Raw genomic sequence first — 288,358 nt, 5'->3', positions numbered from 1 at the left:
GCACGCAAAACGAGGCAGATGTCCTTCATAGAGGCCCACTCAATGGTGCTGAAGTGTGAGCGGCGCACAGTGCGACTTGTTTGCGCCTGATGCAGCTGGTACTCCATGACTGCTGCCTGCTGCTCACACAACCGCTCCAACATATGTAACGTTGAATTCCACCGGGTGGGTAGGTCACATATGATGCGATATTCCGGAAGGCCAAATCGTCGCTGCAGAGCAGTGAGGCGCGATCTTGCCGTGCTGGAACGCCGCAAGTGAGCGCACTCTATGCGGACCTTGTGCAACAGTGCATCAAGATCCGGATAGTCCCTCAGAAAGCTCTGCACGACCAAGTTAAGCACATGTGCCAGACATGGGATGTGTGTGAGGTTGCCTAGGCCAAGAGCTGCCACCAGATTTCGGCCATTGTCACACACTACCAAGCCCGGCTGGAGATTCGCTGGCCCAAACCACACATCGCTCTCCAGCTTGATAGCATTCCAGAGCTCCTGCGCTGTGTGGCTTCGATTCCCCAAAGAAATTAATTTGAGTACAGCCTGTTGACGTTTGGCCAAGGCTGTGCTCATATCAGTCGTAACAGGCTCCTGCTCTGCTGTTTCTGAGGAACTTGAGTAGGAGGAGGAGTCTATGTGTACAGACTGGAGTCCTGCAATCCGTGGCGTTGGAAGAACACGTACAGCGCCACTCTCCAGATCTGTACCCGGCTCCACAACATTGACCCAGTGGGCAGTGAGGGAAAGGTATCGTCCCTGTCCATGGTTACTGGTCCACGCATCGGTGGTCAGGTGGACCTTGCTACTAACGGCGTTTAGTAGCGCATGTTTTATTTTGCCCTCAACATGTTTCTGCAGGGCAGGGACGGCTCGCCTGCTGAAATAAAAGCGGCTGGGCACGTTGTATTGGGGGACTGCCAATGCCATTAAGTCCCGGAAGGTGTCAGTGTCCACCAGCCTGAATGACAGCATTTCAACTGCCAGAAGTTTGGCAATGCCAGCATTCAGAGACTGTGCTCGGGGATGGTTTGCCGAGTAAGGGCGCCTTTTATCCCATGCCTGTGCTACCGATGGCTGTGATGGATGGGAACGTGCTGCTATGGGTGGAATCTGACAGGGTCTCCGGACAACAGTGGCAGAGGTTCTTCCTTGGCGATCCTGAGAGGAAGCCGAACCAGCAGTGTGTGAGCTGGAGGAAGAGGCCCCAACAGGAACTGAAGAGGTGGTAGGTGGTGCTGTACGTTGGCCTACGTCTTCAGGGTGTCTCTGCAACTCCAACTCGTGCTTGGTGCGCACATGTTTCCACATATTTGTGGTATTGAGGTTGCTGACATTTCTCCCTCTTTTGACTATCTGATGACACAGCTTGCATTTGACAAAGCAAATGTCATCTGCAACTGTGTCAAAAAAGGACCACGCACTGCAACTCTTGGGAGCGCCTGTTTTGCCTTTGGAATGAGGAATGCTCCTAACGGGTGCCGAAGTGGAGGGGACAGGCAACCAAGTCTTCCCCCTCCCTCTGCCTCCTGTTTTGGCCGGTAGGGGAATCTCTTCCTCCGAGCTGCTCCCACCACCTTCCTGTTCCTCACGCCATGATGGGTCAAGGACCTCATCATCTTCCCTCCCCTCTTCAAACAGCTGCTTCTCCGGGGTTGTCTCGCCAGCACCGTACGCACCAGAAAGTGGCAACTGAGTCTCGTCATCATCTGATGCGTACTGAGGTGTGCTGACCATAGGCACTGGCCCACTCGCCTCTTCAGATTCAGAGGGACAAAGAAGTTGCGCATCACTGCATACTCCCTCTTCTTCACATTCAGGAATGCTGCTTGGCTGGCCCCCTCTTTCCAAGCCAACAGATTCCAAGAACAGAAGTAGAGACTGTGATGGCTCCTGTCCATGTCTCTCTGACGGCCTGGGCACTTTGGCAGGTGGTGAAGAGACAGATGGTTGCTCTTCGGTGCTCTGGTCCTGAGAGGCTGTGGAAGTAATTGAAGTCGATGCGTTAGCTGCCATCCATCCGACAACGGCTTCAATTTGTTCCTCCCGCAGCAGTGGGGTACGTTGAGGTCCTACAAAGCTGCGCATAAAGGACTGTTGCCTGCTAAAACTGGGGGATGCTGATCCACTGGTGCCCGCAGCAGGCCCAGAATCCCCACGTCCTCTACCTGCAGAATCCCCACGTCCTCTCCCTGCAGAATCCCCACGTCCTCTCCCTGCTGAAACTCCACGCCCACGCCCACGCGCCTTACTCCCTGCCTTCTTCATCTTGCAAGACTGCTTAAGATAGGCAGAAAAGTACAAAGGGGGGCCTTAGTGTGCTTATTCCTGAACAGCTGGTTACAGGTACAAGAAACACTAATTTTATGAAGTGTGTGTGTGGACTACACTTTAATAGGAGCTGATGTGGCCTACACAAGTTCCAAATGTAGTGTTTGTTGAACTTTTTTTGTGGTTTCTTTGTTGGAAACAAACTCAAAGTATGTGAACAAAGAATTGAAACTGATAGTATCACCAACTTTTTGGAGCTATTACAATGCAGGCAGGTAACCTACAATGCAAAAGATGAGGCTCCAAAAAAATTGGGTAATACTAATCTGGCTGCCCCGGCAGGGCACAAGCCAGAAAAAAAGGCTCCTCTATCTACTCCTATATAGTGTTTGCAACCAACCAATGTTGATGGATACGGATGGATGCACACTAATAGGAGAAGAAAAAATGAGCTGCACTCAAAGACAAATATGTGTGAGGCAGTGACGCACGTTGAGCGTCCTACAACCAGACGTAGCTGCAGGACACTACTCAGCGTGAGCTGCACTCACACACATTCAGAGACCTCTCAGACAGCCGTCAACAGTGCAGCTAAGTGGGCACTGGCACTGACAGGCTGCAGAAAGGCTCTGCTGTGTACTCCTATATAGTGTTTGCAACCACCGTAGATGGAGACGGATGGATGCACACTAATAGAAGAAAAAATGAGCTGCACTCAAATACAAATATGTGTGAGGCACTGACGCACGCTGAGCGTCCTACAGCCAGACGTAGCTGCAGGACACACTACTCAGCGTGAGCTGCACTCACACACAGTCAGAGACCTCTCAGACAGCCGTGAACAGTGCAGCAAAGTGGACACTAGCACTGAAAGGCTGCAGAAAGGCTCCGCTGTCTACTACTAGTGTTTGCAACCAACGTATATGGATACGGATGGAAGCAGACTAGATTGAAAATATGTAAAAAATGCAGCTCAAAAATTAAAAGATGTATGAGGCAGCAGTGATCACACTGGGTGGCCTACAGCCTGACGTGGCTGCAGGACCCACTCCACAGCGTGAGCTGCACTCACACAGCCCTTGCAGACAGCTGTGAACACTGCTGCTAGGGCAAAGAAGGCTACAGTGGTGGTTTATGTAGCCTGGGTAAAGCACTAGAAGTTTGGTGGAATCGCTATTTCTAACTGTCCCTCACAGTCTTCTACAGCAGCCTGTCCCTAACTGAATTCCCAGCAGAGTGAACCAGAAATGGCGGCTGCAGTGGCTTTTATAGTGCATCATGACATCATTTCAGCAGCCAATCACAGCCATGCCAATAGTTAACATGCCTACATGCCTAACAGGATGTGCCCACACTTCGGAGGATTCCCATTGGCTTAATCAAAGCAAGCAGGCTCATAGCATGATGGGAACTTCCGATTCCGGAATCCGATATGACAAAAGTATCGGAAGTCAGTATCGGAATTCCGATACCGCTAATATCGGCCGATACCCGATACTTGCGGTATCGGAATGCTCAACACTAATCAGGACGGATAAGTGACACTTTAGAAATAAGCAAAACACAAGCTGTGGAGACACCATCACATGTTTCTCAGCGCAAGCAATGACTAGCCAGGTCTTTCCCCAGGAAGGAACAACCACGGGAAGGGCAGTTTCCAATGAAGGAAACCACCTATGCCAAAACATGGCATCCACAGACAGCTGTTTCGGGGTATTGCCCCATATCATTGCATATTTTTACATATTTCCCATAAGGGATGGGGACTTTGCTCTAGAATCACTGCGTTGAGAAACATGTGATGGTGTCTCCGCAGTGTTGGATGTTGATCTGCATGAGTTCATTCATCCTCATTTTTCACAGTCTTTTACTAGGCATTGCTCCTACTGGCCAGTTTCCTACTCCACACTGATGATAGGCAATACCTCGAAACAGCTGTCTGTGGATGGATACCATGTTTTGGCATAGGTGGTTTCTTTCATTGGAGACTGCCCTTCCCGTGGTTGCTCCTTCCCGGGGAAAGACCTGGCTAGTCATTGCTTGCGTTAAGAAACATGTGATGGTGTCTCTGCGGCTTGTGTTTTGCATATTTTTACATATTTCCCATAAGGGATGGGGGCTTTGCTCTAGAATCACTGTGTTGAGAAACATGTGATGGTGTCTCCGCAGTGTTGGATGTTGATCTCCATGAGTTCATTCATCCTCATTTTTCACAGTCTTTTACTAGGCATTGCTCCTACTGGCCAGTTTCCTACTCCACACTGATGAGGGGCAATACCCCGAAACAGCTGTCTGTGGATGGATACCATGTTTTGGCATAGGTGGTTTCTTTCATTGGAGACTGCCCTTCCCGTGGTTGTTCCTTCCCGGGGAAAGACCTGGCTAGTCATTGCTTGCGTTAAGAAACATGTGATGGTGTCTCCGCGGCTTGTATTTTGCATATTTTTACATATTTCCTATAAGGGATGGGGGCAATGCTCTAGAATCAGTGCATTGAGAAACATGTGATGGTGTCTCCGCAGTGTTGGATGTTGATCTCCATGAGTTCATTCATCCTCATTTTTCACTTTAGAAATAAGGACCCGTAGTCGGCCATATCGCGGCCCTATTGCAACCGGCTGTTGCCGGATTAGTCGTGTTCTCAGTTAAAGTGCTTGTTGGTGCATAGTCCATGCGAGGACAGTATCTTCTATTGTTACTTTTGGTTGCTTAGCATAGCCCTAGTGGCTCAAAGTTATAAAAGTTTCTTTAGCCAAAGTTCACCCAGTCTCGCGTCTCATCACTGCATCTTGCGTACCTGCTATTACCAAAATTTGGCGTAGTCGGCAGGATGCAGTCTCCGAGCGTGGACAATGACACCCCAGACCAGGGCAGGGCCGTGAACTCGACAAATAGCGGAACCCCCGTTCCAGCATTTCGTTGGGGGCTATGCTGAGCAACCTGCCTAGGTTTTCTGGTTCCAATACTATGGTATGGAACTGGACAGAACAGATGCAGGGGCTCTTTCGGATGCACCCGATGACTCCTGACCTGGAAGCCGAAGTAGCTCTCATGGCGTTAGACGGGGAGGCTCTGAATTCAGTAATGTTGAGGCCCCCGGGACACTGCAACACCTTTGATAAAGTTTTACAGATTGTAGAACTGACCCATGGGGACCCAACTAATGTGGGAGAGTTAAGGACCCGGTTGTTCCGTCGGAAGCTGGGAGAGGGGGAGACCTTCACCCAGTATATGAATGTCCTCCAAGAGTTGCATACGGCCATCGAAAGAAAGGATGGTGTAGGGGTAGGACCTATTGACATTACCTTACGCGACCTACTGGTGACTGGACTGCGAGACCCGTTAATAAAACATGCATTACGGGAGCAGGTCAGAATGAATCCCCGTATAGACTTTTCAGGGGTGGGAAGTCAAGCACGCACTTGAGAGCAAGAGCAGGGGATGGTGGTCCCTGTGGGAAAGGTCCGGAGTGTAGAGGCCTCCGTGAATGCAGTGGAGGAGCCTCAATGGGTGGAGGAGATGAAACAAGAATTGAAGAACATCAAGGGCAAGTTGGCCGAAGTGAAGAGAAGGACTGAGTCTGGGACTGGACGACCTAGTTTCAATCCCGGCCCCTGAGGGCCCCGCTCCCCCCCGGGGCGGTCGGTCTGCGCAGACCTGGTGCTATGAGTGCGGGGAGCTGGGCCACTTCGCCCGAGAGTGTCCGCTGCATGGGAAATACCCACCTTGGCAGCCATTAAACTAGAAGGCTCCGGGCTGGGGGGACACCGCTTGGAGCCAGCAACCACGATTAGGGGTGGTGAATGTCCCGAAGATTTGGTCGCAAAATGTCCGGTCGTATGGGCAGAAGTAGAAGGCCGGGCAGTCCGGTGCCTAGTGGACATGGGGTCACAAGTGACAACTATGCCTGCAACTTATTTCCGGCAAAATTTCCCCGTAGCAGCAAGACCCCAGTGGGGACCCATGATCAGACTGGTAGCCGCCAATCAACTACCGATCCCTGTTGCTGGGGTGGTGTGGGTACAGGTGATGCTGTGCGGTAAATCCCTCGGTTGTAAAGGAGTGGTACTGACTCAAGGGGAAACCGATAAGCAGCATCCAGTCATTCTGGGCATGAACATACTGCGGGAGTTCGGCAATTTACTCCTCAATGATCCCACACACCAGATTCTGAAGCAGTGGGGTTCTCGCATGGATATGTATTCCAGCAGTTGGTGCGGGAAGCACGGGTACACCAGGATTGTCGGGAGGGCGAGGCTCTGGGCAAAGTCATTGCGCCAGCGGCTCCCCTGCTTGTACTGCCTCCTGGGCAGATGGTGATGGCCCTGCCAATTCGAGCCTCGATACCCTGGGAGGACATGGAGATGCAGGTGGAGCCATGCTACTCGAAGCGCTTGCCTCCTGGCATACTGGTGGCCTGTTCCCTGACCACAGTGCAAAAAGGGACCATCCTGATGCGCTGCGTCAACCTGGAAGACCAAGGCGTCGTCCTGAAAGCTCGGACCGAACTGGTCAAGCTAGTAAGGCTTTTGGAAGAAGTGTTGCCGGGCCCTGCGGTTCAATTGAGAGTGCAATCTGAGGACCCTTGGAAAGTAACTGTCCGGACTCTACAGGCTATCGAAATCTCGACTCAAGAGAAGGGTCGAAACATCCTGGAACAGATGCGGGCCGAGCTCTCCGGACTAACTTCAGCTCAGCTTTCCCAGATAGTAACACTGCTCGGACAGTACCACGAGGAATTTGCTAGTCATGAGGAAGATTTTGGGTGTACCACCGCCATCACCCATGGAATTCCCACAGCAGGGGCGGCCCCCATCCGAGAACGATATTGACAGATTCCTCCACCACACTACCAAGAGGTGAAAACTTTGCTGGCCCAAATGCTACGAAAGGGAGTTATTCGAGAAAGCCAAAGTCCCTGGGCGGCCCCCATTGTGTTGTTCCGCAAAAGAGATGGCACCTTACGATTCTGCATGGACTATCGAAAACTGAATGCTTGCACCATTAAAGACTTATACCCACTACCCCGAATAGAAGAATCCTTGCCTGCCTTGGGGAAGGCGACGTATTTTTCAACTTTGGACCTGGCCAGTGGGTACTGGCAGGTGCCCATGTCCGAAGAAAACAGGGCTAAGACTGCGTTCATACTGCCTATGGGACTATTTGAGTTCAATCGTATGCCGTTCGGACTGGCCAACGCCCCAGGGACCTTTCAACGGTTGATGGAGCGGTGTCTGGGAGATCTCAATTTTGAGGCCACGTTGATATACTTAGACGATATTATCATCTATGCTTGTTATGAGTGGCGGAAGACACTAAATAAAAAATAAATAAAGTGCCTTCACCACTCGGGGTCCGCCGTGCAGTGGATGGAATAACCGCTGCTAAAAGAGGAAGAGCACTAAGGCGGTAATGTGCACAGGGTTCTAGCTGCACCCAGTGCACTGAAGCAGACTCTGTTATATGCACAGAGCTGCAAACAAAAGCATAAATAACGCTGAGTCTGTACAGGGTCACAGACTTCCAGCAATGCAGATACGGTATTAAAGGTCACAGAAGTAGCCTTAAACACTAGGACTACTCCTTCTAGACCTACCGTAAAAATAGGATGCGGAACGCCCGACAGGCTGCAACCGCAGCGCGGCATGAACTGAGCCGCAGAGAAAGCACCGCTATGCTGCAAGCGCGATGCAGGACGCTAGCTGCTGGCAAAGATGAAGCTTGAGCGCGCTGGCGCTAATACTGGCTGATGCCCAAACACTCACACAGACGTATTATCAGAGGGAAGGGGTTCTTAATAAGTCAGTCACCAGTCCAAGCATCCATCACCATACATACAGCAGCCGTATGAAACTACTAGGGCATTGCGGAACGGCCATGCGCACTTTTTATAGCGTACGGGACCTGCCGGAAATCTCCAGGTCTCCAAAAGGAGCCAATAGGATCCGGAGCAGGACCTGAGCACCTGACTCCTGAACTCCAATGGGAGCTCGTCCCGTGAGCATGCTCAGAAGATGGCACAAAGGACTTAGCCTCTGGAGATAAATGTGAGAATCTGGATTCCTGCATAGGCATGGTAGAAACCAGATTCCTAACAATGCTGCCACATTTGAGGACCACCTGAAGCGGTTGGGGCAGGTACTCGGTCGGCTGCAAAAGTGCAGGTTGAAAGTAAAACCCCATAAATGCCACCTGTTTCGAACCCAGATCGAATATCTGGGCCATGTTGTCTCGGCAGAGGGTGTAAGGCAGTCCCGAGAAAAGGTTGCTGCCATTCAGTGATGGTCTACCCCCGAGACGATCAAAGACGTGCGGGCCTTCCCGGGGTTGGCCGGATACTACTGTCATTTCGTAAAGAATTTTGCATGTCGAGCTCGAGCCCTGCACGACCTGCTGAAGGGAGCTCCCGCTGGGGAAAATGGACGAAAAATCCAGTGGCAACAACCTTAGGAAGAGGCCTTCCAAGACCTTAAGGCTGCGCTCTCGGATGCTCCGGTGGTAGCTTATGCGGATTTCTCGCAACTGTTCATTCTACACACTGACGGGAGTCTTCACGGGCTAGGGGCTTTGTTGTCACAAGTTCAAGACGCCCGGGAGAGAGTGATCGCGTATGGAAGCCGCTCACTCCATGATTCCGAGCGCAACCCTGACAATTACAGCTCTTTTAAGCTCGAGCTCCTTGCAGTAGTGTGGGCCATGACGGAGCGGTTCGCAGAGTACCTGGCGGGCTTCGAAGTAGTAGTGCGGACCAACAACATTTGGAAAACGCCAAATTGGGGGCTCTAGAACAGAGATGGGTGGCCCGGATGGCGAAATTCAACTATAAAATCATCTATAAAAGAGGGGCCGAGAATGTACACGCTGACGCCCTCTCCAGAATTCAACATACAACCCCAGGGAAGGGTCGAGACGAAGAACTAGAAGGTGAAGAGATACTGATCGCCCTCACCGCTGCTGTGCTCACAGCTGCCACCCAGAAAGTACCTCCCACAGAGACTCTAAGGGGCATGCTGGAACAAGCCTGGAATAAGTGGATCCAACAGCAGCAAGAAGACGAAGAAATTGGGCTTCTCCGGAAATGGGTAACTGCTGGCAAACTGCCCACTGACTCCCAAAGACAGACTTTGACTCAGGACATGTCGCTGCTGTTACGACAATGGGAGAGGCTGGTTATCCGAAAGGGACTATTGTATCGTAAAATGACATCATGAACAACATCTATGATGATTTGGCAGGCAGTTGCGCCCAGAGCCCAATTTAATGAACTGGCTCGAGAAGCCCACGAAAAAGGGGCTCATTTCGGAGCTCAAAAGACCTTGCAATGGTTACAACAGAAAATTTATCATCCACGCTTGCATGCTGTTGTGGACGAGACTTGCCGGACCTGTCACCTATGCGAATTAACTAAACTGCCCGCACAGTGAGCCTCAGTATAAACAATAGTGACCTCAGCGCCCCTCGAGCTTCTGACGGTGGATTACCTGACCATCGGTCCCGCATTCCAGGGGTATGAACACTGCCTCGTCAAGGTAGACCATTTCACTAAGTTCGCTGTGGTCACCCCCACTCGAGACCAGACCGCGGATTCGGCCGCCTCCGCAATTTGTAGAAACTTCATACAAGTTTACGGCTGCCCTCAACGGATACCTTCCGATCAAGAAGCATGTTTTTTTGGGAAAAATAATGGAGGAACTGCACCGTCTCTACGGTACTGTCAAATCCCGGACCACGCCACACCACCCGCAGGGAAACGGGGCCTGCGAACGATTTAATCGGACATTAATTCAAATGTTGCGTACTCTGGAGAGTGACAAGAAGGTCCGTTGGCCCGAATATGTCCCTGAACTAGTATGGGTCTAGAACAACCGAGTACATCGAGTTACCGGCTATACCCCCTACTCCCTGTTGTTCGGACGCGAGGGCAAAGGGATCACAGAGGTAGCGCTAGACCCAGAGGAACCTACAGCCCTGGACCGGGATATCATCATGGGTCCGAAATCACCGGCACAGGCTGCAAACTCTTCATCGAATCGTACGTACCAAACTTCAAGACTTAGAACACCCAGGAAAGAATTCATCTCCACCTCCCAACCTCCAAAGTGGAGACCGAGTACTCGTACTAGACCAACATCCCCAGAACAAATTAGAGCCACGCTGGGAAGAGAGTCCCTATCGGGTCCTACGCCGTAAAAACCCTGAAGGACCTGAGTACGAGATACGACCCGAGAAAGACGAAACACTGCCTACTCACATTGTGCACCGCAATATGTTATGCCCCTGTATTTCCAACGACCCGAAACAACCTGAACCTGCTCCTCAGGTCTCTGAACCATTACCCGTGTTCTGGGACCCGGACGATGAAGAAGACTTCCCCACAAAAACCAGGGGCTCTCTACTCAATGATGAACCAGCTGATATAATTAGCCTGCCCAAACCACCTAGCCCACCACCGGCCACCCCAGAAGACTCCACCCTAGTCGAACTAAGACGCTCCGAGTGATCAACAGCCGGCAAACACCCCTGAACGATACGAACAGGACCAGTTCATATGGCAGCAAAAACTGATACCTCCGCAGACCAACCCAAGTATACTGAGGCCCTCACCCGAGGACTGGCGAGCTTACAGGATGGGGAAGTGTAAGGAGGAGGACCCCCGCAGAGTGTCCGGGCCGGAACCAAGGGAACCGCCATCTGAGTTCCTAAGGAAACAGTACCAGGGGAGCAGAGGAGGAGAATGGACTGCTGAGAGTGACAGGGCAACATGGGGAGGGGCGAGTATAAAAATGACAGGGAGCGCGCAGGGGATCAGTTGGCAGTGAGGCAGACACGGAGCAAAAAACCGTGGGAGGTTGAGAGAGCCAGGGTGACAGACGTTGACCAGCGGGGAGACCTTCAGTGGCCTGCGGAGCGTAAGCGACGAACCTGCCGACAAGAGACTTGTGCTTTACTCCTATCCGGGGCCGCTCCCTGCCCACGGTCATCCGCAGCCGTTACCACTGTGCTCCGGTCTGTTGCGGCTGGTCCGCCGCCCCTCGCAGCCGCTACCACTTCACTCCAGCCCGCTGCGGCGGCCTGCATGCTGCCGCCCCGCCTCAGTCCGCGGCTGTGGCCTCTTCACCATTGGCCACAGTGGACGTCACCCCGCAACAGTAGGCAGTTGGGGCCTACTCCCTGCCTACAGGGGAACTCTTCGCATAGGTTCAAGCCGTGCATGTGGCCTGCCTCCCGCCACTCCTGGGAACTGCGACATAACCCAGCTTGGAGACGAGAGTCTCATTAAACTTTCGGATAAGCCGAACCCCGCTGTGTTAACAGGGGGTTACCTCATCAAGAGATTCTTTCATGGCCTGTTGTGCCCCAATGTCAAGACTCCTTCAGGGCCTGTTGTGCCCAGCTTCAGGACTCCTTCAGGGCCTGTTGTGCCCCAACGTCAAGACTCCTCCAGGGCGTGTTGTGCCCAGCTCCAGGATTCCTTCAGGGCCTGTTGTGCCCAACTCCAGGATTCCTTCAGGGCCTGTTGCGCCCCAACTCCAAGACTCCTTCAGGGCCTGTTGTGCCCCTACTCCTCCGGGGTGCTGGGGTGCCCGAAGATAACGACAGATCTTCAGCAGCTGGGCCCAGCAGCTGCGACGTCAACGCAGCCCATCAGCGACATCGAGGGACGTCAGGATGGATAAGTGACACTTTAGAAATAAGGACCCGTAGTCGGCCATATCGCGGCCCTATAGCAACCGGCTGTTGCCAGATTAGTCGTGTTCTCAGTTAAAGTGCTTGTTGGTGCATAGTCCCTGCGAGGACAGTATCTTCTATTGTTATTTTTGGTTGCTTAGCACAGCCCTAGTGGCTCAAAGTTATAAAAGTTTCTTTAGCCAAAGTCCACCCAGTCTCACGTCTCGTCACTGCATCTTGTGTACCTGCTGTTACCTACAGCATGGTTCTTGCGGTGCCATTGGAGCCGCAGCTGCGCTTGCCCCTGCATCTCGCGGCGCTGTGGGGGGTGCGGTGGCGTTCACCACTGCATCTTCTCTTGCCTCAGACATTCTCTTCCCCCCCTAGTTAACGACCAGGCTCTGTGTCTCACTGGCTTACCGGTCGCCGCTCCGCAGGCTGGTTGATTGGGGGACGCCGGGACTGCACGCCTCCACTCCTCACTTCCCGCCCGCTGGTCTCTTCCCACGCAGCACCTCACTTTTCGCGCTTTCTTGCAGGCTCCGCCCACAACGGCACGCCGCATTGGCTTCCCGCACACGCCAAATGGCGGTGTAATGGCGGAAAATGTCCACGGCACACAACACAGTCTCTGGCAAACAGGACCCGGTGACACCGGGCTTCGTAAATCCTGTTCGTGACGCCAAAATTGACCCGGAGGCAGTAGGGTACTCGGTGCCGGGCCTGTTGATTTCAATGGGAGATGTCACAGTGGCAGTGACCCGGTCCGTGGCCTCAGGCAGTCAATTTTAAAGGTGTAGAGTGATGGGGATAAAGTTATTGAGATGATTCGTGATAGCAACTGTGGTTTCTGGTCAGTTTGATCAGCGCTGCAGGGTAGCTTCTCTAGGACAGATGGTGTGGTGCAGCAATGATGTTGGAGCTCCCCACAGGTAGAGCTGTAGTCCCAGGGCAGTAGTAATAGGTGTTGAGGGAGAGGGTGCAGTGTTAGGCACAGAGATGTAGCAGTGCTGAAGGGGTTGCAGGAAGAAGGCAATGACACAACAAGGTGCAGTTTCCTTTACCTTTACTGTGCTTTGTCAGTGCAGTCCTTGATCCAGATCGCAGATGGAACAGGAGTTGATTAGCCTGGAAGCAACTTAGGAATCTCTCTATGCAGATGGGTCGTGTAGTCTCCTTCCTAGCGCTTATCTGAGGTACATGCAGTACTGAGATACACTGAAGTCCCCCTTGCTTGCTCTCTTTAGAACGCCACTCGTATGGCAGACAGCCGTAGCCTTCTCTCTCTTCTTGCTCACACACGTTACTGCTTTGCCTCCGAGTCTTAGTTGGGAACAGAGCATTTACAGCCTTCTGTTCCTCCGGTTTCTGCTGCAGGACCATCAGCATCCATACAACTTCGGATACCAGACTCTGAACCATGCTCTTGAAGCCCGAAGTGGGCCTGAATTCCCCTTAATCCTCCAGCTCCTCTTTTTCACATCCACACACTTTTCCCTCCTCACAGAACTGACTTAACTTCCCCTTTCCGGCCCCCAAAGAGCAGCTCCTCCCCCCATTTGGTTCAGAGCTCCCTCTGCTGGCCTGGAGTGGGAACTTTGCTGTGTGTTGTATTTAACTGCTAGAGAGACCCTTCATTGCTTCCAAGCATGACATCACACTCCCTAGGAGGAAGGTAATGCCACTGTGGCGACCGTACTCCTGGGGTCGCCACAATAGCATCTTGCTACATCCATGTAATAGGACAAGATTGGAGAAATACATCATTGGCCCCCGAATCTCTGCTCACGGGTTCTTTCAGCATTTTGAGGCGCCATGACTTTACAAAACGAGAGTAGATTATTTTGTGACATCAGTCCCTGCCAGAAACTTTATGGAACGTGGGCCAAGCGTTCAGCTTGGAAAATAAAGAGCTTGAATTACAACTTGGGTGCAAAGATCTCTGGAGAAAGCTGAATCCGCGATCCGACACGCCGTCTGTAAAATGAAAGTGACCTTTTTCGTACAAGGACGAAGGATAAGAGTGTTGAATATATAGACGAGGAGCAAAGGTTCAGTCCAGGTATAAACAGCAGACGCACTGGCAACTCAATGAAAATAAAGTGGCTCTGGAAGAAATCTGAGCAAGCCGATAGTTTTATGTTACTGGTCACGTCTCAGAGGAAAAGCGCAGAGCAGCGAGGGGGTAAGTAAAGGCAGCCACAGAGGTGCGATCGCCAAGATTGTCACCAAGATCATATTTGCTTTACTGCCATTTCTAAGGTATAACGGCGCAAAGTCAGAACTGGCAAATTGGTCAAAAAGTGACTCAAAACTGCGCAATTCTTTTCTGCGTTTGCCATGTTATTCTGCTCATATCTTTATGGTGTTTTCTCCTTATTCCTTGGTGTCCAGCCGATCACTGCTCCTCTCCTTGATTTCAGTCGTCTCTTCTCTGTATGTTTGAATGCCACGCTTCTCTACTATATGAAAACTTCTTACAAATATCTGAAAAGTTTCCAATTTATATAATATGACTTGTCTCCAGCTACATATTTATCAGGCTTCACTTTGGAAGAAATATGATCCAAATCAAAACTTCAGCAACTGCCAGGAAGTGAGGAAAGGATTAAAAAAATATTTAAAAAAACTCCTTCATACTACTGACCCTTCTTCTCCTGTTTGTAAACAAATTATGCTGTGACCTGTGAGGTCAACCACAGCCTCGCCTCACCCTACAAGAACAGAAGACCGGCACTGAATACTGGGGAGCTGCGGCGGAGGTGGAGGCGAGCACCATGAAGAAAGGTGAATGTGAAAGATTTTTTTGTTAAATTACTATTGCTATATTCAAAAAAACGTAATCCAAAATCAATATGGATATTTTGTCAAATCCAATTTTTGGGGAAAAATTAAGAAATAATTTGATTTGTTATGAGGGTAGAAGAGAAACCGTAGTGACTATAATCTGTGAGCTAGAACGATGACTGCCACCTGTCAGCTGCTCCAATGAGAGGAGAGGAGCTAGAACAATGACTGCCACCTGTCAGCTGCTCCAATGAGAGGAGAGGAGCTAGAACAATGACTGCCACCTGTCAGCTGCTCCAATGAGAGGAGAGGAGCTAGAACGATGACTGCCACCTGTCAGCTGCTCCAATGAGAGGAGAGGAGCTAGAATGATGACTGCCACCTGTCAGCTGCTCCAATGAGAGGAGAGGAGCTAGAACAATGACTGCCACCTGTCAGCCGCTCCGCTGAGAGGAGAGAAGCTAGAACAATGTCTGCCACCTGTAAGCTGCTCCAATGAGAGGAGAGGAGCTACAAAAATGACTGCCACCTGTCAGCTGCACCAATGAGAGGAGAGGAGCTAGAACGTTGACTGCCACCTGTCAGCTGCTCCAATGAGAGGAGAGAAGCTAGAATGATGACTGCCACCTGTCAGCTGCTCCAATGAGAGGAGAGGAGCTACAACAATGACTGTCACCTGTCAGCTGCACCAATGAGAGGAGAGAAGCTAGAACAATGACTGCCACCTGTCAGCTGCTCCAATGAGAGGAGAGAAGCTAGAACAATGACTGCCACCTGTCAGCTGCACCAATGAGAGGAGAGGAGCTAGAACGTTGACTGCCACCTGTCAGCTGCTCCAATGAGAGGAGAGAAGCTAGAATGATGACTGCCACCTGTCAGCTGCTCCAATGAGAGAGGATCTAGAACGTTGACTGCCACCTGTCAGCTGCTCCAATGAGAGGAGAGAAGCTAGAATGATGACTGCCACCTGTCAGCTGCTCCAATGAGAGGAGAGGATCTAGAACAATGACTGCCACCTGTCAGCTGCTCCAAAGAGAGGAGAGGAGCTAGAACAATGACTGCCACCTGTCAGCTGCTCCAATGAGAGGAGAGGAGCTACAACAATTACTGCGACCTGTCAGCTGCTCCAATGAGAGGAGAGGAGCTAGAACAATTACTGCGACCTGTCAGCTGCTCCAACGAGAGGAGAGAAGCTAGAACGATGACTGCCACCTGTCAGCTGCTCCAATGAGAGGAGCTAGAACAATGACTGCCACCTGTCAGCTGCTCCAATGAGAGGAGAGGAGCTAGAACAATGACTGCCACCTGTCAGCTGCTCCAATGAGAGGAGAGGAGCTAGAACGTTGACTGCCACCTGTCAGCTGCACCAATGAGAGGAGAGGAGCTAGAACGTTGACTGCCACCTGTCAGCTGCTCCAATGAGAGGAGAGAAGCTAGAATGATGACTGCCACCTGTCAGCTGCTCCAATGAGAGAGGATCTAGAACGTTGACTGCCACCTATCAGCTGCTCCAATGAGAGGAGAGAAGCTAGAATGATGACTGCCACCTGTCAGCTGCTCCAATGAGAGGAGAGGATCTAGAACAATGACTGCCACCTGTCAGCTGCTCCAATGAGAAGAGAGGAGCTGGAATGATGACTGCCACCTGTCAGCTGCTCCAAAGAGAGGAGAGGAGCTAGAACAATGACTGCCACCTGTCAGCTGCTCCAATGAGAGGAGAGGATCTAGAACAATTACTGCGACCTGTCAGCTGCTCCAATGAGAGGAGAGGATCTAGAACAATGACTGCCACCTGTCAGCTGCTCCAATGAGAGGAGAGGAGCTGGAATGATGACTGCCACCTGTCAGCTGCTCCAAAGAGAGGAGAGGAGCTAGAACAATTACTGCGACCTGTCAGCTGCTCCAATGAGAGGAGAGGAGCTAGAACAATGACTGCCACCTGTCAGCTGCTCCAATGAGAGGAGAGGAGCTACAAAAATGACTGCCACCTGTCAGCTGCACCAATGAGAGGAGAGGAGCTAGAACGTTGACTGCCACCTGTCAGCTGCTCCAATGAGAGGAGAGAAGCTAGAATGATGACTGTCACCTGTCAGCTGCTCCAATGAGAGGAGAGGAGCTACAACAATGACTGTCACCTGTCAGCTGCTCCAATGAGAGGAGAGAAGCTAGAACAATGACTGCCACCTGTCAGCTGCACCAATGAGAGGAGAGGAGCTAGAACGTTGACTGCCACCTGTCAGCTGCTCCAATGAGAGGAGAGAAGCTAGAATGATGACTGCCACCTGTCAGCTGCTCCAATGAGAGAGGATCTAGAACGTTGACTGCCACCTGTCAGCTGCTCCAATGAGAGGAGAGAAGCTAGAATGATGACTGCCACCTGTCAGCTGCTCCAATGAGAGGAGAGGATCTAGAACAATGACTGCCACCTGTCAGCTGCTCCAAAGAGAGGAGAGGAGCTAGAACAATGACTGCCACCTGTCAGCTGCTCCAATGAGAGGAGAGGAGCTACAACAATTACTGCGACCTGTCAGCTGCTCCAATGAGAGGAGAGGAGCTAGAACAATTACTGCGACCTGTCAGCTGCTCCAATGAGAGGAGAGAAGCTAGAACGATGACTGCCACCTGTCAGCTGCTCCAATGAGAGGAGCTAGAACAATGACTGCCACCTGTCAGCTGCTCCAATGAGAGGAGAGGAGCTAGAACAATGACTGCCACCTGTCAGCTGCTCCAATGAGAGGAGAGGAGCTAGAACGTTGACTGCCACCTGTCAGCTGCACCAATGAGAGGAGAGGAGCTAGAACGTTGACTGCCACCTGTCAGCTGCTCCAATGAGAGGAGAGGATCTAGAACAATGACTGCCACCTGTCAGCTGCTCCAATGAGAGGAGAGGAGCTGGAATGATGACTGCCACCTGTCAGCTGCTCCAATGAGAGGAGAGAAGCTAGAACGATGACTGCCACCTGTCAGCTGCTCCAATGAGAGGAGCTAGAACAATGACTGCCACCTGTCAGCTGCTCCAATGAGAGGAGAGGAGCTAGAACAATGACTGTCATCTGTCAGCTGCTCCAATGAGAGGAGAGGAGCTAGAACAATGACTGTCATCTGTCAGCTGCTCCAATGAGAGGAGAGAAGCTAGAACGATGACTGCCACCTGTCAGCTGCTCCAATGAGAGGAGCTAGAACAATGACTGCCACCTGTCAGCTGCTCCAATGAGAGGAGAGGAGCTAGAACAATGACTGCCACCTGTCAGCTGCTCCAATGAGAGGAGAGGAGCTAGAACAATGACTGTCATCTGTCAGCTGCTCCAATGAGAGGAGAGGAGCTAGAACGATGACTGCCACCTGTCAGCTGCTCCAATGAGAGGAGAGGAGCTAGAACAATGACTGCCACCTGTAAGCTGCTCCAATGAGAGGAGAGGAGCTAGAACGTTGACTGCCACCTGTCAGCTGCACCAATGAGAGGAGAGGAGCTAGAACGTTGACTGCCACCTGTCAGCTGCTCCAATGAGAGGAGAGAAGCTAGAATGATGACTGCCACCTGTCAGCTGCTCCAATGAGAGGAGAGGAGCTAGAACAATGACTGCCACCTGTCAGCCGCTCCGCTGAGAGGAGAGAAGCTAGAACAATGACTGCCACCTGTCAGCTGCTCCAATGAGAGGAGAGGAGCTACAAAAATGACTGCCACCTGTCAGCTGCACCAATGAGAGGAGAGGAGCTAGAACGTTGACTGCCACCTGTCAGCTGCTCCAATGAGAGGAGAGAAGCTAGAATGATGACTGCCACCTGTCAGCTGCTCCAATGAGAGGAGAGGAGCTACAACAATGACTGTCACCTGTCAGCTGCTCCAATGAGAGGAGAGAAGCTAGAACAATGACTGCCACCTGTCAGCTGCACCAATGAGAGGAGAGGAGCTAGAACGTTGACTGCCACCTGTCAGCTGCTCCAATGAGAGCAGAGAAGCTAGAATGATGACTGCCACCTGTCAGCTGCTCCAATGAGAGAGGATCTAGAACGTTGACTGCCACCTGTCAGCTGCTCCAATGAGAGGAGAGAAGCTAGAATGATGACTGCCACCTGTCAGCTGCTCCAATGAGAGGAGAGGATCTAGAACAATGACTGCCACCTGTCAGCTGCTCCAAAGAGAGGAGAGGAGCTAGAACAATGACTGCCACCTGTCAGCTGCTCCAATGAGAGGAGAGGAGCTACAACAATTACTGCGACCTGTCAGCTGCTCCAATGAGAGGAGAGGAGCTAGAACAATTACTGCGACCTGTCAGCTGCTCCAATGAGAGGAGAGAAGCTAGAATGATGACTGCCACCTGTCAGCTGCTCCAATGAGAGGAGCTAGAACAATGACTGCCACCTGTCAGCTGCTCCAATGAGAGGAGAGGAGCTAGAACAATGACTGCCACCTGTCAGCTGCTCCAATGAGAGGAGAGGAGCTAGAACGTTGACTGCCACCTGTCAGCTGCACCAATGAGAGGTGAGGAGCTAGAACGTTGACTGCCACCTGTCAGCTGCTCCAATGAGAGGAGAGAAGCTAGAATGATGACTGCCACCTGTCAGCTGCTCCAATGAGAGAGGATCTAGAACGTTGACTGCCACCTGTCAGCTGCTCCAATGAGAGGAGAGAAGCTAGAATGATGACTGCCACCTGTCAGCTGCTCCAATGAGAGGAGAGGATCTAGAACAATGACTGCCACCTGTCAGCTGCTCCAATGAGAGGAGAGGAGCTGGAATGATGACTGCCACCTGTCAGCTGCTCCAAAGAGAGGAGAGGAGCTAGAACAATGACTGCCACCTGTCAGCTGCTCCAATGAGAGGAGAGGAGCTAGAACAATTACTGCGACCTGTCAGCTGCTCCAATGAGAGGAGAGGATCTAGAACAATGACTGCCACCTGTCAGCTGCTCCAATGAGAGGAGAGGAGCTGGAATGATGACTGCCACCTGTCAGCTGCTCCAAAGAGAGGAGAGGAGCTAGAACAATTACTGCGACCTGTCAGCTGCTCCAATGAGAGGAGAGGAGCTAGAACAATTACTGCGACCTGTCAGCTGCTCCAATGAGAGGAGAGAAGCTAGAACGATGACTGCCACCTGTCAGCTGCTCCAATGAGAGGAGCTAGAACAATGACTGCCACCTGTCAGCTGCTCCAATGAGAGGAGAGGAGCTAGAACAATGACTGTCATCTGTCAGCTGCTCCAATGAGAGGAGAGGAGCTAGAACGATGACTGCCACCTGTCAGCTGCTCCAATGAGAGGAGAGGAGCTAGAACAATGACTGCCACCTGTAAGCTGCTCCAATGAGAGGAGAGGAGCTAGAACGTTGACTGCCACCTGTCAGCTGCACCAATGAGAGGAGAGGAGCTAGAACGTTGACTGCCACCTGTCAGCTGCTCCAATGAGAGGAGAGAAGCTAGAATGATGACTGCCACCTGTCAGCTGCTCCAATGAGAGAGGATCTAGAATGTTGACTGCCACCTGTCAGCTGCTCCAATGAGAGGAGAGAAGCTAGAATGATGACTGCCACCTGTCAGCTGCTCCAATGAGAGGAGAGGATCTAGAACAATGACTGCCACCTGTCAGCTGCTCCAATGAGAGGAGAGGAGCTGGAATGATGACTGCCACCTGTCAGCTGCTCCAAAGAGAGGAGAGGAGCTAGAACAATGACTGCCACCTGTCAGCTGCTCCAATGAGAGGAGAGGATCTAGAACAATGACTGCCACCTGTCAGCTGCTCCAATGAGAGGAGAGGAGCTGGAATGATGACTGCCACCTGTCAGCTGCTCCAAAGAGAGGAGAGGAGCTAGAACAATGACTGCCACCTGTCAGCTGCTCCAATGAGAGGAGAGGAGCTAGAACAATTACTGCGACCTGTCAGCTGCTCCAATGAGAGGAGAGGAGCTAGAACAATTACTGCGACCTGTCAGCTGCTCCAATGAGAGGAGAGAAGCTAGAACGATGACTGCCACCTGTCAGCTGCTCCAATGAGAGGAGCTAGAACAATGACTGCCACCTGTCAGTTGCTCCAATGAGAGGAGAGGAGCTAGAACAATGACTGTCATCTGTCAGCTGCTCCAATGAGAGGAGAGGAGCTAGAACGATGAGGACTGCCACCTGTCAGCTGCTCCAATGAGAGGAGAGGAGCTAGAACAATGACTGCCACCTGTCAGCTGCTCCAATGAGAGGAGAGGAGCTAGAACAATGACTGCCACCTGTCAGCTGCTCCAATGAGAGGAGAGGAGCTAGAACAATGACTGCCACCTGTCAGCTGCTCCAATGAGAGGAGAGGAGCTGGAATGATGACTGCCACCTGTCAGCTGCTCCAATGAGAGGAGAGAAGCTAGAACGATGACTGCCACTTGTCAGCTGCTCCAATGATAGGAGAGGAGCTAGAACAATGACTGTCATCTGTCAGCTGCTCCAATGAGAGGAGAGGAGCTAGAACAATGACTGCCACCTGTCAGCTGCTCCAATGAGAGGAGAGGAGCTGGAATGATGACTGCCACCTGTCAGCTGCTCCAATGAGAGGAGAGGAGCTAGAACGATGACTGCCACCTGTCAGCTGCTCCAATAAGAGGAGAGGAGCTACAACAATGACTGCCAGCTGTCAGGCACTCCACTGAGAGATGAGGAGCTACAACAATGACTGCCAGCTGTCAGCCGCTCCACTGAGAGGAGAGGAGCTACAAAAATGACTGCCAGCTGTCAGCTGCTCCACTGAGAGGAGAGGAGCTAGAACAATGGCTGCCACCTGTCAACTGCTCCATTGATAGGAGAGGAGCTAGAACAATGACTGCCACCTGTCAGCTGCTCCAAGGAGAGAGGAGCTAGAACAATGACTGCCACCTGTCAGCTGCTCCAATGAGATGACAGGAGCTAGAACGATGACTGCCAGCTGTCAGCTGCTCCAATGAGAGGAGAGGAGCTAGAACAATTGCTGCCAGCTGCTCCACTGAGAGGAGAGGAGCTAGAACAATGACTGTCAGCTGCTCCAATGAGAGGAGAGGAGCAAGAACAATGGCTGCCACCTGTCAGCTGCTCCAATGAGAGGAGAGGAGCTAGAATGATGACTGCCACCTGTCAGCTGCTTCAATGAGAGGATAGGAGCTAGAACAATGGCTACCAGCTGTCAGCCGCTCCACTCAGAGGAGAGGAGCTAGAACAATGGCTGCCACCTGTCAGCCGCTCCACTGAGTGGAGAGGAGCTAGAACAATGACTGTCAGCTGTCAGCTGCTCCAATAAGAGGAGAGGAGCTAGAACAATGACTGTCAGCTGTCACCTGCTCCAACGAGAGAAAAGGAGCTAGAACAATGACTGCCACCTGTCAGCTGCTCCAATGAGAGGAGAGGAGCTAGAACAATGGCTGCCACCTGTCAGCTGCTCCAATGAGAGAGGAGCTAGAACAATGACTGCCACCTGTCAGCTGCTCCAATGAGAGGAGAGGAGCTAGAACAATGGCTGCCACCTGTCAGCTGCTCCAATGAGAGAGGAGCTAGAACAATGACTGCCACCTGTCAGCCGCTCCACTCAGAGGAGAGGAGCTAGAACAATGGCTGCCACCTGTCAGCCGCTCCACTGACTGGAGAGGAGCTAGAACAATGACTGTCAGCTGTCAGCTGCTCCAATAAGAGGAGAGGAGCTAGAACAATGACTGTCAGCTGTCACCTGCTCCAACGAGAGAAAAGGAGCTAGAACAATGACTGCCACCTGTCAGCTGCTCCAATGAGAGGAGAGGAGCTAGAACAATGGCTGCCACCTGTCAGCTGCTCCAATGAGAGAGGAGCTAGAACAATGACTGCCACCTGTCAGCCGCTCCACTGAGAGGAGAGGAGCTACAACAATGACTGCCAGCTGTCAACTGCTCCAATGAGAGGAGAGGAGCTAGAACAATGGCTGTCAGCTGTCAGCCGCTCCACTGAGAGGAGAGGAGCTAGAACAATGACTGCCACCTGTCAGCTGCTCCAATGAGAGTAGAGGAGCTAGAACGATGACTGCCACCTGTCAGCTGCTCCAATGAGAGGAGAGGAGCTAAAACAATGACTGTCAGCTGTCAGCCGCTCCACTGAGAGGAGAGGAGCTACAACAAAGACTGCCACCTGTCTGCTGCTCCAATGAGAGGACAGGAGCAAGAACAATGACTGCCACCTGTCAGCTGCTCCAATGAGAGGAGAGAAGCTAAAACGATGACTGCCACCTGTCAGCTGCTCCACTGAGAGGAGAGGAGCTACAACAATGACTGCCACCTGTCAGCTGCTCCACTGAGAGGAGAGGAGCTACAACAATGACTGCCAGCTGTTAGCCGCTCCACTGAGAGGAGAGGAGCTAGAACAATGGCTGCCAGCTGTCAGCTGCTCCACTGAGAGGAGAGGAGCTAGAACGTTGACTGCTACCTGTCAGCTGCTCCAATGAGAGGAGAGAAGCTAGAATGATGACTGCCACCTGTCAGCTGCTCCAATGAGAGAGGATCTAGAACGTTGACTGCCACCTGTCAGCTGCTCCAATGAGAGGAGAGAAGCTAGAATGATGACTGCCACCTGTCAGCTGCTCCAATGAGAGGAGAGGATCTAGAACAATGACTGCCACCTGTCAGCTGCTCCAATGAGAGGAGAGGAGCTGGAATGATGACTGCCACCTGTCAGCTGCTCCAAAGAGAGGAGAGGAGCTAGAACAATGACTGCCACCTGTCAGCTGCTCCAATGAGAGGAGAGGAGCTAGAACAATTACTGCGACCTGTCAGCTGCTCCAATGAGAGGAGAGGATCTAGAACAATGACTGCCACCTGTCAGCTGCTCCAATGAGAGGAGAGGAGCTGGAATGATGACTGCCACCTGTCAGCTGCTCCAAAGAGAGGAGAGGAGCTAGAACAATTACTGCGACCTGTCAGCTGCTCCAATGAGAGGAGAGGAGCTAGAACAATTACTGCGACCTGTCAGCTGCTCCAATGAGAGGAGAGAAGCTAGAACGATGACTGCCACCTGTCAGCTGCTCCAATGAGAGGAGCTAGAACAATGACTGCCACCTGTCAGCTGCTCCAATGAGAGGAGAGGAGCTAGAACAATGACTGTCATCTGTCAGCTGCTCCAATGAGAGGAGAGGAGCTAGAACGATGACTGCCACCTGTCAGCTGCTCCAATGAGAGGAGAGGAGCTAGAACAATGACTGCCACCTGTAAGCTGCTCCAATGAGAGGAGAGGAGCTAGAACGTTGACTGCCACCTGTCAGCTGCACCAATGAGAGGAGAGGAGCTAGAACGTTGACTGCCACCTGTCAGCTGCTCCAATGAGAGGAGAGAAGCTAGAATGATGACTGCCACCTGTCAGCTGCTCCAATGAGAGAGGATCTAGAATGTTGACTGCCACCTGTCAGCTGCTCCAATGAGAGGAGAGAAGCTAGAATGATGACTGCCACCTGTCAGCTGCTCCAATGAGAGGAGAGGATCTAGAACAATGACTGCCACCTGTCAGCTGCTCCAATGAGAGGAGAGGAGCTGGAATGATGACTGCCACCTGTCAGCTGCTCCAAAGAGAGGAGAGGAGCTAGAACAATGACTGCCACCTGTCAGCTGCTCCAATGAGAGGAGAGGATCTAGAACAATGACTGCCACCTGTCAGCTGCTCCAATGAGAGGAGAGGAGCTGGAATGATGACTGCCACCTGTCAGCTGCTCCAAAGAGAGGAGAGGAGCTAGAACAATGACTGCCACCTGTCAGCTGCTCCAATGAGAGGAGAGGAGCTAGAACAATTACTGCGACCTGTCAGCTGCTCCAATGAGAGGAGAGGAGCTAGAACAATTACTGCGACCTGTCAGCTGCTCCAATGAGAGGAGAGAAGCTAGAACGATGACTGCCACCTGTCAGCTGCTCCAATGAGAGGAGCTAGAACAATGACTGCCACCTGTCAGTTGCTCCAATGAGAGGAGAGGAGCTAGAACAATGACTGTCATCTGTCAGCTGCTCCAATGAGAGGAGAGGAGCTAGAACGATGAGGACTGCCACCTGTCAGCTGCTCCAATGAGAGGAGAGGAGCTAGAACAATGACTGCCACCTGTCAGCTGCTCCAATGAGAGGAGAGGAGCTAGAACAATGACTGCCACCTGTCAGCTGCTCCAATGAGAGGAGAGGAGCTAGAACAATGACTGCCACCTGTCAGCTGCTCCAATGAGAGGAGAGGAGCTGGAATGATGACTGCCACCTGTCAGCTGCTCCAATGAGAGGAGAGAAGCTAGAACGATGACTGCCACTTGTCAGCTGCTCCAATGATAGGAGAGGAGCTAGAACAATGACTGTCATCTGTCAGCTGCTCCAATGAGAGGAGAGGAGCTAGAACAATGACTGCCACCTGTCAGCTGCTCCAATGAGAGGAGAGGAGCTGGAATGATGACTGCCACCTGTCAGCTGCTCCAATGAGAGGAGAGGAGCTAGAACGATGACTGCCACCTGTCAGCTGCTCCAATAAGAGGAGAGGAGCTACAACAATGACTGCCAGCTGTCAGGCACTCCACTGAGAGATGAGGAGCTACAACAATGACTGCCAGCTGTCAGCCGCTCCACTGAGAGGAGAGGAGCTACAACAATGACTGTCAGCTGTCAGCTGCTCCACTGAGAGGAGAGGAGCTAGAACAATGGCTGCCACCTGTCAACTGCTCCATTGATAGGAGAGGAGCTAGAACAATGACTGCCACCTGTCAGCTGCTCCAAGGAGAGAGGAGCTAGAACAATGACTGCCACCTGTCAGCTGCTCCAATGAGATGACAGGAGCTAGAACGATGACTGCCAGCTGTCAGCTGCTCCAATGAGAGGAGAGGAGCTAGAACAATTGCTGCCAGCTGCTCCACTGAGAGGAGAGGAGCTAGAACAATGACTGCCACCTGTCAGCTGCTCCAATGAGAGGAGAGGAGCAAGAACAATGGCTGCCACCTGTCAGCTGCTCCAATGAGAGGAGAGGAGCTAGAATGATGACTGCCACCTGTCAGCTGCTTCAATGAGAGGATAGGAGCTAGAACAATGGCTACCAGCTGTCAGCCGCTCCACTCAGAGGAGAGGAGCTAGAACAATGGCTGCCACCTGTAAGCCGCTCCACTGAGTGGAGAGGAGCTAGAACAATGACTGTCAGCTGTCAGCTGCTCCAATAAGAGGAGAGGAGCTAGAACAATGACTGTCAGCTGTCACCTGCTCCAACGAGAGAAAAGGAGCTAGAACAATGACTGCCACCTGTCAGCTGCTCCAATGAGAGGAGAGGAGCTAGAACAATGGCTGCCACCTGTCAGCTGCTCCAGTGAGAGAGGAGCTAGAACAATGACTGCCACCTGTCAGCTGCTCCAATGAGAGGAGAGGAGCTAGAACAATGGCTGCCACCTGTCAGCTGCTCCAATGAGAGAGGAGCTAGAACAATGACTGCCACCTGTCAGCCGCTCCACTCAGAGGAGAGGAGCTAGAACAATGGCTGCCACCTGTCAGCCGCTCCACTGACTGGAGAGGAGCTAGAACAATGACTGTCAGCTGTCAGCTGCTCCAATAAGAGGAGAGGAGCTAGAACAATGACTGTCAGCTGTCACCTGCTCCAACGAGAGAAAAGGAGCTAGAACAATGACTGCCACCTGTCAGCTGCTCCAATGAGAGGAGAGGAGCTAGAACAATGGCTGCCACCTGTCAGCTGCTCCAATGAGAGAGGAGCTAGAACAATGACTGCCACCTGTCAGCCGCTCCACTCAGAGGAGAGGAGCTAGAACAATGGCTGCCACCTGTCAGCCGCTCCACTGACTGGAGAGGAGCTAGAACAATGACTGTCAGCTGTCAGCTGCTCCAATAAGAGGAGAGGAGCTAGAAGAATGACTGTCAGCTGTCACCTGCTCCAACGAGAGAAAAGGAGCTAGAACAATGACTGCCACCTGTCAGCTGCTCCAATGAGAGGAGAGGAGCTAGAACAATGGCTGCCACCTGTCAGCTGCTCCAATGAGAGAGGAGCTAGAACAATGACTGCCACCTGTCAGCCGCTCCACTGAGAGGAGAGGAGCTACAACAATGACTGCCAGCTGTCAACTGCTCCAATGAGAGGAGAGGAGCTAGAACAATGGCTGTCAGCTGTCAGCCGCTCCACTGAGAGGAGAGGAGCTAGAACAATGACTGCCACCTGTCAGCTGCTCCAATGAGAGTAGAGGAGCTAGAACGATGACTGCCACCTGTCAGCTGCTCCAATGAGAGGAGAGGAGCTAAAACAATGACTGTCAGCTGTCAGCCGCTCCACTGAGAGGAGAGGAGCTACAACAAAGACTGCCACCTGTCTGCTGCTCCAATGAGAGGACAGGAGCAAGAACAATGACTGCCACCTGTCATCTGCTCCACTGAGAGGAGAGGAGCTACAACAATGACTGCCACCTGTCAGCTGCTCCACTGAGAGGAGAGGAGCTACAACAATGACTGCCAGCTGTTAGCCGCTCCACTGAGAGGAGAGGAGCTAGAACGTTGACTGCTACCTGTCAGCTGCACCAATGAGAGGGAGGAGCTAGAACGTTGACTGCCACCTGTCAGCTGCTCCAATGAGAGGAGAGAAGCTAGAATGATGACTGCCACCTGTCAGCTGCTCCAATGAGAGAGGATCTAGAACGTTGACTGCCACCTGTCAGCTGCTCCAATGAGAGGAGAGAAGCTAGAACAATGACTGCCACCTGTCAGCTGCTCCAATGAGAGGAGAGGAGCTGGAATGATGACTGCCACCTGTCAGCTACTCCAATGAGAGGAGAGGATCTAGAACAATGACTGCCACCTGTCAGCTGCTCCAATGAGAGGAGAGGAGCTGGAATGATGACTGCCACCTGTCAGCTGCTCCAATGAGAGGAGAGGAGCAAGAACAATGGCTGCCACCTGTCAGCTGCTCCAATGAGAGGAGAGGAGCTAGAATGATGACTGCCACCTGTCAGCTGCTTCAATGAGAGGATAGGAGCTAGAACAATGGCTACCAGCTGTCAGCCGCTCCACTCAGAGGAGAGGAGCTAGAACAATGGCTGCCACCTGTCAGCTGCTCCAATGAGAGAGGAGCTAGAACAATGATTGCCACCTGTCAGCTGCTCCACTGAGAGGAGAGGAGCTACAACAATGACTGCCAGCTGTCAACTGCTCCACTGAGAGGAGAGGAGCTAGAACAATGACTGCCACCTGTCAGCTGCTCCAATGAGAGGAGAGGAGCTACAACAAAGACTGCCACCTGTCTGCTGCTCCAATGAGAGGACAGGAGCAAGAACAATGACTGCCACCTGTCAGCTGCTCCAATGAGAGGAGAGAAGCTAAAACGATGACTGCCACCTGTCAGCTGCTCCACTGAGAGGAGAGGAGCTACAACAATGGCTGCCACCTGTCAGCTGCTCCACTGAGAGGAGAGGAGCTAGAACAATGGCTGCCACCTGTCAGCTGCTCCACTGAGAGGAGAGGAGCTAGAACGATGACTGTCATCTTTCAGCTGCTCCAATCACTCTGGTAGAGGAGAGTTGACTGTCATTAGCCGACCCAGCCACTGAGAGGAGAGGAGCTTCAGGAATAGATGTCCTCGGAGCTGGATGGAGAAGGATCTGCAGCCACCAGACAGCTGCTCCTTTCGTGGATAAAGAGAGTAAAGTAAATGGAGTGACGGAAGAGTATGTGTCTGCCAGCAGGGCAGGAGCAACAGCTGTACCCAGCTGCAGGTCTGACAAATATCCCCAATTACCAGTCACTGTTCTGTAGTATAAGTCTATTGCTTTTTTTATTAACCTTGTTCTTTTACACTTATCTTCCACTTCCTCGGCGTTATGAGACTGACGTTGTCACCCCCAGAGCAGCACTGAACATAATATGATCGCACCTTAAGTGCTTCCTTAATCACGCGCCTTTGACAGGAGTCCCATAAAAATAAAGAATTTTGATTTTCAAGAAAATGAGTGAGAAATGTTATTAATCTGAGAGAAAATGGGCCGTAAAACAGTTATTAATACGCAGATATTCAAATCCAATGTTTCCGATTCTGGTTTTCCCCATCCGCCAATGTTCCTGCAGCCCCCAAAGATGTTTCAGAAAAAATGTTTGTCCCTGGGAAGAATAGCACAGTGTGCCGAAGAGTCACAACTATACAACAAGGATTCATGAGTGTCCCCGAAAATTTTTATAATGCGAGGGTCACGGGAAACTATAAAAAAAATTACAAATCCTAGTCTGTCCAGACAATCATATGGTCACAACGTGGTTTGGTGTTACCTCCTAGTCATTGACCTGGGCTTGAATCTCAACAAGGGCAACATCAGCATTCACACATAAGTCATAACTGTTGTTTCTAGTGACTTTCAGAATATGTGGTCGTGTGTGTATATGAGGATTAACACTATTTCTAGCTATTATATGACTTAAATCCTGCATTTTTCACCAGTTTTCCCCTCTGTATGGGAAAAGAACATACAGACATGTGAGATTCCTGTTCTCTTATGTAGCACATGTTCAGAAGATGAAGGAGCATGCCATCACCTCTGGGAAAGTTTAGGTCCAACCTTCATTCTTCTCAGGAATAACCCTGACCTGCCCCGAAAGACTCACTTTTGAGTAAGTTTTAAATAAAGCTTATCCCTTTTGACCCATTAATTCCCCAAAAATTGTAACTGTTGACAACTATGCAGCATAGAGAATGTTATCCAGTGTAACTGTGAATGCAGCTCTAGAGGTGAGATAAAGATAGAATACTTACTAGAAAGCAGAAGCATGGGTTTATATACACTGCTCAAAAAAATAAAGGGAACACTTAAACAACATAATGTAACTCCAAGTTAATCACACTTCTGTGAAATCAACCTGTCCAGTAATGAGGCAACGCTGATTGTGAATCAGTTTCTCCTGCTGTTGTGCAAATGGAACAGACAACAGGTAGAAATGATAAGACAATCCCTATAAAGGAGTGGCTCTGCAGGAGGTGACCACAGACCATTTCTCTGTTCTCATTGTTTTTGGCTGTTCATTTGGCCATTTTTTGCATTTTGTCATTGCTCTCACCTCTAGAGGTACTGTACAGTAGCATGAGGCAGGGTCTACTACTCACAGAAGTTGCTCAAGTACTGCAGCTCATCCAGGGTGGCACATCAATGTGAGCTGTGGCAAGAAGGGTAGCTGTGTTTGTCAGCACAGTGTCCAGAGCATGGAGCAGATACCAGGAGACAGGCCAGTAAACCAGGAGATGTAGAAGGAACCGTAGAAGGGCAACAACCCAGCAGCAGGACTGCTACCTCATCCTTTGTGCAAGAAGGAATGGGAGTAGCAGTGCCAGAGCCCTGCAAAATGACCTCCAGAAGGCCACTAACATCCATGTGTCTGCTCAAACTATTAGAAACAGACTCTATGAGGGCCCGATGTCCGTAAGTGGGTGCTATGCTTATAGCCCAACACTGTGCAAGCGATTGAAATTTGCCCGAGAACACCAAAATTGGCAAATTCAACATTGGAGCACTGTGCATGAGAGCAGGATCACACTGTGACAGATGAGACAGAGTCTGGAGATGCCATGGAAAACATTCTGTCTCCTGCAGCATCCTCCAGCATGACAGGTTTAGAATTGGGTCAGTAATGGTGTGGGGAAGCATTTCTTTGGAGGGCCGCACAGCCCTCCATGTGCTTGACAGAGGTAGCCTGACTGCCATTAGGTACCGAGTTGAGATCCTCAGACCCCTTGTGAGACCATATGCAGGTGCAGTGGACCCTGGGTTCCTTCTGATGCATGACAATGCTAGGCCTCATGTGGCTGAAGTGTATCAGCAGTTCCTGCATAATGAAGGCATTTATACTATGGACTGGCCTGCCCGATCCCTAGACCTAAATCCAATCGAGTACATCTGGGGCATCATGTCCATCCACCAACGCCACATTGCACCACAGGCTGTCCAGGAGTTGACTAATGCTTTTGTGGCGCCCCTGAGGCTTCAGTCGCCACAGAGGTACTGCACATTCTCCTAAGGTGTGGTACCCCACCATCCAGGTAGGGTGGGAACTCCCTTTCACATTCCAACACCTGCAACCCACACACAGGATAGTTCAGCAGGGACCCATCCATGCTTTATGCTGGAAAGGTCATAGGGTGCCGTTTGTGGTCCCTGGCTTCGTAACACGAGAGGTGCTGGGGAGGTGGGTGGAGTTAGCTATAAAAGAGAGGGAAGGTGTAGGATTTCAGGTCAGTCAGTGAGCCACTGGGTGAGGAGTGGGGATCCCTGGAAGAAGGGATGGAGGAAGGAGTGCTGCAGCTGCCCCAGTGAACTGGGCCAGCTGGCACGGGAAGGAAGAGAAGGAAAAAGAGACGTAGACTGGAGACTACAGATTCCATAAGAGAGATAGAACAGATCGGAACGAAGGAGAATAGAAGGACGGTGGGAAGCAGGTTGAGAAAGATAGAGAACCCTTCCAGTCCAGAGCGCAAATGCCGGGGCCCGGTCCCCGAGGTTGATAGGATCTTTATGTCCGGCAACAGACACCGGAGGAGTAATGAGCCACTAACGCCTTACTCCCATTATAGACTTGGGACACAACAGCAACTGGATAGTGAGCCGGGACTCAGTGAGGAGTCCTCGAAGCAGGCTACAGCTGTCTGTCATACAAGTAAAGACTAGGAACACCTAGAGAGAGGCATTCCAGGGTAACTAAGTACTGGAGTGCTTCACACCTAAAGGCGCATTGGAGGAGTCGTTCAGTAAGGTACATATTGGTGGAGTGTGGAGGGGAGACTCCTATCCTGCCTGGAGGTTGGCTGGGGCCCTGACCTGAAGAACAAAGTACGGAGGCAGGCATTTGTGTGAACTGCAAACAGTGAGTAAAGCTTTGGAACCGCATACTCTGGTGTCCTCCAGTTATTCCAGCACCGCTACACCTGGGAACCAGCCTCTATACCATTCTGCGCCTCTCCTCATCCATTGCACCTACACTGCCCTGGGACTGCAGCTCCACCTGTGGGGAGCTACACCATCTTTGCTGCACCACACCATCAATCCCAGCGGATCTGCATGCAGCGTTGGCTCAACATCTTACTTGCCAAACACCACGGGTGGCGTCACGAACTATCCAAATAAACTATCACACCATTAACTTCATCGCCATTGATTTTGGGCGCCCAGGGCCACGGACCAGGTCACCGCTGCTGTGACACACATTCCCCCTGACACAGGCCTGGTACCGAGTACCCCAGTGCCCTGGGTGTGAGGGGTGAACCACTTTCATCTAGCTCTGGGAGGAGATCCCTCAGGAGAACATCTGCCTCCTCGTTAGGCCTATGCCCAGTTGTTGTAGGGAGGTGATACTGGCACTTGGAGGCTACACACACTAATGAGCATCATTTCCTTGCCTTGAGACATTTTCACTGAAGTTGGATCAGCCTGAAATTTGATTTTCCACAAGATTAAAGTCAGGACTAGTGATGGGCGGACCCCTTGATGATCAGGTCTGAGGGTTCAGCCGAAGAGTTAGAAAAAGTTTGGTTCGGGTACCAGAACAGTATCAAAACCTGAAAGTGGACGCCATTCAGATGAATAGAGGGTGCAAATATCCATTGTTTGCCATGCTGCCATTTGTATGACAGCAAGGCAAACACTGGCTCTGATCAGTGGCAAGATCATTACAGCTGATCAGTCAGAGAGCTGAGGCTCTGACGCTGTGAGATGACAGCGTGAGCACGCAGCTTTAACTGGAGATAAAATGTTTACCTCCAGTCACAGAGGCGGCAGCTGATGAGAGAGTACTACTCCAATAAGCATACGCCGGCTTCCCCTAATAACTGTGAGAGCAAGCGGTGGCCAATGCGAGTATTCATCAGCTGGCACCTACGCTCTAAATAAATAGATAAATTTAAAAAATGGCATGGGTTCCCCTCTATTTTTGATAACCAGCATGGCAAAAATGACAGCTGTGGGCTGCAACCCTCAGCTGTCAGCTTTATCATGGCTAGTAATTAAGAATAGAGGGGTCACCAAATTGTTTTTCTTAATCATTTAAATAAATAATTTTAAAAAAGTTGTGGGTTCCTCCATATTTTGACAACCAGCCAAGCTAAAGCAGACAGCTGGGGGCTGGTATTCCCAGGTAGGTAAGAGGCCATGAATATTGGCCCCCCAGCCTAAAAATAGCATCCGCAGGCACACAGAAAAGGTGCATCTACTAGTTACGCCAATTCTAGCGCTTTGCCCGGCTTTTCCCACTTGCAGATGACAGCTTGGGAAACAGCTGATACTTGGGAAGCTGAATTCGAACAGTCACACAGACTTCTTGGAGAAGTCCATGTTCAGGGTACGTGCCTGAACAGTAGGTGTTTGGTACAGACCAAGAACTTTACTGTTTGGATTTGTCTGTCTCTATTCAGGGCTTTGACTAGGCCACTCTAAAGTCTTTATTTAGTTTATTTTGTATCATTGTCCTGCTGCATAACCCAAGTGTGCTTCAGCTTCAGATCACAAACTGATGGCCGAACATTCAACTTTAAGATTTTTTGATAGACAGCAGAATTCATGGTTCCATTCACCACAGCAAGCCTTCCAGGTCCTGAAGCAGCAAAACAGTCTCAGCCCATCATACTACCATCACCATATTTTACTGTTGGTATGATGTTCCTTTTCTTAAATGCTGGGTTACTTCTACGCCAGATGCAATGAGACATACACCTTCCAAAAAGTTCAACTTTTGTCTCATCAGTCCACAGAGGTTTCTGTGCAAAACTGAGACCAGCCTTTATGTTCTTATGGCTTAGCAGCAGTTTTCCGCTTGGAACTCTGCCATGCAGGCCATTTTGTTCCCAGTCGCTTTCTTATTGTGGAGTCATGAACACTAACCATAACTGAGGCAAGTGAGGCCTGCAGTTCTTTGGATGTTGTTGTGGGTTTTTTTGTGACCTCTTGGGTGAGTTGTAGCTGTGCTCTTGGGGTAATTTTGGCCGGTCGGCCATTCCTGGGATGATTCACCACTGTTCTATGCTTTTGCCATTTGTGGATAATGGCTCTGACTGTGGTCCCAAATCTTTAGAAATGGCTTTATAACTCTCTCTTTCTCATTTGTTACAGAATTTCTTTGGAATGTGGCATGATGTCTAGCGTTTGAAAGGCTTTTGGTCTACTTCTCTTTGTCAGGCAGTTTAAGTGATTTCTTGATTTAGAGCAGGTGTGGCAGTAATCAGGCCTGGGAGTGGCCAGGGAATGTGAACACGGCTTCCCAGAAATGTGATAAACCACTGTTAACTTATCTTTCCAGGGGGAGGGGGAGACAATCACTTTTTCACGCAGGGCCCTGTAGGTTTGGATTTCTTTTTCCCTTAATAATAAAGACTGCATTTTGCTATTACTTGTGTTATCTTTGTCTAATAATTACATTTGTTTGGTGATCTGAAACATTTAAGAGTGACAAACGTGCAAAAGAATAGGAAATCAGGAAGGGGGCACATACTATTTCACACCACTGCATGTACAGTATTTATATACAGTTCTGCTCAAAAGTTTACATACCCCGGCAGAATTTTTGCTTTCTTGGCCTTTTTTTCAGAGAATATGAATGATAACACTAAAACGTTTTCTCCACTCATGGTTAGTGGTTGGGTGAAGCCATTTATTGTCAAACTACTGTGTTTTCTCTTTATAATCATAATAACAACCCAAAACATCCAAATGACCCTGATCAAAACGCTTGTGTTTTGCGGGAAAACGCATCCACATCCATTCCGCATGCGTTTTACCCGCGGCAGGGAGTTGTGGAAATGCTGCGGTCATTTCCGCAGCATTTCTGCAACATGGGCACATAGCCTGAGCAAAGTAGATCCCCTGTGCCCACCTCATGAGGGACAGGACCTGAAGGGAAGAAGGAAAATGCACCAGAATTGTATTGTGTTCACCAAATGTATGGTCTGCTTTAGAAACCTTCCTCCATGACTCATTGTATCTATTTTAATGGAGGGTGCATTTGATTTTTTTTTTACTAGCACTAATATTTTATTATATTTCATTACATTGTCTTTTACTCCTTGCAAAGTTTTATTGCAATATTTCCAGTTCTGCTCTTCCTGAATTTCCATTGAAGTCCTTGGTATTGAGCAGAGGTGACCATGGCTTACGATATAGTGCAAAATTGTCTGGTCACTTGAAAATGACAAGTTCTAGATGTTTGAAAGTCAATGAGAAAGTAAAATGTCAGAAAATTAGACGTTTGTGTGACTGTGTAGACCAAACTGCTGAAATCCTGAAATACAAAGTAGAGGAAACTAAGAGACCTGGAGATGAAGAAGGTCCCTTCTCTGACACTTCATAAATGTCTGCCTGACCCCATCAAACTTCAGCATCTGCCTGTAGAAATGCGAAACGAAGGAAAAAACAAGGAAAGATAATACTGAGAATATGAGCTGTAAAATACTATTAAAGATACAGAATATCGCAAAAGTGAGTACACCCCTGACATTTTTGTAAATATTTTATTCTTTGTTTTCATGAGACAACACTAAAGATCTGACTCTGTGATACAATGTACAGTATTCAGTGTACGGCTTGTATAACAGTGGATATCTGGTGCCTTCTTAATAACTCACCACACAGCCATTAAAGGGAATCTGTCACCTATTTTTCGCCTATCAGCTGCCGGCACCGCCGTCAGGGGCTTATCGACAGCATTCTGTAATGCATTCTGTAATGCTGTAGATAAGCCCCCGATGTAACCTGAAAGAGAAGAAAAATGAGTTAGATTATACTCACCGAGGGGCTTTCCGGGTCCGGTCTGGGTCCGATGGGTGTCACGGTCCGGTCCGGCGCCTCCCTTCTTCTAACGGTGACGTCTTCTTCTTTGCTGCCTGTCGTGGCTCCTGCGCAGGCGCACTGCTCTGCCCTGTTGAGGGACCGGACCAGGAAAGCCCCTGGGTGAGTATAATTTAACTCATTTTTCTTCTCTTTCAGGTTACATCGGGGGCATATCTACAGCATTACAGAATGCATTACAGAATGCTGTCGATAAGCCCCTGACGGCGGTGCCGGCAGCTGAAACATGAAAAATGGCGTGACAGATTCCCTTTAATGTCTAAACCACTGCCAACAAAAGTGAGTACACCGCTATGTGAAAATGGCCAAATTGTGCCCAATTAGATATTTTCCCTCCACGGCGTCATGTGACTCATCGGCGTTACAAGGTCTCAGGTGTGAATGGGGAACACAGATGGTAAATTTGGAGTTATCGCTCTCACACTACCTCATACCGGTCACTGGAAATTCAATATGGCATCTCATGGCAAAGAACACTCTGAGGATCTGAAAAAAAGAATCATTGTTCTATGTAAAGATGGTCAAAACTGTAAGAAGATTGCCAATACCCTAAACCTGAGCTGCAGCACGGTAGTCAAGACCATACAACGGTTTAACAAGACAGGTTCCACTCAGAACCGGCCTCACCATGGTCGACCACAGATGATGAGTGCACCTGCTGAGCGTCATATCAAGAGGTAGTCTGGTGAGAAGAGACATATGAGTGCTGCCAGCATTGCAGCAGAGGTTACAGGGGTGGGTGGTCCACCTGTCAGTGCTCACGTCATACACCGCACACTGCATCACAGTGGTCTGCATGGCTGTCGTCCCAGAAGGAAGCCTTTCCTAAAGATGAAGCACATGAAAGCCCGCAAATACAAGCAGACTAAGGACAAGGATTAATGGAACCATGTCCTGTGGTCTGATCAGACTAAGGTAAACTTATTTGGATCAGATGGTGTCAAGCATGTGTGGCAGCATCCAGGTGAAAAGTAAAAAGTCAAGTGTTCTGCCTACAGTCAAGCATGGTGGTGGGAGTGTGATGGTTTTCTGCTGCATGAGTTCCGTCAGCTTTGGGAAGGTACAGTTCATACAGTGAAGCATGAGTGCCAACATGTACTGTACAGCAAGATCCCCTCCCTCTGCAAAAATGGGCCGCAGGGCAGTATTCCAACATGATAACGATTCCAAACACCTCAAAGATGACTACAGCCTGGCTAAAGAAACTGTGGGTACAGGTCCTGGACTGGTCAAGCATGTCTCCAGACCTAAACCCTATGGAGCACCTGTGGGGCATCCTCAGAAGGAAGGTGGAGGAGATCAAGGACTCTAACATCCACCAGCTCCATGATGTCATTGGGGAGGAGTGGAAGAGGATTCCAGTGGCATCCGGTGATGCTCTTGTGACCTCCATGCCCAAGAGTGTTAAGGCAGTGCTTGATGATAATGGTGACCTCATAAAATATTCACGCTTTGGGCACAATTTGGCCATTTTCTCTTAGGGGTGTGTTCACTTTTGCTGCCAGAGGTTTACACATTAATGGCTGTGTGTTGTTACCACATTTACACTGTTATACAAGACGTACACTGACTACTGTGAATTGCATCAAAGTGTCAGATCTCCAGGGTTGTCCCAGGAAAAGATATAAAATATTTACAAAAATGTCTGGGGTGTACTCACTTTTGTGGTATACTGTAGATAAATATCTAGATAGATAGCTAGATAAAAAAAATGGATAGATAGATAGATAGATAGATAGATAGATAGATAGATAGATGGCATAAAACTCATTGTAAAAGTTGCAAAATTTTTGCGAGCCGCAGTGTTATGCAAAAAATTTGTGATTTTTTTCCGTTTTCACACAATTCTTTTGCCAGAGCTGGGGAAGGGCATCTGTCAAATTCAATAAAAGTGCCAATATTTCTTATGCCAGAAATGTTATTCCAGTCCCTGACAATCCTCCACCAGATTACAGAACACATATGGCAAAGAGTGGCGCTGAATAACCTACTCGGCTCCGCTTCATCTGCGCACGCCTCATCTATGACTCCGTCTGTATTATAGAATGTCACCAATGATCCAGTGTGTCCCGATAACCCCATAACTACAGACTAATGATGTTTGCTTGACTTGCTCGCCTAGTAGCGGCGCCATGCTGCTTCCTCTCACGCGCGCCATCCGTCTTGAGGAATTTCTTGTAACAGCTTACTCCTTACGCGGTGTCGGAGGAGCACAGTAGGATCCCTGCCCACACTCAGTGAGTAATCTGCGGTGCTGCAGGAGCGCTATGAAGTAGAAGTGTGGTCACGTGGGTCATCGTGTTCTCTGGGTTATGTGAATGACAATGGTCTTCAAAGCTTCTTTCCATCTCTCTTTATTATTTGGCCCCTCAGAGCCCCCCGCTGTAGCTTCATATCTAGAGTTGAGCGAAACGGGTTGAAAAAATTCAAAAGTCGCAGACTTTTGGCAAAGTCGGGTTTCATGAAACGAAACCCGACCCTAGGATGAGGTCGGCCACGAGGTCGGCGACTTACGCGCCAAAGTCGCGTTTCAAAAGTTTGTTTTGCGCTCTTTTTCAGCCAATCAGGATCCACGGAGACTGTGGGCAACGTGATGACATAGGCACGGGTCACCACCATCTTTCAGAAGGGCATGCAAGTGATTGGCTTGCTTTGGTGGGCGTCACAGGGGGTATAAAAGGGCGTGCACGCCGACCGCCATCTTACTTCTGCCGATCTTAGTATAGGGAGAGGTTGCTGCTGATTCTGTAGGGAGAGCGTTAGGCAGGGAAGAAGACAAAAAAACTGCTTCTGCTGCTAGTGATTTGGCCTGCACAACACACAAGTCACTGTGTGTGCAGTGCAAGGGGAGGCTATATTGTGGTGTATCAGTGGTGTTGGTTGTTGGGCTGCCTTTTAAGGCTTCCTGACACGCTGGCATTGCTGTTTACCCACTGCTCCGCAAACTGCTTTTTTAAAAGCAATCCAATCTCCATTATCCTCTCGTCACTTTGGTCACAGCTGTGCCATCGAGCGTGTCACATAGCGCTCAGATATCAGTGGGCCTCACACCATCCACAAGTGTCCAGTGTCCAAAAGTGTACGCAGAGATTCAAAATCTCCATTATCCTCTCGTCACTTTGGTCACAGGCAGCTGTGCCATCGAGCGTGTCACATAGCGTTCAGATATCAGTGGGCCGCACACAATCCACAAGTGTCCACTGTCCACAAGTGTACGCAGAGATTCAAAATCTCCATTATCCTCTCGTCACTTTGGTCACAGGCAGCTGTGCCATCGAGCGTGTCACATAGCGCTCAGATATCAGTGGGCCGCACACAATCCACAAGTGTCCACTGTCCACAAGTGTACGCAGAGATTCAAAATCTCCATTATCCTCTCGTCACTTTGGTCACAGGCAGCTGTGCCATCGAGCGTGTCACATAGCGCTCAGATATCAGTGGGCCGCACACAATCCACAAGTGTCCACTGTCCAAAAGTGTGCGCAGAGATTCAAAATCTCCATTATCCTCTCGTCACTTTGGTCACAGGCAGCTGTGCCATCGAGCCTGTCACATAGCGCTCAGATATCAGTGGGCCGCACACAATCCACAAGTGTCCAGTGTCCACAAGTGTACGCAGAGATTCAAAATCTCCATTATCCTCTCGTCACTTTGGTCACAGGCAGCTGTGCCATCGAGCGTGTCACATAGCGCTCAGATATCAGTGGGCCGCACACAATCCACAAGTATCCAGTGTCCAAAAGTGTACGCAGAGATTCAAAATCTCCATTATCCTCTCGTCACTTTGGTCACAGGCAGCTGTGCCATCGAGCGTGTCACATAGCGCTCAGATATCAGTGGGCCGCACACAATCCACAAGTGTCCACTGTCCAAAAGTGTACGCAGAGATTCAAAATCTCCATTATCCTCTCATCACTTTGGTCACAGGCAGCTGTGCCATCGAGCGTGTCACATAGCGCTCAGATATCAGTGGGCCGCACACAATCCACAAGTGTCCACTGTCCACAAGTGTACGCAGAGATTCAAAATCTCCATTATCCTCTCGTCACTTTGGTCACAGGCAGCTGTGCCATCGAGCGTGTCACATAGCGCTCAGATATCAGTGGGCCGCACACAATCCACAAGTGTCCACTGTCCACAAGTGTGTGCAGAAATTCTAAAACTCCCCTGTCCTATAGACACCTTGTACCTTGTTTTACAATATAGTTTGTTGGATTTTGTCTACATTTCTACCAAAAATGAGGAAGGCTGGTGGAAGAGGCCGTGGAATTGGGCGGGGGTTGGCAGCTGGTAATGATGGTGTTGGTGGTGGATCTGATGGTAGTGGCAAGAGAAAAATAGGACCGAATGCAGGAGGTGCTGACCCTGCGTCATCGTCTGGCTACATAAGGCCTCGAACGCTTAGTTTTCTAGGAGTTGGCAAACCGCTTTTAAAGGCAGAGCATCAGAAAAAGTTTTGTCTTACATTGCTGACTCAGCCTCCAGCTCTATCGCCTCCTCTTCTTCAGTTGTAAAAAGTAAAAGCACTGAGTCGTCATTGGAGGCTCATGTTCATGAACCACACCTTTCCTTGTGTCCTTCACCCCAACCAAGATTGAAGGATGACGCAGGCCATACTACTGATTACTCCATGGAGCTGTTTTCACATACCATGCCTGGATTATCAAGTGAAATGGTGAATTACCCAGGCCAAGATGAATCTGACATGGAGTGCACTGATGCACAGCCGCTGATGGACGATTCTGCAGGTACATTCACTCAGAGCACTACATTGTCCTCGCAGTGTACAGAGCCAGAGTTTGACCCTGATGAGACTCAGGTGCCCCTTCCCGCACACTATACCACCATACACGGTGACACAGAGAAAGGTGCACATGACATAGAAGAGGAGGTGATGGATGACCCAGTTGTTGACCCAGATTGGCATCCATTGGGGGAAGAGGGTGCTGCTTAGAATAGCTCAGATGAGGAGCATCCACAGCAGACATCGACATCGCAACAGCTGTTATCTGGCAGGCCCGGAGCACTCCAAAGACAGGTTCCAAACATCAAAAGAGTTGCTGGACAGCTTGTCCAGAGGGTCAAAAGATCACAGCGTGCTAGGCCGCAAAATGTCTGCCAAAGTAGGAAGAGTGCAGTGTGGCAGTTTTTTGAACAAAATCCTCATGATCAGGCCAAGGTTATCTGTAAGAAGTGCGCAAAGACCTTTAGCCGAGGGAAAAATCTGAAAAATTTGAATACCAGTTGCATGCTTAGACATTTAACCAGCATGCACTTGCAAGCGTGGACACAACACCAAACCTCAAGTGCCACATGTGCAACTGATCACAACGAAGGTAGTCAGCAACGCTACATTGTTTCCCCCACTGTAAGCCCACCGGTTAGCACAGCAGCAAATGTTGAGGTGTCGTTGCAAGGCCACAGCAGTCAGGGAATCCCACTGTTATATCAACGAAAGACTGATTCTAGGCCATCAGAAAGAACACCATTTCCATCACCATCATCAACCCTCTCTCAGTCCGCCCTGTCCACCGCTACTTCCACCATATGCAGCTCTCAAGTCCAGCTCACCCTCCCAGACACTATGAGTAGGTCAAGAAAGTACTCAGTCTCTCATCCGCGTACACTGGGTTTGAACGCCCACATTGCCAAACTAATCTCGTTTGAGATGATGCCCTTTCGGTTGGTGGAAAGCACAGCTTTCCGCGAACTCATGGCCTATGCAGTACCACGCTATGACCTACCCAGTCGCCACTTCTTCTCTCGCAAAGCCATCCCAGCCCTCCACCATCATGTGAAAGACCGCGTTGTCCATGCACTCAAGCAGTCAGTGAGCGGAAAGGTGCACCTCACAACTGATGCATGGTCCAGTCGGCATGGCCAGGGCCGTTACGTGTCCATCACTGCGCACTGGGTTAATGTGGTGGATGCAGGGTCCACAGGGGACAGCGGTGGTGGGACAGTGCTGCCTAGCCCACGGTATAGGAAACAGTTGGCTGTAGGCGTTCGACCCTCCTCCTCCTCCTCCTCCTCCTCCAGAAGCGACAGCTCGTCCACAGAGCGCAGTCGTACGAGCACTCCATCTGCAGCTGCCACTGTTGCACACGATGTGTCCCCCTATCGAGCAGCTAGTGGAAAGCGTCAGCAGGCTGTGTTGCAGATGATGTGTTTGGGCGACAGACACACCGCCGAGGTGCTGGCCGAGTACTTGAAGCGACAAACTGAGTCATGGCTGGGCAGTGTACATCTTGAGGCAGGCAAGGTAGTTAGTGATAACGGCCGTAATTTTGTGGCAGCCATAGCCCTTTCAAAACTCAGCCACATACCTTGCTTGGCTCACACCTTGAACCTGGTGGTGCAGTGCTTCCTCAAAAATTATCCGGAGTTAACAGCCCTGCTCCAGAAGGTGCGAAGACTGTGCGCGCACATCCGCCGGTCGCCTGTACACTCCGTTCGTATGCAGAAGCTGCAGCGATTGCTCCACCTTCCCAACCACCGCCTCATTATCGACATTGCAACAAGGTGGAACTCCACCCTGCACATGGTCGAGCGGCTGTGCGAGCAGAGGCAGGCCATAATGCATTTGTGGGAGGATACACGGCCAGGCACTTTGAGAGCAGACATGGAGTTGACAGGCGTGCAGTGGTCGAAGCTGAAAGACCTTTGTAAAGTCCTTCAGTGTTTTGAGGAATGCACACGGCTGGTAAGCGCAGACGACGCCATCCTAAGCATGAGCATCCCACTTATGCGTCTGCTCATGCAAACTTTGACGCACCTTAAGGAGCAGGCGTCTGCAGCCAATGTTGATGAGGAGGAAGAGTAGGAGGGAATCCTTGATGACATTCAGCCATTGTCTGCTCAGGGACCTCTCCTGGACGAGGTGGAGGAAGAAGAGGAGGAGGAGGATGATGGGGATGATTACTTAGGGGAGGAGTATGCATCTCGTGGGGCAAGTGAAAATGTTGGCGTGGCAAGGTCTGGTACAGGGTTTGTGCGTGACTGGAGGGATGTGGATTTGCCAGAAAGTGCTCCTCCACCCAGCACTCGCAGTGCATCATTGACACCGGGAACATTGGCCCACATGTCAGATTATGCCTTGCGGATCCTAAAAAGGGACCCCCGCATTGCCAAAATGATGAACGATGACGACTACTGGTTGGCCAGCATCCTGGATCCACGCTATAAAGGCAAATTACAAAACATCATGCCACAGGAGAACCTTGACCTAATATTGGCTAATAAACAAGCAACTCTGGTAAATCGGTTGCTTGAGGCATTCCCAGCACACAGCAGCGGTGATGGTTCTCACACGAGCCGTACGGGCCGGGGGCAGCTTGGCAGAGGTGTTCGTGGTGCACACAGCAGAAGTGGCGTTGGAGACAGGGGTTTCATGACAATGTTGTGGACTGATTTTTCAAATACCGCTCACACAACTGGTAATACTGCATCGATGGAAAGTGACAGGAGACAGCAGTTGTCAACTATGGTTACAAAGTACTTTTCCTCCCATATCGATGTTCTCCCACACAGGTCATTCCCCTTTGACTATTGGGCCGCTAAACTGGACACCTGGCCTGAATTGGCCCAATATGCCTTACAGGAGCTCGCTTGCCCAGCTGCAAGTGTGCTATCGGAAAGAGTCTTCAGTGCAGCTGGATCAATCCTGACAGAAAAAAGGACCCGTCTGTCAACCCAAAATGTGGATGATCTAACCTTCATTAAAATGAACCACGCATGGGTTTCCAAGGATTTTGTCCCACCTTCCCCTGATGACACATAGGGTGACAGAAAAATGGCTTGCTTTGGTCCACCTCTTCCTGGTACTTCACCTATTTCGTCTTTTGCATCAGCTGAATGTCCAACATCAACATATGCCACTTTCTAAAACTCCCTAACTGTGCTGCCTCCCCCCCCATGGCCGGGGTCACCACCTAGCGCACGACACCGTGCGAGTGCCGTTGCCCTGGACAGGTGGGTAGGCCGACTCTTGGGCGCGGGCACTGGCACAGGGTCCCTCATAGTGCAATCAAGTGTCTCTGACGGTGGTGGTGCACACCCGCCGTCAGACACACCGCTGTACTATGAGGGGCCCAGTGCCAGTACCAACGCCCACGAGTGGGCCCCCCTTGCTTGGCCAGGGCCCCAGCATTTGCAATCTTTACCTCTCCCTGCTCCTCCGCTGTGTAATCTGGGCCGTCAAATCCATACTGTGCCTGACACCGTCTGAGCCTGCCTCCTGAGACATATATTTTGAATGTGTAAGCTATCCATACATGTTATCCAGGGATACGGCACCCTTTCTAACCTTTGTGCAATGACGTGCAATCCATACTGGGCCTAACACCGTCTGAGCCTGCCTCATGCTGTATAGACATATATTTTGAATGTGTACGCTATCCATACATGTTATCCGGGGACACGGTACCCCTTCTAACCTTTGTGCAATGACGTGCAATCCATACTGGGCCTAACACCGTCTGAGCCTGCCTCATGCTGTATAGACATATATTTTGAATGTGTACGCTATCCATACATGTTATCCGGGGATACGGTACCCTTTCTAACCTTTGTGCAATGACGTGCAATCCATACTGGGCCTAACACCGTCTGAGCCTGCCTCATGCTGTATAGACATATATTTTGAATGTGTACGCTATCCATACATGTTATCCGGGGATACGGTACCCCTTCTAACCTTTGTGCAATGACGTGCAATCCATACTGGGCCTAACACCGTCTGAGCCTGCCTCATGCTGTATAGACATATATTTTGAATGTGTACGCTATCCATACATGTTATCCGGGGATACGGAACCCCTTCTAACCTTTGTGCAATGACGTGCAATCCATACTGGGCCTAACACCGTCTGAGCCTGCCTCATGCTGTATAGACATATATTTTGAATGTGTACGCTATCCATACATGTTATCCGGGGATACGGTACCCTTTCTAACCTTTGTGCAATGACGTGCAATCCATACTGGGCCTAACACCGTCTGAGCCTGCCTCATGCTGTATAGACATATATTTTGAATGTGTACGCTATCCATACATGTTATCCGGGGATACGGTACCCCTTCTAACCTTTGTGCAATGACGTGCAATCCATACTGGGCCTAACACCGTCTGAACCTGCCTCATGCTGTATAGACATATATTTTGAATGTGTACGCTATCCATACATGTTATCCGGGGATACGGTACCCTTTCTAACCTTTGTGCAATGACGTGCAATCCATACTGGGCCTAACACCGTCTGAGCCTGCCTCATGCTGTATAGACATATATTTTGAATTTGTACGCTATACATACATGTTATCCGGGGATACGGTACCCCTTCTAACCTTTGTGCAATGACGTGCAATCCATACTGGGCCTAACACCGTCTGAGCCTGCCTCATGCTGTATAGACATATATTTTGAATGTGTACGCTATCCATACATGTTATCCGGGGATACGGTACCCTTTCTAACCTTTGTGCAATGACGTGCAATCCATACTGGGCCTAACACCGTCTGAGCCTGCCTCATGCTGTATAGACATATATTTTGAATGTGTACGCTATCCATACATGTTTTCCGGGGATACGGTACCCTTTCTAACCTTTGTGCAATGACGTGCAATGCATACTGGGCCTAACACCGTCTGAGCCTGCCTCATGCTGTATAGACATATATTTTGAATGTGTACGCTATCCATACATGTTATCCGGGGATACGGTACCCCTTCTAACCTTTGTGCAATGACGTGCAATCCATACTGGGCCTAACACCGTCTGAGCCTGCCTCATGCTGTATAGACATATATTTTGAATGTGTACGCTATCCATACATGTTATCCTGGGATACGGTACCCTTTCTAACCTTTGTGCAATGACGTGCAATCCATACTGGGCCTAACACCGTCTGAGCCTGCCTCATGCTGTATAGACATATATTTTGAATGTGTACGCTATCCATACATGTTATCCGGGGATACGGTACCCTTTCTAACCTTTGTGCAATGACGTGCAATCCATACTGGGCCTAACACCGTCTGAGCCTGCCTCATGCTGTATAGACATATATTTTGAATGTGTACGCTATCCATACATGTTATCCGGGGATACGGTACCCCTTCTAACCTTTGTGCAATGACGTGCAATCCATACTGGGCCTAACACCGTCTGAGCCTGCCTCATGCTGTATAGACATATATTTTGAATGTGTACGCTATCCATACATGTTATCCGGGGATACGGTACCCTTTCTAACCTTTGTGCAATGACGTGCAATCCATACTGGGCCTAACACCGTCTGAGCCTGCCTCATGCTGTATAGACATATATTTTGAATGTGTACGCTATACATACATGTTATCCGGGGATACGGTACCCCTTCTAACCTTTGTGCAATGACGTGCAATCCATACTGGGCCTAACACCGTCTGAGCCTGCCTCATGCTGTATAGACATATATTTTGAATGTGTACGCTATCCATACATGTTATCCGGGGATACGGTACCCTTTCTAACCTTTGTGCAATGACGTGCAATCCATACTGGGCCTAACACCGTCTGAGCCTGCCTCATGCTGTATAGACATATATTTTGAATGTGTGCGCTATCCATACATGTTATCCGGGGATACGGTACCCCTTCTAACCTTTGTGCAATGACGTGCAATCCATACTGGGCCTAACACCGTCTGAGCCTGCCTCATGCTGTATAGACATATATTTTGAATGTGTACGCTATCCATACATGTTATCCGGGGATACGGTACCCTTTCTAACCTTTGTGCAATGACGTGCAATCAATACTGGGCCTAACACCGTCTGAGCCTGCCTCATGCTGTATAGACATATATTTTGAATGTGTACGCTATCCATACATGTTATCCGGGGATACGGTACCCCTTCTAACCTTTGTGCAATGACGTGCAATCCATACTGGGCCTAACACCGTCTGAGCCTGCCTCATGCTGTATAGACATATATTTTGAATGTGTACGCTATCCATACATGTTATCCGGGGATACGGTACCCTTTCTAACCTTTGTGCAATGACGTGCAATCCATACTGGGCCTATCACCGTCTGAGCCTGCCTCATGCTGTATAGACATATATTTTGAATGTGTACGCTATCCATACATGTTATCCGGGGATACGGTACCTCTTCTAACCTTTGTGCAATGACGTGCAATCCATACTGGGCCTAACACCGTCTGAGCCTGCCTCATGCTGTATAGACATATATTTTGAATGTGTACGCTATCCATACATGTTATCCGGGGATACGGTACCCTTTCTAACCTTTGTGCAATGACGTGCAATCCATACTGGGCCTAACACCGTCTGAGCCTGCCTCATGCTGTATAAATATATATTTTGAATGTGTACGCTATCCATACATGTTATCCGGGGATACGGTACCCCTTCTAACCTTTGTGCAATGACGTGCAATCCATACTGGGCCTAACACCGTCTGAGCCTGCCTCATGCTGTATAGACATATATTTTGAATGTGTACGCTATCCATACATGTTATCCGGGGATACGGTACCCCTTCTAACCTTTGTGCAATGACGTGCAATCCATACTGGGCCTAACACCGTCTGAGCCTGCCTCATGCTGTATAGACATATATTTTGAATGTGTACGCTATCCATACATGTTATTCGGGGATACGGTACCCCTTCTAACCTTTGTGCAATGACGTGCAATCTATACTGGGCCTAACACCGTCTGAGCCTGCCTCATGCTGTATAGACATATATTTTGAATGTGTACGCTATCCATACATGTTATCCGGGGATACGGTACCCCTTCTAACCTTTGTGCAATGACGTGCAATCCATACTGGGCCTAACACCGTCTGAGCCTGCCTCATGCTGTATAGACATATATTTTGAATGTGTACGCTATCCATACATGTTATCCGGGGATACGGTACCCTTTCTAAACTTTGTGCAATGACGTGCAATCCATACTGGGCCTAACACCGTCTGAGCCTGCCTCATGCTGTATAGACATATATTTTGAATGTGTACGCTATCCATACATGTTATCCAGGGATACGGTACCCTTTCTAACCTTTGTGCAATCACGTGCAATCCATACTGGGCGTGAGAACGGCTGGCGAGCTGTTAAGCAAGCTACAGCACCTGTCCAGACAAGTACAGGGATTCCCTAGCGAGGAGACTTATTTGATTGTTTTCTATGTTGGGACAGCAATTTTTGGGGAGCACTATACTCTGGAGAATGATAGATGGGGCCCACCATACACTGGAACATTCCAAAGGTGGACATCAGACACTGGAGCAGCATTTACAGGGCCCATTATACACTAGAGCATTAGAAATGGGGCCCATTATGTTTGGAGCATTATTTGGGCCCATAAGACAGTGGAGCTTCATCCATGGGGACCAACATATACTGTAGCATTATGTGGAGCTCATCATATACTGTTTCAAACATTATATGGGACCAATGATTTTGTATGGAGAAATAGATGGGCCTCGTCATGAGATGTAAAAAGTGAGGTATTTTTCATTGTACTATACCGCTATTTCTCTGCCGTATCGGAGCATGATGAGTTGTGGTATGTGTTAAAGGGGCGCTCTTTCGCCCAGGGCACATGAAAACCTGCAGCCAGCCCTCCCCCCCCCCACAAATTTAGCCAAATAACCCCCATTTTTCAGTGCGTAACTTGTATTATGAAGTTAATTAAGGTTGACAAGCTTAAGTAAGAAGAATTGATGGTTTTGGCATTCAAATGGGCACTGTAGGTGTGTTTCCTGTCCTCCTCTCACTGCCGACTTTTATTCCCCATTGACTTACATTGGGTTTCGTGTTTCGGGACGACCCCGACTTTTCCCTATAATCGGACGATCTTGCTCGACCCGACTTTTGGAAAAGTCGGGTTTCATGAAACGAAACGCGACCCTAAAAAAACAAAAGTCGCTCAACTCTATTCATATCTAAGACTATGAGGTTCAGAAGAAACCCCACTGTAAAGAAGATAAACTTTATAGTCAAAAGTTTCAGGTTTCCCATTCAGACCCATTAACCCCCTGATATATAACATCCGTCCCCTCATTACCCCCTGATATATAACATCCGGCCCCTCATTACCCCAGTGTATAACATCCGACCCCTCATTACCCCCTGATATATAACATCCGTCCCCTCGTCCCTCAGTGTATAACATCTTGCTTTTACACATCATATTTGTATCCCGAGTGTCAGTGTCATTATCCTGTACCCCGAGTGTCAGCGTCATTATCCTGTACCCCCAGTGTCACTGTCATTATCTTGTACCCCGAGTGTCAGTGTCATTATCCTGTACCCCTTAGTGTCATTATCCTGTACCCCCAGTGTCAGCGTAATTATCCTGTACTCCGAGTGTCAGCGTCATTATCCTGTACCCCAAGTGTCAGTGCCATTATCCTGTACCCCCAGTGTCAGTGTCATTATCTTGTACCCCGAGGGTCAGTGTCATTATCCTGTACCCCGAGGGTCAGTTTCATTATCCTGTACCCCGAGTGTCAGTGTCATTATCCCGTACCTCCAGTGTCAGTGTCATTATCTTGTACCCCGAGTGTCAGTGTCATTATCCTGTACCCCGAGTGTCAGTGTCATTATCCTGTACCCCCAGTGTCACTGCCATTATCCTGTACCCCAAGTGTCAGTGCCATTATCCTGTACCCCCAGTGTCAGTGTCATTATCCTGTACCCCGAGGGTCAGTGTCATTATCCTGTACCCCGAGTGTCAGCATCATTATCCCGTACCCCCAGTGTCAGTGTCATTATCTTGTACCCCGAGTGTAAGTGTCATTATCCTGTACCCCGAGTGTTAGTGTCATTATCCTGTACCCCGAGTGTCAGTGTCATTATCCCGTTGTCACAGTCCAATTCTTGGATCTGTGTCAGATTCTGGATTCCCTCATTTAAACCTTTTTTTTTTTTCATTTTAGGTTTGGGGCCTTAATATGGGTTTTTGGCCACAGGTGTTATTACATGTCTTTAGTTTCTGTGCTGATGGTGACCACGCCTCCTTTGCTATAAGGTCACCTGGTGTATCAGCTGGGGTTTTGGTAATAGCAGGTCCTTTGTGGATTCCAACCATGGTGAAGTTAGCAGCTGGCTCTGAGGTGTTTAGCCACTGCTGAAAGCTAATCCGGTGATGAACTCTGCTGCCCGGTGACTGCAACAGAGAAAGATAAGTTTTTTGTTTTCCCCCGTTTGGTGTATTTTCCTTCGTGTGTATTAGTGCAGCGGTGGGACCAGTGTCCGCACTAGCCAGTTCCCTAGTAAGGGATAAGTGCAGGGCTAGTGAGGGATTCAGGTATCCTGGTCGGCGACAGGTGAAGAGCCTGTATAGGGAACGTTAGGAGTTTTCAGGGTCACTGCCTCAGGGGAGTGCAGGAGGTCTCCACGTCCCTGTTCCCTATTGCAGGGCCCACTGTTGTAACTGTTTCCCCAATGTTCCCCTTTTGTCTTGTTGTTTCAGTTACCGACCTGCGGGTCCTGTCACACAGGACAAGTACACGTGACAGTTTATAACCAACCACTCATTTTCTTTGGTGAGCCATGGGCCAAGTACAGACTTGTGATCAATTGCTTCTGGTCCTCACTGAGGAGAGTGAGGTGCTGCACGGTGTGATGGAGCAGCAGCAGCAGTTATCAGGGTCTAGGGCCTCCTGTTGTGAGTTCATTTTTCTCTTCACTATTGAGGTCTGATGAACGCCCTCCTCTGGTGAAGGAAGGTAGTGAGGCTGATTATCAGACACCTGGGCAGCTAGATGATGACTGGGCGGCTGGAATTGAGGACTGGATATAAGGCTGCCGATGCCCTTCTTCCTGGCTGGTGATTTTCCTGCTGGATTCTTGGAGACCAGTCTGATTCCTGCATCTCAAAGCTAAGTTTTTCTGCTCTGCTTTGTACTCTTCAGTTTGTTTTTGTTTTGCCTTGTTTTTTGGGAGTTCTGCCATCCCCGGCCGGGGGTGAGCTGAATTCCATTTTTGTCTCTGATCTGTTGATCTTTTGCTCTGTCTTCAGAATATACCTGAGTGCTGATATAGTCTTTTGAAGCCTAGCGACTTCAGGGCCAGTTTTTCCTATCGGTCGGTTGGCTCATTTTTATAGGGTTTTTGCGGATGGCAGACAGCAGCTTTCCTATCCTGTCCTGTGTAGTTAGCTTGGGCCCCATCATTTGCTCAACCTATCTTTCTATCTGTGTTAGTGTTTTCATCTTGCTTCACCGTCATTATATGTTGGGGGCTGCCTATTGCTTTGGGGTCTGCTCTGGGGCAGTTTAGTTTTTCCCCTTTCTGTCTTTAGGCTATATAGTTCTCCGGCTGTGATCGAGGGGTCTAGGGCACCGTAGGAACCCCCCACGTCTACTGCTAGTTGTTGTGGATAGGTTCAGGGGTCTGCAATCCGATAGCTGCCAACCTCTCTGGTTTTTCTGGACTTAGCTGGTATTTTGTTTTCTCCTCCTTCGGTGACTCATCATAACAGAATCACCAGCCATACCGCAGATCCTAGGGTACTCAATAGCAGGAGAGAATTGTAAAAAAAAAAAAAGTGTCAGAATTTTTTTTTTTGTGTGCAGATTTTTTCCTCTATATCTCTGAGGCCGTAGGGGGAATTTTTCTCTCAATGGAGATGAAGCAATTGTCTGATCGTGTGGAGCAGCCCGCTGCTGAAGTGCGGGGAATTTCCGCCTATCTTGCTCATTCACATGCTGCTGAACCAAAGATTCCCACTCCGGATGTGTTTTTTGGGGATCGGTCTAAATTCTTGAATTTCGAAAATAATTGTAAATTATTTTTTGCCTTGAAGCCTAACTCGTCGGGGAACTCCGCGCAGCAGGTTAAAATTGTCATCTCTTTGCTGCGCGGCGATCCCCAGGATTGGGCGTTTTCTTTGAAACCTGATGATCCTATTCTGAATAATGTGAACGCATTTTTTCAGGCCTTGGGGTTGTTGTATGATGAACCTAATGCTATTAATCAGGCTGAAAAGACCCTGTTGGCATTAAGCCAGGGCCGGGATTCGGCAGAGTTGTACTGTCAAAAATTCCGAAAGTGGGCGGTCCTTACTACCTGGAATGATGGTGCCTTGGCAGCCCTCTTTTGGAAGGGTTTGTCAGAAACTGTAAAAGATACTATGGTGGGATTTCCTGTTCCCTCTGGTCTTGACGATTCTATGTCATTAGCCATTCAGGTGGATCGGCGTTTACGTGAACGAAAACTACACGAGAGATGTTGCCACCTGTTGAACAAATGTCTGAACCTATGCAATGTGATAGAGTTTTGTCTAGGGCGCAACGTCAGGAGTTCAGAAGGCGTAATAAGCTGTGTTTTTTTTGTGGAGATGCCTCGCATATTATTTCTGTCTGCCCTAAACGAGAGAAACGTTGTGCACACACGTTTTCTGTGGGTGGTGTTCAACCTAAGTTTCTTCTGGCAATTACTCTGATCTGCTCCCTGTCCACATTTTCCACCAAGGCTTTTGTGGATTCAGGAGCAGCTCTTAACCTGATGGACTTGGATTTTGCTAAACCTTGTGGATTTCCTATGACACCTCTGCGGACGCCTATCCCTTTGAGGGGTATTGATGCTACTCCTTTGGCAAAGAATAAACCTCAGTTTTGGACCCAGGTGGTAATGCGGGTCGCCCCAGACCATCAAGAAAATTGCAGATTTTTGGTGTTGCATAATTTGCATGATACCATTGTTCTGGGGTTTCCCTGGTTGCAAATCCATAATCCAGTTCTGGATTGGAAATCTTTGTCTGTGGTGAGTTGGGGTTGTCGGTGTGCCCTTAGTGATGCTCCTGTTTTCTCCACCTCTCCCCAGTCGCATGATGTTCCTGACTATTTGGCTGACTTTTATGATGTATTTAGTGAGAATGAGTCTGCATCTTTGCCTCCTCATAGGAGGAGTTATAACTGTGCAATTGAGCTGAACCCGGGGTGTAAATTCCACAAGGGTCGGCTTTTCAATTTATCTGTACCCAAGCACAAGGCTATGCGATCCTATATTAAGGAGGCATTGGAGAAGGGTCATATTAGACCATCCTCTTCACCCTTAGGTGCTGGTTTTTTTTTCATGGCTAAAAAGGATGGTTCATTAAGGCCTTGTATTGACTATCGTTCCCTCAACAAAATTACTGTTAAATATCAGTATCCGTTACCCCTGATTTCTGATCTATTCTCCAGAGTTAAAGGTGCTTGCTGGTTTACCAAGCTTGACCTCAGGGGGGCGTATAATCTTATTCGCATTAAGCATGGGGATGAATGGAAGATGGCGATTAATACTCCGGAGGGACATTTTGAGTACCTGGTGATGCCTTTTGGGCTCACTAATGCCCCTTCTGTCTTCCAGTGCTTCATGAACGATATATTCCGAGACTTTGTGGATACATTTTTGATTATCTATCTGGATGATATTTTGATCTTCTCCAAGAATTGGGACACTCATGTGGAACATGTTCGGACTGTGTTCCGGATTTTGAGGGAGAATTCCCTGTATGTCAAGGGATCGAAATGCCTTTTTGGGGTTCAGAGGATTTCATTTTTGAGATTTATTTTGTCTCCGTCAACTATTGAAATGGACCCGGCCAAGGTACAGGCCATTTATGATTGATTTCAGCCCACTTCTTTGAAGGCCCTCCAGAAGTTTTTGGGTTTTGCTAATTTTTATCGGAAATTTATAGCTAATTTTTCTGGTATTGCCAAGCCATTGACGGATTTGACTAGGAAGGGTGCTGATGTGCTGTTTTGGTCTCCGGAGGCTGTTTCTTCCTTTCAGGAGCTGAAGCGAAGATTCACTTCTGCTCCGGTTTTGCGGCAACCTGATGTCTCACTACCGTTTCAGGTTGATGTGGACGCTTCTGAGATTGGTGCAGGAGCGGTGCTGTCCCAAAAAGATCCTGTGACATCTAAAATGAATCCTTGTGTTTTCTTTTCCCGAAAGTTCTCTCCATCTGAACGTAACTATGATGTGGGGAATCGGGAACTGTTGGCCATGAAATGGGCATTTGAGGAGTGGAGACATTGGTTGGAGGGAGCCAAACACCAAGTCGTGGTCCTTACTGACCACAAGAATTTGATTTACCTGGAGTCGGCCAAGTGCTTGAATCCTAGACAGGCTAGGTGGGCCTTGTTTTTCACACGTTTTGATTTTGTGGTCTCTTTTCTTCCGGGCACTAAGAATGTCAAGGCAGACGCCCTCTCTAGGAGTTTCCTTGCTGATTCTCCTGTTGTGACTAAGCCTGCTACCATCTTAGGCGAGGGGGTAGTTCTTTCTGCCATCTCGCCCAATTTGAGACATGCTCTGGAAGAGTTTCAAGAGGACAAACCTGAGCGTTGTCCCAGTGGAAAGTTGTATGTTCCTGACCAGTGGAGGAAGAGAGTGATGTCTGAAGTTCATTGCTCTGCATTGGCTGGTCATCCAGGTATTTTTGGTACTAGAGATCTGGTGAGTCGGTCTTTTTGGTGGCCCGCCTTGTCTCATGATGTCAGGAATTTTGTGCAGTCCTGTGGGACTTGCTCCCGGTCTAAACCTTGTTCTCGCTCTAGTGGCTTGTTGATGCCTTTGCCGGTGCCCAGGAGGCCATGGACCCATATTTCAATGGATTTTATCTCTGATATGCCTGTCTCTCAGAGAATGACTGTTATTTGGGTGATTTGTGATAGATTCTCTAAGATGGTCCATCTTGTACCACTCCCTAAGTTGCCATCTTCCTCTGAGTTGGTGCCCTTGTTTTTGCAACAGGTGGTTCGCTTGCATGGGATTCCTGAGAACATTGTATCTGACAGAGGAGTTCAGTTTGTGTCTAGATTTTGGAGGACTTTCTGTTCCAAGCTGGGAATTCAGTTGTCCTTCTCCTCTGCGTTTCACCCTCAGACCAATGGGCAGACGGAGAGAACAAACCAGACTTTGGAGTCGTATTTGAGATGTTTTATTTCTGCCGATCAGGATGATTGGGTTTCATTTTTGCCCTTGGCCGAATTTGCTTTAAATAATAGAGCTAGTTCTGCCACTTTGATGTCACCTTTTTTTTGTAACTTTGGTTTTCACCCTCGATTTTCTTCAGGGCAGGTGGAGCCTTCTGCCTGCCCAGGTGTTGACACTGTGGTGGAGAGAATGCACCAGATCTGGGACCAAGTAGTGGATAAGTTGTCTCTCTCCCAGGAAAAGGCCCAGCGGTTTTCCAACCGGCGTAGGACCGTTGGTCCCCAGTTTAAGGTGGGTGATCTGGTTTGGTTGTCATCAAAAAATATCGCTATGAAGGTGGCTTCTCCTAAGTTTAAGCCTAGATTTATTGGACCTTACAAGATTTTGGAGATTATTAATCCGGTCTCTTTTCGGCTGGCTCTTCCTGTCACATTTAAAATTCATAATGTGTTTCATAAGTCCTTGTTGAAGAGGTTTGTTGAACCAGTAGTTCCTGTGGTGGCACCTCCTGACCCTATATTGGTTGAAGGTAACATGGAATATGAGGTAGAGAAGATACTGGATTCCCGTCTGGCTAGACGGAGACTCCAGTATTTGGTTAAGTGGAAGGGTTATTGTCAGGAGGATAATTCCTGGGTCTCTGCCTCTGATATTCATGCCGAAAGATTGGTGCATGCCTTTCATTGGGCTCACCCGGATCGCCCTGGTGGCATGGATGAGGGTTCAGTGACCCCTCCTCAAGGGGGAGGTACTGTTGTGAGTTCATTTTTCCCTTCCCTATTGAGGTCTGATGAACTCCCTCCTCTGGTGAAGGAAGGTATTGAGGCTGATTATCAGACACCTGGGCAGCTAGATGATGACTGGGTGGCTGGAATTGAGGACTGGATATAAGGCTGCCGACGCCCTTCTTCCTGGCTGGTGATTTTCCTGCTGGATTCTTGGAGACCAGTCTGATTCCTGCATCTCAAAGCTAAGTTTTTCTGCTCTGCTTTGTACTCTTCAGTTTGTTTTTGTTTTGCCTTGTTTTTTGGGAGTTCTGCCATCCCCGGCCGGGGGTGAGCTGAATTCCATTTTTGTCTCTGATCTGTTGATCTTTTGCTCTTTCTTCAGAATATACCTCAGTACTGACATAGTCTTTTTGAAGCCTAGCGTCTTCAGGGCCTTTTTCCCTGTCAGTCTGTTGGCTCTTATTTTGATAGGGTTTTTCGCGGATTGCAGACAGCAGCTTTCCTATCCTGTCTTATCTAGTTAGCATGGGCCCCATCATTTGCTCAGTCTATCTTTCTATCTGTGTTAGTGTTTTCATCTTGCTTTACCGTCATTATATGTTGGGGGCTGCCTATTGCTTTGGGGTCTGCTCTGGGGCAGTTTAATTTTTCCCCTTTCTGTCTTTAGGCTATATAGTTCTCCGGCTGTGATCGAGGGGTCTAGGGCACCGTAGGAACCCCCCACAGCTACTGCTAGTTGTTGTGGATAGGTTCAGGGGTCTGCAATCCGATAGCTGCCAACCTCTCTGGTTTTTCTGGACTGTGTCTGCCATTCTCGCCCCAGCGAATTATCATCTGGAATTACCCTTTGTTATACCCAGGCCTAGCTCATTCCCCAGGTCAGCGCTCAGGAGATTTGTGGTACCTCCGGAGTATACGTCGTCACCTCCATCTGCCCTCTCTTGCCATGACCCGGAGTGTCAGGCAATGGCTGAAGTGAACTCTGGCAGAACAAGGCATCCTCACTGTAGGTGTTCTCCAGTGTAGTACAGTGTTGATGGTCCAGAGGCCCCTCATTGAGGGAGGAGTACTGTCACAGTCCAATTGTTGGATCTGAGTCAGATTCTGGATTCCCTCATTTAAACCTTTTTTTTCCTTTTAGGTTTGGGGCCTTAATATGGGTTTTTGCCCCCCCCCGGTGGCCACAGGTGTTATTACATGTCTTTGGTTTCTCTGCTGATGGTGACCACACCTCCTTTGCTATGTAAGGTCACCTGGTGTATAAACTGGGGTTTTGATAATAGCAGGTCCTTTGTGGATTCCAACCCCGGTGAAGTTAGCAGCTGGCTCTGAGGTGTTTAGCCATTGCTGAAAGCTGATCTGGTGCTGAACTCTGCCTGCCCGGTGTCTGCAGCAGTGAAAGATGGTGAAGGTAGCAGCTGGCTCTTAGGTGTCGAGCCACTGCTGAAAGATAATCCGGTGATGAACTTTGCTGCCTAGTGACTGCAGCAGTGAAAGATGGTGAAGGTAGCAGCTGGCTCTTAGGTGTCGAGCCACTGATGAAAGATAATCCGGTGATGACCTCTGCTGCCCAGTGACTGCAACAGAGAAAGATAAGTTTTTTGTTGTTTTCCCCGTTTGGTGTATTTTCCCTCATGCGTATTAGTACAGCGGTGGGACCAGTGGCCGCACTATCCAGTTCCCTAGTAAGGGATAGGTGCAGGGCTAGTGAGGGTTTCAGGTATCCTAGTCGGTGACAGGTGAAGAGCCTGTATAGGGAACATTAGGAGTGTTCAGGGACACTGCCTCAGGGGAGTGCAGGAGGTCTCCACATCCCCGTTCCCTATTGCAGGGCCCACCGTTGTAACTGTTTCCCCGGTGTTCCCCTTTTGTCTTGTTGTTTCAGTTACCAACCTGCGGGTCGTGTCGCACAGGACAGGTATACATGACAGTCGTCTTTCAGTTACCGACCTGCGGGTCGTGTCACACAGGACAGGTACACGTGACACCCGTATCCCGAGTGTCAGTGTCATTATCCCGTACCCCAAGTGTCAGTGTCATTATCCTGTACCCCAAGTGTCAATGTCATTATCCTGTACCCCGAGTGTCAGTGTCATTATCCTGCACCCCGAGTGTCAGTGTCATCTATAATATAACACTGTAAGCGTCACTCTGTCTGAAGCCTTTAAAAGGAATTCAGCTCACCCCAGCAGGGAATGGCAGAATCCAGAAAAGCAAGGCAAACTAAAACCAAAACACAAATGCAAAAAGGCAAAGCAGAAAACTTAGCTTTTGAGGAGCAGGAATCAGACTGGTCTCCTAGAATTCCACAGAGAAATCACCAGCGAGGCAGAAGGGCGTTGGCTGCCTTATATCCAGTCAGAGATCCCCGTCGCCCAGTCATCCTCTCCCAGCTCAGGTGCTTGGTAATCAGCCTCACTACCTTCCTTCACCAGAAGAGGGAGTTCATCAGACCTCAATGGTAAAGGGGAAAATGAACTCATAACAGCCTCCCCTCTGGCTCAACCAGAACCCCAATGTGTGACTTTGGCAAATATGCCCCTGTAGTCCCTGCAAGGGAGCAGGACTTGCTCATACACGCGGACACACCCAATCAGGTGGGACGAGTTGGTGTCCCCGAGGTGCTGCCCGATGTTCCCCATGGTGAGGGGACACGTCCCTGTTGTGAGCAGACTGATAATTTGGTCCACGGGGCTCACGCCGAAACTTCTATACTACCAAAGAAGCCGCCTTCCCCTCGTCATGTGGGGGAAGACGACCAGGGAGTGTATATTTCCTTCATCTTTCCCTCTCCAATTGCGGCTCTGGCAAATATGCCCCCTGTGCCCCTCAGACAGACTGAGGCAGCCAGCGGTGAGGAGTGTGTATGGCGCTGGAGATGGCGGTACCATACACACTGCATACCGCCATCTCCGACGCCATACTTACATACTGAGGCCGGTTTCACATTAGCCATTTTATGCGCACGCACGGCCGGGGGTAGCTCCGCCCCCGAGCCGGCTCTCTGCCCGGCGTGCCCGCCCCTTCCTTGTAGCGCCGCCTCCTAGCGCACAGCGGCGCCTGCGATCGGCGCACCCTATCTTTAGCATAGGGTGCGCCGATCGTGCGCAGGTCGTGCGCTAGTTGCGCTTTGACCCGCGCTGCGCACTTTTGACGGTGCACCGTGCGCGCCAAAATCGAACTTTTCGGATTTTGGCGCCCACGGCGCACCGTCATAAGTGCGCAGCGCAGGTCAAAGCGCAACTAGCGCACGACCTGCGCACGATCGGCGCACCCTATGCTAAAGATAGGGTGCGCCGATCGCAGGCGCCGCTGTCCGCTAGGAGGCGGCGCTACAAGGAAGGGGCGGGCACGCCGGGCAGAGAGCCGGATCGGGGGCGGAGCTACCCCCGGCCGTGCGCGCACTGAAAATGCGTTAATGTGAAACCAGCCTTACCTGACCGGGAGGAGCATTGCCGTGGCAGAGACCGGGGCAGGAGTGCGGCTGGAATCGCGCATGCGCATAGCGCCATCCGGCACCATTTTACTGAAGACACACTTGCAGTGTGTCTTCAGCAATATGGTGCCAGACAGCGCTATGGGCATGCGCGTACTCCGGCGCCAGACTCGTGGAACGTGGTGACAGCGCTGGAGCACAGGAAAGAAGGGTGAGTATAATTGTTTGCTTTTGTATGTGTGTAGTTTTAATAGGAGTGAGGGGACCATGCATACCAGGATAGGGGAGGTTAGAGGACCATGCATACCAGGATTGGGCAATGAGGGAGTACCATGCATACCAGGATTGGGGGATGAAGGGTACCATGCATACCAGAGTAGGGATGAGGGAGTACCATGCATACCAGGATTGGGGGGTGAGAGGACCATGTATACCCGGATAGGGAGTGAGGGGACCATGCATACCAGGATAGGGGGGTGAGAGGACCATGCATACCAGGATAGGGGGCGTGAGAAGACTATGCATACCACGAAAGGGGGGTTAGTGGACCATGCATACCAGGATGAAGAATGGGGTGCCAAGCATACCAGGATTGGGGGGTGAGGGGACCATGCATACCAGGATTGGGGGATGTGGGAGTACCATGCATACCAGGATTGGGGGATGAAGTGTACCATGCATACCAGGATAGGGGGGTGAAGGGTACCATGCATACCAATATTGGGGGATGAGGGGTACCATGCATACCAGGATTTAGGGATGAGGGGTACCATGCATACGAGGATTGGGGGATGAGGGGTACCATGCATACCAGGATAGGGGGTCATACATATCAGGATAGGGATGAGGGAGTACCATGCATACCAGGATTGGGGGGTGAGGGGACCATGCATGCCAGGATTGGGGGATGAAAGGTACCATGCATACCAGGAATAGGTGGTGATGGGACTAGGCATACCAGGATAGGGGGTGAGGGGACCATACATACCAGGATAGGGATGAGGGAGTACCAAGCATACCAGGATTGGGTGGTGAGGGGGCCATGCATACCATGAAAGGTGGGTGAGGGGACCATACATACCAGGATAAAGAATGGGGTGCCATGCATACCAGGATTGGGGGGGTGAGAGGACCATGAATACCAGGATTGAGGGATGACGGGTACCATGCATACCAGGATAGGAATGAGGGGTGTCATGCGTACCAGGATAGGAGACCATATACCAAATAAAATGCTCGCCAACCGGGCGTAGAACGGGTTCATGGCTAGTTATCTTGTACTGCGAGTGTCAGTGTCATTATCCTGTACCCAGAGTGTCAGTGTCATTATCCTGTACCCAGAGTGACAGTGTCATTATCCTGTACCCACAGTGTCAGTGTCATTATCCTGTACTGAGCGTCAGTGTCATTATCCTGTACCCCGAGTGTCAGTGTCATTATCCTGTACCCCGAGTGTCAGTGTCATTATCCTGTACCACGAGTGTCAGTGTCATTATCCTGTACCCCGAGGGTCAGTGTCATTATCCTGTACCCCCAGTGTCAGTGTTATTATCTTGTACCCCGAGTGTCAGTGTCATTATCCTGTACCCCGAGTGTCAGCGTCATTATCCTGTACCCTGAGTGTCAATATCCTGTACCCCGAGTGTCAGCGTCATTTTCCTGTACCCCGAGTGTCAGTGTCATTATCCTGTACCCCCAGTGTCAGTGTCATTATCCTGTACCCCGAGTGTCAGCGTCATTATCCTGTACCCCGAGTGTCAGTGTCATTATCCTGTACCCCGAGTGAAAGTGTCATTATCGTGTACCCCGAGTGTCAGTGTCATTATCCTGTACCCCGAGTGTCAGCGTCATTATCCTGTACCCTGAGTGTCAATATCCTGTACCCCGAGTGTCAGCGTCATTTTCCTGTACCCCGAGTGTCATTATCCTTTCCCCCAAGTGTCAGCGTCATTATCCTGTACCCCGAGTGTCAGTGTCATTATCCTGTACCCCGAGTGAAAGTGTCATTATCGTGTACCCCGAGTGTCAGTGTCATTATCCTGTACCCCGAGTGTCAGCGTCATTATCCTGTACCCTGAGTGTCAATATCCTGTACCCCGAGTGTCAGCGTCATTTTCCTGTACCCCGAGTGTCATTATCCTGTACCCCCAGTGTCAGTGTCATAATCCTTTCCCCCAAGTGTCAGCGTCATTATCCTGTACCCCGAGTGTCAGTGTCATTATCCTGTACCCCGAGTGTCAGCATCATTATCCTTTCCCCCAAGTGTCAGCGTCATTATCCTGTACCCCGAGTGTCAGTGTCATTATCCTGTACCCCGAGTGTCAGTGTCATTATCCTGTTCCCCGAGTGTCAGTGTCATTATCCTGTACGCCCAGTGTCATTATCCTGTACCCCCAGTGTCAGTGTCATTATCCTGTACCCCGAGTGTCAGCGTCATTATCCTGTACCCCGTGTGTCAGCGTCATTATCCTGTACCCCGAGTGTCAGTGTCATTATCCTGTACCCCGAGTGTCAGCGTCATTATCCTGTACCCTGAGTGTCATTATCCTGTACCCCCAGTGTCAGTGTCATTATCCTGTACCCCCAGTGTCAGTGTCATTATCCTTCACCCCGAGTGTCAGTGTCATTATCCTGTACCCCCAGTGTCAGTGTCATTATCCTGTACCCCGAGTGTCAGTGTCACTATCCTGTACCCCGAGTGTCAGTGTCATTATCCTGTACGCCCAGTGTCAGTGTCATTATCCTGTACCCCCAGTGTCAGTCATTATCCTGTACCCCGAGTGTCAGCGTCATTAACCTGTACCCCGAGTGTCAGCGTCATTATCCTGTACCCCGAGTGTCAGCGTCATTATCCTGTACCCCGAGTGTCAGTGTCATTATCCTGTACCCCGAGTGTCAGCGTCATTATCCTGTACGCCCAGTGTCATTATCCTGTACCCCCAGTGTCTGTGTTATTATCCTGTACCCCGAGTGTCAGCGTCATTATACTGTACCCCCAGTGTCAGTGTCATTATCCTGTACCCCGAGTGTCAGCGTCATTATCCTGTACCCCGAGTGTCAGCGTCATTATCCTGTACCCCGAGTGTCAGTGTCATTATCCTGTACCCCGAGTGTCAGTGTCATTATCCTGTACGCCCAGTGTCATTATCCTGTACCCCCAGTGTCAGTGTCATTATCCTGTACCCCGAGTGTCAGCGTCATTATACTGTACCCCCAGTGTCAGTGTCATTATCCTGTACCCCGAGTGTCAGCGTCATTATCCTGTACCCCGAGTGTCAGCGTCATTATCCTGTACCCCGAGTGTCAGTGTCATTATCCTGTACCCCGAGTGTTAGTGCCATTATCCAGTACCCCGAGTGTCAATGTCATTATCCTGTACACCCAGTGTCATTATCCTGTACCCCCAGTGTCAGTGTCATAATCCTGTACCCCGAGTGTCAGCGTCATTATCCTGTACCCCGAGTGTCAGTGTCATTATCCTGTACGCCCAGTGTCATTATCCTGTACCCCGAGTGTCAGTGTCATAATCCTGTACCCCGAGTGTCAGCGTCATTATCCAGTACCCCGAGTGTCAGTGTCATTATCCTGTACGCCCAGTGTCATTATCCTGTACCCCCAGTGTCAGTGTCATTATCCTGTACCCCGAGTGTCAGCGTCATTATCCTGTACCCCGAGTGTCAGTGTCATTATCCTGTACCCCGAGTGTCAGCGTCATTATCCAGTACCCCGAGTGTCAGTGTCATTATCCTGTACGCCCAGTGTCATTATCATGTACCCCCAGTGTCAGTGTCATTATCCTGTACCCCGAGTGTCAGCGTCATTATCCTGTACCCCCAGTGTCAGCGTCATTATCCTGTACCCCCAGTGTCAGCGTCATTATCCTGTACCCCGAGTGTCAGTGTCATTATCCTGTACCCGCAGTGTCAGTCTCATTATCCTGTACCCCGAGTGTCAGTCTCATTATCCTGTACCCGCAGTGTCAGTCTCATTATCCTGTACCCCCAGTGTCAGTGTCATTATCCTGTACCCCGAGTGTCATTATCCTGTACCCCCAGTGTCAGTGTCATTATCCTGTACCCCGAGTGTCAGTGTCATTATCCTGTACCCCCAGTGTCAGTGTGATTATCCTGTACGCCCAGTGTCAGTGTCATTATCCTGTACCCCCAGTGTCAGTGTCATTATCCTGTACCCCGAGTGTCAGTGTCATTATCCTGTACCCCGAGTGTCAGTGTTATTATCCTGTACCCCCAGTGTCAGTGTCATTATCCTGTACCCCGAGTGTCAGTGTCATTATCCTGTACGCCGAGTGTCAGTGTCATTATCCTGTACCCCAGTGTCAGTGTCATTATCCTGTACCCCGAGTGTCAGTGTCATTATCCTGTACCCCGAGTGTCAGTGTCATTATCCTGTACCCCGAGTGTCAGTGTTATTATCCTGTACCCCGAGTGTCAGTGTTATTATCCTGTACCCCCAGTGTCAGTGTCATTATCCTGTACGCCCAGTGTCAGTGTCATTATCCTGTACCCCGAGTGTCAGCGTCATTATCCTGTACCCCGAGTGTCAGTGTCATTATCCTGTACCCCGAGTGTCAGTGTCATTATCCTGTACCCCGAGTGTCAGTGTCATTATCCTGTACCCCGAGTGTCCGTGTCATTATCCTGTACCCCGAGTGTCGGTGTCATTATCCTGTACCCCGAGTGTCCGTGTCATTATCCTGTACCCCGAGTGTCAGTGTCATTATCCTGTACCCCGAGTGTCAGGGTCATTATCCTGCACCCCGACTGTCAGCGTCATTATCCTGTACCCCGAGTGTCAGCGTCATTATCCTGCACCCCCAGTGTCAGTGTCATTATCCTGTACCCCGTGTGTCAGTGTCGTTATCCTGTACCCCGAGTGTCAGAGTCGTTATCCTGTACCCCGAGTGTCAGTGTCATTATCCTGTACCCTGAGTGTCGGTGTCATTATCCTGTACCCCGAGTGTCGGTGTCATTATCCTGTACCCCGAGTGTCGGTGCCATTATCCTGTACCCCCAGTGTCGGTGTCATTATCCTGTACCCCCAGTGTCAGTGTCATTTTCCTGCACCCCGAGTGTCATTGTCATTATCCTGTACCCCGAGGGTCAGGGTCATTATCCTGTACCCCGAGTGTCAGTGTCATTATCCTGTACCCCCAGTGTCAGTGTCATTATCCTGCACCCCCAGTGTCAGTGTCATTATCCTGTACCCCGAGTGTCAGTGTCATTATCCTGTACCCCGAGTGTCAGAGTCATTATCCTGTACCCTGAGTGTCGGTGTCATTATCCTGTACCCCGAGTGTCGGTGCCATTATCCTGTACCCCCAGTGTCAGTGTCATTATCCTGTACCCCCAGTGTCAGTGTCATTATCCTGTACCCCGAGTGTCATTGTCATTATCCTGTACCCCGAGTGTCAGGGTCATTATCCTGTACCCCGAGTGTCAGTGTCATTATCCTGTATCCCCAGTGTCAGGGTCATTATCTTGTACCCCGAGTGTCAGCGTCATTATCCTGTACCCCGAGTGTCGGTGTCATTATCCTGTACCCCGAGTGTCGGTGTCATTATCCTGTACCCCCAGTGTCAGCGTCATTATCCTGTACCCCGAGTGTCAGCGTCATTATCCTGTATCCCCAGTGTCAGCGTCATTATCCTGTACCCCGAGTGTCAGTGCCATTATCCTGTACCCCGAGTGTCAGTGTCATTATCCTGTACCCCCAGTGTCAGTGTCATTATCCTGTACCCTGAGTGTCAGTGTCATTATCCTGTACCCCGAGTGTCAGTGTCATTATCCTGTACCCCGAGTGTCAGTGTCATTATCCTGTATCCCCAGTGTCAGGGTCATTATCTTGTACCCCGAGTGTCAGCGCCATTATCCTGTACCCCGAGTGTCGGCGTCATTATCCTGTACCCCGAGTGTCGGCGTCATTATCCTGTACCCCCAGTGTCAGCGTCATTATCCTGTACCCCGAGTGTCAGCGTCATTATCCTGTATCCCCAGTGTCAGCGTCATTATCCTGTACCCCGAGTGTCAGTGTCATTATCCTGTACCCCCAGTGTCAGTGTCATTATCCTGTACCCCGAGTGTCAGTGTCATTATCATGTACCCCGAGTGTCAGTGTCATTATCCTGTACCCCGAGTGTCAGTGTCATTATCCTGTACCCCCAGTGTCAGTGTCATTATCCTGTACCCCAAGTGTCGGTGTCATTATCCTGTACCCCGAGTGTCAGTGTCATTATCCTGTACCCCCAGTGTCAGTGTCATTATCCTGTACCCCCAGTGTCAGTGTCATTATCCTGTACCCCGAGTGTCAGGGTCATTATCCTGTACCCGAGTGTCAGCGTCATTATCCTGTACCCCGAGTGTTAGTGTCATTATCCTGTACCCCGAGTGTCAGTGTCATTATCCTGATCCCCAGTGTCCGTGTCATTATCCTGTACCCCCAGTGTCAGTGTCATTATTCTGTACCCCCAGTGTCAGCGTCATTATCCTGTACCCCGAGTGTCAGTGTCATTATCCTGTATCCCCAGTGTCTGTGTCATTATCCTGTACCCCGAGTGTCCGTGTCATTATCCTGTACCCCCAGTGTCAGTGTCATTATTCTGTACCCCCAGTGTCAGCGTCATTATCCTGTACCCCGAGTGTCAGCGTCATTATCCTGTATCCCCAGTGTCAGTGTCATTATCCTGTACCCCGAGTGTCAGTGTCATTATCCTGTACCCCGAGTGTCAGTGTCATTATCCTGTACCCCCAGTGTCAGTGTCATTATCCTGTACCCTGAGTGTCAGTGTCATTATCATGTACCCCGAGTGTCAGTGTCATTATCCTGTACCCCGAGTGTCAGTGTCATTATCCTGTACCCCCAGTTTCAGTGTCATTATCCTGTACCCCAAGTGTCGGTGTCATTATCCTGTACCCCGAGTGTCAGTGTCATTATCCTGTACCCCCAGTGTCAGTGTCATTATCCTGTACCCCCAGTGTCAGTGTCATTATCCTGTACCCCGAGTGTCAGGGTCATTATCCTGTACCCGAGTGTCAGCGTCATTATCCTGTACCCCGAGTGTCAGTGTCATTATCCTGTACCCCGAGTGTCAGTGTCATTATCCTGATCCCCAGTGTCCGTGTCATTATCCTGTACCCCCAGTGTCAGTGTCATTATTCTGTACCCCCAGTGTCAGCGTCATTATCCTGTACCCCGAGTGTCAGCGTCATTATCCTGTATCCCCAGTGTCAGTGTCATTATCCTGTACCCCGAGTGTCAGTGTCATTATCCTGTACCCCGAGTGTCAGTGTCATTATCCCGTACCCCGAGTGTCAGTGTCATTATCCTGTACCCGAGTGTCAGTGTCATTATCCTGTACCCCGAGTGTCAGTGTCATTATCCTGTACCCCGAGTGTCAGTGTCACTCTCCTGTACCCCGGGTCTGAGTGTCATTATCCTGTACCCTGAGTGTCAGCGTCATTATCCTATACCCCGAGTGTCAGCGTCATTATCCTGTACCCCGAGTGTCAGTGTCACTCTCCTGTACCCCGGGTCTGAGTGTCATTATCCTGTACCCTGAGTGTCAGCGTCATTATCCTGTACCCCGAGTGTCAGCGTCATTATCCTTTACCCCCAGTGTCAGTGTCATTATCCTGTACCCCGAGTGTCAGTGTCATTATCCTGTACCCTGTCAGTTTCATTATCCTGTACCCCGAGTGTAATTGTCACTATCCTGTACCCCGAGTGTCAGCGTCATTATCCTGTACCCCGAGTCTCAGCGTCATTATCCTGTACCCCAAGTGTCAGTGTCATTATCCTGCACCCCGAGTGTAATTGTCATTATCCTGCACCCTGAGTGTCAGTGTTATTATCCTGCACCCCGAGTGTAATTGTCATTATCCTGCACCCTGAGTGTCAGCGTCATTATCCTGTACCCCGAGTGTAATTGTCATTATCCTGCACCCTGAGTGTCAGCGTCATTATCCTGTACCCCGAGTCTCAGCGTCATTATCCTGTACCCCAAGTGTCAGTGTCATTATCCTGCACCCCGAGTGTAATTGTCATTATCCTGCACCCTGAGTGTCAGTGTTATTATCCTGTACCCCGAGTGTAATTGTCATTATCCTGCACCCTGAGTGTCAGTGTCATTATCCTGTACCCCGAGTGTAATTGTCATTATCCTGCACCCTGAGTGTCAGCGTCATTATCCTGTACCCCGAGTCTCAGCGTCATTATCCTGTACCCCAAGTGTCAGTGTCATTATCCTGCACCCCGAGTGTAATTGTCATTATCCTGCACCCTGAGTGTCAGTGTTATTATCCTGTACCCCGAGTGTAATTGTCATTATCCTGTACCCCGAGTGTCAGTGTCATTATCCTGTACCCCGAGTGTAATTGTCATTATCCTGCACCCTGAGTGTCAGCGTCATTATCCTGTACCCCGAGTGTCAGCGTCATTATCCTGCACCCCGAGTGTCAGTGTCATTATCCTGCACCCCGAGTGTCAGGGTCATTATCCTGTACCCCGTGTCTAGGTGTCATCGCCCTGTACCCCAGTGTCCGGGGTTGTATCCATGATGGTCACCCCTGTCCTCCATGTCTGCCGTCCCTGTCCACCGTCCCCGCAGGTTCCTCTTTTCTGTCGCCCTCTCCTTCCTCTATTCGGGAGCATTTCACCCTCACAGACAAACACTTACTGTAAATGCTTCTGTGTAAACCTCCATGTAACGGTTCTCTCTTCGGTACGGAGAATTTTAGGTTGCCAGGAAACCAGATGAGTTTTATTTCCTCACCTCGCCGCTCCTGATGTACGCGGAGCCCAGCGTCGTCGGTGTGAATAATATCCCACGGCCCCCGGTTCAGAACAGACATTTTTTTCTGAAGGCAATTTTATGGAAGTGCTTGACAAGTGAATTTCTTGGGAGATAAAATAATAACAAGAATCTTCCGACACTTTCTATATTGCACTTAAGAAGCGGGAGATCATCCTCACGGAATCTGTCTATATTGTGTAAACTGTTACTGTCACTTTAAGAGTCTTAAAGGTCTATTATCATTCGGGACAAGTGTGGCCCCTCTGGGTATTTGTTATGAGACAGAATGGCGGCACTCCTTTATATTTCTAGTAACAGCTTCTTTTCTTATTGTCTTTTAACTCCAGAGGCTGCCGCCACGTTTTGTTTTCTGGTTTGCTTCTGAATTAGAAACTTTCCTGTTTCATTGCTCAGTTCTGTGGGAATAAATGAGAGTATCTGCAGAACGGCTACGATGGAAAACATAGCATAATACAACCGAAACAGGATAGAAGCACTATCTGTGCCTATATCATTATGGGAAGAAACAAGAGGACAGCACTCTCTGTGCCTACATCATTACAGTGAGAAACAATATAGAAGCACTATGAGAAACTATATCATTACAGTGAAAACAGGATTGAAGCACTATCTGTGCTTATACCATTATGGGAAGAAACCGGGAGACAGCACTATCTGTCAATAAATCTTTACAGTGAGAAGCAAGATGGGAGCACTATCAGAAACTATATAATTACAGTGAAAAACAGGACAGAAGCATTATTTGTGCCTATACCATTATATGAAGAAACATGGGAAAAGCACTATCTGTGCCTTTATCATTACAGTGAGAAACAAGATAGAAGCACTTTCTGTGCCTACATCATTACATTGAGAAACAGGATAGAAGCATTATCTGTGCCTACATCATTATGGTGAAAAACAGGATAGAAGCACTACCTGTACCTATACCATTATGGGAAGAAACAGGGGGACAGCACTATCTGTGCCTATATCATTACAGTGAGAAACAAGATAGAAGCACTATCAGCAACTACATCATTACATCAAGAAACAGAATAGAAGCACTATTTATGTTTGTGCCATTTTGGGATGAAACAGGAGGACAGTTCTATCTGTGCCTACATCATTACAATGAGAAACAGGATAGAAGCACTATCTGTGCCTACACTATTATAGAAAGAACCAGAAGGGCAGCACTATTGGTGCCTACTTCTTAACAGTGAAAAACAGGATAGATGCACTATCTGTGTCTACATTAACTACTGTAACAACCCTGCTAGCATCACTGCATGGCCTCCCATCCCCCGCACACCAACTTACTTACTGCTTCAAACCATGCTGTGAATTCTGTCTGTTGCCAGCCCTGTGCTCCATGCTCTGTGCCTTTGCTCTTCTGTATGCTTCCTGGCTATGTGTGTATAGGGGGGCGGCGCCAGAACTCTCTGGTTCTTATGCAGTCAGGGTGCACCTGTCTAATCTGTCCCTGACCAATCACTTAGAGCCCTTGACTATTTAGTTCCGCCACACCCACTAACCCTGGCCTGTGCAATGTCTCAAACTCAGTTAGCGCCTTGCTGCTGAGGAAGCCAGGCCCTGTCCTGTGTCTTGCCTTCTCTGAGAGGCTTACTCCTAGCTTTGTCTTGTACACTCTGGTTGCCCGCCAACAGGCGAATATCCTGGTCTCTGTCTTGTCCTAGCTTTGTCTGTTTACCTTGTCTGGTACTTCTCTGTCTGCCTGCTAGGAGGCTGAATATCCTGGTCCTTGAGTCTTTGTCCATTTACCTTGTCTGAACTCTGTCCTACCCCTGCCTCCTTGTCCTTGGCTTCTCTCCCTGCTGTGTGTTTCCTTGTGTCCTCCCTGTCTGTGCTCTGCACCCTTGCAGCTCTGCCTGCTCAGCTCCTGCTGCAGCACTTCTTGCTGCAGCTTCTTTCCATAGACCTTGTGGTTCAGCTTTGCTTTGCTGCTGCAGAACCTCTTGCTGCAGCTTCTCTCCACAGACCTTGTAGTTCCGCTTTGCTTCACTCCTGCTGCCGCTGCAGAACCTCTTGCTGCAGCTTCTCTCCGCAGACCTTGTGGTTCAGCTTTACTCTGCACTCCTGCGGCTCCGCCTACTCCACTCTCCTGCAGGCTCCGCTACTCCGCACTCCTGTGGCTCCGCCTACCCTGCACTCCCACCTGTATGCATACCTACACCTCCTGTGTGAACAGTTCCTAACCTGTTCCAACATACTCCTCCTTCCTGTCTATACCGATACCCGCACTTGCTGTGTGAACAGGTCCCTGTCATGATCTGACAGTTTTAAATTGCACTGGGTGAACTTTTTTTACTTTGGAAAGTTCCAAGGTGTCTTGACTGTCCCCGGTGGTGGTTAGTGGTATCGCACTTTAGGTTTTGTGCACATAATTATGTATCAGGTGTGACACCCTATAAAGGTGTGCTAGGGGTGTGCAATCACTGCCTGTGATATTGTGAGTTTGTTTTCACTTTGAGAGCCTGGAGGAAGGATGGAGCTGGTGAGGAGTCCTGCGCAGCTTAGCCAGGGGGGACGTGTTTCAGCTATGGTGTCTGGACAAAGGGCTGGCATGGCGTGGTGGAGTCGCAGTGATGGTGTCAGCGGGAAGTGTCTGCATGGTCTGGTGGAGTGGCTACTATGGAGAGTGGCACTCACCATGTGGGACTTGGCTGCTCAGCTGGGCTCAAGCATGCTTGACTTCGTGGCAGAGGCTGAACTCATCCTTGGGACTCTGTTATTAAGCTGCAGGAACTGGTGGTGGACTCTGCTCCTAGGCAGCACTATGGTGCAGGATCCTGTTATGGTGATGGATCCGGGTGGAGGAGAAGACGCACGCAGGTGGAGGGCTCTGTTGCAGGAGCATAAGCACAGAGCATAAAGTTAAGTTGTGTCCCCCTGTATTGTCTCTTTCCCTCATGTGTGTTATTAGTGCAGTGGTGGGATTAGTTTCCGCACCGACCTATTCCCTAGTGAGGGTTTAGGGTCAGGGCGAGCTAGGGCGTTGAGGTACGCGTGCGGCGCCCGGTGCAAAACCGGCATAGGGAATGTCAGGAGTGCAGGGACACTGGCTCAGGGGAGCTCAGGAGGTCTCCAATTCCCTTTTCCCTATCGCAGGGCCCACCACTGTTAATGTTTCCCAGGTCCCCCTTATTATTTAAATTCGCCGTACTGGAGGCGGGGTTTCCAGAATGTTTATTAACGTGTAATTCCTAAATTCGCCAGGTGGAGGCGGCGTGTCCACCTGCACGTGTTATTATTTAAATGCGCCCCACTGGAGGCGGTGTATCCAGGGTCACGTGTGTCACATGGGTTCGCCTTGCGGAAACATCTGCGTCCAGACACACGTTACCATGACAGTCCCTACCTGTTTATTTTCAAGCCGTGCCCACCTGTCCTGCGTCTCCAAGCCGTGCCCACCTGTCCTGTGTCTCCAAGCCATGCCCGTCTGCCCTGTGTCTCCAAGCTGTGCCTGCCTGCCAGTGTACCAAGCCGTGCCTGCTTGCCCAGTGTCTCCAAGCCACGCCTGTTTACCCAGTGTCTCCAAGCCATGCCTGCTTGTCCAGTGTCTCAGCCGTGCCTATCGTGCCTACCTGCCTGCCTGTCTGTAGCTTCTATCCAAGTGACTTGTCCCCGAGTGGGATCAGCAGCCACAGCCAGACACCACCCTGGAGTGGCACCCGACAGCTATCTGCCGCACAAGCCTGACCTCACCATCAGAGGCTCCAGTGAAGACCGAGGTAGCTGTCGTAGTCACGCCCCTTCCAGGGTAGTCTGGTTTGTGTCACAGTGGGGCCACAATTCCCCGGCTCACACAAATCAGCCAAGGCGTGAGCGTGACAACTACATTATTACAATGACAAGCAAGATAGCATTCCCATCTGTGCCTACATAATTACAGTGAGAAAAAGGATAGCAGCAGTCTTTGTGCCAACATAATTACAGGGAGAATCAAGAGGGCAGCACTATCTGTGCCTACAGAATTACTGGGAGAAACAGGAGAACACCACCATCTTTGCTTACATTATAGGGAGAAACAGGAGGGCAGCACTATCTGTGCCTATGGGTCGCCCTCCCAGGGCTGTGGGGTACTCGGTACCGGGCCAGTGTCAGCGGGATGTGTCACAGCAGCGGTGACCCGGTCCGTGGCCCTGGGCGCCAATTAATAGGGGAAGTTTGAATGGTGGAATGTAGATAATGGAATAGTTCATGACGCCACCTGTGGTGTTCGGCAAGTGAGATTGTGGCGCCCCTGAGGCTTCAGTCGCCACAGAGGTACTGCACCTTCTCCTAAGGTGTAGTGCCCCACCATCCAGGTAGGGTGGGAGCTCCTGACCACGCTCCACACCTGCATTCCACACACAGGATAGTTCAGTGGGGCCACCTAACAGCTTCAGGCTATGGGTTAGCAGAGTACCCCTCTTGGAACCCTGCTTCGTAACACGAGATGTGCTGGGAGACGGGTGGAGTGAGATGATACAAAAGAGAGGGAAGGTGTAGGATTTCAGGTCAGTCTGGGGTGAGTCCCAGAGAAGGAGGTCTGTCAGACGAGGGTCTGAGAGAGAGAGAGCAGGCTGACAGCAGGTCAGCCTGAGAGGAGCTCAAGGCGGAGGAAGGCAGTCAGTCAGGAGAGGCTGAGGACTGGTCTTAGTGGAACGAGCTCCCTAGGGAAGGAAGAGAAGGAGAAAGAGATGTAGACTGGAGACTACAGATTCCATAAGAGAGATAGAACAGATCGAAATGAAGGAGAATAGAAGGACGGTGGGAAGCTGGTTGAAGAAAGATAGAGAACCCTTCCAGTCCAGAGCGCGCAAAGGCCGGGGCCCTGTCCCCGAGGTTGATTGGATCTTTATGTCCGGTAACATACACCGGAGGAGTAGTGAGCCGCTAACGCCTTGCTCCCATCATAGACTTGGGACACAACAGCAACTGAATAGAGAGCCAGGACGCAGTGAGGAGTCCCCGAAGCAGGCTACAGCTGTCTGTCATACAAGTAAAGACTAGGAACACCTAGAGAGAGGCATTCCAGGGTAGCTAAGTACTGGAGTGCTTCGCACCTAAAGGCGCATTGGAGGAGTCGTTCAGTAAGGTACATGTTGGCGGAGTGTGGAAGGGATAATCCTATCTCGCTGGAGGTTGGCTGGAGCCCTGACCTGGAGAAAACGGTATGGAGGCAGGCAGTTGAGTGAACTGCAAACAGTGAGTAAAGCTTTGGAACCGCATACTCGGGTGTCCTCCGGTTATTCCCGCACCACTACACCTGGGTACCAGCATCTATACCATTCTGCGCCTCTCCTCATCCATTGCACCTACACTGCCCTGGGACTACAGCTCCACCTGTGGGGAGCTACACCATCTTTGCTGCACCAGACCATCAGTCCGAGCGGATCTGCATGCAGCGTTGGCTCAACATCTTACTTGACAAACACCACGGGTGGCATCACGAACTATTCTAATAAACTTTAACACCATTAACATCACCGCCATTGATATTGGGCGCCCAGGGCCACGGACCGGGTCACCGCTGCTGTGACACATTCCCACCTTGACACCGGTCCGGTACCGAGTACCCCGCTGCCCTGGGCATGCGAGGGCGACCCAATTTGTTAAGCTGATGCTGCATGCAGATTCTCTGGGACTGGTGGTGTGGTGCAGCCAAGATGGTATAGCTCCCCACAGGTGGAGCTGTAGTCCCAGGGCAGTGTAGATGTAGGGTTATAGAAGAGGCGCAGATGGTGTAGAAGCTGGTACCTCGATGCAGTGGTACAGGGTGTCTTAGCGCAGGAATAATTGGAGGACACCAGGGCATGTAGTTCCAAAGCTTTACTCACAGTCTGTAGTACACACAGGTGCCTGCCTCCGTGCTGTGTCCTCCGGGTCAGGGACTCAGTCAACCTCCAGGTCAGATGGAATGCTCCCTTCCAACACTCCGCCAACATGTGCCTTTCTGAACGTCTCCTCTTATAGCGCCTTTGGTGTGAAGTACTCCTAGTACTGAGTTACACTGGAGTTCCTCCTGTCAGATGTTCCCAAGAACCATACTTGTACAGCAGACAGCTGTAGCCTGCTTTGGGGACTCCTGAGTCCCGGCTCACTATCCAAGTTGCTGTTGTGCCCCCAAGTCACATGCTCACTACTCCACCGGTGTCTGCTGTAGGACCATTAGTATCCATACAACCTCGGGGACCGGGCCCCAGCCTTGCGCTTACAACTTCTAGGCAGGGTTCCCTCCTAACCCACGTCCTCTGTTCCCTTTTACTCCTTCATTCCATACTAGTCTCTCCTTCTTATGGAAGATCAGGTTTCTGTTCAATGTCTTTCTCCTTCTTTCCTTTCCCATGCCAGCAGACCCAGGTCACTGAGGTCTGCTGCAACACCTCCTTCCTCCATCCCTCTCCCAGGGATCCTCTCTCCTCACTTTCTCCTACTGACTGACTGACTGACTGACTGACTGACCGACTGACCTGAAATCCTAAACCTTCCCGCTCTTTTATGTATTCTAACTCCACCCGCCTCCCAGCACGTTTCGTGTTCCAAGCAGGGAGCCACCAAAGGTGCTCTGCTACACTCCAAGCAGGGAGCCGCAATATGCCTTTGCTGAACTACTGTGTTGCGTGGGATGCAGGTGTTGTAGTGTGGTCAGGAGCCTCCAACCTACCTGGATGGTGGGGTACCACATCTCAGGAGGAGGTGCAGTACCTCTGTGGCAACTGAATCCTCAGGGGCGCCACACCTACATCATTACGAGATGAAACAGGAGGGTAACACTATCTGTGCCTGCATTATTACAAGGCAAAACAATAGGGCAACACTATTTGTGCCTACAACATTAAAGGGTGAAACAGGATGGCAGCTCTCTCTCTCTGCTTAGAACATTACAGGGAGAAACAGGAGGACAACACTGTCTGTGCCTATGTCATTTCTGGAAGAAACAGGAGGACAGCACTATCTGTGCCTATACCATTTACAGGGAGAGACATAGAGGCAATACTGTATGTATCTACAATATTTACAGTGAGAATCAGGGATGCCGTAATATGTATTGTTGCATTTTTATACAGATAGCAACCACTTTCTAGATAATGAATAAGGAGAAGGACTGGACCAGGTGTACCTTTTCCGTTACGGATCCGGAACTGTTGGGGCTGTCGCCCAAGTTGCACGGGGGAAGGTTTAAAACACCTGACCGACCTTTGCGCTCAGTGTTAGGGGGCACGGCTATACAAGAAGAGCTGCAAAGCGTTGGAAAGCGGGCAGACTTGGCGGGAAAGTGCAGCGCGTAGGAGGAGATAGTCAGGGCTCCGACTTTCGTGCAACAAGACGGAGCAGGCCCAATCCTTAGGGGCCTCAGACCCTCACCCAAAGACTGCCAACAGCAACCAGCAAAGTCTACGCTGACACCGGAGATCGACAGTGACAAAGTTCTCTGTCAGGATATAGACGCACGCGTGCTGAAACCGGAAAACCGGGTGAACTGTATCCTGGTACACCCGCTTGCATCCGCTGAGTAGCATCATACACTGTTAGAGAGTGTGACTGTAACTCGGCTTCGTCTACTGGACCCAGGACCCCGTCAGGACAGCGAGGATTCACCTTCGCCGACAGGACCCGGAGCGCCATCTTCTTCAGGACAATGCTGGAAACTAGAGTTGAGCGAAACGGGTCGAAAAATTTCAAAAGTCGCCGACTTTTGGCAAAGTCGGGTTTCATGAAACGAAACCCGACCCTAGGATGAGGTCGGCCACGAGGTCGGCGACTTACGCGCCAAAGTCGGGTTTCAAAAGTTTGTTTTGCGCTCTTTTTCAGCCAATCAGGATCCACGGACACTGTGGGCAACGTGATGACATAGGCAGGGGTCACCACCATCTTTCAGAAGGGCATGCAAGTGATTGGCTTGCTTTGGTGGGCGTCACAGGGGGTATAAAAGGGCGTGCACGCCGACCACCATCTTACTTCTGCCGATCTCAGTATAGGGAGAGGTTGCTGCTGATTCTGTAGGGAGAGCGTTAGGCAGGGAAGAAGACAAAAAAACTGCTTCTGCTGCTAGCGATTTGGCCTGCACAACACACCAGTCACTGTGTGTGCAGTGCAAGGGGAGGCTATATAGTGGTGTATCAGTGGTGTTGGTTGTTGGGCTGCCTTCTAAGGCTTCCTGACATTCCTGCATTGCTGTTTACCCACTGCTCCGCAAACTGCTTTTTTAAAAGCAATCCCAATTTTTTTTTTTTGTCCTGCTGAGAAGGAAAAAAAACTGCTTCTGCTGCTAGCAATTTGGCCTGCACAACACACCAGTCACTGTGTGTGCAGTGCAAGGGGAGGCTATATTGTGGTGTATCAGTGGTGTTGGTTGTTGGGCTGCCTTTTAAGGCTTCCTGACAGGCTGGCATTGCTGTTTACCCATTGCTCCGCAAACTGCTTTTTTAAAAGCAATCCAATCACCCTTATCCTCTAGTCACTTTTGTCACAGCTGTGCCATCGAGCCTGTGACATAGCGCTCAGATATCAGTGGGCCTCACACAATCCAAAAGTGTCCAGTGTCCAAAAGTGTGTGCAGAGATTCAAAATCTCCCTTATCCTCTAGTCACTTTGGTCACAGCTGTGCCATCGAGCCTGTCACATAGCGCTCAGATATTCATTGGGCCTCACACAATCCAAAAGTGTCCAGTGTCCAAAAGTGTGTGCAGAGATTCAAAATCTCCCTTATCCTCTAGTCACTTTGGTCACAGCTGTGCCATCGAGCCTGTCACATAGCGCTCAGATATTCATTGGGCCTCACACAATCCAAAAGTGTCCAGTGTCCAAAAGTGTGTGCAGAGATTCAAAATCTCCCTTATCCTCTAGTCACTTTGGTCACAGTTGTGCCATCGAGCCTGTCACATAGCGCTCAGATATTCATTGGGCCTCACACAATCCAAAAGTGTCCAGTGTCCAAAAGTGTGTGCAGAGATTCAAAATCTCCCTTATCCTCTAGTCACTTTGGTCACAGCTGTGCCATCGAGCCTGTGACATAGCGCTCAGATATCAGTGGGCCTCACACAATCCAAAAGTGTCCAGTGTCCAAAAGTGTGTGCAGAGATTCAAAATCTCCCTTATCCTCTAGTCACTTTGGTCACAGCTGTGCCATCGAGCCTGTGACATAGCGCTCAGATATCAGTGGGCCTCACACAATCCAAAAGTGTCCAGTGTCCAAAAGTGTGTGCAGAGATTCAAAATCTCCCTTATCCTCTAGTCACTTTGGTCACAGCTGTGCCATCGAGCCTGTCACATAGCGCTCAGATGTTCATTGGGCCTCACACAATCCAAAAGTGTCCAGTGTCAAAAAGTGTGTGCAGAGATTCAAAATCTCCCTTATCCTCTAGTCACTTTGGTCACAGCTGTGCCATCGAGCCTGTCACATAGCGCTCAGATATTCATTGGGCCTCACACAATCCAAAAGTGTCCAGTGTCCAAAAGTGTGTGCAGAGATTCAAAATCTCCCTTATCCTCTAGTCACTTTGGTCACAGCTGTGCCATCGAGCCTGTGACATAGCGCTCAGATATCAGTGGGCCTCACACAATCCAAAAGTGTCCAGTGTCCAAAAGTGTGTGCAGAGATTCAAAATCTCCCTTATCCTCTAGTCACTTTGGTCACAGCTGTGCCATCGAGCCTGTCACATAGCGCTCAGATATTCATTGGGCCACACAATCCAAAAGTGTCCAGTGTCCAAAAGTGTGTGCAGAGATTCAAAATCTCCCTTATCCTCTAGTCACTTTGGTCACAGCTGTGCCATCGAGCCTGTCACATAGCGCTCAGATATTCATTGGGCCTCACACAATCCAAAAGTGTCCAGTGTCCAAAAGTGTGTGCAGAGATTCAAAATCTCCCTTATCCTCTAGTCACTTTGGTCACAGCTGTGCCATCGAGCCTGTCACATAGCGCTTAGATATTCATTGGGCCTCACACAATCCAAAAGTGTCAAGTGTCCAAAAGTGTGTGCAGAGATTCAAAATATCCCTTATCCTCTAGTCACTTTGGTCACAGCTGTGCCATCGAGCCTGTCACATAGCGCTCAGATATTCATTGGGCCTCACACAATCCAAAAGTGTCCAGTGTCCAAAAGTGTGTGCAGAGATTCAAAATCTCCCTTATCCTCTAGTCACTTTGGTCACAGCTGTGCCATCGAGCCTGTCACATAGCGCTCAGATATTCATTGGGCCTCACACAATCCAAAAGTTTCCAGTGTCTAAAAGTGTGTGCAGAGATTCAAAATCTCCCTTATCCTCTAGTCACTTTGGTCACAGCTGTGCCATCGAGCCTTTGACATAGCGCTCAGATATCAGTGGGCCTCACTCAATCCCAAAGTGTCCAGTGTCCAAAAGTGTGTGCAGAGATTCAAAATCTCCCTTATCCTCTAGTCACTTTGGTCACAGCTGTGCCATCGAGCCTGTCACATAGCGCTCAGATATTCATTGGGCCTCACACAATCCAAAAGTGTCCAGTGTCCAAAAGTGTGTGCAGAGATTCAAAATCTCCCTTATCCTCTAGTCACTTTGGTCACAGCTGTGCCATCGAGCCTGTGACATAGCGCTCAGATATCAGTGGGCCTCACACAATCCAAAAGTGTCCAGTGTCCAAAAGTGTGTGCAGAGATTCAAAATCTCCCTTATCCTCTAGTCACTTTGGTCACAGCTGTGCCATCGAGCCTGTCACATAGCGCTCAGATATCAGTGGGCCTCACACAATCCAAAAGTGTCCAGTGTCCAAAAGTGTGTGCAGAGATTCAAAATCTCCCTTATCCTCTAGTCACTTTGGTCACAGCTGTGCCATCGAGCCTGTCACATAGCACTCAGATATCAGTGGGCCTCACACAATCCAAAAGTGTCCAGTGTCCACAAGTGTCTGCAGAAATTCAAAATCTCCCCTGTCCTATAGACACCTTGTACCTTGTTTTACATTACTATATAGTTTGTTGGATTTTGTCTACATTTCTACCAAAAATGAGGAAGGCTGGTGGAAGAGGCCGTGGAATTGGGCGGGGGTTGGCAGCTGGTAATGATGGTGTTGGTGGTGGATCTGATGGTAGTGGCAAGAGCAAAATAGGACCGAATGCAGGAGGTGTTGAGCCTGCGTCATCGTCTGGCTACATAAGGCCTCGAACGCTTAGTTTTCTAGGAGTTGGCAAACCGCTTTTAAAGCCAGAGCATCAGGAAAAAGTTTTGTCTTACATTGCTGACTCAGCCTCCAGCTCTATCGCCTCCTCTTCTTCAGTTGTAAAAAGTAAAAGCACTGAGTCGTCATTGGAGGCTCATGTTCATGAACCACACCTTTCCTTGTGTCCTTCACCCCAACCAAGATTGAAGGATGACGCAGTCCATACTACTGATTACTCCATGGAGCTGTTTTCACATACCATGCCTGGATTATCAAGTCAAATGGTGAATTACCCAGGCCAAGATGAATCTGACATGGAGTGCACTGATGCACAGCCGCTGATGGATGATTCTGCTGGTACATTCACTCAGAGCACTACATTGTCCTCGCAGTGTACAGAGCCAGATTCTGACCCTGATGAGACTCAGGTGCCCCTTCCCGCACACTATACCACCATACACGGTGACACAGAGGAAGGTGCACATGACATAGAAGAGGAGGTGATGGATGACCCAGTTGTTGACCCAGATTGGCATCCATTGGGGGAAGAGGGTGCTGCATCCAATAGCTCAGATGAGGAGCATCCACAGCAGACATCGACATCGCAACAGCTGTTATCTGGCAGGCCCGTAGCACTCCAAAGACAGGTTCCAAACATCAAAAGAGTTGCTGGACAGCTTGTCCAGAGGGTCAAAAGATCACAGCGTGCTAGGCCGCAAAATGTCTGCCAAAGTAGGAAGAGTGCAGTGTGGCACTTTTTTGAACAAAATCCTCATGATCAGGCCAAGGTTATCTGTAAGAAGTGCGCAAAGACCTTTAGCCGAGGGAAAAATCTGAAAAATTTGAATACCAGTTGCATGCTTAGACATTTAACCAGCATGCACTTGCAAGCGTGGACACAACACCAAACCTCAAGTGCCACATGTGCAACTGATCACAACGAAGGTAGTCAGCAACGCTACATTGTTTCCCCCACTGTAAGCCCACCGGTTAGCACATCAGCAAATGTTTAGGTGTCGTTGCAAGGCCACAGCAGTCAGGGAATCCCACTGTTATATCAACGAAAGACTGATTCTAGGCCATCAGAAAGAACACCAACTCCATCACCATCATCAACCCTCTCTCAGTCCGCCCTGTCCACCGCTACTTCCACCATATGCAGCTCTCAAGTCCAGCTCACCCTCCCAGACACTATGAGTAGGTCAAGAAAGTACTCAGTCTCTCATCCGCGTACACTGGGTTTGAACGCCCACATTGCCAAACTAATCTCGTTTGAGATGATGCCCTTTCGGTTGGTGGAAAGCACAGCTTTCCGCGAACTCATGGCCTATGCAGTACCACGCTATGACCTACCCAGTCGCCACTTCTTCTCTCGCAAAGCCATCCCAGCCCTCCACCATCATGTGAAAGACCGCATTGTCCATGCACTCAAGCAGTCAGTGAGCGGAAAGGTGCACCTCACAACTGATGCATGGTCCAGTCGGCATGGCCAGGGCCGTTACGTGTCCATCACTGCGCACTGGGTTAATGTGGTGGATGCAGGGTCCACAGGGGACAGCGGTGGTGGGACAGTGCTGCCTAGCCCACGGTATAGGAAACAGTTGGCTGTAGGCGTTCGACCCTCCTCCTCCTCCTCCAGAAGCGAAAGCTCGTCCACAGAGCGCAGTCGTACGAGCACTCCATCTGCAGCTGCCACTGTTGCACACGATGTGTCCCCCTATCGAGCAGCTAGTGGAAAGCGTCAGCAGGCTGTGTTGCAGATGATGTGTTTGGGCAACAGACACACCGCCGAGGTGCTGGCCGAGTACTTGAAGCGACAAACTGAGTCATGGCTGGGCAGTGTACATCTTGAGGCAGGCAAGGTAGTTAGTGATAACGGCCGTAATTTTGTGGCAGCCATAGCCCTTTCAAAACTCAGCCACATACCTTGCTTGGCTCACACCTTGAACCTGGTGGTGCAGTGCTTCCTCAAAAATTATCCGGAGTTAACAGCCCCGCTCCAGAAGGTGTGAAGACTGTGCGCGCACATCCGCCGGTCGCCTGTACACTCCGTTCGTATGCAGAAGCTGCAGCGATTGCTCCACCTTCCCAACCACCGCCTCATTATCGACATTGCAACAAGGTGGAACTCCACCCTGCACATGGTGGAGCGGCTGTGCGAGCAGAGGCAGGCCATAATGCATTTGTGGGAGGATACACGGCCAGGCACTTTGAGAGTAGACATGGAGTTGACAGGTGTGCAGTGGTCGAAGCTGAAAGACCTCTGTAAAGTCCTTCAGTGTTTTGAGGAATGCACACGGCTGGTAAGCGCAGACGACGCCATCCTAAGCATGAGCATCCCACTTATGCGTCTGCTCATGCAAACTTTGACGCACCTTAAGGAGCAGGCGTCTGCAGCCAATGTTGATGAGGAGGAAGAGGAGGAGGGAATCCTTGATGATATTCAGCCATTGTCTGCTCAGGGACCTCTCCTGGACGAGGTGGAGGAAGAAGAGGAGGAGGAGGATGATGATGGGGATGATTACTTAGGGGAGGAGGATGCATCTCGTGGGGCAAGTGAAAATGTTGGTGTGGCAAGGTCTGGTACAGGGTTTGTGCGTGACTGGAGGGATGTGGATTTGCCAGAAAGTGCTCCTCCACCCAGTACTCGCAGTGCATCATTGACACCGGGAACATTGGCCCACATGTCAGATTATGCCTTGCAGATCCTAAAAAGGGACCCCCGCATTGCCAAAATGATGAACGATGACGACTACTGGTTGGCCAGCATCCTGGATCCACGCTATAAAGGCAAATTACAAAACATCATGCCACAGGAGAACCTTGACCTAATATTGGCTAATAAACAAGCAACTCTGGTAAATCGGTTGCTTGAGGCATTCCCAGCACACAGCAGCGGTGATGGTTCTCACACGAGCCGTACGGGCCGGGGGCAGCTTGGCAGAGGTGTTCGTGGTGCACACAGCAGAAGTGGCGTTGGAGACAGGGGTTTCATGACAATGTTGTGGACTGATTTTTCAAATACCGCTCACACAACTGGTAATACTGCATCGATGGAAAGTGACAGGAGACAGCAGTTGTCAACTATGGTTACAAACTACTTTTCCTCCCATATCGATGTTCTCCCACACAGGTCATTCCCCTTTGATTATTGGGCCGCTAAACTGGACACCTGGCCTGAATTGGCCCAATATGCCTTACAGGAGCTCGCTTGCCCAGCTGCAAGTGCGCTATCGGAAAGAGTCTTCAGTGCAGCTTGATCAATCCTGACAGAAAAAAGGACCCGTCTGTCAACCCAAAATGTGGATGATCTAACCTTCATTAAAATGAACCATGCATGGGTTTCCAAGGATTTTGTCCCACCTTCCCCTGATGACACATAGGGTGACAGAAAAATGGCTTGCTTTGGTCCACCTCTTCCTGGGACTTCACCTATTTTGCCTTTTGCATCAGCTGAATGTCCAACATCAACATATGCCACTTTCTAAAACTCCCTAACTGTGCTGCCTCCCCCCCCATAGCCGGGGTCACCACCTAGCGCACGACACCGTGCGAGTGCCATTGCCCTGGACAGGTGGGTAGGCCGACTCTTGGGCGCGGGCACTGGCACAGGGTCCCTCATAGTGCAATCAAGTGTCTCTGACGGGGGTGGTGCACACCCGCCGTCAGACACACCGCTGTACTATGAGGGGCCCAGTGCCAGTACCGACGCCCACGAGTGGGCCCCCCTTGCTTGGGCAGGGCCCCAGCATTTGCAATCTTTACCTCTCCCTGCTCCTCCGCTGTGTAATTTGGGCCGTCAAATCCATACTGTGCCTGACACCGTCTGAGCCTGCCTCCTGATGTATAGACATATATTTTGAATGTGTACGCTATCCATACATGTTATCTGGGGATACGGTACCCTTTCTAACCTTTGTGCAATCACGTGCAATCCATACTGGGCCTAACACCGTCTGAGCCTGCCTCCAGAGACATATATTTTGAATGTGTACGCTATCCATACATGTTATCCGGGGATACGGTACCCTTTCTAACCTTTGTGCAATCACGTGCAATCCATACTGGGCCTAACACCGTCTGAGCCTGCCTCCTGATGTATAGACATATATTTTGAATGTGTACGCTATCCATACATGTTATCTGGGGATACGGTACCCTTTCTAACCTTTGTGCAATCACGTGCAATCCATACTGGGCCTAACACCGTCTGAGCCTGCCTCCTGAGACATATATTTTGAATGTGTACGCTATCCATACATGTTATCCGAGGATACGGAACCCTTTCTAACCTTTGTGCAATCACGTGCAATCCATACTGGGCCTAACACCGTCTGAGCCTGCCTCCTGATGTATAGACATATATTTTGAATGTGTACGCTATTCATACATGTTATCCGGGGATACGGTACCCTTTCTAACCTACGTGCAATCCATACTGGGCCTAACACCGTCTGAGCCTGCCTCCTGATGTATAGACATATATTTTGAATGTGTACGCTATCCATACATGTGTCATGTCGGACACTGTTCACACCAGGGTGTCCGGCAGACAGCGGTAATACCCTGTTGGGTATTCTGTTCCAGTCGGGATAGGGTTAACCAGGTTGTCATGCTGGCTGAGGGCTGGGCCACGCCCTTGGTCTTTAAATAGTTCGTCCTGACTATGGGCGTCGCCGACTATAGCTTTAGCCTAGTGCTAGCAATACCGGTCAGCAGTGGTGGTGTTGGAGCGTCTGATATCTGGTGCAGTATATCCCTCAGTGGTTCTTTCTCCAATCTGTTATATATATATTTGGTTGCCCTTGCACATTATTGTATTCCCTTGTGTATTAACTGTGTGGTGTTTCTTTTACCCCTGTCCATACGTATTTGTGGGGTCTGGTGTCTGGTCCCCTCACTGGGTGGAGGGAGGTGGGTTCAGCTTAGGGCTGGACAGGAGACAGGGACAGGGTGTAGGCTCAGGCAGGCACACCTTCAGTGTAAACCCTGGGTAGAGGGACAGACAGGGTTCCCCTAGTCTGAGGGACATCGCAGGGGTCCCGGGGTTTTTGCCTAAAGTAACCTAGTCATACCATGACATTATAGTCGGCCCAAATAATAAAGTGAGAGAAAAAAAAAAAAAAAAAAGGTAGGGAATATAGGGGTTACTTACTATGGATCCTATACTTTCCCTAACCAAGCAGCTGGAGGCTCTATCCATACAGGTCACTGAACTCAGGGGGGCGGTCTAGCAACAAGGTCTGTCAGCTCCTGCAGTACCTGCTGAGGCTGCAGCCAGGGCAGCTGAGCCCAAGTTTCCCCTTCCTGAACGATTTGCTGGTGATCGTGGTAAGTTCACGGTGTTTCGTGAATCATGCAAATTGTATTTCCGTATGCGTCCACATTCCTCAGGTAATGAGGCTCAACGTGTGGGCTTGGTGATTTCTTTGCTGAGTGGTGACCCACAGGCCTGGGCCTTTTCACTCCCTTCAGACTCACCGGCATTTGAATCTGTAGATTTTTTTTTCTCTGCTCTGGGTTTGATCTATGACGATCCGGATAGATTAAACTTAGCAGAGTCTAAGATACGCTCACTGCTACAGGGTGATCGACCAGCTGAGGATTACTGCACGGAATTCCGGCGCTGGGCGGTGGACACGCAGTGGAATGACCCTGCGCTTAGAAGTCAATTTTTGCATGGGGTTTCTGGAAGGGTTAAACAGACTCTCCTAATGTACGAGACTCCCGCCTCTCTGGAGGCTGCGATGGCACTTGTAGTACGCATAGACCGACGTCTCCGTCAGGGGGCGCTGGTTTCGTTGCCTCCGGGAGGTGGGGGAGTGGTCGGTGAGGTTGCCGCGGGTGAATCCGTGGAACCCATGCAGATCGCTGGTATAGCACAGTCACCGAGTAACAAGCCTAAACGTCCTTGGCACAGGACGCTTGCCCCCTGGTACCTAAGAAGGGCACGCCGGCGGAAAACTGATAGGCTCAGAGGGTTTGGAGGAGTCTAGTCTGAGCCTTTGTGTATCCTCCGTCATGGTTTCCCAGTGTATGCTCCCTGCTAGGGTGGTACTTGAGGGGCAAATGCTCTCTATTACAGTATTTATTGATAGTGGCTCAGCTGCCAATCTCATTGATGAGAGGTTCGCGCATACAGCGGGATTTCCGGTGGAGAAATTGCCGAACCCCATCCGGGTGATTACCATCAATGCTTCCCCGTTCTCTCAAGGGGAGATCACAGAGTGTGTGTTGGATATACAACTCCACATCGGAGTATTACACTCAGAGCGGGTAACTTGTAAGGTGCTTAGTAACTTACCGGCTCAGATGGTTCTGGGCTTTCCATGGTTGTCAATGCATAATCCTGTTATTGATTGGAAGACCCAGGACATAATTCAGTGGAGCAGGGAGTGTCAGGAGAGGTGCCTGGCTACATGTATTTCCACTTTGACCCGCAGTATCCCGGAGCCGTTGCTGGACTATGCGGATGTATTTTCTGAGAAGGGTTGTTCAGAACTACCACCGCATCACCCCTATGACTGTGCTATTAGGTTGAAACCAGGGGCCAAGTTACCTAAAGCTAGAATGTTTAATATCTCAGGTCCCGAGAGGCTAGCTCTCAAGGAATACATTGCGGATAGCCTGAGCAAGGGTCATATTAGACCTTCCTCTTCTCCTCTGGCTGCTGGCTTCTTCTTTGTTAAAAAGAAGGATGGCGGTTTACGCCCGTGTCTGGATTTCAGAGAACTCAACCAGATTACGGTCCGTGATCCTTACCCTATGCCACTTATACCCGATTTATTCAACCAAGTGGTTGGTGCCAGGTGGTTCTCCAAACTGGACCTCAGGGGGGCGTACAATCTTATAAGAGTCCGTCAGGGGGATGAGTGGAAGACGGCGTTCAATACCCCTGAGGGTCACTTTGAGAGTTTGGTAATGCCGTTTGGGTTGACTATGGCACCGGCGGTCTTTCAACACTTCATCAATGATGTCTTCTCTCAGCTGTTGGGGAGGTTCGTTATAATTTATCTTGACGACATTCTCATTTTCTCTCGCGACCATGATACACATATAGAGCATGTTAGACAGGTTCTGCAGTTGCTCAGAGAGAACAGGCTCTGTGTCAAGCTTGAAAAATGTGTGTTTTTCGTACAGGAGCTACCGTTCTTGGGTTATATAATCTCCGCCTCAGGTTTTAAGATGGACACCGCAAAGGTGCAGGCGGTACTACATTGGGATCGGCCTGATAATCTTAAGGCGCTTCAGCGATTTCTTGGCTTCTCCAATTACTATAGGAAATTTATTAAGAACTTCTCTATGATTGCCAAACCACTGACTGACATGACTAAGAAGGGTACCGACTTTTCTGACTGGTCTGAGCCTGCGGTACAGGCGTTTGAATTCCTCAAGAATAGTTTTGCCTCAGCGCCCATTCTGGTGCAGCCCGATGTCTCCTTACCGTTTGTCGTGGAGGTGGATGCGTCGGAGGTTGGAGTGGGGGCTGTACTGTCTCAGGGCCCTTCTTGGGCCAAGTTGCATCCGTGTGCCTTCTTCTCCAAGAAGCTGTCGCCTGCGGAGCGTAATTATGATATTGGCAACAGGGAATTATTGGCCATCAAATTGGCATTTGAGGAGTGGCGACACTTCTTGGAGGGGGCTGTTCATCAGATTACTGTGATAACCGACCATAAGAATTTGCTTTATTTAGAATCTGCTAAGCGCCTGTCCTCCAGACAGGCTCGCTGGGCATTATTCTTCACCCGGTTCAACTTCATTGTTACCTATCGACCTGGGTCGAAGAATGTTAAGGCAGACGCTTTATCCAGGTGTTTTCCTGGTGGAGAGTTATGTGACGAGCCGGTGCCTATTCTCCAAAAGGGTGTGGTGGTATCTGCCATCACGACAGAGATTGAGGCACAGATTGCGGAGGCTCAGGAGGTGGTACTGCCGGGGTTGCCTGCTAATAAATCTTTTGTGCCACTACATCTACGCTCTAGAGTGTTGGGCGAACATCACGACACGGTACTGGCAGGTCATCCAGGGGTTAAGAGCACTCTGGAACTGGTATCGCGTCGTTTTTGGTGGCCTAAAATCCGGCAGGATGTGGCCTCATATGTGGCTGCCTGTACCACGTGCGCACGGGCCAAGACTCCTCGTTCCCGTCCCGCTGGTAGCTTGCAGCCTCTCGGGGTGCCCAGTAAGCCATGGACTGAGATTTCCATGGATTTTATTACTGACTTGCCCGCCTCGGCAGGGAACTCGGTCATTTTGGTAATTGTTGATAGGTTCTCCAAAATGTCACATTTCGTTGCTTTACCGTCTTTGCCCAATGATAAGACTCTTGCTCAGATATTTATTCGCGAGGTGGTCAGACTTCATGGTGTCCCGTCTGACATTGTGTCTGATCGAGGTACGCAGTTTGTGGCAAAGTTTTGGAGAGCTTTTTGTTCTCGCCTTGGAATCAAATTATCTCATTCATCGGATTCCACCCTCAGTCGAATGGACAGACTGAGCGGATGAACCAAAACCTGGAGCAATACTTGCGCTGCTTTATTTCCGACAATCAGGAAGAGTGGTCAGCGTTTCTTCCTCTGGCAGAATTCGCAGTAAACAACCATTGCCAGGAATCGTCTGGGGAATCTCCTTTTTTTTTGTGTGTATGGTCAACATCCTCAATTTTGCACCTTGCGTCAGGGGTGCTCAGTTGGCGTCCCTGAGGAGGACCAGTTGGGAGCTCAATTGTCGTCTGTTTGGAGGAGAGTCAAGCAGCGCTTGTTGAAGGTGGGTTCCAGGTACAAACGGGTGGCTGACTGCAGACGTGTGCCAGGTCCGGACCTGTGTGTGGGTGATTGGGTGTGGTTATCTACTAGGAACATTAAGCTCAAGATACTGTCACTTAAGTTGGGTCCCAGGTTCATTGGCCCATTTAGAATCTCCGCAGTGATCAACCCCGTGGCATTTCGTTTGGAGTTGCCGGCTGTGTATAAGATTCATAATATATTTCACAAAGCATTGCTAAAGAAGGTCGTGGGTTTGGTGGATGGTTCCCCCGGGCCACCACCTCCCGTCTTGGTGGATGGCGCGTTGGAATTTGAGGTGTCCAAAGTGGTGGACTCTAGGGTTGTGCGTCGCACTCTACAGTACCTGGTCCACTGGCGTGGCTATGGTCCTGAGGAGAGGACATGGGTGCCGGCCTCTGACATTCATGCTGATCGACTGGTTACTATGTTCCATCGTCGCCATCCGGACAAGCCAGGTCCTCGACATGGTGAGGTTCCGGAGGTCCCTCGTAGAAGGCGGGGTACTGTCATGTCGGACACTGTTCACACCAGGGTGTCCGGCAGACAGCGGTAATACCCTGTTGGGTATTCTGTTCCAGTCGGGATAGGGTTAACCAGGTTGTCATGCTGGCTGAGGGCTGGGCCACGCCCTTGGTCTTTAAATAGTTCGTCCTGACTATGGGCGTCGCCGACTATAGCTTTAGCCTAGTGCTAGCAATACCGGTCAGCAGTGGTGGTGTTGGAGCGTCTGATATCTGGTGCAGTATATCCCTCAGTGGTTCTTTCTCCAATCTGTTATATACCAGTATATATTTGGTTGCCCTTGCACATTATTGTATTCCCTTGTGTATTAACTGTGTGGTGTTTCTTTTACCCCTGTCCATACGTATTTGTGGGGTCTGGTGTCTGGTCCCCTCACTGGGTGGAGGGAGGTGGGTTCAGCTTAGAGCTGGACAGGAGACAGGGACAGGGTGTAGGCTCAGGCAGGCACACCTTCAGTGTAAACCCTGGGTAGAGGGACAGACAGGGTTCCCCTAGTCTGAGGGACATCGCAGGGGTCCCGGGGTTTTTGCCTAAAGTAACCTAGGCATACCATGACAACATGTTATCCGGGGATACGGTACCCTTTCTAACCTTTGTGCAATCACGTGCAATCCATACTGGGCCTAACACCGTCTGAGCCTGCCTCCTGATGTATAGACATATATTTTGAATGTGTACGCTATCCATACATGTTATCCGAGGATACGGTACCCTTTCTAACCTTTGTGCAATCACGTGCAATCCATACTGGGCCTAACACTGTCTGAGCCTGCCTCCTGAGACATATATTTTGAATGTGTACGCTATCCATACATGTTATCCGGGGATACGGTACCCTTTCTCACCTTTGTGCAATCACGTGTAATCCATACTGGGCGTGAGAACGGCTGGCGAGCTGTTAAGCAAGCTACAGCACCTGTGGTTTGCACACGTAAGTTTTTCATTTTTTCAGGAATGACGGTTAGGCCTAATTCCGGAACTGCGGTTGACCTGCACTTACTGGGAAATCATTGTTCGCGGGTAATAATTGTAATCAGTGATCCCCATCACTAACGTTGTTCAGCGGGTTATCTGCACCTGTAAGCGACAAACGCTGGCCTTTTCAGTGTAGCGCACATGCAGCCACGGACATGTAAGGGCATGACACACCAGTTATTGGCCAATCTCATGTGCCAGAGCCTCACGTGTCCCTCTAGTAAGCCGGACTCGGACCGCGGGGCATGACGGAGTCTCGTTCGTTAACGGAATTAAGCTTGCAATGTGTGCATCTGTTCTGTAGCTGGCATGGTTGAGGTTTCCCAGGTGGAGTCGAATTTAACCGTAGGCTCCACTCCTGGTGGTGCCCTTCTGGACATTCCTTTAAGGTTCAGCTTTGCAACCATGCTGCCCACGTAAAACAAACAATTTGCCTTCATGAACGCTGTTTGGAGGGTCATGACTCGTGGGAATAACGCCGCCCAATCAGTTAACCTGCTAGAGAGATCCTTCGTTGCTCCCAAGCATGACATCACACTCCCTAGGAAGAAGGTATTGCCACTGTGGCGACCGTACTCCTGGGGGCGACACAAGTGCACTGATGCCCAGCCACTGCTCGATGAATCTGCTGGTACATTGACCCAGACCACTACATTCCCCTCGCACGCTACCCGGCCTGAATCTGACCCTGATGAAACTCAGGTTACCCTTCCCATATACAGTTCCATCTTACACGGTGACAAAGAGGAAGCTGCAGATGAAAGTGCAGGTTCGGCCCACCCGCCATCAGACACACCACCGTACTATCAGGGGCCCTGTGCCAGTGCCGTCGCCAACGAGTGGGCCCCCCCTGCTTGCCCAGGATCACAGCACTTGCAAAGTTGAAATACTGTGCAGTGAGATGGAAGATGGGGACGACGAGGAGTCTAGACTAGTACAGGGATTCCCTAGCGAGGAGACTTATTTGATTGTTTTCAATGTTGTGACAGCAATTTTTGGGGAGCACTATACTCTGGAGAATGATAGATGGGGCCCACCATACACTGGAACATTCCAAAGGTGGACATCAGACACTGGAGCAGCATTTACAGGGCCCATTATACACTAGAGCATTAGAAATGGGGCCCATTATGTTTGGAGCATTATTTGGGCCCATAAGACAGTGGAGCTTCATCCATGGGGACCAACATATACTGTAGCATTATGTGGAGCTCATCATATACTGTTTCAAACATTATATGGGACCAATGATTCTGTATGGAGAAATAGATGGGCCTCGTCATGAGATGTAAGAGAGGTATTTTTCATTGTACTATACCGCTATTTCTCTGCCGTATCGGAGCATGATGAGTTGTGGTATGTGTTAAAGGGGCGCTCTTTCGCCCAGGGCACATGAAAACCTGCAGCCAGCCCTCCCCCCCCACAACTTTAGCCAACTAACCCCCATTTTTCAGTGCGTAACTTGTATTATGAAGTTAATTAAGGTTGACAAGCTTAAGTAAGAAGAATTGATGCTTTTGGCATTCAAATGGGCACTGTAGGTGTGTTTCCTGTCCTCCTCTCACTGCCGACTTTTATTCCCCATTGACTTACGTTGGGTTTCGTGTTTCGGGACGACCCCGACTTTTCCCTATAATCGGACGATCTTGCTCGACCCGACTTTTGGAAAAGTCGGGTTTCACGAAACGAAACGCGACCCTAAAAAACCAAAAGTCGCTCAACTCTACTGGAAACCCTTGTGCGCCATTGCCTTGGTGCCACTGCTTGAATCCTGGATTACAGAATCTGACGTCGTCGGACTGATAAGTGTTGCAATACTGAGCTTCCCCTTTAAATTGCCTGCACCTGTTCCATTACACGTTAACAATTTCAGCTCAAATCAGTTTTATCCCCTTTCCTCCCTGCGTGGAGTATCCACTGTTAAAATAAACCCTACATTAACCCTTGCTCTGCCTCCCATCGTTACTGCATCCCACGTACCTGCTCACAGATACAAAGGCTTTAAAAAGAGAAATCTAATATTCATCTCTCCGTGGCCCAACCCATACCTGTCTCACCGCCACCAGACCTCTGATTGGCTCCTCTGTCTTCTCTTGTGTTTCTTCTATCTTCTTCTACCCTCGTGGCCATAGTGGGTGCAACGTACCTAATAGAAGATAGAAGACAGACAGAGGAGGCGATTGGAGAACCAGTGACAGTTGCAGAGGTAACGGGAGTTCAGAGGAGAGGTCAGTATGAGTTTTTTTAAGAAAAAATGTTCCCATCTGTCTCGATTCGCACTGAGTTTACTAAATACAAATTGAATTTACAGTACAAATTTAAACAAATCTGCCAAATTTAAATTTTGAGAGATTCACTTACCTCTAATCAGCAGCTCTGGCAACACTGAAGATCTTGGGACTCGGGAGACATAGTATAAAACTCAATAAGCCTTTTCCAAGATCTGTTGTGGTCAGCCATGGTTGGTCTTGGCGCCAGTGAATCATCTCCCATGGTTTGTGGTAGGCACATGAGGAATCATGAATGTGGAAGCTGCTCCTGGTTTCAATCTAACATTTTTGGAGCTGAGTTCTTGTTTCACTTGTCAGCTCCCTGAGACGTCACAGTCTTGTTGGAGACATTACGAAGAGTCGGAGTTTTGGACTTTTGCCGGTAAGTTTTTTCTGCTTGTTTTGATCACAACATTAGGAAAATGTTATGTGATTTCCTGCCATAAGACACGCTGACATCTCAGCGCCAACAAAAGGTGAGCAAAGAGCTTGTTTACTTTACCCCGACATAGACATGAAATATTGATAGGAAATCTGCAGGTAGTCAATCACCGAGCAATACACAGTTAGTTCAAGCAACTAATCCGCATTTCTAACTTTTTAGCTGAAAAGGAATTTACTTATTGGGTCTAATCCCGGCAAACAAAAATGTGATCTCCTGTTTGTGCAATCCTTATGTTATACAGGAGGAAAGTCTCTAAATAATGATCTAATCACAAGTGACCCTCTGCTCAGACCCCTAGAAGGAGACATGGCGGTAAAGCTTTAATCTCCTTGCAGCGCCGCCAAAGGGGAAATGAAGAGTTACACTATGCTCATTCCCATTAATGATCAGTCTGTGTATTATTCAGTAGGGTAAATCCTCAAGGCAACTCTCCATTCTGACCAAGAAATGTGAATATTGTGGACCCCCCTTATTTTAATTTCTATTAATTCAAAATTACCTAACAGAATGAATGTTTTCTTTGTAAACTAACAACACCACTAGTATTGTAAATCAAACCAGCCCTTTGAAATAAATGTTCCTTCTTGAAAACTTTTTTTGCAGTTAAGGTTGATTTTGTACCTTTTCAAAATAATATATATACAGTCCACAAAAAATCAAGGGAACGCTTAAACAACAAAATGTAACGTCAAGTCAATCACACTTCTATGAAATCAACCTTTCCAGTTATGAAGCCACAGTGATTGTGAATCAATTTCTCCTGCTGTTCTGCAAATGGAACAGACAACAGGTAGAAATGAGAGCAATAATAATAATTAGCAAGATAACCATTTTAAAAGAGTGGTTCTGCATGGGGTGACCACAGACCATTTCTCTGTTCTCATAATGTCATAACTCTGTTGTCGAGTGACCCAGGACAAGGGGCTCATTCCCTGTCTCTAATGCTAGGGGCACCCTAGCTTGCCCTGTTCCCCAGATTACTTCAGATGGTGAAGATGCCTAGGCCATGTACCTTGCCTTAGCTCCTGAATCTACCCTCTGTACCCTTCCTCCACCCAGTTAAGAGAGGAGTACTAGTGTACCGTAATACACCAACTTGACTAACAAGATAATGTGAACAGGGACAACGCAAAATGCCAATCATACAAATATACTCACACACATAACAGAGGTAAACACCGGAGGAGTGGAGGATGGGGTAAAATTAGGTGAATAATAATAATAATAATAATCTTTATTTTTATACAGCGCTAACATATTCTCCAGCGCTTTAAAGTTTGCACACATTATTATCACTGTTGCCGATGGGGCTCACAATCTAAATTTCCTATCAGTATGTTTTTTGGAATGTGGGAGCAAACCCATGCAAACACAGGGAGAACATACAAAATTCTTGCAGATGTTGTCCTTGGTGGGATTTGAACCCAGGACTCCAGCGCTGCATGGCTCAAAGCCTAGCAACAGTCACAGATGAATCCACAAAATGCCTTCTCCAATAATAACCACCACCAACAACTTCCAGCCATGCAACATAAGCTACTCTGACAATGAGTGCTAGACAGGACCCAGATTACATAGGAAATGGGAGTGACCGAAAGTGTACAGCTGTTTCTTAACACAGGAAATGTTCCATTAGCTCTAAACTAAGCAGATTAACCCATGCACTGCTAAAAGAAGTTTATACCATTTTTATATTAAGGTGAAGTGCTTCTAATCAGTGCAGGAGTAGGAGAAATCAGATTCTGAGGTCTTCTGACTCCTCTCTGTCACGGTAAACCTGTGACACATCCTTACTTGCTGTTAATTTGGCCACTTTTGTAATTTATTATTGCTCTTACCTCTAGAGGTACTTTACAATAGCATGAGGAGCTGTATAAAACCCACAGGAGTTGCTCATGTAGTGCAGCTCATCGAGGATGGCACATCAATGCAAGCTGTGTCAAGAGTAGTTACTGTATGTACTTGAAAAAGGCCACAATATGGCCGAAACGTTGTATATGATGATGGCAGAATAAATTTTGGTCACTTTTCTTCCCCCGGATTGGATGCTGCTCTTTGTTTTTGTCTTTATGGAATTTTTGTTCATTTGGGTCCCTGAGCTTGGAGTGTGCATGCCCAATATCCCTGCTATGCTGTCGGCTGTTTTTCTATAGTTGGGTAGTAGTGTTTGTCAGCACAGTGTCCAGAGCATGGACGCAGCTACCCTTCTTGCTACAGCTCACATTGATGTGCTTTCCTGGATGGGCTGCACAACCTGCAGCAACTTCTGTGGGTTGCAGACACTGTCTGATGTTACTATACAGTACTTGTAGGGGTGAGAGCAATGACAAAAGTAAAAAGGGACAAAAACAACAGCCAAAAAAGGATGACAACAGAGAAATGGTCTGTGGTCATCCGCTGCAGAATCACTCTTTTATAGGGTTTGTCTTGCTAATTGCCTATCATTTCTACCTGTTGTGTGTTCCATTTGTACAAAAGCAGGAGAAATTGATTCACAATCTGTGTTGATTCATAACTGGACAAGTTGATTTCACAGAAGTGTGGTTGACTTGGAGTTACATTGTGGCGTTTAAGTGTTCCCTTAATTTTATTGGGCAGTGTAAATGTCATGAAAAAGTGAAAAATTCTTCACACTACCACTGAATGGCAGCAATTAAATATTACTGAATATTAACAGCAATGGATATAAACAAGCTTTTCATCCCCTTCACAAAGCCACCATTCTCCCTCACCTCTAAGACATTATTTTAAAGGGAAGGGAAGTCTTGATCAAATATTTTATTATTTTCTTTCATAAAAAAAACAAAGATATTCTCCAGTTTATTCCCCTTCTTAAATCATATCAGTCTCTTATATTATATTATACCCTTGTTATTATTAGTAGTAAATGATTTCGTAAGTGGACAGGAGAATCTTTCTCCAGCAGGTGATAATAGGGAGAATCTGTCAGAAACTTCGACATAATCTTCATTTGTGCTTGTAATAAATAACTCTACACCTTAACTGAGCACTAACAACCTGACCAGATTAAATGAGTCAGACATTACCCGAGTCTCGTAATTTAGTTATAAACCTGCTCTAATACAATATTAGAAAATCAGGAAATTATTCTAGAAATCAGTCTCTTTCTCAATGTATCACAATTTCGCATTAAAATTCCCACATTTCATATCATCAGCAGCCCACCCCATATAACTGCTCTTCCCCACACTGTGACATCAGCTTCTCTCCTCCAGAACTCTGCCTCCCACTGTGACATCAGCAGCCCACCCCATATAACTGCTCTTCCCCACACTGTGACATCACCTTCCCTCCCAGAGAACTCTGCCTCCCACTGTGACATCAGCAGCCCACCCCATATAACTGCTCTTCCCCACACTGTGACATCATCTTCCCTCCCAGAGAACTCTGCCTCCCACTGTGACATCAGCAGCCCACCCCATATAACTGCTCTTCCCCACACTGTGACATCAGCTTCCCTCCCAGAGAACTCTGCCTCCCACTGTGACATCAGCAGCCCACCCCATATAACTGCTCTTCCCCACACTGTGACATCAGCTTCTCTCCTCCAGAACTCTGCCTCCCACTGTGACATCAGCAGCCCACCCCATATAACTGCTCTTCCCCACACTGTGACATCAGCTTCTCTCCTCCAGAACTCTGCCTCCCACTGTGACATCAGCAGCCCACCCCATATAACTGCTCTTCCCCACACTGTGACATCATCTTCCCTCCCAGAGAACTCTGCCTCCCACTGTGACATCAGCAGCCCACCCCATATAACTGCTCTTCCCCACACTGTGACATCATCTTCCCTCCCAGAGAACTCTGCCTCCCACTGTGACATCAGCAGCCCACCCCATATAACTGCTCTTCCCCACACTGTGACATCATCTACCCTCCAAGAGAACTCTGCCTCCCACTGTGACATCAGCAGCCCACCCCATATAACTGCTCTTCCCCACACTGTGACATCAGCTTCTCTCCTCGAGAACTCTGCCTCCCACTGTGACATCAGCAGCCCACCCCATATAACTGCACTTCCTCACCCCGTGTCATCACCTTCCCTGTCAGAGAACTCTGCCTCCCACTGTGACATCAGCAGCCCACCCCATATAACTGCTCTTCCTCACCCCGTGTCATCACCTTCCCTGTCAGAGAACTCTGCCTCCCACTGTGACATCAGCAGCCCACCCCATATAACTGCTCTTCCCCACACTGTGACATCATCTTCCCTCCCAGAGAACTCTGCCTCCCACTGTGACATCAGCAGCCCACCCCATATAACTGCTCTTCCCCACACTGTGACATCAGCTTCTCTCCTCGAGAACTCAGTATCCCACTGTGACATCAGCAGCCCACCCCATATAACTGCTCTTCCTCACCCCGTGTCATCACCTTCCCTGTCAGAGAACTCTGCCTCCCACTGTGACAACAGCAGCCCACCCCATATAACTCCTCTTCCCCACACTGTGACATCATCTTCCCTCCCAGAGAACTCTGCCTCCCACTGTGACATCAGCAGCCCACCCCATATAACTGCTCTTTCCCACACTGTGACATCATCTTCCCTCCCAGAGAACTCTGCCTCCCACTGTGACATCAGCAGCCCACCCCATATAACTGCTCTTCCCCACACTGTGACATCAGCTTCTCTCCTGGAGAACTCAGTATCCCACTGTGACATCAGCAGCCCACCCCATATAACTGCTCTTCCTCACCCCGTGTCATCACCTTCCCTCTCAGAGAACTCTGCCTCCCACTGTGACATCAGCAGCCCACCCCATATAACTGCTCTTCCCCACACTGTGACATCATCTTCCCTCCCAGAGAACTCTGCTTCCCACTGTGACATCAGCAGCCCACCCCATATAACTGCTCTTCCTCACCCCATGTCATCACCTTCCCTCTCAGAGAACTCTGCCTCCCACTGTGACATCAGCAGCCCACCCCATATAACTGCTCTTCCTCACCCCGTGTCATCACCTTCCCTGTCAGAGAACTCTGCCTCCCACTGTGACATCAGCAGCCCACCCCATATAACTGCTCTTCCTCACCCCATGTCATCACCTTCCCTCTCAGAGAACTCTGCCTCCCACTGTGACATCAGCAGCCCACCCCATATAACTGCTCTTCCTCACCCCGTGTCATCACCTTCCCTCTCAGAGAACTCTGCCTCCCACTGTGACATCAGCAGCCCACCCCATATAACTGCTCTTCCTCACCCCGTGTCATCACCTTCCCTGTCAGAGAACTCTGCCTCCCACTGTGACATCAGCAGCCCACCCCATATAACTGCTCTTCCTCACCCCATGTCATCACCTTCCCTCTCAGAGAACTCTGCCTCCCACTGTGACATCAGCAGCCCACCCCATATAACTGCTCTTCCTCACCCCGTGTCATCACCTTCCCTCTCAGAGAACTCTGTCTCCCACTGTGACATCAGCAGCCCACCCAATATGTGTGATAAAACTGCACTGGCCTTTAATTGTGGCAAACTGAGACACCGCTGTGCAATAATCAGCATCTGGATCTGCCACACCTGTGCAATAATCTGCATCTGGACCTGCCACACCTGTGCACTAATCACCATCTGGGGACCTGCCACACCTGTGCAATAATCAGCATCTGGATCTACCACACCTGTGCAATAATCAGCATCTGGGGACCTGCCACACCTGTGCAATAATCAGCATCTGGATCTACCACACCTGTGCAATAATCAGCATCTGGACCTGCCAAACCTGTGCAATAATCAGCATCTGGATCTGCCACACCCATGCAATAATCAGTATCTGGACCTGCCACACCTGTGTAATAATCAGCATCTGGATCTACCACACCTGTGCAATAATCAGCATGTGGACTTGCCACACCTGTGCAATAATCAGCATCTGGATCTGCCACACCTGTGCAATAATCAGCATCTGGACCTGCCACACCTGTGCAATAATCAGCATCTGGACTTGCCACACCTGTGCAATAATCAGCATCTGGATCTGCCACACCTGTGAGGTGGACGGATTATCTCAGCAGAGGAGAAGATCTCACTAACAAAGATTTATTGAAATTTGTGAACAATATTTGATAGAAACAGGCCTTTTGTGCACATAGAAAAAGTCATGAAACATGGGAGCAAAAACAAGTATTGCTTTTATATATTTGTTCAGTATATATTTAAGTGTGTTACTAAGTATCTTGTTACTGAATATCTTTTTATTTGTGTCCTATTAATTTCTGATTTTATTTTTTAATTTTTGCTTTATTTTGAGCATACATTATACAATGGTGAGTCACAAGTCTGAAGCAAAGTCCTGCGCAGGGTCACTTACTGCGCTGCTGGATCCTGGGCAGGCTGTAAGTCACGTGACAGGCAATTAGCTTGGCGTTTTTACACCAGCGTTGGGATAGATTGTTTTTATTAGCTCAGTCATTACTACTTCCTTCCACTTCTTTAAGGAGTATTCGCTTGCATAATATTCTTGAAATGGGAGATGGTGACACCAGAAAAATTACGGCCTCAATAATTTGTGCGGAATATTCTGATCTCAGCGCTGTGCGCTCCGCGGCTTTGATAAAACTCTGGAACAGAGTATGATCTAATGCTGCTTTGTATCCTGTGTTTTCTGTTTGGAACTTTCACAGCAGATGAGACTTGAACAAATCACATTTCTACATCAAGAGAAAAAAAAAATCTGATTTATGCTCCAGCATGAGGTTATTAAAAAATGTTTCCGTGTAAAAAAAAAAATGATCTAGGCAGAAAAGTTTTAGAAACAACATGGATTAGGCAAGGGGGGGGGGTGAGGAGCATGAGAAGCCGAGCATTATATTATCAGAGTGGAATGTAATGAAGGGGAATTAAGGGGCTCAGAGGAGACCCCATATGGATATGAAAGGGGTGGAGGGTGAATTGTGCCATCCCCAATTAATGTTTTATCCTAAGTAAATCAATAGTATAACGTGGCACAGCTGTGTCGGTGCACAAAAGAAGGTTCCCACACCAGCATAGAATAATCAAAAAAAAATTTGGCACTCAACTCGTTGCAAAGACGAAGAATTTTTATTTGCAGTCACAAATATAGACGTTTCGGCTGTATCAACTAGCCTTCATCAGTACACTGCAAAGTCAACAAAAGTATATACAATATACAATCAGATACTACAGATAATCAATCCATGAAGATATCAATAACAGAAGAAACAAGTATCGATATGTGCTCAAGTGGTAGGGAGGACGGAACAAGGTATTTAGGAAATATGGCTCATGGAAGGAAAAGAAACAGAAATACACATAAAAGTAAAAGAAAAGACATCAAACCTACCAAGACTGCTCCTATCTCTATAATTTTCTGGACATCTATGGTGAGACAAGATATAAATCAATAAAATGATCCTTCTCCACGGTGGACCCCGAGTGGCGAACGCACTTTATTATTTATTTTATTTAGTGCGTTCTGCCGTTCCTAACAGACAGTTTATTACCTCCTCTGCCTTCCCAATCTCTTAATACACTATGATGAACACACTCTGTCTACAGTAGTAGGAAGGGCTAATGGCACTTACTCCTCTGGAACCAGTGGTCATGTTATCTCTGGCCGTAGGCTGGGAGCAGGAGATGCTAGATCCTAGGATATCCAGTCAGGTCTGCTATGCAGTTAGGAGGCTGACTTTTTCCTGTAACTAGGGCTAGGGCTAGCATACCCCTGTAACTGGGGGCAATATACCATCCCCAGTTACAGGGGAAATAAGGTTAAAATAAAGTATTTAAATGTGGAAATGCCCTCAAAGGTCTTCTAGAACCTATTGGGGGGGCACAGTTTTTTAATGAAAACTAAATAAGAAGTAGATAAAAAGTAATTAATAAAAAATACACTACCAGTCCAAATAATTGTTATTAGCCCTTGATATCTCTACCTAACAATCTTGGTCCAAGCACATCTATTCCATGATACAGTATACTATTGTTAAATATTCTGCCTTTTCCCCATCTAACAGGTTCTGACCCAACCTGCTTTCACTTCTCCACTTAACTCGTTCCTCTGGCCAGCAGCTACTCTATGGACACAACCGAGGGGCCCTGCAACTAACACCAGGTCCCTGTATTGGGTGAATGAATGACTCCAGGGAGATTTTGGGATTAGTCAAGGAGAGTGGCTAGTGTAAAAACTGCTCACGGTAGCCTTTGTGAGTTGATAGGTTTCTAATACAAGCCTTATCCAAATCCCATTGGAATACATTCTCTATGTGGCTTTTTCTTAAAGGTCCGGTACATTTACACCTTTGATGTTATGATTTTGTATTGATAAAAATATTTTTTGATAATAATGTGAAGGAGATGATACCATTCCTTCCAGTATAGAATTATACCCTGCAATGAGAAAGCAAAAATATTGGCCTCCAGTAGAAAGAAAAGTTTCTTTCGCATCTCCGAGTGTAGCTCTCCATTGGGTTCCTACAAATCATTCTGCTGACGGAATGTGATATTTTAGATATTAAAGAAGCTTTAAGGAGATCACAGTTCCACCCTCGGTCCCTCTCAGGTGGCACACGCACGGTACTCACGGGCCCGGAGCGCTCAGCTCCTTGCTTAGTAACAATCAGCAAGCACACTGCACGTCCTTTCTCACAATCTCTGCTGGCAGCGGAGGGGATGCTCCGTCGTGGGCCTGCGTTGTGCCGGTGCTTGAGGGAAGGAGCGCTCACTCCTGTCTCTAGCCGCCAAGTCTGCCTGTTCCCGTGCACGCTGTCATCTCAGAGCCTTAGCCATGTCCCCTGCTGCTACGTGCAAAAGTTGGTCCGGTTCACTAAGCTTTCCCCCCCGGACAACAGAGGAGACAGCCCCGACAGTTCCGGACCCGGCGCACAGATAAGGCTTGCATAGGTCATCAGCTTATCTGTTGTGAGCTTACCTGTTTTGGCCACAATAGTAACTAATACCCATATTTTTTTATCTTTTTGCACTTTTTATCATTTTTTGAAGATGCAGCTAGGCCTCTTTATGTTGGCTTGGTTTTTTTTCTGTGTGATGCATGTATATAGTGCAGAACAGCCCGCCTGCTAATATTATGGGCGTGATCAATAGGCTGTCCAGACACTTTGCACCGCACTGTGTGACTGATGTCCTATGCAAGCCTTACCTGTGTGCATTTTTTCCACTAGGCAGCCAGCCCCTCTTTTGTTGGGTTACTGGCTGTCTTCATCTGTGAGTGGCACCTGTGCTGCCCTAAGCCTTTATCGGTGGAGGTCTGCTGCATCCTGCTAGTGCATCAGTCAGGGTTTGGTGAGTCTACCTTTGAGATGTGTGTTTTTTTTTTCCATTGTTCTTACAAGCAAGAAAACAGGAGAACATCTATAGAATGAAACATTTAGTTATTTTCTTTTGTTTCTCCTCTTTAACTTTTTTTTTTACAACTGTTTTGCTTAGTTGGGGTTTGACTTTGTTTCTCTTTACTCACTTTCTTGTAAGCAGTGCACTTTTCATATGAAAGCCTAAAACTATAGTAAGTTTGATCATTGCATGCTCTAAAGAATCCACAGTCTTCCTGACAGTGTGGCCTTTTGACTGTCGAACAGCAATTTATATTTTTGGGACTCATCAGCCTCAGGGGCGGACACAGACTGTAATGGGCCCCTGTGCAAGAAATTTTTTGGGCCCCTCCCACTAGCAGCAGATCCGGCAGACTTCCGCACCTCTGCCGCCTAACGGGCGACTTGTGGCACTGATCCGGCAAGCCCCATTCATTCTCTATCGGGCTTGCGGACGGTCGCGGCAAGTGCAGTTGTGCTAGATCTGCGTTACATGGTACCACTAAAATATACAGCGGATATGCTGTGTTTTTTTTTAGAGCAGGAAAATCTACACAATGTCAATTTTTGCTGCTGATTTTCCCACCGTAAATGTACTGTATATCTAATATTGAGGCTATGCAGGCCTGGATATAATATCTGTAGGGTGCTGCTGGGCTGTATTTATTATTTGCAAGTTTCAGCCTCCAAATTATATATACAGGCCAGCACAGCCTCCAGTTAATATATACAGCCCAGCACAGCCTCCAGTTAATATATACAGCCCAGCACAGCCTCCAGTTAATATATACAGTACAGCAGCAGCCTTCAGGTGATATATACAGCGCCCAGCACAGACTCCAGGTAATATATAATACAGCCCAGCAAAGCCTCCAGTTAATATATACAGTTCAGCATAGCTTTAAGGTAATAGATACAGTCCAGCATAGCCTTCAGGTAATATATACAGCCCAGCATAGCCTTCAGGTAATATATACAGCCCAGCATAGCCTCTAAACAATATATATAGCCCAAGACAGCCTCCAGTTAATATGTATAGGCACCCCTGTTTCCCTTTGTTTCATAATGCTCTCCCCCAAATGCAGTCTACTTTTGGCATAGTGCTTCTCGCCCTATGTGGCACCCCCAGTTTATGCTGCTTCTCCCCATGTGCCCCCCCCCCAGTTTATGCTGCTTCTCCCCTATGTGGGCCGCCTGATTCAGGTTTCTTCTCCCCCCCATGAGCCGCCCCATTCATGAGCAGCCAAGGCCATGCTTCTCCCCAGGCCTGGGGCCCCCCATTCATGAGCAGCCAGGCCATGCTTCTCCCCAGGCCAGGGCCCCCCCATTCATGAGCAGCCAAGCATCTCCCCCAGGGCCCCCCATTCATGAGCAGCCATGCTTCTCCCCAGGGGCACCCCATTCATGAGCAGCCAATGCCATGCTTCTCCCCAGGCCAGGGCCCCCCCCGTTCATGAGCAGCCAATGCCATGCTTCTCCCCAGGCCAGTGGCCCTCCATTCATGAGCAGCCATGCTTCTCCCCAGGGGCCCCCCATTCATGAGCAGCCAATGCCATGCTTCTCCCCAGGCCAGGGCCCCCCCCGTTCATGAGCAGCCAATGCCATGCTTCTCCCCAGGCCAGCGGCCCCCCATTCATGAGCAGCCATGCTTCTCCCCAGGGGCCCCCCATTCATGAGCAGCCAATGCCATGCTTCTCCCCAGGCCAGGGCCCCCCATTCAGGAGCAGCCAATGCCATGCTTCTCCCCAGGCCAGGGGTCCCCCCATTCATGAGCAGCCAAGCATCTCCCCCAGGGCCCCCCATTCATGAGCAGCCATGCTTCTCCCCAGGGGCCCCCCATTCATGAGCAGCCAAGGCCATGCTTCTCCCCAGGCCAAGGCCCCCCATTCATGAGCAGCCAGGCCATGCTTCTCCCAAGGCCAGGGGCCCCCATTCATGAGCAGCCAGGCCATCATGCTTCAGTTCTCCCCCAGGATGGAGTCCCCCAAAATCATGCCTGCCATGCTTCAGTTTTCTCCCCCACCCAAAGAGCCCCCCAAAATCATGCCTGCCTCCTCGGTTCCAGTCCCTCAGTCCTGCTCAGCTCTGGTACTCTTACCTTGTGCAGGCAGGGCAGGCCAGAGTCCAGACCAAGAGGATCCACACTGTGTACACTTCACTCTCCAGTCACAGTGTCTGCACTCCGCACATTCCTCCTGACTGAACTGCTGCTATGGGCAGGGCATAGCACGGCAACAGAGACTCAGACAGACACGTGATGTCACACACTGACCTGCGGCTGAACTGCAGTCACCGTCTGGCCGGCTCCACAGGGCAGGCAGTGTGGTGAGTGACAATCAGACAGTCTGTCTTCCCTCCTCTCCTCCCCCACGGCACTGACGCTGCTGGCTGATCTCTGATGATCTCTCACCTCAGCCCTCAGGGCTGGCCCCTCTGCACTGGGCTGCGCTGGCACGCAGCCTCAGGAAGAGTGAGACCCTCCCATTGCCTCCTGCAGGGGGGCTGCTCTCCTCTCCTCCTTCCTGGCTCTGCGGCGCACAAGTCCACATGGCTAATTTGCATAAATAATTAGCCATGTGGTGCTGGAGGCTGGAGGGGCCCCCCTCTCCCCCAGGGCCCCGTGCAATGAACCAACTGCACAGGCGGTAGGTCCGCCCCTGATCAGCCTGTTTCACTGTCCCTTCAACAAACTTTGCATAAATCAATAGTACAAGCAAATACAAGGAATGTAATAATATATCTTATCAGAGATATATGCTTGTTTATCCACTTACAAGACTTATCCCTTTCTCTGCCTCCTGGTCTCATCATAATAGTTTCTCTGAAAAAAAGCTTAAATTCATCTTGGTCAAAACAAGAAGGACTGCCAGCTCACTAAGGAATCTGATTATAGTTGACTTTGGAAGTCTATGGAGAATGGGGAGATAGAAAGAAGCAGAAACACATGCATGCAAATACCTGTCTGTGGCTTTTAGTAGATCTTTAATAATCACCTTAGTGCTGGATTCACAGCTACACTGCTCAGTACAGCTTTATATTATCCCCAACACTGCTTCTTTCTAGTAAGTGATTTATCTAATCCTATTGATGCTTTTGAACATGCACTATGTAGAGTAAGGAGAGTAGAAATCCCTCATGTATGTATGTGTTGTGTATGGAACATATAGCAGCTAGTCTCTACATACTAGCTCAGAGACAACTGAAAATTACAGATAAAGCCTGCACTTGTGAAAAATGTAAGATTCAAGTCCAGGATTAAAACATGGCATTACTTTAAAGTAGTGCCACACTTGTCCGCAGGCTGTGAGCGGTGTTGCAGCTCTGTCAGTGAATAAATTTGAGTTGCAGTAAACCAATAACCAGATGTGTCACTTTTCCTAGAGCAAAGCAGCCACATTTTATCATTCTTTACAGCCCTTGTAAAGTTAGTGCTTCTCTCCAGTAATTTCTGTCCCGAGTTAAAGTTTTCAGAGCAGTAAAATAACCTTGAGAATCCGTTAAAAAAAAAAAAAAAGACAACTTGAAACTTGGACTAATCCACAGCAAAGACTGACGGACATGGGCGCCTTGTTATTATGCCGGATCTCTGTCTGTGCTGTCATTTATAAATACCATAGAGGGGTTTGATGGAATATAATCGATGGGATTGTGCACCACTGTCTCCTTGGTGACACTGAATTTCTTTGTAAATCAATTTTTCATTTTCTTGTCCCTGATCATCATAAAATTGATTAAGATATAGCAGTAAATGAGGGAAGGAGGAACAGTAACTTATCAAGAGGAGACCAAGAGGGTAACGAGATCTTAATACCCAATCTTCTGCTGGAATTGCCTTTGAAAGCAGATTTGCAGTCGTCCTTGCTCCTTACGTTGCTTTCATTTAATATATAGTTACAAGTGGAATGCAAAATTTATAAACTGCAACATAAGGATTAGAGAAGAACCGATTGATCCGACTGGACCTCCATATCATGAGAATCTATTACATTCAGGTAGGAATTATTATTTGCAACTCCGAACAAGATTCAGGTGAGATTTTTCCTGGGGTTGCGGTAGTACTGTGGTTTGGAAGTGACTTGTTTCTTGAGATCCTTAAAAACCTTGTGGTTTTACCATTATTGCAGGGGGTGGGGAGCACGGCCGCAACGTGTGAGTGCAATTAAAAAGGTTTTCCAATTATACAGGATCAGTGATGATGTTTGATCGCTGGGGCATAACAATTAGGACCACCACTGAATGTGAATATAGGGATCCCAAAGTGCCCTGTGCTGAATGGAGTAGTCATGCACATGCCAAAGTAGAGTTCCATCGTCTGTCTGCGGGCGTAATCATCGTGCATGTGCACTTTTTCACCCTTTCACTGTAGTGTGCATGCGTGATGACTAGTGATGGGCGAATCCAAACAGTAACATTTGGGGTCCGTACCGAACATCTAGTGTCCACGCACAGGCATCGAACACGTTACTGTTCGGATTCAGCACCCCGAACAACAGCTGTTTCCCACTCTGTTATCTTTGTGACAGCGCGAGAAACACAGGCAGCTCTGATCATCAATAATTTTGTTACTGCCAGTCAGAGCACTGTGGTTCCCATGCAGTCAGATGACAGCATGTGAGGCAGCAGCTCTAACCAGTGGTAAAAAGGTTACCTCCCATCAGCGTACACCTGCTCTCTTTGCTAGCAGCAAGAGCAGGCAAGGCTGATAAGAGTATTCATCACCCGGTGCCTGTGCAATAAATAAATTAAAAAAAAATTATGTGGGGTCTCTTCTATTTTTGATAACCAGCGCAGGCAAAACCGACAGCTACAGGCTGCAACCCCCAGCTATCAGCTTTATTATGGCTGGTTATCAAGAATAGAAGGGTCCCCATGCCATTTTTAAATGATTTAAATAAATAATTAAAAAAACGGTGTGGGGTCCCCCCATTTTGACAAGCAGCTAAGGTAAGCAGACAGCTCGGGGCTGGTATTCTCAGACTCGGATGGGCCCATGGATAATGGCCCTTCCCAACCTAAAAATAGCAGCCCTCAGCCAGCCCAGAAAAGGTGCATATATTGGATGAGCCAATTCTGGCTCTTTGTTCAGTTCGTCCCACTTGCACTGGTGCGGTGGCAAGTTGGTAATAGGTTTGGGATTGATGTCAGCTGTTTTATGACCACTGACATCAAGCCAAGGGGTTAGTAATGGAGAGCGTCTATAAGACACCCCCATTACTAACCCCATAGTTAGAGTGTAAAAAAAAATCCAGCCAGAATAAAGTCTTTTAATTGAAATAAACACTGACACATTTATTTGAAATAAAAATAAAAAATCAAAGTTATACTCACCTTTACGCCTTATCCATTGATGCCCATGTCCACTGTAAAAAAAATAATAAAACACCATATTCTTCACCCGTCCAATGAGAAGATAATTCACTGAAGAACACAACCCCTGTAAAAGACAAAAAATAATAAAACACCATATTCCTCACATGTCTGACAATAATCCATTAATGAGCATGTCCCACGACAATCCAGATTATTTGGATAGCGGTCATATCAGCTCTTCATGCCAGCCAGCTCACACTGAGATAAGAGTGTGATTACAGTCCTCGCTGTGTGAGAACTTTCTCACATAGCTCACAGTGCCATGAGTGAGGTGACCAGGGTTCATCAGCTATGAACTCCAGTGACCTTTCTCATGCCACCACTACACACTGCAGTTGAGTTCTCATGCTCCTGTCTGAGTGTGAACCATCTGGCATGGATAGCGGTCACATTACAAATCATCCATATCATCATGGGATATACTCACTAATGGATTATCATTGGACAGGTGAGGATTGTAATGTTTTATTATTTTTTTTGTCTTTTACAGGGGATATGGACATCAATCGATTAGATGTAAATGTGAATATAACTGCTTTTTAATTTCAAATAAAGGTGTCAGTGTCTTTATTTCAATTAAAGGACTTTATTCTGGCTGGAGTTTTTTTTCTACAATCTACAGTAACTATGGGGTTAATAATGGGGGTGTCTTATCCCCCATTACTATCCCCTTGGCTTTATGTCAGCTACCATAAAACAGCTGACATCAACATTAAACCTATTACCCCATTTGCCACAGCACCACGGCAAGTGGGAAGAGTCAGGCAAAGAGCCAGAACTGGTGCATCTCATAGATGCACCTTTTCTGAGGTTGCTGCGGGCTGCTATTTTTAAGCAGAAGAGGGTAAATATCCATGGCTTCTTCCCAGTCTGAGAATACCATCCCCCCACAGTCTGCTTTAGCTTGCCTGGTTATCAAAAATGGGGGAATGGGCAAGCAGTTTTCTAAAATTATTTATTTAAATAATTTTTAAAATGTCATGAGACCCCTCTATTCTTGATAGTCAGCCATGATAAAGCTGACACCTGAGGGTTACAGCATGCAGCTCTCAGTTTTACCTCTGCTGGTTATTAAAAATAGAGAAGACCCTATGTCATTTTATTTATTTATTGCACAGGCGCCAACTGGTCAATGCTCTCATTAGCCTCGCCTGCTCTCACTGCTATCAGTGACAGCAAGCGTATGCTGATGAGTGTTGTACTCTAATCAGCTGATGCCTGTGACTGGCGGTAACCTTTGAACTGCCAGTCAGAGCTGCTGGTTTACATGCTGTCATCTGAAAGCGTTGGAACTGCAGCTCTCTGTTCCGAAGTAATGATCTTACCGCTGATCAAAGTCCATGTTTGCCACACTGTCTCAAAGATGACAGTGTGGCAAACAATGGATGTTTTGGCCCCCCATTCATTTTAATAGGGTCTGGATTCAGGTACTGCTCTGGCATTTGAACCAAACTTTTTTAAAATGATGGCAAAACTTGCCGGACCCGAACATCCACGTGTAAACCCAACACTAGCAATGACTGATTAATTAACCTTTATGGGACTGATGGCGAGAGTCTGAGCCGTTGTTGCATAGAAGTGTATGGAGAGATGGTGACACGTTTGCACTTACACCATGTGCAGAATTATTAGGCAGTTAGGATTTTGATGGGTGAAAAAAGAGATTGATCTGACTCCAAAAAGTCACACATTGTTCCCAGTCTGCAGAGGACGCAGCTCCTGAGATTGTCAGATATTGGTGTACAAGGTGTTCAGTACTTAGATACACGGCCAAGGTAAGGAAGCTGAGCCCGACGACCACCACTGAACAAGACACAGAAGTACAAGGTGTTCAGTGCTCAGAGACACAGCCGAGGTAAGGAGGCTGAACTCGACCACCATTGAGCAGGACACAGAAGTACAAGGGGTTCAGTGCTCAGAGACATGGCCGAGGTGAGGAGGCTGAACCCGACCACCACTGAACAAGACACAGAAGTACAAGGTGTTCAGTGCTCAGAGACACAGCCGAGGTAAGGAGGCTGAACTCGACCACCATTGAGCAGGACACAGAAGTACAAGGGGTTCAGTGCTCAGAGACACAGCTGAGGTGAAGAGGCCAAACCCGACCACCACTGAGCAAGACACAGAAGTACAAGGTGTTCAATGCTCAGAGACATGGCCGAGGTGAGGAGGCTGAACCCGACCACCACTGAGCAAGACACAGAAGTACAAGGGGTTCAGTGCTCAGAGACACAGCCAAGGTGTGGAGGCTGAGCCTGACCACCACTCAACAAGACACAGAATTGGAAAAATTAGGACTGAGCCAAGAAATATCTGAAGATAGATTGTTCAAAGGTTTTATGGACTGATGAGATGAAAGTGACTCTGGACTGAGCAGATTGATGGGCCGTGGCTGAATCTGTAACGGGCACAGACCTCCACTTCCCCTCAAATACTGGCGAGGTAGAAGGGAGCTCTGCTATGTGTGGGATTATTGGAGACGAGCTATTTGGACCTTTTCGGATTGAAGATGTGTAAAAATCACCTCCCAAACCTTCTGACAGTGTTCAGAAGACACTTTGTTCCAGCAGGGGTACAGGAAAAAGTCTGCGTCTTCCAAGAAAATCAGGATTGTTCATCGCAGCCTCGAAGTCTCCATTGCTTGGGACCAGTAATGACCTTAAAGATGGAGAATAATGACCTAGCCTCGTCCTCACCGGACCTAAACCCTAGTGAGAACGTGAGAATTTGTGGTTCTTTCTACAGGGGAGATATATGTTGAAAGATGGATGGTGCGGCCCAAAAAGTTGAAGACTCTGACAGACTCCACGAATGGAGCTTATGGCTGTTACTGAAAAGAAGGGCGGCCATATTTCTATATATATTACTTCATTGGTCACTGAGATTTTTTTGAAATGCTAGAAATGTATTTTGGACATTGAAATGTTTAGTTCTTATCTTCATAGTGTGTTTTCAGTATTGGGGGCCACCCAGAAGAGTTCTTTCTCCTTGCGCCAACCTTGACCACCTAGTCCTCCACCTCTGGATTTTGACCAGCAACAATTCCTGTCTTGGACTTGTGTTGCAATTTTTGTCACTTGTTGGCACCAAAAAGTTGTACAAATTGCCCCAATATTTTGGCATATTCAAAAATACACTAGTAGGGACTGTAATGATTTTGCGCAAAATTTTACAACTTTAAAAAAAAAATTTAATTAATGAATCAGCTGAAAACATCTGGAATTGCGGGACTTCTCTCCCAAAGTGGAAAAAAGTAAAAAAAAGAAAGAAGAAAGAGCACATATAAAATAGACTTAAAAAAGGCTCAAATAGAATAATGAATTGGGTGAAAACAAAACATAGGGTACAAATCACAGAAATAGCCAAAAACGGTGAAGAATTGGAGTCTTTATCTTCTCCTGCTATTAAATGTGCAATTAATTAATATTAACAAATGTAAATGAGGTCAGTGATGACAAATCCCACCCCGATAAGGGCAGTGATCTCGGAACGATTCCCCAATTCCGTTATGTTTTCTCTTTTTATGTCTTTATTTGTGAGTGTGACACAAAGCCCTGAAGTAATTGAGAACGGCTAAATTATTTAGTAATTATCGTAGCTTTTTATTTCACAATTGATGTGTTAATAAAAAAATCCCGGTGCAGTAATAACAGCAGTGAATTGTATAAAAGTCTCTTATTAGCAGAAAAGACATCTATTAGATTATGGCGGGATGTACAATAAATATGGGGTTTACTCAGGCTACAGTCAATTTTTCACATCCATAAACCAGCCGGCAATCAGCGCACCTTTCCAGTCTGTAATATGTTATACACTGCTGGGGAAGCGGTCCCAAATATTAAAAAGGGACCAATGTAAAAAAAACACACACTTAAGTAAAAGTTATGTTTTTATGTACTTTTTTTAACCCAAGCTAGAGTTAGGACCAGGGTTAGGGCTACGACTAGGGCTAGTTCCAAGATTAAGTTTATGACGTTGAGTAAGGCTATGGCTTGGGTTCGGGCGAGCACCAGGGTTGGGGACAGGAATAGGGTTAGGCCTAGAGTTTTATTTAGGGATGTGACTAGGGCTAGATTATGGCTAGAACTAGGGTTAGGGCTCAGGCAAAATTTAGGGTTGGGGTGAGGAGAGGTCTTAGGACTAGAGCTAGGGATAGACACATAACTAGGACTAAAGCTATGTTTAGGTGTAGGACTAAAGTTAGGGAGATTCCTAGGGTTATAGCCATGATCAGGGTTAGAGCTAGGATTAGGGTTAAGGTATAGGGTTAGGGTTAGGCCCATGATTAGAGCAAGGACTAGATCTAGAGTTAGGGCTAGGACTAGAGCTATAGCAAGGGTTAGGGCTAAGACTAGGGTAAGAACTAACATGAGGTTTAGGGCTAGTACAAGCAAATAATTGATAGGGTAAAGGACATGAATTACAGCAAGAGCTAGAGATTTGGCCATAACTTTGGGTATAGCTAAGGCTAGGACTAGGTTTAGCTATAGCTAGGGTGGTCATGACTAGGGTTAGAGCTAGGGGGTTGGAGTAGGGCTAAGGTTAGTGCTAGAGCTAGGGTTTGGGTCATTACTAGTGCTAGAGTAAGGGTTAGGGCCACGACTAGAGCTAGATCTAGGTTTATAGCCATGACTAGTGCTAGAGCTAGGGTTAGGGCAATAACTAGTGCAAGAGCTAGCGTTAGGGTCATGACTAGTGCTAGAGTTAGGGTTAGGGCCGTGACAAGTGATAGAGCTAGAGTTAGGGCCATGACTAGTGTTAGAGCTAGAGTTAGGGCCATGACTAGTGCTAGAGCTAGAATTAGGGCCATGACTAGTGTTAGAGCTAGAGTTAGGGCCAAGACTAGTGCTAGAGCTAGAGTTAGGGCCATGACTAGTGTTAGAGCTAGAGTTAGGGCCATGACTAGTGCTAGAGCTAGAATTAGGGCCATGACTAGTGTTAGAGCTAGAGTTAGGGCCATGACTAGTGCTAGAGCTAGGGTTAGGGCTGTGACTAGTGCTAGAACTAGGGTTACGGCCATGACTAGTGCTAGAACTGGGGTTAGGCCATGACTAGAGATAGAGTTAGGATTAAAGTCATGACTAGTGCTAGAGCTAGGGTTAAGGACATGACTAGTGCTAAAACTGAGGTTAGGGCCATGACTCATGCAAGATCTACAATTAGGGTCATGGCTAGTTCTAGAGCTATGGTTAGGTCCATGACTAGAGATAGAGCTAGGATTAGTGCAATTACTAGTGCTAGAGCTGCGATTAGGGCCATGACTAGTGCTAGAGCTAGGGTTAGGACAGTAAGTAGTGCTAAAGTTAGGGTGAGGACCATGAGTAGAGCTAGGGATAGGACTATTTCTAGAGCTTGGGTAAGAGCTAGGCCTAGATTTAGAATAAGAGTGTTTGGGCTATGAAATAGTTATATAAAAAAGGAATAAAAATACGAAGAAGTAGAAAAAAATATGTTATACCAACGTAAAATTTTTCAGTAATAAAAATTTTGTCGGAATTCAGGAAAATGCAAATAAAAACCTAGATGGTCAAAGGGCAGAGAATAGTGACATCAGTATTTTCCTAATATATTTATAATTTAGGGATGAAGGATTTAATAAGTGACTGGTAGAAGGGACCAAGTTAGTGCTAAAGGTCCACAGGTTAGTGGACACAAAACACTTGCCTTGACCTGGGGGCTGACAATCCACGCTACACACTGGTCTGATGACTTCAAAAGTTAATTATTTAAAGGGTTCCTACTTTATTCATTTAGTTATTTATTTTTTTAATTTAAAATATAGTTTCTTCCTAAAATGTGCAGCAGACTGGCAGGGAACAGAGTTCTGAGACCACCACTCAGTTCTCGAAAACAAAAAAAACACTGAACTGTGCGCAAGCTCAATAGAAATGTTAAATGTTGTCTCTGGATCACCAATTCAACACCTCTGATCTAGTAATGGAGCGGAACTGAAACCCTACCAGATATGTTACATAAACTTGGGTGTTGCATTTACAGAGTTAAAATTAAGCAAAGAAAAGAGATCAGGCGAGGAGGGGGAGGTGAAAAAAAATTATAGGAAAAAGTCGCATGGCATGCATCCAGATATGAGGCCGCAGCAGGGACCGCATGCTGGTGATCACTGGCACTGTAAATTGGCACCGAATGTACCCACTGTGTAAGTAGTGCAGATGCTTAAAAAACAAAACTAAAGTCTATTATCTGCAATATAATGGACACTTTATGCTGCGTCATGTATTAATGCATTTAGTTAGGAAAAGACACAGTATGAAATAAATTAATTATGATCTGCAGAGATTGATACGTTGATTACACTGTAAAAGAAACAAAAAAAATTGAATTTACCCCGGTGACTTAAGAGGTATATAAAATGGAACAAGGCATAAGTAAAGTTTGCGAACAAGTAATAGCGAAGATTCTTCTCCAATATGTCTCTATAGTAGAATGGATGTGGCTGAGAATAGTAACTTAAAGAAAACGAAAAAAACAGATTTGGAGAGTTAAAAAGTTGTAAAGTGCTATTAAGGAAGTCTGAGCACGGACCACAATCACGGACTAGCCGCAGCTCTCCAAACCCGATCCGAGTGTCACAGCCAGGGCCGAGAGAAGGTATGTTGGTGCCCAAAGCAGATGAGACCAATGGCGACCTGCCCCACCTGAAGCAAAGGAATAAGTCAGCCACTAAGGTAGCAGGACCCCTATTGCATCGCTCCTCCGATGTGTCAGGTAACAAGCTCCGACGACAACCACTTCCACTAGAACTGTTAGCTTTTTCACCAAAAAATACCAGCAAAAGTAAAAAAAAGTGGTGTACTTTAGGGGAGTGACTTAACAGGGAGTGCGATTTCAAAGCTAGCTATAGAATCTTTCATTGTTTGAGTGCCATTTCTACAATGCAAGGGACAAACAGTGGTATTCTTCTCTGACGTCCTGTATTCTAAATGTCAGACCCAAAGATAGCCATGGAAACTCTATAGCTTAAATATAATGGGGGCTATTTGGTTTTATTTAAGGTGTAAAGCATTTAGCAGATACCCTAATGGAAGCTAAATAGTCCCCCATTATTGATAAAGGGATGCGTATGATGATTTTTGCACCCGTAATGCGACAAGTACAGTTTGCATAAAAGTAAAGGTGGTTCTGGTAATGTATTCATGTACTGATGGTTGTTCTGGTGCAGTATTCATGCACTCATGGTGGCTCTGGTGACGTATTCCGGTTTCGGTGACATATTCATGAAGATATGATTGTTTTGGTTCTGTATTTATTTACTTCTGATGGCTCTGGAGTAGTATTCTTGTAGTAATGATGATTTTGGTGACATATTCATCACCAGAACCATCATCAGTACATGAATACAAAACCAAAATCATCATCAGTACATAAATAGAACACCTGATTAATCAATAGTACACAAACATGGCACCAGAACAATCATCAGTACAAGAAAATGTCACCAGAAATACTATCAGTACATTATTACATTACCAAAACCACCATCAATATATGAATGCATCAAAAGAACCACCATCGAGGGTCTGGCTGCAAGCTGCAATCTACAAGGGAATAGGGGGGAAACAATAGGTGAAAAGTGCTTGTTATTTCAGATACAGCAATTGAAATAAATAGGGATTTTCATATAAAGCTGCATGATCCGGTCATCAACTAGTGTATTTGAGTGCAATTATCATGTGCAGTTATTATGTGCATAGAGGGTGTGGAAACAGATGAATAGGAGGGGGCAGATTCTGAATGATGTTTAGGAGGGAATCGGGGAGAGTAAGGTGAGTGAGTTGAGGTGATAGGCTTGTTTATACAGATGTGTTTTAAAAACCCATAAATACATCACTAGAACCTCCATCAGTCCATGAATACATCACCAGAACCTCCATCAGCACATGAATACATCACCAGAAACTCCATCAGCCCATAAATACGTACAACACTAGAACCTCCATCAGCCCATGAATGCATCACCAGAACCTCCTTCAGCCTATGACTACATCACCAGAACCTCCATCAGCCTATGACTACATCACCAGAACCTCCATCAGCCCATGAATACATCACCAGAACCTCCATCAGCCCATGAATAAATCACCAGAACCTCCATCAGCCCATGAATACATTACCAGAACCTCCATCAGCCCATGAATACATTACCAGAACCTCCATCAGCCCATGAATAAATCACCAGAACCTCCATCAGTCCATGAATACATCACCAGAACCTCCATCAGCACATGAATACATCACCAGAAACTCCATCAGCCCATAAATACGTACAACACTAGAACCTCCATCAGCCCATGAATGCATCACCAGAACCTCCTTCAGCCTATGACTACATCACCAGAACCTCCATCAGCCTATGACTACATCACCAGAACCTCCATCAGCCCATGAATACATCACCAGAACCTCCATCAGCCCATGAATAAATCACCAGAACCTCCATCAGCCCATGAATAAATCACCAGAACCTCCATCAGCCCATGAATACATTACCAGAACCTCCATCAGCCCATGAATACATCACCAGAAACTCCTTCGGCCCATGAATACACCACCAGAACTTCCATCAGTCCATGAACACATCACCAGAACCTCCATCAACCCATGAATGCATCACCAGAACCTTCATAAACCCATGAATACATCACCAGAACCTCCATCAGCCCATGAATACATCACCAGAAACTCCTTCGGCCCATGAATACATCACCAGAACCTCCATCAGTCTATGAATACATCACCAGAACCTCCATCAGCCCATGAAAATGTGGCGCCCCCAGGAGTATGGCCGCCACAGTGGCTTTGCCTTCCTCCAGGGAGGGTAATGCCAGGCTTGGAGGCAATGACGGGTATCTCTCACAGTCAATCTATGCATGCAACTCAGTTCCACTCCAGGCCAGCAGGGGGAGATCTGAACCGGAATTCAGGGGAGGAGTGCTCTCTGAGGGCCAAGAGGAAGGAGTGAGTAGTTAGTCTGCGGAGGGTGAAGTGTGCAGACGTGAGGAAGGAGCGCTGAGATAGAGCCGAGCTCGTCTCCCACAAGAGCGCATGAACTGGAGCCTGGTCTCCACGGTTGTATGGACACTGATGGTCCTACAGCAGACACCAGAGGAGTAGAAGGCTGTAAATGCAATACTCCCATCTAAGACTTGAGGGCACAACAGCAACACTAATAGTGAGCCGGGACTTAGGAGTGAGGAGTCCCTGGAACAGGCTACAGCTGTCTGCCGTACAAGTAGAGTTCTTGGGAACATCTGACAGGAGGAACTTCAGTGTAACTCGGTACTGGAGATCCCTCAAATAAGCGCTAGGAAGGAGACTGCACAGCCCATCTGCTGAGAGAGAAGCCCTGAATTGCTTCCAGGCTAGCCTGCTCCGGTACCATCTGTAATCAGGACTCTGGACTGCATTCATCAAGTAAAGGTACAGAAACTGCACCCCGCAGTGTCTTTATCAGTTTCCTACCCTTCCGGCACCGCTACATCCCCGTGCCAGCCACATCTACACTGTCCTGGGACTATAGCTTCACCTGTGGGGAGCTTTTACATCTTTGCTGCACCATACCATCAGTCCCAGCGGATCTGCATGCAGCGTCGGCTTAACACCTCCCTTGCCGAACACCACAGGTGGCGTCACGAACTATTCATTTAATTCATCACAATCCACCATTGCAATTCCCCTTTTTTACATTGGGTGCCCAGGGCCACGGACCGGGTCACCGCTGCTGTGACACATCCCACCAATACCAGCCCGGTACCGAGTACCCCACGGCCCTGGGAGGGCAACCCAAATACATCACCAGAATCTCCATCAGCCTATGAATACATCACCAGAACCTCCATCAGCCCATGAATACATCACCAGAACCTCCATCAGCCCATGAATACATCACCAGAACCTCCAGTTCCAGGGACTTGACTACAAGAGCCAAGCTTAGTACAGCAATCAATTGTATTGTGAAGTCAGCCCCATATACAATTGTATTGTATAAAATTACAACTCCCAGGATCCTTACCAACTACCATCAGACTACGGATCACACAGGAACTACAGTACTGGTGAGACATAGTCAGTAGAACAAAAACATGTACATTCGGGTAGCTTATAGATGACATCTTCTCTGATTGGAGTCAATTTATTTCTTTTCGTCTCCTTCTTGTCTAAATGTCATGATGACTTTTCACATCCATAGCATCCTCTGCAGACTTCCATCTTCTTGAGTCTACTGCAGCACACTCTCCCACGGTGACCATAAAATTAAGAGTGCTATAAAAATGCCTTCTGCATAAAAATATCAGTCCATACTATGCCTTAAACACAATTCCTATGGTGGGTATATGGCCTCCACACTTCCATTATCAGCTTTACCCACCATATCTTCCTTCCTTGCTTATAGGGGGCAGTATTAAAGTATTTATATTCTTGTACATAGGGGGCAGTATTATAGTAGTTATATTCTTGTACATAGGGGGCAGTATTATAGTAGTTATATTATTGTACATAGGGGGCAGTATTATAGTAGTTATATTATTGTACATAGGGGGAAGTATTATAGTAGTTATATTCTTGTACATATTGGGCAGTATTATAGTAGTTATATTCTTGTACATAGGGGCAGTATTACAGTAGTTATATACTTGTACATAGGAGCAGTATTATAGTAGTTATATTCTTGTACATAGGGGCAGTATTATAGTAGTTATATTCTTGTACATAGGGGCAGTATTATAGTAGTTATATTCTTGTACATAGGGGCAGTATTATAGTAGTTATATTCTTGTACATAGGAGCAGTATTATAGTAGTTATATTCTTGTACATAAGGGCAGTATTATAGTATTTATATTCTTGTATATAGGGGCAGTATTATAGTAGTTATATTCTTGTACATAGGGGCAGTATTATAGTAGTTATATTCTTGTATATAGGAGCAGTATTATAGTAGTTATATTCTTGTACATAGGAGCAGTATTATAGTAGTTATATTCTTGTATATAGGGGCAGTATTATAGTAGTTATATTCTTGTACATAGGAGCAGTATTATAGTAGTTATATTCTTGTACATAGGGGCAGTATTATAGTAGTTATATTCTTGTACATAGGAGCAGTATTATAGTAGTTATATTCTTGTACATAAGGGCAGTATTATAGTATTTATATTCTTGTATATAGGGGCAGTATTATAGTAGTTATATTCTTGTACATAGGGGCAGTATTATAGTAGTTATATTCTTGTATATAGGAGCAGTATTATAGTAGTTATATTCTTGTACATAGGAGCGGTATTATAGTAGTTATATTCTTGTACATAGGAGCAGTATTATAGTAGTTATATTCTTGTACATAAGGGCAGTATTATAGTATTTATATTCTTGTATATAGGGGCAGTATTATAGTAGTTATATTCTTGTACATAGGGGCAGTATTATAGTAGTTATATTCTTGTATATAGGAGCAGTATTATAGTAGTTATATTCTTGTACATAGGAGCGGTATTATAGTAGTTATATTCTTGTACATAGGAGCAGTATTATAGTAGTTATATTCTTGTATATAGGGGGCAGTATTATAGTAGTTATATTCTTGTATATAGGGGGCAGTATTATAGTAGTTATATTCTTGTATATACAGTTGTGGCCAAAAGTATTGACACCCCTGCAATTCTGTCAGATAATACTCAGCTTCTTCCTGAAAATGATTGCAAACACAAATTATCATTATCATTTCACACAAAACTCCAAAAATGGGCCAGACAAAAGTATTGGCACCCTCAGCCTAATACTTGGCTGCACAACCTTTAGCCAAAATAACTGCGACCAACCACTTCCGGTAACCATCAATGAGTTTCTTACAATGCTCTGCCACCATTTTAGACCATTCTTCTTTGGCAAACTGCTCCAGGTCCCTGATATTTCAAGGGTGCCTTCTCCAAAGTGCCATTTTTAGATCTCTCCACAGGTGTTCTATGGGATTCAGGTCTTGGCTCATTGCTGGCCACCTTAGAAGTCTCCAGTGCTTTCTCTCAAACCATTTTCTATTGCTTTTTGAAGTGTGTTTTGGGTCATTGTCCTGCTGGAAGACCCATGACCTCTGAGGGAGACCCAGCTTTCTCACACTGGGCCCTACATTATTCTGCAAAATTTGTTGGTAGTCTTCAGACTTCATAATGCCATGCACACGGTCAAGCAGTCCAGTGCCAGAGGCAGCAAAGCAACCCCAAAACATCAGGGAACCTCCGCCATGTTTGACTGTAGGGACCGTGTTCTTTTCTTTGAATGCCTTTTTTCTCCTGTAAACTCTATGCTGATGCCTTTGCCCAAAAAGCTCTACTTTTGTCTCATCTGACCAGAGAACATTCTTCCAAAACGTTTTAGGCTTTTTCAGGTAAGTTTTGGCAAAGTCCAGCCTGGCTTTTTTATGTCTCGGGGTAAGAAGTGGGGTCTTCCTGGGTCACCTACCATACAGTCCCTTTTCATTCAGATGCCGACGGATAGTATGGGTTGACACTGTTGTACCCTCGGACTGCAGGGCAGCGTGAACTTGTTTGGATGTTAGTCGAGGTTCTTTATCCACATCCGCACAATCTTGCGTTGAAATCTTTTGTCAATTTTTCTTTTCCGTCCACATCTAGGGAGGTTAGCCACAGTGCCATGGGCTTTACACTTCTTGATGACACTGCGCACGGTAGACACAGGAACATTCAGGTCTTTGGAGATGGACTTGTAGCCTTGAGATTGCTCATGCTTCCTCACAATTTGGTTTCTCAAGTCCTCAGACAGTTCTTTGGTCTTCTTTCTTTTCTCCATGCTCAATGTGGTACACACAAGGACACAGGACAGAGGTTGAGTCAACTTTAATCCATGTCAACTGGCTGCAAGTGTGATTTAGTTATTGCCAACACCTGTTAGGTGCCACAGGTAAGTTACAGGTGCTGGTAATTACACAAATTAGAGAAGCATCACATGATTTTTTGAACAGTGCCAATACTTTTGTCCACCCTCTTTTTTATGTTTGGTGTGGAATTATATCCAATTTGGCTTTAGGACAATTCTTTTTGTGTTTTTCATTTAAGACAAATTAAATGAAGATAATAATACCAAAGAATTTGTGTTTGCAATCATTTTCAGGAAGAAACTGAATATTATCTGACAGAATTGCAGGGGTGTCAATACTTTTGGCCACAACTGTAGGGGACAGTATTATAGTAGTTGTTCTAGTACATAGGGGCAGTATTACATTAGTTATATACTAGGACATAGGGGGTCGTAGTATTATAGTAGTTATGATCTTATATATACATATATTATGATAATATTCAATATCAATTGTTTTTCTTCCTATATATATTGCTGAATTAAACAGCAAATTTTAGCACAGTAAGATCTGTCTTGGAAATATTGGAATTTCCAGCAGTTAATGCTCTTTTCTTTTACTGAAACAGATTAAAATGTCAGCAGTCGTGGATCATTGTGTAATATGTTTTAAATTCTTGACCATTGTTGACTGATCTTTGGGTCTAAGTGCTTCCATTTGTTACAATCTGATTTGGCTTGTATCCTAAGTCATACTACAAGACTCGTTAAAGGGTTGATTGTGACTTGTAGGATCGCTACTACCAATAGGTGGCGCTGTAGAGTAAAAGTCCTCTTTCTTTCTGAAGAGGCAATTTGCATATCCATTTGTTACAGTGACAGACCATAGTAATTACTGACATTCAGGGGTGAACAGGTTAAAATCCACTAAGGTCACGGTTCACCAACTCTGGAATTGCCACAATGAATTACTGGAAATCTACTGTGTGTTCAAGCAGCCAAAACATGGACATGATGGGGTCTAGTATATTTTATTATGCCGCCGTTATAATAATAACTGTGTGTATTGATGGTGAGATGTGTGAACTATTGGCCTGCGCTGATTGTTGAAACAACATGTGAATATATATATACCGTCATGGGAAAAACTAATTACACCCTCATAGAATTCTAGCTACTCGAGTTTGCAGAAGGTGCTCGGGTACTAGGGTGCTCGGGTACTAGGGTGCACGGATACTAGGGTGCTTGGATACTAGGGTGCTCGGGTACTAGGGTGCTCGGGTACTAGGGTGCTCGGGTACTAGGGTGCTCGGGTACTAGGATGCTTGTATACAAGGGTGCTTGGGTGCTAGGGTGCTCGGGTACTAGGATGCTCGGGGACTAGGGTACTAGAGTGCTCAGGTATGCACCAAGTATCACGGATGCTTGAGCGACATTGCCTGATAAACATGGGCATTCCCCGCATGTTTTGTGACTGTCCAACAGCCAGGTGCTGATAGTCAAAGGCACTTGATTATTTATTAGTCATCATCAAATGTAATTAATAGAGATGAGCGAGCACTAAAGTGCCCGGTTGCTCATTACTCGGACCGAGCAATTCCTAATGCTCGGATGCTCGTTTTGAGTAACGAGAATAATGGAAGGCAATGGGAAATCTGAGCATTTTTCCAGCAGATCCTACAGGTCTGGGGGCAGTGAAAATGTTCAAATGGATGAGACAAGTGCTGAATGGAAGGAGAACAGCCTGGGGAAGTTTTGGGAGGGTTTTTGCAACTTTTTTCAAGGTTTTTTGTTGCTTTTTTATTTAACATCGAAATTTAACAGAAAGCACATAATAATGTATCGATCAGTAATTGAATCAATAAAAATGTTTTCAAAGTTGTTTGGGATTTTTATAGAACAGCGAAATGTAACAGAAAGCGTGTAAAACTGCATGGATGAGTAATTGAATCCAGATAAATTTCTCACTGCTCTTTTTGTAGTATTATATATACCACTGAAATGTTCCCAAGAACACGTAATACTGTATGGATGAGAAATATAATACCGGTACATTTTTGAACAATTTTTTGTCAGTACACAGGGTGCAGGTAGAGATAGATGTTCACAAAAAACACCCCTTATATGAAACTTTAACTTAACCCTCACAACTAGAGATGAGCGACTTTGCCTAAGGGAGGGTCGAGTCGGGTTTCGGACCACCCTACTTTACCAAAAGTCGAGTCGAACAAAATCGGCTGACTATTGGCAAAAGTTGGAGTTCCGACCGAAACCTGACCTCAATCCAAGTCAATGGGGAATAAAAGTCGGCAGGGAGTGGAGGACAATAAACACACCTACAGTGCCCATTTCAATGGCAACGACATCAATTCTTATTACTTAAGCTTTTCAACCTTAATTTACTTTATAATAATAGTAACGCATTGAAAACTGGGGGCTATTTGGCTAAAGTTGTGTGGGGGGGTACAACCCAGATAGGGAGGTGGAAAAACTGGCATATGTTGAGGTGTAGGCTGGATGTTCAGCAGCTGCAAATGGAGGAATTGGAGAAGTCGGAGGAAGAGGAGGACAAAGCGAGCCATATTGCTGGCAACCTATGTGTCATCAGGGGAAGGTGGTACAAAATCTTTTGTAACCCAGGCATGGTTCATTTTAATGAAGGTTAGATCACCTACATTTTGGGTCGACAGTCGGGTCCTTCTTTGTGTCAGGATTGATCCAGCAGCACTGAAGACTCTTTCTGATAGCACACTACCAGCTGGGCAAGCGAGCTCCTGTAAGGCATATTGTGCCAATTCAGGCCAGGTGTCCAGTTTAGAGGCCCAGTAGTCAAAGGGGAATGAACTGTGAGGGAGAAAATCGATAGGGGATGAGAGGTAATTTTGAATAATAGTTGACAACTGCTGTCTGCTGTCTGTTACAATCGATTCAGTATTGCCAGTCGTGTGAGCGGTACTCGAGAAATCATTCCACAACATGGTCATGAAACCCCTGTCTCCAATGCCACTTCAGCTGTGTGCACCACGAACACCTCTTCCATGTTGCCCAGTATGGCTCGTGGTAGAACCTGCATCGCTGCTGTGTGCTGGGAATGCCTCTAACAAACGATTTACCAGAGTTGCTTGTTTGTTCGCCAATATTATCTCTAGGTTCTCCTGTGGCATGATGTTGTGTAATTTGCCTTTATAGCGTGGATCGAGGATGCTGGCCAACCAGTAGTTGTCATCCTTCATAATTTTGGCAATGCGGGGGTCCCTTTTTAGGATCCGCAAGGCATAATCACACATGTGGGCCAATGTTCCTGGTGTCAATGATGCACTGACAGTGGTGGGTGGAGAAGCACTTTCTGGAAAATCCACATCCCTCCAGTCACGCACAAGCCCTGTACCTGACCTTGGACCATCAACATTTTCTCTTTCCCCCTGAGAAGCATTCTCCTCCCCAAAATAATCTTCCCCCTCATCCTCCTCCTCTTCCTCTTCTTCCTCCACCTCGTCCAGGACAGTTCCCTGAGCAGACAATGCCTGACTGTCATCAAGGTTTCCTTTCTCCTCCTCCGCTGCAGACACCTGATCCTTAATGTGCGTCAAAGTTTGCATGAGCAAACGCATAAGTGGGATGCTCATGCTTATGATGGCATCGTCTGTGCTTACCAGCCATGTGCATTCCTCAAAACACTGAAGGACTTTACAGAGATCTTTCAGCTTTGACCACTGCACACCCGACAACTCCATGTCTGCCCTCAAACTGCCTGCCTGTGTATCCTCGCACAAATGAATTACAGCCTGCCTCTGTTCGCACAGCCTCTGAACCATGTGCAGGGTGGTGTTCCACCTTGTTGCAACGTCTATGATTAGGCGGTGCTTGGGGAGGTGGAGCCATCGCTGCAGCCTCATCATACGACTGAAGTCTATGGGCGAGCGACAGATGTGCGAGCACAGTCTTCGCACCATATGGAGCAGGGCTGGTAACTCCAGATAATTATTTATGAAGCACTACACCTCCAGGTTCAAGGTGTGAGCCAGGCAAGGTATGTGTGTGAGTTTTGCAAGGGCTATGACCGCCACAAAATTACATCCGCTATCACTGACTACCTTGCCTGGCTCAGGATGTAGACTGCCCAGCCATGACTCACTTTCTCGCTGCAAGTAGTCGGCCAGTACCTCCGCCGTGTGTCTGTTGTGGCCCAAAGACATCATCTTTAAAACAGCCTGCTGACGCTTACCACTAGCTGTTCGACAGTGGGACACCTTGTGTGCCACACTGGCAGCTGTGGATGGAGTGCCATGCGACTGCGCTCTGTCGACGAGCTTTTGCTTCTGGAGGAGGTGGAGGTTCGAACGCCTACAGCCAACTGTTGCTTATACTGTGGGATAGGCAGCACTGTTCCACCGTCTCTGTCCCCTGTGGACCCTGCATCCACCACATTCACCCAGTGTGCAGTGATGGACATGTAACGGCCCTGGCCATGCCTACTGGCCCATGCATCTGTTGTGAGGTGCACCTTTCCACTCATTGATTGTTTGAGTACATGGACAATGCGGTCTTTCACATGCAGGTGAAGGGCAGGGATGGCTTTTCAAGAAAATAAGTGCCGACTGGGTAGGTCATAGCATGGGACAGCGTAGGCCATGAGCTCTTGGAACGCTGCGCTTTCAACCAAATGGAAGGGCATCATCTCTAATGAGATCAGTTTGGCAATGTAGGCATTCAAAGCTAGGGTACGCGGATGAGAGGACGAGTACTTTCTTGTCCTACTCAGAGTCTCTGCTAGGTTGAGCTGGACTTGAGAGCTGCATATGGGGGAACTAGCGGTGGACATGGCGGACTGAGAGGGGGTTGGTGATGGTGGTGGTGGTGATGGCCTAGATTCAGTCTTTCGTTGGAAAAACATTGTGATTCCCTGACTGCTTTCGCCTTGCGACGACACATTTCTTGCTGGTGGTGTGCTAAGCGGTGGGCTTACAGTGGGGTAACGATGTAGCGTTGCTGATTACCAACAGCCGGAGCAGGTGCACGTGTGCTACCTGAAGTTTTGTAGTCTGTCCACGCTTGCAAGTGCATGGTGTTTACATGTCTAAGCATGCAACTGGTATTCAAATTTCGGAGATTTTTCCCTCGGCTAAAGGTCCTTCTGCACTTCTTACAGATAACCTTTGCCTCATCAATAGGATTTTGGTCAAAAAAGTGCCACACTGCAATCTTCCTACTATGGGAAAAGATTTCAGGGCTTGCACGCTGTGCTTATTTGACTGTCTGGCCAAGCTGTCCTGCAACTCTTTTTGTTTTTTTTTAATACATTTTTGGACAGCTACGGGCCTGCCAGATAACAGCAGCTGCGATATCGATGCCTGCTGCGGATCCTCCTCTTCTGAGCTATTGGCAGCGGCACCCTCTTCCCCCAATGGATGCCAATCCGGGTTAACAACTGGGTCATCCATCACCTCCTCTTCAATTTCATCTGCAAGTTCCTCTGTGTCACTGTGTAAGGTGGTATAGTATGTGGGAAGGGGCACCTGAGTTTCATCAGGGTCAGATTTTGACTCAGTAGACTGCGAGGGCAATGCAGTGTTCTGGGTGAATGTACCAGCAGAATCATATAGCACTGGCTGTGTATCAGTGCACTCCATGTCATATTCCTCTTGGACTGGGGAATTCAGGATTTCACTTGACAACTTAGGCATGGCATGTGAAAAGAGCTCCAGGGAGTAATCTGAAGTGTGGCCTGCCGCATCATTCACTTTTTTTGGGGGTGAAGAACACAAGGAAAGGTGTTGTTCCTGACCAGGAGCCTGCACTGACGACTCAGTGCTTGCAGTTTTTGAAACTTCAGAAGAGGAGGCGATAGTGCTGAAGGCTGTTTCGGCAATGTAAGCCAAAACCTGTTCCTGATGCTCTAGCTTTAAAATCGTTATACCTACTCCCAGAAAAGGGAGCCTTCCAGGCTTTCTGGAGCCAGACGATGACACAGGCTCAACACCTCCTGCCTTAGGTGCTATTGTGCTTTTGGCACTACCAGCAGATGCACCACCACCATCAGTACCAGCTGGCCCCCCCCTGCTCACATCCGCAGCCTCTTCCACCATACTTCCACATGTTTGGGAAAATGTACCAAAAATACCAGCAGATACTGTATATGGTACTGTATGAGGAGCGTACAGCTGTATACAGTGTAGGGAAAAATTTAAATCTCCGTATATATTTCCGGAGTCACACACACAGACGCTCACTCAGTATGGAATTGACCATAATACAAACAAAAGTTATACAGTACTGTATGAGAAGCGTACAGCTATAATCGGTGTAGGGGAAAATTTAAATCTCTGTTGTTAATTCCGGAGTCACACACACACTCTCCCAGTATGTATTTGACCGTAATACAAACAGCAGATATACGGTACTGTATCAGAAGCGTACAGCTGTATATGGTGTAGGGAAAAATTTAAATCTCTGTATATATTGCCGGAGTCACACACAGACGCTCACTCAGTATGGATTTGACCGTAATACAAACAGCAGATATACGATACTGTATGAGGAGCGTACAGCTGTATACGGTGTAAGGGAAAATATAAATCTCCGTATTAATTTCCAGAGTCACTCACAGATAGTCAGGATGTATTTGTCCGGGATACCAGCCGGTACAAGGTAGTGTGTGAGGAGCGTACAGCTCTATACGGTGTGGGAAAAAATGAACGGTCAGTAACTGTGCAGAAAAAAAGAATAAATGTATTAGTGCTGTGTAAAAAGCAGTCTGCACAGCAGTGTGCACACAGCAATGCAGCTATCAGGCAGCCTAATAACCAGCGCTGCTGCACTCAACAAAATCCTCCCCTGTCACTGCACACGAACTGTACAGCACAATCGCTATCAGCACAAGCACATAAGAACTTCTTTTATCTTTACAGCCCTAACTCTCTCCCTACTGATAAACAGCAACCTCTCCCTACTGTCAAGATCGGCAGAAGTAAAATGGAGGTCGGCGGTCAGGGCTTTTATAGACACTATGACTCCCCCCAAAGCAAGCCAATCACTGCAATGCCCTTCTCTACGATGGTGGTGGACGCTGCACATGTCATCTCATTGCCCACAGTGTATTTCCTTGCTCATTGGCTGAAAAAAGGCACCTGCAAGCATTCTGGGAAATCCGACTTTGGCGCTCGTTTGGCTGACCGCATGGCCGACTTCATGCTATGGTCGGGTTTCGGTTGGCGAAACCCGACATTGGCATAAGTCGGCGGCTTATGAATCTGGCCAACCTGTTTTGCTCAACTCTACTCACAACACATAGTGTGCTGGAGGAAAACACTCTGGTTTCATATCACTGACGCCATTAAGCACAGTGACACATATCTCTCGTCTATTACATTACCCGTGTCAAACGTTATATAGCACAAAAATTGTAACACAAAGCACGTAATACTCGATGGATCACACAATATATTCAATTTTTCCACACAAAAAATGCTGCAGCTATATATTTTGCAAAGGACAGCACAGCCCTAATCCCTGTCTATAGACTGTACTCTGCCACTATCCCTGCCCATGTAACTCTCTCTCCCTCCCTAGCCTAAATGCAAAATGTATGTGATACAAATAGAGATGAGCATTCTTTGACAAAATGTATGTCTGACAGGGTGCAGTTCACCACTGACACCTGGGTGTTACATCTCGGTGATGGGGCACTGGGTGACTCTGGTGGCTGTGGGGACAGGTGGGGAAGGGTCTGCTCCACAAGTCTTGGAATCCCCAAGGCTTGCAGGGTACTTGGGCTTGGAGATCTAAACCACTACACACCAGAGGATGGATAACTAAACTACGAGACAACAGGGATTGGAGAACTAAACTACTAAACACCTAGGGTTGGAGCACTAAACCACTACACACCAGTTGATGGAGAACTAAACCACTACACACCCAAGAATGGTGAGCTAAACCTATTGACACCGAGGTGTCACTAGACATCAAGTCTTGGAATCCCCAGGGCTTGCTGTACAAACATCTGTAGATAACACTTCCTCCACTACTTCTGCCTCTTCCACCTCCTCTAGGGTCTCCACCTGCACCCTCAAAATCTCCCATGAGGCACGCATTCCAGTGCAGAGAGAATCCCCCCAACTCCATCCTGCGCAGCCATGGCTCACCGCAATCAAGCAGTGTTTAAATTAATATGCCTTGGCGATCACAGGCACACAGCTCAAGAGTTGTGGACAGCTATCAAGGCTGAGTTTGAGCAATGACTGTCTACTCTCAACCTGGAGCGAAGGAAAGGCTGTGCTTGATAACGCGTGCGAATCTGATGGCGGCTTTACACAGGGGCAACTTGACACACCTGCCTTGCATGGCTCATGTACTCAGTCTGGTGATACCACAATTTCTCTGCCACTATCCTGGCCTGAATGTGCTGCACAGATGCTGTGTGTTCACTTTTGCCGTTCGCACCCCGCGGATCATCGACTTGCATTGCTACAGAGATCTTTTGAGCTAATGGTTACTCGGTTGATATGCGATGTGCCTGCATGGTGGAATTCCATTCTGCACATGTTGCACCGCATCACGTTAACGGAGTGGACACAGATGAAGGACCGAGCAGAAAAGCAGTTTGAGCTGATGAATGAGTTTTCAGGGCTCCCAGCACATCCAGCCTACACCAATCCATCACCCACCTCTTAATTTGAACCTAAATTCAAAGCTGTAAATGCTGGCCCAGATCCTGGCTCATACGTGGCCCATGCCTGACTGCTGCTGTGCCATTATCAAATTTCTACTCTGGGTCAATTGATGACACTTTTCCTGTTGTCTGTCCCTAATTTTTGAAAATATTTGGACTCCAAGTTGGGTCTCCATCATGTGTTACCTGAATTTGTCAGGGCTCTCAGAGCACCAGGCCTACACCTGTCATTCAACAAACTTTTACTAATCAATGTTTAAACTACAAATACTCGTCCAAGCATTGTCCCATGCATCCATGCTGCGCAATTATACTTTTTTGCATTCTGGGTCAGTTGGGTGGTTGGAGAGTTATGACGTGGGGGGGAAACAAGGGTAATTGGGGTGCCACTGTAGGGGGGGGCCCCCGCAGAGTTTCCGGGCCGGAACCAAGGGGACCGCCATCTAGGTTCCAAAGGGAACTGTACCTGGGGAACGGAGGAGGAAGGTGGATGGCTGAGAGTGACAGGACAACAAGGGGAGGGGTGAGAATACTTTAAAAGGGGCAGGGAGCGCGCAAGGGGGTCAGTTAGCAGAACGGCAGACGCGGAGCAAGAGACTGTGGGAACGTGAGAGAGCCAGAGCGACAAACAGTGACCAGAAAGGAGGCCAGCAGCAGAGGGGAGGGAGACTTACAGCGGCCTTCGGGTAGGAGACGCCTAGCTTACCGACAAGAGACTGTCACTTCACTCCAATCCGGAGTCGCTTCCTGCCCCCGGTCGTCCGCAGCCATTGCCGCTGTGCTCCAGCCCGTTACCGCATGTCCACTGCGTCTCACGTCCGCTGCCGCCCCGCCCAAGCCCGCGGTTGCAACACGCCCGCTGCCGCCCACGGACCCTGCCACTCCGCATCACCCCGCGGCTGCGGCTTGTTCATCACCGCCCGCAGCTGCCATCACCCCGCTGCAGCCGGCAGTTGGGGCCTGCTTCTCGCTAACAGAGAGACTCTTTGCACAGCCCCAAGCCGTGCACGTGGCCGACCAATCGCCACTCCTGGTAACAACGACACACCCCTGCTTGGGGACAGGAGACTCCCTTAACCCGCTAACAAGCGGAGCCCCGCTGCCTTCCCAGGGGGTTACCTCCTCAAAGGACTCACCCAGGGCCTGTTGTGCTTCTACTCCTCCTGGGCGTTGGAGCGCCCGAAGACTACACCACATCTCAATGGACTCACCCAGGGCCGGTTGTGCCCCTACCCCTCCTGGGCGTTGCAGCACCCGAAGACTAGACTACGCCAGATCTTCAGCAGCTGGGCCCAGCGGCTGCAACGCCAAAGCAGCTCCAACAGAGATGCCGAGGGACGTCAGGACGGATAAGTGACACTATAGGAAATAAGGACCCGTAGTCGGCCATATCGCGGCCCTATAATAACCGGCCTTTGCCGGATTAGTCATGTTCTCTTTAAATAGTGTTTGGTTGTACTGAGTCCCTGCGAGGACAATTGATGTTACTTTGTTTTGGTTGCTTAGGATAGCCCTAGCGGCTTCAATTTATAAAAGTTACTTCCCAAAGAACAACTCAGTCTCGCGTCTCGTCGCTGCATCCTGCGTACCTGCTATAACCTAACTTTGGTGTAGTCAGCAGGATGCAGTCTCCGAGCGTGGACAACGGCACCCCAGATCAGAGCAGGGCTGTGAACTCAACAGATAACGAGGGCCCCCGGTCCAGCATTTCGTTGGGGGCTATGCTGAGCAACCTGCCTAGGTTTTCCGGCTCCAATACCATGCTATGGAGCTGGACAGAGCTCATGCCGGGGCTCTTCCGGATGCACCCGATGACTCCTGACCTGGAAGCCGAAGTAGCTCTCATGGCATTAGATGGGGAGGCTTGGAATTCAGTAATGTTTAGGCCCCCGGGACACCGCAACACCTTTGCTAGATTTTTACAGATTTTAGAACAGACCCATGGGGACCCAACCAAAGTGGGAGAGTTAAGGACCCGGTTGTTCAGTCGGATGCAGGGGGAGGGGGAGACCATCACCCAGTATATGAATCTCCTCCAAGAGTTACACACGGCCATCGAAAGGAAGGACAGCGTAGGGGTAGGACTTATTGACATTACACTATGCGACCTGTTGGTGACTGGACTGCGGGACTCGTTAATAAAGCAGGCATTATGGGAGCAGGTCAGACTGAAACCATGTATGGACTTTTCACAGGTGGGAAGTCAAGCACGCGCTCGAGAGCAGGAGAAGGGAATGGTGGTCCCCATGGGGAAGGTCCGGAGTGTGGATGCTTCCGTGAACGCAGTTGAGGAGCCTCAATGGGTAGAGGAGATGAAACAAGAGTTGAAGAACACCAAGGGCGAGTTGGCCGAAGTGAAAAGAAGGACTGAGTCTGGGACTGGACAGCCTAGTTACAATCCTGGTCCCTGGGGGCCCCGCTCCACCTGGGGCAGTCGGTCTTCGCAGACCCGGTGTTATGAGTGCGGGGAACCGGGCCACTTCGCCCGAGAGTGTCCGCGGCGTGGGAGATACCCACCACGGCGGCCATTAAACTAGAGGGCTCTGGGCTGGGGGGACGCCGCTTGGAGCCAGAAACCACGATTAGGCGTGGTGGAAGTCCCGAAGATTTGGTCCCAAAGTGTCAGGTGGTAAGGGCAGAAATCGAGGGCCGTGCCATCCGGTGCCTAGTGGTAACAAGTAACAACTGTGCCTGCAACTTATTTCCGGCAGAATTTCCCCAGGGCAGCGAGACCCCAGTGGGGGCCCATGATCAGACTGGTAGCTGCCATTCAACTACCGGTCCCTGTTGCCGGGGTGGTGTGGGCACAGGTGACGCTGTGCGGTAAATCCTTCGGCCACAGAGGAGTGGTTCTGACCCTAGGGGAAACCGATAAACAGCATGCAGTCATTCTGGGCATGAACATACTGTAGGAGTATCCTGAAGCAGTGGGATTACCGCACAGCCCAAGAACAGGTATTCCACCAGTTGGTGCGGGAAGCGCGAGTACATCAGGACTGCCAGGAGGGCGAGGCTCTGGGCAAAGTCATCGCTCCAGCAGCTCCCCTGCTTGTACTGCCCCCTGGGCAGATGGTGCTGGCCCTGCCAATTCGAGCCTCGATACCCTTGGAGGGTGTAGAGATGCAGGTAGAGCCATGCTACTTGGAGCACTAGCCTCCCGGCATACTGGTGGCTCGCTCCCTGACCACAGTGCAGAAGGGGACCGTCCTGGTGCACTGCGTCAACCTTGAAGACCTAGACATCGTCCTGAAGTCCCGGACCGAAATGGCCAAGCTAGTAAGGCCTTTGGAAGAAGTGCTGCCGGCCCCTGTGGTCCAATTGAGAGTGCAACTCGAAGACTCTTGGGCAGTGACTATCCGAACTCTATAGGCTGCCGAGACCTCAACTCAGGAGAAGGGTCGAGACATCCTGGAACAAATGCGGGCCGGCTCTCCAGCCTGACTTCAGCTCAACTCGCCCAGGTAAAAACACTGCTCGGACAGTATCACGAGGTATTTGCTAGTCAGGAGGATGATTTTGGATGCACCACCGCCATCACCCATGGAATTCCCACGGCGGGAGCTGCCCCCATCCACAAACAATATCGGCAGATTCCTCCACAGCTCTACCAATAGGTGAAAACTTTACTGGCTCAAATGCTATGAACGGGAGTTATCTGAGAAAGCCAAAGGCCCTGGGTGGTTCCCATTGTGTTGGTCCGCAAAAAGGATGGCACCCTACGGTTCTGTGTGGATTATCGAAAGCTGAACGCCTGTACCATCAAAGACTCATACCCACTGACCCGTATAGAAGAATCCTTGTCCGCCTTGGGAAAGGTGATGTACTTTTCGACTTTGGACCTGGCCAGTGGGTACTGGCAGGTGCCCATGTCAGAAGAAGACAGGGCTAAGACGGCGTTCATACTTCCCATGTTCGGACAAGCCAACGCCCTGGGAACCTTTCAGCGGTTGATGGAGCGGTGTCTAGGGGATATCAGTTTCGAAGCCACGTTAATATACCTAGACGATATTATCATCTATGCTGCCATGTTTGAGGACCACCTTAGGCGGTTGGGGCAGGTACTTGGCCAGCTGTAAAAGTGTGGGTTGAAGGTAAAACCCCAGAAATGCCACCTATTTCGCACCCAGATCAAATATTTGGGGCATACCATCTCGGCGGAAGGCGTAAGACCGTCCCAGGGAAAGGTTGCTGCCATCCAGGCATGGCCTACCCCCGAGACGATAAAAGACGTGCGAGCCTTCCTGGGGTTGGCCAGATACTACCATCACTTCGTAAAAAATTTTGCATGTCGAGCCCGAGCCCTGCACGACCTGCTGAAGGGGGCTCTCGCTGGGGCAAATGGATGGAAAATCCAGTGGCAACAACCCCAAGAAGAGGCCTTCCAAGACCTTAAGGCTGCACTCTCGGGTGCCCCGGTGTTAGCTTATGCGGATTTCTCGCAACCGTTCATCCTGCACACTGAAGGGAGTCTCTACGGGCTAGGGGCTGTGTTGTCACAAGTTCAAGATGGCCGGGAGAGAGTGATCGCATATGGAAGCCGCTCACTTCATGATTCCGAGAGCAACCCTGACAATTACAGCTCCTTTAAGCTTGAGCTCCTCGCAGTAGTGTGGGCCATGACGGAGCAGTTCGCAGAGTACCTGGCGGGCTCCGAAGTGGTGGTGCGGACCGACAGTAACCCGCTGGCCCATTTGGAGAACGCCAAACTGGGGGCTCTGGAACAAAGGTGGGTGGCCCGGATGGCTAAATTCAACTATAAGATCATCTATAAAAGAGGGGCCGAAAATGTACACGCTGACGCCCTCTCCAGGATCCGACATGCAACTCCAGGAAAGAGTCGAGATGACGAACTGGGAGGGGATGAGATTCCGTTCGCCCTCGCCGCCTCCGTACTCACGGCTGCCAGCCAGAATGTACCCCCCTCGGAAACCCTAAGGAGCATGCTGGAGCAATCCCGTGATAAATGGATCCAACAGCAGCAAGAAGACGAAGAAATTGGACTCCTCCGGCAATGGGTAGCTGCTGGCAAACTGCCCACTGACTCCCAAAGACAGACTTTGACTCAGGACATGTTGCTGATGTTACGACAATGGGAGAGGCTGGTTATCAGAAAGGGACTATTGTATCGTAAAATGACATCTCGGACAACATCTATGACGATTTGGCAGGTAGTTGCGCCCGGAGCCCAACTCAACGAACTGGCTCGAGAAGCCCACAAAAAAGAGGCTCATTTCGGAGCTCAAAACACTTTGCAATGGTTGCAGCAGATAATTTACCATCGACGCTTGCATGCTGTTGTGGGTGAGACTTGCTGTGCCTGCCGCCTATGAGAATTAGCCAAACCGCCCGCACAGCGAGCCCCAGTACAAACAATAGTGACCTCAGCGCCCCTCGAGCTTCTGACGGTGGATTACCTGACCATTGGTCCAACATTCAAGCGGTATGAACACTGCCTCATCATGGTAGACCATTTCACCAAGTTCGCTGTGGTCACTCCCACTCGAGACCAAACCGCGGAGTCGGCCGCCTCCGCAATTTGTAGAAACTTCATACAAGTGTATGGCTATCCTCAATGTATACATTCTGACCAAGGAGCATGTTTTTTGGGAAAAATTATGGAGGAGCTACCCTGTCTTTACGGTATTGACAAATCCCGGACCACGCCATACCACCCGCAGAGGAACGGGGCCTGTGAATGAGTTAATTGGACATTAATCCAAATGTTGCATACTCTGGAGAGTGACAAGAAGGCCCGTTGGCCCGAATATGTCAATGAACTAGTATGGGTTTATAACAACCGGGTGCACCAAGTTATCGTCTATACCCCCTACTCCCTGCTATTCGGACGAGAAGGCAAAGGGATCACGGAGGTCGAGTTGGACCCAGTGGAGCCCCAGCCCTGGACCGGGGTATCATCATGGGTACGAAATCACCGAGACCGGCTGCAAACTCTCCATCGAATTGTCCATACCAAACTCCAAGACTTAGAACACCCAGGAAGAAATCTACCTCCACCTGCCAACCTCCAAATCGGAAATTGAGTACTCGTACTAGACCAATGCCCCCAGAACAAATTAGAGCCACGCTGGGAAGAGAGTCCCTACCGAGTCCTACGCCTGTATACGAAATATGACCTGAGAAAGACGGAACACTGCCCACTCGCATTGTGCACCATAATATGTTACGTCCATGCACTTCCACCGACCCGGTACAACCTGAACCTACTCCTCAGGTCTCTGAACCATTACCAGTGGTCTGGGACCCGGACGATGAAGAAGACTTCCACTCAATATCCATGGGCTCTCCACTCAATGACAACTCAACTGACCCAATTAGCCTGCCCGAACCAGCTAGCCCGCCATCGTCCACCACCCCAGAAGACTCCACCCTAGTCGAACTTAGACGCTCCGAGCGGTCAACAGCTGGCAAACCTCCCGAACGATATGAACAGGACCAGTTCATATGGCAACAAAAACTGACATCTCCGCAGATTAACCCAAGCATACTAAGGCCCTCGCCCGAGGACTGGCGAGCATACAGGATGGGGGAGTGTTATGGGGAGGGCCCCCCGCAGAGTGTCCGGGCCGGAACCAAGGGGACCGCCATCTAGGTTCCTAAGGGAACTGTACCCAGGGAACGGAGGAGGAAGGTGGATGGCTGAGAGTGAGAGGACAACAAGGGGAGGGGTGAGTATAAAAGGGGCAGGGAGCGCGCAAGGGGGTCAGTTAGCAGAACGGCAGACACGGAGCAAGAAACTGTGGGGACGTGAGAGATCCAGAGTGATAAACAGTGACCAGAAAGGAGGAAAGGAGGCCAGCAGCAGAGGGGAGACTTACAGCAGCCTTTGGGTAGGAGACGCCAAGCTTACTGACAAGAGACTGTCACTTCACTCCAATCCGGAGTCACTACCTGCCTCCGGTCGTCCGCGGCCATTGCCGCTGTGCTCCAGCCTGTTACGGCCTGTCCGCTGCCTCTTGCGGCCGCTGCCGCCCCACCCAACGTTACTTGTGTTCTCTTTAAATAGTGTTTGGTTTTACTGAGTCCCTGCGAGGACAATTGCTATTACTTTGTTTTGGTTGCTAAGGATAGCCCTAGCGGCTTCAATTTATAAAAGTTACTTCCCAAAGTACAACTCAGTCTCGCGTCTCGTCACTGCATCCTGCGTACGTGCTATAACCTACATTACCTTTGAGGATTGTACTCTGTGTGATGTTAAGGTGGAGGAAGAGGAGGAGAGACCACTTGATGCAGCGCTTGCCATCTACTGGAGCACATGCTCTTTCTGGAAGGGAGGGAGCGACGGAGGGAGAAAAGAAGGAAATAAGGAAGGAAAGATGGATAGATAGAAAGACAGATGGAAGATAGGAAGGAGAGAAGGGAGGAATGAAAGAAAAAGAAAAAAAGAACATTTCTGGTCGTATTAGTAGAGTTAATTTGCAGTAAATACTTTCTCCAGAGGTTTTCACATTTCTGGCTTCTGTTCTATACAGTAAGCACTTCCCACACGGCATCTCTATGCCCAGCCACCCACCTGCACTGACAGCCATTGTACTGAGCTGTACTTATATAAATCTCTCAGTCCTTGCGGCACTAGTAATAAGAAAACATTAAAAAGGACAAAACTAATGATCATATGCTCAGTGGTAATCCTCCTAAATGCGCAGAAATCAGGGACTGGATGACGCAAAAGGAAGTCCTAACAGTAAATGATTGTTATTAGACACAAAGGAGCCGAGAACAGAGCTGGATATTACTCAATATCTTCTGGGAGATTTGTGGGCTGAGATCATGGGCAAACTTCACAAAGGAAATGCGCCATTCCGAGTTTTCCTAACTTTTCTCCCAGTCACACTCAACTTTTGGAACTTTACAAGTTTCCATGGTGTTTGTGTTTCTTGCCATTCCCCAGATCTCCACCTGCTGTAGATTGAGAAGATTCCTGATTAAATCACAGCTGAGACTTTGTTACGACAGATTCTAGGCTGGAAGATTTACTTCTAGTTACAGGAAAGAGCCGCCAGTCTAACTGAGCGAGGGGCAGGGAGAAGCCTGCGAGGGCCGGCCCCCCGGACTAGTCACCCCTGCTCCCGCCGAGTACTAGGTTAAAACAGCATTAGACTATAGAAGATACATTTTCAATCATTCATTCTGAAATTCCATCCACTTTTTTACATCTGTGTAAACTGGATCGTTTGTCTTTCATATGTTATCTATTTTTCACCCATTTTTCCCATCTGTTTTGAAAAAAGAAACTAAAATGATCAGCTGTCGGAAGTTTTTATTTCTATGATCCATTGACCCTTAGTCATGGATCAGCTAAAAACAGATGAATTATGGATGGAAAATTGCAGTAACAAAGACAGGTTCCATTTTTCATCAATTGTTAACAGATCCCCATAGACTTTAATGGCAGAGTTTTCCCCATAAACCAGTTGAGAATTAGACTCTGAATCTCACACACTGGACAAATGGATTCGTTCTCAAAACAAATGTGACCATGGAAAAATGAAAATCTATTGGTCGATGTGCAAGCAGCAATAGGACCTGTATACCAGACATGACCGCAGCCTAATGCAGCAGCGGGTCTGTAATTCATGCTGCCCGGGGATTCAGGCAGGTTTCCATCACCATCACTAGGTCAGAAGGAGGGCACTTTTTGCAGTTGTGAATATTCTTTTTTGTTTTGTTTTTGTAAAGATTACCATACAGTTTCAGAGATACATTTTAATCTTTACCAAGGAAGTTTCGGGTCTATATCTCTGGAACTGGCAAAAAAGGAGCAGCAGAAGCAAAATCAGAGCTTGGAAAAGGTCCTGTAGAAAGCACATCAGCAGAGAGAATCCCCATCATCTACCCATACGTCACCACAATGCATCAGTGCAGACGAAATGTATCACTGCAAAAAGAGGAGACCTAGGAGGAAAAAGAGAGAATACAGAGAGAGAGATAATACATAAATAATAGGTAGATGCACAGACACGTAAAAGAAAAGCACAGCAGCACTCTATAAGGATCAAGACATACAGAAACAAAGGAAACATTAACCCCAAGCTGTATTGTTACTCAGTAAGATGTCCTGACAAAAAACGTGACGGTTATTAGTGCATAAATTGGCCAATTCATTTGTACCCATCAACCACGGCAAGGTGACCGCCCTCTGATGGGTCCTATCATACCACTTTCCTATCCCATTGAACATGCCACTCTCTGGCTAAAATGCCCATGAGTGGCATGTCCAGTAGGCTAGGAAACTGGTATGATAGGACCCATCAGAGGGAGGTCACCTTGCCGTGGTTGATGGGCACAAATGAATTGGCCAATTTATGGGATATCTTGCTTCTGTATGTCTTGGTTCTTAAAGAATGCTGTTGTGCTTTTTTAACAGTTATTGCAGCTGGCACCTATTCACAGTAAGGAGGTGCTTGTCAGGTTTTTTTTTTTAGTATAGACAGATAATAGATAGATAATACATATTTGATCGGTATTAAAGAGATAGTAGATAATATATAGATAGATAATAGAAAGATAGAAAATAGATAAATAATACATAATAAATAGATAATTGATAGATAATAGATTATAGATAGATAGAAAATAAGTAACATTTAGATAGATAATAGATAGGTAGATATACAGATAACAGATAGATATATAGATAGATAAAAGATAATAAATAAATAATAAATAACATATAGAGAATAGGTAGATAGATAGATAAAAGATTATAGATAGATATTAAATAACATTTAGATAGATAATAGATAGATGGATAATAGATAAATAGATAATTATTTGCTTTCAGTACACTTTCCTGTTTAGTTAATGTATCTCTTAGGCTACTTTCACACTTCAGGTTTTCGGCGTCAGGCGCGATCCGGCGTCATGCCGGAACGCCGGATCCGGCAAATGTTTCGTAAAACTGGATGTGACGGATCCGGTTTTCTGCCGGATCCGTCTTTTTCTTGACAGACAAAACCGGATCCGTCTCATCCGGTTCATCCGTTTTTCTATCCGTTTTTCGACGGATTACGCCGGATCCGGTTTTTAAAATTGACCCTTGTGGCCTTCCGAACGGGATTGGCTACTGGAAAACTATATATAGCGTGTTCCTACAGCCCTTCTTTGACAGGTTGTAGAGGAGAAAGTGCAGGTTGGAGAGAAGAGCAAGTTACTGGCGAAGATGGATGTTGTGATTGGAAATATTTTGAAGAATTTGGCAGATTTTATAGCGGAGGCAAATCGTTTGAGGGTGATTGTTCTGGAGAAGGAGAGAGCGAGACAGCAGCGCATCAGGCATCGTAGACGACGTTTGTGGATCCACCCCATCACAGCCAAGAGAATGACGCGTGGGGTCTATTCTACACTATGCATGGACCTTCGACGAAACCCGGATAAATTTTTTGGATATGTGCGGATGAAAATGGAGAATTTTGATAACTTGGTGGAGCGCATTGCACACCTCATAAGAAAAGCGGACACCTATTGCCGCTTCTCTGTTTCACCCGCAGAGCATCTGATGGTGACTTTAAGGTAAGCCACATTTATTGGATATGATCGCATCAGAGCACACTTTCACTGCAATCGTGTTGGTGGTAGTTTGTATCTCCAAGTGTTATAGCTGAGTTTTGGTATGTAATGCTGTGATTTAAAACTAATTTATTTTTTTTAATTCCCCACAGATTTCTTGCAACTGGAGAATCCCTTTCGTCACTGCATTTCCAGTACAGACTCGGGATTTCCACCATATCTGGAATAGTGAAGTACACATGCCGTGCACTGTGGGACTCCTTAGCTGAAGAGTTTTTCCCAGAGCCCACAACAGAGAGGTGGATTGAAATTGCTGACAAGTTTCAACAGATATGTCAGTTTCCAAACTGCTTGGGCGCTGTGGACGGGAAACATATCCGCATTGTAAAGCCAGCCGGATCGGGATCGGAATATTTCAATTACAAGAAATATTTTTCAATTGTCCTCATGGCCATCGCTGACGCGGAATACAAATTTATTGCGGTTGATATTGGGGCCTATGGCCGCTCCAATGACTCTCAAGTTTTCAAACTGTCTGCCATGGGGCGTAAACTGTATGGAAACACCTTCCAGTTCCCACCACCTAGACCGCTGCCGCAAACATCTGGTCCACCTATGCCATTTGTCTGTGTAGGGGATGAAGCCTTCCAGCTGTCAGAACACCTTTTGAAACCGTACTCTAGCAGAGGATTGACAAGAACAAAACGCATTTTTAATTACCGCCTCACAAGAGCAAGAAGAATGGTTGAATGTACCTTTGGTATTCTGACAGCCAAATGGCGGGTCCTATTGACTGCGATCAACCTCAAGACAGAAACTGTGGACGAGGTGATCAAAGCTTGCGTGGTACTCCACAATTTTGTTATCTGCAAGGAACCCATTTCCATTGAGGACACCTCTGAAGAAACCACCTTGCAAGATTACCAGGACATTACCACTAGAAGTTCTGTGACGGTTTCAGTAATGAGGGACAATTTTGCACTATACTTTGTCACCTCAAGGCAGATACACTGGCAGGATGATAGAGTGTGAAAGATTTGTGCCCCAAACTTGTGTACCTTCTGTACCAACAGTATATACCTTTGCCAACCAAAGTTGGCTATCTTGTCATGGTCTTACTATTTTTAGCTTTAGGCCACAGGTGTGTACCTGGTTGTGTTTTATGCAAAGTATTTCACCTTTTAACAAAAGTTGTGTACATTGTTAGGAAATCACCAACAATAAACACAACTTTTTAGGTGAAATACTTTGCTTCAAACACAACCAGGAACACAACTGTGGCAAAAAGCTAAAATTTACCCACAGTTATATACCTGGTTTTGAATACCTTTTTACCTTTTAAATACCCTGTATTTAACCTTTTTTTTAAACATATTTCGCCGCAGAAAGAAATGACAGACAACCAGTGTAAACAATAATTTAACTTTTATTGAAAAATGTTTTTTTTAGTAAACTTTTTTAAAATTTTAATAAACTTGTTTAATAAAACTTTGAAACTATAAAACTGAAACCATAAAACTGGTCATTTTTATTTAAATACACAAATTATAAATCTGTGTAGTGTGTGGTGGAAATACTGCTGTAGGGGCTGCGGGACACTTCGACACTGGGAGTGTGGAGAGAGGACTGGGATCGTGGTGGGGAAGGAACAGTTAGAGGTGAAGGTGTGGAAAAAACTACAGAATGGGTGGACATGTGGGAAGCAGAAGAGGTGGTGGGTGGTGGAGTGGAGGGTTGGGCAGGGACTGTAGGAGCAGATGATGTTGATGGCAAGTTGTATGGGGAAGGAGTTTGGTACGGGGCAGGTTGCTGGAAGTGGGGAGATGTCTGGTACGGGGCAGGTTGCTGGAAGTGGGGAGATGTCTGGTACTGGGGAGGTTGCTGGAAGTGGGGAGATGTCTGGTACTGGGGAGGTTGCTGGAAGTGGGGAGATGTCTGGTACGGGGCAGGTTGCTGGAAGTGGGGAGATGTCTGGTACTGGGGAGGTTGCTGGAAGTGGGGAGATGTCTGGTACTGGGGAGGTTGCTGGAAGTGGGGAGATGTCTGGTACGGGGCAGGTTGCTGGAAGTGGGGAGATGTCTGGTACTGGGGAGGTTGCTGGAAGTGGGGAGATGTCTGGTACTGGGGAGGTTGCTGGAAGTGGGGAGATGTCTGGTACGGGGCAGGTTGCTGGAAGTGGGGAGATGTCTGGTACGGGGCAGGTTGCTGGAAGTGGGGAGATGTCTGGTACGGGGCAGGTTGCTGGAAGTGGGGAGATGTCTGGTACTGGGGAGGTTGCTGGAAGTGGGGAGATGTCTGGTACTGGGGAGGTTGCTGGAAGTGGGGAGATGTCTGGTACGGGGCAGGTTGCTGGAAGTGGGGAGATGTCTGGTACTGGGGAGGTTGCTGGAAGTGGGGAGATGTCTGGTACTGGGGAGGTTGCTGGAAGTGGGGAGATGTCTGGTACGGGGCAGGTTGCTGGAAGTGGGGAGATGTCTGGTACGGGGCAGGTTGCTGGAAGTGGGGAGATGTCTGGTACTGGGGAGGTTGCTGGAAGTGGGGAGATGTCTGGTACGGGGCAGGTTGCTGGAAGTGGGGAGATGTCTGGTACGGGGCAGGTTGCTGGAAGTGGGGAGATGTCTGGTACTGGGGAGGTTGCTGGAAGTGGGGAGATGTCTGGTACTGGGGAGGTTGCTGGAAGTGGGGAGATGTCTGGTACGGGGCAGGTTGCTGGAAGTGGGGAGATGTCTGGTACTGGGGAGGTTGCTGGAAGTGGGGAGATGTCTGGTACTGGGGAGGTTGCTGGAAGTGGGGAGATGTCTGGTACGGGGCAGGTTGCTGGAAGTGGGGAGATGTCTGGTACTGGGGAGGTTGCTGGAAGTGGGGAGATGTCTGGTACTGGGGAGGTTGCTGGAAGTGGGGAGATGTCTGGTACGGGGCAGGTTGCTGGAAGTGGGGAGATGTCTGGTACGGGGCAGGTTGCTGGAAGTGGGGAGATGTCTGGTACGGGGCAGGTTGCTGGAAGTGGGGAGATGTCTGGTACTGGGGAGGTTGCTGGAAGTGGGGAGATGTCTGGTACTGGGGAGGTTGCTGGAAGTGGGGAGATGTCTGGTACGGGGCAGGTTGCTGGAAGTGGGGAGATGTCTGGTACTGGGGAGGTTGCTGGAAGTGGGGAGATGTCTGGTACTGGGGAGGTTGCTGGAAGTGGGGAGATGTCTGGTACGGGGCAGGTTGCTGGAAGTGGGGAGATGTCTGGTACGGGGCAGGTTGCTGGAAGTGGGGAGATGTCTGGTACTGGGGAGGTTGCTGGAAGTGGGGAGATGTCTGGTACGGGGCAGGTTGCTGGAAGTGGGGAGATGTCTGGTACGGGGCAGGTTGCTGGAAGTGGGGAGATGTCTGGTACTGGAGAGGTTGCTGGTACTGGGGAGGTTGCTGGTACTGGGGAGGTTGCTGGTACTGGGGAGGTTGCTGGTACTGGGGAGGTTGCTGGTGCTGGGGAGGTTGATGGTGCTGGGGAGGTGGATGGTATGTAATAGGAGGGGGAGGATGGAAAGTGGCTGGAGGTGGATGGTATGTAATAGGAGGGGGAGGATGGAAAGTGGCTGGAGGGGGTGTAGATGTAATAGGAGGGGGAGGATGGAAAGTGGCTGGAGGGGGTGTAGATGTAATAGGAGGGGGAGGATGGAAAGTGGCTGGAGGGGGTGTAGATGTAATAGGAGGGGGAGGATGGAAAGTGGCTGGAGGGGGTGCAGGTGGAGGAACTACTGTGGTGGGAGGAGGAGGTTGGGAGGTAACTTGCTGGAGAGCAGCGTGGCATGAATGCATTACATGCATCTGCTGGGCAGGAGAGAGCGTTTCCATGCGCTCCACAACAGACCTGAAAAAGGTGTGGTTTGGCGAAGATCTTGCTTCTGAATGCATGGTTTGCAGAAGTGTCTTCACCTCCAGAATGCTGGAGTTGATCTGCTGATAGCCTGCGGAGATTTGCTCTGACAAGACTTTTAGACAGTTCTGGAAAGATGCATTCAGATGCAAGAACTCTGGCGCATAAGTCTTTTCCTGACCCCTCTGCCGCTGCCGCCCAGTACCCGCAGGTGTACTAGAGGCGGCAGGGGCAGAAGGGTGGGGTAAAGGGAAAGCGATCTCCTCACCAGCAGCTTCATGTAATGTAGGCGGCCACGATGCTCCTGTGCTGGTGGATGGGACAGATGGGTCGAATGTGTGGGAAGGCTGGGAAGGTGCAGATGTACCGGGGCGGTCGAAGTCTCCCTCGGTGCCGGTCTCCTCAGGGATCGCCTCAGAAGGGTCCAATCGTGCAGGCTCCCGAGTGCTGCTCACCGTGCTGTGGAATAAAGAGAAAAAAAAACAATTAAAATACTGACATGGTATGGCCCTGGCTGAAAAAAAAAAGTTACATCTAACATTTTTTGTCACATGTGGTGTGTAATATTTACCTTCTGGTGAGCATTGTTTCCCGGAGGAACGACAGGGCTTGTGCGTACTTGTACTTGCTCCTGCGTCCTCCAGATCCACTCGGGGCCCGCATCTCTTTATTGAACTCCTTCTTGAAACGATCCCTCACAGACCGCCACCGATTCACAATTCTGTTCCCTGAAACGAGAAAGGACAAAGTGGTTAGTATACAACATCAGTGTTTCCCAAACTCCAGTCCTCATGGTCCCCAGGGGTCATGTTTTCAGGATTTCCAAAGTAAATAGAAATCCTGAACACATGATCCGTGGGGACCACGAGGACTGGAGTTCGGGAAACACTGGTTTACATCAAGCAACCGGTACTGTATATACTTACGCTCTGTAATCTGGGCCCGAGCTTCGAGGTCCTCCCAGCGGCCCACAAGGAGCGAACAGATTTCCTCCCAGAGTCGTTGGGTAACGATAAGGTCAGCGTGGCGGCGGTCAGCCATATTCCAGAGCGGCTCCCTTTCTCTGACGAGATCGATGAGGCGGTCCACATCAATCCCTCCATCCTCACCATCAGAGTCGGGAGCACGCTGTGAAGGCTGTTAAAGAAAAAGACAAAAATAACATAATTAGCCTCCACAAAAGAAATGAAATAAAAAGTGCAAAAAAAACCAAAGCAAAAATATTTATACTTACACGCTGGTGACCGCCGCGTTGCTGTCGCCGACGACCCTGGGAGGCACTGCGAGGACCTCTTGGCCGAGCACCAGATTGGGAAGACTAGAGAAGAAAACAAAAAATGTTATGTCTTTGGATGTAGGCATTTGTTTGCTGTGTGTGGTCTGCAGAACATTGTTTTCTATGTGTTGTGTGTAGTGTGATGTTGTGTTTCTGCGTTTGATGCAAAAAACTTACCAATTGTGAGCCCACTCCAAGTGTCTGTCCACCCCTTCCTTCTTCTTCTGGGAGCTCCTCTTCATCTTGTGATTCCTGTTTTGAAATAAAAGGCAATGAATAGACATATATTACAGAGATGATGGATTTTGGAAATAAAAACTTACCGTCAAACGCTGACGATGCGAGGGAGGGCTCCCAGAAGATGATGTGCTGTCTTCCTCATGGCCAGACTCCATTGCTGTGGGTGGTGTTTCTGCTGCTGCCATTGCTGCTGCTGCTGCATCTATTGGGCGGCTGTTGAATAAAGAGAAACAAAGGGCCAATGAATATCTTGATATTCCATGGCCCTAGTTTGGAGGAATGGGGGATTTGATAATTACCGTCTCTCATCTGCTGCTGGACTCCCCTCCTCAGCATGTTCCATTTGCTGCTCCATTTGGGGTGGTGCTGATGGTGCTGCTGCTGCAGATGTCTGCTGCCTTCTCCTGCTCCTGGTTCTTGGCTTGGGTGGCATGTTGGGTGTGGCTGAGGGTCCCATTGTCTTGCTTTTATATATGTCCTGTGGGCAGAGCTACTGAGCATGCTCAGACCAAAAAAACCGGATCCGGCGCATTGCGGCGCTCATAGGCTTTCATTGTATGAAAAAGCCGGACACGCCGGATCCGGCGTGTCCGGCTTTTTCGACGGATACAAAAAACGTTACAGTCACCGTTTTTTCCAGACGCCGGATCGCATCACATTGCCGGATCCGGCGAAAATCGGATGAAACGCATGGCCATCCGGCTCGATCCGGCTCTAATGCAAGTCAATGGGGGGGAAACCGGATCCGGCATTGCATTTCGACGGATCCGGTTTTAGTCAAAAGCGCCGGATCGCGCCTGAAGCAGAAAACCTGATGTGTGAAAGAGGCCTTAGACTTCATCTTTGAGAGGCTCAGTTTTCATTGATATCAGTGTTCAGCACCATGGAGAGCATCACTGTTCTTCTCACTGAGATGTAAATGACATAAAGTTCACCCAGGTGTGGAGAAACACTGTACATGTGTCCTGTCCTCATCTGCTGCTCTTTTAGGTGTTAGGAATATCTGTGGTTGAGAAGGAGCTATATACAATGCAGCTCAGACACATATGAATTTCAGATTCTCACAAAGGAACAAAACTGAAGACTGAGGAATCAATTTCATCCTCCATTTCAATTCACGATCAGTACAGGATCAGTAATGTAATGTATGTACACAGTGACTGCACCAGCAGAATAGTGAGTGCAGCTCTGGAGTATAATACATGATGTAACTCAGGATCAGTAATGTAATGTATGTACACAGTGACTGCACCAGCAGAATAGTGAGTGCAGCTCTGGGGTATAATACTGGAGGTAACTCAGGATCAGTAATGTAATGTATGTACACAGTGACTGCACCAGCAGAATAGTGAGTGCAGCTCTGGAGTATAATACATGATGTAACTCAGGATCAGTAATGTAATGTATGTACACAGTGACTGCACCAGCAGAATAGTGAGTGCAGCTCTGGAGTATAATACAGGATGCAACTCAGGATCAGTAATGTAATGTATGTACACAGCGACTGCACCAGCAGAATAGTGAGTGCAGCTCTGGGGTATAATACAGGATGTAACTCAGGATCAGTAATGTAATGTATGTACAAAGTGACTGCACCAGCAGAATAGTGAGTGCAGCTCTGGAGTATAATACAGGATGCAACTCAGGATCAGTAATGTAATGTATGTACACAGTGACTGCACCAGCAGAATAGTGAGTGCAGCTCTGGAGTATAATACAGGATGCAACTCAGGATCAGTAATGTAATGTATGTACACAGTGACTGCACCAGCAGAATAGTGAGTGCAGCTCTGGAGTATAATACAGGATGCAACTAAGGATCAGTAATGTAATGTATGTACACAGTGACTGCACCAGCAGAATAGTGAGTGCAGCTCTGGAGTATAATACATGATGTAACTCAGGATCAGTAATGTAATGTATGTACACAGTGACTGCACCAGCAGAATAATGAGTGCAGCTCTGGAGTATAATACAGGATGCAACTCAGGATCAGTAATGTAATGTATGTACACAGCGACTGCACCAGCAGAATAGTGAGTGCAGCTCTGGGGTATAATACAGGATGTAACTCAGGATCTGTAATGTAATGTATGTACACAGTGACTGCACCAGCAGAATAGTGAGTGCAGCTCTGGAGTATAATACATGATGTAACTCAGGATCAGTAATGTAATGTATGTACACAGTGACTGCACCAGCAGAATAGTGAGTGCAGCTCTGGAGTATAATACAGGATGCAACTCAGGATCAGTAATGTAATGTATGTACACAGCGACTGCACCAGCAGAATAGTGAGTGCAGCTCTGGGGTATAATAAAGGATGTAACTCAGGATCAGTAATGTAATGTATGTACAAAGTGACTGCACCAGCAGAATAGTGAGTGCAGCTCTGGAGTATAATACAGGATGCAACTCAGGATCAGTAATGTAATGTATGTACACAGCGACTGCACCAGCAGAATAGTGAGTGCAGCTCTGGGGTATAATACAGGATGTAACTCAGGATTAGTAATGTAATGTATGTACACAGTGACTGCACCAGCAGAATAGTGAGTGCAGCTCTGGGGTATAATACAGGATGTAACTCAGGATCAGTAATGTAATGTATGTACACAGTGACTGCACCAGCAGAATAGTGAGTGCAGCTCTGGGGTATAATACAGGATGTAACTAAGGATCAGTAATGTAATGTATGTACACAGTGACTGCACCAGCAGAATAGTGAGTGCAGCTCTGGGGTATAATGCAAGATGTAACTCAGGATCAGTAATGTATGTACACAGTGACTGCACCAGCAGAATAGTGAGTGCAGCTCTGGGGTATAATACAGAATGTAACTCAGGATCAGTAATGTAATGTATGTACACAGTGACTGCACCAGCAGAATAGTGAGTGCAGCTCTGGGGTATAATATAGGATGTAACTCAGGATCAGTAATGTATGTACACAGTGACTGCACCAGCAGAATAGTGAGTGCAGCTCTGGGGTATAATACAGAATGTAACTCAGGATCAGTAATGTAATGTATGTACACAGTGACTGCACCAGCAGAATAGTGAGTGCAGTTCTGGAGTATAGTACAGGATGTAACTCAGGATCAGTAATGTAATGTATGTACACAGTGACTGCACCAGCAGAATAGTGAGTGCAGCTCTGGGGTATAATACAGGATGTAACTCAGGATCAGTAATGTAATGTATGTACACAGTGACTGCACCAGCAGAATAGTGAGTGCAGCTCTGGGGTATAATATAGGATGTAACTCAGGATCAGTAATGTAATGTATGTACACAGTGACTGCACCAGCAGAATAGTGAGTGCAGCTCTGGAGTATAATACATGATGTAACTCAGGATCAGTAATGTAATGTATGTACACAGTGACTGCACCAGCAGAATAGTGAGTGCAGCTCTGGGGTATAATACAAGATGTAACTCAGGATCAGTAATGTAATGTATGTACACAGTGACTGCTCCAGCAGAATAGTGAGTGCAGCTCTGGGGTATAATACAAGATGTAACTCAGGATCAGTAATGTATGTACACAGTGACTGCACCAGCAGAATAGTGAGTGCAGCTCTGGGGTATAATACAGAATGTAACTCAGGATCAGTAATGTAATGTATGTACGCAGTGACTGCACCAGCAGAATAGTGAGTGCAGCTCTGGGGTATAATACAGGATGTAACTCGGAATCACTAATGTAATGTATGTACACAGTGACTGCACCAGCAGAATAGTGAGTGCAGCTCTGGAGTATAATACATGATGTAACTCAGGATCAGTAATGTAATGTATGTACACAGTGACTGCACCAGCAGAATAGTGAGTGCAGCTCTGGAGTATAATACAGGATGCAACTCAGGATCAGTAATGTAATGTATGTACACAGCGACTGCACCAGCAGAATAGTGAGTGCAGCTCTGGGGTATAATACAGGATGTAACTCAGGATCTGTAATGTAATGTATGTACACAGTGACTGCACCAGCAGAATAGTGAGTGCAGCTCTGGAGTATAATACATGATGTAACTCAGGATCAGTAATGTAATGTATGTACACAGTGACTGCACCAGCAGAATAGTGAGTGCAGCTCTGGAGTATAATACAGGATGCAACTCAGGATCAGTAATGTAATGTATGTACACAGCGACTGCACCAGCAGAATAGTGAGTGCAGCTCTGGGGTATAATAAAGGATGTAACTCAGGATCAGTAATGTAATGTATGTACAAAGTGACTGCACCAGCAGAATAGTGAGTGCAGCTCTGGAGTATAATACAGGATGCAACTCAGGATCAGTAATGTAATGTATGTACACAGCGACTGCACCAGCAGAATAGTGAGTGCAGCTCTGGGGTATAATACAGGATGTAACTCAGGATTAGTAATGTAATGTATGTACACAGTGACTGCACCAGCAGAATAGTGAGTGCAGCTCTGGGGTATAATACAGGATGTAACTCAGGATCAGTAATGTAATGTATGTACACAGTGACTGCACCAGCAGAATAGTGAGTGCAGCTCTGGGGTATAATACAGGATGTAACTAAGGATCAGTAATGTAATGTATGTACACAGTGACTGCACCAGCAGAATAGTGAGTGCAGCTCTGGGGTATAATGCAAGATGTAACTCAGGATCAGTAATGTATGTACACAGTGACTGCACCAGCAGAATAGTGAGTGCAGCTCTGGGGTATAATACAGAATGTAACTCAGGATCAGTAATGTAATGTATGTACACAGTGACTGCACCAGCAGAATAGTGAGTGCAGCTCTGGGGTATAATATAGGATGTAACTCAGGATCAGTAATGTATGTACACAGTGACTGCACCAGCAGAATAGTGAGTGCAGCTCTGGGGTATAATACAGAATGTAACTCAGGATCAGTAATGTAATGTATGTACACAGTGACTGCACCAGCAGAATAGTGAGTGCAGTTCTGGAGTATAGTACAGGATGTAACTCAGGATCAGTAATGTAATGTATGTACACAGTGACTGCACCAGCAGAATAGTGAGTGCAGCTCTGGGGTATAATACAGGATGTAACTCAGGATCAGTAATGTAATGTATGTACACAGTGACTGCACCAGCAGAATAGTGAGTGCAGCTCTGGGGTATAATATAGGATGTAACTCAGGATCAGTAATGTAATGTATGTACACAGTGACTGCACCAGCAGAATAGTGAGTGCAGCTCTGGAGTATAATACATGATGTAACTCAGGATCAGTAATGTAATGTATGTACACAGTGACTGCACCAGCAGAATAGTGAGTGCAGCTCTGGGGTATAATACAAGATGTAACTCAGGATCAGTAATGTAATGTATGTACACAGTGACTGCTCCAGCAGAATAGTGAGTGCAGCTCTGGGGTATAATACAAGATGTAACTCAGGATCAGTAATGTATGTACACAGTGACTGCACCAGCAGAATAGTGAGTGCAGCTCTGGGGTATAATACAGAATGTAACTCAGGATCAGTAATGTAATGTATGTACGCAGTGACTGCACCAGCAGAATAGTGAGTGCAGCTCTGGGGTATAATACAGGATGTAACTCGGAATCACTAATGTAATGTATGTACACAGTGACTGCACCAGCAGAATAGTGAGTGCAGCTCTGGGGTATAATATAGGATGTAACTCAGGATCAGTAATGTATGTACACAGTGACTGCACCAGCAGAATAGTGAGTGCAGTTCTGGGGTATAATACAGAATGTAACTCAGGATCAGTAATGTAATGTATGTACACAGTGACTGCACCAGCAGAATAGTGAGTGCAGCTCTGGGGTATAATACAGGATGTAACTCAGGATCTGTAATGTAATGTATGTACACAGTGACTGCACCAGCAGAATAGTGAGTGCAGCTCTGGAGTATAATACATGATGTAACTCAGGATCAGTAATGTAATGTATGTACACAGTGACTGCACCAGCAGAATAGTGAGTGCAGCTCTGGAGTATAATACAGGATGCAACTCAGGATCAGTAATGTAATGTATGTACACAGCGACTGCACCAGCAGAATAGTGAGTGCAGCTCTGGGGTATAATACAGGATGTAACTCAGGATCTGTAATGTAATGTATGTACACAGTGACTGCACCAGCAGAATAGTGAGTGCAGCTCTGGAGTATAATACATGATGTAACTCAGGATCAGTAATGTAATGTATGTACACAGTGACTGCACCAGCAGAATAGTGAGTGCAGCTCTGGAGTACAATACAGGATGCAACTCAGGATCAGTAATGTAATGTATGTACACAGCGACTGCACCAGCAGAATAGCGAGTGCAGCTCTGGGGTATAATACAGGATGTAACTCAGGATCAGTAATGTAATGTATGTACAAAGTGACTGCACCAGCAGAATAGTGAGTGCAGCTCTGGAGTATAATACAGGATGCAACTCAGGATCAGTAATGTAATGTATGTACACAGCGACTGCACCAGCAGAATAGTGAGTGCAGCTCTGGGGTATAATACAGGATGTAACTCAGGATTAGTAATGTAATGTATGTACACAGTGACTGCACCAGCAGAATAGTGAGTGCAGCTCTGGGGTATAATACAGGATGTAACTCAGGATCAGTAATGTAATGTATGTACACAGTGACTGCACCAGCAGAATAGTGAGTGCAGCTCTGGGGTATAATACAGGATGTAACTCAGGATCAGTAATGTAATGTATGTACACAGTGACTGCACCAGCAGAATAGTGAGTGCAGCTCTGGGGTATAATGCAAGATGTAACTCAGGATCAGTAATGTATGTACACAGTGACTGCACCAGCAGAATAGTGAGTGCAGCTCTGGGGTATAATACAGAATGTAACTCAGGATCAGTAATGTAATGTATGTACACAGTGACTGCACCAGCAGAATAGTGAGTGCAGCTCTGGGGTATAATATAGGATGTAACTCAGGATCAGTAATGTATGTACACAGTGACTGCACCAGCAGAATAGTGAGTGCAGCTCTGGGGTATAATACAGAATGTAACTCAGGATCAGTAATGTAATGTATGTACACAGTGACTGCACCAGCAGAATAGTGAGTGCAGTTCTGGAGTATAGTACAGGATGTAACTCGGAATCAGTAATGTAATGTATGTACACAGTGACTGCACCAGCAGAATAGTGAGTGCAGCTCTGGGGTATAATACAGGATGTAACTCAGGATCAGTAATGTAATGTATGTACACAGTGACTGCACCAGCAGAATAGTGAGTGCAGCTCTGGGGTATAATATAGGATGTAACTCAGGATCAGTAATGTAATGTATGTACACAGTGACTGCACCAGCAGAATAGTGAGTGCAGCTCTGGAGTATAATACATGATGTAACTCAGGATCAGTAATGTAATGTATGTACACAGTGACTGCACCAGCAGAATAGTGAGTGCAGCTCTGGGGTATAATACAAGATGTAATTCAGGATCAGTAATGTAATGTATGTACACAGTGACTGCTCCAGCAGAATAGTGAGTGCAGCTCTGGGGTATAATACAAGATGTAACTCAGGATCAGTAATGTATGTACACAGTGACTGCACCAGCAGAATAGTGAGTGCAGCTCTGGGGTATAATACAGAATGTAACTCAGGATCAGTAATGTAATGTATGTACGCAGTGACTGCACCAGCAGAATAGTGAGTGCAGCTCTGGGGTATAATACAGGATGTAACTCGGAATCACTAATGTAATGTATGTACACAGTGACTGCACCAGCAGAATAGTGAGTGCAGCTCTGGGGTATAATATAGGATGTAACTCAGGATCAGTAATGTATGTACACAGTGACTGCACCAGCAGAATAGTGAGTGCAGCTCTGGGGTATAATACAGAATGTAACTCAGGATCAGTAATGTAATGTATGTACACAGTGACTGCACCAGCAGAATAGTGAGTGCAGTTCTGGAGTATAATACAGGATGTAACTCAGGATCAGTAATGTAATGTATGTACACAGTGACTGCACCAGCAGAATAGTGAGTGCAGCTCTGGGGCATAATACAGGATGTAACTCAGGATCAGTAATGTAATATATGTACACAGTGACTGCACCAGCAGAATAGTGAGTGCAGCTCTGGAGTATAATACAGGATGTAACTCAGGATCAGTAATGTAATGTATGTACACAGTGACTGCACCAGCAGAATAATGAGTGCAGCTCTGGGGTATAATATAGGATGTAACTCGGAATCACTAATGTAATGTATGTACACAGTGACTGCACCAGCAGAATAGTGAGTGCAGCTCTGGGGTATAATATAGGATGTAACTCAGGATCAGTAATGTATGTACACAGTGACTGCACCAGCAGAATAGTGAGTGCAGTTCTGGGGTATAATACAGAATGTAACTCAGGATCAGTAATGTAATGTATGTACACAGTGACTGCACCAGCAGAATAGTGAGTGCAGTTCTGGAGTATAATACAGGATGTAACTCAGGATCAGTAATGTAATGTATGTACACAGTGACTGCACCAGCAGAATAGTGAGTGCAGCTCTGGGGTATAATACAGGATGTAACTCAGGATCTGTAATGTAATGTATGTACACAGTGACTGCACCAGCAGAATAGTGAGTGCAGCTCTGGAGTATAATACATGATGTAACTCAGGATCAGTAATGTAATGTATGTACACAGTGACTGCACCAGCAGAATAGTGAGTGCAGCTCTGGAGTATAATACAGGATGCAACTCAGGATCAGTAATGTAATGTATGTACACAGCGACTGCACCAGCAGAATAGTGAGTGCAGCTCTGGGGTATAATACAGGATGTAACTCAGGATCTGTAATGTAATGTATGTACACAGTGACTGCACCAGCAGAATAGTGAGTGCAGCTCTGGAGTATAATACATGATGTAACTCAGGATCAGTAATGTAATGTATGTACACAGTGACTGCACCAGCAGAATAGTGAGTGCAGCTCTGGAGTATAATACAGGATGCAACTCAGGATCAGTAATGTAATGTATGTACACAGCGACTGCACCAGCAGAATAGCGAGTGCAGCTCTGGGGTATAATACAGGATGTAACTCAGGATCAGTAATGTAATGTATGTACAAAGTGACTGCACCAGCAGAATAGTGAGTGCAGCTCTGGAGTATAATACAGGATGCAACTCAGGATCAGTAATGTAATGTATGTACACAGCGACTGCACCAGCAGAATAGTGAGTGCAGCTCTGGGGTATAATACAGGATGTAACTCAGGATTAGTAATGTAATGTATGTACACAGTGACTGCACCAGCAGAATAGTGAGTGCAGCTCTGGGGTATAATACAGGATGTAACTCAGGATCAGTAATGTAATGTATGTACACAGTGACTGCACCAGCAGAATAGTGAGTGCAGCTCTGGGGTATAATACAGGATGTAACTCAGGATCAGTAATGTAATGTATGTACACAGTGACTGCACCAGCAGAATAGTGAGTGCAGCTTTGGGGTATAATGCAAGATGTAACTCAGGATCAGTAATGTATGTACACAGTGACTGCACCAGCAGAATAGTGAGTGCAGCTCTGGAGTATAATACAGGATGCAACTCAGGATCAGTAATGTAATGTATGTACACAGCGACTGCACCAGCAGAATAGCGAGTGCAGCTCTGGGGTATAATACAGGATGTAACTCAGGATCAGTAATGTAATGTATGTACAAAGTGACTGCACCAGCAGAATAGTGAGTGCAGCTCTGGAGTATAATACAGGATGCAACTCAGGATCAGTAATGTAATGTATGTACACAGCGACTGCACCAGCAGAATAGTGAGTGCAGCTCTGGGGTATAATACAGGATGTAACTCAGGATTAGTAATGTAATGTATGTACACAGTGACTGCACCAGCAGAATAGTGAGTGCAGCTCTGGGGTATAATACAGGATGTAACTCAGGATCAGTAATGTAATGTATGTACACAGTGACTGCACCAGCAGAATAGTGAGTGCAGCTCTGGGGTATAATACAGGATGTAACTCAGGATCAGTAATGTAATGTATGTACACAGTGACTGCACCAGCAGAATAGTGAGTGCAGCTCTGGGGTATAATGCAAGATGTAACTCAGGATCAGTAATGTATGTACACAGTGACTGCACCAGCAGAATAGTGAGTGCAGCTCTGGGGTATAATACAGAATGTAACTCAGGATCAGTAATGTAATGTATGTACACAGTGACTGCACCAGCAGAATAGTGAGTGCAGCTCTGGGGTATAATATAGGATGTAACTCAGGATCAGTAATGTATGTACACAGTGACTGCACCAGCAGAATAGTGAGTGCAGCTCTGGGGTATAATACAGAATGTAACTCAGGATCAGTAATGTAATGTATGTACACAGTGACTGCACCAGCAGAATAGTGAGTGCAGTTCTGGAGTATAGTACAGGATGTAACTCGGAATCAGTAATGTAATGTATGTACACAGTGACTGCACCAGCAGAATAGTGAGTGCAGCTCTGGGGTATAATACAGGATGTAACTCAGGATCAGTAATGTAATGTATGTACACAGTGACTGCACCAGCAGAATAGTGAGTGCAGCTCTGGGGTATAATATAGGATGTAACTCAGGATCAGTAATGTAATGTATGTACACAGTGACTGCACCAGCAGAATAGTGAGTGCAGCTCTGGAGTATAATACATGATGTAACTCAGGATCAGTAATGTAATGTATGTACACAGTGACTGCACCAGCAGAATAGTGAGTGCAGCTCTGGGGTATAATACAAGATGTAATTCAGGATCAGTAATGTAATGTATGTACACAGTGACTGCTCCAGCAGAATAGTGAGTGCAGCTCTGGGGTATAATACAAGATGTAACTCAGGATCAGTAATGTATGTACACAGTGACTGCACCAGCAGAATAGTGAGTGCAGCTCTGGGGTATAATATAGGATGTAACTCAGGATCAGTAATGTATGTACACAGTGACTGCACCAGCAGAATAGTGAGTGCAGCTCTGGGGTATAATACAGAATGTAACTCAGGATCAGTAATGTAATGTATGTACACAGTGACTGCACCAGCAGAATAGTGAGTGCAGTTCTGGAGTATAGTACAGGATGTAACTCGGAATCAGTAATGTAATGTATGTACACAGTGACTGCACCAGCAGAATAGTGAGTGCAGCTCTGGGGTATAATACAGGATGTAACTCAGGATCAGTAATGTAATGTATGTACACAGTGACTGCACCAGCAGAATAGTGAGTGCAGCTCTGGGGTATAATATAGGATGTAACTCAGGATCAGTAATGTAATGTATGTACACAGTGACTGCACCAGCAGAATAGTGAGTGCAGCTCTGGAGTATAATACATTATGTAACTCAGGATCAGTAATGTAATGTATGTACACAGTGACTGCACCAGCAGAATAGTGAGTGCAGCTCTGGGGTATAATACAAGATGTAATTCAGGATCAGTAATGTAATGTATGTACACAGTGACTGCTCCAGCAGAATAGTGAGTGCAGCTCTGGGGTATAATACAAGATGTAACTCAGGATCAGTAATGTATGTACACAGTGACTGCACCAGCAGAATAGTGAGTGCAGCTCTGGGGTATAATACAGAATGTAACTCAGGATCAGTAATGTAATGTATGTACGCAGTGACTGCACCAGCAGAATAGTGAGTGCAGCTCTGGGGTATAATACAGGATGTAACTCGGAATCACTAATGTAATGTATGTACACAGTGACTGCAACAGCAGAATAGTGAGTGCAGCTCTGGGGTATAATATAGGATGTAACTCAGGATCAGTAATGTATGTACACAGTGACTGCACCAGCAGAATAGTGAGTGCAGTTCTGGGGTATAATACAGAATGTAACTCAGGATCAGTAATGTAATGTATGTACACAGTGACTGCACCAGCAGAATAGTGAGTGCAGTTCTGGAGTATAATACAGGATGTAACTCAGGATCAGTAATGTAATGTATGTACACAGTGACTGCACCAGCAGAATAGTGAGTGCAGCTCTGGGGCATAATACAGGATGTAACTCAGGATCAGTAATGTAATATATGTACAAAGTGACTGCACCAGCAGAATAGTGAGTGCAGCTCTGGGGTATAATACAGGATGTAACTCAGGATCAGTAATGTATGTACACAGTGACTGCACCAGCAGAATAGTGAGTGCAGCTCTGGGGTATAATACATGAGGTAATTGATATCATTATTGGATAAGTAAAGTAATATATGTACCAGTTTAATAGTGAGTGCAGCTCTGAAGGATAACATAGGCTCTGAAAAGGTAAATGTTATGATGGATTTCAATTAACGTTTCTGTATAATATATGTTTTTCAGAGGGGAGACACAAACTCGCATTCCCTCATCCCGAGGATCCCATTGTGTACCTTGCTCAGAACTGTCAAGTACCGATCTGAATTGCCACCCTCAAAGACAGAAATCTAATAAGCAGCGTTCTGCTTCCTCCTGGCAGGGGTGCATTTACACAATCAGTCAACTCATAAATTATCCAGGCATGAGGCCTCGGAAATGCTTTTTAAGTCTCTTCAAATCATGACAAGAGCATTTGGGAAATCAATGAATTTAGACTAAAGGGCGTTTATCCTTCTGCATTTCTCATACTAATCTCCTCGCAGAAGTGAAAATCAGATCATAATATCATAGTAGACGATACCGGAGCCAATCAATACTGGGAAAGTCCGCCGCACCTCCTGATAACTGTGCAGCGAGGCCGGTGTCCTTCAGAGGACACAGTCTGAGGATTACACACCGTGGAGGATAGTATGGCGCCATATGGTGCGTCTTATAGGGTTATGCCATCTGGGATTATGGGCGTCACTGGATTTAGAAAACCCATTGTCCGAATATCATATTATGAAATTGTGAAATAGCAGTTTCCTTGGTACGGGGGATGTAGAAAAGTTGGTACCAATCCTTGCCTTACACGTAAAACAACAAAATCAGATCGTACTCACCCTCCCCGGGTCCAGCGCTGCTCCCGTCTCAGCATTTTGGCCGCAGCAGTGAAGTCACATCGATGGCTCATATCACCACTGCAGCCAATCACTGAGTTCAGCGGCTGTGCTTAGGTAGATGGCATGAGATGCTGAGCTCAGTGATTGGTGACAGTGGTGAAGTCACATCGATGGCTCATATCACCACTGCAGCCAATCACTGAGTTCAGCGACTGTGCTTAGGTAGATGGCATGAGATGCTGAGCTCAGTGATTGGTGACAGTGGTGAAGTCACATCGATGGCTCATATCACCACTGCAGCCAATCACTGAGTTCAGCGACTGTGCTTAGGTAGATGGCATGAGATGCTGAGCTCAGTGATTGGCTGCAGCGGTGAAGTCACATCGATGGCTTATATCAACGTTGCAGCCAATCACTGAGTTCAGTGGCTGTGCTTAGGTAGATGGCATGAGATGCTGAGCTCAGTGATTGGCTGCAGCGGTGAAGTCACATCGATGGCTTATATCAACGCTGCAGCCAATCACTGAGTTCAGCAGCTGTGCTTAGGTAGATGGCATGAGATGCTGAGCTCAGTGATTGGCGGCAGTGGTGAAGTCACATTGACGGCTCCTATCAACACTGAAGCCAATCACTGAGTACAGTGGCTATGCTTAGGTAGATGGCATGAGATGCTGAGCTCAGTGATTGGTGGCAGTGATGAAGTCACATCCATAGCTCATATCACCACTGCAGCCAATCACTGAGCTCATGAGTTTTTTAAGAAACTCTCCAAATCCTACTAAAAAACCTGCACCAAAAACGCAGCAAAAATTTCCATGTGCCATTACTGTAAAAGTGGGAAAAATCCTTCCAGAAGTTGAGAGCAGCCACATAGAGAGACCGACATTTATTTCATGGACCACAGATTTCAATAATTGTGTAATATTACATTTCTCCTCTGGTAGAACACCTAAGAAAAAAAAGCTCCATTTAAAAAACATGTTTATTTCAATACATATTAAAAACCATCAAAGTAGGTAAAAAGCATAAAATGAAAATAACACAGATGAGGAAAAATGGTGGCACAACCTGAACACACAATAAAAATAAAGAAAAGTAGGTAGAAGTGTACTAAGTCAATGACCGCGCAGGATATATATATATATATATATATATATATATATATATATACAAAGAGTCATCAATTGTAATACAAAAAGCTCAAGTGAGTTTATAAAAATCCAAATAGGTGTTGTATTACAGCAATCTGCAGAGAAAAGCTTTATTGCTAGTGCAAACAATGTACTGTACACATTGGGCATGAGGCTGCTTAATAGTACAGATACCATACATGGTTAAAAAAGTCTTTACAACCACTAAAGATCCAGCTATTCATAGTATATTAAATAGTCAAGAATTCTCCTACTAGGGCTTATGAAATAGACTGGTCATGCACAGCACATAAACAATTACAAGAAATGTAAATAAATAAGACACAATACCAGTAAAGTAAAGAGAGGTCCAGGGGTCCACCACACCCGACGCGCGTTTCGCAATGAAATGCTTCGTCTAGGGTTGCTGCCATTCATTGGCTGCCAGTCACTATAGGAACACATTAGTCCATGATTGTCATCACCCATATGACAGTAATAATCATTGACTCCATCATGGCTGCATTGCCTATTGGAGTGTTCGGTAGTCTGAAGTCTGCATCTACCTTAGCAAAGCTCAGGATGCTGCTCTACTCCTATGTATGGAAAACTAATTTCCATCCCAGGAAGAACAAAATGATTAGGAACTCAATCTTAATCCTAAAAAATGTGCACAAATTCTGAAGAGCGTTATAAAATTATAAGAGAGCTGGAAACCATTAAATAGTCGCAATCTTTACATCAAGACAAATGAATAAAATAAGCTTTGTAACATATCTTATGAAAGAAGTGTGCTCCTTTCCCCACTTATAAGCCATTTCCCTCTCTACCTCCTGAACTCATCCTTCACTGCTAAAATCCATATTGGTCATAGCAAGATTCACTACCAGATCAGTCAGGGGTCAGATTACAGCTGGCTGAAGTCTATAGTGAGCTGAAAAGTGAGAAAGACAGAGGAGCATACACAGACAGATGAGCTGAAGTTTTCTAATAAGTGTTTATCTCATCCTAGTTCTGAAGTCACAGCTACACTGCTCAGTACTGCCGTTTATTGACCTCAATACTGCTGCTGCTCCTATTATACATACGCTATACATAATAATAATAATAATACATTTTATTTCTATAGCGCCGACTAGTGTTGAGCATTCCGATACCGCAAGCATCTGGTATCGGCCGATACTTGCTGTATCGGAATTCCGATACCGACTTCCGATATTTTTTCAATATCGGGCATCGGCATCGGAATCGGAAGTTCAAAGTTGATTGACAGCCGAAATGACGTCATCATGATGCGCGGTGTGTGCGCATCATGATGCGCCGTCATTTCGGGCCTTCCGGGGGTCTCTGCCGGCCTGCCGGGGGGCTGTGTGGACTGCCCGGGGTCTGTACCGGCCTGCCGGGGGGCTGTGCCGGCCTGCCGGTGGTCTGTGCACCCTGTGGGGGTCTGTACCGGCCTGCCGGGGGGCTGTGCCGGCCTGCCGGGGGGCTGTGCTGATGTCCGGGGGTCTGTGCAAGCATCGTCCGATGGGACTACAAGTCCCATCTGGCGATGCCTGCTACCATGACAGTGATTGACACATTAGCCAATGATGGGACAGTAGTAGTCCCATCATCCGGCTAATGTGTTAAATGTTTAAAAAAAAAATATATATATATATATACTACATACATACTACATGCATGCTACATACATACTACATGCTACATACATACCACATATATACTACATGCATGCTACATACATACTACATGCTACATACATACTACATATATACTACATGCATGCTACATACATACTACATGCATGCTACATACATACTGCATGCTACATACATACTACATACATACTACATGCATGCTACATAAATACTACATACATACTACATGCTACATACATACCACATATATACTACATACATACTACATGCATGCTACATACATACTACATGCTACATACATACCACATATATACTACATACATACTACATGCATGCTACATACATACTACATGCTACATACATACCACATATATACTACATGCATGCTACATACATACTACATGCTGCATACATACTACATATATACTACATGCATGCTACATACAATACATTCATACAATACATACATAGACATACAGTACATATAACATAGAGTAACATACTTACCAATACTTGTCACATTGTTCCCCGAAGCCATTGTCTTTTACAAGACAATGGCTTCGGGGAACAATGTGACAAGTATTGGTAAGTATGTTACTCTATGTTATATGTACTGTATGTCTATGTATGTATTGTATGAATGTATTGTATGTAGCATGCATGTAGTATGTATGTAGTATGTATGTAGCATGTAGTATGTATGTAGCATGCATGTAGTATGTATGAAGCATGCATGTAGTATGTATGTAGTATGTATGTAGTATGTATGTAGCATGTAGTATGTAGGTAGCATGCATGTAGTATATATGTAGTATGTATGTAGTATGTATGTAGCATGTAGTATGTATGTAGCATGCATGTAGTATGTATGTAGCATGCATGTAGTATGTATGTAGTATGTATGTAGTATGTATGTAGCATGTAGTATGTAGGTAGCATGCATGTAGTATATATGTAGTATGTATGTAGTATGTATGTAGCATGCAGTATGTATGTAGCATGCATGTAGTATGTATGTAGCATGCATGTAGTATGTATGTAGTATGTATGTAGCATGCATGTAGTATGTATGTAGTATGCATGTAGTATATATGTAGTGTGTATGTTACATGTAGTATATATGTAGTATGCATGTTGCATGCATGTAGTATATATGTAGTATGAATGTAGCATGTATGTAGTATGTAGCATGTATGTAGCATGCATGTAGTATGCATGTTGCATGTAGTATATATGTAGTATGTATGTTACATGTAGTATATATGTAGTATGCATGTTGTATGTATGTAGCATGTATGTAGCATGTAATTTTTTTTTTTTTTTTTTACATTCAACACATTAGCCGGATGATGGGACTACTACTGTCCCATCATTGGCTAATGTGTCAATCACTGTCATGGTAGCAGGCATCGCCCGATGGGACTTGTAGTCCAATCGGACGATGCCTGCACAGACCCCCGAAGCCTGCACAGACCACCGGCAGGCCGGCACAGCCCCCTGGAGCCTGCACAGACCACCGGCAGGCCGGCACAGCCCCCCGGCAGGCCGGCACAGACCACTGGAGCCTGCACAGACCCCCTGGCAGGCCGGCACAGCCCCCCGAAAGGCCCGTACAGACCCCAGAGAGGCTGTACAAGGCAAAAATAGGGTTTCTCTTATTCCGATACCGGAAGTCCCATAGACTTGAATGGGACTTCCGGTATCGGAATCGGCGATACCGATACTTTTTTTTAAGATCGGCCGATCCATTCCGATCCGATACTTTGAAGTATCAGACGGTATTGCTCAACTCTAGCGCCGACATATTTCGCAGCCCTTTACATTTCAGAGGGGATTTGTACAGACAATAGACATTACAGCATAACAATAATCACATAGATCATAGCAGATACCAAGAGGAATGAGGGCCCTGCTCGCAAGCTTACAGTCTATGAGGAAAGAGGTAGACACGAAAGGTGGGTGGTAACAGTTGCCCTGATTGTATGGACCAGCCATAATGTTAAGCGTGTAACAGTACAGACACAGAGGGCTAATGGATGCATAAAGCATGTGGGAACATGATGCGGGGAACCTGGTTATGGTAAAACTTTTGGCTGTGCCACACAGGGATAGATTAGGTTAATGTGTTGAGGCGGTAGGCCAGTCTGAATAAATGAGTTTTCAGGGCACGCTTAAAATTGTAGGGATTGGGGACTAATCGTACTGACCTGGGAAGTGCATTCCAAAGAATTGGCGCAGCATGTGTATAGTCTTGGAGTGGGAGGTTCTGATTATTGAGGATGCTAACCTCCGGTCATCAGCAGAACGGAGGGCGCGGGTAGGGTGGTATACTGAAACAAGGGAGGAGATGTAGGGTGGTGCTGAGCCATGGAGGGCTTTATGGGTGAGGGTAATAAGTTTATACTGAATTCTGGAGTGGATGGGTAGCCAGTGTAATGACTGGCACAAGGTAGAGGCATCGGTGTAACAATTGGTGAGGAATATGATCCTGGCTGTATACACTTACACAGGAGAGCAGAAATCCCTAATGTATGAGTGTGTGTGCTGCATATAGGAGATAACAACGCTGCCATTCTCCACCCACTGGCTCAGAGACAACTGAAAGTTGCAGGATACAAGTCATATAACGGCCAGAAACATTGATATTCTTGATTATTCTGAAATTACAACTACATTTTAACTACATTGTCTTACTGGGAGATTTATTTACTAAATTAGTGGGAAAAAAGAAATTCACTTGTAGCAACCTTTTATAAGCCAGAAAATAGAGCTGTTCTTAGGGATTCTCTGACCCCCTCCAATTGTAACACCACATTTCTCCTGCGGGCGGAACAAAGCTCAGTTTTGATCGTTCATGGTTTAGCGGATCGCTGAGTTGTCCTCACTTGTTAGCAGTGCAGCCAAAGCAGAGGAAACCTTAATAAATCAAGATTTGTGCACTTTTATTTGAAGCGACTCTTCCCTTTTACTATAAAACCAGGGCAGGTATAACCTCACACCTTGCAGCATACGTAAGGACAACTGTAAACTAACTCTGCCCCTCCGCAGCTGTCGTCCCGGAGTTTCAATTTCAGCCTCAACAAAATGAAGCCCTGACCCCATGCGAAGCTCGCTTTATTCAAAGTGATTTTTCCCTTTAAGCCTTGCTTAAAATAACTCCAGACCCATTTAACCTTCAAGAAAAATCCTATCACTTTTGCACCACGATCATGGAGCGCGCCGAGTGACAGCGGCAGCAGGAATAGTCTGTGCGCGCCGCTACGCGTCCTCCTCCCATGACTAGATAGATCCGTGGTGACACAATGAGAGGGGCACAGGTTCTGCGCTCGGGGCAACCATCTGGCACGTAACAAGGGCTGAGGAGGGCGGATTTGGCACAGAATCCACAGAAGGTTTGAATCTTTCTTCTTAAATTGCATTTTAGCAGTGGGGACTCGGATGGAAAATGACAGAAAACCCACAGAGAGCGGAATCTAATGCTAAGCAGCTGTAGAAAGATCCTGACCGAGGCAGCAAAAAAGAGAGAGAAATTAAATCAAAGGAAGATGTGAAGCAGCAGGGCGAGTTCAGAGGTGGAATGGAGCGAGGTGGGGAGTGCGCCGAGCTGCCATTACGTGCAGGAGGGTGGCGGGCGCTCACACGCCAATGCTTTCTTGGAAAGAGGGAGGGCTATAAAAGATGCAATCCTCAGGTTGTCTTCTACAAGGGTTAGATAATTACGGCTGCTTTTTCTGAAAACACCGCCTCCTTGTCTACAGGCTGTGTGTGGTATTGCAGCTCAGTTCCATTCACGTCATTTTAGCAAAACTGCAGTACCAGAATGAACCCATACACAGGGGTGGCGCTGTTTCTGAAAGAAAGAAGCCATGCTTTCCTATCCCCCATTATGGGGGATATTCCCATTTCAATAAGCATTGGCATATCGATGGGATATGCTAGTGGGGGTTCTCTCCTCTTGTAAAATGGGTAAATCTGCAAAGTGTTTGTAAAAACAAAGCAACTTTACATCTTTGCTCTTATTAAAAATACTCACCGCTCTCAAGAACATTCCTTCCCCTTCCCCTAATTGCAGAAGTTCCTGCCCCTTCTGCTAATTCCAGGTGTTCCTGCCCCTTCTGCTAATTCCAGGTGTTCCTGCCCCTCCCCCTGATTGCAGGAGTTCCTGTCCCTTCCCCTACTTGCAGGAGTTCCTGTCCCTTCCCCTACTTGCAGGAGTTCCTGTCCCTTCCCCTACTTGAAAGATTTTCTGCTCCTTCCCCAAATTTCATGCGTTCCTGCCCCTTTCTCTAATTGCAGGAGTTCCTGTCCCTTCCCCTAATTAATAAAATAAGATTGTGGTAACATGGTATATGTGCAACCAAAACAATTTAATTAGTTACATGGCAAAATGATTTACCCAGGTCGCATATACGTATTGGACTATAGTTTGGACAACTGCAATCTAAACAGATAAAGCAAACAGAGAAGGCACACAGTCTAAAGCGTCCATAAAAAACGATTTTTTATTCATAATTTATGTAACAGACAGGCACAAGGTGCATGGAAGGGGAGAAAGTTATATAAGCAGGGGTGTACAGTGGGGTCAGGCCGTTGTGCGCTGCCTTCACCTTCTCCAGGTAATGTGTCATTCTCTTGTAACGCTGGATTTTCCTAGAACACTTGTTCTTTGATTTCTTCCACTAATGGAGTGTTGCTGTTCCCCACTGATGTTAATATGCACTGGCCTTAAATGACTATAGATTGTGGGGAGTGGATACTAATGTATACTTGGACTCTCCAGTTTTTTTGCTCCGTTTTTTCCTCCAACCTTGTTACTGACTAACTGTTATATTAGTACATAGTAGAGTTGAGCGACTTTTGGTTTTTTAGGGTCGAGTTTCGTTTCGTGAAACCCGACTTTTCCAAAAGTCGGGTCGAGCAAGATCGGCCGATTATAGGGAAAAGTCGGGGTCGTCCCGAAACACGAAACCCAATGTAAGTCAATGGGGAATAAAAGTCGGCAGTGAGAGGAGGACAGGAAACACACCTACAGTGCCCATTTGAATGCCAAAAGCATCAATTCTTCTTACTTAAGCTTGTCAACCTTAATTAACTTCATAATACAAGTTACGCACTGAAAAATGGGGGTTATTTGGCTAAATTTGTGGGGGGGGAGGGCTGGCTGCAGGTTTTCATGTGCCCTGGGCGAAAGAGCGCCCCTTTAACACATACCACAACTCATCATGCTCCGATACGGCAGAGAAATAGCGGTATAGTACAATGAAAAATACCTCACTTTTTACATCTCATGACAAGGCCCATCTATTTCTCCATACAAAATCATTGGTCCCATATAATGTTTGAAACAGTATATGATGAGCTCCACATAACGCTACAGTATATGTTGGTCCCCATGGATGAAGCTCCACTGTCTTATGGGCCCAAATAATGCTCCAAACATAATGGGCCCCATTTCTAATGCTCTAGTGTATAATGGGCCCTGTAAATGCTGCTCCAGTGTCTGATGTCCACCTTTGGAATGTTCCAGTGTATAGTGGGCCCCATCTATCATTCTCCAGAGTATAGTGCTCCCCAAAAATTGCTGTCCCAACATTGAAAACAATCAAATAAGTCTCCTCGCTAGGGAATCCCTGTACTAGTCTGGACTCCTCGTCGTCCCCATCTTCCATCTCACTGCACAGTATTTCAACCTTGCAAGTGCTGTGATCCTGAGCAAGCAGGGGGGGCCCACTCGTTGGCGACGGCACTGGCACAGGGCCCCTGATAGTACGGTGGTGTGTCTGATGGCGGGTGGGCCGAACCTGCACTTTCATCTGCAGCTTCCTCTTTGTCACCGTGTAAGATGGAACTGTATATGGGAAGGGTAACCTGAGTTTCATCAGGGTCAGATTCAGGCCGTGTAGCGTGCGAGGGGAATGTAGTGGTCTGGGTCAATGTACCAGCAGATTCATCGAGCAGTGGCTGGGCATCAGTGCACTTGTGTCGCCCCCAGGAGTACGGTCGCCACAGTGGCATTACCTTCTTCCTAGGGAGTGTGATGTCATGCTTGGGAGCAACGAAGGATCTCTCTAGCAGGTTAACTGATTGGGCGGCGTTATTCCCACGAGTCATGACCCTCCAAACAGCGTTCATGAAGGCAAAGTGTTTGTTTTACGTGGGCAGTATGGTTGCAAAGCTGAACCTTAAAGGAATGTCCAGAAGGGCACCACCAGGAGTGGAGCCTACGGTTAAATTCGACTCCACCTGGGAAACCTCAACCATGCCAGCTACAGAAAAGATGCACACATTGCAAGCTTAATTCCGTTAACGAACGAGACTCCGTCATGCCCCGCGGTCCGAGTCCGGCTTACTAGAGGGACACGTGAGGCTCTGGCACATGAGATTGGCCAATAACTGGTGTGTCATGCCTTTACATGTCCGTGGCTGCATGTGCGCTACACTGAAAAGGCCAGCGTTTGTCGCTTACAGGTGCAGATAACCCGCTGAACAACGTTAGTGATGGGGATCACTGATTACAATTATTACCCGCGAAAAATCAGTCCACAACATTGTCATGAAACCCCTGTCTCCAACGCCACTTCTGCTGTGTGCACCACGAACACCTCTGCCAAGCTGCCCCCGGCCCGTACGGCTCGTGTGAGAACCATCACCGCTGCTGTGTGCTGGGAATGCCTCAAGCAACCGATTTACCAGAGTTGCTTGTTTATTAGCCAATATTAGGTCAAGGTTCTCCTGTGGCATGATGTTTTGTAATTTGCCTTTATAGCGTGGATCCAGGATGCTGACCAACCAGTAGTCGTCATCGTTCATCATTTTGGCAATGCGGGGGTCCCTTTTTAGGATCTGCAAGGCAAAATCTGACATGTGGGCCAATGTTCCCGGTGTCAATGATGCACTGCAAGTGCTGGTTGGAGGAGCACTTTCTGGCAAATCCACATCCCTCCAGTCACGCACAAACCCTGTACGAGACCTTGCCATGCCAACATTTTCACTTGCCCCACGAGATGCATCCTCCTCCCCTAAGTAATCATCCCCATCATCATCCTCCTCCTCCTCTTCTTCCTCCACCTCGTCCAAGAGAGGTCCCTGAGCAGACAATGGCTGAATGTCATCAAGGATTCCCTCCTCCTCTTCCTCTTCATCAACATTGGCTGCAGACGCCTGCTCCTTAAGGTGCGTCAAACTTTGCATGAGCAGACGCATAAGTGGGATGCTCATGCTTAGGATGGCGTCGTCTGCGCTTACCAGCCGTGTGCATTCCTCAAAACACTGAAGGACTTTACAGAGGTCTTTCAGCTTCGACCACTGCACACCTGTCAACTCCATGTCTGCTCTCAAAGTGCCTGGCCGTGTATCCTCCCACAAATGCATTATGGCCTGCCTCTGCTCGCACAGCCGCTCCACCATGTGCAGGGTGGAGTTCCACCTTGTTGCAATGTCGATAATGAGGTGGTGGTTGGGAAGGTGGAGCAATCGCTGCAGCTTCTGCATACAAACGGAGTGTACAGGCGACCGGCGGATGTGCGCGCACAGTCTTCGCACCTTCTGGAGCAGGGCTGTTAACTCCGGATAATTTTTGAGGAAGCACTGCACCACCAGGTTCAAGGTGTGAGTCAAGCAAGGTATGTGGCTGAGTTTTGAAAGGGCTATGGCTGCCACAAAATTACGGCCGTTATCACTAACTACCTTGCCTGCCTCAAGATGTACACTGCCCAGCCATGACTCAGTTTGTCGCTTCAAGTACTCGGCCAGCACCTCGGCGGTGTGTCTGCCGCCCAAACACATCATCTGCAACACAGCCTGCTGACGCTTTCCACTAGCTGCTCGATAGGGGGACACCTCGTGTGCAACAGTGGCAGCTGCAGATGGAGTGCTCGTACGACTGTGCTCTGTGGACGAGCTTTCGCTTCTGGAGGAGGAGGAGGAGGGTCGAACGCCTACAGCCAACTGCTTCCTATACCGTGGGCTAGGCAGCACTGTCCCACCACCGCTGTCCCCTGTAGACCCTGCATCCACCACATTAACCCAGTGCGCAGTGATGGACACGTAACGGCCCTGGCCATGCCGACTGGACCATGCATCAGTTGTGAGGTGCACCTTTCCACTCACTGACTGCTTGAGTGCATGGACAATGCGGTCTTTTACATGATGGTGGAGGGCTGGGATGGCTTTGCGAGAGAAGAAGTGGTGACTGGGTAGGTCATAGCGTGGTACTGCATAGGCCATGAGTTCGCGGAAAGCTGCGCTTTCCACCAACCGATAGGGCATCATCTCAAACGAGATTAGTTTGGCAATGTGGGCGTTCAAACCCAGTGTACGCGGATGAGAGACTGAGTACTTTCTTGACCTACTCATAGTGTCTGGGAGGGTGAGCTGGACTTGAGAGCTGCATATGGTGGAAGTAGCGGTGGACAGGGCGGACTGAGAGAGGGTTGATGATGGTGATGGAGTTGGTGTTCTTTCTGATGGCCTAGATTCAGTATTTCGTTGATATAACAGTGGGATTCCCTGACTGCTGTGGCCTTGCAACGACACCTCAACATTTGCTGCTGTGCTAACCGGTGGGCTTACAGTGGGGGAAACAATGTAGCGTTGCTGACTACCTTCTTTGTGATCAGTTGCACATGTGGCACTTGAGGTTTGGTGTTGTGTCCACGCTTGCAAGTGCATAGTGGTTAAATGTCTAAGCATGCAACTGGTATTCAAATTTTTCAGATTTTTCCCTCGGCTAAAGGTCTTTGCGCACTTCTTACAGATAACCTTGGCCTGATCATGAGGATTTTGTTCATAAAAGTGCCACACTGCACTCTTCCTACTTTGGCAGACATTTTGCGGCCTAGCACGCTGTGATCTTTTGACCCTCTGGACAAGCTGTCCAGCAACTCTTTTGATGTTTGGAACCTGTCTTTGGAGTGCTCCGGGCCTGCCAGATAACAGCTGTTGCGATGTCGATGTCTGCTGTGGATGCTCCTCATCTGAGCTATTGGAAGCAGCACCCTCTTCCTCCAATGGATGCCAATCTGGGTCAACAACTGGGTCATCCATCACCTCCTCTTCAATGTCATGTGCACCTTCCTCTGTGTCACCGTGTATGGTGGTATAGTGTGCGGGAAGGGGCACCTGAGTCTCATCAGGGTCAGAATCTGGCTCTGTACACTGCGAGGACAATGTAGTGCTCTGAGTGAATGTACCAGCAGAATCATCTATCAGTGGCTGTGCATCAGTGCACTCCATGTCAGATTCATCTTGGCCTGGGTAATTCACCATTTCACTTGATAATCCAGGCATGGTATGTGAAAACAGCTCCATGGAGTAATCAGTAGTATGGCCTGCGTCATCCTTCAATCTTGGTTGGGGTGAAGGACACAAGGAAAGGTGTGGTTCATGAACATGAGCCTCCAATGACGACTCAGTGCTTTTACTTTTTACAACTTCAGAAGAGGAGGCTATAGAGCTGGAGGCTGAGTCAGCAATGTAAGACAAAACTTTTTCCTGATGCTCTGGCTTTAAAAGCGGTTTGCCAACTCCTAGAAAACTAAGCCTTCGAAGCCTTATGGAGCCAGACGATGACGCAGGCTCAACACCTCCTGCATTCGGTCCTATTTTGCTCTTGCCACTACCATCAGATCCACCACCAACACCATCATTACCAGCTGCCAACCCCCGCCCAATTCCACGGCCTCTTCCACCAGCCTTCCTCATTTTTTGTAGAAATGTAGACAAAATCCAACAAACTATTATATAGTAATGTAAAACAAGGTACAAGGTGTCTATAGGACAGGGGAGATTTAGAATTTCTGCACACACTTGTGGACACTGGACACTTATGGATTGTGTGAGGCCCACTGAATATCACAGCGCTATGTCACAGGCTTGATGGCACAGGTGTGAAAAAAGTTACTACAGGATAAGGGAGATTTTGAATTTCTGCACACACTAGTGGACACTGGACACTTTTGGATTGTGTGAGGCCCACTGAATATCAGAGCGCTATGTCACAGGCTCGATGGCACAGGTGTAAAAAAAGTGACTACAGGATAAGGGAGATTTTGAATTTCTGCACACACTAGTGGACACTGGACACTTTTGGATTGTGTGAGGCCCGCTGAATATCAGAGCGCTATGTCACAGGCTCGATGGCACAGGTGTGAAAAAAGTGACTACAGGATAAGGGAGATTTTGAATTTCTGCACACACTAGTGGACACTGGACACTTTTGGATTGTGTGAGGCCCGCTGAATATCAGAGCGCTATGTCACATGCTCGATGGCACAGGTGTGAAAAAAGTGACTACAGGATAAGGGAGATTTTGAATTTCTGCACACACTAGTGGACACTGGACACTTTTGGATTGTGTGAGGCCCACTGAATATCAGAGCGCTATGTCACAGGCAGAAATTGTCTAGTGTATCACAAACTACAAGGTGTATGTAGAATTGGGCAGAATAGGAATCTCCCTAGAGTGTAGGTCTGTAAGAACGGAACAAGTCCTCCACTTATCCTTCCACAGTGACACACAGATAGCTTCACTGTGGCCGTGTTAACAGCCGTTACACGGTACTGAGAGGAGCGTGCACGTACACGGCTGTCCGGTGTACGTAAAATTGTCAAGCTCTGTGTTTTTTAAGTATACGGACTGACACACGCTGTCTCTCTATAGTTTTGAATGTGATCAAACAGCAAATATATTTAACTGTTTGAAAGCTAGACAAAACTAGTAGGTGCAGGTCTGTAAGAACAGAACGTGTCCTCGACTTATTCTCACAGAGTGACACACAGATGGCTTCACTGTGGCTGTGATAACAGCCGTTACACAGTACTGTGTGAGGAGCGTACACCGCTGTATGGTGTGAAAAAATGCACGCTCTGTACCTCAGCAGGACAAAAAAAAAGATTGGGATTGCTTTTAAAAAAGCAGTTTGCAGAGCAGTGGGTAAACAGCAATGCAGCTGTCAGGAAGCCTTAGAAGGCAGCCTAACAACCAACACCGCTGATCCACCACAATATAGCCTCCCCTTGCACTGCACACACAGTGACTGGTGTGTTGTACAGGCAAAATCGCTAGCAGCAGAATCAGTTTTTTTTTCTTCTTCCCTGCCTAACGCTCTCCCTACAGAATCAGCAGCAGCAACCTCTCCCTATGCTAAGATCGGCAGAAGTAAGATGGCGGTCGGCGTGCATGCCCTTTTATAACCCCTGTGACGTCCACCAAAGCAAGCCAATCACTTGCATGCCCTTCTGAAAGATGGTGGTGACCCCTGCCTATGTCATCACATTGCCCACAGTGTCCGTGGATCCTGATTGGCTGAAAAAGAGCGCAAAACAAACTTTTGAAACGCAACTTTGGCGCGTAAGTCGCCGACCTCGTGGCCTACCTCATCCTTGGGTCGGGTTTCGTTTCACGAAACCCGACTTTGCCAAAAGTCGGCGACTTTTGAAATTTTTCGACCCGTTTCGCTCAACTCTAGTACATAGAGATGCGCTTCCTGGATTGCATAGGTGGCACACTTGGCCTTTTTTTGCCACTGTACACGCCTGCTTATATAACTTTCTCCCCTTCCATGCACCTTGTGCCTGTCTGTTACATAAATTATTAATAAAAAATCATTTTTTAAGCACTCTTTAGACTGTGTGCCTTCTCTGTTTGCTTTATCCCTTCCCCTAATTGCAGGAGTTCCTGCCTCTTCCCCTAATTGTAGACATTCCTGTCCCTTCCCGTAATTGCAGGCGTTCCTGTCCCTTCTCCTAATTGCAAGCATTCCTGCCCTTTTGCCCAATTGCAGGTGTTCCTGTTCTTCCCCCAATTGCAGGTGTTCTAGACCAGGGTTCCCCAACTCCAGTCCTCAAGGCCCACCAACAGATCGTGTTTTCAGGATTTCCTTAGTATTCCTCCGGTGATAATTGCATCACCTGTACCATACAAGGGAAATCCTGAAAACATGACCTGTTGGTGGGCCTTGAGGACTGGAGTTGGGGAACCCTGTTCTAGACACTTCCTCCAATTGCAGGAGTTCCTGTCCCTTCTCCTAATTGCAGACCAGACGTTCTTGTCCTTTCTCCTAATTGTAGGCATTCCTGTCCCTTCCCCTAACTGTAGGCATTCCTGAACCCTTCCCCTAATTGCAGGTATTCCTGCCCCTTCCCCTAATTGCAGGCATTGTGGCTCTTCCTCTAATTGCAGGCGTTCTTGCCCTTTCGCCTAATTGTAGGCGTTCCAGTCCCTTCCTCTAATTGTAGGCATTCCTGTCCCTTCTTGTAATTGTAGGCATTCCAGTCTCTTCCCCTAATTACAGGCGTTCCAGTCCCTTCCCCTAATTGTAGGCGTTCCAGTCCCTTCCCCAAATTGTAGGCGTTCCAGTCCCTTCCCCTAATTGTATGCATTCCTGCCCCTTCCCCTAATTGTATGCGTTCCTGCCCCTTCCCCTAATTGTATGCGTTCCTGCCCCTTCCCCTAATTGTAGGCATTCCTGTCCCTTCCCATAATTGCAGGTATTCCTGCCCCTTCCCCTAATTACAGGCGTTCCTGCCCCTTCCCCTAATTACAGGCATTCCTGCACCTTCCCCTATTTGAGCTTTTTTTATTTCTGTATTTTAGCAATATTGATTTTCAGAATATTGCAGAAGATTTCACCCTGTATTGCCGTTTTATATGGGAAACCACTGCCGGATTACCCACATTTTCAGGATTGCCCATTGCAGTATTAAAGGAACAGTACAGTGATTTTTTTTTTTGCCTTGCGCATCCTGCACGCCTCGCACAACATACTGCAGCATGGTGTCCTCACAGTCAGTACATGGCTCCTCCAGACTCCGCTCCGCTACTCAGGGTCTCCTTGCAGCTTCAGCAGAACGCTGTAATGTTATCCATGGTGCGCACGCTCCACGTCCCGAGCAGAATTATTTCTGGAGAGAGCTGGAGGGTGAAAACCACTTTTGATGCTTCATAAAATCAACAAAGTCCCAATGAAAAAATCAAAAGCCATTCTGTGCATGCATTATAATATCCGCCGCTCTCTTTACTGCCTCTACAAATATTAGTGCAGTCTTCACAACGCGCAGTAAATAAAGCTCAATAATCTGAGACCAGAAATCATAAATTATACATTCCTGCCATAAAGCCGTTTTAAGGGTCTTTTCCTGTTTAATTCATTGTATGGAACATCCAGATGATGGTGGAACCAGCTATTTAACTCTTTGAGGAGAATTACTTTTTTTATTTTTGCCTTTTTTGCATTTTGATGATCATCATTACTTTGGTAACTACCGGTAATTCATATTTTGGACAAAAATTAGAAAGTACAGAAACAGTCTACTATACAAATACATACAGGTTATATACTTTTTTACATGCTGTATATACAGTACATTTATATATATATATATATATATATATATACAGTATATATATATATATATATATATATACAGTATATATATATATATATATATATATATATATATGTGTGTGTGTTCTGTCCTCACTAAATGAAGCAGAATTCATGTAGCTTATACAGGCAGCTAAACCGCTATACCGGGGTCCAATAAGTAGACTGTAGGTTGAATCTGTGCTTTATTGAACGTGATGGTATATTGGCGCGGTGAAACTACTAACAAAACATATATGCATACAATCAATACTGGGTTCATCAGGGAATCATATATACATGCAATGTAAATCAACATCTGGACTAATAGCTAACCAGGGGAGAACTAACTAAGCAGGCAAGTATGAGAGAGGGATTGGACAGGAAACATAAATACATACCAGCGATGCTATCACAAGGGGAGAAGAGAATTTAGATGCTTCCTGAATGCAGGCTGAAGGAAAATGGTGGACTGGAGGGAAATACCATAATCGTTTGCAAAAAGCTACCAGGATGCACTGCAACGGAGGGAAATACAGCAAAGTGGAAGTAAAACACAATAACACTGCGGTTATGACTCTGGTCGCTAGATGGAGCCAAAAACACTGTAAACATTAACAAGCAGAATAATGAGGATTATAAATTAAATGTCAGAGACAGAACAATATATATATATATATTCTTTTTTCCAGCATTACTTTTTTTTATTTGTTTTCCATTTTTTTAATCTAGATCTTTAGACATAAATATGATCCCCATCAGTTAGACTGAGCAGTAGTAATACACAGGCAATTTGGGGCACACCTAAATTTGGGAATATGGTGGGAGACTCGGGGTGGGGGGGCAGAGGATTCTGAACTGACTGTCTGTCCATATTGTCCATACTGGATATCCGTATGGTGCGATCATTTCATTATAAGGCTATGTGTTTATCCCATGAGTAGGACCAGTGTAGCGCTGCTTCGTGAAGACCACTTCATGGTCTTTCCCATGTGGTATTCAGACCGCTATTCAGCTATCATAGCATCCAACACTCATTGATGGGCAGACATTTATTCCAGACTCCATTGCCATCTTGTTCTGCACCATGAAAGCCTTTGACAGGAGTGGTGTTATGTTAGTGAAAAAGCCTTCAGAAGGGAAATCACACCGACCCTTATAGCATATGTACGGTGTACATAATGTACGGTTTTCCAACCTCTCTAGTCTTCACTCAAGGTCAATAATATTTTTGCATTACACTGATTTAGATGTGGAACTAGTAATGTTGCCAATACATACTTTGTTTGAAATGAGTTGATTAATTATTTTCCATCCAATACTCTTATATGGATTTTTAAACGTTTGAATTAAAAGTGATTATTTTATTTCCTTTGGATTGAGCTTGACAAGAACACTTACTTGATTTAATCACAAAGACTCTGTAATTATTGTAAATAACACAGAGTCACCACCATGCTTCACTGCAGGTAGGGTGTTTTTTCAGTTTAAGCTTCATTCTACTTCCTGAAGCCATACCAATGTTAAAGGTTTTTTTTTACCAAAGCTGTTGTAAAATCAACAGTTTATTGACGATACTTAAAAGAAGGTTCACACACGAGGAAAAAGAAACAAGCATGTAAAAACAATGGCTGAAATGTAAATTTAAAGCATGAAAACAAGGAAGCGCTGAGAGGGCAGGAAAATAACAAGACACATAAAAGCACAAAAAAGCACAAGTTCATGGTAAAAAAAATATTGAAAAACTTGCATTGCAACATATTAAAAACAATGTTACAGTTTTTGTTACAATACTGCAGAGGAATCATAGAATCATATGAAAAGAATCCTAGAACTTCAGTGGCTTATTTATATGGTTTCAGCATATTACAGGCAACTTTGTGCTTATAATGTTTCTTTATATACAGAGATATACCCTTGTTATGGATGCAGACATAATTTTTTATCTCTGTATAAAGTTAGCTCCCCCTAGTGGTGGCTGCAGACAGAACCTTTTGTCTCTGTATACAGGGAGCTCCCACTAGTGGTGGCTACAGACAGGATCTAATCATGTATCTCTGTATACAGGGAGCTCCCCCTAGTGGTTACTGCAAACAGGATCTTATCCTGTATCTCTGTATAGAGGGAGCTTTCCCTAGTGGTGGCTGCAGACAGGATCTTATCATGTATCTCTGTACACAGGGAGCTCCTCCTAGTGGTGGCTGCAGACAGGATGTTTCATGTATCTCTGTATACAGGGAGCTCCCCCTAGTGATGACTGCAGACAGAATCTTAAGTATCTCTGCATACAGGGAGCTCCCCCAAGTGTTTGCTGCAAACAGGATATTGTCATGTATCTCTGCATACAGGGAGCTCCCCCTAGTGGTGACTGCAGACAGGATCTTATCATGTATCTCTGTATACAGGGAGCTCCTCCTAGTGGTGGCTGCAGACAGAATCTTATCATGTATCTCTGTATACAGGGAGCTCCCCTTAGTGGTGGCTGCAGACAGGACATTATCATGTATCTCTGTATACAGGGAGCTCCCCCTAGTGGTGGCTGCAGACAGGATCTTATGCATCTCTGTATACAGGGGGCTCCTAGTGGTGGCTTCAGACAGGATCTTATCATGTATCTATGTATACAGGTAGCACCCCCTAGTGGTGGCTGCAGACAGAATCTTATCATGTATCTCTGTATACAGGGAGCTCCCCCTAGTGGTAGCGGCAGACAGGATCTTATCATATATCTCTGTATAAAGAGAGCTCCCCCTAGTGGTGACTGCAGACAGGATCTTATTATGTATCTCTGTATACAGGGAGCTCCCCCTAGTGGTGACTGCAGACAGGATATTATGTATCTCTGTATACAGGGAGCTCCTAGTGGTGGCTGCAGACAGGATCTTATCATGTATCTATGTATACAAGGATCTCCCCCTAGTGGTGGCTGCAGACAGGATCTTATCATGTATCTCTGTATACAGGGAGCTCCCCCTAGTGGTGGCTGCAGTCAGGATATTATGTATCTCTGTATACAGGGAGCTCCTAGTGGTGGCTGCAGACAGGATCTTATCATGTATCTATGTATACAAGGATCTCCCCCTAGTGGTGGCTGCAGACAGGATCTTATCATGTATCTCTGTATACAGGGAGCTTCCCCTAGTGGTGACTGCAGACAGGATATTATGTATCTCTGTATACAGGGAGCTCATAGTGGTGGCTGCAGACAGGATCTTATCATGTATCTCTGTATACAAGGATCTCCCCCTAGTGGTGGCTGCAGACAGGATCTTATCATGTGTCTCTGTATACAGGGAGCTCCCCCTAGTGGTGACTGCAGACAGGATATTATGTATCTCTGTATACAGGGAGCTCCCCCTAGTGGTGGCTGCAGACAGGATCTTATCATGTATCTCTGTATACAGGGAGCTCCCCCTAGTGGTGGCTGCAGACAGGATATTATGTATCTCTGTATACAGGTAACTACCCCTAGTGGTGGCTGCAGACAGGATCTTATCATGCATCTCTGTATACAGGGAGCTCCCCCTAGTGGTGGCTGCAGACAGGATCTTATCATGTATTTTTGCATACAGGGAGACCTATAGTGGAATTATCTTCCATATCTGCTGCTTATCCCTTTAGGCCTGTTTCACACATCCATTTTTGGTCATCAGTCAAAATCCGCCAATTTTATTAAAAAAAAAGGATCCGCCAAAAAAGGTGCTGATCCGTTTTTTTCCCCCATTGATTTGCATCAGTGGCGGATTTTTACCGATGGTCGTCCTTTGGGTCCGTTATTTGACGGATCCGTGAGAATTTTAGCGGCTCCCGGGTGGACCAGACGGACACTGCAAAGTTTTTTTTTGGTTGACGGTCCGCTATTTTTAACTGCGCATGCCTGAAAGGTGAAAGCCGGGAGCAGTTTTAACCCTGAAATGCTGTCCCGGGAGCCACAAATATTCTCTCTCTTTCTCTCTCTCTCTCCATGGGTACCTTTAAAATTCAACCTTCGCCAGATCCGTAAATGCAACAGTCCGTTGCCACACGTTTTCGCGGATTACAACTGATCTGAAAAACGGATGTGTGAAACAGGCCTTAGATGTACATCCTCCTACAATATCAATATAACTCAACACCCGTGTCATCCTATAAAACCTATAGCTTGTTTTGGTGACATCTGCGCCCCCATTCTTTCCATTGTTTGGTAGCAATAATGTATCAAGGTTTCATTCACTGGTCTTTTATACGTTGGCACTTCGGGGTCCATTACTCATAGACCCCTGCGCCAGGGCTGAATGGTAAGTGTCAGTGTGCCATTTCTTTATTGGAGATGTGTTAGAGTGCACACTTGACTTTTTGTTTTCCTCGTATGTATTGGAGTTGACTGACGTCGCTTGAACAGAGCAATTTTGAAGCAATTCTCCATTAATAATATATTTTAGAGACTTTGAATAAGCAGTCACAATTAAAGGAAAGTTTATTGATCGGCGAGTCATTCTTCTTTATTGATCTCCACTGCAGTTATCTCTCTGCTTCTATTGTTACCATCGGCAGAGGACGAGCTTCTCTGGAACGTTTCCATTGTCTGAAAACAAAAATGTGAATAAAAATAGCAAATCAACTGATGGCTCTTCAGCCCCTATTGAACACAATCCTTCTGTGCCTTGTATGTTCCTGTCCACAGCTTGTTTCTGATTTGGCAGCTTAGTCTTGTTCACTTCTGAAAAGCAGAGGTGCAATACCACACACAACCTGTAGACACTTGTGGCGCTGTTGTTGAAAGACAGGAGTCATATCTTTCTATTACTGTAAAGAAGCCTTTCTAAATGAGGGAGTGTTCATAAGGCAGCTGTTATTTTTCGCTGTGGACCAGGGGATGTTGGGTGCATAATAAACTCCCTGCCGACCTCTCTACAGAAAACCTAAAAGCAACTACCAAAAGGAGAGCAAGAAATGAAACAGAGATGACCCCCATGGTTCAGTATTCTTTACCCTGGTACAATGCAGGCTGCAGGACACAATTTTTTTTTTCTTTTTGGCGTAACATTTTAATATTAGCATTTTCATTGTTACATTGACATATCTGAGGTCTTTTCTTTATACAGCCATTATAGATTTCGTTAAGCATCATGTGTCAGGTTGTGACGGTCTAAATAAGAGGGGCTTCAGGCTGCGTTCACACATTGCAGTTTTTGCACGGCAGTTTTTAATGCGCGATTTTGCAGCTAAAACGCATCCCATTCAATCCTATGGGATTCCGCAATGCTGTGCTAATGCTGCGGATTTTCCCACGGCGGAATCGCATCGCGGAAAAATACGCAGCATGCTCATTAATTTGCGGAATCGTGGCGATTCCGCCCACATAGGAATGCATTGTTCTGCTTACTTTCTGTGCCCACCATGTAAAAAGTAAGCAGAACATTTGCGGATGGTACCCACGGTCCGGAGGAGAGGAGACTGTCCTCCGGGCTGTGGGTACCATATCCCTGTTAAAAATAGAATTAAAATAAAAAAATCAGGTTATATTCACCTTCTGATATCCCGCGCAGCGTCCCCAGGCTTCAGCGATACACGCGGCAGGTCCCGTTCCCAGTAATGCATTGCGACAATGACCTTTGCTGACGTTGCGTCTCGCGATCTCGCAAGACCGCGACGTCATCAACAGTCATTGTCGCAAGGCATCACTGGGAACGGGACCTCTCGGAGCATCGCGATGATCGGGGACGCAGCGCGGGATGTTGGAAGGTGAGAATACCACGATTTATTTTTTTTAATTATTTTTAACATTAGATCTTTTTACTACTGATGCTGCATAGGCGGCCTCAATAGTAAAAAGTTGGTCACACTTGTCAAACACTATGTTTGACGAGTGTGACCAACCTGTCAATCAGTTCTCCAAGCGATGCTACAGATCGCTTGGAAAACGCTAGCATTCTGCAAGCTACTTACGCTTGCAAATCGCTAGTTTTTCTGCAGGAAAATCGCGGGAATTTAAAATGCGGTTTTCCCGTGGAATGGAATTCCGGAATTCTCGCGGCAACTTCCGCACAGTAACAGGTCTGGGAATGCAGCCCCCAGAGAAGGCAGAAAACAGAGACAGGATCTGGGAACTCAGCAGTAAGGCACTGACTGAAAGAATTCGTTGCTCAGGCATCCTCCAATGGGCGAGGATGCCTTAAGTACCTGAGGCCTCTTGGCTATTGGCTGGGGACACCTTAGGAAGGTGCACACTGATCTATAAGAAGCAGGAAGTGCCGGGGCCGCCGCCACCCTAAGCACACAGCCAGTAAGCATGAAGCCAGCAAGCAGGAGACATGAGGTTTCACAGCAAGGCAGAGGACAGAACACACAGCATGGGCCGGAGTAGTGAGTAAGTTGGTGTGTAAGGCAGGTGGGAGATGGGAGGCCATTCAGTGGTGCCGGCAGGGTTTTTACAGTACCCCCTTCTTTACGGCCCCTCTTCTTCAAGCCCACCAGGATGATCTGCAGAAGAAGTATAGGACCACACACAGTCCAGGCCATCACGACATCCCTCGGGTAGAATGAGGCAGGCGTGTCATCAGGAATCTCAGATTGTCAAGTCTCTTTGCACTTTTGGGTATGGGAAGACCTCCGAGCATAATAAATGTATGTTCAGAAAATGGTGCCCTTTTAGATTTAAACTGAATTTCTTCAGACCTGATTGAATCTTCTGGTCGAATCTAGTAAATGTGACCGACATGAATTTCAGGAGATTCACTGATCTCTACCAGGAGGACATGGGCACATGGTTACCCCGGACAAGCTCGGTATTGTATGCTACTAGTGGCCAAATTCTTCAAGATTGTACTTGCATCGGGCTGTTTGGTTTTATCCTTATTCCTTGTGAATCTGCACTGAGCGCAGGTGGAGGTCTTCTGAGTCGGCCTCTGGCAGAATAGTAAGTCCCTCTTCCATCCGTACAGAAATCCAAGCGAGATTGCGGTGGAGACATATCGCCATAATGACGTGAGAACCACCAGCCACCTCGCCTGCGGAGGTCGCAAATCATAGAAATGGACTTACAATTTGCATTTACGACAACTGAAGGTTCCAAAAATGCAGCTGACTACCATTATGGTGCAACAAATTATTTCAATAAGAGATACTATGTATTATAGGGTCAACTCATTAGCCACCTTGGGCTTTTATAAGAGACATTTCCATATTTTCCCTTCACTTCATATGAACTTTATTCATTTTTTGTAACTTTTGCATTTTATTTTCTCACTTAATTGCTACAATTCTTTCCCCCATTCTATTATGTCAGTGTTTTCTGAGCTAAAAGTCTGCGTCTTAGATGACTTCCACTGTACGTATCGCTGAGGATGGATTCCTTACACCGGAGCTTTTTCTCGCTGGTTGTGGTTTATTCTAATAGACTCTATTTACATCCATTAGACTTATTATTGCATGCACTCCTGTCATTTCATCTCTTCTCAGCTAGAGTGATAATGAGATCCCGATACTTTGTATTCTCGTTTGCAAAACCTTCATTAAAGAAAGAGAATTTGTAAGAAGAAATCATGTTTGTATTTTATCTCCTTGCAGAATGCATTTCTGTATTTGGCTCATTCTTATACAAAGCTTATTTAGCGGCCCCTTCTTGGAACTCGTCTCTATTAGCCAGAGGTGAAAGCTGAAAAAGGAGACCTTAGCAGACACAGAAAAGGGATCTCATTGTAGAAAGGTATCAATCAGGAGAAAGGCACAAAAAACATTCCAAGGCATTAGATCTGCCATGGACACACTACGAACACATCATCCAGAAGTCGCTTAAATTTGGCACAATAGTGACAATACCTAGAACTGGACGATCCTCAAAAATGGATGAAAAGAAGAAAAATAGTTCAGGAGGCTGCAAATAAAAAGGCCAACAGCAACATTAAAGGAGCTGCAGGAATCTGTGGCAAGTACTGGTTGTGTCCTGCATGTGACAAGAATCTCCCATATTCTTCATGTCTGTCCTGTAGTTTAGGCTGGCATGACGAAAGATATTTCTTGCAAAGAAGCCCAAGCCCAGATATGTTTTGCCAAAACCTTCATTAAGTCTGTCAAAAGTCTGTGGGAAACATGTTAGGTATGATGAGACCGAGGTGGAACCATTTGGCCATAATTCCAAAAGGTGTAAAGTCATCACTACACATCACCAGAAGAATGCCATCCCCAAAGTGAGGCATGGTGGAGGCAACAGTGTGCTCTGAGGCTGTTTTTCAGCCACTGTAAATAGGGCTTTAGTAATAGTGAAGGGTGTTATGCCAAGTCACTGTTACAGGAGGATACATCATAAACAGATTAGTGCTTCATTAAAGGTGAAAAATTTCTGAAAATATTCTTTTATCTTGTTTGTTTTATATGACAAAAACTTGACATTTTGAACAGGGGTGTGTAGATTTTATTTTTTTTATATCTACCAAATATTCTTTTCAACAATGACCAACATGGAATAAAATTAGAAGAAATGTTTAATGGATTAAGAGGTGCTCCTCATGAGTGGAGCCAAGGTATATTTAAATCCACAGACATATATATCTACTGATTTAAATATAACTTGGCCCCACCCTTGAGGAGCAGCTCTTAAGCCATGAATCATTTCTAATTTGACCAGAGCGGACCATGAGGTTTTCTTCTAATTTTATTCCATGTTGGTCATTGTTGAAAACAATATATGGTAGATATAAAAAAAAATAAAGTCTACACACCCCTGTTCAAAATGTCAGGTTTTTGTCATGTAAAACAAACAAGATAAGAATATTTTCAGAAATTTTTCACCTTTAATGTGGCTCTGGTGATTGTTGAAAACTTAAACATTAAACCTTTTGATATACTGTATAATGAGCCTGATTCAATATTTTCATTTTTTTAAAGATACCTTTCCACCTTGCCATTGAAAATTTTTCAAAATGGTGCAAAAATCAAAAGTATAGTTTTTGTCTTTCACCTTTTCTGTGTAATTAGTTAAAATGACTTGTTAAAAACAGTCTCCCAATGACGAACAGAGAGAAAAAAAAACAGATGAATAAACAGAAAATAGACTTCAAAATAGGAGCAACGTAAAAGAAGGGATTTGACGTGAAATGAAAAAACAGCCTTAAAAAAAAAAAGGAGAAATTGCAATAAATCGGGCCTTATTTGTTACGTAAGTAACCTTCGTTTCGGACCTGTCATCTTTGTCTCCTTTTGCTTAGATACAATGTATTCCCTTTTAAACCCTCCTTTTGTGATTTTCTTTCTGAGGCCTCTTTCCATCTCCTGCTCTTCTCCGCCCGGATCCTAAATAAGACAATATTCTTCTTTTGTGCAGAGAATAATTTACCATGGCTATTTTCTGCTCAACTGCCTGCTCCACTCAACCAAAAAAAGCAAACCTTTATTTTATTAAGTGAATGAGAGGCCTGCTGTGAAAAATATATCAGAGGTAAAGTGGGAAAGAGCTCAGTCCCCAGGTGAAGGAAATATTCTGCTTCTTTTCCACTTTCGTACAGTAAAAAGGATTCAGAATGGCGAGGCCGGGGCAGGGTGTCACAATCAGCATTTAAATGGAAATATCTACAGCGTTTTTCCACCTGGGGAAACAAAGGGCTCACCGTAGAGTCCTCGCGCCATTGAGAGGTTGCATTAATCTGCATTTAGTGATACATTGCCGGCCTTGCTGTGCCGAGAGATGACGGACCGCCGCTTGCCCTGCTTTGCTTTCCTCTGCCGTTCTCCAGCTGCAGAAGTCTTTAGATCTGACATTGTAATTCATCACAGACCTTCCCTACCTGATCATTTTGTGTTAATTGACTGGAGTGATCACAATATTAGCTGCGGATTGCCTGAGTAAAGTGGGCTTACCATGCCCTCAATAAGGGGTCTGTGAGGGGACAATGATGTCTGGATAGGTACAAGTCTCCAAACCTAAAAAAAAACCTTATAAATGCATAGCAGGCTGTTGGCTTCAGGTCAGGAAACCCACAAGTGGTCAAAACCATGTGGAATTATTCGAGAAAGTCATGGCTGTAGCCATTTGGAGATGTTGGATAATCAGTAACTCTCGTGGGTGACCATTGATTTGGACTCTAACCAAGAAATAACTGGTGACATTGGGCATTTGTGAACAACAGGCCCATTACAGCACAGTGGCCCGAGAGTTTACTAAAAGCTACAGCTGAAGTACAGTATCATAAATTGAGGTTCCTGGATCCCAATAGTAAATCTGAACGAGGTCCCATGAGCCATTTGTGCATCTTGACACTTGTGTCACAGGGGACTTTAAGTCTCCTCTGGTACCAGGGTTTAGGTGCAGCCGCGACCATTTTGTTTCTTACGCTAGGGCTAATTTTTAGACAAGTTGCACAACTTTTCTAAAGACAATTGCTGGCCAGTCACATGTGCGGAGCTATTTTTACCCAGTTTACATTGACATTTGTGAGAACACTGTTGCATATAACTTGAGACATTCAACCAAGAATTCTATAGGATGACACCATTGGTAGTCATTAGATGCTATAACACAATGTGACACTGTGATCTTCATGGCACACAACACAACAATGGGTAAATGGGCATCGTCAGTCTTGTAGCTATATCCTTGCCGGAGATATCCCCATGGCTGGGTGGAGATCTCTTTACCTGGCTTTTTCTGGCATTATCATTGAGAATGGGTGGAACAATGGTGCAAGTCGATGGGGCATTTTAATTCCCTGTTCTCAGGATCAGTGGAGGTTGTACCCTAACTATCCCAACTCTGCTGTCAGATTTTCAGGGGAAATGTGCTCCTTCCCTGTCCCTAATGCTAGTGGTGCCCTAGCTATCCCTGTTCCCCAGATTACTTCTGATGGTGAAGACGCTGGAGCCTTACTGAGCTCCTGAATCAGCCCTATATCTGTCCCCCTGCCCACCCAGGAAAGTGGATAAATATAATGTATGTATATACATAAACTAGACAAACAAGGAAGGATGTACAGGGATAAAGGAAAAATACCAATCATACAAATATGCATTCACAGACAACAAAGGAGAGAAAAGGAATGTAAACCAAGATAGCAGAGTAAGAGGAATTGCAAACAACCAAAAAACTCCAAGTTACAATCACCAAACAATACTCCAGACTAGAGTTGAGCGACTTTGGTCGGATCGGGTTTCATGAAACAAAATTTGAGTCGGATGAAACTGGTCCGACTAGGGCAAAAAAGTCAGAGTTTCATCCGAAACCCAACCCCAATGCAAGTCAATGGGAAATAAAAGTCGGCATTGAGCGGATGACATTCATCCACTCAATGCCGACTTTTATTCCCCATTGACTTGCATTGGGGTCGAGTTTCGGACGAAACTTCGACTTTTTTTTGCCCTAGTCGGACCAGTTTCATCCAACTCAAATTTTGTTTCATGAAACCCAATCCGACCAAAGTCGCTCAACTCTACTCCAGACGCCTTTATCAATGACTGACTCCTCCACTCCACACCAGGCAGTCCAAGACTTAACACTTGCAATCCAGATTGCCAGAGTCAAGTATATACAGTATAGCAGAGAGGAGTGATCAATACTGAACAGGTGAGATCATCCACGCTGGGAGGCTTCAGAGACTCTAAACTGGATATATTAACCCCTGAAATGCTATCAGAAACCTACACCATTTAACAAGATAGAGACAAGCTTCTGATCACTGCAGGAGTACGTGAAATCAGAATGTGCGATCTTCTGGCTGCAGTGAACCCATGACACTAACAATCAGAAAATTCTGAAAGTTATCACCTAGTTTATGCCTTTTATGAATAGTTGATAACTTTCAATGTTGGTTTGGGAATAAGACTGTAACAACTGACTCTTCTTCAAGAACAATGCATGTCATGTCCTCACAAATACTAGTGGTGATGTCTACAAGGCATCCATATAACTTCCTCAAAGAAGAAAAAGAACATTTAATTTTGTACAAAAATTAAGATAATGCAAGGTCTTTCTGCCCTTATCACCCACAATGATTTAGCACTGCTTTTGGTGCACATACCAGTTCAATATGTCCAGGAACTATCCTAAGTCTCAAGCTTTGCAACTTGATCTGTAAATAGTTTCTCTCAGTTGGTGCGTCTTCTTCATAAGTATTCTGTCATACTAGTTGTGCTGGAACTTCCTTTCCCTTACTTCCTACCATGCATTGTTCTTGCCATTTTCCAAAGACTTGGCTAAGTTGAATTGAAAACCCACCTCTTTGTTATACCTGCATGCAATGAGACAAATAAGAAAGTTTGAGCAAAAAGAAATAGACCTGCCCGCACTTCCTATAGAAAGACAAAGACCCACCCCAGCTTCCAGGACAGAGACATAGACATGGCCACATTTCCTGTAGAGAGGCAAAGACCCACCCCAGCTTACTGTATAGAGACATAGACATGGCCACATTTCCTGTAGAAAGACAACGACCCACACCAGATTCATGTAGAGAGACAAGGACCTACCCCCACTTCCTGTAGAAAGACCTAGACATGCCCCTACTTCCTGTAGAGAAACAAAGCCCCTCCATTTCCTGTAGAGAGACATAGACTCACAAACCTAGTACATATTTGTTCTCTTAAGAGACATTTTAAAAAATATCCAAATAAATTAGCTATACAGCTACAGAAAAAAAATTTCACTGGGACCTAAAACTTAACATTAGAGATGGGCGAATCCGAACATTAAAGTTCGGCGTCCATACTGAACACCTACTGTTTGGGCATGAACAGACAGACAGAGCGGCAAACACCACTTCTGATTATCCCAGCTGTGAGTTTTGCCTGACTGGTTATCAAAAATATGGGGGACCACGTCATTTTTTTTTTAAATTAATTATTTACAATGCAGGAGCAGCTGATGAATACTCCCATCAGCAGCTCCTGCTCTCACCGTTATTAGCAGCAGCAGGTGTCAGCTGACGGGAGCAGTAGTCCCATCAGTTGACACCAGTGACCGGAGGTGAACTTTATACCTTCAATCACAACTGAGCGCTCACTCTGTCTTTTGACAGTATGGGAACCTCAGCTCTGACCGGCGGGGATGATTTCACCACAAATCAGAAGCAGTGTTTGCTACCCTGTCATGTGAATGGGGTCCGGGTTCGGGTCCAGGTACTGTTCTGGTACCTGAACCCAAACGTTTTGTGACTGTTCGTCCGAACCTGCCAGACCCAAACATCCAGGTGTCTGCCCATCTCTACATAACATTTAATCTTATGTTACAATTAAACATAAAAATATACAGACAAAACAACATTAAAGATGCATGAAGCCAAATGACTGAACACCCTATTGGTATACGATATCATGTCACGGATTGTAGGTCTGTAGTGAAATAAAACAGTCTATGTCACCACCTTCTACTTTACCGGCATCAGTATTCCTTACATGTGATTGTACAGAAAAGATCTCACCCAATTCAACTAAAGTGTTGTCCGGCAGACAGTCTTCATGGTAAGGCTCGGTAACACCATTTATTTATTTTATTTTACTCATTTATATAATGCCATTATTTCCATAGTGCTTTACAGACATGATTGTGAACCCCATCAGGGATAGTGCCATTCTAAATTCTCTATCAGTATGTCTTTCGAAACTGAGAGGAAAGAGGAGTACCCAGAGGAAACCCACACAAACACAGGGAGAACATACAAACTCCTTGCAGATGATGTCCTTGGTGGGATTTGAGCCCAAGACCCCAGCGCTGCAAGGCTGCAGTTCTAACCACTGAGCCATCATGCCATCCATATTTGGCATCCCTACTGTAAGGTACGAGGCCACATCATTTTTCACCAATTCTCTCTATGCATTTCCTTTGTTAAGTGGATTCATCAGGGGAGTTTTATTTTCAGAATTTATGGTTCCTTTGTGGCAGGAAGCTCTTGAGACCACAGTTGTGGCAGAGCTGCACTTGCTCTTTTATATCAATCACAAGGATTGATGCTAGTAGAGTAGAAGGTGGTGACACAGACTGCTTTATTCCACCATAGACCTACAATACAGATCAGTCTTAGTGAGTGATCCCTCAATAGATGCGATTAGCGACGTGATAACCCATACCATTTTATTCATGTGTCTTTAATGTTGTTTTGTTTGTATATGGTTAACTAGTTTTAATAAAAGATTAATTGCTAAGTTTTAGGTCCCATCTTTAGTTGTAGCCATAGACTTAAACCAACTTCCTATAGAAAGACATAGACCCATCCCCAATTATTGTAGAAATGCATAGACCTCCTCCCACTTCCTGTAAAGAGACATAAACCCATCATCACTTCCTGTAGAGAGACATAGGCCTGCCCCCACATTCTATAGCAAGATATAGACCCGCTTGTAAGGGGATGATATGGGCTCCTATAAATTGTTCCTATATGTCTTGAATTTAAGAGTGGTATTACTGCCAATATACTATAGTGAGAAAGACCCACCACAACTTCTTGTAGAGAGACAAAGATTTGTCACCATTTCCTGTAGAAAGACAAAATCCCCCACTCACACTTCCTATAAAGTGACAAAGACTCTCTCCTATTTCTTCTAAAGAGACAAAGACGCACAACTTTCCGTAGAGAGATAAAAACCTGCTTTCACTTCCTGTAGAGAGACAAAGACTCATGCCCTTCCTTCCTGTAAACAGGCAAAGACCCATTTCTACTTCCTGTAGGAAGACAAAGACTTGCCCTAGTTTTGTAGAAAGGTAAGACCCACCTCAACTTCCTGAAAAGGGACAAAGACATGCCCCTAATTCCTGTAGATGTTAAGACCCACTCCCACTTACTGTGAAAATAAAGGTATGCCTACACTTCATTTAGAGTGACAAAGACCCTGCCTTTCCTTCCAATAAACAGACAGAGACCGACATCTTTACTTCCTGTAGAGAGAAAAAGGCAGGACCCTACTTCTTGCAGGAAGACAAAGACCTGCCCTAGTTCTTGTAGAGAGATAAGACCTTCCCTCACTTTCTGTAGAGAGACTTAGACCCACCCCCAGTTATTGTAAAGAGACATAGACCCACCCTCACTTCCTGTAGAAATACATAGATAGACCTGCCCACACTTACAATAGAGAGACATAGACCCACTCCTACTTCCTCTACAGAGACATAGACCTGGCCCCATTTATTGTAAAGAGACATAGACCCACCCTCTCTTCCTGTACAAATACATAGATCGACCTGCTCCCACTCCCTGAAGATAGACATAGACCCACCCATACTTCCTGTTGAGAGACATAGACCCCTACATAGTTCCAATAGAGATACAGAGACCCCCACCCTTCCTCACTGTATATATGTAAAAACCGGCAGCCCCCACTTCCGGTAGATAGATAAAGATCAACTCCAACTTTACTGCTCAAGATGGATTACTGTTATGAATGGGTCACTGAGGAGGATAGCAGGCCCAGGCTAAGCCACAGAAAACCAGAGACGTTGGTAACTATGTGGATTGCAGACTCCTGATCCTGTCCACACAACTAGCAGTAGCCATGGAGCGTACCTACGATGATCCTAGACGCCTCGGCACAGCCAGAAAGCTATCTAAGCCTAAAGCAAGAAAGGGGAAATCTAAACTGCCCCGGAGCAGACCCCAAAGGAATAGATAGCCCCCAAACATATATTGTCAGTGAGACAAGATGAAAACACAAACGCAGGCAGAAAAATAGACTGACCAAACGAAGGGGCCCACACTGACTTGACAGGACAGGAAAGGAAAGACACTGTCTGCAATCATGCAAAAAAAACCTGCAAAAAGTCCAACATGTCTGATGCACAAAAAACACTGAAGTCGCACGACTTCGCCCTCACTATATCAGCACTCTGGTAAATTCTGAAAGCAAAGCAAAAAGAGACCAATATAACAGGGGACAAAACAAACTGGCACATGCCGTAACATATGGGCAGTGATTCAGCACAGCCCCAGCCGGAGCTGGCTGACCTGCACAAAGCAGAGATAGACAAAACCAGACCAAATGCAAACAGAATAGCAAATGAACCGAACCATGCAGGGAAAGAGCAGGAGACTTCAGATCTCAGAAGGCACAGGAAGAAAGTCACCAGCAGGGATAGAGGGAGTCAGCTGTCTTAAATCCTAATCTGAAACCGCAGATCTCAAATCGTCATCCTCATTACCAGGTGGCAAAACTCTGTCAATCAGATCAGCCCCACTACCTCCAGTAACCACCAGAGGGAGCCCAGAAAGAGAACTCGCAACCCCTCTGTCAATCTGACCAGCTCCACTACCTTCAGTAATCACCAGAGGGAAGCCAGAGAGAGAATTCACAACAGATTACACTTGACATCAGGCAGTGGACAACAAGCTAAACAGAACAGAGACACCTAGTGGCCAACACTGTGGATGGATTTTTCAGGATAAAAATCGAGTACTATGCAATTATGTTCGTCACTGACATGGATCTACATTTCTCAGTTCTCCTTGCCTTCTTTCCTTCCTGTACTGCTGTCTCACATTGCCCGATACTTTTCCATCCCTTTTTCTCCCTGGGGCATGTAACATATTGCATACACACGATTGCATCATCTCATCTGAATGCATTGTAATGAGCTGTGCATGGCTGACCAGGTTTAGATAATTGACTACAGGATCTATCTAACATTGAATGCACGCATTGTTATGATGACTTTTGGTAGGTTCATAAACTGTTGAAATGTCCACTGTTTCTCTGCCTGAGGATGAGTGAGCTCTTCTGTATCCAATTCATATCATGGCAATGGGTTTTACAATCTGCCCAATAACTGGTCCCTTTTAATTGAAAGCAAGGTATATTTTTATGACCGAGCAAAGTGTATGTCCTATCGAATAGGAGGCCTGCGCCGTAAATAAATAATGTGTAAACTGTCAAAAAAAACCCACAATGCACAGATGTATGGTAACATATGGCATCTCTAGACAACAGGAGACGCTTACTGGAAAGTGTAAAGGAAACATATGCTCCACAATACCCTCAAGGAACTATGAGAAAATACAGGATGCATCAAGAGCGGACCGTTCGGTCATCACCGCAGGGCGGCACCTAAAAAATTCCATTGTGTGACTGAATGATACAATTGTTGCGTCCTTGAAGCAAGTGTGGTGTTTGCAGGTACGCAGGATGCATTGACGAGTCGCGAGACAATTTGGTGCTTTCTAGAATAACTTTTATAAGACAAGTGGGAACTTTCCTCTGTCATGGCCTGATCAACAAAAGGGGTAACACGGGTTGCCCTTGCAGGGGCTCTATACAAGCAAACACAAACGGGTAGAACACGACTACTTCCAGACTGGGGCAAGCGGCAGCGATGTGAGGTGGCGAATGACAGGCCACCTGCGCAGCTAACGGCTGCGACGGGGAGTCCGCGGCCAGCAGAGGCTCGGCCCCTGCTGCGGACCGGAGCGGGACAGTGGTGGCCGCCCATGGCACTGTACTTGCCGCGGCCACTGGTGAGAGCTGGGCGGCTGCGGGTGGCGGGGAACAGGCGCAGCCGCGGGCTGGAACGAGACGGCTGCGGGTGACCGCGGGTAGGCCGCAGTCGTGGGCTGAGGTGAGGCAGCAGCGGCTGCGGGTCGAACGGGGGCCGCAGTGGCCGCGGGATGGAGCGGGGCAGCAAGTCTCAGATGATTGCCTTGGCACCGTCCCTCTGGAGTCCTCAGTGAGCGTCTTCCCTGGCACTGGTAAGTCGCTCTAGCTTTGAGTCGCTCCCACGGTCTCCTGCTGCCTCTGTCCCGGTCTGCTGACTCATCATCCCGGGAATTCCCCGCCTCCTTTATACTGGTCCCTCCCTCAGCCCATCTGTCTGTCACAACGGTCCGTCCCCGAACTCTGTCCCTCAGGGACAGTTTCCCCCGGAACCCAGATGTCGGCTCCCTTGGTTCCGGCCCGGACACTCGGCAGGGGCCGTTCCTCCCACACTCCCCTGCCCTGTATGCTCGCCAGTCCTCGGGCGAGGGTTTTCGTAGACTCTGGTTAGTTTTTTGGGACGACAGTCCTTGTCGCCATACGAACTGGTCCTGTTCGTAACGTTCAGGGGGTTTTCCAGCTGTTGACCGCTCGGAGCGTCGAAGCTCAGATGTAGTGGAGTCTTCTGGGGTGGTGGAGGGGGGTCGAATAGTTGGTTCTGGTGGGATTCCCGGGTCTACTGTAGGGCCACTACTGGGGCGACTCGCAGATGTGACAGGGAATTCCTCTTCGTCATCCAGGTCCCAGACCATGGGTGGGGGGCTGGGGACCTGGTGGGTCGGCTCGAGCCATGGGGGATCGGTAGACGTACAAGGCCGTAACATGTTATGGTGCGCAACCCGAGTGAGAGGTGTGTTGTTTCCTTCAGATTGCATTTCGTACACAGGCCCATCGGGGCTTATTCGGCACAGCACTCGGTACGGGTTCACCTCCTACCGTAGTTCTAACTTGTTTTGGGGACGTTGATCAAGTACGAGTACCCGATCCCCAGTCTGAAAGTCAATGGGTGGGGGCAGTGTTCCCCCCTAGTGTTCTAGATCCTGGAGCTTTGTATGGACGATATGGTGGAGGGTCTGCAGCCGGTGCCGGTGGTTTCGGACCCACGAGGATACTCCGGTCTAGGGTTGGGGTTCTTCCGGGTTCAATTCCACCTCCGTAATTCCTCTGCTATCCCGTCCGAACAGCAATGAGTAGGGGGTGTAACCAGTCACTCGATGCACCCGATTGTTATATACCCACACCAGCTCAGGGACATATTCAGGCCAGCGGTCCTTGCAGTCGCTCTGCAGGGTGCGCAGCATTTGGATTAGCGTACGATTGAATTGTTCGCTGACCCCGTTTCCTTGCGGGTGGTACGGCGTAGTCCGTGATTTATCGATACCGTAAAGATGGTGGAGCTCTTCCATGACTTTTCCTAGGAAACACGCTCCTTGGTCCGAATGTATTCATTGCGGACATCCGTCCACTTGAATAAAGTTCTTACAAATCGCATAGGTGGCCGACTCCGCAGTTTGATCTCGGGTGGGGGTGACCACGGCGAACTTGGTGAAATGGTCCACCATAACAAGACAATGTTCATACCCCTGATAGGCCGGACCTATGGTCAGATAGTCCACCATCAGAAGCTCCAGAAGGGCTGATGTTACAATAGTTTGCACCGGGGCTCGTTGCGCGGGGGGTTGAGCGAGCTCGCACAGGCTGCAGGTTCAACAAACTTCTTCTACAGCAGCGTGCAAGCGTGGGTGGTACACTATCTGCTGCAACCATTGTAAAGTCTTTTGAGCACCAAAATGAGCCCCCTTCTCATGGGCTTCCCGGGCCAGTTGGTTGAGATGGGCTCCGGGTACGATCACCTGCCATATTGTCGCTGACGTGGTTCGTGACATGGCTTTTCGATATAAAAGTCCTTTTTTGATGACTAGTTTTTCCCACTGGCACAACATCAGCAACATATCTTGGGTCAAAGTCTGTCTCTGTGAGCCCGTGGGCAATATACCAGTGGCCACCCATCGGCGCAGGAGCCCAATCTCTGTATCTTCCTGTTGCTGCTGAATCCATTTGTCGCGGGGCTGTTCCAGCATCCCTCCTAGGAGTCCCGGATGAGGCACCTCTTGTGTGTTGACTGTAGGCGCGGCAGTGGTAAGGGTGAACGGCGTCTCGTCTGCTTCTAATTCGTCTTCTCGACTTCTTCCTGGGGTGGTGTGTCGGATTCTGGAGAGCGCGTCGGCGTGCACGTTTTCAGCTTCTCGTTTGTAGATAATCTTATAATTGAATTTGGCCATCCGAGCCACCCACCGCTGCTCTAGGGCCCCCAGTTTGGCAGTTTGGCATTCTCCAAATGGGCTAACGGGTTGTTATCGGTCCGCACTACTACTTCAGAGCCCGCCAGGTACTCTGCAAACCGCTCCGTCATTGCCCACACTACCGCGAGGAGCTCAAGCTTAAAAGAGCTGTAATTGTCCGGGTTGCGTTCTGAGTTGTGCAGAGACCTGCTACCATAGGTGATCACTTTCTCCTGGCCGTCCTGCACCTGTGACAACACAGCTCCTAGTCCCTGGAGGCTCCCGTCAGTATGCAGGATGAACGCTTGCGAAAAATCCGCATAAGCCAGTACTGGGGCGTCCAAGAGAGCAGCTTTGAGATCTTGAAACGCATCCTCTTACAGTTGCTGCCACTGGATCTTCCGTCCATTCGCCCCGGCGGGAACCCCCTTCAGCAGGTCTTGCAGGGCTCGAGCTCAGCGTGCAAAATTCTTCACGAACCGACGGTAGCAGCCGGCCAACCCCAAGAAGGCCCGCACATCCTTCACCGTCTCGGGGATAGGCCACCCCTGGATGGCAGCGACCTTTTCCAGGGATGGTCGGACACCCTCTGCCGAGACTGTATGCCCCAGGTATTTGATCTGGGTGTGGAACAAGTGACATTTCTGGGGCTTCACGTTTAACCCGTACTTTTGCAGCCGGCCGAGCACCTGCCCCAACCGCCTTGGTTGGTGGTCCTCGAACGTGGCGGAATAGATGATAATATCATCCAGGTATATCAATGTGGCTTCAAAGTTGAGGTCTCCTAGACACCGCTCCATCAACCGCTGAAAAGTTCCTGGGGCGCTGGCCAGCCCAAACGGCATCCGATTGAACTCGACCAGTCCCATCTAAAGGATGAATGCCATCTTGGCTCTGTTTTCCTCTGACATCGGCACCTGCCAGTACCCACTGGCCAGGTCTAGGGTTGAAAAGTACGTCACGTTCCCCAGGGTGGACAGAGACTCCTCTATGCGGGGCAATGGATACGAATCCTTGATGGTGCAGGCGTTCAACTTCCGATAATCCACGCAGAAATGCAGAGTGCCATCTTTTTTCCGAACCAGGACAATAGGGGCTGCCCAAGGGCTCTGGCTTTCTCGTATGACCCCCTTCAGGAGCATTTGGGCTAATAGAGTTTTCACTTCCTGGTATAGCTGCGGTGGTATTTGCCGATATCGCTCCTGGATGGGGGCCGCCCCTGCTGTGGGGATCCAATGCGTGATGGCCGTGGTACATCCGAAGTCGTCCTCGTGGCTGGCGAAGCCATTGTAAAATTGTCCAAGAAGTGTCTCTACCTGGAGAAGCTGGGCTGGCGCTAGACCAGAAAGTTCAGCCTGCATTTTCTCCAGGATGACTCGCCCTTTTTCTTGAGCCGAGGATGCGGCAGTCTGTTGGGTTCATACCGTTACTGCCCAGGGATCTTCGGGATGCACCCTCAACTGGACGGCGGGGTCCGGCAGCATCTCCTTCAAGGGCCTTACTAGTTTGGCCATTTCGGCCCGGGGCTTCAAGGCGATATCCTGATCTTCCAGGTAGACACATCGTACCAAGACGGTCCCTTCCTGCACTGTGGTTAGGGAGCCACCAGGATGCCAGGATGCAGGCGCTCCTAGTAACATGGTTCCACCTGCACCTCTACGCCCTCCAGTGGCATTGAGGCATGAATCAGCAGAGCCACAACAGTCTGCCCCGGAGGTAGCACGAGCGGGGGGGCCGCCGACGCGCTGACCTTGCCCAGCGCCTCACCCTCCTGACACTCCTGGAGCACTCGCGCCTCCCACACCAACCACTGGAAGACCTGCCCCTGGACCGTGCGAGAACCCCACTGACTTAGGGTCTCCTGCGTGGAATCGTTGATGAGTAGATTGCCGAACTCCCGTAGTATGTTCATGCCCAAGATGATCGGATGATGGTCGTTAGTCTCTCCTTGGGTTAAGACCACTCCCCGGCGGCCGAGGGATTTACCACACAATGACATCTGAAGCCACACCACTCCGGCAACAGGTCCCGGCAGTTGGTTTGCGGCCACTAGTCGTATCATGGGCCCCCACTGGGGCCTTGCCACCTCCGTGACATGCTGCCGGAAGTACGTTGCCGGCATGGTCGTTACCTGCGACCCTGTATCCACTAGACACCGCACACCACGACCCTCGACTTCGGTCCATACTATTGGGCACTTAGCGACCAGTTCTTCGGGACTTCCTCCACCCCTTGTTGTGGCTTCCGGCTCCGAGCGGCATCCCCCATGCCCGAGCCCTCTAGTTTAATGTCCACCGGGGTGGGTATTTCCCACGCCGTGGACACCCCCGTGCGAAGTGGCCCAGTTCTCCACACTCATAACACCGGGGCGGTGAGGCTCGGCCTCCCCGGGTATTGTGAGGCCCCCAGGGCCCGGAATTGTGGCCAGGTCAGCCGGGCGCAGGCTCCGTTCTCTTCTTCACTGCAGCCAACTCGCCACGGATACTCTTCAGTTCTTGTCTCATTTCCTCAATCCATTGAGGTTCTTCGACAACGCTTACAGAAGACTCCATGCTCCGGGCCTTCCCCACAGGAGCCGTCATCCCCTGCTCTTGCTCTCGCACCCGGACCTGACTCCCCACTTCAGAGAAGGCTAAACGTTGGTTCACTCGGACCTGTTCCCGCAATGCCTGCTTAGAATCATAGAATCATAGAATCGTAGAGTTGGAAGGGACCTCCTGGGCCATCTGGTCCAACCCCCTGCTCAAAGCAGGATTCGCTAAATCATCCCAGTCAGATGTCTGTCCAGCCTCTGTTTGAAGACTTCCATTGAAGGAGAACTCACCACTTCTCGTGGCAGCCTGTTCCACTCATTGATCACTCTAACTGTCAAAAAGTTTTTTCTAATATCTAATCTGTGTCTCCTCCCATTCAGTTTCATCCCATTGCTTCTAGTCTTTCCTTGTGCAAATGAGAATAAAGTTGATCCTTCTACAATGTGACAGCCCTTTAGATATTTGTAGACAGCTATTAAGTCTCCTCTCAGTCTTCTCTTTTGCAAACTAAGCATTCCCAAATCCTGCAACCTTTCCTCATAAGACAGGGTTTGCAGACCGGTCACCATTCTGGTCGCTCTTTTCTGAACTTGCTCCAGTTTGTTGATGTCTTTTTTAAAATGTGGTGCCCAAAACTGGACACAATATTCCAGATGAGGTCTGACCAAAGAGGAGTAGAGGGAAATAATGACTTCACGTGATCTAGACTGTATGCTTCTGTTAATACATCCTAGAATTGCATTTGCCTTTTTTGCTGCTGCATCACACTGTTGACTCATATTCAGTCTGTGATCTATTAGTATACCCAAGTCTTTTTCACATGTGCTGTCACTTAGCCCTATTCCTCCCATTCTATATATGCTTTTTTCATTTTTATTGCCCAGATGTAGTACTTTGCATTTCTCCCTGTTAAAAACCATTCTGTTAGTTGCTGCCCACTTCTCCAGTTTATTTAAATCTTTTTGAATCCTCTCTCTCTCTTCTCTAGTATTAGCTATCCCTCCTAGCTTTGTGTCATCAGCAAATTTAATCAGTTTACCCTCAATTCCTTCATCTAAATCGTTGATAAAGATGTTGAACAATACAGGGCCCAGGACAGAGCCCTGTGGTACCCCACTTGAGACATTCTTCCAACTGGATGTGCAGCCATTTACGACCACTCTTTGGGTCCGATCACTAAGCCAGTTATGAATCCACCTAACAGTTGCCTTGTCCATTCCATACTTAGTCATTTTTTCAATAAGGATTGTATGAGAGACTTTGTCAAATGCTTTGCTGAAGTCAAGATATACTATATCTACAGCATTTCCTTGATCCACCCAATCAGTGATACCGTCATAGAAGGAAATTAAGTTAGTCTGACATGACTTATTAGTTACAAACCCATGCTGACTCTGTTTAATCACTTCATTCTTATCCAGGTATTGACATACATGTTGTTTAATAATTTGTTCAAAGATCTTTCCTGGTATAGAAGTCAGACTCACCGGCCTATAGTTGCCTGGGTCCACCTTCTTCCCCTTTTTGAAGATAGGAACAACATTTGCTCTTCTCCAGTCTTCTGGCACTTCTCCTGTTCTCCAAGAATTTTCAAAGATTATGGAGAGGGGTTCAAAAATTTCTTCTGCTATCTCCTTCAGTACTCTGGGGTGTAATTCATCTGGACCTGGAGACTTGAATTCATTTAGGTTAGCTAAGTGTTTCCTCACTATCTTTCTGTTTATAGATATCCTGGATTCTTCTATTCCCTTAATAGGACAGTGAATAACAGTTGATGTTACATTTCCTTTCTGAGAGAAAACAGATGCAAAATAGGAATTTAAAAGTTCAGCCTTCTCAACATCCTGTCTTACCATTTCATCATTTTCATCCTGTAAAAATCCTATAGCATCTTTGACTTTTCTTTTACTTTTGACATATCCCCAAAATCCTTTATTATTGCTTTTGACATCTCTTGCAAGCCTCAATTCGTTTTCAGCTTTAGATAATCTGATTTGTGCCCTGCAGGTTCTGCAGACAGCATTATATTCTTCTTTAGATATGCCTCCCTCTTTCCATTTTATAAACATTTTTTTCTTCCTTTTTAGCATGTGCTTAAGTTCTGTGTTCATCCATCCTGGTTTCCTTAAATGCTTCCTATTCTTCCCTCTTTTCGGAATTGTTAACAATTGTGCTTTGAGAATTTCATTTTTCAAGATTTCCCATCCTTCCTGGACATTTTTGTCTTTAAGGATATCCAGCCATTGGATCCCTCCAATTCTCTTTCTGAATCCCTTAAAATCTGCCTTTCTGAAATCTAACCTTGACGTCCGAGTCTTCACAGGTCTTCCGCCTCTAGTTATCCAAAATTCTAAAATAGCATGGTCGCTACCTCCTAGGGTCCCAGCCACTTTTACCTCCTCAACCATTTCCTCCCTGTTTATAAGGATTAGATCCAAGGTAGCAGTTCCCCTTGTTTTCTCCCTTACCTTTTGGAAGATAAAGTTGTCAGCAAGAGAGGATAAGAATTTCCTTGACCTGTTAGTTTTGCCTGAGAGAGATTCCCAACAAATGTCTGGATAGTTGAAATCTCCCATGACAACTATGTCATATTTTTTGGAGAACTTGGCCATTTGATGCATAAAGAGTTCATCCATATCTTCAGCTTGCACAGGCGGCCTGTAGTAAATGCCTACAATGGTGTCTTTTCCATTGTTCTGTCCTTGTATTCTTACCCAAACAGTTTCCACAGAACTCCCAGTCTCTGAAGTTTCAATCTCTGTGCAGATATACGCGTTTCTAACATACAATGCGACACCCCCTCCTCGTTTATCAAGTCTGTTTCTTGCAAATAAGTTGTATCCTTCTAGTCTTGTATTCCAATCATGTGTATTGTCCCACCAAGTTTCAGTGATTCCAATGACATCATATTTCTTTTCCTGTGTTAGTAGTTCCAATTCTCCTTGTTTGTTGCCCATGCTTTGTGCATTAGTATAGAAACATTTTAGTTTGTGATTGGTTTCTCTTTCTCCAATATTTTTATTAATTAGATTCTTTCGTCTTTGTTCTTCCTTTCCACTTCTAATAGCAGAGTTCTCAATAGCATTTGTCAGGTGTATGGCTTTTTCTGGTCTTTTTCTTCCCTTCCCATGTTGTTCTAGTTTAAAGCTCTCCATACAAGTGTAGCAAGGCGACTTCCAAATACATGCTTTCCAGTCTTCGTAAGGTGCACCCCATCTCTAGCAAGTAGTCCATCGTATAAGTAGTTCACTCTGTGATCCAGAAATCCAAATCGTTGCTGACGGCACCATCGACGTAGCCAGTTGTTCACCTGCAGAATCTTAATCCACCTCCTTGTTCCATGGCCCTCCACTGGGAGGATGGAAGAGAAGACCACCTGCGCTCCCAGTTCTTTCACTTTCTTGCCTAAGTCTTCAAAGTCTCTGCTTGATTAGCGGGTCCCGGAGTCTGGTCACTAGCAGGTCATGCAGGGTAACGTTGATGAGCCCCACCCCTATTCCATCCTTCCTTTCTATGGCGGTGTATAGCTCCTGGAGGGCGTTCATATACTGGGTGATGGTCTCCCCCTGCATCCGACTGAACAACCGGGTTCTCAACTCCCCCACGTCTGTTGGATCCCCGTGGGTCTCTTCCATGATCTGCAAGACCCGGGCGAAGGTGTTGCGACGCCCTGGGGGGGATTCAACATTACCGACTTCCGGGCTTCCCCATCTAGCGCCATAAGGGCCACCTCAGCCTCTAAATCGGGGGTCATGGGGTGCATGCAGAAAAGGCCCCGCATACGTTCTGTCCAGCTCCACAACAGCGTATCGGAGCCAGAAAACTGGGGCAAGTTACTGATCTAATGATGATGATGATCTAATGTTAAAAATAAAACAAAATAAAAAATGATGTTTTTCTCACCTTCCGGCGTCCCGCGCAGCGTTCCCGATCATTGCGATGCTCCCGGCAAGTCCCGTTCCCAGTGATGCATTGCGGCAATGACCTTTGATGACGTCGCTACGGTATCACGAGACCGCGACGTCATCAAAGGTCATTGCCGCAATGCATCACCGGATACGGGACCTGCCGGGAGCATCGCTGAGGCCTGGTGACGCTGCGCGGGACATCGGAATGTGAGAATATGACGATTTTTTATTTTAATTCTATTTTTTACAGGGATATGGTACCCACAGCCTGGAGGACAGTCTCTTCTCCTCTGGACCCTGGGTACCATCCGCAAATGTTCTGCTTACTTTTCACATGGTGGGCACAGCCACATGCGGAAAGTAAGCAGAACAATGCATTCCTATGGGTGCGGGATCGCCGCGATTCCGCCAAATTAATGAGCATGCTGCGTATTTTTCCGCGATGCGATTCCACCACGGAAAAATCCGCAACATTAGCACAGCATGTGCGGAATGCCATATAATTGCATGGGGTGCTTTTTTTTTCGTTTTCCCGTCAAAATCGCACGTTTAAAAATGTTGCGAAAATGCAAAAAAAACGCGGTGTGTGAAAACAGCCTTAAGGAGCTAATTAAATGCAGGAGATAGCAAAGGGTACTGCAGGGGCAGATCTCTAATTATATGAGGCGGTGACCCCCACAGTGCGGTCATACTCTCGTACAATGACACCCCCAAAACAGTGATATCCACAGTGCACCATGAAAGTAACATCCATAGTCCCCCGTGATATTGACACCCACATTTCCCCGTAACAATGACAGCCACAGTGCCTCATGACAATAACAATGACAAACTCAGTGCTCTCATAACAGTAAAATCCACAGTGCCCCATAACAGTGACAGCCACAGTACCCCCATGACAATGACAGCCACAGGGCTCTCATGGCAGCAATAGCAACAGTTGTCCCATAACAGTAACATCCACAGTGCCCCTGTGACAAAGTCACTGGTAAAGTACTGGAGAGGAGATATGTGTCACTACGCTTAATGGCGTCAGTGATGAGAAACCCAGATTATTTTCCTCCAGCACACTATGTGCTGTGAGGTTTAAGCTCAGTTCCGTAATGAGCTGGTTCTTATGTGGACATCCATAGAGTGGGTGGGAGGGTTGAAAAGTATTAAGGGCGAGTTGGCCAAAGTAAAGAGAAGAAACGAGACCAGGACTGGATGAACTAGCTTTAACTCCGGCTCCAGAAGATCACGCTTCCCGCGGGGTGGTCAGCCTACACAGGCCCGGTGTTTTGAGTGTGGAGAACCAGGCCACTTTGCCCAAGAGTGTCCGCGGCGTGGGAGATACCCACCCTGGCCGCCATTAAACTAAAGGGCTCCGGGCTGGGGGGACACCACTGGGAGCCGAAAACCACAACTAGGGGTGGTGGAAGTCCCGAAGATTTGGTAGCAAAATGCCCGGTGGTTTGGGCAGAAGTGGAGGGCCAGGCCGTCCGGTGCCTGGTGGACACGGGGTCACAAGTAACCACTATGCCTGCAACGTACTTTCAACAGAACTTCCCGGAAGCAGCCAGGCCTCAGTGGGGGCCCGTGATCAGACGAGTAGCTGCCAACCAACTGCCGGTCCCAGTTGCCGGGGTGGTGTGGGTGCAAGTGACGCTGTGCGGTAAGGGGTGGTACTGACTCAAGGAGAAGCTGATAAGCAACACCCCATCACCCTAGGCATGAATGTTCTACGAGAGTTCGGCAACCTACTGCTCAATGACCCTACACATTGGATTCTGAAGCAGTGGGGTTCTCGCACAGCACAGGGACAGGTATTCCAGCAGCTGGTGTGGGGAGCACGGGTACATCAGGACCGCCAGCAAGGCGAGGCTCTTGGTAAGGTCATCACGCCAGCGACTCCGCTGCTTGTGTTACCTCCTGGACAGACTGTGGTGGCCCTGCCCATTCGAGCCCCGATACCCTTGGAGGGTGTGGAGGTGCAGGTGGAGCCGTGTCACTCAGAGCGCTTGCCTCCTGGCATACTGGTGGCCCGATCCCTGGCTACTGTGCAAAAAGGAGCCGTCCTGGTGTGCTGCGTTAACCTTGAAGACCGAGACACCGTTCTGAAAGCACGGACTGTACTGGTCAAACTAGTAAGGCCTTTAGAAGAAGTGCTGCCAGCCCCTGCGGTTCAATTACGAGTACACCCCGAGGATCCTTGGGAAGTAACAATACGAACCTTACAGGCCCACGAAGTCTCGGCACAAGAGAAGGACCAAAATATTTTGGAGCAGATGCGGGCTGAGCTTTCTGGATTAACTGCAGCCCAGCTTTCACAGATAAAAACATTGCTGGGACAGTACCATGAAGTATTTGCTAGTCATGAGAATGATTTTGGATGTACCACCGCCATCACTCATGAAATCCCCACAGCAGGAGCGGCCCCTATCCGGGAACGATATCGACAGATTCCGCCACAACTCTATCAAGAGGTGAAAACTTTGCTGGCCCAAATGCTGCAAAAAGGGGTGATACGGGAAAGTCAAAGCTCCTGGGCGGCCCCAATTGTGTTGGTCCGGAAGAAAGATAGTACACTACGATTCTGTGTAGATTATCGTAAACTGAATGCTTGCACTATTAAAGACTCATACACACTGCCCCGCATAGAAGAATCCCTGTCCGCCTTGGGGAAGGCAACATATTTTTCGACCCTGGACTTGGCCAGTGGGTACTGACTGGTGCCCATGTCAGAGGAAGATGGAGCCAAGACGGCATTCATATTCCCGATGGGACTGTTTGAGTTTAATCGGATGCCGTTTGGGCTGGCCAACGCCCCCGGGACCTTCTAGCGATTGATGGAGCGGTGTCTGGGAGATCTCAATTTTGAGGCTACGTTGATCTATCTGGACGACATCATCGTCTATGCCGCCACCTTTGAGGACCACCTGAAGCGGTTGGGACAGGTACTCAGCCGGTTGCAAAAGTACGGGTTGAAGGTGAAGCCTCAGAAATGCCACCTATTTCTCTCTCAGATTGAGTATCTGGGTCACGTTGTATCGGCGGAGGGTGTGAGGCCATCCCGGGAGATGGTGGCTGCTATCCAGGAATGGCCTACCCCCGAGACGGTGAAAGATGTGCGGGCTTTTCTGGGGTTAGCCGGATATTACCGTCGCTTCGTAAAGAATTTTGCATGTCGAGCTCGAGCCCTGCACGACCTGCTGAAGGGGGCTCCCACTGGGCCCAATGGGCGAAAAATCCAGTGGCGAAGTACAATTATAAGATTATCTACAAAAGAGGGGCCGAGAATATCCATGCAGACGCCCTCTCCAGGATTCGACATACAACTCCAGGGCAGAATCGAGACGAAGAATTGGAAGGAGAGGAAATACCGTTCGCTCTCACTGCTACCGTGCTCACAACCGACAATAAAAAGATATCTTCCTCTGAGTCCCCAAGGGGCATACTGGAACAATCCCGGGATAAGTGGATACAACAGCAACAAGAAGACGAAGAGGTTGGCCTTCTCAGGACATGGGTCGCCGCTGGGCAATTACCCACTGACTCTAAATGGCAAAATTTGACCCAAGACCTGTTGCTTATGCTGCGACAATGGGAGAGGTTGGTTATCCGAAAGGGATTATTGTAGCGTAAAATAACATCACAAACAACCTCAATGACGGTTTGGCAGGTGGTTACGCCAGGAGCCCAACTTCACGTACTGGCTCGGGAGGCTCACGAAAAATGGGCCCATTTCGGAACAAAAAAACTTTGCAATGGCTGCAACAGAAAGCTTACCACCCGCGCTTGCCGGCTGTTGTGGATGAAATTTGCCGGACCTGCCGCTTGTGTGAACTAGCCAAACCACCCGCTCAGCCGAGCCGCAACACAGACTATTGTGACCTCAGAACCCCTTGAGCTCCTGACGGTAGATTATCTGACCATTGGACCCGCATTTCAGGGATACGAACACTGTCTCGTTATGGTAGATCATTTTACCAAGTTCGCTGTGGTCACCCCCACTCGGGATCAGACCGCAGAGTCAGCTGCCTTCGCAATTTGTAGAAACTTTATACAAGTATACGGCTGTCCTCAACGAATACATTCTGATCAGGGAGCATGTTTTTTGGGAAAGGTCATGGAAGAATTACATCACCCCTATGGAATTGACAAGTCCCGGACCACACCGTATCACCCGCAAGGGAATGGGGCTTGTGAACGATTTAATCGGACATTGATTCAGATGTTGCGCACTCTGGAGAGTGACAAGAAGGCCCGTTGGCCCGAATATGTTTCCGAATTAGTTTGGGTCTATAACAATAGGGTACATCGAGTGACTGGCTATACCCCCTATTCCCTGTTGTTTGGGCGAGAAGGTAAAGGGATCAAAGAGGTGGAGTTAAACCCCGAAGAGCATCAGCCCTGGACTGGAGTGTCGTCTTGGGTCCGAAATCATCGCCATCGGCTGCAAACTCTTCACTGGATTGTACACACCAAGCTCTGAGACTGGGAGCACCCAGGGAAGAATGCAACCATGCCTCCTCACCTCCAAAGCGGGGACCGGGTGCTTGTACTAGATCAACGCCCCCAGAACAAACTAAAGCCGCGTTGGGAAGAAAGTCCTTATCGGGTCTTACACCGTATTCATCCTGACGGACCGGTGTACAAAATACAACCTGAAGAGGATGAAACACTGCCCACTCGTGTTGTGCATCGTAATATGTTACGCCCATGTACTTCCTCCGACCCGAAGCAACCGGAGCCTATCCCGTCGACATCTGAACCGTCTTCTGTATGTTGGGACCCGGATGACGACGACGATTGTCTCCCAGGACCCGGAGGCCCTCCACTCTGTAATGAATCATCTGACACAATTAGCCCGCCTGCACCAACCAGCCCACCGATGTCCAACACCCCAGACGACTCTACGCCAGTTGAACTTAGACACTCCGAGTGGTCAACAGCAGGCAAAACCCCTGAACGATATGAGCAAGATCAATTCATATGGCAACGAACATTGAAACCCCTACAGACAGAACTCAATAGACTAAAGCCCTCTCCCGAGGACTGGCGAGCTTACAGGGTGGGGGAGTGTGGGGAGGAGGACTCCCAGACAGTGAAGGGGCAGGTGCCCAGGGGTCCGCCATCAGGGTTCCTGAGGGAACGATGCTGGGAGGACAGTAAAAGAAAAGACTTGACTGAAGTTGTGAGGGAAACAGGGGGCGGGGCAAGCTTAACAGGAGCAGGGGGCGCACTGAAGTGACAGTTGAGAGAGAGCCAGACAACAGACAAGAAGTCGGGTGAGACAGAGAGGACCGAGGGAGCGAACGGTGTGTTGTGGAGAGACCGACATGGCCCTGTGAAAGGAAAGCTGTGGACTTACCGACTTGTGACACGTGAGAGCCTTGCACCGGCTGCCGCTCCCCTCATACGAATGCATACAGCCGCCCGCGCTGTTTCCCTCCCTGCTGTGACAAGTCCACGACCACCACTGACCGCTGCAACTAGAGACCATTCCTTTACAGCAGTCAGGACACTGCCCCCCTGCCTTCTCCCACAGCTGCGGCCCTGTCATCACCGGCCCCAGGGGGCGCCACCTCACTACAGGCGGCAGTAGGGGCCCCCGTGTGGTTTGCTAAGGGACCCTGAGCAGAGGTTGGTGAACGGTTATATTTAGAGACTGTGTCATGTTTCTGCTGTGAGACGAGAGTCGCAAGGGGATGCCTGTTGCTCCCATCAGCACAGTTTCTTCAGGGCCTGTTGCGCCCCACCGTCATTGTTTCCTTCAGGGCCTGTTGCGCCCCACCGTCATCGTTTCTTCAGGGCCTGTTGCGCCCCACCATCATTGTTTTCTTCAGGGCTGGTTGCGCCCCACCGGCATTGTTTCTTCAGGGCCTGTTGCGCCCCACCGGCATCATTCCTTCAGGGCCTGTTGCGCCCCACCGGCATTGTTTCTTCAGGGCCTGTTGCGTCCCACCGGCATTGTTCCTTCAGGGCCTGTTGCGCCCCATCGGCATTGTTTCTTCAGGGCCTGTTGCGCCCCACCGGCATCATCTCTTCAGGGCCAGTCGAGCCCAGTTCCTTCCTGGAATATCGAGGCGTCAAGGCAGCCGCATCAGCGACCTCTACGTGGCCACTCTGGTGATCCTGACAGACCCCCTGGAAGGATAAGTACAATATAGGAGATAAGGACCCGTAGTTTGGTCATACGTGGCCTATAGCACCCGGGCAAACCGCGTTAGTCGCATTTATATTAGAAAGTGTTGTTAGGATTGTTGAGTCCCTGCGCGGACTGGTTATTGTTAACCCCTTTGGTTTGCTCAAGATAGCCCCATCGGCTATAGTTTATAAAAGTTTATTCCACAAAACACACTCAGTCTCGTGTCTCGTCACTGCATCCTGCTAACCTGCTAGAACCCTACAACCACAGTGGCACTACCTTCCTCCTAGGGAGTGTGATGTGATGCTTGGGAGCAACGAAGGATCTCTCTAGCAGTTAAACCAACACACAACACAGTTCCCACTCCAGGCCAGCAGGGAGAGCTCTGAACCTGACTGCTGAGGAGCTGCTCTCTGTGGTCGGGAGGAGGGAAGTTAGGGCAGTCTGTGAAGGGAAGGGGAAGTGTGTGGATGTGAGAAGGGAAGCTGGAGGATGAGACGAGTTAAGGCTCACTCCTAGCTGGAGCGCATGGTCCAGATTCCGGTCTCCGAGTTTGTAGGGACACCGACGGTCCTGCAGCAGAAACCGGAGGAAGTAGCAGCTGTAAATGCTCTGTTCCCAACTAAGGCTCGGAGGCCCCAGCAGCGACTTGTGTGAGCCAGAAGGAAAAGGCTACGGCTGCCTGCCATACGAGAAAGTTTCAAAAGAGAGTCAACAGGGGGAACTTCAGTGAACTCAGTACTGCGAGTACCTCAGATAAGCGCTAGAACGGAGGCCACACTACCTATCTGCAGAGACAGAATTCCTAATTTGCTTCCAGGCTGACCAACTCCTTCTCCATCTGTACTCTGGGTCCTGTATGGCACTTACCAAGTACAGGTAAAGGAACTGCACGACTGTGTCTGTCATCTATCTCCTGCGCCTGGTGCACGTCTCTGCTACATCCTGCCTTGCACACCATCTACAGTTAGGTCCATATATATTTGGACAGAGACAACATTTTTCTAATTTTGGTTCTAGACATTACCACAATGAATTTTAAACAAAACAATTCAGATGCAGTTGAAGTTCAGACTTTCAGCTTTCATTTGAGGGTATCCACATTAAAATTGGATGAAGGGTTTAGGAGTTTCAGCTCCTTAACATGTGCCACCCTGTTTTTAAAGGGACCAAAAGTAATTGGACAGATTAAATAATTGTAAATAAAATGTTCATTTCTAGTACTTGGTTGAAAAACCTTTGTTGGCAATGACTGCCTGAAGTCTTGCACTCATGGACATCACCAGATGCTGTGTTTCCTCCTTTTTGATGCTCTGCCAGGCCTTCACAAGTGAAATGCATGCTCAATTGGGCTGAGATCAGGTGACTGACTTGGCCATTCAAGAATATTCCACTTCTTTGCTTTAATAAACTCCTGGGTTGCTTTGGCTTTGTATTTTGGGTCGTTGTCCATCTGTAGTATGAAACGACGACCAATCAGTTTGGCTGCATTTGGCTGGATCTGAGCTCAGAGTATGGCTCTGAATAGCTCAGAATTCATTTGACTGCTTCTGTCCTGGGTCACATCATCAATAAACACTAGTGACCCAGTGCCACTGGCAGCCATGCATGCCCAAGCCATTCCGGAATTAGGCCAAACCGCCATTCCAGAAAGAATGTGAAAAAATCAATTGTCCAAACCACAGGTGCTGAAGCTTGCTTAACAGCTGGGCTCCTCTGCTGAGTAGCACGCAGTTCTTACATAAACAGGCGGCATAGCTTGGTTCACGGGTGGGCAACTCTGCTGAGTAGCAGACAGTGCTTACATAAACAGGCGGCATAGCTAGGTTCACGGGTAGGTTCCTCTGCTGAGCAGTAGACACAGGTACTAGGCTCAAAGTATTGACTGGGCTAAATGGAGTTAAAAAATGGTTCTTACATAAACAGGCGTCACAGCTTGGTTCACGGGTGGGCTCCTCTGCTGAGTAGCAGACACAGTTACTAGGCCCAAAGTATTAACTGGGCTAAATGCAGTCAAAAACTGGTTCTTTAATAAACAGGTGGCATAGCTAGGTTCACGGGTGGGCTCCTCTGCTGAGTAGCAGACAGTGCTACAAGACCCAAAAGGATTTTCTGGACAAGATGCGGTAAAAAATAATTAGAAACACAAACGGTGTAGCTCTTTGACAGGTGTACTACACCGCTAGCTACCAGACACCGCTAGTATGCCATGAAACTGTCTATTAACATTTAAAACCATTATTAATGTGAAAATAAAGATACGCTTTTGCTGAACGAACCGTTCTCGAACGGAACCTCGAACAGCCGAATTTTAAGCAAAGTGTTCGAGTTCGACGAACGGCTCGAACACCACCCAAAACAGCTCAAATTTGAACTTGGCGAACAGGTCGACTCGAACACCGCTCATCTCTACTCAGGAGGCAGACTCAGACGGTCTCAGGCCCAGTATGGATTCGACAAGATTGTAGAAAGTTGAGAAAGGGTACAGTATCACCAGATAACAGGTATATATGTAGCATAGTTTAAACATTAAAAATCTCCGTGTATATTTCTGGAGTTCGACAAAGACACTCACAGCCTCTGTATGAATTAGACAAGAATCTAAAAAGTAGAAAAAGGGTTATGTATTCGAAGCGTACACCAATATACACTGTTGGGGTATTTTTCAATTTTCATATATATTTCAGTCTCAGTTAGACAGTCCAGACTCTCCGCAAGAGGAAACGAGATGGATACAAGTACAGACGGAAAGTCGAGTGATTGCAGAAATTTTGGAATTACTAATCACGGGAAAAACTCCCGGGAAAATTCTCAGAGGTGATGCTGACCCTCAATTACTTTGTCTGTGGAGACAGTGAAAACAGTTCTTTGTGAAGAAAGGTTTGCTGTATCGCAGTACCGTGGATCCCATCACCGTTACTCATCTCCATCAAATTGTGATCACAGGGAGAGATGTAGACATTGTCCTCACTGCCTATCATGATCGGTCAGGTAACTTTGGAGTGCAAAAGACAGAAGCCACAGGCCATTGGCGATTCTATTGGATTGGCATGAGAGGACACATTTAAAAATGTGGGCAGGAATGTCACACGTCTGTGAGTAGGAAAACCGTGAAAGCTGATGATAAACCACCACTGCATCTCATTGTGAGTCAACGTCCATAACAAATGGAAGCCATTGATCATCTGAAGTTAGAGCCCAGCAGGACAAGGCATAGCTATGTCTTAACCATCATGTATCAGTTCACCAAATTTGTAGTGGCAGTCACAGTGAAGGATTTAACAGCCCGGACTACACAGTGGTGGAGAAGGGAGAGGTACATATTGCAAGTGCTGGCGCCCTGAGCAAGCAGGGGGGGCCCACTCATGGGCGGCGGTACTGGCACAGGGCCCCTCATAGTATGCCGGTGTGTCTGACGGCATGTGTGCACCCCCGCCGTCAGAGACACTTGACTGTACTATGAGGGACCCTGTGCCAGTGCCGTCGCCCAAGAGTGGGCCCACCCACCTGTCCAGGGCAACAGCACTCGCACGGGTGCGTGCGCCAGGTGGTGACCCCAGCCCTGGGGGGGAGGCAGCCCAGTTAGGGAGGTTGAAAAAATGGCATATGTTGATGCTGGACATTCAGCAGCTGCAAATGGAGGAATTGGAGAAGTCCGAGGAAGAGTAGGACAAAAGCGAGCCATTTTTCTGGAAACCTATGTGACCGCAGGGGAGGGTGGGACAAAATCCTTTGAAACCCATGCATGGTTCATTTTAATGAAGGTCAGATCATCAACATTTTGGGTGGAAAGACGGGTCCTTTTTTCTGTCAGGATTGATCCAGCAGCACTGAAGACTCTTTCCGATAGAACACTAGCAGCAGGGCAAGCGAGCTCCTGTTAGGCATATTGTGCCAATTCATTCCAGGTGTCCAATTTACAGGCCCAATAGTCAAAGGGGAATGACCTGTGAGGGAGAACATCAATATGGGAGGAAAAGTAGTTTGTAACCATAGTTGACAACTGCTGTCTCCTGTCACTTTCAATCGATGCAGTATTACCAGTCGTGTGAGCGGTACTTGAAAAATCAGTCCACATCATGGTCTTGAAACCCCTGTGTCCAACGTCACTTTGGCTGTGTGCACCACGAACACCTCTTCCATGTTGACCCCTACAGCTCGTGGGAGAACCATCACCGCCGCTGTGTGCTGGTAATGCCTCAAACAAACGGTTTACCAGAGTTGCTTGTTTGTTAGCCAATATTATCTCTAGGTTCTCCTGTGGCATGATGTTTTGGAATTTGCCTTTATAGCGTGGATCCAGGATGCTGGCCAACCAGTAGTCGTCATCGTTCATCATTTTGGCAATGCGGGGGTCCCTTTTTAGGATCTGCAAGGCATAATCACACATGTGGGTCAATGTTCCAGGTGTCAATGATGCACTGCGAGTGCTGGGTGGAGGAGCACTTTCTGGCAAATCAACATCCCTCCAGTCACGCACAAACCCTGTACCTGACCTTGCCACGCCAATATTTTCTCTTGCCCCCTGAGAAGCATCCTCCTCCCCTAAATAATCATCCCCATCCTCCTCCTCCTCCTCTTCCTCTTCTTCCTCCACCTCATCCAGGAGAGTTCCCTGAGCAGACAATGGCTGACTGTCATCAAGGCTTCCCTCCTCCTCTTCCTCCTCGGCTGCAGATGCCTGCTCCTTAATGTGCGTCAAAGTTTGCATGACCAGAAGCAAAAGTGGGATGCTCATGCTTATGATGGCGTCGTCTGCGCTTACCAGCCGTGTGCATTCCTCAAAACACTGAAGGACTTTACAGAGGTCTTTCAGCTTCGACCACTGCAAATCAGACAACTCCATGTCTGCCCTCAAACTGCCTGCCCGTGTATCCTCCCACAAATGCATTACAGCCTGTCTCTGTTCCCACCGCCTCTGAAACATGTGCAGGGTGGAGTTCCACCTTGTTGCAATGTCGATAATTAGGCGGTGCTTGGGAAGGTGGAGCAATCTCTGCAGCTTCTGCATACAACTGGAGTGTACGGGCGACCGGCGGATGTGCGAGCACAGTCTTTGCACCTTATGGAGCAGGGCTGTTAACTACAGATAATTACTGAGGAAGCACTGCACCACCAGGTTCAAGGTCTGAGCCAGGCAAGGTATGTGTCTGAGCTTTGAAAGGGCTATGGCTGCCTCAAAATGCCGGCCAGTATCACTAACTACCTTGCCTGCCTCAAGATGTAGACAGCCCAGCCATGACTCAGTTTGTCGCTGCAAGTAGTCGGCCAGTACCTCCGCGGTGTGCCTGTTGTCGCCCAAACACATCATCTTCAACACAGCCTGCTGACGCTTACCACTAGCTGTTCGATAGTGGGACACCTCGTGTGCAACACTGGCAGCTGCGGATGGAGTGCTCGTGCGACTGCACTCTGTGGACGAGCTTTCGCTTCTGGAGGAGGAGGAGGAGGGTCGAACACCTACAGCCAACTGTTTCCTATACCGTGGGCTAGGCAGCACTGTCCCACCGCTGCTGTCCCCTGTGGACCCTTCATCCACCACATTAACCCAGTGCGCAGTGATGGACACGTAACGGCCTACTGGACCATGCATCTGTTGTTGAGGTGCACCTTTCCACTCACTGATTGCTTGAGTGCATGGACAATGCGGTCTTTCACATGCAGGTGGAGGGCTGGGATGGCTTTTCGAGAAAAGTGCCGACAAGGTAGGTCATAGCGTGGTACAGCGAAGGCCATGAGCTCGCGGAAAGCTTCGCTTTCAACCAAACGGTAGGGCATCATCTCTAACGAGATTAGTTTGGCAATGTGGGCGTTCAAACACTGCGTACGCGGATGAGAGGATGAGTACTTTCTTGTCCTACTGAGAGTCTCTGGTAGGGTGAGCTGGACTTGAGAGCTGCATATGATGGAATTAACGGTGGACATGGCGGACTGAGAGATGGCGTTGGTGGTCTTGCTGATGGCCTAGATTCAGTCTTTCATAGCAATAACATTGTGCTTCCCCGACTGCTTTGGCCTTGCGACAACACCTCAACATTTGCTGCTGGTGGTGTGCTAACCGGTGGGCTTACAGTGGGGGAAGCGATGTAGCGTTGCTGACTACCTTCGTTCGGAGCAGGTGCACATGTGGTACGTGAGGTTTGGTAGTCCGTCCACGCTTGCAAGTGCATGGTGGTTAAATGTCTAAGCATGCAACTGGTATTCAAATTTCTCAGATTTTTCCCTCGGATAAAGGTCTTTGCGCACTTCTTACAGATAACCTTTGCCTGATCATTAGGATTTTGTTCAAAAAAGTGCCACACTGCACTCTTCCTACTATGGAAGACATTTTGCGGCCTAGCACGCTGTGCTATTTTGACCGTCTGGCCAAGCTGTCCTGCAACTCTTTGGGTTTTTGTAAACCGTTTTTGGACTGCTACGGGCCTGCCACATACCAGCTGTTGCGATGTCGATGCCTGCTGCGGATCCTCCTCCTCCTCTTCTGAGCTATTGGCAGCAGCACCCTCTTCCCCCAATGGATGCCAATCTGGGTCAACAACTGGGTCATCCATCACCTCCTCTTCAATTTCATGTGCACCTTCCTCTGTGTCACTGTGTAAGGTGGTATAGTATGCGGGAAGGGGCACCTGAGTTTCATCAGGGTCAGATTCTGGCTCAGTACACTGCGAGGGCAATGTAGTCCTCTGAGTGAATGTACCAGCTGAAAAATCTAGCAGTGGCTGTGCATCAGTCCACTCCATGTCCGATTCATCTTGGACTGGGGAATTCACGATTTGACTTGATAACCCAGGCATGGTATGTGAAAAGAGCTCCATGGAGTAATCTGTAGTGTGGCCTGCCGCATCCTTCACTTTTGGTAGGGGTGAAGGACACAAGGAAAGGTGTTGTTCCTGACCAGGAGCCTCCACTGATGACTCAGTGCTTTTATTTTTTGAAACTTCAGAAGAGGAGGCGAGAGAGCTGGAGGCTGTGTCAGCAATGTAAGCCAAAACTTGTTCCTGATGCTCCAGCTTTAAAAGCGGTTTACCTACTCCCAGAAAAGGGAGCCTTCGAGGCCTTGTGGAGCCAGACGATGATGCAGGCTCAACACCTCCTGCCTTAGGTGCTATTGTGCTTTTGCCTGTACCAGCAGATGCACCACCACCCCCACCACCATCAGTACCAGCTGGCAACCCCCGCCCACTTCCACGGCCTCTTCCACCATACTTCCTCATTTTTGGAAAAATGTACCCAAAATACCACCAGCTATATGGTATTGTAAAACAAGGTACAAGGTGTATATAGGAGTGGGGAGAATTTGAATCTCCCTAGAGATTTTAGGAGGCTGAACTATTATTTCAGGCCCACTATAGATTACACCTCAATTTAACAGGCTGAAATTGGCTGGTGTATGACAAAGTACAAGGTGTGTATATGGTATTGGGGAGAATTGGAAGCTCCCTAAAGATTTTAGGAGGCTGAACTATTATCTCAGGCCCACTATAGATTACACCTCAATTGAACAGGCTGAAATTGGCTGGTGTATGACAAAGTACAAGGTGTGTATATAGTACTGGGGAGAATTGGAAGCTCCTAGAGATTTTAGGAGGCTGAACTATTATCTCAGGCCCACTATAGATTACACCTCAATGTAACAGGCTGAAATAGGCTGGTGTATGACAAGGTACAAGGTGTATATAGTATTGGGGAGAATTTGAATCTCCCTAGAGATTTGAGGACGCTGACAATGATGCTCTCAGTCCAAGTATGGCAGCAGGCAGCCTAATAAGCAGGACTGCTGCACACAAAAGTGTGGAAAAATGAACGCTTGGTAACTGTGCTGAAAAGAGGAAGAAAAGTATTTTTCCTTTTAAAAAAGCAGTTTGCACAGCAGTGTGCGAACAGCAATGCAGCTATCAGGGAGCCTTATAATGCAGCCTAATAACCAACAGAGCTGATGCACAAAAATATATCCTCCCCTGTCACTGCACACAAAGTGTTGTGTTGTACAGTGGAAATCGCTAACAGCAGAAGCAGTTTTTTTGTTCTTCTTCCCTGCCTAACGCTCTCCCTACAGAATCAGCAGCAGCAACCTCTCCCTAATGCTAATATCGCCAGAAGTAAGATGGCGGTCGGCGTTCACGCCCTTTTATAGCCCCTGTGACGCCACACAAAGCCAGCCAATCACTTGCATCCCCATCTCAAAGATGGTGGTGACCGATGCCTATGTCATCGTGTTGCCCACAGTGTGCGTCCTCCATCATTGGCTGAAAAAGGGCGCTGGAAGCATCATTTGAAACGCGACTTTGGCACTCTGGTCGCCGACCTCATGGCCGACCTCACGCTATGGTCGGGTTTCGTTTCATGAAACCCGACTTCAACGAAAGTCGGCGACTTATGAAATTGACCGACCTGTTTCGCTCAACTCTAGTCACAAGGCAAAAGTGACAAGTAAGAGGCTCAGTGAGCAAAACATTGACATTTTGAGTCTATGACCATGAAAGTCTCCATTGAGAACATGGGATCAATCCTCAAACAGCGACAACAAAAAACCCAGAAATTGACATAAACGTCGAGCTCTGATGAGAAAAGAACGGGCGGCCATCAGTCAGGATCTGCCCAGGGCGAAGTGCAGAAATCTGGAGAACTAAAGGGCCCCGCTGATAATATCGAGAGATTCAAGACTTTACCTAAACTTTATATATTTGTCAACAAAACTTTAAACAACTTATGAAATGATTATAATAGTAATTCTGGGTCGCCCTCCCAGGGCTGTGGGGTACTCGGTATCGGGCCGGTTTCAGGGGGAAACATGTCACAGCAGCGGTAACCCGGTCCGTGGCCCTGGGCGCCCAAATCAATGGTGGAACGTATATGTAGTTAATAGTTCATGATGCCACCTGTGGTGTTTGGCAAGCAAGAGGTTAAGCCAATGCTGCGTGCCGATCCTCTGGGGCTAATGGTGTGTTGCAGCATAGATGGTGTAGCTTCCCACAGGTGAAGCTGTAACCCCAGGGCAGTGTAATTGCAATAGATGAGGATAGGCGCAGGCGGTGTGACGAATGCTGGTACTCAGATGTAGCGGTGCTGACGATGTTAGCGCAAAAATGAATGGAAGACACCAGGGCTTGCAGTTCCAAAGCTTTACTCACAGTCCGTGGTACACACTGGTGCCTGCCTCAGTGCCGTGTCCTCTGGGGCAGAGACTCAATCAACCTCCCGGGCAAGTCAGGATTCTCCTCTCCAACACTCCGCCAACATGTACCTTTCCTGAACGACTCCTCTATTGCACCTTAATGTGCGAAGAGCTCCAGTACCGTGGTACTCTGGAGTTCGTTCTGTCAGATGTTCCTAACAACTCTACTCATATGGCAGACAGCTGTAGCCTCTCTCGGGGACTCCCTTCTCCGGAGTCCTGGCTCTCTATTCAGTTGCTGTTGTGCCCCAAGTCTTAGATGGGAGTAGTGCATTTACAGCCAACTACTCCACCGGTGTCTGCTGCAGAACCATAAGTGTCCATACAACCTCAGGGACTGGGCCCCAGCCTTGCACTGAGAACCTATAGGCAGGGTTCCTCTTCCAACCCATGCCTCCTCTCTGTTCTCCTACTCCTTCGTTCCGTACTTGTCTCTCTTTCTTATGGAAGCTTAGGCTGCAGTTCTACGTCTTTCTCTCTCTCTTGTTCCTTTCCCGTGCCAGCTGGCTCAAATCACCGAGGCAGCTGCCGCACTCCTTCTCTCGGACCCGTCCTCAGACTCTCCTGACTGACTGTCCTTCTCTCGCCTGACCTCCCGTCAGACTGAACCTAGACTGAACTGTAATTCTAAACCTTCCCAAGCTTTTATATGGATCTCAACTCCACCCACCTCCCAGCACGTCCAGTGTTCCATGCAGGGAACCACCAAAGGTGCTCTGCTACTCTCTAAGCACTGAGCCGCAATGTGGTTGTGCAGAACTACCCTGTTGTGTGGGGTGCGAGTGTTGGAGTGTGGAAAGGAGTTCCCAACTTACCTAGGTGGTGGGGCACTACACCTTAGGAGAAGGTGCAGTACCTCTGTGGCGACTGAGCCTCAGGGACACCACAATTCAGTAACAATAGAAAAGTCGGACTAAAAGAGCAAAAGACACAGAAGAAGAGTTAACATGTGAAAAGCAAAAGATTTGTCCACGACTGTACATTTTTGTGGAAACGTTTGGTAACATTTTTCATTTTATTTGCACAAATCCCTGGCATATGTTCGCTAATGAGTCCGGTAGGTGGTCCTATTCAGTGATTGACAGTCTTTTCTCTATAAGATAGTCATCATTCACGAGTAGACCACCCAGTGGACTCATGGGCATGCAAACGTCAGGAATCTCAGGAAATAAAATTAAAATACAAGTTATATGGAATCTTTCCAACAAAACTCTTCTGCTAAGTTTCCTCTGCTGCTATCGATCGACCAGACTCCATGCACAATGGGACACTTCCCCTTTAACACTATGACTCGGCTCAGTCTATGACTTGGACCTCTGTATAAGGACAATTCAGCAGTAATCCATATATAGATACATGAAGAAGTTAATCTGCTCAGATTTTCTAAAATAGACAAGGTTCTGTGTTCGAGTGGTTGAGTTTCGCCCACGTCGATTTGTGTTTGGAGACACTTTGCCGAGCTGTGAACACACGGTGACGAACGTTGGGACTTCTCGCTCCATCTACCTGCCTTCATCATCTATTTCATAGTAATGTAGGATTGCCAAAATGATTCAGGAATACTACAGATAATAATGTCATTGCATCTTCCCGGGATGAAGGTTTATAATGTGACCTTTCCTAACGCATATTAAAAGCAGAGTAATCAGCTCTTCATTATGAATAAACATCACAGCACTAAACACAAGTATACGGCCAGAGTGTCCACGAGGGATAAAAGAAAGTGAAATAATAGCATTATAATCAGAATGTATACTAAGGATACAAAGTGATAGATTGTATCTGCCGAGAACAATCACATAAACACTCCAATATAACAAAACCCGGCCATGACGAATAACTAGAAACTAAAAGCTGGATCATAGGACTGAGATAAACATCATGGGAGCAATAAAAGAACAAGTAAAAGATCAAGTCAACAAAGACCATATCATAGAGTGAAAACCAGGAGCATAAAATAGAGCTCATTATAATCAACATATACAATGTATCCCAGACAAGTTTTCAGACACTCCCACTTCCTTCACCCTTCTCCCAGCACCCCAATCAAGAAAAACCCGGGCCACTGGCAAGGGACAACGGGTGCCTCCAATCCCGGTGACAGTCAGGGTTTTCCCCTCAACAAACTCTTCAGGGGCCGCCAGTCCAGGATGGATGAGGGTTCGTTCAGCCCTGGTGTCCTTGAGGCCTTTAGCAACACGAGCCCCTATCTGGATGGGTTGAACGTTGTCGTCAATCCTCCCAACCACACCTCCCACCAAAAGAACAGAGGCATTGGGCTCAGAGGCCCTGGCTGGGGGGGGTCTTCTGCTTTTCCGGACAGGTGAAATTGATGTGGCCAGTACGCTGGCAGTTGAAACAGTGGCGACTGTCAGTAGTAGGCCTGGTTTTGGCAACAGGGACAGGGCCTCCGGAGGGACGGCTAGCTGGGGCAATGGGGTTGGTTGCAGGCTTACCCCCTCTCCAGCTGGTGGTGACTGGCCTCCGCATCTCTGGCTTCCAGTTGGCCTCATAGCTGACGGCGATCTGCGCCGTTTTGTCCACATTCGTTGGTTCGTGGTCCAGGGTGAACTGTCGGACCTCAGCTGGGCAAAGATGCAGGAACTGGTCTTTGATCATCAGGTCCCATAGCAGTTTAAAGGAATCAATGGACAGTCCATGGATCCACTGGTCAAAGTGGGTCCTGAGTCCTTGCACCACATCGCTATAGCTATCGTGTGGGCCACGTTGGAGGTTCCGCAACTTCTTTCAGGTGTCAGCCGGTACTTGGCGATCAGAGCCTGCTGGATGGCATCAAAGTCGTCATCGTCTTCTGGCGGGAGAGAAGCAAACACCTCCAGAGCTTTGCCTTTTAGCTCTGGGGTCAAGTACCTGGCCCATTGTTCTCTAGACAGCTGGTACTGTCTGCAGGCTTTCTCAAAGGCTCGCAGAAACGTGTCCAAGTCCCCGTCCTTTCCATCATGGGAAAATGCTCTGGCCGAGGTTTCGGACTCTGGGCGCTGCTGGGCTCACTGCTCCGGGCTGCGGAGGGTGCTCCCCCTTGCCGGAGCATCTCAAGTTCATGGGCTCTCTCGGCTTCCCGCTTGGCTCTCTCAGCTTCGGCTTGGCGCTCAGCTCTCTGCTCCACTTTCTCCTGAGCTTGCTGGATCAGCATCAGACGTCCATCACGGTCTTCGGCAGAGAGTGCGTCCAAGGCCGCCTGCAGTTCGGGGTCCAGCCTGGCCTGGTTGCATGTGGAGCCAGCATACGGTGGGTGGACCTCAGCTGCAGCGCCATATTGGCTTGGGCCAGCGGCTGCGCTCGCTGGGCTCTGGAAGTTGTCCAGCTGCACCAGATCCACAATCAGTTGGACTCTGTTTTTGTTCGCGGCGTCAACGCCTTGGTACGTGCATAACCCAGCAAGAACTTCCTTTGTCTGCTGTTTGTACCAGCGTTCTCCTTTTGCCGCCATGGTTGCCAAATAAAAGATAGAAAAGAAAAACGAAGAGAAGGGAGGTGATACTTGCAAGTACACAAAATTGTCTCAGGACTAGTAACCACTGAGTCTGTTCTCCAAAACCTATGATGCAGGATTCCCGCAGGGACCGTGCAGGTTTTTAGTGAGAGGAATGATTGCTCAATCCATATCACTAATGCTATATGATTATCCTAATGCTCTGCCACCAATATGTCACGATCCCACTGCTGTCACCGGTATGTCAGCGGACGGAGGGACGCGACGTACTGCCAACACATGGCTATCACAGGCACAGTGGGGGCTTATCTTAGTTATCCCACCACTGGCACCATGTGACAAAAATACAGCAAGCTAGTCTTGCCCTAACAATTTATCACAGGGGGGTTATTTTGGATGCCCCACCACTGCTAACAACCTCCCAAGAACTGCGGGGATTTATGTACATCCCACTTTCTCAGTTCCACTTTGGATCTCGCAGCTCTCCGGCGCCCACCTTTACCCTCGGGTCAGTCAGGGAGCTACACCTGGGATAAATGGTCACCGGCCGGCTGCTTGTTGTGCAGAGGCGATTAGACTGCTGCAGTAAGGGAATTATCAATGCTTTGGCCTCAGTCACCCAATCAACATATAAGACACTTCCGTACTGCCAGCTAGCCCAACCAATCAAGCACACCACGCTGCCACCAGCTACGATTCACTTAATCAATGATTTAATTAAGATGGTCCGTAGCAAACCCACAAATTAGTAGCAATTATCTAAAAAAAGGCGCATAGTTCGTTTCTTAGAGCATGAAGACAGACTGATAATTTTACGATTTATTCCCCAAAGAGGGCAGTGATTACATAGATAAAAAGTTGTTACACAGTTGAGACATTAAATATGTACGTTGCAAATATAAAATAACAAGGATTAAAAAGACAGAGATTAACACTTACATGTGCTTAGTTGGTATTAGCTAAACCATGTGCTCAGGGGATGGGCAGCAGCAGCCATACGTCCCCAGACATCTGGTAGGTCCTTTCAGCATGAAAACTCCAGTTTAACTGAAGAATTTTAAGGGAGGGATATCTTATAGCCTAGGGTCGGTTACATCACGAAAGGGGTTGGCCGAGGAGGTTCAGCCCCCTTACTCTGGAAGTTACAATCTACTTACAAACTCATAATAACTATATCTAGATGAGGAAAGCTCGTATAAACACGCCGATGGTCTCATTTTTCTCAGTTTATCAAATCCAATAAAACAACACCAAGCATGCCGTAATTAGGACACATTAGGACACTTGGGAGCCATCCATATCTCAGTTTCTGGAGGGGTTAGAACCGTGAAAATTAGGGGTTAGAAAGCTGGTTTTGTTGCCTACGCAGAGATGTGATTATTATATCTCTGCAGTGTATGGTTTTTGCGATATGACATGTTTTAATACTTCCCATAGCTGAATTCAAGCCCCTGGTTACAAAGACATGCTCTCCACTCAGCTTAATTAATATTCCTCGCTTCACAGGAAATGGCCGGTGTCCTGTTTCAGATGCAGGCAGACCAGCACACACACACAGCTGCTAAGGAGGGAGAAACAAAAGGAGGGGGGCTGCAACTGTGTGGCAAGCAGCTTTCTCATAGAATGGAAAATTCTGGAAGGTTCCAGCAAAATCATGCCTTACAGTACATTACAGGGGGCAGTATTATAGTAGTTATATTCTTGTACATAGGGGGCAGTATTATAGTAGTTATATTCTTGTACATAGAGGCAGTATTATAGTAGTTATATTCTTGCACATAGGGGCAGTTTTATATTTTTAAGACATCCCTTTAATTACAATTTGAATAATTTCCTCTATAGTACGTGAAAATCCAAACTTCACACACAGAGTCACCGATGAAGAAGAAATAACCTATGACCAGATGTGTATCTCGCCCCATATTAGTGAGCAGCCGGCCTGATAACCGTATGTCTTCTTCTACCGTGTCATTCTTTCCAAATTACATTGTTATTACACAAAGAATTTTTTTCAGCCGATATCAGAGGTGAATCAGAGAAATCTGAATTTGAAGCAACACAGAAACCTCCCAACACTGTAAATGAAGGAAAAATGAAAACTGACAGAATGAATGGCTTTTATTACTCCTCAAAAGGCGCTTTATCAATTTAGGATGAAGACCGCGAGTTCCGATTGCCTTCTCCTCCTTCCTCTGATGGCGGGTGGAGGCCGTAATTCCTAATAAAATGTTATTGTTTTTGTACAGATATAGAAAAAGGCTAAAAAGCATCAGGATTGATGATGTTCTGAGAAGAGGTGAACTTTATGTTGGGAACCCACAGGAAATCTATTTTATATCACTGTTTATATAAGAAACATAAAAGATGAATATAAATCTGCGTGAAATCGAAATACAAATATAAATCTTTATAGTCGAGGGGGGATACATCTTGTGTTTACTGGGAACCATTGGGAATACGAGGGTGAACCAAACTTGGCTACTTTGGAGCAATGTATAAGTTGTGAGAGAAGCTAGTATTAACTAACTTGTGTAATTGGCATCCGCTTATATATTACCCATTCGCCAACATGTATGGCGTAGTTACGGTTACGGTAATGATGGGCGAATCTGAACACAGTTGAATATTCAGATTCGGTCAGATTTGTCCAGAATTTTCAATTTGCATTGAATTTATTATTTTCTTGCCATAAAGTACAATAAACATGGTAAAAAATAAATATATACTCACCCAGCCCTCACCTGTCTCGCTGCACAGCCATGCTCCAGCCTGGATATCTTCTATGTTCCAATCTTTTACATACTTGGGGATGGAAGCGGATAAGAAACTCGTGCTGCAGAGGATCCAAAATACAATAGGAGACCAGATGCGGTATGGATGTGGTATGGATGAGGAATAATACGACATAGAAGGAATAACTGAGACATGGTTAGACGACAGCTATGACTGGGCAGCTAACTTGCAAGGATATGATTTGTTTAGGAGGGATCGTAAAAAAAGGAAAGGGGGTGGAGTCTGTCTATGTGTGGTAGCACACATATACTTTTTAGAAAATATAGGTATCTATTTTATTAACGTGCGGAGGGTCAATCTGCTCGTGTAACCCTCCATACTCATGTTTTATTTATCTAGTTCCAGTAAAATTATTTGAAATTATCTTAAAATTGGTATAAATAAAAGTTATGTTTTAGTTTAGTACATTATGCACACAAGTTAGGTATACTTTTATTATTTAGGAGACAAAGCGGACTATCCATTTTAATAAATCAACAATATAACATTGCAATTATAGCAGCAAGGCATATCTTGAGGCAACAATACACACAGAGAAAGGAAAAAAAAACAAAAAAAAAACCCATACATTTCTGCCCAAGACTAATGATTGGTATGGGTTGCAGCTGGGTGAGCTAGTATATAAGGACGGGCTGACAGGCATTCAGCATAGCCCTGACGAAGAAGGAAGCCCCCCTCGAAACGCGTTGGTTTGTGCCTCTTGTGCACCTGTCCTCCTCCCTGCCTGTGACGTCACAGTAGCTCCGCCTCCCCCACTCTCGCCGCGTCCTCGTCAATACTTCCGGCCGGAGTACACGAGGTGCTGGCGTCTATCCGCTCCCCTACCACACGCTGCATAGCTTATCGCTCCATCAGCAGCCGCTGCCTCAGCCAGAGCCGCTGCCTCAGCCAGACTGCGCCAGAGCAATCACCAGAAGTAAGTGCATAGAAGTCCTACCAGGACTAACTGGCTACTGGAACGCTAGCACTATTAGTGGGTTTAGTGGATCCCTCCTTACCCAGCACTTTGTCATTTTTTTCAACAGTGGATATCGTCCCTGCACCGGCTCTAAATAAAGCCAACAAAGACCATTATAGAGAGTCTATCAGGATTTACACCTGGGTAGCATAACAAATCTAGCACAAGTAAGTGCATATGTACCCCAGGAACTGGGACTGAATATCAAGGTTGTGGTCACTGTTAGTAATTGAAATTCTCTTCATATTTAGTATTGTATCAATTGATCCACCATAAAGGGAACACCCCGAAGAGAATATAAACGTTAAGATACAACCAGTGAGTATGGTGGACATGCAGGGAGTGGTGCGACCTTTTGTATGTTTTATTGGTACCTTAATATATCATTGTTCCAATAGCATCAGCAGCTATAAAAAACCAGATCTCCCCCATCAGATAACCTGCAAACTACTTACCACGTAAACCTCAACTTACACAGAATATTCTACAACAACTTCATTTTTAAGTAAGTACGTATAACTGCTGTTAAGTATTTATTTCCCTTTTTTTTTTTTTTTTTGTACATCTGCTCAGCATAGCGCGGTGAATCACACAAATATATATATAAATTCCACTTTAAAGCCCACACTAAGAGAAGATATACAAGAGGGAAACGAAGAGGTGGAGTCTCTATGGGTGGAGATACAAGGAGGGAAAAGTTATAAAATCCTCATAGGGGTTTGTTATAAGCCACCAAATATAACAGAAACCACTGAGAATGTATTATTGAAGCAAATAGACAAAGCAGCAAATCACAATGAGGTGATTATTATGGGGGACTTCAACTACCCCGACATAGACTGGGGAACTGAAACCTGCAGATCTCAGAAAGGAAACCAATTTCTGTCAGTGACCAAGGATAATTATCTGTCACCACTTGTGCAGGGCCCAACTAGAGGGACGGCCCTTCTGGACTTAATGTTAAGCAACAGGCCAGATAGAATAACAGAAGTCCGAGTTGATGGCACCTAGGGAACAGTCACCCGGACCACAATATAATACAATTCCACTCGTCCTTCAGTAAGGTGCCCTGGAAGGGGGTTACGAAAACGCTGAATTTCAGGAAAGCAAAGTTTGATCAGCTTAGAGAGGACCTTCACCGAATTGATTGGGACAATGTCCTCAAAAATAGGAGCACAGAAAATAAATGGGAAATATTTAAATCAGTTTTACACCCCCACTGCGAGCTAGCCATACCGTACAGAAATAAAAGGGCTAGGAACAGGAGAACACCAATGTGGCTAAGGATGTAAAGAGGGCAATAAATAACAAGAGCAAGGCATTTAGGAAGCTAAAACAAGAAGGCAATGAAGAAGCATTAAAAAGTTATAGAGAAAAAAATAAAATGTGTAAAAAAAAAATACATTTAGCAAAAGTGGAAACTGAGAGACTCATTGCTAAGGAAAGTAAAACAAACCCCAAACTATTCTTTAATTATATAAACAGTAAAAAGATTAAAATTGATGGTGTCGGCCCTTTAAAGAACAATGAGGGTGAAATCATAGAGAGCGATGTGGGAAAAGCAAATGTTTTAAATACTTTTTTCTCAACAGTGTTCACACAGGAAAAGGATTTGCCAGGGGAAATGCAGAGTGATAATGTAAACTCCCCATTAAGTATTACCTGCCTAACCCAGGGAGAAGTGCAGAACCGCCTTAGTAAGATGAAAATGGACAAATCACCCAGCCCTGATGGCATTCACCCTCGGGTATTAAGGGAGTTAAGTAATGTGATAGACAGGCCTCTATTCCTTATATTTAAAGACTCTATAGAAACAGGGTCTGTTCCTTTTGATTGGCAGCAAGCAAATGTGGTACCAATATTCAAAAAGGGGTGTAAAAGGGAATCGGGAAACTATAGGCCGGTAAGCTTAACATCTGTTGTGGGTAAAATTTTTGAAGGGTTTCTAAGGGATACCATTATGGAAATATCTCAATGTTAATAAATGTTTAACTCCATATCAACATGGATTTATGAAGGATCGCTCCTGTCAAACTAACCTGATCAGCTTCTATGAGGATGTAAGCTCTCAAATGGACCAAGGAGAATCATTGGATGTCATTTATCTCGACTTCTCTAAAGCATTTGACACTGTCCCACATAAAAGATTGGTAAGTAAGAGGAGAAAGCTTGGGCTAGGGGAACATGTGTGTAGATGGGCAGGTAGCTGGCTTAGTGATAGAAAACAAAGAGTGGTTATTAATGGGGCATCCTCAGATTGGGCCAGGGTTACTAGTGGGGACCACAGGGGTCTGTATTGGGCCCCCTACTATTTAATATATTTATTAATGATCTAGTGGATGGCTTACACAGTAAAATATCAGTATTTGCAGATGATACAAAACTATGTAAGGTAGTTACCACAAAGGAGGACAGTTTGCAACTACAGACAGATTTGAGTAAATTGGAGAATTGGGCTGAAAAATGGCAAATGAGGTTTAACACAGATAAGTGTAAGGTTATGCACATGGGAAGGAGAAACAGAGGCTACAATTACTTACTAAATGGGAAACTGCTGGGGAAATCAGACAAGGAAAAAGACTTAGGCATCTTAGTCAATAAGAAGCTAAATTGGAGTGCCCAGTGTCAGGCAGCTGCCACCAAAGCAAATATGGTCATGGGATGCATTAGAAGAGGTCTGGGGACACGAGATGAAAACATTATTCTCCCTCTGTACAAATCACTCGTCAGACCACACTTGGAGTATTGTGTGCAATCAAACATTGTACATTGCACATTTTACATTTACTTTCCTCCATCAGACAGGTCCACATACAGTGGGGCAAAAAAGTATTTAGTCAGTCAGCAATAGTGCAAGTTCCACCACTTAAAAAGATGAGAGGCGTCTGTAATTTACATCATAGGTAGACCTCAACTATGGGAGACAAATTGAGAAAAAAAAATCCAGAAAATCACATTGTCTGTTTTTTTTTCATTTTATTTGCATATTATGGTGGAAAATAAGTATTTGGTCAGAAACAAAATTTCATCTCAATACTTTGTGATATATCCTTTGTTGGCAATGACAGAGGTCAAACGTTTTCTGTAAGTCTTCACAAGGTTGCCACACACTGTTGTTGGTATGTTGGCCCATTCCTCCATGCAGATCTCCTCTAGAGCAGTGATGTTTTTGGCTTTTCGCTTGGCAACACGGACTTTCAACTCCCTCCAAAGGTTTTCTATAGGGTTGAGATCTGGAGACTGGCTAGGCCACTCCAGGACCTTGAAATGCTTCTTACGAAGCCACTCCTTCGTTGCCCTGGCGGTGTGCTTTGGATCATTGTCATGTTGAAAGACCCAGCCACGTTTCATCTTCAATGCCCTTGCTGATGGAAGGAGGTTTTCACTCAAAATCTCCCGATACATGGCCCCATTCATTCTTTCATGTACCCGGATCAGTCGTCCTGGCCCCTTTGCAGAGAAACAGCCCCAAAGCATGATGTTTCCACCACCATGCTTTACAGTAGGTATGGTGTTTGATGGATGCAACTCAGTATTCTTTTTCCTCCAAACACGACAAGTTGTGTTTCTACCAAACAGTTCCAGTTTGGTTTCATCAGACCATAGGACATTCTCCCAAAACTCCTCTGGATCATCCAAATGCTCTCTAGCAAACTTCAGACGGGCCCGGACATGTACAGGCTTAAGCAGTGGGACACGTCTGGCACTGCAGGATCTGAGTCCATGGTGGCGTAGTGTGTTACTTATGGTAGGCCTTGTTACATTGGTCCCAGCTCTCTGCAGTTCATTCACTAGGTCCCCGCGTGGTTCTGGGATTTTTGCTCACTGTTCTTGTGATCATTCTGACCCCACGGGGTGGGATTTTGTGTGGAGCACCAGATCGAGGGAGATTATCAGTGGTCTTGTATGTCTTCCATTTTCTAATTATTGCTCCCACAGTTGATTTCTTCACTCCAAGCTGGTTGGCTATTGCAGATTCAGTCTTCCCAGCCTGGTGCAGGGCTACAATTTTGTTTCTGGTGTCCTTTGACAGCTCTTTGGTCTTCACCATAGTGGAGTTTGGAGTCAGACTGTTTGAGGGTGTGCACAGGTGTCTTTTTATACTGATAACAAGTTTAAACAGGTGCCATTACTACAGGTAATGAGTGGAGGAAAGAGGAGACTCTTAAAGAAGAAGTTACAGGTCTGTGAGAGCCAGAAATCTTGATTGCTTGTTTCTGACCAAATACTTATTTTCCACCATAATATGCAAATAAAATGAAAAAAAAAACAGACAATGTGATTTTCTGGATTTTTTTTTCTCAGTTTGTCTCCCATAGTTGAGGTCTACCTATGATGTAAATTTCAGACGCCTCTCATCTTTTTAAGTGGGGGAACTTGCACTATTGCTGACTGACTAAATACTTTTTTGCCCCACTGTATCAGTCCACCCTCCTGCACAAACACAAATCAAGTGCAAGGAACTGAAAGAATAGTACAAGACAAGTCATTGGGTTATGCACTCACAGGGTTAACACAATATTCTTATGCAATGATGAGGGATCCTAGATCCTTTTATTACACCCTGGTTATGGCAAATCTGTACTCTCTCTGTCTAGTGCCTTAATCCTTATTATTCACCATATTTTAAAGAGACAAATACAGATGATTACAAAAAGACATCTCTGAACCCCATAATTGTGCAATTCAAAGAAGACCATATTAGATGGATTTAGTGGACCACCTGACATAGAGCATTGCTTGGGTCCCGCACAAAACAACACCCTGGTCCTAGAGCGTCTGCACATCAATAAGTTGCAGGTACTACGTACAAAGGCTCATCCACGTAGATTAAGCCTGCATGCCACGCAACGGACCTTATACATTATAATATATGGCACAACTATAGAGTGAATTATCATATTCTTATAAGTGTCCTCTGATCATAAATTGCGACAAAAAAGGAGGGTAATAAGCAGGTGTCACTAATATAGCATTGTACACATATTCTGTGTTAAACATGCAGTCACAATTGACATCTCTAGTCCCACTCCTTATTAAATTCCATCAGATATGACATGTAGAAAGAGAATATCACGCAACCAGGAGAGGTCTCACCCGATTAGGACAAACCCTAATAGGTGTTATCCTCTGTCCATCAGAGGATCCTCTGTCCATCATCTGCGACTGACACAAGACATGGCCCTTGAATGCTCCCCTGATGAGATTTAACAAAACGCGTCGGGAGAAGGAAGAGTGCGGGGAGAGGGTCCACCATGGGATTTGGACAGAGGATGACACCTATGGGGTTTGTCATAATTAGAAAGTAGGGCAGGTCTTCATCTTTTAAAGCTGTAATGAATTACTTTAAGGACCTAATGCAAAATGTCTTCTTTCTTATAATATAACTTTGTGAGCATTACAATGGAACAAATACTGGTTTGGTATGGAAGAAAGTTAGGATTCCTGAGCTGGAGTCAAACTACTTTGCCAGGAAGTGCAGCAGACCCACTGCAGGGATCATTGTGGTATCAGGCATCCAGTGGGTTTCCACATTTTACTGTCACTGATGATGTCATCATGTCTACAAGGTGATGTCATTTACACACCATAGGGCACCCAGACTGAGGAGAAAGTCTAACCATCGGTGCAGTTGTGGATGACAATGTTGAGTAACGCTACTACACAAAACACACCAAGGAACATACCGCAGATAGGAGAATAAAACAGAAAAGACTTAAGCAGGGGCGGGACCCGACTTCAGCAGGGGTGTGGCTTTCTGGTATGGTTCATATAGATGTATAAATATTTAGATAGAAACTCTGTATGTTTCAGAAATTTCCAGGAGGATTATTGACTTTCAGAAAACTGTTGACAGTGTATTTTATTTATGTCTTGTCATATGTGCACAGCTCTCTGTCATATATTTATGAGAAGCCTTAAAACTGGACTGCTTTACAGTGGCTGTAAAAAGAATACCGCGCGCATTAAACATTTATGAGCAGCAGATTAAACATCTTAAATACATATTTTGAGAAAAGATTTATATAGATTCATAAAAGTAAACATTTCCTCCTCGGCGTACTGTATTTCTCCGAGCCTGCCTCTCAAGGATCCTCCACTCTCGGAGATCTGACCGGCTTCGTCATTCTTTATTTTTGCTAGAATTATGCTTTAATAACATTACCGCGGTGATATCTGTACTTCCAATGATAATAATTTACCAGTTTTATCCTTAATCTCTTCCACAAACTTAAGTCTTAGCGGAAAAAAAAATAAAGTAAGCGAAATGTCCATCACTTGTTCCATCTTGATCTAGGAAAACCAGCGGAGTTGAGTGAATGTCCCGAATTTCAATTTTGGTAAATTCACTCAATTTCGATGTGGAGCTTCGATTTGCATTGAATAATTTTAATGTAAACCAAACCTGGAAAAAAAGGGTTAAAAAAACCAAACAATTAGTCTCAATTCTCCGATCCTTCGATCACTCTTCCTCTCTTTCGAGTCTTCTGATGCCACCGCAGGTCCCACATGGTCACTTGAAGTGCAGCCCACATCATTGTCATCAGTGACAACTCACAATCTAATCAGTGAGGGCCACAGAACATCTGATGAAGAGGAAGAGCGCTCGAAAGACCAGGTGCGGAACTGAGCTGGCGGGAGAGGATGGGGGAGTGTCAGGAGGAGGGGAGTGCAGTAGTTTAGTACTTTTTCAATGCCCTCACCACTGTTCAGTAACTAGAAAGGTTGAATCACCAAAAATTCAGAATCTGTTTCTTAGAAAAATTAATACTTTTAGAATCATCTCTAAAAAACAATCAATCATTAGTTAAAGGCTTGTGATATCTATAACTTTATTTCCTTATATTCATGCCCAGGGCTTCAAAAACATGGCCGCTTTTTTTCAGAAACAGCATCACACTGGCCACAGGTTGGGCATGGTATTGCAATTCAGTTCTTTTCAGTAAAATGGAGCTAAGCTGCAATATGAAGTATCAACATGGATGGGTGTATGGATGAGTGTTAGTGTTTTTGGAAAAACTCCTTTATGCAACATCTTCCCAATAAAGGGTTTGTGCCAACACTGCAGCTTAATATCTATCCACAGGATTGGTGATGAGGTCATGATGGCGGTCCCACTTCTGGGATCTCCATTGTTCACCAGAATGGAGATCACAAGTCCTAGGCATACAAATTGTAAGGTGCCCAGGGCGGTAGTAGTGGGCAAGCTGCTGATCCTCCACACCCTGGCACCCTGGTACCTGTGGGTGTGCATGTGCGACATTATTCTTGCGTCTGTTACCGCCATCTTTCATTCTGTTACACTCGGTGTGGTATCACTCACTTTGACTCTTTCAATCACGAGTCTAGGACGAAGCATTTCATTGCGAAATGCGCGTCGGGTGTGGTGGGTGCCTGGATAACCTCCTCCTATTAGGTAATATTACTATTTCTATATGTGCATTCTGCAACTTATCATGTGGTTCTATGTTTATACAGTTACCTACTAAGGTCATTGACTACTTGAGTCTATGTGTTTTTTGGCCAATGTTTTGTATTCTCACTGCACTCCGCTGTTTGTATATGTTTATTGATACCCACGTGGTCTATGGAGTATGTGGAACGCCCCGCAGGGCCGGGTGTTACTCTGTACCGGGCCGGTCAGGCTCTTTTAAAGGGAAAGTGTGTCACAGTGGTGTTAGTGACCCGGTCCGTGGCCCTGTGGTGTCCAATGAGGATGATTGAAGTTCAGATGTAGGGGGAAGATAGTAGGATAGTTATAGGGAAAAGGGGAATAGTGATGCCACCTGTGGTATTCGGCAATGCAGGTGGTAAGCCGACGCTGCTCTGCAGATCCTCTGGGACGATGTTAGGGCAGCAGGGATGGTAAAGCTCTCCACAGGTAGATCTGTGTCCCAGAGCAGTTGAACCGGTGACAGTGATGGTGTTTGCAGTGTGAGGCAGGCAGTTGTAAAATAACTCCAAGGACACAGATAGGTGCAGTTTCTGGGTTTTACTCACACGTTTCGTGTACACGTTGGTCCACTTAGTGCTGCGTCCTCCGAGGGAGGGGTCTGGCAAACTTCCATGCAGATCGGTTACACCTTTCAGGACTCCTCCTTGTGTCTTCTCTCAAGGCCGTGTCACTGCGCTGAATTCTCCTTACTTTCCCTGCCCTGTGCCTTCACAAGTAGTGCCCCCAGCTGGTAGCCACGGATCTCCTCAGGCGACGTGGGTCAGGCCCTGGGGTCCGTTACTCATACCGCTGCCTTTTGGAGGGTGCTTGTGGCTGTGGCTGAGGCACTTAAAGTTACCTCAGCCTCCGGCTTCCTAGCTGAGTCCTATAATCCTCCACTAGTTTCAGGGGCCGGCTCCCCGACTTCAGCCAGATCCTTCCCTTCCGGGATGCGGGCTCCACGGGTGGCCAGTCGCACTACCCGTGCACCTAGGGCCCCTTCTTCCCAGTCCAGGAGCGTGAGCAAGATGTTTCTCTCACTTCCACACACAGTCCTCTACAGCAATCCTGCTCTCTCGCTGGTCCTGTCACCGACTGACTAGTTTCTGGAAGGATCTCTGTACCTCAGAACTAGCTTCTCCCACCAACTGTCACCTTACTCTCTCTGATTGGATGCCCAACTATCACTCCACTACCTAAGCTCCTCCCACTCTACCTACCTTCTACACTAACCCCCCACACCCTTTCCTAGCCAGTCTGGGATGAGGCCATCCTCCCGAAGGGTACGCCCAGGTGCCCTGACTAGCTAGTGTGTGTTGAGTGCAGTGTTAGGAGTCCTGGGTGGTGATCCCTCCTTACCTGAGGGTGTGATACCACACCTCTTGATGAGATGCAGTACCTCTGTGGTGACCAGCCCCTTAGGGGCGCCACATATGCATCTACTAGATAATATTATATATACAAGACAACATATATCTAGATTTATTTAGATGTTTCTCCCATACATCTCGCTGAAGGTTTGCATTGTAATATTCCTGCTATTTTAAAAGATATGTACAGTACACACTGTCGATGGTTTCCAGGTACACTCTCCTTTCTTTATCTGTGGTGTTTTACTGTTTTTTAATTTTTTTTTTATTTTATTTGTCATTACTTAAATAAAGTTGGTCTATTTTGCAACTCGTTTCCCAAGGTCTTTTTTCATGTTATATACAGATATACAGACTAGTTCTTACCAACAATGTCCATTTTGTGCACGGTCAAACTGATGATGAGGGCATAACAGGTAATGCATTCTCCTTCGCCATCTTCCATACAATACACCGGTTCTTTACCCAGAGTTAGTCTGCATTTTGTTCCTGGCAGAAAGTACCACGGGAACATGGGGAGAAGTTGGAATTACTTGCATTTTTCCTAAGGCTAGGGTCATGCCGGTCCTGATGGGTCGCTATGATCCTGATACCCTGAGTCCTTGCCTATGTCAGTCCCAGGAGCTGCTCATAGAGATGATGCTCCCTGTTTCAGTGCCCACAGCAGCTGGCTAGCTTTTCCCAAGGTTCCCTTCTTGTTGGACAGTATGTTTCCCAGACTTATAAGCTTTCATCTTGCTGGGGTCCCAATTTGCCTGTGATATCCTGCCACCTCTGTAACTAGTTCTTTCCATGCTGAGCCTTGTAGTTCCAGTATTGGTGAACCGGTCTTCTCCCTTTCACGTCCTCAGCACTGACTTCTTACTTCCTATATCAGTAAAACCCTCCCACTGGTTCCCCTATAGGGCTGCCTTTTCCTCTTCGCCTCCAGGGGCCAGTCCAACAGTTGACACTGACATAGACAACGGCCATAGGGATCAATACATTTTTTTATGTTATAATAGGAAATAGAACCATTCCCAAAAATAACCTTCAGCACACTTTCCACGTCTTCTTGAGGGGAACAGGACTCCTTGTCCCCCCTCTTACAGAATGATTGCTGTTCTGTTAATACAGAGTACTAAGAACCCGGTTCTCATGGTTAGGTTAGGATCACGCAACCGTTTGCTCCACATCCAAATAAAATGGTACAAATATTCTGATCAGTGATTGATTAGAGAGGCATCAGTTTTTTCTCGGACATGTAGAAAAAAAAAGTTCCACCTTCTACCATTCTGTCATGACTTGCCACTTTTGACACTCACGCTCGGATCAAATTTAGACGTTTCCAATATTTTCTTAAGACTACTCGATCCAAAGAAAAAATCGGACATGAGCATGGCACCATAGAATATCATGGATTGGAGTGCTCTCCGTGAAAACAATGGACACATGCATGAGCCCTAAGGACTCGTTCACACGAACATATTTTTGGTCAGAATTCTCTTTGAGAAAAAAAGGGACAGCACGTGGACCTACGTTGTTCAATGGCGCAATGCAGTTATATCATTTTTTTTTTCACTGACCGAACCTGCTTGCTAAAAAAAACGCTAAGTCTATGGGTGTCAAAAAAATGTGGACGCCATATGGAGCCACAGTATAGCATCCAATGTCTATGGCTACAATTGATTACAATTCTGTAACCTAGGAAACTGTAAATGGTGATGAAAATGATTAATAGCTACTGAGTAAAAAAATGGACTGCATACGAATGACAAGCGAGAAAATAAATCGTCCATTTTTCCAGCAGGTAATCCCAAAGATACAGCAACGATACCAAGATCAGCATTGCACTCATCAAAGTGACCAATGACCTTCTGACAGCAAAACATAATGGTGACCATTCTCTGCTCATTCTTCTCGACCTTTCTGCAGCTTTCGACACTGTTGACCACCATCTCCTACTCTCTAGGCTCCAGTCACTAGGCATTAAGGACACTGCTCTCTCTGGTTCTCTTCCTATCTTTCTGACCGCTCCTTCAGTGTTTTGTTCTCTGGCTCCACGTCATCTCCTCTTCCTCTCGCTGTCGGGGTACCTCAGGGCTCAGTCCTTGGCCCCCTTCTCTTCTCTCTACACAGCCCCAATTGGACAGACCATCAGCAGATTTGGCTTTCAGTACCATCTTTGATGACTAGAGATGAGCGACTTTGCCTTTTTTCGAGTCGAGTCGGGTTTCATGAAACCCGACTGTCGGGTCGAACGAAATCGGCCGACTATAGGGAAAAGTCGGAGGCCGACTGAAACACGAAACCCAATGCAAGTCAATGGGGAACCAAGGTCGGCAGGGAGTGGAGGCCAGGAAACACACCTACAGTGCCCATTTTAATGCCAAAAATATCTATTTTTATTACTTAAGCTTGTCAACCTTAATATACTTTATAATAATAGTTAGGCATTGAAAATTGGGGGTTATTTGGCTAAAGTTGTGGGGGGGGATAGTGCTGGCTCCATATTTTCGTGGGCCCTGGGCCAAAGAGTGTCCCTGGGCTCCTTTAACACATGACACAATTCATGATCCTCTGATACGGCAGAGAAATAGCGGTATAGTACAATGAAAAATACTTCACTTCTTGCATCTCATGACTGATATCCATTTTAAATTCTCCAATAGCTCCAAAAACGGACAGTATATTACTCCATACAGTATTATGGCCACCGCATAGTGCGCCATACAGAGTAATGAGGCCCATATATTTCTCCATACAGAATCATTGGTCCCATGGATGAAGCTCCACTGTCTTATGGGCCCAAATAGTGCTCCATATATAATGGGCCCTATTTCTAATGCTATAGTGTACAAAGGGCCCTGTAAATGCTGCTCCAGTGTCTGATGTCCACCTTTGGAATGCTCCAGTGTATGGTGGGCCTCATATATCAATCTCCAGAGTATCATGCTCCCCAAAAATAGCTGTCCCAACATTGAAAACAATTAAATGTCTCCTTGCTAGGGAATCCCTGTACTAGTCTGCACTCCTCGTCGTCCCCATCTTCCATCTCTCTGCACTTGGACTGTTTAGGCAGAGGGCGTACAGATGTGATGTCATCGCGCTCTCTGACCAGAATGTCCCTGTCAGGAAATGCGGAAGATGTCACGGCGGTGGAGCAGGGAGAGGTAAGTATTTCAACTTTGTAAGTGCTGAGATCCTGAGCAAGCAGGGGGGGCCCACTCATTGGCGACGGCACTGGCACAGGGCCCCTCATAGTACGGCGGTGTGTCTGACGGCGGGTGGGCCGAACCTGCACTTTCATCTGCACCTTCCTCTTTGTCACCGTGTAAGGTGGTACAGTATATGGGAAGGGTAACCTGAGTTTCATCAGGGTCAGATTCTGGCTGTGTAGAGTGCGAGGGGAATGTAGTGGTCTGGGTCAATGTACCAGCAGAATCATCTAGCAGTGGCTGGGCATCAGTGCACTTGTGGCGCCCCCAGGAGTACGGTCGCCACAGTGGCATTAGCTTCCTCCTAGGGAGTGTGATGTCATGCTTGGGAGCAACGAAGGATCTCTCTAGCAGTTAAACCAACACACAACACAGTTCCCACTCCAGGCCAGCAGGGAGACCTCTGAACCTGACTGCTGAGGAGCTGCTCTCTGTGGTCGGGAGGAGGGAAGTTAGGGCAGTCTGTGAAGGGAAGGAGAAGAGTGTGGATGTGAGAAGGGGAGCTGGAGGATGAGCAGAGTTAAGGCTCACTCCTAGCTGGAGTGTATGGTTGGGATTCCTGTCTCCGAGTTTGTAGGGACACTGACGGTCCTGCAGCAGAAACCGGAGGAAGTAGCAGCTATAAATGCTCTGTACCCAACTAAGGCTTGGAGGCCCCAGCAGTGACGTGTGTGAGCCAGAAGGAAAAGGCTACGGCTGCCTGCCATACGAGAAAGTTCCAAAAGAGAGTCAACAGGGGGAACTTCAGTGAACTCAGTACTGCGAGTACCTCAGATAAGCGCTAGAATGGAGGCCACACTACCTATCTGCAGAGAGAGAATTCCAAATTTGCTTCCAGGCTGACCAACTCTTTCTCCATCTATACTCTGCGCCCTGGACGGCACTTACCAAGTACAGGTAAAGGAACTGCACAACTGTGTCTGTCATCTTTCTCCTGTGCCTGGCGCACGGCTCTGCTACATCCTGCACTGCACACCATCTACCAACTCTTTCATCTGCCCTGCGACTACGGCCCTACCTGTGCAGGGCTTCTACATCTTAGCTGCACCAAAGCATCTGTCCCAGAGAAGCGACACTGCAGCGTGGGTCAATCTGATCAGAAACCACAGGTGGCATCACGTATCATTCACCTATAAACATTATTCACCCCTTTGCATGGACGCCCAGGGCCACGGGACGGGTCATCACCACCAACGTGACACATCCCTCTGAGACACCGGCCCGGTACCGATTAAACCCACTGCCCTGGCTGGCCACCCACACTCCATGTCAGATTAATCTTGGACTGGGGAATTCACGATTTGACTTGATAACCCAGGCATTGTATGATGGAAAGAGCTACATGGACTAATGTGAAGTGTGGCCTGCTGCATCATTCACTTTTGGTGGGGGTGAAGGACACAAGGAAAGGGGTTCTTCCTGACCAGGAGCCAGCACTTGACGACTCAGTGCTTGCATTTTGTGAAACTTCAGAAGAGGAGGGCATATTTGCTGGAGTCTGTTTCGGCAATGTAAGCCAAAACCAGTTCCTGATGCTCCGGCTTTAAAAGCGGTTAACCTACTCCCAGAAAAGGTAGCCTTCCAGGCGTTCTGGAGCCAGACCATGATGCAGGCTCAACACCTCCTGCCTTAGCTGCTATTGTGCTTTTGCCACTACCAACAGATGCAACACCACCACCACCACCACCATCAGGACCAGCTGGCAACCCCAGCCCACTTCCATGGCGTCTTCCACCATACTTCCTCATTTTTGTGAAAATGTACCCAAAATACCACCAGTTATATGGTACTGTAAAACAAGGTAGAAGGTGTATCTACTATTGGTGAGAATTTGAATCTCACTATAGATTTGAGGACGCTGAACTATTGTCTCAGGCCTGGTAGAGATTACACCGCAATGTAACAGGCTAAAATTGGATGGTGTATGACAAGGTGGAGGGTGTCTATAGGATTGGTGAGAATTTGAATCTCACTATAGATTTGAGGACGCTGAACTATTGTCTCTGGCCCAGTAGAGATTACACCTCAATGTAACAGGCTGAAATTGGATGGTGTATGACAAGGTGGAGGGTGTCTATAGGATTGGTGAGAATTTGAATCTCACGATAGATTTGCAGACGCTGAACTATTGTCTCAGGCCCAGTAGAGATTACACCGCAATGTAACAGGCTGAAATTGGATGGTGTATGACAAGGTGGAGGGTGTATATAAGATTGGTGAGAATTTGAATCTCACTATAGATTTGAGGACGCTGAACTATTGTCTCAGGCCCAGGAGAGATTACACCGCAATGTAACAGGCTGAAATTGGATGGTGTATGACAAGGTGCAGGGTGTCTATAGGATTGGTGAGATTTTGAATCTCACTATAGATTTGAGGACGCTGAACTATTGTCTCAGACCCAGTAGAGATTACACCTCAATGTAACAGGCTGAAATTGGATGGTGTATGACAAGGTGCAGGGTGTCTATAGGATTGGTGAGATTTTGAATCTCACTATAGATTTGAGGATGCTGAACAATTGACTCAGGCCCAGGAGAGATTACATCTCAATGTAACAGGCTGAAATTGGATGGTGTATGGCAAGGTGGAGGGTGTCTATAGGATTGGTGAGAATTTGAATCTCACTATAGATTTGAGGACACTGACCTATTGTCTCAGGCCCAGTAGAGATTACATCTCAATGTAACAGGCTGAAATTGGATGGTGTATGACAAGGTGTAGGGTGTCTATAGGATTGGTGAGAATTTGAATCTCACTATAGATTTGAGGATGCTGAAATATTGTCTCATGCCCAGTAGAGATTAAACAGCAATGTAGCAGACTGAAATTGGATGATGTATGACAAGGTGGAGGGTGTCTATAGGATTGGTGAGATTTTGAATCTCACTATAGATTTGAGGACGCTGAACTATTGTCTCAGGCCCAGAAGAGATTACACGTCAATGTAACAGGCTGAAATTGGATGGTGTATGACAAGGTGTACGGTGTCTATAGGATTGGTGAGAATTTGAATCTCACTATAGATTTGAGGACGCAGAACTATTGTCTCAGGCCCAGGAGAGATTACACCTCAATGTAACAGGCTGAAATTGGATGGTATATGACAAGGTGGAGGGTGTCTATAGGATTGGTGAGAATTTGAATCTCACTATAGATTTGAGGATGCTGAACTATTGTCTCAGGCCCAGTAGAGATTACTCCTCAATGTAACATGCTGAAATTGGATGGTGAATGACAAGGTGGAGGGTGTCTATAGGATTGGTTAGAATTTGAATCTCACTATAGTTTTGAGGACGTAGAACTATTGTCTCAGGCCCAGGAGAGATTACACCTCAATGTAACAGACTGAAATTGGATGGTGTATGACAAGGTGGAGGGTGTCTATAGGATTGGTGAGAATTTGAATCTCACTATAGATTTGAGGACGCTGAACTATTGTCTCAGGCCCAGTAGAGATTACACCTCACTGTAACAGGCTGAAATTGGATGGTGTATGACAAGGTGGAGGGTGCCTATAGGATTGGTGAGAATTTGGATCTCACTATAGATTTGAGGACGCTGACAATGATGCTCTCAGTCCAAGTATGGCAGCAGGCAGCCTAATAAGCAGGACTGCTGCACACACAAAAGGGTGGAAAAATGAACGCTTGGTAACTGTGCAGAAAAGAGGAAGAAAAGTATTTTTGCTTTTAAAAAAAGCAGTTTGCACAGCAGTTTGCAAACAGCAATGCAGCTATCAGGGAGCCTTATAAGGCAGCCTAATAACCAACAGAGCTGATGCACAAACATAGAGTCTCCCCTGTCACTGCACACAAAGTGTTGTGATGTAAGTGGAAATACAGTAGCTAACAGCAGAAGCAGTTTTTGGGTTCTTCTTCCCTGCCTAACGCTCTCCCTTCTTCTGAATCAGCAGCAGCAAACTCTCCCTAATGCTAAGATCGGCAGAAGTAAGATGGCGGTCGGTGTGCACACCCTTTTATAGCCCCTGTGATGCCACACAAAGCCAGCCAATCATTGCATGCCCTTCTCAAAGATGGTGGTGACCGATGCCTATGTCATCGCGTTGCCCACAGTGTGCGTCCTCCATCACTGGCTGAAAAGGGCGCTGGAAGCATCTTTTGAAACGCGACTTTGGCGCTCTGGTCACCGACCTCGTGGCCAACCTCACGCTATGGTCGGGTTTCGTTTCATGAAATCCGACTTCAGCGAATGTCGCCGACTTTTGAATATGACCAACCCGTTTCGCTCAACTCTACTGATGACACACAATTATACACGTTATCCCCCGACCTTACCCCCGCTGTACTACAGAACGCCAGTGACTGTCTGTCCGCAGTCTCCAATATCATGTCCGCTCTCTATCTGAAACTCAACCTCTCCAGAACTGAGCTTCTTCTGCTCCTGCCGTCTACTAACCTCCCTAAATCTGACATTTCCCTCTCCGTGGGTGGCACCACAATAACACCTCGGCAGCAGGCGCGCTGTCTGGGTGTTATGTTTGACACCAATCTCTCCTTCACATCCCATATACAATCTCTTGCTCGCTCTTGCCGCTTACACCTAAAGAACATCTCCAGAATCCGCCCTTTTCTCACCATGGAAACAACAAAAACCCTCACTGTAGTATTGATCCACTCCCACCTGGATTACTGCAACGCTCTATTAATTCGCCTACCCGTTACTCGACTATCCCCTCTCCAGTCCATACTTAATGCAGCAGCCAGGGTCATCTATCTGGCTAATCGGTACTCGGACGTGTCCGCTCTTCGCCAGTCCTTACATTGGCCGCCCATTCATTATAGGATCTAATTCAAAGTACTTGTTCTCACCCACAAAGCTCTCCACAGTGAAGCACCCCCCTACATTTCTTTCCTCATTTCTGTCTATCGGCCTAACCGACCGCTGTGCTCTGCAAACGACTTTCGACTAACCTCTGCACTAATCTGTACCTCCCACTCCCGAGACTTCTCCCGTGCTGCTCCTATCCTCTGGAATGATCTACCCCAAGAAATTAGGACTATCCGCAACTTGCATAGTTTCAGGCGCTCCCTCAAAACACATTTGTTCAGAGCGACCTATCACGTTCACTGATCAAAGTCATTCTGTGGATAAGTGTGCTTGTGTAGCCCATTCACTATCTCCATCCATCCCTCACTCCCTCAAGATGGCTGGACCTTCATTGTAAATGCACCATTGTAAATACACACCTGTACTCTGTATCTCCCCCACCTCATTGTAGAATGTAAGCTCTCACGAGCAGGGGCGTCTTATTTTGCTTTAATTATTGTATTGTTAAAGTTGTTACTTATGACTGTTGTGTTTGAAACTGTTAAACTGTAAAGCGCTGCGGAATATGTTGGCACTATATAAATAAAGATTATTATTATTACTAGAAGAACCAGAACATCCATAGGCTTTGAAGGGGTTGCCCAAAGTATTAAAAAAAGTCTGCCTTCTACCAAAAACATTATCATCCCTGCCCACAAATTGTGCAGATTCCTCAGCTCTGCGCCATTCACTTCAATGGAGCTGCAATACCAGACACAACCTGTAGACTGAGACGGCGCTCTTTTTTGCAATAAGACTGCAATGTTTTTTGTTTTTTTTAAACCTTGACTTCCCCTTTAATCTCTTTCTTCCTTAGCTGTATGTAGGACCAATAACCTAACTGGCATAAAGCAGCATGTAATATTTCCACCATTCTCTAGATCTCTGCTTGCTATTAGGGAATGGAACAATTCTTGCTTTTACCTAGAGGATGAAAACCTGCACTGACAAAATCGCACTTAAAGACGTGTTTTTCATTAGGACTAAGTCAGAATTGGTTTTAATAAGTAGGCGGATATTCACTGATAAAAAGCAGAGCTCTTGAAAAAATAGCAGAAATATAATTTTGATAACAAAGCGCATCAGTGGCAAAACTTTTCACTATACAATGGTCTCTATAAACTGCATGTAAGCCAGTGCAATGTCTGAAGACATAAACTGTGCCTGTCATCACTACGGGTAGAACAGTATTATAAAAGTGTCGTTTCTTGTTCATGGATCCTCCGAAAGGTCTCACATTTGTCAGCTACAACATATCTAGTGTCAATTAACCTGCTGGTGAGGAAAAAAACGATGTCAGAGCAGAGGAAATGCAATTTAATTTGACCAAAAAAAATTCCTTAAAATTTGCTGAATCCCTGTTCCTCTAAACTTCGTAAATGTATGAAACAGAAAATATAGAAGGATGGAGGTCAGATGTTCATCAATTCAGCATTTTACTTTTCACAAGGTAAAACTGTCAAAGATAAAACAAAATGCCAAAACAATAATGGGTCTGTAGGTGCTCCTTATCGCAGGATAATGGGTCTGTAGGTGCTCCTTATCGCAGGATAATGGGTCTGTAGGTGCTCCTTATCGCAGGATAATGGGTCTGCAGGTGCTCCTTATCACAGGATAATGGGTCTGTAGGTGCTCCTTATCGCAGGATAATGGGTCTGTAGGTGCTCCTTATTGCAGGATAATGGGTCTGTAGGTGCTCCTTATCGCAGGATAATGGGTCTGTAGGTGCTCCTTATCACAGGATAATGGGTCTGTAGGTGCTCCTTATCGCAGGATAATGAGTCTGTAGGTGCTCCTTATCGCATGATAATGGGTCTGAAGGTGCTCGTTATCACAGGATAATGAGTCTGTAGGTGCTCCTTATCACAGGATAATGGGTCTGCAGGTGCTCCTTATCACAGGATAATGGGTCTGTAGGTGCTCCTTATCACAGGATAATGGGTCTGTAGGTGCTCCTTATCGCAGGATGATGGGTCTGTCGGTACTCCTTATCGCAGGATAATGGGTCTGTAGGTGCTCCTTATCGCAGGATAATGGGCCTGAAGGTGCTCGTTATCACAGGATAATGGGTCTGTAGGTGCTCCTTATCACAGGATAATGGGTCTGTAGGTGCTCCTTATAGCAGGATAATGGGTTTGTAGGTGCTCGTTATCACAGGATAATGGGTCTGTAGGTGCTCCTTATCACAGGATAATGAGTCTGTAGGTGCTTGTTATCACAGGATAATTGGTCTGTAGGTGCTCCTTATCACAGGATAATGAGTCTGATAGATTGGGATACACCTTTCCAGGACTCCCTTCTGTGTGCTTCCCTCCTGGCCGTCTCACTGCGCTGGTTTCCATTCTCCTGTCCATCACAAACAGTGTCCCAAGTCAGCAGCTGTGGACCTTGTCAGGCGACGTCCTCTGAGTTCCCTTCCTCCTATATAGCTGCCTTTTTGGTGAATGAATGTGGTTGTAGCTGTCTTATAGTCCTCCACTAGACTTAGGGGCCGGCTCCCCCACTGCGACCTGGTCCCTCAACTTCTGGATATGGGCCCAACAGGTGGCCTCCGCACTTCCTGTGCCCCAAGGACCCCTTCTTTCATCCCGGGAGCTTCCTTCAGGCTCTCCTCACAACTCTTTCTCCAGCTCTTCCTACTGCACTCCTAATCCTTCTCTGTCTCCTCACGTTCTCACTAATTCTCCTCAGACTCTGTTAGCCCTCACTCCTTCTCTCACTCCCCTCTGACTGACTGACTGACTCTTTCCAGAACAATCTTCTTACCTCAGCACTAACACCTCCCACCAACTGTCACTGCTCACTCACTCTCACCTTCTAAGCTCCTCCCCTTTTTCATACCTTCCCCACCCACTCCCTAACACCTTTTCCTAGCCAGCCTGAGATGAAGCCATCACTCCCCAAGGGTACACCCAGATGCCCTGACAGAACTGGTGTGTTTTGGGTGCGATTGTTAGAGTCCTGGGTAGTACCCCTTCCTTACCTGAGCGTGGGATGCCACACCTCTGGATGAGGTGCAGTACCTCTGTGGCAACTGGACCCTCAGGGGCACTACAGATACATTTGTCGCATTTCATTTTAGTCTTTCTACTATATAACATTCAGGAGCAAGGCTGATACCTGTATGGTTGTTTACTTCCTTACAGTCGCTTTACCCCATGTCTGCAACTTCAAAGCCTGGAGTTACCCGAAGATCTCAAATAACACAAGTGAATCTCAAGCACAGCAGACTCTGCTGTTTACCTCATAGAAACAAACTGGCTGGCAAGGGGAAGACTTCAACGAGGTATCAAAACCAGGTGACCAGTCATTTGTGCTCATGCAATTTGGATACAAAACCAAACAAGTACCAAGTAACTGCCAATACTAATGGTAATCATTTCCATTTATCAATATAGCATATCATGTGAGAATAATCAGTGTTCCCCAACTCCGGTCCTCAAGAACCACCAACAGTTCATGTTTTCAGGATTTCCTTAGTATGACCCAGGTGATAATTGCAGTACCTGCACAGGCAATAATTCCATCAATTATTCCATTATCATTGGGCTAATGAAATTCTGAAAACATGACCTGTTGGTGGCTCTTGAGGACTGGAGTTGGGGAACACTGGAATAAAGCCCCCGTCTCACATAGCGAGATTGCTAGTGAGATCGCCGTTGCGTCACCGATTTGTGACGCAACAGCGATCTTGCTACGTGTGACGCATAACGGCGATCAGGCCCCTGCTGCGATGTCACTGATCGTGCTTGAATGTCCTGGGCCATTTTTTGATCGTTGGTGTCCCGCTGGCCAGCATGCATTGCTGTGTTTGACAGGGACGACGACAAACGACCTCAATACTACAGGTCTAAGAGAAAGGGTCCCAACGACCGTCGTATCGTTCTGTATCGTTGCTACGTCGCTGGTGAGATCTGACTCTTTGACATCTCACCAGCGACCTCGTAGCAACGCACCAGCGATCCCTACCAGGTCGCATCGTTGTCAGGATCGCCAAGTGTGACGGTACCCTAAGTTATTTTTCTTTAGCTCACCTGAGTTCACACAACAGAGAACACAAAAACCCAAAGCAACAGTTCAATAGAGCAATTTTATCACTCAACCCACACAACACAGTCACTGGTATAATTCCTCTTGCTGTGTTTGGGCTTGGACAACACTCAACGCACCCCCTTCAAGAGGTTGCCCCCATCAATTTACTGAGGATTAACTGAGTACTAACTCAGTCCTCCATTCAGGGATATCACTCTAGACGTAGCAGTCATTCCGACAATGAAGACGACGTATAACAATACTCAAGCTACTCAAATATACTGAAGAACTGCAGAAGTTTCTGGCCAAAAGCAGTGGGTGAGATTGGTTACTTGTGACTTCATGCAAATCTCATTCAATTGTCAGTCATACATCTAGGCAGACTTTAATAAAACATAGAACACAAATTATCTTATAACTCTATTACTTCAATCATACAGACAAAATTCAAACACTGGTAAAGGGTCAACAGGGGTTGTCTTGATCGAAACCACCGGTTGCCCATCCCAGAGTCCTCCACGTAACACTCAATTATTAGTAACTCAATGGGTTACTCACTTCAAGTTTTATTCAGTGGTTTCCAGAGAGATCCTTGCGGTTGGGTCCAAAAGAGGTCCAGTTTTGACAATTTTCGGTTTCAGCACCATGTACTGTCATGGAAATCCCTTTGTAGGGAGAGCTTCAAGTGAGAAACAAGGGGTCTTACAGTCACACATTGCTAGTGTTGATCAAGTCTATCGATCTGAGACAAAAACATACACAGAGGAATCTCTCTGTGTATAAAGCCTGTCTGACCTTACACAAAGGGCATTCTTATTTTGTTGTGTCACAGAAAGAGGAATTTTCAACACATTACCAAAAAAAAATATATAACTTATAAGAAAAAAATAGATTCTGCTTACTAACTCTATAAAACGTATGTAAACCAGTCAATGTCTTCAACAGTCCTCAGGAAACCAATGCCAACTGTCTCATTTGCTTTTATGAACAAGACTTATACTGGACAATTAAAAGATTACTGAAACAAGTATAAATTGTTAAATGATAGTCAAAGCAAGATCGAAAATGGTGACAACAAGAAAATGCGCAATTGGGTTTAATTCCTCTTATTAAATACTCACTCAACCCAAGGTGGTGGTTTTCTTTTAAATATTACCTAAAAGTAGTATTTTTTTTTTTTATAAAAGCCTTGTTTGACACCCCAACTGTCCGTGGACTCAGGCGGTCAATGTAAAAGGGGTAGTGTGATGGGGATAAAGTCATTGAGATAATTTGAGACGCCACCTGTGGTTTCTGGTCAGTTTGACCAGCGCTGCAGGGTTGCTCCTCTGGGACAGATGGTGTGGTGCAGGAATGATGTTGTAGCCCTCCACAGGTAGGGCTGTAGTCCCAGGGCAGTGTAGATGAGGTTGGCAAATGAGGAGATAGTGAGGAGAAATAGATAGTGCAGTGTTAGGCACAGAGATGTAGCAGTGCTGAGTGGGTTGGCGCAGGAAGAAGGCAATGAGACAGAAGAATGCAGTTGCAGTTCTTTTACTCATGTTCTCGGCACAGACAGGTGCCCGCTTAAATGCTGCGGTCTCCAGATCAGGGGCTCAGCCAACTACCAGGCAGATGGAATTAACTTTTCCAGCTCTCCCTTTCATGTGCCTGTTCTGAACGTCTCCACACTAGCGCTTATACGGAAGTACTTGTGGTTGTGTGCTAAACCCAAGTTCCTCCTCTCAGATGTTCCTTGGAACTCTACTTGTACGGCAGACTGCTGTAGCCTGCTTCGGGGACTCCCTGCTATCAAGTCCCGGCTCACTCACGTTACTGTTGTGCCCCCAAGTCCTGGGTGGGAATAAAGTGGTGACAACTTCTAATCCTCTGGTGTCTGCTGCAGGTCCATCAGTATCCATACAACCTCGGGGACCGGGCCCCGGCCATGCGCTTAGAACTTGAGGAAGGTCTCCGCTCCGACCCTACTCCTTAGTTCTCTTCTTCTCCTTACGCTCCGCACTAATCTTTCTTCCTTCTGGAGAATCAGGCTTTCTAGTTCTCTTTCCCATGCCAGCAGCTTCAGGTCACTGGAGACTGCTGCAGCACCTCCTTCACTCCATCCCTCTCAGGGGAGCTTCTCTCACAGACTGACCATTTCCTAATCTTCTCCCACTCTCTTGTGCAGTCTAATCTCCACCCTCTTCCCAGCACTCTTCGTGTTCCAAGCAGGGAGCCAGCAAAGGTGCTTTGCTACACTACTATGTTGTGTGGGATGCAGGTGTTGGAAGCTGGTCAGGTGTTACCATCTTACCTTGAGAGTGGGATACTACACCTCAGGAGGAGGTGCAGTACCTCTGTGGCGACTGAACCCTCAGGGGCGCCACATTGGATCTAGTGATGAGCGCGTATACTCGTTGTTCGGGTTTTCCCAAGCATGCCCGGTGATCTCCGAGTATTTGGATGTGCTCGGAGATTTAGTTTCTGTCGCCGCAGTTGAATGATTTATGGCTATTTGACAGCCTGAATACATGTAGGAATTCCCTAACAAACAGGCAATCCCCACATGTATTCAGGCTTTCAAGTAGTCGCAAATCATGCAGCTGTGGCGACAGAAACTAAATCTCCGAGCACATCCGAATACTCGGAGAAAACCCGAGCATGCTTGCGAAAACCCGAGCAACGAGTATACTCGCTCATCACTACTTGGATCATCAGATGGAAATCCTCAGCTTCTTCATGATCACTCTCTTGGTGGTGCATCAGCTCCATACAATGTTAATGGACCTGTAGACCTCTGTGCATGCACTCAGAATGGAGTTAAGCATTGCAGCCTGGGTTGCTGATCGCTTCTGTCTGAGCGCTTCTGTTTACCCAATAATCTATGAAGCTTTAAAGTGTAAAATAAAATTACTAAAGTATAGCTACTCTTTAAATATTAACATGATAATCCTTTCTTTATGACACGAACCTTAATGCTACTTGATTGTCTGATATACCTGATAGTTGACTTGATGAATGACCTCTCTCTGGGCATCTTTTGTCCACATGACAGTTCTTGGAATTTTAAGTTTTGGAAGAATAAGAATTTCTTTGTCAGCAAATTTGCATCAAGTCAAATTATAAGTGCTCTTTAAGGAGCAGAAAAAAGGCACCAAAGTGCTGGAAATAAAAACACCGCAAAGGAGATGTAGTAGGAACAGATGGTGGAGCCATTGAAGCATCTGTCTCTACTAGGGTTGGACAATTTCATGCCTTCCGGGGTACAAACAGACCAGGTTGTCAGGGCAACATATTACCTATGTAAATTCCTCAACACTTTACCTTCTTGGCATGTAAATGAGATGAATGAGTTGGTTATGTGGCGGTCTATCTAGTTGGGTATGTGGACCTGGGGGTCTGTCCATATCTTTCCCCATGAGAGTCACATTTTTGCTCTTTTTTTCAGCATCTTATCTTCTCTCTTGTTCTGGTTAAATGTTGAATTAATTGGATTTGCTTTTCTAAAGAGACACCTAATCATCTATTCTCGCACACACACACTTCCCGAAATGATGGTAATTTTAGTCTGCATTGTGGTTCTACCAACCGAAAGGGAAATTAAGTTTGTTAATGTACAATTCCGAGCAGATGGTGGATGCGTCGTGGAAAATAAACACTTTGATTTGGAGGAGAATAAACTAAGAATCCCGCGTGAGGAGATGTCATTCTTCTCTTCTATTCCTTGTTCATTATTTTGTTGTTTTTTTGTGTGTGTTTTCTTTTCTACTGTATATTTTCTTTTATTGCTTTGTAAATTAGTTTTTTAAAACTTTGGCCTATTATCAGAAGCATTAGAGGTATGTTCACACCGATTCTTTTTCTGTAATTTTTTTGCATGGAAAGCATCACAAAAGAAAATGCTAAAAACACGAGCGTACTAATTTATATGCAAAAACATCTTGACATTCATATGCTTATTAGTGATGAGTGAGCACTAAAATGCTCGGGTGCTCCTTGCCGGAGTCGAGCAAATTGTAATGCTCGGGTGCTCAACCAGAGTAAGAAGTATAATGGAAGTCAATCGGAAGCTCGAGTATTTTTTCCGCGACCTCCCCCAGAGGTCTGGAGGGGGTCTAAAAATTGCTGCAAATGAGGGAAACGGAGCTGGAATGGCATGAGAACAGCATGGAGAAGACCCCTGGAAGCATCTCTGATTCGCAGGTCGCTGCACCACTTTTACGGACTGAAAATAAAACATAAAAAACCACAGATAAAATGGATTTGGCTGGAAAAAATGTTAAGAAACATTCTTTCCAGGATAATGACTTGTATATAAGGCAAAACAAATAAGAGGAAAGGAATTGCTCCTCCACACCTTGGGCTACGTTCACACTCAGTGTTTTTGCCGCTTTTTTGCACGTTTACATTGATTTCAGTGGTGAAAAAAACATTCACAGGAAATGACATTTAATCATTTAAACATCTTACCTGGCCATGTATTGTGTGAGACATGATCAGACACATCCTGTTTAATTTATGAAGGAGGGACTCTGAAAGTCACAATTTTTTTCCATCACTATTTGTAGAGGGCCATTAAACAGCCCTTACTATTGTTAGCGGACCATCAGGTGACCCTCACACTAATTTTAGAGGGCCAGCAGCCAGCCCTCACTAAGCATTTTGTAGGGTCAGCAGATGGCAGTGCCTTGCTACTGCAATATAATTTATCCAACTGAGGTGGGCAAATTTTCCTTTTCGTAATAAAGCTCTAAAGTTTGAAACTTGGAGGGATAGCATTTAATTAAATCAAATGTTAATTTTGCCTGTTTTCATGAATTTCTCAGTACAGATTACCATAAAAAAATAAATCTGTCAATGAGTGCATGGAAAAACACTGCAGCAAGTATAATTTATAAGGCAATAATCCCTGACTAGATGCCTGTCATACGCTATATCTACTGCCACATCTCACCGCAGTCGAATTGCAGATAAGATATTATTGTAGAATATAGAAGGGATTTCAACCAGCTTTGAAAAGATATTTTCTTGAATGTGGCAGCAACAACCTCTTGAGGAATGCAAGCAACACTGCTAACTTTGATGAATTTTAGAGTACAGATCACCATAATAAACATGAATCTGTCAATAAATGCTTGGAAAAAAGCAGCAGGATTATAATTTGTAAGTCAATAATCCATGACTAAATAGCTGTAAAACAATGTACCAAGTGCCACACCTCACCGTAGACGAATTGAGAATAAGAGCGGTATTATTATAACAGAATAGAATCTATTTGAATTAGCCCTGAAAAAAGGGATTACTTTAATGTAGCAGCATCAAGGACTGTTATTTCTTCAACCCCTCCGGGGAATACAGTGGAGCATTTTTCATCTACTCAGCCTGACATGGAGGAGATCAGGATGTTCTTTACTTACTGTACAAAGTCTCCTGTCCCAACTGTGAAATCCTGTATGCAGTGTTTGAACTTGCTATGTGAAGACCACCTGACAGCCCACAACAAGGCACTGGATCATGTACTAATAGAACCCTCCTGCTGTTTTGGTTTCCAAAACTGTTCCCACAACCAGAAGGTGGAGTCTCAGAAAAGCATTTTTTCCCATTCCTAAGGATTGGGTCTTCTACACTGGTAAAGCGTATGCACGAAGTGCAAGGGATGCCAAAAATTCGAAGTAGTTACTCCAATACTCCTTTGAAGAGACGTAGTGGAGAGCCTCTGAAAACATATTTAACCATAATTAAGTAATGGGTATCCTACACTGGCAATGCCCATGCACTAAGTGCGAGGGCTGAAAAACATTTACCCCCTGGGGGTGTATGCATAGATATCAAAGAAAGTTGAAGGTAGGCTTCTGAAAATGAGGGCATCATAAACACCCTTAAAAAATTTATAGCAAGGATGGCGTGATCACATTGTTGATATGGTGATGGAGGAGGACACTAAAAAGACAAGATCCTGAAGTGTATACCCATGTTTGGGTGGGAAGGGGTGCATGTGACTAGACCAGAAAATAAATAGCACATTGGATTTGAGTTTATGTTCCGCTCCTGTCATCCGGTGGTGTAGAGATGTCTGGGCCAATCCAGCCCTTGTTCATTTTGATAAGGGTCAGCCTGTCAGCATTTTCAGTTGACAGGCGGTCCACCTATCGGTTATAATACCAATGACAGCACTAAAAACCCACTCTGACAAAACTTTAGCAGCAGGGGAGGCTAAGACCTACAAAGTGTAGAGTTCATGCCACATGTCTAGAGGAATCATGGAGGACACTGGAATGGTTGGCAAAGTACTCCTTCAGCATCTTCCAAAACATTTCCCTTCTTTTCAGAGCACACCACCATAAGGGCCTGGGTGCTGTGAGGGTCTGAGAAAACTGTCCCAGACCTTTGAGAGTGTTCCCCTGCCACTGCTGCATCTGGTGTGTGTCTCTCTATTCTCCACTCCTTGCTTGTCCAAGGAACTGTGACCTCTGCTGCGTGTGTTGTCAGAATGGGAATTTTTCTTAATAATTATTCAACTAGGGTCTTATGGTACTGCAACATTTTATTAGACCTTTTCACACTGGTCTGGCTTCAAGAGTGGTGTTCTGCTGCCCTCCTACAAATTGGGACAGGAAGTTAGATCGACATGATGTGTGTGTTTGTTGTGGCAGGCACAGTTTCATCTTGCCCACTGCCTTGGGCCCTGCGTCCACCATCAGCATCACATCCACGTCCCCGTTCCTTACCATAAGCCTTGCCCATTTTAAATTACTTATGATATATCCCTGTTGAGAAAACATTGCAGTATTACTATTGCAGGAAAATTTACCCATTTCAGATGGACTTCTTACTCTGCAATATCAATATAGCGATTCTATTTCTAACCAAACAAGTCTGGCTCTTTTGTTTTGATGCACAACTGGAGCACGATAAATGCTGTATAAAATTTAACAGCTGAAAAGATAAACTCAGTATTACAATTGCGGGAAAATTGGCCCACCTCAGATGGACTTCTTACGCTGCAGTTTTAATATAGCAATGCTATTTCTAACCATACAAGTCTGGCTCTTTTGTTTTGATGCACAACTGGAGTGCTATAATTGCCATATAAAATTTCACTGCTGAAGAAATTGCTGTATTACTATTGCAGGAGATTTTGCACACCTCAGATGGCTTGGTCTCACTGCAGGTGCAATATAGCGATGCTATTGAGATCCAACCAAGTCTGGCTGTATGCTTTTGACGCACAACTACCGCAGTAGAAATGGTGTATAATATTTCCCTGCTCAAAACAATTTGCAGGATTAAGAACAAAAAGAATATTATTAGCCCTGAGAAGGGGTTTGGTATGATTTGCAGGCTGCAGCATAAATGACATATAATTCATCCTATCCTTTCCAAAATGATCCCTTCAGCATGATCTCTCCCTAAGTGCTACTAACAGCAATTTTAATATGTATTATAATTAGCCCTAAGAAGGGCTGCTGTTGTACGTCACAGAAATATAAATGTGGTTGAATCCCTGGCTAATATGCAGCTACAATTCTGTCCCTCTCTCACCAGCACCTCTCACTGCGCTGCTTGTGTATGGGGTACAGTGTGCCGAGCATGGCGTCATGGGTCTTATATAGACCTGATGACGCCATGCAGCAAACCAATCACAGTATTGGCACAACGAAGATGGCTACGGTATTACAGTGACTGGTAGGCAATCCCCACATATTCATTGGCTGTCTAAAAAGTGCCAAACATGCGGGGCGGGGACTGGAGCTTCCACTAGAGCATTAAAAAAATACTCACTGAGTAACAATCATCCCGAGCACACTGATGCTGGAGTGAGTAATGACGAGCACGCTCTCTTATCACTAATGCTTATGCTTTTGAGTTTCTTTTATTATCTTCAGGCTTTCAAAAGATGCCAAGCACTTAAAGAAAGAAACATTTTCAGGCATTTTCCACTAGGAAGACAAGTCATACTTTATAATTCAAGCCAATGGGAAGATGCCTGTCAAGATTCCCAGGAATGTTAAACCAGACAGTGTCTGGGTCTCGATGAGTATGTGGTTGTACAGGGGCTTACCTGGAGTGTGGGGAGTAGCGTGTCCCGGCGCGACAGTCAGTGTGCAGGACCTACGGCACGTGACTGTTGGGGGCGGAGTCGGAGGTAGAGACGGCCGCGGATCTCCCAGAGGGAGCAGCCACTGAGAGAGTGGCTGAACGGGAGCCGGAGCTGACAGTGACAGGCGACCCGAACGGGCAGATGCGCCAATGAGCGCAGAGTATAAGGGAAGTCCTAAACAGAGCCAAGGGTCCAGAAGCCAGGATATCAATGCAAACACTGGAGGGAAAGACAGTAGCGTAGTCGGGGAACAAGCGGAGGTCAGGCACCAGAGAATCAAACAGATAGAACCAAATCAGCAAGCAAATACACAATGGGGATGGACCGGGTCAAAAGCCAGAGATCAAACACAGAAGCAGGCACACGGCACTAGCACAAACGCACAGGGGTCACTTAACTAACTTAACGAGGGCTACAGTATAACTGAGGAGGATGGAGGCTATAAAAACCCTCCCCATGCCCAAAACGAGGCCACAGAGTTAACCCCCGAGGCTCCAGGTCAAACTTCACCACAGGATCATGACAATGTTTTGGCATTTTTTTGAACAATTTTTAAGCATTTAGCATTGTTTGAATTTCTTTAAGAATAGATATAAAAAAAAACACCTGAAAAAAGTAGAGGAAAAAATCCAGGAACAAAAGCAAAAAAATTTCAGCAAGGAAAAAAAATACTCAGAAAAGAACCAAAAACATTAGAAAAAGAACATCAGTTTTATAAAAGTGTGAAGAATGAGTTTTTCGAGGGCATTTTTTGGAGTCAGTCTGCCTGAAAAAAGCCACAAAATTGCCATAAAAACTTTTGAACTATACCTCAAATTCATTCTCTTTAGTTCTTTATATGATGAAGTATGTTGAACATATATTTTTCCATTTCAGGTTTTAAAAAATTCTTTGAAGTGAATCCTGATGGAATCCGCTTCAAATTGGAAGCTGTCAAATCAAAAGGCTGAAAAACTCAAAAAGAAAGCAAATTCCATCTTAAATCTTGTTTTTAAGGTATGTGCACACAGCGTCCGTAAGACACCGGTGGAAATGCCAAGTTTTTCAAGGTGAAAATGCTTCAGGAAAATTGTGGCATTTTTTTTTTTCATGAAGCGTATTGGCAAACTATTGATTTGTTATTTTTTTGAGACAGCTCCACCGCCGATGTCTTTATGCTTTCACGTGTACAGAACGAGTGATTTACACAGAAAGCCACACAGAGAATGAACATGTTTCGACTTTTAATAACCAATATCCAAACCCTGAAGCGGTTAACAGACGACATAAGACCCAACATATGCACAGCAATGTCACTCGTTCATTATGTTTATTTTTGCGGCACTTTTGCTCTGTATTTTCAGGAAGAATTTGCTTGAAAAAGACATCATGTGCTCGTAGCCTTAAAAGCCTCATAAAACTCTGTCTGCACATCGTCTTAATCAATATTCTGCAGAGCAACACAATGTAGAAAGCATCATCTCTGGCCTTTATTGTGAAGGCAAAAAATACAGATATTTGCAGGTCATAAAGTTTCTTTAAATTGATCATTTTTATTTTTTCCTATTTAAGTTTTGTACATTTGCAGACATTTTTTTCTTGTCCTTATGATTGCTATTGACAGACTCTCAGGGTCTTCACCCAGCATCTGTTACATTTTCCCAAGTCACTGGCAAATGGTTGCCCTCTAAGTGGTTATTGGTTAGGTGGTTAACTCCTTGCACGCAAGGAGCTGGCATTGGCAAAACTCTTTTGTGCCAATATTTTTTGGGAAATTGTCTGGCACTGTTCATAGGGTTCCTGTTCGAAACCCTTTATAGAAAAATATGTGCTGAATTGCCAGCTCATGGTGCCCCATTGTCACGAGTGTGTCACGCCAACCTGGGAAATCCGGGAGTAGAAGATCACAACATATTGTGAATTGCAGATCTTCCATTTAGTCTGAGTGTTTGTGTCCCAAATTAAATGGATTTGGTATCCTTTGGTACTGAAGAGGTTAGCAACCCTTTATAGGCTAGTCAGAAACTTTTCAGCTGCTTCTGATCTGGTCACTACTTCTCCCTATAAAACTTGGCCAGACAGTCTCTGCCTTGCCAGTGAAAGCTTTGCTTCCTAGCTCCATGGAGATGCTGTGCTGAATAGTAGATCGTTTTTGCTAAGTGACTGGAGTTGAGTTTTTGTAGTTGTGATCTGTAGTTTGCTGTAATGAGTGTTTGTTTATCTCTTGGTCCCTATTCCCATTTGGTTGGTATATTCATATCCTTCCTTACATACCTCTTTACCTTTGTTGAGTGCTTGTATGATTATTGCTTTCTGTTATCCCGTTTGTCTTTGTGCTGTTTTTACCTTATATTTCTGTCCCGTGGATCATGAAGTTGGGAAGGGGACAGATCAGGGATAACAGAAGCACAGTAAGTTTATAGACCCGGGCCTCTCCACCTTTAAGAGTACCCCTGGGACAGGGATACTTAGGGTTCCAGTGACAGTTTGAGGCCACCCTTCCTTACCAAAGACCATTATAGAGTGACACTCATATTCTATCTACGCCCCTAACTTTTACAGAGATAGTGTAAATCAATTTGTCACTGTCATGATCTCAGTGCGGGTTGGACCCACACACTTGGGGTTAATGTCTGGAACCAGTGCTGATGACCTCCACTTCTGGGGTTAAATGTTATGATCCCAGTGCAGGCTCTTACCTGCATACCTGGGGCTTATTATTGTGGCCCCTCCTTGATTCTGGGAAAGCTTTTTATAGCCTCAGGAAGCTCCAATCCCCGTCAGCTATACTTTCGCCCTTGGCAGAGTGTGTTGACCCCTGAATGTGTTTGTGCTGTGTTCTTGTTTGCCTGATACTTTGGTTATGACTCGGTCTGTTCTCTGGATACTGCTTGTTGGATTCTGCTTGGTACCTTCTATGTCTGTTTGGCTTTGACCACTGCCTGGCCCCTGTTTGCCTGATACTTTGGTTACGACTTGGTCTGTTCTCTGGATACTGCTTGTTGGATTCTGCTTGGTATCTTCTAGGTCTGTTTGGCTTTGACCACTGCCTGGCCCCGACTATCGCTTCTGTCTCATCCCTGGTACTTTACTGCTATCTCTGTGTATGACCCCGCTTGTCTGACTTGAGTATTCCTGTAATAGTGTCCTGCCGATCTCTGGCAGCAGGACACTAAGCTCCGCCCCTTGCAGTCACATGACCGTAGGTCCTTCGCTGCTTGCTAACTTCAGCGTCTCCAGGTCCTGTTTGCCTGAGCTGCCCGGCTGTATCTGATCCCGGGCCTCTCTGCAGTGTGGGTGAGTCCCTGCTCAGCGGTGGCTGACAGGACCGTGACAGTCACAATTTTGTGTTTATCCAAAATTTGGTCAATTAACATTGTATTATATTGTCCAATGGATTCTACAATTTGTGAGAATTAGTTAATTGATTGGTTGAATTGATTAATTAGCTCAACATGAGTTCATAATTATAAGTCTTTGACAAATGACCTTTGACTCTCCCCATCATTTATAACAATCGTTCTGGATCATGTAATATCTACCTATGGTATGATAAGATGTTACATTATCTGGATGGACACAGGGCGATAACAATAGACATGGTTATACATTTTAACTGTTTTTTATTGTTTTGTTTTTCTTTCTGTGGATTCCAATTTTTCGTTTTATAGGTTTGAGTTTTGCACATTAGATTAGACTTTTTTCTGTTCCACCATTTCACTACCTAAAAAACATACAGATGGAGATTGTAGATAAATCGTAGAATAGCACTAGGTAACATTATCAAATATTGAATTATGAGTAGACGTTCAGATGGGCTTATTTGCTCATTTAGTTTATACATATTTTAGAATATTTTTTATTGATGAGTGAATTTGTTCAAATTCAGATTTTTCATTTGGCTCAAATTTGTCCAGAAAACTTGATCTTATTCTATGAAAATCGAATGTCCTTTGTTATTCTCCTTTTACTTTATTATGCTTTTTCTTTATAAATGGTTTAAGAAGCTGCCATTGTCCTTACACTGGAGTTAACAGCACTTAGTGATAGGCTTTACAGCAGCCACATGAACCACTGACTGCAAAAGACGAGCTCTGCCTCACTGACATCTATAGGATAGTTTTCTAGGGATGATTTGTGAAAATTCCTGAGTAAATGGAGGGAATAGATGATCTGCTGCCATCCCTTCCATAGGAGAGTGCTGTGGGCATGCTCTGTGACCTATGCAGAGGTCACTGCACAGAGTTAGATAGGAGATAAGCTGTAATCCTGTGTATATGTGTTATCTCCTGTGCATAGAGATGCAATCGGTCGTTATTCTGCCAGTGTGGGTGTGATGGTGTGATATGTTATGTGGATGTCATTTTTTGTATATTCCTATTTTTAACAATTCCAGTTATTTTCATAGTGTTTTTCTTATTACATTGTAAGCCTACAGCCTCACTGTATCTGTCTCTTGATGACCCCCTGTAGTGCATTAATCCCTAAGGCCTTTTGTTCTCCTCTGGGAGGTAACTTGTTTGACTACCCCTGGACAAGGAAGGGGGTGGGGGGAAGAACAGCAGCTGGACAACAAGTCAGTTTCGGTAGAGACAAGATGGTGAAAAGGCTGCATTTCAGAGAGAAGGACCCATTATTATCCTCTGGTGCTAGAGTGTTTTGGAATCTCGTTTCCTTGGACATTTTATCCTGATACTGGACTGCATTCTTATTCTGGACTATCTTATCCTTTGTGTGGTGGACTGAATATGGACCTTTTCGTATTTTTGCCTGAATAAAGGTCTTGGAATTGTTCACTCTTCGCTTGCTCTGTTGATTATGTGATACCAGAGAAGGACCCCGTGAGAGTGGGTAAAAAGATGACTGCTGAATAAAGATCTGTACAGACCAGGAAGTATGAGTCAAATATTACCAATAAATGGGTTGTTCCCAATCAAATATAATTCTTCCCTTGGTTAATTTTGCTTTAAAAAAAACAAAAAAACGGCTGTACTCACCTTCCCCAGGTCCAACTCTGACTCTCCGCCAGTGCTCCTGGAATGTGGCATTGGCTGCAATGTCACCAGGACAGCACAGCAGCCAATCAGTGAGCTGAGCAGCTATGAGTGGAGCGGGGCATTAAAATGTAACCTTGTTCACATCCGCTGAGCTCACTGATTGGCTGCCGCACTATCAACGTGAAATCAGCGTCACATCAAATGCTAAACATCAGTAGAAGTGGTGGAGACTCACCTGTGGACCCGAGGAAGATGAGAACAGAGCAATTTGGTTTTTGTGCCGTGAAAATTATATTTGAAAGGGAACGATCCCCTTAATGGCCATTTAAAGTTCAATATTTCAGGATTTTTCTATGAAATAGAAATAAATATATATATACTGTATAAAGAAGATGTTCAATACTTGGACAATTTCTTGTCACACCCTTTCCTTGGCCCCGATGGCATAATAAAGCCTATAATCACCTCCCATGCCAGTGCCGTTCCCATGGTGTCGGCACTCACACTCCCCTGGGCTCTCATGCGGTGTTGTCACATGTGACACCGGTGCCCAATCAGCACTGGCGTCACTGTTCCCGCCTTCAGAGGTTTTGAGCAGGAAGAGGTAGTCAGAGATCAGCTGCAGCTCAGACTTCCCCTTCATGTTCAAAACGTCCAAGGGCAGGGCCAGTGACGCCAGAACTGATTGGGCGCCAGCGTCACATTTCACAATACCGCATTTGAGCCCCGGGGAGAACAAATGCCAAAGCCGCAGGAATGGCACTGGCATGGGAGGGGAGTATAGGCTTTATTTATTATCGGGTACAAACATTTCTATCAAGAAAGAGTTATCCTAGTAGTGGACAACCCTTTTCATTAAAAACTTGATTCCCTATTTTCTGTTGACTTGTTCCTTTTAAAGTAAACACAATTATTAGAGAATTTTGCAAAAAAATTAATGTTCATAACAGTACTATGAAGAAGAAAGAAAGGTCGGCCATGTTGAATTTCCACACACCCAATATTTTGTCCTCAACTAAGATAATCTGCTGACAAAATTGCCTGGTAGCATTGTCCCATTTCAACATACATGCATGCTCTTTGCTCAGCCAAGCCAGGGGGAATACATGAGGTCTTGTGAATTTCAGTGGCACAACTTGATGACTCAAACAACCAAGGATCTCCTAAGTAGAAACTCAACAATCATCGTGCTCCAAAGTCCATCAAGAACGTCTACATTCTAGCAATCTCATGGGGTCCTGTCACGTGCCCCGTCCTGACTGACACGGCCAGCAGGCCGGTAACTGATACAACAGGACGCTGCACGTGTTATTGTCCTATGTGGCACGGCCCGCAGGCCGGTAACTAATACAATAAGACAAAGGGAAAGGGAAAACCTGGGTAACATTAACAATGGTGGCCCTGCGATAGGGAAATGGGGAAGTGGAGACTGCATCCTTCACCCAGGCTTGCTTGCAAATGAATACTTTACAATATCACCAACCGTGATTAACACACCAGATACTCTCTTATAGAGCTATCACACCTGTTACATAATTGCGTGCACAAACTAAAGTAACCAAGTGCAAAGACCCTAATGGCCACCGGGGGGAAAACTACAACTGAAATCACCACAGTGCAATGACCCTAATGGCCACCGGGGGCAAAACCACCTTTGGCACACAGCCAAGGGAACAAAAAAGATTACTTTGTGCATTTAAACTGTCAGATCCAACCTGGATCGTGACAGGTCCAAGCTCATTTATAACACCCAAACCAATGACCATCTCCTGACATCCCACTAAAGGGTGCCAAATAAACCTTCTCCATGAAAACGCCCTTGGGGTATTTACCATCTCACTCACATCTCTCATCCAATGTTTTATTAGTTCAGTCATCTATATTTGTTTTTCATCATTTTTATTGATCAGGTCTGTGTCATTATTTTTGATTGGATTTTTATGATCATTTGCCTGATTTTAGTATAAGTAACAAATATCACAGGGGTTTTACTACTAATCTCAACAATAAATGACATAATGACGATAAATAATAATAGCTTAGATAAATCTCCAGTGTTGGACTCCAACACTAACTGGATAGCTTCATAGAAATCAATTGAAATTACCTTAGTTAATTAAGACACATAGAGGCAAGGTGGTCATGGGTCATCAGTTAGGAGATGTCTTCATGGTGACTGGATGTGTCATCTCTATGTCGTTAACATTGGAAAATAAAAGAAAATAGGCATCATTGTCTAAAAATGGCTTTACCAATTTCAAAAGAGCTAACATCTCATGGAAAATCATACTTTAGTGACCTAAATTCATTTGGGACAAATGTGGATGGCTGATAAAACATTTCAGCATGTGGATAATTTCTAAGAGTAGACAACATCTAAGATTTAAGGTGTACATTGAGGATGTCCTGTCTTCTACAAACTGAGAAAGTTTGTCTAAATCTTACAAGTAGGTGTCAGACCACTTTGGATAATTTCAGACTTTAAGGATCTTGAAAGCTGGCTACTTTATACACCTCAGATATCCTCTAGATAGATGCTCATTCCATCAACAACTCTTACTCCTATCCACGCCATGCCAAACTTGTATGTGTTCCCAATCTAGAGGGGAGTAAGTTACTGGTTCAAGCCAACGCATGTTTCTCCTGCCATCGCCTCATAGTCAGGACATCCCCATTATAATCATATGACTGTCTGGAAAGTTCTACCAAGGTGATGATTAGAGTGCACCCTGTCAGAGGAGTGAGGTGGTGGTGGAATGGGCTGAAGAGTCGTAAACCATGTAGAACCAAAATTCACTGCACACTCGTAAGTATAATCGTGCAAAATAGTTTTTATTCAAGTCTTTCATGCAAAAATTCAAAGATAGGGAGCACGTCAAGTTGATGCTAGAGACAGGCGACTATGAAATATACTAGACGTTTCGACCCATCTCGGGTCTTAGTCATTACGTCGCTTCAGTCTGAAATGAGTGGGATATCACTTATATTTTAAGTCGAGAGGAGAGTTTCCTTGTGGGTTCAACCCTGCAGATACTTGGTTGCAGAGGAGGGAGGTTGATAGGAAGGTTGCTGGTTAACCTCCTGATCCAGGCGCTATGACAAGCGGCGCTCCTGCACCTTGCTGAGCTGCTGGCCTCCTCTGCAGCCAAGTATCGTCAGGGTTGAACCCACAAGGAAACTCTCCTCTTGACTTAAAATTTAAGTGATATCCCACTCATTTCATACTGAAGCGACGTAATGACTAAGACACGGGATGTAGTCAAGATTCACCGCACACTCTATTATTCAGGTGATGCAAAAAAAGCTCATTTTATTTGAGTTCGTGAAACGGGGAAGTAGTGAGGTGCAAAAAAAAATTCAATAATAATACAAGGCGGCTATATTCTAATGCAGATGTTTCGACTCATTCTGGGTCTTAGTCATTACGTTGTGTTTTTTTGCTTGCTGGAGAGGAGTGGAACTATGGGTTAATCAGAGGTGGTCCCCAGATCAAGAGAGTGCAGATAGATTGCTGTATAGTTGTTAATTCTATGGGATAGGTATAATGTGCTGTAATTATAGATTGTGGTGGCGCTCCCACGCCTTGCTCCTGTTGTTGACGCCAAAACCTCTCCAATAAGACCCGGGATGGGTCGACACGTCTAGTATATTTCATAGTCGCCTGTTTCTAACATCAACTTGACATGCTTCCTAGCTATGAATTTTTGTATCAAAGACTTGAATAAAAACTCTTTTGTCCAATTATACTTACGAGTGTGTGGTGAATTTTGGTTCTACATGGAAAGGTCAACCAAACGTAGTGGTTTTGTCCATCATTCAACTAATATAAATCGTAATGACCTCTGTGGGGCTCTCTTAGACCTTGGTTTATCTATATTAAGAATCAGCAAAGAAAAAAATGAAGGATGAATAACATCAATGGGAGATCTTTCTATGTGTTGCAAAATATCAATGTATGAAAATTGGGTGTTGAGATGGATGAGAGAGAACACTCATTATTCCAATATTCACCCGACTGGCACAATGAAAGATGTCATCAAGTCATGGAAGTGGATCAGATGAGACCAAAGGCATATGCACCTAAAATGTCATCTATGCAACCGCACCGGGGCCATTCAAGAGTGATGCCTCAACTCTGTTTCGATCCATCCCACTCGTGTTGAGAACCTGAACAGATCTCTTGTATCCAGGGCCGGACTGGGACTAAAATTCAGCCCTGGCATTTGAAGTTACACAGGCCCACTAGTCACATGGTGACTATATAATATCTTTGTACAGTTGTAGGTTACAAGCAGTGAGAGGAGATTAACACGACTATATACCATGTAGTCACAGCTGTGTCCAGTATTTCAGCTCAGTCCTATTTATTGCTTTTAGGTACAGTACTCCTCCCAAAGCTCTGTCCCCTTTTGTATGCACGGTGACAGAATTCCTGGCAGAACTGCTATCCATTGGGCCACCAGACCCCCTGGTCATAGCTGCCCCTATCATACCTCCCAACTTTTGAGGAAGGGTAAGAGGGACAAAGACTGCGGCGCGCGCAGCACGCCGCTGCAAATTTTAAGCTACGCCCGGCCACACCCATTCCACAACTAGTCACACCCATGTCCACGCCTAATCGCACCCATTTAGCACTGCTGATCACACTGACTTGTACTGAGGGCACAGTGACTGGCATTATGGGCACACTGACTGGCACTAAGGAAGAGAGAAAACAGAGAGAGAGAGAGAAAAAAGAAAAAAAAGAAAGAAAGAGGGGAAAAAAGAAAGAAAGAACAGAGAGAGACAGTGAAAGAACAGAGAGAGAGAGAAAGAAAGAGGGGAAAGAAAGAACAGAGAGAGACAGAGAAAGAATAGAGAGAAAGAAAGAGGGGAAAGAAAGAACAGAGAGAGACAGAGAAAGAATAGAGAGAGAAAGAAGTAAAGAAAAGAAATAAAGAACAGAAAGAAAGAAAGAAAGAAAGAAAGGAAAGAAAAAGAAAGAAAGAGGGGAAAGAAAGAACAGAGAGAGAGAAAAAGAAAATGAGGGAAAGACAGAACAGAGAATGAGAAAGAACAGAGAAAGAAAGAAAAAGAGAGAAAGAAATAAAGAAAGATTCTATAAAGATACTATAGCAGCCCGGCTCCCATTGTAGTGCCCACCTGAGCCTCCCGATGCAGGACCTATCATGATCCGCTCACAAGGCCGACATCCCCGATTCCAAGGCGATCCTGCTGTCTGCGCTGTCGGAGGAGGACATGGTGATGGATCTGAAGCATTCCTGGTTCTGTTACATTCTCCTTAAGAAATTATCTCATTTCCGGTCAGCTTCCAGCACATCACTTCAGGTGGAACATCACGTGTGTGTTTTAAAATGCTCCTCGGGGCTCCGCCGTGTACTCCTGTGTCCGTGGGAAAAGCCCGCTTTGTATGCTTTGTACACACTTGGCTCCGCTCCGTACATCCCGTACACATAAGGCTCCGCTCCGTATACCCCAAACACACGCAGCTCCGCTCGGTACACCAAGTACACACGCGGCTCCGCTCCGTACACCTTGTACACGCGGCTCTGTTCCGTACACCTCATACACACGCGGCTCCGCTCCGTACACTTCGTACACACGTGGCTCCGCTCCGTACACCTCGTACACACACGGCTCCGCTCCGTACACCTCGTACACGCGGCTCCGCTCTGTACACCTCGTACACGCGGCTCTGTTCCGTACACCTCGTGCACGCGGCTCCACTCCATACACCTCGCGCACGCGGCTCCGCTCCATACACCTCGCGCACGCGGCTCCGCTCCATACACCTCGCGCACGCGGCTCCGCTCCATACACATCGTGCACGCGGCTCCGCTCCATACACCTCGTGCACACGGCTCCGCTCCGTACACCTCGTACACGCGGCTCTGTTCCGTACACCTCGTACACGCGGCTCCGCTCCGTACACCTCGTGCACACACGGCTCCGCTCCGTACACCTCGTGCACGCGGCTCCTCTCCGTACACCTCGTGCACGCGGCTCCTCTCCGTACACCTCATACACACACGGCTCCGCTCCGTACACCTCGTACACACACGGCTCCGCTCCATACACCTCGTACACACACGGCTCCGCTCCGTACACCTCGTGCACGCGGCTCCTCTCCGTACACCTCGTACACACACGGCTCCTCTCCGTACACCTCGTACACACACGGCTCCGCTCCATACACCTCGTACACACACGGCTCCGCTCCATACACCTCGTACACACACGGCTCCGCTCCGTACACCTCGTGCACGCGGCTCCTCTCCGTACACCTCGTACACACACGGCTCCGCTCCATACACCTCGTACACACACGGCTCCGCTCCGTACACCTCGTGCACGCGGCTCCTCTCCGTACACCTCGTACACACACGGCTCCGCTCCGTACACCTCGTGCACGCGGCTCCTCTCCGTACACCTCGTACACACACGGCTCCGCTCCATACACCTCGTACACACACGGCTCCGCTCAGTACACCTCGTGCACGCGGCTCCTCTCCGTACACCTCGTGCACGCGGCTCCTCTCCGTACACCTCGTACACACACGGCTCCGCTCCGTACACCTCGTGCACGCGGCTCCTCTCCGTACACCTCGTACACACACGGCTCCGCTCCGTACACCTCGTACACACACGGCTCCGCTCCATACACCTCGTACACACACGGCTCCGCTCCGTACACCTCGCACACACACGGCTCCGCTCCATACACCTCGTACACACGGCTCCGCTCCGTACACCTCATACACACACGACTCCGCTCAGTACACCCCACACACATACAGCCCTGCTATATCTACCCTGTAAACCCCTCCTGACCCCACACATACTTATCTCATCCAGCACCATGACAACAGCACAGCAGAGTCCTGCAGACACCAAGAGGCAAGGCTGTGCGCACAGGACCTGTGATGAGGTCACAGGAGGGGCGGAGTCAGGGGTCACATGATCAGGGGTCTGGACAAAGGCTCCTGATCATGTGACCCCCTGACTCCTCTCCTCCTGTGACCTCATCACAGGTCCTGCGAACAGAGAAGGCAAGCGACACTGTGAATGGCTGCGGGGGGGAGGGGGTCTCATGCTGCGGCGAGGATGGGGTGCGTGGGGGAGGCGTGGTGGCTTATCTCCCTGCAGTGCGGGAGGAACTTGGAAACTATCGGGCCGGCGGCAGGAGCCACAGTGGCCGCAGCAGCTGACAAGCGGCCATTTGATCGGGCGCTGCCGCCCGCGGCCCACATGACAGCGGCCCAGCGGGAAAATGCCCGGTTGGTTATATTGCCAATCCGGGCCTGCTTGTATCCATAAGTATTGCATTGTTAGAAAGTAAAAGAGTCACAGAAAAGGTGAAGCAGGGGAAAATATACGTGGCAGAAACACCAACATGTGGGAGGGCGGCACTTGGAAATTTTGCGGTGAATATACATCGGTCAACCATTCATTAAAATCATTGACAAGTGTAGTGAATAATATTGATTTTTCAATTGCAGTGGTTACTGTCAAAGAGTGGGATATTACCAAAGCAGGATAAAAAATTTTAAAAAAGATGCAAGAACGGCCCTGAAACGCGTAGTGGACAATAAAGGACCAAATAGTGAAATCTAAAAGACTTGACCAAAGAATCTTCAACTGGACTACGGGGCAATGGAAGAAGAAGGCCTTGTCTAATGGAACACATTATACGTCATGTGGATGGCCAGTTGCATCATTACATGGAGTACAGATGGTAGTAATATTCACTAATGGAAGAAGACACACAAGCTAGTGAGGGCAACATGATGGGGCAAAGGTAGAAAACTTGCCCTCGATTTATCAAGATCTGCACTTTTCATATTGGTCTTGATGGTGGTATGGTGGAGTGTGAGGTGCCTAATTTCTTAAGAGGCATGAGGCATGACTAAGGGTGCGTTTTTTGCACCGGAAGCGTGTCAGATTTTGCATGTTTTTTCATTATGGCTTGAGTGCCGAATAAAGTTTTTTTTATCTTCTATTTGGTGTGCCACATCCTCCTTTTTGCTCCTATGCAATGCTGTGCTTTCCAGCCTTTGTGTGCACACACCTGCTCTGCTGATTTGGCTCAAACCTATGTGGTTTCATTCTGGATCCCGTGGAAGCTCCTACACTCTTCTGTCCTGCACGTGCAACAAGTTGACTCTCCAAATCCCCAGTTTTCAATCTGATCGGTCTTTGAGATGTGCTGCAAAAACATATCTGATACATTGAGAAGGCCTGGAGAAACACGGAACCTGAAGGATCTGTGATACCAGTGACTACCACTCCATCTTGATATATCATTCTCCTTCTTGCCTGGAAACTTAAGGTTGCTCAAAAGTCCGGAAACCTGAGAAATGAACCATGACAATCCCATTATATGTATCTCCGGAGGTTACCATATACTCTATGCTCATGTGGCATTTATTCCATAAGCAGGTAGGGTTTATGAGCCAACTCATACTACCTTGTCCTTTCATCGTCATTATCTAGAGCATTTTGGCTTCTACAAATTGCAATGTTCCCGTAATATTTCCCTGAAGCTTATGAAATCCACAGAATAATGTCACTGGAAATGGCTTAATCATATTACAGCGTTCCCTTGAGGAAATGGATGACAGATATTACAAATAGAATAATTATAATGCAAGCTTTACCTAATTACACCGATATTCCTGTGCGCGCACAGAACATCCTCGTCCTCCACTCGCGTGTAGGGGTAGACAGGACAGGAAATGAAATGTATCGTCCTTATCCTGGCAGAGGTGGAATAGGATCAGTTCATCTATACTAGCATGCTTCATTCTGTTATATTAGCATAAATAGGTAATTGTCTGACATGATTGGCTGGAATGAATATATCTCCGGCCTCCACTATGCCATTACCGGCTATGAATTCACCTCCACATCCAGTGGATTCTCCATTCCCTGGGACTAAAACATTCATAGAATATTGAAGACCATAAAATCAAGGAGATCTCTAGGTAAAGTATTTTTTACTTTATTTTTGCATTTCAGCTTTTTGTTTTGTGCATATCTCACCAGATAACCAGGACCAAAGATTTCCTAGAAAAAAACAATGCTCGGAGCTTCACACTGTCTCCACCAGCTTTCTTCCTATAGTGGATCCTGGTGCCATCTTTTCCATAGGTTAGGTACACACCTGCACCTGGCTGTCTACGTGATGTAAAAAATGATTCATTAGTCCAACCTGTTTCATAGCTCAATGGTCCAGTTCTAACACTCATGTGCCCATTGCAGACACTTTTAGAGGTACACGTAAGTCTGCATGGGAGCGCTACCAAGTCTGCAGCTACATAGCCCCAAGCAATGACACTTTGCATGTCCTGACTCCATTCTATCACAGCTGTGATGAGCTGTGTGTCCTGACACCTTTCTATCATAGCTGTGAAGCTCTGCATATCCTGACACTGTTCTATTATAGCCATGATGTCTTGTGTCCTGACACCTTTCTATCAGCTGTGATGCTCTGTGTGCCCTGACACCTTTCTATCATAGCTGTGATGCTCTGTGTGTCCTGACTCCTTTCTATCATAGCTGTGATACTCTGTGTGTCCTGACACCTTTCTATCATAGCTATGATGCTCTGTGTGTCCTGACACCTTTCTATCATAGCTATGATGCTCTGTGTGTCCTGACACCTTTTTATCAGCTGTGATGCTCTGTGTGCCCTGACACCTTTCTAGCATAGCTGTGATGCTCTGTGTGTCCTGACACCTTTCTATCATAGCTGTGATGCTCTGTGTGTCCTGACATCTTTCTATCAGCTGTGATGCTCTGTGTGTCCAGACTCTTTTCTATCACAGCTGTGATGCTCTGTGTGTCCTGACACCTTTCTATCATAGCTGTGATGCTCTGTGTGTCCTGACACCTTTCTATCATAGTTGCAATGCTGTGGGTCCTGAATCCTTTCTATCATAACTGTAATGATCATCATATCCATTCCTGACACCTTTATATCATAGCTCCAGTGTTCTGTGTGTACTGACACCTTTCTATCATAGCTGTTATGCTCTGTCTCCTGACACATTTCTATCATAATTATGAAGCTCTATGTGTCCTAACACCTTTCTATCATAGCTGCAATGCTGTGAGTGTCCTGACACCTTTCTATCATAACCGTGATGCTCTTTGTGTCCTGAAACATATCTCTCATAGCGGTGATGCTCTGTGTATCCTGACTCCTTTCTATCATAGCTACTGGGCTCTGCATGTCCTGACACCTTTCTATCATAGCTGTGACTCTCTGTATCTCCTGACACCTCTCTATCATAGCTGTGATGGCAGTGCTGGACTGGCTATCTGGCAATTCTGGCAAATGCCAGAAGGGCCTGTCTGGTCGCGGGCTGCCTTGACTGCTACATTGTCAACAGAACCGTTGTTCTCAAGACACCCATACTGTTAAGAGTTGTGACGGAGCACAAAGTCGCTGACTCCGTCACTTATCCCAGCAGACCACGGGTATCGTAAGAAATATTGATCTTGTAGTAAATCTTGCTTTCCTCCATCCAGGGTAATATTAGTAGTATTATATTCCATCTGGTGCTTGGGGACGGGGACAGCATGGGCCTGTGTGATTTCAAATGCCAGGACTGAATTTCAGCCCCAGTCCATAAGTGTGTGATGCTCTGTATCTCCTGACACCTTTCTATTATAGCCGTGATGCTCTGCGTGTCCTGACACCTTTCTATCATAGCTGTGATGCTTTGTGTCCTGACACCGTTCTATCATAGCTGTGATGCTTTGTGTCCTGAAACCTTTCTATCATAGCCACCATTAATATTTTCACCAGTTTGTTGTACAATTGCTCTTCTGTGGGATCCGACTGGACGGGTTAGCCTCACTCTCCACTGAATACTTTGAACATCCCACAACACCTACTATATACTGAGAACAATCCAGAAGACCTGCCATGTACCTGGAGCACCCTACAAGACCCAATACCTGCTGTAAGCTTGGAATAGCACATAAGACCTGCTGTTCTATTCCTTACGCATTCCTTACATGTTTCCTCTTTTTGACAGATCAATTTCCAGGACTGACTTGCTACCTAAGATACCCAACCTCCGACAGGTGTCATTGTCATGAGACAACTCGTGTTCTTCACGTAAAGCGGTCCTGTCACCTGGTTTCAAAATGCAACCTACATACTGTACATTATTAAATACCTGGATCTGATAATGCTCGTGTACTTGCTTTGAAAATCCTTATCTGAATAGCTAAGCAATCTTATGTGAACATTTTACTGCCCAATATAAAAAAATGTGAATTTTATGAGCCCAGTTCTAGCTGGATTCATAAAATGAGTACATTTCAATATGGATTTTTCAATGTAAGTACACGAGCCTCATCAGGCCAAAGATTTATTTACTATATGTTGTTATTGGGAAATTTGGTAACAGATCTAATGACCGAGCTTACCATAAATTTAGAGCTTTTTTTAACCGACTTTTGTTTAGATAGAAATAAAGAGTTCACGTTGACTCTCACGAAAGTTTTCCTCTAGAGTATTACTTCAAGTAGACAAAGAAAAAAAGTGGTGTACCAATGAGAAATTCGATAAGGAAAGTTTCTCTACAACTTGTGTTCGGGCTGGATGATGTAGTAAAAGACAACTCTTCAAAGCTTCCAAAACTAATGACTGACGAAGTTCATCAATGTCTATCAAGGTTTCCAAAACTATTATAAACTATCTAGTAGTCTATCGCCCTCCTGTCTCCAACTGCACAACTGTGTCACATGTCTTCTTCAAGGACTATTTTATGGGTATTGTTTTTTGGGCATTCTTGTTTTGCCATAATGTTACAGTGATTTTACTACTTACTTTCCATACAGAAGAATATGAACCCTGGGGTGCAGTCATTGTTTTGACATGACTGGCCACATGTGGATTCCGAATAGAATGGATGTCCCCTTGGGTTTTCGTTAACTTCGGCATGGAAGATTAATAGTCACAACAAGATACAGAGATGAGTTTTGCAAAGTTTATATACAGGCTGGAGGATGGGGTAACTAAAGACACCTCTCTATACCTTCCAAAATCAAAGTTCACAAGGAAATTTTTGAAAGAATTCCATTTGCTAACACGTCTTATTTCCAGTGTTTAATAGCCTCTGTCAATCATCTCCTCCGAGAAGCCTTCTCCGGAAATATCTGCGAATACTGCAAGATGGAGACATTTTATTGGGCATTTGATGTTACTTAATGGGACAGCTATACAATTTCATGTCATTTCTATAAGAAAAAAAAAAAGTCTTTTGGAAGTGTAAATGTCTCCTTTTGTTCTACTTAATCCTTTGGTCTTTTTACGGGAAATGGACATTTTAATACTCGTTCTTTCTTCTCTTCAAGACAAGACAATTTTCCACTTTCTCATTTAGCTTGAAAATTAATTTCCCAAAAAGTCAACATTGTGAGCGTCAGACAAGACTGACAGCTAATTACTCGTACGCACCTATTGTAATACCGCAAATAATTCAATTAACACGCATTTTAGAACTCAATGACCAGGACAACTTCTACTGCAGGAGAATCAAGGAAAGAGTAAGCGGGGAGGAAAAATGTCAGCCCTTTGGTTGACTTTTGACAAGGCTTAGTTTCCTTTGGCTGATGCAGAAATTGGACCATGAGCAGAGAATGGAACCAAATAAAGTTACAAGTGATGAGCAAACGTAAGGTGTCGTCTGAGCATGCCCGAGTGCTCACCGATTGACTTCCGAGCGCCCAAAAAATATATACGAGTCCCCGCGGCTGCATGTCTCGCGGCTGTTCGACAACCTGTTTGTTAAGCAATCCCTGCATGTGTTGCAGTTCTCTAACAGCCGCGGGAACTCAAACTTATTTTTTGAGCACTCATATAGCACCCGAGCATGGTCGGATACTTTATCCGGGCACGTTCACTCATTAATAAAAGTTAACAACAATATTGTTGGCAATTTCTGGCTATTTTAGCCCTGCCCTAACTCAGGACTGTCCCCAACTCCACCGCCACCACCTATTAGCCTCATTGGCCTGAGTCATCCCCAAAGTTATCCCCTTCCCAACATAAGACGTAATAGTCCATCACCCATTGGATCCACATCAGGAACTGACCCCGCACCATAACTCAAAGATACCAGTCTGTGTTCTTCAGCCGGTATGTGCCCATATCAAAGACTCCGGCTACATCCACATTTTCTCTCCTGTGACATCCCTACCCTCATCATGGGAGATTTACACATCCCCATTGCTCTTCCCCTCTCCCCATCTGCTACTCACCTTTCATCTCTAACCTCCTTGTTTGGTCTTTTGCAGCTTACTAATTCTCCAACACATGAAGACGGAAACTCCCTCGACTTGGTCTTCTCTCGGCTTTGTGCAGTGGATGATTTCGCAAACTCCCCTCTCCCGCTCTCTGACCACAACCTTCTTTCATTCTCTATCAAGAACTGCCAGGCTGCTCAGGTCACCCCCACTGTCCATATTTATAGAAACATACAGGCCATTAACACCCAGAAACTTCTGAAGAACTTGCAGTCTTCATTGGCCCCTATCTCCTCCCTCTCATGTCCTGATTCTGCATTGAAGCATTACAGTGAAACACTTCAAAGTGCCCTGGATGAATTTGCACCCGCTATAAATAGAACACCACAACACAGACGTCGAAAACCCTGGCACACCCTGCAAACACGTTTCCTGCAGCGGTGCTCCAGGTGCGCCGAACGTCTGTGGAGAAAATCCAATCTACACAAACATTTCATCCATTATAAGTTTATGCTTCGAACATACAACACTGCCCTTCACCTCTCCAAACAAACCTATTTCAACACCCTCATCACCTCACTGTCCAATAACTCTAAACGTCTCTGACACTTTTCATTCTCTACTCAACCCAAGAGTACAGGCCCCAACCACGGAGCTCCGAGCTGACGATCTGGCCAATTACTTCAAAGAAAAAATTGACCAGATCCGACAGGAAATTATCTCACAATCACCTCATACCATGCACTGTCCTCCCTCCCCCACTGCATCTAGCTCACTCTCTGATTTTGAACCAGTCACAGAAGAAGAAGTAAGCAGGCTCCTTGCATCTTCTTACCCAATCACTTGCATCAGTGACCCATTTCCGTCACATCTCCTCCAGTCCCTTTCCCCTGCTGTCACCACTCACCTAACTAAAATATTTAACCTCTCTCTCTCTTCTGGTATCTTTCCCTCCTCATTTAAGCATGCCATCATACATCCACTACTTAAAAAACCATCCCTCGACCAAAACTGTGCCACTAACTATAGACCTGTCTCTAATCTTCCCTTCATCTCTAAACTCCTGGAACGCCTGGTCCACTCCCGTCTTATCCGCTATCTCTCTGATAACTCTCTTCTCGACCCTCTCCAATCCGGCTTCCGCTCCTTACACTCTACTGAAACTGCCCTCACTAAAGTCCCTAATGATCTACTAACAGCTAAATCTAATGGTCATTACTCCATGCTAATTCTCTTGGATCTCTGTGCAGCATTCGACACTGTGGATCATCAGCTCCTCCTCTCTATGCTTTCGTTCCATTGGCCTCAAGGACACCGTTCTCTCCTGGTTCTCCTCCGATCGCTCTGACCGCTCCTTTACTGTATCTTTTGCCGGTTCCTCCTCCTCTCACCTTCCCCTTACTGTTGGGGTTCCTCAAGGATCAGTCCTAGGCCCCCTCCTCTTCTCCTTGTACACTGCCCCTATTGGTCAAACAATCAGTAGATTGTTCTTCCAGGGGAAGAGTCTTGAGGAGATCATTTGCATATTCCCAGTGCCTTCTGGGATAAGTGAAGAGTCTCCGCGAGCTCAACGATCACTGGGTTTTGGCCGTTGCAGCTGAAAAGAGGAAATCGGAAAAACCGCGCGCCCATCGGCACGCGAATTTTGGCTCATCTTTCATCGTTTTTAAGAAATCTCAAGATGGAAGAGGCCAGGAGCCATTTGGTGAGCTGCATTTATTGCTACATGTTCACAGACTTACCAGTGGAAAAGCCAAACTTCACATGCCACAAATGCAAGCTTGTGTCCCTGTTGGAGGAAAAGTTGCAAAATCTCGAAGAGAGGTTGGCTACGTTGAAGATCATTAAGGAAGGTGAAGAGTTCTTGGACAGAGCAGAATTATCTCTTCATGTTACAGAAAGAGAAGAAATTCGAAGTGCACCTGAAGAAACAGAGGAATGGAGACATGTGACCCAGAGAAGCAGGAGGATCAGGAGGCAGTCAGCACCCATACTGCTCAGAAACCAGTACCAGGCTCTCACGCAGGAAAACGATGAAGAAATACATCAGGATAAGACTTTGCCAACAAACAGCAACCTTGTACGCCTTCAGAGTCCTCCTGGATGGAGAAAGAAAAATGTTGTGAAGAAGAAACGGAGAGTGGTGGTCATGGGGGATTCCCTGTTGAGAGGAACAGAGGCCGCTATCTGCAGACCGGATATAACTTCAAGAGAAATGTGCTGTCTTCCAGGTGCAAAAATTAAAGATGTGTCTGACAGGATATCAGGACTCTTCAGACCTACAGATGACTACCCATTCCTGCTACTACATGTGGGGACAAATGACACAGCAAGAAACGACCTGGAAACCATCTGCAGAGACTTTGAAGACTTAGGCAAGAAAGTGAAAGAACTGGGAGCGCAGGTGGTCTTCTCTTCCATCCTCCCAGTGGATGGCCATGGAACAAGGAGGTGGAATAAGATTCTGCAGGTGAACAACTGGCTACGTCGATGGTGCCGTCAGCAACGATTTGGATTTCTGGATCACGGAGTGAACTACTTATACGATGGACTACTTGCTAGAGATGGGGTGCACCTTACGAAGACTGGAAAGCATGTATTTGGAAGTCGCCTTGCTACACTTGTAAGGAGAGCTTTAAACTAGAACAACATGGGAAGGGAAGCAAAAGACCAGAAAAAGCCATACACCTGACAAATGCTATTGAGAACTCTGCTAATAGAAGTGGAAAGGAAGAACAAAGACGAAAGAATCTAATTAATAAAAATATTGGAGAAAGAGAAACCAATCACAAACTAAAATGTTTCTATACTAATGCACAAAGCATGGGCAACAAACAAGGAGAATTGGAACTACTAACACAGGAAAAGAAATATGATGTCATTGGAATCACTGAAACTTGGTGGGACGATACACATGATTGGAATACAAGACTAGAAGGATACAACTTATTTGCAAGAAACAGACTTGATAAACGAGGAGGGGGTGTTGCATTGTATGTTAGAAACGCGTATATCTGCACAGAGATTGAAGCTTCAGAGACTGGGAGTTCTGTGGAAACTGTTTGGATAAGAATACAAGGACAGAACAATGGAAAGGACACCATTGTAGGCATTTACTACAGGCCGCCTGTGCAAGCTGAAGATATGGATGAACTCTTTATGCATCAAATGGCCAAGTTCTCCAAAAAATATGACATAGTTGTCATGGGAGATTTCAACTATCCAGACATTTGTTGGGAATCTCTCAGGCAAAACTAACAGGTCAAGGAAATTCTTATCCTCTCTTGCTGACAACTTTATCTTCCAAAAGGTACGGGAGAAAACAAGGGGAACTGCTACCTTGGATCTAATCCTTATAAACAGGGAGGAAATGGTTGAGGAGGTAAAAGTGGCTGGAACCCTAGGAGGTAGCGACCATGCTATTTTAGAATTTTGGATAACTAGAGGCGGAAGACCTGTGAAGACTCAGACGTCAAGGTTAGATTTCAGAAAGGCAGATTTTAAGGGATTCAGAAAGATAATTGGAGGGATCCAATGGCTGGATATCCTTAAAGACAAAAATGTCCAGGAAGGATGGGAAATCTTGAAAAATGAAATTCTCAAAGCACAGTTGTTAACAATTCCGAAAAGAGGGAAGAATAGGAAGCATTTAAGGAAACCAGGATGGGTGAACACAGAACTTAAGCACATGCTAAAAAGGAAGAAAAAGATGTTTATAAAATGGAAAGAGGGAGGCATATCTAAAGAAGAATATAATGCTGTCTGCAGAATCTGCAGGGCACAAATCAGATTAGCTAAAGCTGAAAATGAATTGAGGCTTGCAAGAGATGTCAAAAGCAATAATAAAGGATTTTGGGGATATGTCAAAAGTAAAAGAAAATTCAAAGATGCTATAGGATTTTTACAGGATGAAAATGATGAAATGGTAAGACAGGATGTTGAGAAGGCTGAACTTTTAAATTCCTATTTTGCATCTGTTTTCTCTCAGAAAGGAAATGTAACACCAACTGTTATTCACTGTCCTATTAAGGGAATAGAAGAATCCAGGATATCTATAAACAGAAAGATAGTGAGGAAACACTTAGCTAACCTAAATGAATTCAAGTCTCCAGGTCCAGATGAATTACACCCCAGAGTACTGAAGGAGATAGCAGAAGACATTTCTGAACCACTCTCCATAATCTTTGAAAATTCTTGGAGAACAGGAGAAGTGCCAGAAGACTGGAGAAGAGCAAATGTTGTTCCTATCTTCAAAAAGGGGAAGAAGGTGGACCCAGGCAACTATAGGCCGGTGAGTCTGACTTCTATACCAGGAAAGATCTTTGAACAAATTATTAAACAACATGTAAGTCAATACCTGGATAAGAATGAAGTGATCAAACAGAGTCAGCATGGGTTTGTAACTAATAAGTCATGTCAGACTAACTTAATTTCCTTCTATGACGGTATCACTGATTGGGTGGATCAAGGAAATGCTGTAGATATAGTATATCTTGACTTCAGCAAAGCATTTGACAAAGTCTCTCATACAATCCTTATTGAAAAAATGACTAAGTATGGAATGGACAAGGCAACTGTTAGGTGGATTCATAGCTGGCTTAGTGATCGGACCCAAAGAGTGGTCGTAAATGGCTGCACATCCAGTTGGAAGAATGTCTCAAGTGGGGTACCACAGGGCTCTGTCCTGGGCCCTGTATTGTTCAACATCTTTATCAACGATTTAGATGAAGGAATTGAGGGTAAACTGATTAAATTTGCTGATGACACAAAGCTAGGAGGGATAGCTAATACTAGAGAAGAGAGAGAGAGAGGATTCAAAAAGATTTAAATAAACTGGAGAAGTGGGCAGTAACTAACAGAATGGTTTTTAACAGGGAGAAATGCAAAGTACTACATCTGGGCAATAAAAATGAAAAAAGCATATATAGAATGGGAGGAATAGGGCTAAGTGACAGCACATGTGAAAAAGACTTGGGTATACTAATAGATCACAGACTGAATATGAGTCAACAGTGTGATGCAGCAGCAAAAAAGGCAAATGCAATTCTAGGATGTATTAACAGAAGCATACAGTCTAGATCACGTGAAGTCATTATTTCCCTCTACTCCTCTTTGGTCAGACCTCATCTGGAATATTGTGTCCAGTTTTGGGCACCACATTTTAAAAAAGACATCAACAAACTGGAGCAAGTTCAGAAAAGAGCGACCAGAATGGTGACCGGTCTGCAAACCCTGTCTTATGAGGAAAGGTTGCAGGATTTGGGAATGTTTAGTTTGCAAAAGAGAAGACTGAGAGGAGACTTAATTGCTGTCTACAAATATCTAAAGGGCTGTCACATTGTAGAAGGATCAACTTTATTCTCATTTGCACAAGGAGAGACTAGAAGCAATGGGATGAAACTGAATGGGAGGAGACACAGATTAGATATTAGAAAAAACTTTTTGACAGTTAGAGTGATCAATGAGTGGAACAGGCTGCCACGAGAAGTGGTGAGTTCTCCTTCAATGGAAGTCTTCAAACAGAGGCTGGACAGACATCTGACTGGGATGATTTAGCGAATCCTGCTTTGAGCAGGGGGTTGGACCAGATGGCCCAGGAGGTCCCTTCCAACTCTACGATTCTATGATTCTATGATTCTATGATTCTATTTGGTTTCCAGTACCATCTCTATGCTGATGACACCCAATTATACGCTTCTTCTCCTGACATCACGCCAGCCTTTCTAGAAAACACCGGCGATTGTCTAAACGCTGTGTCTAACATCATGTCCTCTCTATATCTGAAACTGAACCTGTCAATGACTGAACTCCTTGTGTTTCCTCCCGCTACTAATGTACCTCTACCCGACATTGCCATTTTCGTGTGTGGTTCTACTACTACTCCCCAGCTACATGCCCTCTGTCTTGGGGTCATACTTGATTCCGAGCTTTCCTTTGCCCCCCACATTTGATCACTGGCTCGCTCTTGTCATCTGCACCTCAAAAACATTTCTAGAATTCGACCTTTTCTTACTTTTGAGTCTGCAAAAACTCTTACTGTTTCTCTTATTCATTCTCGTCTCGACTATTGTAACTCTCTTCTAATCAGTCTCCCTCTTACCAAACTCTCCCCTCTCCAATCTGTCTTGAATGCTGCAGCCAGGATCATATTCCTCGCCAATTGTTACACCGATGCCTCTACCTTGTGCCAGTCATTACACTGGCTACCCATCCACTCCAGAATTCAATATAAACTTATTACCTTCACCCACAAAGCCCTCCATGACTCAGCACCACCCTACATCTCCTCCCTTGTTTCAGTATACCACCCTACCCGCGCCCTCCGTTCTGCTGATGACCTGAGGTTAGCATCCTCAATAATCAGAACCTCCCACTCCCGTCTCCAAGACTTTACACGTGCCGCGCCAATTCTTTGGAATGCACTTCCCAGGTCAATACGATTAGTCCCCAATCCCCACAATTTTAAGCGTGCCCTGAAAACGCATTTATTCAGACTGGCCTATCGCCTCAACACATTAACCTAATCTATCCCTGTGTGGCAGAGCCAAAAGTTTTACCATAACCAGGTTCCCCGCATCATGTTTCTACATGCTTTATGCATCCATTAGCCCTCTGTGTCTGTACTGTTACACACTTAACATTATGGCTGGTCCATACAATCAGGGCAACTGTTACCACCCACCTTTCGTGTCTACCTCTTTCCTCATAGACTGTAAGCTTGCGAGCAGGGCCCTCATTCCTCTTGGTATTTGTTATCATCTATGTGATTATTGTTATGCTGTAATGTCTATCGTCTGTACAAGTCCCCTCCGAAATGTAAAGTGCTGCGGAATATGTCAGTGCTATAGAAATAAAATTTATTATTACATCTCTGCTGCTTAACCATTTGCAGTAAATGGGTCTATTAATCATTGACTGTGGCAATTGCCAGAGCTTACGCGCACCAACGTGAACACAGGAACGATGAATTAATCATAAATTAATTGCCATTTATTTAACTTGACTTTTGCACATATAATCTGGACTTTTGCATTCCAAACATGTTGGACCTTACCAACCTACGGCTTATATGAAAGTCCAACACATGTTAAAAAAAAACCTTCATCCATCACGTTTTGTCTGCTCTTTTCTCCCTCTACAGAAATAAGCGCTGATAGAAGAAAAAAAAAAAAAATAATTGCTTCATAGAACCATGTTCCAAAATGTGGCTTTTCTTTTGATCCTTTTTCTATATTGTGATTATTACTATGATTGACGTTTGGATACCTTTTCTATAATTCTGTAACAGATGACACCGATTATGTCCTCAGCGGTGACTGATAGCAAAAAAAAAAAAGAAGAGGAAAAGCAAAAAACCTATCCACCGGTATGAGGCAGGCACAAGTCTGGATCCGTTTGATTCATTGTATCTAGCGCCATGCAGAGAGGAGCGCCGGCAATGAGAGGTCAGGCTTCCGGAGGTACTTTGTATCATTCTGTATAAGATGTTTCCCGTATATTCCTTTACATCATGTCCTCCACATTCCGACGCTGCGATGATTCAGGCGTTCGGCGCTGTTCAGTGTGGGCGCCGGTCCAGATTGCGAGGGACGTGTATTTAATCATACGTGTTCATGCTGGCATCACAGCCCATTTTTTTGCCAAATTCTAAATCCCGTGATATTGTTTCGCTAGATGAGAATGGATTGCAAACCTCAAGCAAAACCAATTGCCTGTAACGGGGAGAACATGGAGCAATTAGTGCATCGCCAAAAATAACACTAATTATGAGCAAAATATATTAATAGGGCAAAGCGTTTTTGTGAAGATACGATAACAAAAATGATAAATAATTTCCAATTATCTGGCATTCGCAGGACGGGTTTGCGCAACAGTTCACCTTGTCTTACTAATGGGAGATAAGTCACAGCAGCAAAATAAATATCACAGGATAAAAAGGGTTTTAACAAAAGAAAAATATTTAATTAGCTTCCCTATCTGTCCGAGAATGATACTAAACAACAAGTCACGTTGTCTCACTCCAGGGGAGATGGGCGAAATGTTACTAACAGCATGGATCAAGGCAAGCGTGATATACATAGCTCACACTTACGTTTCGCCCCTTCATGTAAAGGGCTTCATCACGAGACCTCCAGAGCTAAAATGAACAGTAGTGATTAAAGATGAGCAAATCGTTTGTAATTCAAATTCACCATCTTTGGGGACTTTGTTTTTAATAAAATTAATTGTGAATTGATTCACCCAAAATCGAAGTTATTCCAATGGACCTGAAAACACGTGCGTAACTATTGGAGATCATCTAGGACTGTATTCAACTAATTTAAAGCACTTTAATGAAAACACAGCCTTAGTAATGTCAAAGTGACATCAAAATATATGTCTAGTATGGATGATAATTGTTCTTTACTTCTATGCTGTCACACACTATCTGTACATTTCACTCAGTCTTACATGGTTTTATCTCCCTACCGCGATGGCCAAGCTGTGAGCTGTGACATTCTCTTACTATACAGATTCGCCATAAAATGTCTGCTGCTTTCCCTGCTTTGGCTTTTTTACAGGCTATGATAGAATCTCCAGATTTTCTGTGCTATTCCATGTGATGCAAAGCTGCAAGGCGTTATGGGGAAACCCAAGCAGCCACCTCTGAGGTCATGAGAGCCTTCTCTGGCTGATGCAATCTTTTGTAATATGTTTAATGGCGCTGGGCATTTTTTTCTTTTATTATTCTCTTATATCAATGGCAAGTTGTTTCGAGTTTGCTGGGTCCTAAACTTCCACACTGACTCGATTAGATTTGATTCCTTCACCTCTAGAATCTACGTTTCAAGTGAAACCCAGTTTATATCTACATTTATTAAGTACATACAAGCGTCGCCTGCCTACACATTTCTTGCCTAAAGAGCCAGCAACATTATTACTGTAGCGCGATTTCTATGTCTGACAGTATCGCCTGTGTGTGTAAAGAGTATTTAAAAAAGGTAATAATAAAAGTGTCTCTATTTAACAGGAGTAAGAATCCTCTTAATCTTCTGTACATTAATTACTGAATTACACCTTGTAGCTAACCTCATTTCTAGAGTTGAGTGATTTTGGTCAGATCGGGTTTCACGAAACAAAATTTGTTTCAAATAAAACTGGTCCGACTAGGGCAAAAAAAAGTCGGAGTTTCGTCCGAAATCCGACCCCAATGCAAGTCAATGGGAAATAAAAGTCGGCATTGAGCAGATGACATTCATCGCCGACATTTATTTCCCATTGACTTGCTTTGAGGTCGGGTTTCGGACGAAACTCCGACTTTTTTTTGCCCTAGTCGGACCAGTTTCATTTGAAACAAATTTTGTTTCGTGAAACCCGATCCGACCAAAGTCGCTCAACTCTACTCATTTCTATTGTTAACTTTGCTCTGGACGGACGAGGTGGATTATTAAAGATTATTATTATTAAAAGTGTGGATCTTCTCATGTACAGACCTTAGACCTTGGTACATACAGGCTTATTCAACCTGACTATTGTATCTGCAGCTTCACAAATTTTTAGGAACGCAAAACTAATATTAAGGACGAACCCAGTTTGGGAGTATATAGAGGTCACGCAGGCGGGTCCCCTTCTGATAACCCCCCCTCAGCAAGCCAAAACAGGGTAACAATCAGTAAGAGATTCTCCCTCCCTAGTGAAGTTCTAGAATAGAATATTCAGTCTTAGAATTTGCCAGTCGTCCTGTCGGATCTGACGAGACTCTTGCACAGAGACAAGCATCTTCTCGGAAAATCTCTCAACTCCAATAAAACTTTCTTCCATCTCGTCCGCTATAGATTCCTGCATAAAAATGTAAAACAAATCTATAATTAGGATCTGCATTCTTTATTCTGCTCTCGTGTACTGTGACTCCGTGATGTAAGCGGCTTATTGTTTTTGCCATAAAGAGGAAAGCGTTGAGATATTTTATCATACAAAATTGAAACACAATTGCATTAACTGCTGTAAATGATGTCTCTCTATGTAGAACTAATAAAAATAAATAGAATAAGCCTATAAATATACACTACACTACTTGGCGATGGCTTTGTTCAGTTGCAGTGGCTTTCCATCATTCACAAGAGCAACGAAGGGACGTAAGTCTCAGGTTATAGCTGCTCCATTAATCAGGAAATCCCTATTACCTACGAGCGAATGGAAATACAGTGGGGCAAAAAAGTATTTAGTCAGTCAGCAATAGTGCAAGTTCCACCACTTAAAAAGATGAGAGGCGTCTGTAATTTACATCATAGGTAGACCTCAACTATGGGAGACAAACTGAGGAAAAAAAATCCAGAAAATCACATTGTCTGTTTTTTTTTCATTTTATTTGCATATTATGGTGGAAAATAAGTATTTGGTCAGAAACAAGCAATCAAGATTTCTGGCTCTCACAGACCTGTAACTTCTTCTTTAAGAGTCTCCTCTTTCCTCCACTCATTACCTGTAGTAATGGCACCTGTTTAAACTTATCAGTATAAAAAGACACCTGTGCACACCCTCAAACAGTCTGACTCCAAACTCCACTATGGTGAAGACCAAAGAGCTGTCAAAGGACACCAGAAACAAAATTGTAGCCCTGCACCAGGCTGGGAAGACTGAATCTGCAATAGCCAACCAGCTTGGAGTGAAGAAATCAACTGTGGGAGCAATAATTAGAAAATGGAAGACATACAAGACCACTGATAATCTCCCTCGATATGGTGCTCCACGCAAAATCCCACCCCGTGGGGTCAGAATGATCACAAGAACGGTGAGCAAAAATCCCAGAACCACGCGGGGGACCTAGTGAATGAACTGCAGAGAGCTGGGACCAATGTAACAAGGCCTACCATAAGTAACACACTATGCCACCATGGACTCAGATCCTGCAGTGCCAGACGTGTCCCACTGCTTAAGCCTGTACATGTCCGGGCCCGTCTGAAGTTTGCTAGAGAGCATTTGGATGATCCAGAGGAGTTTTGGGAGAATGTCCTATGGTCTGATGAAACCAAACTGGAACTGTTTGGTAGAAACACAACTTGTCGTGTTTGGAGGAAAAAGAATACTGAGTTGCATCCATCAAACACCATACCTACTGTAAAGCATGGTGGTGGAAACATCATGCTTTGGGGCTGTTTCTCTGCAAAGGGGCCAGGACGACTGATCCGGGTACATGAAAGAATGAATGGGGCCATGTATCGTGAGATTTTGAGTGCAAACCTCCTTCCATCAGCAAGGGCATTGAAGATGAAACGTGGCTGGGTCTTTCAACATGACAATGATCCAAAGCACACCGCCAGGGCAATGAAGGAGTGGCTTCGTAAGAAGCATTTCAAGGTCCTGGAGTGGCCTAGCCAGTCTCCAGATCTCAACCCTATAGAAAACCTTTGGAGGGAGTTGAAAGTCCGTGTTGCCAAGCGAAAAGCCAAAAACATCACTGCTCTAGAGGAGATCTGCATGGAGGAATGGGCCAACATACCAACAACAGTGTGTGGCAACCTTGTGAAGACTTACAGAAAACGTTTGACCTCTGTCATTGCCAACAAAGGATATATCACAAAGTATTGAGATGAAATTTTGTTTCTGACCAAATACTTATTTTCCACCATAATATGCAAATAAAATGAAAAAAAAACAGACAATGTGATTTTCTGGATTTTTTTTTCTCAGTTTGTCTCCCATAGTTGAGGTCTACCTATGATGTAAATTACAGACGCCTCTCATCTTTTTAAGTGGTGGAACTTGCACTATTGCTGACTGACTAAATACTTTTTTGCCCCACTGTACATCGTTTGAGGCAATTTGGTAAGGATAACTCATTGCAAATGCTTACCAAACTGAAATAGCTGCAGAGGCGAGAACTGAGATAGAACGGGTTATATTCTCAGGCCAAAGCCAAAATTCTCCATTAGGGAGTAGAAAAAGTTGTATGAGAATCTCTAAAAAAAAATTCTTGGTTCTTCTCACTTTCTAATTTGCAGAGCTATCTTGAGATTATGAGAAGTTGATATCCTGGCTGAACAAGCCATGTAAGAAATATTTGGGTGACCCCAGGTCATTCTCACATCAATGTGATTGATTCGTACGAGAATGGTTTTTCCGTTATTCTTTTCTTCCTCACAACCGAACTATCTATAGCATGTGAGAGGCCGGACTTCTATCCAAATATGAAGAATAGGAAACTTCAGGGTTTTCAAGGTCATTATCACATCATCACATCAGCTTATAGGTGAGGGAGGATGATCTATAGAATCCACTTAGTTCTTTGGGTTCTTTTTACATTCTATTCAGTTTTTGAAATAATGTGAGAAGTTTATATTGTTTATGAATGAAGAGTATAAGGAATGTTAGGTTTTCCCCAGATTATTCCAACATCATCCATTAATTCACGGGAGAATCTGAACGATACTTTGCATCTAGTTGGTTCTTTTCGTTCTTTCCTCATTCCTATTTTCAATTCAATAGCTCAGGATTACTCAAGAAGATCATTCTCACATCTTTTCACTAACTCCCGGGAGAATGGGAATGACATGTTTTATCTGCCTGGTTCTCTTACTTCTTTCTATCCAATGATTAGCCATCTTAGTCACCTAAGAATTTCAAATCCTGAAAACACACCCTACTGGTGGCTCTTGAGGACCGAAGTTGCGGAAAAATCCTCTCGATCATTCTCACGTCATTCCATTGATAGATAAGAGAATGACCTGTCCAATCTATTTGACTTTCTTGATTCTTCTGACAAATTTGTCATTACCCCCAACTAACCAAATTTCACTGTGGTAGTGGATGACATTTTGGATAAAAGGAGAATAAGAAATGTTAAGGCTACACGAGGTAATTTTTAGATTATTAATTGATAGGGAAGTGAGGATGATCTCTTCTATCTGCTGGGTTTGTTTGCTTCTTTCCACCATCTAATCAGTTATCTTGCCAGCAAGAGAAGTTGACATTCTGTCAGATGGAGAAGGCTAAAGGCCATGTCTCATATAGCGAGATCGTTGTTGCATCCCCGTTTTTGTTCTCGCCAACATAGCGGCGACCGCCCCCCCCGCTGGATATTGCTGATCGTGCTCGAATGTCCCAGGCCATTTTTTGATTGTCGGTGTCCCACTGGCCAGCATGCATCGCTGCGTTTGACGCCGAAGAGCGACCTCGTTGGCGACGCAGAACTCATGGATGCAGGCGTGAGTCATCAGAACAGCTGTTGTGTGACAAGGTCCCAACGACCGCCGAGGTCGTTATACGGATCGCCGCATCGTTGAGTAGATCTGCCTGTTTGACAGCTCACTAGCGACCATGTAGCAATGTACCAGCGATCCTTACCAGGTCTTATTGTTGTCGGGATCGCTGGTGCGTCGCTTAGTGTAACGGGACCCTATGAAGCGTTATGGATAGCCAGGTCAAGCTCCCTCAATCCATTGATACATTGGAGAATGACAGTGATGCATTCTATCAACCTGGTTCTCTTAGTTCTTTCCCAATTCTTATCCTCATCTTGAGTGATCTATCTATACAGTGTGAGAAGATGACATTCTGGAAAATGACCTGATACCGAAGATCATTCTCACATCATTCCATAAACTCATAGGAGGATGAGAATGGCCTGCCAGATCTATTTGGTTCCTTTTCTTTTCAGCTTCTCTTTTATCAGTATAAGAGGCTTATTTCTGTCTAATGGAGCAGTGTAGGAAATGTTTGGGTTAGCCCATTTATTCTCATATCATACCGCTGATTGATAAGATACTTGATACCCTTAGTTCTTCTCAACTTGTAACCTCAGCTGAGCTATTAATACAAAACACGAAGACATTCACTCCGACCACATGAGAACAGTTGGGGATATTAGGGATATTCCGGGTCATTCTTAGATTGTTCTACTAATTGGACACCTAAACACTAAGAGGAGGATCGACGTACACAAAACAGCAAAAATATGTAATATCACTGTAATAAACAGAGAAGTGTATATCACTGATCATACACTAGTAAAGTGGTGGCGGTATAAACACGAAATTGCTGAGAAATATGAATCCTCCTCTTGAACAGAAAATAATATTACAACTATCCTGAAAAAGTGCTAAGAAAAGAGTGGGAAGGTATTGACGACAGATAATATATGACATCAATCTAAATGCCATAAAGAGCTGGGTGCAAACGACAATAATGGTGTAGTAAGAAAGCTCCTACCACGTACAGTGGATATAAAAAGTCTACACACCCCTGTTAACTTGCCAAGTGGTGTAAATTGAAGCGTGTAGACTTTTTTCTATATCCTAGATCTTTAGAGCTATATGTTTTATCAAGGCTTCTTGAATAAAAACAAAGCTGCACGACCTTGTCTGATCCAAGGTCCACATGTCATGCTTTATCACTTCCAAGGGACACATTAAAACTTACAGGGGTATTACCATCTGGAATATTTCTGGCATATATAAATTATATGACTTAAATGCCTGATTGATGGTACTCCAAAAATTGGAACCTGCACCTATGGGAAAAATAAAGGGCCCCTTTTACCCACAGTTAGCACTTAGGATAGGACACCGTGAATGTGACTCTCCCAATTATAAACTGAAATGCCATAAACTAGAGAGACACAAAAAGTGGCGAAATGAGAGTCCGATGGGTCTTGGGATGAAAATTGGACCTGAACCCCCTCCTTCTCTGCATGTTTGTCAGCTGTACGGGCCTTTGTAGCGTTCTAAATTCTATAAAGACATACGTGTTCACCCCACTTCATTATGCAGTAATGACCCCATGTGACAGAGTGAGAATGACCTGTCGTATATACTAATTGTTCCATGCAACATTTTTAATTTTCACCAAAAACTACAAAATTAGTTTCTTAAAGTTACGAATAGTACCACCTTTGCTTTTTAAATTTTTGGATCCTTAATCTTATTAATTTTTGGATCCTAGTGAAAGGATTTGCTACATGTCGGGCACTGTTGACGTATCTTGAATCACCAAAGCCACAATGAAAAAGCTATAACAGGGCTTCCCACCATAAATGTACTAACTATGGTGCTGGTGCAGTAAAGAGGACACTGGACTACCGGAAGCACCAGGACCTGACTGTAACTGCTACCACTGCACTGTATTATTCTAATTTATTCTGTTTTCCATCATGTCTAAGAAGTAGCCGCCCTATGTTTCTGGTCAAAGGCAGATCTGATTTGGTTCTAATAAATTAAAATTAAAAGAGCACCAAATGCTCTGAGGAAGGGGTTAAAATAAAAAAAATACTTTGCACTCACATTTCCTCCCCTGTTTTTACACTTCCACAGCAGCTACCCCTCTCCGGCTAGTCTTCTGCTCTTCAGACCGTCTGTCCTTCCTCCATCCAGACACAAGGTCAATCTGAAGCTTGTGATCGACCTTACAAGGTCACTTGGAGTTCAAACATGCTATGATGGGTTTTTTTTTACCCAACGTGTCCACATGAGGCCAATCACATGCCTCTGCTTAACCTCACGTAGCTACTTGCATCATCTTTCCCCATTTGACCGAGCGAGCAAAATCACCGGCAACTGATTCGCCTCAAGCTTCACGAATCGAGCAAGAACAAAAATCCAGAAGAACAGGACCTCAGCCTGGAGTACCGGGATCCTGCGGCAGAGATGGCAGAGGAAGCAGTGAATAAAGGTGAGAATAAAGTTTATTTTATCCTTCTCCTATTCCAAAAGAATGCAGTGAAATTCACGACTGACTGGCTATCATTTTGCCAGATTCTTGAAAAACGAATCCTAGAATACTTGGTGCATGCTCATTGAAGACTGTGACCTCACACTGATCCTAAAAGACAATGAACAAGGATGGAGGAAACGTTGACCATCTTTGAAAAGTGTGGTACCCTCCAACATGACTTACTCGCCGCATGGCGGCTTATCTCCCTGCAGTGCGGGAAAGAAAAATCCCAAGTGGGACAGCGGGTGGGAAGAGGGGGCCAAATCGGGACTATCCCATGAAATCCGGGACGGTTGGGAGCTATAACAGCCGTGCCCGTAGAGGGCCGGCGGCAGGAAGAACAGATCAGTGGCCGCATCAGCTGGCAAATGGCCAGATGAGCTGGTGCTGCCAGCCTGCGACCCACATGACTGCGGCCCAGCGGGAAAATGCCCGGTTGGGCAGATTATCAATCGGGCCTGCTCACAGATCTTTAAATATAATGTTCCTCACTGAAATCAAGGAGTTTATAGTTTTTCCTATATCACAGTATATTTATAAACCTAGATTGTATATCCTACTTTGCCCCTACATCTATGCTTGTTGACTTCAGCATTGGGCTATACCCAATATCAATTTCTAGCAATGTTGTACCTGCAGGAGTAGAGGTAATCCTTGAATGAAAGTTTATGTTCTTCCATTGAGGTGTTGAAACCATGTTCTCTTACTAAAGGATATAGAAGAAAAAAATGAACACTTATTCGAATGGTGTCCAAATGGTTAATCTCGCAGTACATCAAGAGAAACTCAAACAATATAAGAAAATCTATTTCCCTTCTTAACTTATTATGCTCCTTTCCAGAGAAAGAAACATTGTATTCCTCCTTCGTTTGAGTCCTATTATCCTGTACCCCTAAGGTGATTACCTCCATTGTCTAACCTTTGTCCGACCCGGCTGTGATGAACAGTAGACCGCTGCCCCCAAATTGTGACGGACAGCGCAGCCTGTGCCACCAATATGTCATGATCCCACCACTGACACAGGTTTGTCAGCGGACGGAGGGACGCGATGCACTGCCGGTGCACGGCTATCACAGGCACAGTGGGGGCTTATCTTAGTTATCCCACCACTGACACCATGTGACCAAAATATACAGCAAGCTAATCTCGCTCTAACAATTTACCGCAGGGGTTTATTTTGGATGCCCCACCACTGCTAACAACCTTCCAAGAACTGCGGGGATTTATGTATATCCCACCTTCTCAGTTCCACTTTGGAACTCGCAGCTCTCCAGCGCCCCCCTTACCCACAGGTCAGTCAGGGAACTGCACCTAGGATAATTAGTCGCTAGATGGGCTGCTTGTTGTGCACGGCCAATTAGACTACTACAGTAAGGGAATTATCAATGCTGTGGCCTCAGCGCCTCATTCAGCATGTAAGACCCATCTGTGCTGCCAACTAGCCTAACCCACCGCACACACCACGCTGCCACCAGCTCCTGGTTTCTCCACTTAAGTTATAGGCTTAATGGAGGGGTTCGAAGCCAACCTGAACAGTAGCGTAATTAACTAAAAAAGGCGCATAGTTCGTTTCTTAGAGCATGGAGACAGACCTAATAGATTTTTATCATTTATTCCCAAAATGTGGGCAGTAATTACATAGATAAAAGTTGCTATAAAGTTGAGACATTAAATATGTACAATACAAATATAACATAAAGGGATTAAAAGACAGAAAGTAACACTCACATGTGCTTAGTTGGTATCAGGCAGACCATGTGGGGGAAGATGGTGGAGCCACACATCTCAACTCATCTGCACATCTTGTCAGCACGGACTCTGTAGCTCCAACTGACTGGAATTTGGTACGGAATACCTTATAGCCTAGGGTCTGTGACCTCACGAAATGGGCGGTCTGGTGAGGTCCAACCCCCCTTTCTCTAAGTTATGATTTGCCTACAAAACTTAGAATAACTATATTTAAACAAGAAAAGCCTGTACCAACACACATAGGGCATCATTGTTGGTGATTTATCGAATAGAAAAAGCCAGCACCAAATATGCCATAATTAAGGCATCCCATTTGGGAGCAATCCATATCTCAATTTCTGAAGGTCCGAAAACTTCGCAAGAGCCACGGTAGGGAAGCCGGGTCCGCGCAGATCACAGAAATGTCCGTTTTGTTTTTCTGTCACGGCCGGAGCTTCTCTTAATATTTCTCATAGTTTTTTCAGCCGCATGGTTGAGAACAATAGGGGGGATCTTCTTCCTGGCTGAGCAGGGAGGGAGAAGGCTACGAGAGGAAATGGACAGTATCATGTTTCAGATGCAGGCAGAGAGCACACACACAGACAGCTGCTAAGGGGGGAGAAACCAAAAGGAGAGGGGGGGCTGCAAAAGCTGACAGGCTACATTCTCATAGAATGGAGGATTCTAGAAGATTACAGAAAACATCATACTTTATAGACATTTTACATTACACCAGCATTTTTTTTGTTGCACTAGATATAAAATGGAAAATGATATAAACCAGAAACAGTAAAAGCTGACACATAATAATCCCATAGAGTGCGTGATAAAGTTAAGACACTCCACATACAGATGTGGCCAAAAGTATTGACACCCCTGCAATTCTGTCAGATAATACTCAGTTTCTTCCTGAAAATAATTGCAAACACAAATTCTTTGGTATTATTATCTTCATTTAATTTGTCTTAAATGAAAATACACAAAAGAGAATGAAGCAAAAAGCAAAACATTGATCATTTCACAAAAAACTCAAAAAATGGGCCAGACAAAAGTATTGGCACCCTCAGCCTAATACTTGGTTGCACAACCTTTAGCCAAAATAACTGCAACCAACCGCTTCCAGTAACCATCAATGAGTTTCTTACAATGCTCTGCTGGAATTTTAGACCATTCTTCTTTGGCAAACTGCTCCAGGTCCCTGATATTTGAATGGTGCCTTCTCCAAACTGCCATTTTTAGATCTCCCCACAGGTGTTCTATGGGATTCAGGTCTGGACTCATTGCTGGCCACCTTAGAAGTCTCCAGTGCTTTCTCGCAAACCATTTTCTAGTGCTTTTTGAAGTGTGTTTTGGGTCATTGCCCTGCTGGAAGACCCATGACCTCTGAGGGAGACCCAGCCTTCTCACACTGGGCCCTACATTATGCTGCAAAATTTGTTGGTAGTCTTCAGACTTCATAATGCCATGCACACGGTCAAGCAGTCCAGTGCCAGAGGCAGCAAAGCAACCCCAAAACATCAGGGAACCTCCGCCATGTTTGACTGTAGGGACCGTGTTCTTTTCTTTGAATGCCTCTTTTTCTCTCCAGTAAACTCTATGTTGATGCCTTTGCCCAAAAAGCTCTACTTTTTTCTCATCTGACCAGAGAACATTCTTCCAAAACATTTTAGGCTTTTTCAGGTAAGTTTTGGCAAACTCCAGCCTGGCTTTTTTATGTCTCGGGGTAAGAAGTGGGGTCTTCCTGGGTCTCCTACCATACAGTCCCTTTTCATTCAGATGCCGACGGATAGTACGGGTTGACACTGTTGTACCCTCGGACTGCAGGGCAGCTTGAACTTGTTTGGATGTTAGTCGAGGTTCTTTATCCAACATCCGCCCAATCTTGCGTTGAAATCTCTTGTCAATTTTTCTTTTCCGTCCACATCTAGGGAGGTTAGCCACAGTGCCATGGGCTTTACACTTCTTGATGACACTGCGCACGGTAGACACAGGAACATTCAGGTCTTTGGAGATGGACTTGTAGCCTTGAGATTGCTCATGCTTCCTCACAATTTGGTTTCTCAAGTCCTCAGACAGTTCTTTGGTCTTCTTTCTTTTCTCATGCTCAATGTGGTACACACAAGGACACAGGACAGAGGTTGAGTCAACTTTAATCCATGTCAACTGGCTGCAAGTGTGATTTAGTTATTGCCAACACCTGTTAGGTGCCACAGGTAAGTTACAGGTGCTGTTAATTACACAAATTAGAGAAGCATCACATGATTTTTCGAACAGTGCCAATACTTTTGTCCACCCTCTCTCTTATGTTTGGTGTGGAATTATATCCAAT

This window comes from Dendrobates tinctorius, unplaced genomic scaffold (assembly GCF_039654945.1).
Source record: "Dendrobates tinctorius isolate UK_male_01 unplaced genomic scaffold, ASM3965494v1 ptg000215l, whole genome shotgun sequence".
Classification (NCBI taxonomy): Eukaryota; Metazoa; Chordata; class Amphibia; order Anura; family Dendrobatidae; genus Dendrobates; species Dendrobates tinctorius.
This window is presented reverse-complemented; position numbering follows the sequence as displayed.